Source organism: Lissotriton helveticus, chromosome 3_1, assembly GCF_964261635.1.
Source record: "Lissotriton helveticus chromosome 3_1, aLisHel1.1, whole genome shotgun sequence".
Taxonomy (NCBI): domain Eukaryota; kingdom Metazoa; phylum Chordata; class Amphibia; order Caudata; family Salamandridae; genus Lissotriton; species Lissotriton helveticus.
This window is the reverse complement of record NC_136061.1, coordinates 818,752,566-819,040,923: the sequence shown is the minus strand read 5'-3', so window position 1 is coordinate 819,040,923 and position 288,358 is coordinate 818,752,566. Positions and strand designations below refer to the sequence as shown.

At 45.6% G+C, this 288,358-nt stretch overlaps 1 protein-coding gene across 1 annotated transcript; it reads left to right on the top strand.

Annotated features, from left to right (window-relative positions):
• The first annotated feature begins 129,706 nt into the window (after positions 1–129,706).
• Positions 129,707–260,046, top strand: SMAP2 (small ArfGAP2). The gene is made up of 10 exons (XM_078681104.1): positions 129,707–130,040; positions 182,907–183,040; positions 183,550–183,635; positions 185,094–185,172; positions 186,762–186,842; positions 186,994–187,075; positions 189,295–189,404; positions 205,546–205,708; positions 244,749–245,032; positions 256,902–260,046. Exons 1-10 carry the CDS (start codon positions 129,938–129,940, stop codon positions 257,025–257,027), a joined length of 1,248 nt encoding a protein of 415 aa, XP_078537230.1. The 5' UTR covers positions 129,707–129,937; the 3' UTR covers positions 257,028–260,046.
• Positions 260,047–288,358: the final 28,312 nt, after the last annotated feature.

Below are 288,358 nucleotides of genomic sequence, written 5' to 3'. Positions count from 1 at the left end.
TACTAATTGGTAATTCCATGATTGGGTTATTTGATTTACCTGTCAGCCCCTAGCACAGTGCACCATGTGCGCCCAGGGCTTGTAAATCAAATGCTGCTGGTGGGCTTGCAGCACTGGTTGTGTCACCCACAGAAGCAGCTTGTATAGTGTCTCTCAGGCCTGCCATTACAAGGCCTGTGTGCAGTCTAGTACTGCCATGTCGACTTGGCAACTCCACCCACTTGCCAGTCCCTAAACCTTCCCTTTGCTTCATATTAGACACCCCTATGGTAGGCCCAAGGGCAGGGTGCATTGTAAGTATAAGGTAGGACATGCTCTGGTGTGTGTAGCATGTCCTAATAGTGAACTACAGCCGTTTTCGTTTTTCACTATTGAAGGCTACCTGTTCTCCATAGTCTAGAATGGGCAGTTAGATTATTACATTCTTATAATCCTAATTGACTCAGGGAACATGGTAGAAAATCGAATTTAGTATGCCTGAACTCAGAATGATAAAATACATCTTTTAGAAAACTTGGTTTTAATATTCTTTGTTTGAAAATACCACTTTTAGAAAGTAGGTATTTTCTTGCCTAACTGTCCAGGCCTGCCTCTGCTAGGTTGTGTATTCCTTGTCTGGGTTTGTGAGTGACAGGGATGGGGAATTCCAGGAGACAGGCTGGGGCAGCCCAGTGGTGAATATAGAGATCTGCATCTAGATGGGAGGGAGGAGTTGCACCTGGGACCTGAATAGGGCTGGGCCTTCGCTCTACAATGCTGGCTCCACGTCCTGCGGCTTTTCTGATGTCTCTGCCCTTCACTGTGAAAGGAGAGAAGGAATCTTGTCAACAAAGTGCTCCAGAGCTGTGCCTTCCATCCCCTGTGCTAGCTCCACCTCCTGTGGGGCGGCTGATGTCTCTGCCCTGCACAGTGAAAGGAAGAAGAGAGTCATGTAAACAAAGTGCTTAGGAACTGGTTTGGACTAGGTAGGGGCCTCTCTGCCTTCAGAGAACAAAGGATTTTGGGGTATAAATATTGGGACCCCGATCCCAAGAAATTAGATCACTTCTGGAACAAGAAACCTTTTGCCAAGGAGAAGAACCAAGGAAGCTGCAGGAGTTTGACTGCCCCTCTCCCAGTGGGCTGTTTGCTGGGTTGGCCTGCAGTGGTTGCTTCATTTCCAAGGAAAGGAGAAGGAACTTTTTAAGGACTTTCATCATCTACAGAATATTATCCAAGGGCTTGAACTGTGCTTGCCTCCTGCTGAAGTCTCAGGGACAAAATACTTAATCTCCAGCTCCCCCTGTGAATTTCCTTGCTGGGAATTCTATCTACAGACATCTGTGTGTCGCTGGAAGCGCGACGCATCGAGAGGGAGCGTGTCGCCGCCGCAGCTAAAATCGTCGCATCGCTGGAGAAGCGAGCCTTCGCCGCATCTCCCTGGAAACGTGTGTTCAACGAAGCTACCTACTATCGCATCACCGGAGAAGCGTGACACCATCGAGAGAGTCGCCATCGCATCACCGGAGAAGCGTGTCGCAGAGGCTATCGCGGCTCCAAAGTACAGAGTCGTCGCAAGGCTGCTAGGGTGTCTACGCATCGTCACCGCATCGCCGCACCAAGGGCACCATCTTCTCGCATCGCAACCGGATCATCACATCAAGGCACCATCTTGCGCATCGCAACGGGCCTGCAGGCCAAGAACCTACGCATCACCTCCACATTGGTAAGGATCACGATCCCCTACTCTGCGCAAGCATTGAGGCATGACCCATCCTCTCCCCCGGATCACGGAACCCACGCATCTCCCCTTTTGCGAGCCTTTTGTTCACTTTGCGTTATGCATCCAGGTACTTTGTTGAGAACTTTGTCGCATTTATCATCAATTTGAACTAAGTAACTTTTATCATCTTTAAAGCAATCTTAAGTGAAGTATTGTGGATTTTTGTTGTTTGTGGTCATGTGTTTAAGTCTATATAAAGAATACTTATTTTTATAAAATCTCTGTTGTGTCCATCTGTAGTGTTTTCACTGTACTACTGTGTATATTCACAAATGCTTAACACACTGCCTCTGAGATAAGCCTGTCTGCTCGTGACAAGCTACAAAGGGGGTGAGTAGGGGTTATTAAAGAGTGTAATCCCCTTATCCTGACTTAGAAGTAAGTGTTCATATTTCGAGAAAGGTGAATACCATTGCCAACTAGAGACCCCCAGATCTAACACTTAGGGTGTGCACGGAATCAGTCTGGCACAATCCTGAAATTTATGTTTTCCGTCAAACACATAGTTTAATCGAGGGGGTATAAGACGTACAACAGTGGGAGCCGTAATCACCCTGTTAGGAGTTCCAACCAGATACCTTTTTCAACACTTAGTTGCTGCTTCAGAGATTCGCCTCCTCTGCAAGCTTCCTGGAGACAGGCAGCTTGCTGTCCACTAGGTGCTGATGCAGCTCTGTGAAAGAAATATTGAGCATGTTCTCCCTTAGAATCAAGTTGTATAGCCCATTGTAATTATTAACCTTGCTGCTCCACACCCAGCCATTCAGTGCCTTGTTAGAGTAGTCCAGGAAATCCACACAAGACTGATTGGGACGTTTTTTGGTTGTCCCTGACCATCCGGTGGTACTTTTCAGGGGTCAGTGCAAATTTAGTTAGAAGAATTGCTTTTATGAGAGTATACCTGGTTAGTTCCTACACTACTAGGTTCAGAAGGATGTTTCTCCAAGGGCTTGAGGTAGAGCTTTCCCCCTGTTCAAGAAGTCTCAGGAACAACAAAGACTTCAAGCTCTTCTGCCCGCATCACTGGGGACTGTGTCTTTTGTACTGTAACAGAGGAAAAGCAACTCAACTGCGTTTACGATACCACTGCCGACTATGTGTCCTGACGACACCGCAGAGGGCAGTGCTGCAATGCCGCACCGCGACCTTGGTCTCTCCAACGACGCCTGCTGACACCACCACCGAGCCGCTGCACACACTGCAACCTGTGGGTACCGTACTCCGCACCGCCTCGCTTCACGACAACGCCTTGGCATCGCAAAGGGCACCGCCGCACCGCAACTCTGTCTCACCAATGACGCCTGCTGATGCCGCCCCCAACCCGCTGCTTGCACCATGACCTGTGGGCATCGCACTCTGCACCACCTCGCTTCACGACCATGCCTTGGCCTCCCCAACGACGCTGCTCCATGCCGAAATCAATGCCGCTGCTTGCACCGAGGGCACTGCTCGTAAAGTTACATGACGCACATCCCCTACCAACGCCGGTGCCATCGATTCCAGTTTGTCAGCCGACAACAGCGCTTCCGAAATGACAACGCTGCTGCCTGCACCGTGACCTGCCAGCACCGTGACGAGCACTGCCTTCATCTCACACCACAACCCTGGTCTCACTAGGTTGCTATACGATGCCACCACCAAGCCAATGCTCGCACCGCGACCTGAGGGAACCGCACGCCGCACCTCTGCACTTCGCACCGCAGCCCACAACGCCTGCAGACGTCAGCGCTCCTGACTCCAACAGAAAGGAGATCGACCTGCAACGCGTGTGACTTGGAGGGCCCCGATGACTCCTGCACTGACCTCCAGAACCGACGCCTGCGGACACCATGCTTTCGGAAGATCCACGAGAGTTCATTTCTGAAAGGTACTGTTTGCTGGTCTCCCCGACACCGTAGCTGGCCAGCGATGCCGCGGTCAGCCAGAACTGTTTGGATTTGTCTGTTCGCGACGCCGGGATGGCCCCAGCCGGAGCTATCGACATTAAGGAACTATTTTTAAAGCATATTTTGATAAAATAAGATTTTTAAGTACGTATCACGCCTGCCAGTCCTCTGCTTAGATCGTGCTATCTTTTACATGCATGCGCGAGGGAACGAGTCTGTAATAAAAGCCTGACTGCCCCGCACTACGTGGCTTCGCGTTCTAGTGTTTTGTTGTTCTTCGCGAGCACGTCACTTCCGCTTGAGCCGCATCTGTTGTTTGTTTCCGCATTGCGTGAAGACGAGCCCCCTCGCTGTCACTCGTTTCTGTTTCGGCTAAGCCAGCCACCGTTTGCTCGGTCCTCGGCAGTTTGCTGATTCAGTGGTTGTTCCCTGCTTTCACCGCCCTGTATTTACCTCATCTCCTGAGTCCGAGGCGGACCCTGTCACAGAATTCACTTTTGAAGCTGTCCCGGGCCGGATAGCTGTCACTTACCTGAGTTGGATCTTCATTCTTCCCGGACCCCGGGGGGGACTCTCGGCAGGGGTGCTCACAGTTCCGCCCGTTGGCCGGACACCTAGTAGTTCCGCCGGCCGGCCGGGCTTGTGTAGCTCCTACCTGGATCCCCCTGGGGGATTGTGGGAGACGTAGTCTGCAAGGTTTTTTTCTTTACGTTATTTTCTTTCTAATTGGACTTCTTGGTGCTAGATTGGGAAGACTGGCAATCGTCACAGTACGTGGGCAAGAAGACCGGGTAAGGCGCTAGTCAGCGCCACATTTCTTATTAATATCCCATCACAGTGTAGCGTATTGTGACATGGAATGTGTTGCCTTTTACAGATGAGACATAGATCATTTGTATTGCCTATCGTAAGAATAAGCAGTGTTTTCACTATTGGAAATCATTGTGGTAAGAGAATCTTACTTACAGCCATTACGCATTCTATCCTACACTTCAGAGCTAACTGCACATTATTGTAGATAAGTGCTGCGCTTGTACATTGTTGCTGACTTAGGAGTGCCCCACGAATCAAGTCCTCTAGTTGCATACTAGCTATCACTGACAAGTAGGTAAGAATCTGTGTAAGGTTACATATTGTTTTATACATACATGGTTGTTGTCCATTTAACTTACTCATTCCTTTTTAGTGCCTGTCTTCGACTTGAGAAATACCAGCCAGAGAAGTCCTGTGTTTTCCCTTCCTTTCCTTGTTTTGTTCCCTCCTTTCCCTCCATACCACCATTGCTTTCTAGAGTTTGATAGATGCAATAGGTGCAGGGGGGAAGGGCTGGGCTTGTCGACGCTTCCTGGCACTCCTGTGGAGAAGACGCTTGGACCCTTACAGAACGCAAAGCCCTAGTTGTTATTCCCACCCAAGTGCCATGAATCCAGTGACAATGGAGGACTTAGCCAACATGTTGGGGAGTCTCCAATTAGAAACCCAAACACTAGCCTCCAGAGTGGATGCTCTGCAGAGGGAGAGACAGAGAGATAGTACAGGGGGAGGAGCAGGTCCTAGCGCTCCTGTTCCGACAATACCTATTTCCACTCCTCAGTCTGTTCCTTTAGCTCCACCAGAGCGTTTTTGGGTGACACCTCCAAGTTTGCGGCTTTCATCAGCCAATGTCATTTACATTGTATGTGCAAGGCTACCTGTTTCCCTACCGATCAGTCCAAGGTGGCGTTTGTTAATCCTATCTAGGAGGGTCGGCTGCCAATTGGGCAATACCCTTAATAGAGAGGAACGATCCTCTGTTACCCCCCCTTACCCGTGCCTCCCCCCTCTGTTCCCCCCTTACCCGTGCCTCCCCCCTCTGTTGGACCTGGTATTCTCAGCGCTTGGACACCTCCGGGCAGCAATTCGCGCTATACAAATCCGCATCAAATCAAATCAAATCAAAAATCTGTTACAAGATTATGCTTCATTCAGGGGTGAATTAAAGAAGTTGTTTGACAGACATATGTTTACCCATTCCGCAGATTCAGAACTACTATCACTAAAACAGGGAAATAAAGAACTCTCAGTGTATATCACCTCCTTTCAAAGACTAGTAGCAGAAGCTGGGTGGCCAGATGAAAAACGCAGTGCCCTGTTCTATCAGGGGTTGCGTGACGACCTTAACGATGCTTTATCCCAGGTAGTAGGTCCACCTGACAGGTGTCCGGAACTAATTGATCTGGTGGTTAAGTTAGACCACCGTATCCACGAAAGAAAGAGAGAAAGAGGGCGCCCAAAGTATAGACCGTCTTTTACACCCAAGAGGATGGAAGGTGAAAGGTCCGTAGACGAGGTGGAACCAATGCAGATTGGATCCTTAAAGGGTCCGTTAACTGCAGAGGAAAGGCAGAGACGAAGAGATAACAAACTCTGTCTCTATTGCGGTAAGAGTGGTCATTTTTTGAGGTCATGTCCCACTAAACCCTCGCCTTCAAAGAAGGAGGGAAACTAGAGAGCCTGTCACCTTGTGAGACTGGGGTTTCTGGTAGTTCTGGTATAATAGTCTCTTCTGTTGAATGTAAGTCTGATCAGCCAAGTCATTTCTTTATACCTGCCCGTTTAACTAATGAAGCACGTGTTATTGGTGTTCCCATTATGTTGGATTCTGGTCCGACAGGTAATTTCATGGACAAGGCTTGGGCAGTTCATCATGGCATCAAACATAGATTTAAAGAGATTCGGGAAAGGGGCACTACAATAGATGGCAGCCTACTTAAATCAGGACCCATTACCCATGAGACTGTCACACTACACATGGGTCTATTACAAGGACATCACGAATATATGACGTTTGATCTCATCCAATCCCCTCAGATACCTGTTTTACTTGGCCTGCCCTGGCTCCGGGCTCACAACCCCCGGGTGGATTGGATGAAAAACACTATTGAGTTTCCTTCGGAGGGCTGTAGAGAACACAGGGTAGGAGTACTGAGAGCAAGAAAACATGAGAATCAGTTGAATCCTTTGAAAGTGTCTATCTTTCCTTCGGAGTATTCAGAATACCAGTCTATCTTTGACGAAATGGAAGCTTCGATTCTTCCACCCCATCGGCCATATGATTGCCGCATAGATCTCCAAGTGGGGGCTAAAATACCATGTAGTCGGGTATATTCTCTAACGGAGAAGGAGAATTTGTACTTACGCGAGTATCTCGATAACATGCTTAAGATTGGGTTCATCCGTCCCTCTCGCTCTCCTGCTTCTTCTTTGCTTTTCTTTATACCAAAAAGAGAGGGAGGATTGCGGTGCTGCATCGATTACAGGGCCTTGAATGGCGTTACCATAAAAAACAGATACCCTTTTTCCCTGATTTCCTCCCTCCTTGACCAGGTAAAGAACGCCACAGTTTTCACCAAGTTGGATTTAAGAGGAGCCTATCACCTGGCAAGAGTCAAGGAGGGAGATGAATGGAAGACGGCCTTCTGTACTAAATTTGGCCTTTTTGAGTATCTCGTGATGCCATTCGGGCTCTGTAACGCGCCTGCGGTGTTCCAATACTTTATTAACGAGGCTTTACGCGAGTTTTTGGATGACTTCGTTATCGCGTGCATTGATGACTTGCTAATATACTCTTCCTCCGTCGAAGAGCATAAGGAACATGTAAAGAGGGTACTACAGAAACTGAAGGACCATAGCCTCTATTGCAAATTGGAGAAATGCGTGTTTCATGTAACTGAGGTAGCATTTCTTGGTTTCATAGTCTCCTCTACTGGGTTACGAATGGATCCACAAAAGGTGAACGCAGTTCATCATTGGCCTACCCCTAGGAATGTGAAGGAGGTACAAAGCTTTTTGGGGTTCGCTAACTTTTATCGTCGATTCATCTACGGTTTCTCAAGGGTGGCGGTTCCCATTACAGCCTTGTTATAAAAGGGTGTTCCTTTCCATTGGACCCAAGCTGCTGACAAGGCTTTTGTAGCCTTGAAGAAGGCATTTACTCAAGCCCCTATCCTGTGTCATCCGGATCCCCAGCATCCTTATCTAGTGGAAGCAGATGCTTCTGATTTGGCAGTAGTGGGAGTACTTTCCCAAGCAGACCCAGAGACCGAATCTACCATCTGGTGGCATTCTTTTCATATAAACTCAACCCCGCTGAGAGAAATTATTGTATCAGTGATAAGGAATTACTGGCTATCAAAAAGGCCTTTGAAGAGTGGAGACAGTATCTGTTGGGGGCTGTCCATACGGTAACGGTGCTGACAGATCATCGCAACCTGCAATTCCTGAAGTCAGCTAGAGCCTTATCTATGAGACAACTGAGGTGGACCCAGTTTTTCAACGATTATGATTTTGTCATCAAGTACAGGGCAGGGCGCAAGAACGGCAAGGCTGATGCTCTATCTAGATTGGGGTATGAGTTGGTAGAGGAGAAGAAGGAACCACCTCCTATCATTCCTCCAAACCAGTTCATAGGTACGATAAGATCGGAAGAGGAGTTCATAAACAGAGTAAGGAGAGAACAAGAGTCTGACCTGATGAAGGAAATCACACAATCACATGAGGCTATAAAGGTGGGGGACTATTACTATGTAAACTGTGGACTGGTTCTTCCCTCTGTCGAATTACAAGACATAGCTCTCGAATGGTGTCACTCACATCAGCTAGCTGGACATCCAGGATACAAGAAAACCATAGAGACATTGAAGAGGTATTTTTGGAGGCCCAGAATGGGAAAGGACACTAAGAATTTCATACAGATGTGTTACGTTTGTGCCCAAGGCAAGGCTTCACATCAGAACCCAGTGGGATTGCTTCATCCATTACCAACCCCTCCAAGTCCATGGCATACAGTATCTATGGACTTTATAGTGGAAGTGCCCCTCACTGCCAAGGGCCACAACACATTGCTGGTAGTAGTAGACACTTTCACAAAAATGGCACATTTCATACCCTTGACAGGTCTTCCCACTGCTAAAACATTAGCCGTAGTTTTTCTGCAACAAGTGGTTAGGCTGCATGGGCTACCCTCTGTCTTAATTACAGACCGAGGCTCTCAATTCGTTTCCCGGTTCTGGTAAGGAGTATATGCTCTTTTATCCATTGACGTATGGCTTTCGTCCAGCCATCACCCCCAGACAGATGGGCAGGCAGAGAGGGTGAATCAATGTTTCGAGCAGTACATTAGAAATCAGGCGATCCAAACACTAACGGAGTGGGATGAGTTGGTATGGTTAGCTGAAATGGCGTATAATAACAGCCATCATGCTTCCACAGACTTCACTCCTTTCTTTTGTACATATGGATATCATCCGAGACTCATTCCTACCACTCCCCAGTCCACACCCTCTTGCTCCACCCCAGCAGCCAGTGAGATGATACAAGAGATACAATGTACTCATGAGCTCACAAGTCACAATTTGGAACGGGCTAAGAAAAGACACAAGAAGGGGGCTGATCTCCATCGGTGTCCCGAACCCCAGTATTCGCAGGGAGACACCGTATGGCTGTCTTCCAAACATATCAACATGAAGGGAACCTGTAAATTTGAACCACGATTTATAGGCCCATATAAGATATCCAGGATCATAAACCCAGTAGCTATGCAATTAGACCTTCCTGCATCCATGAAGGTTCATCCCGTATTCCACGTGTCATTACTAAAGCCTGTAGAACCTGGTACTAAACTACCTGTCTCACCTCCTCCTATAGAAGTGGAAGAGGGTCCAGAATATGAAGTAGAGGCTATCATTGATTCCAGGAGAGTCAGGAGATGACTGCAGTATCTCATACACTGGAAGGGATATGGGGTGGAGGAACGCACCTGGGAACCTGCTAGTCAGGTACATGCGCCTAGGTTAGAGACACTGTTCCCAAGAAGGCACCCTAACAAGCCCAAACCAGTGGGAGGGTCTGTAGGGGGGGTGTACTGTCACGCCTGCCAGTCCTCCGCTTAGATCGGGCTATGTCTTACACGCATGCGCGAGGGAACGAGTCTGTAATAAAAGCCTGACCTCCCCGCACTACGTGGCTTCGCGTTCTAGTATTTTGTTGTGCTTCGCGAGCAAGTCACTTCCGCTTGAGCCGCCTCTGTTGTTTGTTTCTGCATTGCGTGAAGACGAGCCCCCTTGCTGCCACTCGTTTCTGTTTCGGCTAAGCCGGCCGCCGTTTGCTCGGTCCTCGGCAGTTTTCTGATTGCGTGGTTGTTCCCTGCTTTCACCGCCCTGTATTTACCTCATCTCTTGAGTCCGAGGCGGACCCTTTCACCGAATTCACTTTTGAAGCTGTCCCGGGCCGGATAGCTGTCACTTACCTGATTTGGATCTTCTTTCTTCCCAGACCCCAGGGGGGACTCTCGGCGGGAGTATTCATGGTTCCGCCCATCGGCCGGACACCTAGTAGTTCCGCCGTCCGGCCGGACTTGTGTAGCTCCTACCTGGAACCCTCTGGGGGATTGTGGGAGACGTAGTCTGCAAGGTTTTTTTCTTTACGTTATTTTCTTTCTAATTGGACTCTCTGGTGCTAGATTCGGAAGACTGGCAATCGTCACAGTACGTGGGCAAGAAGATCGAGTAAGGCGCTAGTCAGCGCCACAATTCTTATTAATATCCCATCACAGTGTAGCGTATTGTGACAAGGAATGTGTTGCCTTTTACAGATGAGACATAGATCATTCATATTGCCTATCGTAAGAATAAGCAGTGTTTTCACTATTGGAAATCATTGTGGTAAGAGAATCTTATTTACAGCCATTACGCATTCTATCCTACACTTCAGAGCTAACTGCACATTATTATTGTAGATAAGTGCTGCGCTTGTACATTGTTGCTGACTTAGGAGTGCCCCACGAATCAAGTCCTCTAGTTGCATACTAGCTATCACTGACAAGTAGGTAAGAATCTGTGTAAGGTTACATATTGTTTTATACATACATGGTTGATGTCCATTTAACTTACTCATTACTTTTTAGTGCCTGTCTTCGACTTGAGAAATACCAGCCAGAGAAGTCCTGTGTTTTCCCTTCCTTTCCTTGTTTTGTTCCCTCTTTTCCCTCCATACCACCATTGCTTTCTAGAGTTTGATAGATGCAATAGGTGCAGGGGGGAAGGGCTGGGCTTGTCGACACTTCCTGGCACTCCTGTGGAGAAGACGCTTGGACCCTTACAGTACGGTATTGTGGATTTTTTGTCGTTTTTGGTCTTCTCTTCTGTATATAAAAATATTGGATATTTTTCTAAACTGGAGTGGTGCCCTTTTGTAGTGCTTACACAGTATTATTGTTGGTTATGTGCAAATGCTTTACACACTGCCTCTGAGATAACCCTGACTGCTCGTGCCAAGCTACCAAGGGGGTGAGCAGGGGTTATTTTAGGAGTGTAACTCCCTTATCCTGACTAGGAAAAAGGGTCCCTGTTTAGACAAAGGTGCAAGCCCTTGCCAACTAGAGACACTCATTTCTAACATTGGTGGCAGCGATGGGATAGGACTTGCGTTTGCACTTGACTCACAGTGATTGGTGTACACTACTACCATATCGCAGACCATTACTTGCCACATACTGGTTCCTTTTCTTTTTGGCCTATTTTTGATCTTGCCAGTTTGAACTTGCTACTTCATCATGACAGAATCAAAAGCATCATCCGTTGCATCCCTGGAAATTGCCTATTAGGAGGATAAGTTGGAGACCTACAATGTTAGGGAATTGAAATCAATTAGCAAAAACCTAAAAGTCCAAGTCAGAGGCCTCACTAGGAAGGATGAGCTACAAAAGGCGCTGAGAGCCTGGATAGCCCACAGACATACCAGCAAGCAGTCTGGTGATCTCAGTGGAGAGGTGGAGGAGCCTATTCCTAGGGTGGATGTGCTTTTGGGAGGGGGGAACCCTCCAGGCCAGGCAGCAGTGGCCTGTCCCCAGAAGAGCTGGAGGACAGGCAGGAAGCAAGAAGAGTGGCAGTGTTAGAAATGGGGTAGCCAATTCCACGGGGGTAGCATGGTGCAGAGCGGGCAGGCCAAACTTCTGAGGACATGTGTGTGTGTGAAGCATCCACGTAGTACACCCAGACGACACTCAAGGCACACCACAAAAGAGACACAAAACCAATTTGGATGAAAAAGAATAACTTTAGTATTGTACTAAAGATGCAAAAGTAAAACACAGTAATCACAATGGGGCGCCAACTGGCGCCAGGGCAATGTAAACCAGGGGGATTATTTCCAGGGAAAATGGGAAAAGCAAGGTGAGTCCATTAGTTGCAATGCTGACATAGAAAACATTAACATTTGGCATAACCTTATGTAGGTACATGTCACCAGCATCAGTCGAAGAGTGGGCAATCTCTTAGGCCTATAAACTCCCTCTACCTCCTTGGCTCAAAGCATGCGATCGTAGAGACATAACTTTGGTATGGAACCCATCCGACATAATAAACGCTATAGGGGAAATCAGCATGAGATGGGGAAACACTATGCGTAAAACCTACATTAGCCTGTTAGCCTGACCACATGTTACATGGGGCGTAAAGCATTAGCACCGGGCACAAACCTGTGGGCATACCCCTCAGCGTGAAAGCAGTAGGATCAGTAACGGTAACCTTTATTATAATCATTGACCTCAATGGGATGAATAAAACAACATTTCCTGGGTCATTCAGGACCAGAACCCCTATGTGCCTGGCACGTTATTAACAGCAACTTGGCTTCCTGCTTAAAGGCAGCCTATGAGGGACAGTCCCCTAGCCAGGGTTTCCTGTGGCACAAAACAGTCAGGGATTACAGTCAAAGCCCAGTTCAGGGGTGGGAGTTCCTTTCTCCTCGCCTCCAGGCCTTCATCCGCTCAACAGGGGCCAACGGGGCCCAACATCAGGTTCCGGCGGGGGCAGGGCGGCCTCAACAGCCCTTCGAGGCCTCCCTCACAGCCCAGCCGCCTTTGTGATCTCTTGCCCTCCTCTCGGGGGGGATTACTACCAGTTCTGGCCCTATGTTGCAGGTGCCCGCTGCCAGACGGGGCACGTGTAAGGGCAACACTGTCCCCGGGGGCGGGCACCAACCCTGTGCCCCGACACACCCCCCAACTCTGCTGCAAGCAGCCCCACTCACCAGCAGTCCGGGGCCTCTGGCTACGACCCGCTCTCCTCCTTGTGGCTCCTCTGGACGTGCAGCGAAGTCTGGGCCCGCAGGGGGGCTCACGCGCTCCGGGGAGCCCCCTGAGGTGGAGCGGCCCTTTTTGCCTCTCTCCAGACTCGGTCCCGGCCCCTTTAGGCTTCCGGGGCCCAGGACCAATCCGGCGAGGCTTGGGTCAAGGCGTGCTCGCGGCCGCCAATTGCATCTCGGCCTGTGGGGCCGCGGTCGCGGGCCACCAATGGGAGCGCATCTGGCAGGGGAGCGCGGCTGGTGATGTAGCCGGCTCCCCGCCCACGTGACAACTCCCTCGCCGGCTTCCAATGCCCAGCGCGGCCTTTCTCGATACCAAGGTGGCCCTCTCCAGGGTCCGGGGCCGCAGCGGAGACGCAGGCTGCAGCGGACACCTCCCTACTCAGGCGCTGGGCCGTGGCGGTGACTAACCAGGATTCCGCTCCCAATACGGTAGTACAGGGGCCATGGCGGTGAGTCCAGCCCCACAGAAGCGCTTCTCCGCGCTCACCTCAGCTGCTGTGATCTTGGGCACAGGGCGCTCGCTCTTCTTGCAGGCAAATGCGGGGTGGGCACCCGCTTTGAGTTAAATTTGGGGGTAGGCTCCCGCAGCCTTTTCCAGGCAGTCAGTTCCTTTTTGGGCCACACAGGCGCTTCTGCAGCACAGCGCTTTGTGGGCACAGCGCTTCCAGGCTACACAGCGCTAGACAGCAGGACTACCACGGGCACGCAGATAAGACCTGGGCTATATATAGCGCTTCACAGGGGCACAGCGCTTGGGTCCATAGCATGTGGTGGGCACAGAAGCAGCCTCTTCCAGCTGCGCAGCGCTTGGGAATGACAGCACTTAAAGGTTAGACAGCCCCAACAGCAAGCCCCAGGGGCCCCAGGGTAGCGCTTCTCACCTCCTGGGGGGTTGAGTCCAAGGTGGTCCTTTCCAAGCGCTTTTAGATATAGCGCTCATGTGGTGCAAGGTCCCCGCAGCCTCCGGTACCTAGGCTGGCACTCCTTCTTCAGGGTTCAAGGGAACAGAGCAGCAGGCACTACTGGGCCAGGTCAGCAGTTAGTGAGAACTCATTAAAACAGGGCGGTAGGCTTTCATCATCCTCCACTGTAGCGTGGCCCTCCTCCTATACAGCAGCCTGAACTCCTGCAGTGGGGCTTCCACTAGCCCTGGGGACAGCAGAGGGGTTTTAGATAGGTGCAGGGTCCAGCACACAGGCCCAAGTGGTGGTATCCCCTGGCAGCAGGTCCCCTCACGTTCATGTCCCTGCTCTGTCTCAGCACATGGTGGCACAGACCCCTTATTTATACGCCCCTCACCCCACCTACCAGACAGTGCCAGCAGCTTCTAGAATTCCGTGGGGAACTAGTTCAAACTGGCTCTGGGGAGGAGTAGAGCAACCTGGGTGCCAGGCTTTCCCTCCAAATGCTGGAGGTGGCTGGGTACCGAACAACAAGACCGCTAACCTACTGCAGCAGGTGGCACCACACACAGCCAAGGTATCCATTTTAAATGCTACATTTCACCAGGGTATATTTTTACTATGGGGGGAAAATAAGTGCACATACCATTGCATTACATTGTCTCATTAAATAGGGCATCTCATACCACACATGGCCTATACAACTTTCTACTATGGGGGAGACATCCTAAATTAGGGGGGTGAAAAGCGAAAAATGTTGGTGAAAATGGGCCAAGTCCAACAAGCAGTAGAACTGGAGTAGCCTAAGTTAGCCATGGAAGAGAAAAGGATGATGTTAGATCACAAGATCAGGAGTAGAGCCAGCTCAGATGGTGGCAGCAACCCGTCAAGACAGGCAGACAGAATTGTACACATCCCTAAGAATGTAGGCAAGTAATTCAAGAAGGGGGATGACATACAAAGGTGGTTTCAGGGTTATAAGGCAGCAATCTACATGAATGGGGTCCTTGAGGAGAGTTGGGGAGCAGGATTGTTGCCTCTCTTCCCAGAAAAAGCAAGGGATACTTTAATAGCTTTGGGTAAGGGGTATCACCTCACCTATCCAGACTTGAAGGACACCCTTCTCACTAAGTATGGTCTTACTCCTGAAAAGTACAGGGATCAGTTCAGGTCCAGTAAGAAGTCTGATGCCAACACTTGGTTGGAACATGTGGATGTGTTTTGCCGGTCACTGGATGGCTGGGTGAAGGGCAGTAATGTGACAGATTTTCAGGGGCTCTACAATTTGATTGCATGGGAGCACTTGTCTAGTCTATGTTTTGCAGTTCTGCGCCAGCACCTAGTTGATAGTAAGCTGACTGACCCAAGAAGCTTGCTATGGAGGCGGACTTCTGAGTAAGTACCAGGGTCCACAAGAAAGCGATTGAGGAGACTCAGCCAAAGGTGGGCAGAGTCCCCAGCAGAAGAGTGGGGGGACAAGGGTAAAGCGCAGGAGTTCTCTAAAGGGCCCCTAACTGACACCCACTGTAAAGGTTTCCATCCCCCCAGAGATAAGAAACCAGGGGTCTCATCAGGAAAGCCTGCTGAGACCGGCCCCCGCAAGTGTTTTGCATGTGACCAGGTGGGTCACATGAAGGGGGACCCCAAGTGTTCCAAAGGGGCTCAGCCACCTTCCGGTGGGCATTCCAAAATGTTGGTTAGTATATCACTTGGGGAGGAGGAGGAGGACTACCCACAGGAGGGTGGGGACCCTGCAGAAATGACCCTCATCTCACTAGGGGACAGTGAGATGGTCCCAGGAAACCAGGGGACCCTAACACAAAGAAACAGAGCACCTGGGTGACCATCTATAGGACAAGGGTAGAGGCTCTCAGAGATACTGGAGCCAGTGTGACCTCAGTCCGGTGTCACCTGGTCTCTGAGAAGCAGGTAGTCCCAGGGGCATTGCACCAAGTAATTGTGGTAGACAATTCAGCGCACCAGTGTCTGGTGGTGCAGGTTTCCTTCGAGTGGGGGGGTCTCAGGTCCCGTGAGGGTAGTTGTGAGCCCTACCATGCCTGTAGATTATCTACTAGGTAACGACCTGGAGCAGTCCTTGTGGAAGGATGTTGAGCTCAGGTCTCACTTGGAAATGCGTGGGTTGGCAGAGTGGGCATGCGTGTCCACTCGGTCAATGGCGGCCCAAGTCCCTGCCAAGAGAAAGGGCAAGGGGCATGGGAAACCGGCCCCTGGAGTTCCCACGGACTGGGAGGAGGCAGACCTTGAGGGAGACGTACCAGTACCTACAGGGGAGCAGGTAGCCGACCTGGGGGACATCTCTGAGCTGACCCATTGACAGCAAGAAGGGGGTCCCCCCGAGGGAGGAATTCTGCAAAGAAGAGAAAGAGTGCCCTTCTCTAGAGGGTCTGCGGCAGCAGGCTGCAGACCAGGCAGCTGGTTATCAGTCCGGATCTAATTGGATCTACTGGGAGAATGATCTCCTGTATAGTGAGCCTAAGGTCGCTGAGCCTAGGTCAGCTCGTGTTCTGGCGGTACCCCAGTGTTTCAGGACCTTCCTACTGGGTCTGGCTCATGACGTGCCCTTGGCAGGACATTTGGGGCAGGACAAGACCTTTGGCAGGCTTGTCGCCCACTTCTTCTGGCCCCAAATGCAAAGGCAGTCAGAGGGACATTGCAGATTTTGCCAAACTTGCCAGGTAAGTGGTAAGAGTGAGAGGAAGGTCAAAGCTCCTCTCCAACCTTTCCCAGTAGTTTGGACACCCTTTGAGAGGATAGGGATAGACATTGTGGGGCCTAGACAGCCTAGACAGCCATTGGCAACAGGTACATCCTGGTCTTGGTGGACCATGCCACCCGGTATCCAAAGGCAATCCCTCTCAGGACAACGACAGCGCCAGTGGTGGGCCGGGCATTAATGGGGATATTTTCCAGAGTGGGGTTTCCCAGAGAGGTGGTTTCTGACAGAGGCACCAACTTCATATCCAAGTATATGATATCCCTGTGGAAAGAGTGTGGTGTAACCTACAAGTTCACCACCCCTTACCACCCACAAGGTAACGGTTTGGTGGAGAGATTCAACCAGACCTTGAAGGGCATGATTAAGGATCTAACAGAACCCATGAGACATAAGTGGGAATGTGTCCTCTTGCCATGCCTTCTCTTTGCATACAGGAAGGTACCACAGAAGTCTCTTGGGTTCAGCCCCTATGAGCTCCTGTATGGTCACCCTGTGAGAGGACCTCTGAGTTTGGTGAAGGAAGGCAGGGAAGCAGCTCCCAGGAAAACTCCCCAGGATGTGTTTAGTTACATGCAGGCCTTCAGAAACCAAACTGCCCGCTTCAGGAAACTCGCTCAGGCGAACCTAGAAGCAAGCCAGGAAGAAATGAAGAAGTGGTATGACCAGAATGCCACTCTGGTCGAATTTCATCCTGGACAAAAAGTGTAGGTCATGGCCCAGGTGGAACCTTGTGCCTTGCAGGACAAGTGGACTGGGCCGTTTGAGGTGGTGAAGCGCAAAAGTGATGTCTCCTGCCTGGTGTATTTGCAGGCTCCAAGGAACCCTTTGAGGGTCCTCCACATGAACCACCTCAAGCCCCACTTTGAGAGATCCAAAGTGAGCATTCTCTTGGCGACAGATGGGGTGGTAGAGGAGAGTGAGCCTCTCCCTGACCTCCTGTCTATCAAAGAGGATAATGGGTCAGTGAAAGGTGTGATCCTCTCCCCTACACTGACCGCAGAGCAGCTGAGCAGCTGTCACCAGTTGTTAGGACAGTTTGCCCCACTGTTCTCCCTGACCCCAGGTGTTACTCACTAGTGTGCCAATGACGTGGACACCGGTGACAGCCTTCCTGTGAAACACAAGATTTACAGGTTGGCTGACCGGATCAAGGCCAGCATTAAAGAGGAGGTTGGCATTGGGGCGATCAAGCCTTCCAGCAGACCTTGGGCCAGGCCAGTGGTCTTGGTCCCAAAGGCTGCTGCACCCGGTGCTACTCCAGAACTGCAGTTTTGTGTGGACTAACGTGGGCTCAACGCCGTCACCAGGACTGACGCACACCCCATCCCCAGAGCTAATGAGCTCATTGATCGGTTGGGAGCTGATTTAACATCTGGGTACTGACAGATTGCCTTGACCGATGGGGCCAAGGAGTGGTCAGCATTCTCAATCACAGAAGGACATTACCAGTTCTGGGTGATGTCCTTTGGGTTGAAGAATGCCCCTGCCACCTTTTAGAGGTTGGTCAACCAGGTGTTGGCTAGGCTAGAGGATTTCAGTGCCGCCTACTTGGATGATGAGGTACAAAAGGGGGTGGTGATGGACGGAGCATCTGAACCAATCAAACACTCAGACCCAGAAAACAGATCTGGGTTTAATCCATCACCGTTCTTTAGCCCACTCTGCCACCCCAGTTCAGACATGGCCATATGCAAATCAGTCTGACCCTGTGCCTCATGGAAACAGTCCAGCCCGAACTGTCAAACCATGCCTTCCCTGGACCGGAATCAAGCTTCCTAGGACCGGTTTCTGGCATTACAGCCGTCTTCAGCCAGGCTTGCTTGAATCCAGTGGCAAAGTGAGAAAGGGACTCAACGTCTGAGCATACCCTGCCAACTTATGGCGACAAAGCGGTACAAAAGGGGGTGGTGATGGACGGAGCATCTGAACCAATCAAACACTCACACCCAGACAACAGATCTGGGTTTAATCCATCTGGGGGTGAGTGCTTGTATTGTCAATGCTCCGTCCATCATCACCTTTGGTTTTTCCTACCTGGATGGCATCGCAGTGTTCAGTTCCAGTTGGGAGGAACACTTACTCGGGGAAGTGTTGAAGGTGCTGCAGAGGGCAGGCCTCACGATCAAGGCCAGTAAGTGCCAGATCAGGCAGGGTTCGGTGGTGTACTTGGGACACCAGGTAGGAAGCGGCCAGGTGGCGCTCCTACAACCCAAGGTTGACACCATTCTGGCTTGGGAGCCTCCTAAGACCCAGACAGAGGTGAGGGCCTTCTTAGGACTCACTGTGTACCACACGAGGTTTGTTAAGGGGTATGGCACCATTGTTGCCCCTTAACAGAGCTAACTTACAGGAAGCAGCCCAAGAAGGTGATCTGGACTGAGTCCTGCCAGAAGGCTTTTGATGCCCTGAAGGCTGCCATGTGCACGGCACTCGTGCTCAAGGCACCCGACTTCTCCAAGGAATTTGCCATGCAGACTGGCGCTTCAGAGCGTGGTGTGGGAGCGGTGCTCTCACAGCTGAATGAAGAGGGCCTAGACCAGCCTGTAGTGTTCCTTAGCAGGAGACCACTCCCCAGGGAACAGAGGTGGAGTGCCATAGAAAGGGAAGCTTTTGCTGTGGTTTGGGAACTGAAGAAGCTGAGGCCCTACCTGTGTGGGACTCACTTCCGAGTTCAGACAGACCACAGGCCCCTCAGGTGGTTAATGCAAATGTGGGGTGAGAATCCAAAACTGCCGAGGTGGTCCATCTCCCTACAGGGAATGGTCTTTACGGTGGAACACCGTCCTGGCACAGAACATGCCAATGCAGATGGTCTGTCCAGAGAACTCCCAGAAGGTTGGGTAGTTCACCCTACTTTCAGCTGCTGGGACATGTGTTAGACTTGGCATCTTTTGGCGTGTTTCCCCAGAGTTTTTGCTTTCTGCCCTCCCGGTTTTGACTCTTTTCTCACTGCTGATCAGGCTCTTCTGCCCCAGCACTGGGGACTGTGTGTTTTGTGCAGCAACAGAGGAAAAGCAACTTGACGACGCCACTGCTGACTCTGTGTCCTGACGGCACAGCAGAGGGCGCCGCTGCTATGCTGCACCGTGACCTTGGTCTCCCCAATGACGCCTGCTGATGTCACCAATGAGCCGCTGCTCGCACCGGAATGTGGGCACTGCACTCCGCACCACCTTGCTTCCCAACAACGCCTTGGCCTCCCAGATGACGCTGCTCCATGCCGAAATCGACACCACTGCCTGCACCGTGGTTCGAAGGCACCGCTCGTAAAGTTACATGACTCACTGCCCTCATCACACACCACAGCCTTGACCTACCGATGCCGGTGCCATCAACTCCAGTTGGTCAGCCGACAACAGTGCTTCAATAACGACGATGCTGCAGCCTGCACCGTGACCTGCCAGCACCGTGATGAGCTCCGCCATCATCTCGCACCGTGACCGTGGTCTCACCGACGCCGTCATCCAACGCCGCCACCGAGACGCTGTTTGCACCGCGACTTAAGGGCACCGCACACCACACCACACCACTGCTGGAGATCGACCTACAACGCAAGTGACTTCGTGGGCACCGACGACTCCCGCACCGACCTCCGGAGCCGAGGCCTGCGGACACCGTGCTTTTGGAAGCTGCACGAGAGGTCCCTGACGCCCTGCATTTCTGAATGGTACTATTTGCTGGTCTCCCCGACACCGTAGCTGGCCCGGGACGCCGAAATCTGCCAGAACTGTTTGGATTTGTTTGTTCGCGACGCCAGGATAGCCCCGGACAGAACTTTCGACATCAAGGAACTATTTTTAAAGCATATTTTGATAAAAGAAGATTTTGAATTATGGTATCGTGGATTTTTATCATTTCTGGTCTTATCTTAAGTATATCAAAATATTGGATATTTTTCTAAACTGGCATGGTGTCCTTTTGTAGTGCTTACACTGTATTACTGTTGGTTATGTGCAAATGATTTACACACTGCCTCTGATATAAGCCTGACTGCTCGTGCCAAGGGGCTGAGCAGGGGTTATTTTAGGAGTGTAACTCCCTTATCCTGACTAGGAAGAAGGGTTCCTATTTGGACAACGGTGGAAGCCCTTGCCAACTAGAGACCCCCATTTCTAACAGGTATGAAATTATTTATATGGGATTTTAGTGTAACACAAAATTACTATATGGCACTGCACAAACACAAGACTAAATCCTCACTGCTGAATACCAGTGTAAGAAATTGGGTTACTGGTTGGGGGGTTGAAACCCTACTCAAGCAGGAACCACATTCCTTGTCAGTCATAAGCAAACGATAAATTAGCATGTGCTCAGCCCTTGAGTAGCTTGGCACAGAGCAGTCAGGATTAACTCAGAAGCAATGTATGAAGTATTTGTGCAACACTTCAAACAGTAACACAGTGAAAACACACCACAAAAGGATCGCATACCAGATTACAGTAATAGAGCAACCTTTATTAAACGAAAAAAGACCAAAACAACAAAAATCCAATCAGTACAACCAAAGATATACAATTTAAAGATTTCAGTGAAAATAAAGCCAAAAAGCACAAAGCACCTAGTGTTGATATATGATTGTGCCGGAATGGGACAAAGTCACAAGTTAAGGCTGACCACGATGAAGTGTGGGCTGGGTACATGGACCCGATTAGGCACACTGAACAACAGCACCTTAAATCCTGGTTGCAGGGTGCTGCGAGGCCACAAGCTGACGAAGCATCATGCAGTTGGAGCAATGCATCAGTTCCAAAGAGATGCTAGGCTGTAATGCGAGAATTTGGATCATCGTCGAGGCTGCAGTAGACAAGAAATTTGTGTTATGCGGACCTGCATCATTGAAGTTTCGCACAACAGTGTTACAGATGCGTCTTTGAGGTTGATGTGGAGTCCTTACGCTGAGAGAAACCTTGTAGCAGAGGCGATGCATCGGTTCTGGTAGGGATTGAGCTGCACTACACAGGTGATGCATTGGTTCTGCTGGATCCACAAATGGGCTGGCAGAGCACCTAAAGGCCCACTTCCAAGGTTCCAGGACTGAGGTGACAACACTTGGCAGGGTAGGGCTCAGAGATGGCAGTGTCCAGGATTCAAGGTTGTTGGCCTAAGGCTCTAGTCAGGAGGCCAGCCAACCAGCCCTTGAAGTCACTTCGGGGTTCTGTGATCAACAGATGTAATTCCAGTCCTTCTCACAGAGGCAGGAGGGCAGAAGACAGCAAGTTAGCACAGAAGGGAAGCTGTCTTTAAGAGCAGAAGTCCAGAAGAGTGGAAATTCTTTCAGTAGCACAGCAGTCCTTCTTCCTGACAGAGGAGCCACAGGCCTAGAAGTGTACTGAAGAGTTGGTGTCGGAGATCCAATATTTATACCTAGTTCTGCCTTTGAAGTGGGAGAAACATTTAGAGGTTTTCATTTGAAGTCCACAGGCTTCCTGCCTTCTCTTCTCTAGCTCCAGTTAAATACAGAGGGTATTCAGCCCTTTGTGTGGAGGCAGAAGACAGCCTATTCAAGTGTATGTAGGGCTATGCCCAGCTGTGCCATCCCATCCTGCCAGTAATGGCCCATCCAGGCACACCTTAGCTGTCTTTGTGGCTGTCTAGGAGGAATACACAAAGACTTTCTGTCAGCTGCACCTAGTCATGTGACCCAGAGGCAGGCTACATGCGCCAAATGGCTAAGGCAGGAAAATACCAACTTTTAAAACTGGTATTTTCAAAACTGTAATTCAAAATCTGACTTTACCATAAGATATTATTTTTATTACAATTCCAAAGATGCCAAACATGAACTAATGACCTGTTCCTGTTTGGAAATTTCAGCGGATTAAATGTAGTAAGGCAACTCAAATATTATCCTTTGAGAACGGTAGGCCTGGCAGTAGTGAAAAACTAATTTAAGACTTTTTCACTACCAGGACATGAAAAACCTGAAGGTACATGTCCAACTTTTTTAAATATATTACACCCTTTACTCTGGGCTGCCCAGGGCCTACACTACGGATGACTTATATGGATTAACCCCTTCCGTGCACTCCCTTCCTGGTGCTGCGGATGACCGTTGGCTGTCGCAGCCCCGCCCACCCTTTAGAACACCAGCACCGCAGCAGAATTACCGCCGCGGTTAAGGCATTAAAGGAAGGTTTGGCCCTGTCAAAAGATTTATTTTGCCAGGTCGAAATGGCAGTTTAACAATGCACACCCAGGCTGCAATGGCATGCCTAATACTTGTTTAAAGGGACACCAGAAAAATGAGAGTAGCAAAAATGGAGGAGGAAGGCAAAAGGTTTTGGGGGAAGACAACCTAAGTCTGACAGGTCTAACAGGCAAAATAAACTAAATTCCCCTAAACAAAAGCTAATTATTTTGTGTCAAAAATAACTTCTTTTGACCTGAAATATTAGCTTCTCATCACTAGTAAATACATGTTTTTTTCATGTACTAAAGTGCGGCCTTCAGACCAGCAATAGGGGGCTCCCCTGACTGTGATCTGTTTTTTTAGGTAAGAGCAAAAAAGTTGTTTCAGCCAATGATCCGAAGGAGTTTCTTGAAGAGCAAGGCAGCTTGGCTGTCCTCTCAGGGATGGTTCAACAGCATCCCAAAGCCTTAAACCCTATACTCTTGATGAACATGTACTCATGTTTTTGCCTCCTTGGTTGGCATATCCTCTGAGGTTAGTTGTTGATATTTTGGAACCAGTGGTCATGGCTAAAGATTTATTTTGTCTGTGGTGGTTTATAGCTCCCTTCTGCATACGTTTAGCAGCTTCAAAGTCAGAGGAGCGTGGATTCACTGGAAAGGAATCATGAATTTAATTGTCAGGACGTACAGGAGGGGTCACTTGTGTTGTACTTTCTAAACTTCTAAAGACTTTACAAAATACAATGTGCCTTTGTACACCCTCTAAGCCAAGCCTGTGGAAAATCGCAATAACAAGGCATGATACAGAGCATGCAGGAGGGCAAATAAGAATACTGTGGCTCAGCATAGTAATCTATTAGTAGGTGGAAGAGAAAAGGGTTTATTTACAGTTTGTGGGAGGGGGTACATCCACCAAAAAATGGCAGATGTCCTTTCTACTCAAGCTCTCCAGATAGAGTAACTGCTCTAAAGCTTATCCTCAAAGCTCAGGATCAGATCTACCACCATCATATCCCTTTACTCAGGCAGCATCTGCAGTCTCTAGGGTGTAAGGTGCAGTGTTCATGCATCCCCAGAATCTTCACTTGGTGCCTCATATTGTGGATGCTTCTGTCATAGCACTAAGACAAGCTCCTCTTGATCTGGACTGAGTACCATGCCTCACTGGCTCACAATGAGCGTTCACAAAAGTAGTTGATGTACAGTGCCCCATACCATTAAAATCCTGATTGATATATATACAGACACATCTATGCCAACACAAGAATGTATGACGATGCAACCCAAACATTTATAATGCATGCCTTTACAATGCAGTTTTTAAATCGCAACATTCATTACAACGCATGATTTTACATTGCATGCCAACACAACGCATTTTCAGAAACTACATTTACAACGCATTCCATTACAACGCATATTACTTTTAGGGCAACAGTAGGATAAGTGTTGGATAGCATTGGGGTAAAAATTACTATTCCCACTCCAGTGAGTGCAACCGTAGGGTAAGTGTTGGACAGCGGGAGGGTAAAAATTACTATTCCCACTCCAGTGAGTGCAACAGTAGGGTAAGTGTTGGATAGGGGAGGGGTAAAAATTACTATTCCCCATTGCTTACCTTATATTGTGTTGTAATCGCATGCGTTGTAGTGTGACATGCATTGTAATGACATGTTGTAGTGACATGCAATGTAATGACATGCGTTGTAGTGACATGCGATCTAATGGCTGCATTGTAATGGCATGTGATGTAAAGAATGTTGCGTTTTAACGACTGCACTGTAAAGGTAATGTGATGTAATGACTGCATTGTAAAATTTGCTTCCCCCAACACACCTAGCTCCCTAATTGTAGAAGCCATTTACATAGTCATTTATGACTTGCAAACTAACAGTTTTGTTAATGCTCTAAATCCTAACATGCTGGTTCGACACCAGTCATTGTAACAGAAACAGGCACTTGTGCACATGTACGCGCACAGACACGTGCGCAAGCCCTTTGCACATGCACATAACATGTGTTTGGAAAAGCACATATTCCGTCATTGGGGTATCATGGAGCTGAATAACAGATGTTTATTGCTACCCAAATTGCTGATACTCACTACATTGACCTCAGAGGATGAAAGACTGAAAGCAGCTTCTGTGATTTGATTTCTGCACATACACACTCACTTTCACATTCACTCACATGCACCGAGACAGTCATAAGTGCACACTCACCTGCTCACACTCTTTGATGTGCGAACACTAACATATGCACGCATTTACCCGTGTTTACACACAGGCTCTCGAACACATGCACACTCATGTGCATACATTGACACACTAAAAGGAACAGACTCACGTGCAAAAACTCACACATGTGCACAGCCACACGCACACACATGCACTTACACACTCACATATACAAACACAAAGAACATACAATATTTCTTTTTTTCCCTTGCTGTAGCTGTTATACGTTTTCTGTGACCTCAGAGGAGCAGAGCAGCAGCCCTATCATCACCCCTAGGAACTACCTGAAAACACTTTTCGGCAGACAGAATCAAGCAGTCCAGACTCTCTTCTGAACCGGATCTAAGGAGTCCTCTGGGATTTAGTGGCATTACTGTGGGCCGTGACAGTGGCTGTTGTGTGCACTGTACAGCAGAGCTGGCGAGGCAATCATATTGATAACGAATATTGTATATGCTACTGATTGAGGACTGCCACAGTCACTGGATTAAATAAACATTATATCTTAGACGGACTTTATTTCGGCAGTGAACCACAGCTAAAAAAGCACATTACAAATATAAAAGACATTGTTAAAAAAGCACCTCTCATGACCACCTCAATAAAACAGATCTCACAATGGCAAATAGAATTAATATAGTTAATAAAAAACACAATCAAAGCCGCCCTTAACTAGTTAAGAAAAAGACCTGCCATGGAGCAATGTGCCCCGCCGTCATCGAATACACAGGTCAAGCTGGCAGGATCGAGCTATTAAAGCCACATATGTTTCCTCCTGGCAATAGCACCCTTTAAGAAGGATCAAAGTGAAGCAAAAAGTTGTCTGCCCTGCGACAGCCTCCTGCATTCTGTGGTGGTGCCAACAAGGTGCAGAGGTAATTGACTGTTCCATATAGATTATTTTCCAACATACTTTGTGACTACAATAACGTACAGTCATTGATCTTAGCGTGAGTGTTAGACCTGGCACCATTGGCGTGGGTCTCCCTTCCATTTTGTGTTGTTGCCTCCTGTATTTTTGCTGATGTTAGATGCTTTGGGCACTGTGCCACTGCTATTCAATGCCACAGTGCAAGTGCTCCCTATTGTAAATTGATGTATTAATCAGTGGTTCCATGTTTGGCTATTTGGTTTACTTTGTCAGACCATAGTCTAGTGCACTGAGTGTGCCATGGCGTGTAAATCCGAATGCTGCTGGTGGGCCTGCAGCACTGGTTGTGCCGCCCACAGAAGCAGCCTTGTAAAATGTGTCTAAGGTCTGCCATTGCAGAGCCTGAGTGCAGTCTGGTACGGTCATGCTGACTGGACAAGTGCACCCACTTCCCAGTCCCTAAACCTTCCCTTTCCTTCATATCAGTCACCCCTGTGGTAGGCCCAAGGGCAGGGTATATTGTAAGTATAAGGGAGGACACGCCCTGATGTGTGTGGCAGGTCCTTATAGTGAATTACAGCCATTTTAGTTTTTCACTATTGCATGGCTACCTGTTCTCCATAGGCCAGAATGGGCTGTTGGAATTATTACATTTTATAATCCTAACTGTCTCAGAGAACATGGTAGAAATTCGAGTTTAGTATGCCTGAACTGAGAATAATAAAATACATCTTTTAATAAAGTTTATTTTAATATTCTGTGTTTGCAAATACCACTTTTAGAAAGTAGGTATTTGCTTGTCTAACCATTCAAACCTGCTAGGTTGTGTATTACTATGTCTGGTTTTGAGAGTGACAGGGCTGGGGAATTCCAGGAGACAGGCTGAGTCACCCAGTGGTGAATAGAGAGAACGGCATCTAGATGGGAGGGAGGAGTCGCACCTGAACCTTGAATAGGGCTGGTCCTGCCTTCCACAATGCTGGCTTCACCCCCTGGGGAGCGGCTGATGTCTCTGCCCTGCACCCTGAAAGAAGAGGAGTCCTGTATACAAAGTGCTCCAGGACCTTACTTGCCTTCCACAATGCTGGCTCCACCCCCTGTGGGGCGTCTGATGTGCATGCCCTGCACTGTGAAAGGAAAGGAGAAGTCTGGTAAACAGAGTGCTTTGGAACTGGTTTGGACTGGGCAAAGGCCCCTCTCCCCTCAGAGAACAAAGGATTTCTGGGTATAAATATTGGGACCCTGATCCCATGAAATTAGATCACTTTTGGACTACAAGAAGAAACCTTTACTGAGGAGAGGAACCTGAAGAAACTGAGGAGAGACCATTCCCAAGCTGAAGTGCTGCTTGGGGGATTGGCCTGCAGTGGTTGCCTTACTGCCAAAGGAAGGAGAAAGGAACTTTGTGTACTTTGCTTTCAACTTGTGAAGGATCTCCAAGGGCTTGGAAAAGATCTTGCCTCCTTCTGAAGTCTCAGGGACAACAGACTTCACCCCCCCCCCAGCTCCCTAGAGTTCTTTTGGCAGTGCCTGCTGCTGTTTTGGGCCTTCTGAGGAACTGAATGTCGCAAGGAGCTGGAAGCGCGACTCAATGAGAAGAAGCGTGTCGCCGTCGCTGTGCCTGCCGTTGCAACTCCGAAGAAGGGTGTCTCCGCTGGAACTGTCGCACTGCACCGCATTGGAGAGAAGCATGCCGCAACGAAGAGGAAGGGTGTCGCTGTCGCGGCTGCTGCCATCGCAACTCTGAAGAAGGAGGGTGTCGCTGCTGTAGTTGTCACACACCGCATCAGGAGAAGAATCTCGCAACAAGGTCGGAGCGCGTCGCCGTCGCATTGAGCGGAAGCATCACGCATCGTGGAGAAGAGCGTCGCCGCTGGAGCTGTTGCCATCGCATCGTAAGGGTGTCGCCGCTGAAGTCCACGCATTGAACCGAGGACTTCTCGCATCCCCAAGAAGGGTGCTGCATCTGGAAGATCTTCACGTCTTTATTTCTTTGTATCTGAACATTGCCGCATTTCCCATCGCTGCGACACTACTTGTTGTGAAAGCGCAACGCAACTTAAGGTACATTGACGCAGGGTGTCGCATCTAAGAACTGAACTGAACTAAGCTTAAATCTACCATCTTAAAGTAATCATAGTGTGTATTTTTGTCGTTTATGGTCTTGTGGTAACTCTATGTAAAGTCTACTTATTTTTTATATAAAACCTGTGTGGTGTCCATTTGTAGTGTTGTCACTGGGTTACTGTATGTGGTCACAACTGCTAAACTTACAACGCCTCTGAAATAAGCCTTGACTGCTCACGTCACGCAGCCTAGAGGGTTAGCAGGGGTTATTTTAGGAGTGTAATCCCCCTCGTCCTGACTAGAGTAGAGGGTCCCTACTTGTCACAAGTACCTACCTGTGCCAACTAGAGGCCCCCAAATCTAACAGTGAGCATGTCCGAGGCTTGGGCTCACGACCCTGCTGACCTTGCGACTGTGCAGTTTCGTCATTGATGTGGCTTACATCATGTTCTGTCTGGCAGCTATTTTGTGTCAAGTTAATTACAAGGTGCTGGTGATATCGCAGCTCTGCATTCACATCATTGACGTCCTGTGCAGCACTAACTGGCGGCCATTCTACGATGGGGCAAATACAACGTGCATCAATCGATGATGCGTGCACCATTATAATTAAAATATAGCTAGAATTTATATTACGCTGCAAGTTAGAACCAGTGCATTTCAATTGGTCATATGCACATCCTTATGCTGCATCCTATGAAGATCTTTTTTCGAGGCCTTGAAATGCGCATTAATTGGTGATAAGCACAGCATCATTGAAAGAAGTGTATTATGCAATTAGTGTGTTTATCATCACATTTGTTCAATTTCAGTGTCACACACACCTCATTTTAAGTGCAACTGTTGTATTTCATAGCAGTTGCAAGAGATCAACAATGCACAAGGCAATAGCACCACCTCCATGTTTTTACCTATTCCATCGCCACCTGAAGTTAATTGGGAGCAGTGTAAAGAAAGATATGAAGCTTATTTAATGATCTTGATGCAGAATCATTTACACACAAGAATACATTTGCCATTTTAAAACATTGTCTTGACACTAAGGGTCGCAATATTTTAAAACAAATTTCCAGAGAAGTGGTACCTCTAGGGGAAGGCGAAGGAGATGGTGGAGAGGATGATTATGCATCTTCCATTAAGTCTCTGGATGTGTGATTTAGGGCATGCAAGAATGTCATAATGGAAAGACATATGTTTCACAAGAGTACAAGTTACTGGTGAATCTGCATCGAGTTTGGTTGGATGACAAGTAACAACCCCAGGCAAACCAAAATTCCAAACACTGGCACATGTGCACCTTAATGTTTAGTTCTTCTATATTAGCAGACACTTTTGCCTTGAACAAAATGGATATCGAAATGCGGCCAGCCCCTAGCCTGTGTTTTGCTGCTAGAACATCATTACAGTACCACCCTATAGACAAGCGGTTATTTTTACCGTTAGCTCATACAAAAATTTTATCATCTAATAATTGGCAAGATTCAGTCTCAGTCACCTTCATCTTGGGTATCTAGTTCTTGGCCTATATGCGCTATATCTTTACTTACACACTCTGTCTTGAATTCTGTTTCCTCGAAGCCCACTCAAGGGTACTCCCTAATGTAAATTCAAAAATTGTTATGTTTTTTTTTTTTTTAATTAGAACTATGACTATGTATGTACCAGCAATTAATAATGTACTTAGGTAGAAAAGTCTGTAAAAATCTGTATTAGAGACTGTCTATTCTAATTTTAATTTTAGATTAATTATATGATGGTACTTTCCTGACTAAGACGCTTGGTGTCGAAACGCGTTGAAGAAACCGTCACTACTTCACCCTTACCATCATTTTTAAATTTTATGTTCATGTCTGTTTTAATTATTATGTATATGTTGTTTTAGAAAATATATGCATTTTTGTGTAATTTGTATTAAGAAAATTATTAAATACTCTGATGATTTTTTATAAAAATCGTTTTTTAGTAAAGTGTCATTTTTATTTTGCTGGTTTTCCTTGCACTTTGGAATTTTGGTTTGCCTGGGGTTGTAACTTGTCATTATATTGCTTGCCCTGACCCAGGAAATTGATCCACAATCAGGGGGTCCTTGTTATTTACCATCGAGTTTGGTTGGAGCCTTATTGGTTCAAGCTGTATCTTGCGAGTATAAAGCTTTTGAAGAAGAAGTGGTTAAAGACTAAGCATGAGCGTAAAATCCGTTCCGCTCGCGGATTTTGCGGATTTTTGGTAAATTCGCAATCCGCGAACTCTTGCGAATTTGCCGAAAATCCGCAAATTCGCACGCGGTGGATTTTTTGCTTGGTGATACAATATTGCGGCGAGCGGCGTTCACTTACCGTCATTCAGCGTTTGCCGAGTTGTTTTTCTCGAGATTTTGCGAGTGCTGCGCCATTTTGGATCTTGCTGCGGGATCCCGCGGGAATTTGGCGACCGCGATTACATCATCGCGGCTTGCCACCTTGCACAGCACGCATCGCGAGAGGTCGCAATTGCGAACACGTAGGTGCGGCGGGCAGCAACAATCTCGCACTCGCGAAATACAGAATTTGCAATTCTGCACAAGAAATCCACCAGCAAACAGCATAAACGTTCAGAAAATGATGATTTTTATCAGAATCACTCCTCAGGTTGACATTTGCCTGCACTTTTTTTTGCAAGGAGTCCATTTTGGGGGGGAGGGTGGGTGGGAGGAAGGAAGTGCCCCACAGTCTCCAACTTCCTGTTCCTGTCCAGCAGGCTCCTCCCAGTGCTTTCTTCATGTGCTGGGCACTTTCATTCGGATCTTGACCTGGAAGGATTACTTTTTGTGGATGCTGCTGGATATTTGGATTTGAGGCCTTTTTGACTTTCTTTGGATCACTTTTGGATTAGAAATTTCACAAGTAAGTTTGTTTGGGGCATTACAGTTGCTGCAACTACAATTTTGGAATTTTTGATTTTTGGGCTGTTGTTGGGGCCTTTTGACCAGGGTTAGTGAGTGGTGCATGGGCCTAGTCTTTCTGTGGGGTGTTTCTTTAATTTAAACATCATGGATGGCATGGGATTGTGCTGTTTTTTCTGTGTTTTTCGATTTTTGGGCTGTTGTTGGGGCCTTTTAACCAGGGGTAGTGAGTGGTGCATGGGCCTAGTCTTTCTGTGGGGTGTCTTGAATTTAAACATCATGGAGGGCATGGATGGCATGGGATTGTGCTGATTTTTCAGTGTTTTTCGATTTTTTTGGGGTGTACTGTTCATGGGGACTGGCCATGTGGGTAGTGGCCATTTTGAGTGCTGGTACAGGCAGGCCCTGGCCATGTGCTTTTGGTGCAAGGGGCCATTTTGAATACAGGCAGTGTTCAAATCCCTCCTTCATATAGGCCATTTCCAGACACAAAATGTGAATTAGGGTATGAGTGTTTGAAGTTTATGCAGGAGGTCTATTCCCTTCTGAAGTGCCCACTCCCCGGCCCTCTCTTCCTCTTGACAGCAGTCTGTCACAGCGGGAGTGACTCTAAAGCTAACAGCCCCACAACACAGGCCATAGTAATGACTAGAGGTCACACCTGGATTCCAGCCCCAGTGACAAACAAGGGAATGTGGGATCAGAAGGCTTATACCAGCCATTATAAACTCTATTGTCTTTAATAGAGCTCTCAATATTTCAATGCTCTTGGAGATGCAGGAGCGGAAGGAGGTATTTTAGGTGAGCAGGCCAGGCAGGGACCTTGGAGTCTGTGTGGCTACAGGCACGCCTCTCCTCCGTGTATCGATGGATCACTGTTAAGTGCCTTAATATATAACCATTTACAGACACCAAGTAGGTGGTTTAGGTGTGCTGACATCGGTATGGTAAATTCATCTATAACATCAGCATTATGGAATAGAGCTGAATTGTGGTAGTATAATCGGCCCTGACGAAAGACACAAGTATTTGGGAATGTAAGTGGCAGAAACATGTTGACCCTAAGAAGAAGTTGGGGTAACACTTCTCCCCGGACATCCTAACTTTTCACGTTTTTAATCACACCGGCTGGCGCCCAGATTAAAACGTTAGGGCTACCCCTCACCCCCTCAGTATATTTCTATTGTGAACTGATAGAACAATGAGATTTCTACCTTGCACTTTCCTGCCAACCTCTTCTGCAGACTTCAACCTCTTGCTGTGTTGTCTGAGTAGAAGTATATAGACAGTCATCTCTGGTTGTACTTCCAGCAACTGATTATCATTTTAAAGATTCCCTTAGATCAATGTTTGAAGAAAGAATAATTTTGACTTTTTAACTCACACCCTGCCACATGATACTGGCTCCCTTCACAAGGTCACCTGCTGAGGTGCCAATATCACAAGGCGTGCACACAATTAATTTGAACCCCCTAAAGATAGTAGGTTTCCAGCTTATTGTTTGGAGTTTCTGTGCAGCCAGTGTCCTCTGTGGGGTGAGAAACATTCCCAGGACATCCGTGGCAGCCTCAGAAGCTTTGTTTGTTGGTGGGGCTGTTGTGAATATAAAGAGCGCCAAGTTATACTAGTCACAAAGCCCTGCCCCGATCACTCCTCACACGTTGGAACGTTTTCGCAAGTTGGCAGGTCTGATGTAAATGTAAATGTATTGCAACTTATATAGCGCACGTATCACCCGAAGGTATCAAGGCGCTTGCTTAGGGAACCCGTCCTGGTATTCCCCTGTGAGATACCCCAGCAGGGTATCCACAAGGTGAAAGCCAGGCATCCCGCCGCGAGGGGCCGTAGTGGAGATTAAGCAAGCTATTGCCCAGAGTCGCAGAGTGTGACCCCGTGAGTCGAGTAGGCACCAGAGCGAGAATTGTCGAGTCCGTGAAATTTTTAGCCCGAGACCCGCCGAGGCGGGGAATCGAACTCTGGTCCACGGCCGATCTCAGCTTCTGGGTCTGCCTCCTCTAACCACTGAGCCACGCTTCTCTGATAATTAAGCTGACAGCATTTTTTCCCTAACTAAATGTGATTTGGGAATCTCAGTTGTGTACTGTATGCTGGATAAAACATCCTGACAGTGATCTTTGCACAGCTTAATTAGAAGATTTTACTGTGTGCTCTGCAACTGCTTAAACAGGCCGCATTCTTTGCTTGAATATAATTAACTTGGGTATGCGCTGTCCACAATGTAATAACTAATATTTTGCTTAGAAGGCGTCATTTTGATTGAAAACACAATGTTGATGTTTAGGGGCCCTGTCTGTTAATGGGTTCAAATATTCTGATTTAATATAAAACACTTCGGCATAAACACTAACATTATTTAAAAGGTATAGTGTTTTAAGATTTACATGTTGCAGGTTTTCCACATAAATAATAAAACATTGCAAACTGCAAGCACTTGAACAGATACGTCAGTAGAAAGAAACATCATTATCCATCAAAAGGCGTCACAGAAACGTAGCAGATGAAAACACCCTCTGGCATAAGTTTCTTTATTGACAAACATACCACCCACTATGAGCACAGTACTTTTTGGGGAGATTCTGACTTGTTCGGACTAAGGGCTAGATGTACAAACAATAGTAATAGCGATTACCAAATAGCATTTTGTTTGCAAATCGCTACTTGGTAATCGCTAGTATTAATGTACAAATGGGTTATTTTAGCCCTTATTCCCTAAATAGAGAGTGGGTTGCAAAAAGGCCTACCTCATGAATTTTATTGAGGCAGGTCGCAATTTGTGACCCACTACAATTTACTGCCATCACAGAATGGTGGCCTCCTGGGGTCAGCAGACACCCATATCTGTGATTGCTTTTAAATAAAGCAGTCTTTATTTTATTTAAATGCAGTCCATTTTCCTTAAAGAAAATGGGATGAGCTTAATAGAAAAAAAAGAAACCTTTTCTACTGCTAAAAAAAATTTGTAACCATTTTTTTAAACCTTTTTTACGGCAAAAAATGTTTTTTTAACCATTCTCAGAGGAGACCCCTTCCCATTTGCTAATGGGTTACCACCAAATTTGAGTTGGCGGGAAAGGGCAAATGTTTTGTGAACCCATTTCGGTCACAAAAACATTCACACATACAAATTCAAATCGGTATTTAGAAGGGACACCAGATCTAAACACCAATTCGCAAACCCAAATCAGGATTATTACATAATCTCATTTGGGCTTTGTACATTTGGAAACACCTTTTTGTGTTCACAAATGTCCGAGGCTTGATAAATCTAGCCCTATGTTATTTTGGAGGAGTCTACTCACAATCCCAACTTCGAGTTGCCAGTAAAGTGTAAATGTTTTGTCACCGCATTTCGGTCGCAAAACATTTGTACATATCACTGCGAATTGGTTTTGGGAAGGGATGCCCTAATCACACCCCTTCCACATACCTATTCACAAACCCAAATTCGTTACTGAATCGCAATTTGGGCTTTGGCATTTGAAAGTGCCTTTTTTTTAACCAAATGCCCCGAGGCTTCGTACATCTAGCCCTATGTTATTTTGGATGAGTCTACAACCCATTTCAACTGCGCTCTTTTAAGCTAAAGGGTACAATGCCCTGCTGGCCTAAACTGGCTATTTTAGAAAAGCTAGATAAACATTGTGGATGGCCTACACTGATACTTCCAAAGACTGCTTTTGATCCAAAATCATCCTAATGTACCTTTAAAACATCACAAGATTGCTATTTCAGATTAATATATTGGGGGGGGCGGGCATGGCTTGGCGCCCAACGGACATGGTGGTGCGTTCGTGAGGCTCTGAGTCAGTCGCAGGAGAAACACGCTTCCACCATTTCTAACGTGCAAACAACCAGCGAGGCAGCTGTATGAATTGAAGCACATATGGATGGGAGTCATTTCGTCACCCTGCGCTATGACATAATGCAGTTATTTCACAGGTAAAGCGAACGAGTGAGACTGTATAGCGGCGACCGCCATTTTGTTTCCCCGAACTTTACCGCGATTTACTGCTGTCACTAAGCAGCCTTGACGAGAATGCTCCCCAGTTCATTTTTGAGCCTCCTTCATTGTCAACAATCCTAGCGCTCATCTTCAAATACTCTTCATGACACTCTAAGGGTAATACTATATTTCTTTATCCCGAATTTGCTTGAAGGACTAAACTCCACATTGCCACTTCTGTAATGTACGTATGCCTCCATCTAGTTAAAACCATGCAGCCACAAAGTAGGCACATATTTTACTCAGTCAATATCTTTTTTGATCGTTTGTTGTGACCTGGGCTACCCTCAGAAATCTGCAATTGTTATTTTTAGTGCATTTTTCAGGTCACGATATGCTGACCGCCATTTTGTTTTTCTGATAAGACCTGACTGCGTGCTTACTACCATAAAAGGCTTCAATACTGGCAAACATTTGATAATTCTGGCTTAAATACTGGCAAACATTTGACTCTTCATGCTTATTGTTTATATTATTTTTTCCTTGCAGTGATTTATGACGGCGAAATCACCCAGTTTCTCCCCACCGTTATATTGGTGATGTGGTTATAGCAGTCATTTTCTTCTTTACCTCAAAATCACATGATGGAAGTGTTGTAGTAAGATGGTGATAGATGACAAGATACTTCTAGTTGATTACATGTAGATTTATTGTAGGACACAGCTGAGTACAAAACCTCGCCAGCTGACCAGACCATCAACTGACACTGGTAGAACACTCTGGTACAGATTAGAACACACACAGGTATTCTGGGAAGGTGAGGAGGTGAAAACACTGAGGAAGGGCTAATGACTACTGTCAGCCATATTGCAAGAAGAATCAATATACAACACATCTTCCTTCTTTACAGAAAAGAAATGAAACAAACAAAAAAATAAAGCTTAAGGTATGGGAGACAGTAACAATAATATTACAGACAGAAAGAAGGTCTAACACTCTGGTACAGATTAGAACACACACAGGTATTCTGGGAAGGTGAGGAGGTGAAAACACTGGGGAAGGGCTAATGACTACTGTCAGCCATATTGCAAGAAGAATCAATATACAACAGGAAGCTCTCTAGCATCAACAAAAGGCGTAGGAGTTAAAATATACTGTTCTTTATGACATCATCCCTCTTACATGAGACCTCCCTTTGCTCATCACATATGTAGTAAGTGCCATATGTCGCCTTCTACGACAATCCAACTGTTTATCCTGGGGTGTGGATAAATAATTTTATGGGTATTTTCGGGCGCTTCTTACCTCTTCGCTTGTATTTTTTAAGGCGCTGTCTGGTTATATTACACACCTGTTAAACTGAATCCCTCGTCTCATTCCCAGCTCTACAACTTTGTGGACTTTTGATATCTCAATTTCATGGGACGGACAAAAGGTACTCTCTCTGGCACCTCTAAACCTAAACACATCTTAATCAAAAACTCTAAAGTCTTTTCAGAATTTTCTAACTTGGAAAGTTTGGGACTCCTCGTGTGGAAAAGTAAATTTTGCCATGTTCTGTGTCCCTACGCCCCATCCATCATATGTTATGTATGCATGACCAATATGCATATGTTATTCCCCATTTCTGATTAATGACGCAATTACAGTTGTGTCCACCTCTAATATGTTAGTTTCCAGTCCTCGTGAATACTACGAATATCAGGCCTATGTAAAATAATGTTGCCACGTTTCTCAGTGTGCACGTTATTCCATTATAAAGTCCCCGTTTCTAGGCCTCAAAAGGGCCCGGACCCCGGATTCAGCTCCTGTCTCCTGAAAGCCTCGCTGAGGAGCGATACAGCCCCCACCTGTATCCTCGACCTTTCACTTACTTCCTGCCTCGCACTGCCCGGTGCAGCCCGGCCCTGCCTCTAAGTCTGCCAAAAGTATGTTATAGTTCCAGCTATCAGTTCAGTCCTCCTCCTTTGCATTCCTAAGCTACTGAACTGCATCAATAGTTTCCGTCGTTGTCTAGCCTTCTCGTCTCCCTGTTAGAGAAATACTGTATTTAATGGTCACTTAGTATTCTTCATCACGCATTTCATGTAGAATAACGCATGGTCCAGTCTTAGAATCAAGTTAGCCTCTCCCCTCATGACTTCTAGTTTATATCAACATGTTCCCTAAACATTAGATACCAGATAGGGTTTAGGTACATGTCGCTCCGACCCTCCAGACTCTAGTCTCTGCTCCTAGCACAGAGTTCGTAGCCCCCAGCTTCTCCTAGTAACACGTCATTGCCAGTTTTCGCGCACCATTAGGTTAGAGGTCCCGGCTCCTTAGGTAGCCCCCTCCTATGTGTCCGCCCATTCATGACATATTCTGTTACGTTTTACTTCACATGTCTAAGTAAACTCCCAGTTACACCTCTTTTTACTGTTATCTCTCGCGACTGCTACACGTCATGCCTTCTGCTCCACCCACTGCTACGCCTACTGCAATGTAATGCTATGTGTTTGCGTTATGTATATAAATGAATGTCTTGTTATTGAATGTTAGCGCGCTCATCCCAGACCAAGCCCCGGCAGCTGCCGGGCCTCTTTTCCCCTGTCATCCTGTTCCTATGCAGGTTGTCCTGATCCTGTCCTTATGCTGTAATAAACCTGCAGAAACTCCTACTACCTCGAATCTTGACTCTTATTTTATTGAGCTATCTGTTATTCATTCATTCATCCAAAAATAGGGTATTATTTATTTATTTACCACATAATGGCGCCCGAACAGGGACTTGCCCTTTCCCCACGCGTCGGTGAAGCCACGCCGACCCCCTGACCCTCTGCAGTCGTGACGGAACCATACCGTGCACCTGGCAGATATTTCTGCTTCAAGTATCCCTCAGGCCCACGGAGGAGACGGAGGAGGCGGTCCAGCATCCGAACGAGACGGTGGAGGAACGCGGCGAGTCCCGACCAGAGCCCAAGCCGAGAGTCCAAGGTCCGAGGTATCCGGAGGTCCACCCGTAACTGAAGTCCGAAGTCCGAAGTTCGTCGTCGTAGTCCAGTCCCGTCCGAGGCTTTCCGTTCCGTGCTACCCGGTGAGTACCATTGCTGGGGTAGTGTCTAGACAGGGTCAGTCTAAATTGACTCTGGTCCGTGGGTTGGTGGTACCCAAGCTCACAAACGAAGTGTTCACCTAGGTGGATACGGGTCTTGATGTGTTCCTTTATGGGACCGGTATGTTCCGTACTGTTATAGCAGTGCATCCAGTAACTCTAGTCTGTTCCGTTCTCGAGAATTCTGTTCTGTTTTCAGTATTTTCAGGTAGTATTCTGTTCGAACTGTTATTTATAATGTTGTTTAATGTATTTCCAATGTCGTGGTATGCCTGAATTGTTTCCCCAATTGTTATTGTTTTTCGTGTATTGTATTGTGTTCCGATTCAAGTTTAGAATGCCGCTCTTTTCCAAGTTACGTCAGTTAAAAACTAGAAAGGGTCTGCTGGAAGCAGCAGTTCCTGTTCCGCCTAGGGACAGTCCAGGTCACTTTATGTATCAGAAACATGGCATAAGCGCCATATTGTATCTAGATTTATGGGTAGAGTATACCAAACAGTTAGAAGAAAAGTATAGATGGCCCGTATCGGGTACATGGGATGCCGAATGTATCATGCGAGTAGAAGAAGCATTATGGAAAAAGAAAGCCAGACAGTCACAGAAAGATGCCATCGAGTTATGGCGTAAGGAAGCGCATAGAAGAACGGAAAAGGAAGTCAGAAAGTCAGAGTTAAGTAGAGAATCCCAAGAACGAACCCAAGAAAGAGAATTAATCGAGATAGGTGAACAAGTTAAAGCCGAACAGTCAGACAGACAGAGGCATGCCCTTATTAAGGGTATGTATCCTCTCCTTGCCGAAGGCTTGCCAAAAGCGACCCCAGAGGCACCCAGTAATTTCCCGCCACCATTGGTTCCGACCAAGCTACGTCACAAACCGACCGCAGCTGATATTTTTATTTCGTCCTATTTGGACGACACAGTTCCAGAATATGCAAATCCTGTTCGCGCTCCGCTAGTCCCTGTAAATCAGGCACTTCCCGTTCCTCCAGACACCGGAGTACCTGTTGCGGTACCCCCGGGTCAGCCTGCCATACAAGTTCAGCCCACGTTACAATTACCGACCCTGCAAGCACGAAGAATGTCAGTCGACGATTCTGGTCTAGGGGCCGCAGGAGGAGGTCCTCCTCAAACCCCGCCGCCACACAAACGTTTATCAGCACTCGAATTACATGCTCAAGCATCACAGCGTACTCCTAAAAGTAATAAGTCTGTTACAGAAATCAGACAAGCCCTTGCCGAATGTGTTTATGATTCAGTTCCAGGCGAATATAATATGGTTTTATATTCCGTACGCGTAAGAAGGGTGACCGAGTATCTAGTCACCTTACCAAATATGAAAGAAGATCTAGACAGAATATATCGTTTCATCCGTACAGGGGATGATCCAGAAAGTATTGGCGAGATCATGTCTCAAAGGAAAGCCGAGATTCAGCTCATGATATTAAAGTTCCTGATCAATTGTCTAATAAGAGAACAAGATTACCCGTCTAAAGATCCCGCCGAAATGAGAATCCTGACAAGGTGGAGTGATAATATAGCCGAGGGTAAGCACAAGACCATTAGTGCCATGGAAAGTATGTACAAGAAAATTCGTAAAGAAATAGTAAGGTTACACGAACAGCGTAAAGCAGCACAAGTAAGTGAGAAAGAAAGTATCTCTGATCCTGAAGAGGAAGACGAGAATCCCGCCAGAATAGCGTATGTAGGGAAATCCAGATTTCCAGATCGCCATTTACGTCTAGAACCCAAGTCTATTTTTCATCATCCAGCACCAGAACGAGAGCCTTGTTCTCTAGAACAAGTATTTCAAGCTACCGATCACATTCTGAAATCACGAGTCGGTTATAGCGAGTTAAGCACCATGCATGAACAAGAATTAGCCCGATCAGCAGTCCGATGGATTACTGATTCTACCACTTTTCCAGACGAAATAGTGGCACAAATGTTTCTGAAACTGCCCCCAGCCGAGCAACGACTGGTGGGTATGTATATGATCCAGCACCTCATTACTCAGTATGAGGGTCAACACTCTGATCCAGGCCCGTTACACGATATCCTGAACGAGTTACTCCAGTACAGATGGAGAGGTCTAGGTACCGATTTAATTAGTGTTATTCTAGAACAGCGTCACAAGTATAGAACGTTCCTGAACCCGCATTTTGTTCACGTCTCACCCCCAGAAAGTAAACCATTCTACATAGACAGACAGAATCCGTTACGAGAAGTCCACCCAGTCCAAGGGACGGGTGGCGAAATGCAACGAGTGTTTGTATACACTCCGATTTCAAAGATGGAACTCCTCGAAATGAAAAAGCTAATTCCCTGTCATGACAAAGATCCAGCAGGGTTCCATAGAGAATTAAAAGACATGCTCCGTATGGGAGAATACACTTACCCAGATATCATTAAAATGTTAAAGGTTCTGCTACCCGCAGGGGTGTATGAAAAGTTAAAGGAAAAAGAATGGGAGGTGGGAGAGAAAAAGATCGATTGGACAGCTCTAGAAGCTGAAGACAAGGCACGAGTACCAGGTACCGGTCTTGGAGATAAATGTAAAGAATTACCAGAATTATTGATTCAAGTTTTACCCAGATTATTGACAACTAGAAAAGAAGACTGGGATGCCATCTCAGCCTGTAAACAGAAACAAGATGAAGACATTAGTGATTTTTATTCTAGATTTGAGAAATGTTTCAGTATTAATAGTGGTCTCAAGACAAGTAGTGAGTCATACCCTCATCTTTTCGTTACCAAATTAGTCGAGAATTCAAGTCCACAAATTAAAAACCGAGTTTTGAAAGTCGAAAGCACCTGGCAAGCAAATACTCCGTCCCAGATGCTCCAGATGCTCCAGTATCACCAGAATAGAATTAGAGAAGAGCAAGAACACGAAAGAAAACGTATGAAAGACACGAAAATGAAAGTGCTAGTTGCACAATCTATTCCTCAAGACAGTCAGAAGAGGGGTCCGATTCAAGCCAGTCATCCTGCAGCTCCCGTTAAAGGGAACTGCAATTATTGTAAACAGCCAGGTCATTTTATAAACGAGTGTGCAGTTCTGAAACACAACATAGCTACTGGTAAGACTAAAGAAAGACCACGTCCGCCGAGACAAGAACAAGTTTCACAGATTCCTCAGTCACAGAATGCACAACAGACAGTTACAGTACCGCAGCCTATTGCTGCAACACAGCACGTTACATCGCAGATGTACCAGTATGCACAGTCTGAGTATCCAGAGTACCAGTCATATTCATGAAACAGCCTAGAGAGGGAGGTAGGCTTGCCTCTCATCGAGATACCTGTAGACCAAGAAGGTCCCTATGTACACAGTCAAGTATTAGGGAAAGACAGAAAGTTTCTGATCGATACAGGGGCAAGTAGGACCACAATTAGTCACGCCGAAGTTCCAGGGGCTCCGCTCTCAGGCTCAAGAAATGTTTCCCTTGGATTTTCAGGAAAACCCATAGTTAATGAAATATCTCAGCCAGTTACTCTAGAAGTAGGTCCATTGTCCCGTACTACTGATCTGTTACTTACTAAGGCATGTCCAGAAAATCTGTTAGGTATTAAGACACTGAAAGAGTTAGGTGCAGTTATTTGCTGTTCCCCAGAGGGAATACGTCTGTTCCTACGTGACTTTAAGGGTCACTATGTATTACGAGATTTTGATTCCAGATTGTCTAATGTTCCGCAGCATTTATGGGCGCAAGGTCCAACTGATGTAGGTTACATGCAAATCACACCCTATCGTGTGACTCTCAAACCAGGTGTAGTGTTACCCCGAATCAGACAGTACAGATTGCCACCTGAGGCTGTAGCAGCCTTATCCAAAATTATTGACGAGCTCATGGCTCAAGGAGTAGTTGTAGAAACTGACTCCAATGTATGCAATTCTCCGATCATTCCAGTCATGAAACGTACTGATCCAAATGCACCCCCAGTATATCGATTAGTGATTGATTTACGAGAGCTTAATAAATGTATTATTCCTCAGTATCCAGTTGTTCCAGACATTTCTTCCCTGTTAACTGCCATTGATTCCGAAGCCATGTTTTTCACTGTTATTGACCTCAAGAATGCATTTTTTAGTGTTCCAATTCATCCAGACAGCCAGTTTCTTTTCGGATTTTGTTTAAATGGAAGGAGCTATATGTTTACACGCGCTCCTCAAGGTTTCACAGAAAGCCCTAGTATTTACAGTCAAGCACTCAAGAGACAACTAGACAATATTCACATGCCAACTGACACTGCCCTGCTCCAGTATGTCGATGATCTACTGATCACAGCCCGTTCTGAACGTGCTTGCGAGCGAGCATCACTTACAGTTCTGTATTTTCTAGCCGAGATGGGGCACAAGGTGTCACCTTCAAAGCTTCAATTCTGTGTCCAGCAAGTGGTATACTTAGGACACTTGCTGTCCAAGAGGGGTAGGCAGTTGACACCCGACCGTATCCAGTTAATAGCGAATCTTCTCCAGCCCAGAACCCAGAAGGAGGTACGTGCTTTTATCGGCCTTACTTCCTATTGTAGACAATGGATTCCCCAGTATGCATTTTTAGCCAAGCCACTGATACAGTTAACGACACAGGAGGCAGCCGTATCGACTGTCCTCCCTTGGACATCTGAACATACACTTAGTTTCAACGAGTTAAAGAAAGCCCTATGCCAAGCTCCAGTTCTAGCTACACCGAACTACAGTAAGCCTTTTACACTTTTCGTTACAGAACGCGAAGGTACAGCATTATCTGTTCTCACACAAGATCAAGCAGGTCAATACAAGCCCTGTGCTTATTTTTCAAGCACATTAGATCCAGTCGCCCAGGCGTTACCTGCGTGCCTCAAGTCAGTTGCAGCCACAGCACTAGCTATCAGACAAAGTGATTCCATAGTTTTAGGACATTCCCTGACAGTACAAGTTCCACATTCAGTAGAAGTTCTTTTAAACCGAACACAAACTCAGCACTTGACAATTGCACGTTTAACAGGTTATGAATTGACACTGTTCCAGCCACACATAGAAATTAGACGCTGCAATGTCCTGAACCCTGCTACACTGTTACCATCAGTTAATTCAAATCCAGACACACATGACTGTGTGGAAGTAGTTAACGTTACGACAAAGCCAAGACAAGACCTGACAGACATTCCGTTACCAGATCCTGACCTGACACTTTATGTGGATGGTTCATGTATGAGAACTAGTACAGGAGAACTAGTCGCCGCATATGCAGTGACTACTGACACTGAAGTTATTGAAACACACCGTATTGATACCCTGTCCGCTCAAGCAGCAGAGCTAGTTGCTCTGACACAAGCCTGTATACACGCCAAGAACCTGAAGGTTAATGTTTACACAGATTCACGTTACGCATTCGGAGTTGTACACGACTTCGGAGTGCTCTGGCAGGAGAGAGGTTTTATGACTTCTCATGGAACCAAGATTCAGCATGGTCTCCTTATTCAAGCTCTGTTAGATGCCATACATTTACCGACATCTATTGCTATCATGAAGTGCAAAGCACATACGAAAGTTACTGACATTATTTCCCAAGGTAATGATCTAGCAGACCGCACAGCCAAGCTTACAGCACAGACACCAGACATTCCAGTAAACATGACACATACTCCAGATCTGATTACATGCATGACAGTTAAGGACCCTACACAAGATGTCATAGATATTCAGTTACATGCTACTCCCGATGAAATCAAGAAATGGTCTGTACAAGGAGGGGTCCAGACAGATCAAGGATGGTTAACGAAGGGTAGAGCCACATGGTTTCTCCCCGATTCTATGGTTCAAGTTATTATCAATACCGCACATAGTCCAGCACATTTAGGAGAAAAAACTATGTTAGACAGTATCCAGAACATTTGGTTCAACAAGCATTTACGAGCTGCAGCTAAGCAGAAAGTCCGTACCTGTATGATATGTTGCCAGTTTAATCCAGGTAAAAGTGTCCCGGTGGAACAAGGTGGTTTCCAGCCCCCTGACCACCCTTTTGAGGTCCTCCAGATGGATTATATTCAGATGGAGCGATGTCGAGGTTTCAAGTATGTCCTTGTAGTTGTATGCGCTTTGTCCAGGTGGACAGAAGCATATCCAGTCCCAGATTACACAGCCGCGACCACTGCCAAGCAGCTGGTTCGTGAATTCTTCCCTAGATACGGACTCCCTAGAGTCGTATATTCTGATAACGGTCAGCCATTCTCATCCGAACTCATGAAACACGTTTCCCTGTTGTTAGGGTACCAGTGGAAGTTCCATTGTGTACGTCATCCAGAAGCAGCTGGACTAGTCGAGAGACATAATCAGACTCTGAAAATCCGTATAGCAAAAGTCTGTAAAGACAAGGGTGTGGACTGGTTAGTAGCTTTGCCAGTCGCTCTATTTTATATGCGTATGGTCGCACATTCCAGATCAGGTCTGTCCCCGTATGAGGTCGTATTCGGCCGCCCCCCTAACATGTGGGGTACTCCTAGACCCCGAAGTATTACCGATGTTTCATGTAATATGCTGACAGATTACCTAGCTTCCTTGATGTCTGCCCTCAACTCATGTCGTTCACAGGTTGCCGCCGCATTTCCAGACAATACAGAGGTGGCACCGCACGAGATCATTCCAGGATCCTTGGTGATGGTCCGCAATTTTGACAGATCAAGTCCGCTGGAACCACGTTGGAAGGAGCCACGTCAGGTCCTCTTGACCACCCGAACTGCCGTCAAGTTAGAAGGCAGGAAGGGGTGGGTCCACCTCTCTCATGTAAAACTTTTCAAAGGACCAAAGCCAGACTTCAAAGACATTGCCAAGAACATTTCCCCGGATTCGAAGGATTGCCAGAACATTGTTTTAAAGGACTGTCCCGCACCAGACTTTATTACAACCCCTTCCTTGGTAGAGAAAACTCCGCAACAGGAGTATAAGTTAAAGCTCAGGTCTAATAAGTCAGCCAGTTTGATTGTATAAGTCCTCCCCTAGGTGAAACGGTTAGACTGTTTCTGACATGTATAAAATAGACCCCCATAGTGAGAGAGCCAGTCGAAGTTCACTGCAATGTATCGTTTTTCTGAGTTTCATATTATTTCTCAGCATAATGATTTCTTGCACCAGCTATGCTTTCTATCTGTATTTACCAGTTCCTCATGTGAATATGTCTGCTCATGCTACAGTAGAGCACACGTTTAGTGATCTGCCTCCTCACGAATATTCATACCGCCTCGCCATGCGTAATAACACATTCATCCGTATGTTACATTATTCACACCAGACCAGCAATGCCACTAATTGTTGGGTGTGTGGTCGACTCCCCCCTTTCCAGACATCGAAGGGAGTTCTGCCACTGTTTCCTTATCCATTTTCACACAATGGTTCGTGTGGAGCATGGTCCACGCTAACGTCATCCTCAACAGATATGTCTTTTCTTAACAGTACATGTTTCCCAGACAAGCAAGGTTTCCCCCATAGAACAGGTTTAGATCTAGAAAATGAAGTATATAATTTAGGAAATTATTCGTCGAATTTCATGGTTCTGAATGTTCAGTCTGATACTACTCCAGACTCACCCGCTATTTCAGTACTACCAGTCAAAGGCGAATTATGTGTCCGTAGTTATGGTTCTGTACATATAGGTCATAGTGAATGTACTACTGTTATCCAGTATAGTGACAGTAGGAAATCTATTTTTAAAGCTTCACGTCATTCTTATTTCGTTTGTGGTCAAACTGCATATGTCCGTCTGCCCCTCGATTGGGAGGGAACCTGTTACATTGCTTTCCTACTGCCACCTGTTTTTCTAGCCCCACCTGATTATCATAGGAATTCTTTCTTAGTACACACTAGACACAAGAGAAATCTCCCGATTGTCGATTATACTGAAACCGCCGCAGAGCAATTCATTGATATAGATAAAGGTGTTTTCCCTTATTTAGGTACAGTTGTAAATAGTAAGCTTATTCGTAGGTTAACAAGAACCCTCGAAGCTGTAGTAGATGAGACTGCCTCCGCTCTAGGTAACCTAACCGAAGAACAATCCTTTATGAGAATTGTCGTTTTACAGAATCGTCTCGTCCTTGACGTCATACTGGCCGATAGGGGCGGGGCCTGTAGAATTCTCGGATCCAGTTGTTGCATTTTCATTCCAAATAACGCGCCGTCTGTTTATTCAGCTATAACCAGACTCCACAAAATTGCTCATCTGTTACATCAAGATCCAGGCACCTGGACATGGTCCGGTTGGTTCTGGAATGTAATTTCCGCATGGGGATGGAAAGTCCTGTCCTTTCTAGGTATTGCAGTAGCGATCATATTTAGCTGCTGCCTCTGTATACAATGTGGCCCTGCGATTTGCAGCATGTGTGCTACCTCTTGTATTCCTAGTCCCAAGCCCCGTTCTAAATCCCGTTCCAAGACAATTCGAGACGAGCAAATGGTACTGTATGAAATGATAGACGGTATCATGAATATTGATGTTTCCTGATGGAAACGTAGTGACAAGGAGGGAATGTGGAAAAGTAAATTTTGCCATGTTCTGTGTCCCTACGCCCCATCCATCATATGTTATGTATGCATGACCAATATGCATATGTTATTCCCCATTTCTGATTAATGACGCAATTACAGTTGTGTCCACCTCTAATATGTTAGTTTCCAGTCCTCGTGAATACTACGAATATCAGGCCTATGTAAAATAATGTTGCCACGTTTCTCAGTGTGCACGTTATTCCATTATAAAGTCCCCGTTTCTAGGCCTCAAAAGGGCCCGGACCCCGGATTCAGCTCCTGTCTCCTGAAAGCCTCGCTGAGGAGCGATACAGCCCCCACCTGTATCCTCGACCTTTCACTTACTTCCTGCCTCGCACTGCCCGGTGCAGCCCGGCCCTGCCTCTAAGTCTGCCAAAAGTATGTTATAGTTCCAGCTATCAGTTCAGTCCTCCTCCTTTGCATTCCTAAGCTACTGAACTGCATCAATAGTTTCCGTCGTTGTCTAGCCTTCTCGTCTCCCTGTTAGAGAAATACTGTATTTAATGGTCACTTAGTATTCTTCATCACGCATTTCATGTAGAATAACGCATGGTCCAGTCTTAGAATCAAGTTAGCCTCTCCCCTCATGACTTCTAGTTTATATCAACATGTTCCCTAAACATTAGATACCAGATAGGGTTTAGGTACATGTCGCTCCGACCCTCCAGACTCTAGTCTCTGCTCCTAGCACAGAGTTCGTAGCCCCCAGCTTCTCCTAGTAACACGTCATTGCCAGTTTTCGCGCACCATTAGGTTAGAGGTCCCGGCTCCTTAGGTAGCCCCCTCCTATGTGTCCGCCCATTCATGACATATTCTGTTACGTTTTACTTCACATGTCTAAGTAAACTCCCAGTTACACCTCTTTTTACTGTTATCTCTCGCGACTGCTACACGTCATGCCTTCTGCTCCACCCACTGCTACGCCTACTGCAATGTAATGCTATGTGTTTGCGTTATGTATATAAATGAATGTCTTGTTATTGAATGTTAGCGCGCTCATCCCAGACCAAGCCCCGGCAGCTGCCGGGCCTCTTTTCCCCTGTCATCCTGTTCCTATGCAGGTTGTCCTGATCCTGTCCTTATGCTGTAATAAACCTGCAGAAACTCCTACTACCTCGAATCTTGACTCTTATTTTATTGAGCTATCTGTTATTCATTCATTCATCCAAAAATAGGGTATTATTTATTTATTTACCACACTCGAACTAGACCAGTGCGAAGCAAATATTGATTCTACGCAGTGTGGCAGTTTCGAAAGGGGTCTGCACGCCAGCCGAGCTCACCTTGCTCCGCTGAGGCGTCTCCAAGGCTCCCTGCTCTCGTTGGTGGCCGGGCTTAGCTCTGCCGTGCCTCCCTGCACGCCCTGACTGGCCGGGCTTGGCTCCGCCGGTCAGGTCGGAACCACAACTCCCAGCAACCTTGACGCCAGGACACCGCCTCCCTCACTCTCCAGCGCCAGGAGGCGCATAAAACTCTGCCTGCTTCCTCGTCCCGCGAGGACGCGCGCGGGACGAGCCGGGCGAAGCCAGGGCTTAGAGGCCGGAATAGACTGGGCTGGGCCGCGTCCCTTGGCTTTACAGATAAAGCATAGTTTAAGGTAACTACTGTCGTAGGAGTGTGAACGCTTTCACTATAGAACTGATTGTGGCATCAAGTAGAACCATGGTTAAAAAGACTCCAATGTCTACAAGGGCGACTACTAGGAAATTAACGCTGGCCCAGACCCCGCTTCCAACTCTAACTGCCATTGATAAAATGTTGCAACAAACAATCGGGGTTGTAGTTACCGCTATAGAAAACACCGAAATGCGCCTCTCAATACCACCGAGTATGTGCCTGATAACCCCGTCCACACAAGGAGTTAATTTACCTGTAAATACTTCTACTATAACAGCCATATCACAGGATTCCAGCCTATTAGACTCTTATGCAGATTTGCCAGGGAATGAGCAGAATCTAGATGAGGCACCACAACAGTCACCATCTACTGTGTTTGCTTCCCGGGAGAGTAGGCTGTCAATAACTCCTAATTTAAAAGCTAGTGAGACACTTTATCCATCTACAGCAACTGAGGTGCCCAGTGTTAGAGTGGAGTCAGGTGGCCGTGGTACCAATGATACCAATTCAATAGTTGATCTAGCTAACACCAGTCTAATAAGTTGCACGAGTGACTATGGAATCGGCCGGTCCAAACATAAATCTGCCCACAGCAGGAAACTGGTAGTCGCAAATAGACATGGGAAGAGACACAGGAGTAAAAAGAAAAGATTAATCCAAACCACATTGAAACAAGGGAGGGTGGGAGAGACACCGCAGCAGAGCAGAAATCCAATGTTGAATGAAAGTTATGTTACTGCCCAGCAAAATTTACCACCCATTAACATGGAAGGTCTCATACATCAATTAGAACTAATGGTAAAATCACATATTACACCGATGGCTGAAAGACTGAAGGTCCTAACGGACAAAGTGGAGACTCTTGAGAAGCTGGGTATAGCCAACTTAGATTTGTTAGAACATCTTAACACACAAATCAAGTCGCCCATAAGTAATGTGCCAAAGGGTAAACCCGGTAATAACCAGACTAACAGCGAAATAAGAGCAGCTAGCCCTTCGCCCACGGCTGTAGTAGCTACTGCCCAGAAAAAATTACCTACTAATACCTCCATTAATATAACGGGACAGAAATCTGATGTGGGACAAAGGGAGAAAGGGGGTTGTACACCTAACAACACGGACAGGACAGTGCCAGGGCGGCATATTAATAACATAATCCCGGCAACGATTAATCTCCCACCAGAATGTAGTCCGTACGTAGCTGTTCTCGCTAACGTACCAAAGCTCAAGCCCACCCAATTCAAAAACCAGCAAACCCTTAAGAACAAAACCTTGTATTGGCTTGCTCAAAATTGTGGGTTCCCAATGCGTGGGGCAACCAAATTATTTCTACACAGAGAGTAGGCTGGTTGGGACCTAGTAAAAAGGAGATAAATGGGGACTGCATAGTCATAACTTTTAGGATTCCTGAATGGGCCAGAGATTCCATCTTAAATGCACCCATACCCTCCAAACATGAATATAATACAACCTTGCTCCCCCTAGACTATTTCTATAGGAGTCAGACAGGGAAACAAGCCATAACACGACCTGTTGACTGTCCTAGAGATGCCCATCCTAACCTCTTCAATGTAGCCTATGAACCAGCACCTTTGTATAATCTATGGGATAATATTACAATCCCGACCTACAACAGATTCCAGGTGTTTGGATCATTAGAAGAGAATGACTGACTGAGGGAACAATCTACAGTACCACAACCTGAAGCAACCGCATCTGGGGGAATGGCTGTAATCGATCAAGGGCTGCTGTTTATAAACAGGGCAGAAGGGGACACTGATGTGAGCTTAGTAAGTAGTGACCAATATAAAATTAACGAAATAGCCCAGTCTGATGTTACTCCTTGCATGGAAATGACTATGAATGTGAGCTCTGTGAGACCTGAAGTGACCACACACTATGACTTATTAGCTGATAACTCTGCCGAATGCTTAAAGGTGATTACCTGGAACATAGCGGGAATTACTGCTAAAATAACTACGCCGTTCTGGGATAACTTTATTAAGCAAGGCCACGATATAATTTGTCTCCAAGAGACGTGGCACAGAGCCAAAATACAAGTCGAAGGGTATACATCATACAGTGTGGATGCAATAGCTCCCTTAGTAGGTAGAGCAGGAAGAGCAAAAGGCGGTCTATTGACCTTGGTATCCACTACCCTAACAGAGTTTAGCCCTGGTGGTTATGTGGAGTTGGCTCCGTATGCATCAATCTTGCGTCTAGTGCATGATAAAGGTAGGGATTTAGTCATAGTAAATTTTTACAATAACATTGTTGGACCGAACCGGGGCACGATTGTATTGACATAGAGCGGGCAATAGAGGGAGTACTTGTGTTATCACGTGATCCCCCAGTAATAATCTGGGTGGGTGATTTTAACATTCAAGCATGTAGTCATGCACAGAAGGGGGTTTGTGGCCACCGTGAGGAGTATTTCAATGGAGGTAGTACTGTTTTTAACCATTTCCCACACACCAATTATGGGAGTGCGTTGAATAATTTGGTAGCCAAATTAGATCTGGAACTATTAGACTGCACAAAGAATAAAGATAATGAAGCATGCCCTTCATTTAGAGGGAGAGACGCCCATTCTAATATCGATCACATTTTGGTATCCAATGGATCTGTCTATTCTAATGTTTGGGTAATAGAGCAACCAGTGAGCGATCATAACAGCATATCGCTGGAATTAACAGGTTGGGGGCAAAAAACCCATATATATGGAAGACCTGTCCAAGGGATTACAGCCAAAAGACCTAACGGCATGAGAATTAAGTGGACCAGAATTAACCCAACCCAATTTATGGAGGACTTATTTCTAAAATGCAGCAGGGAAATAGGCTATTGTCTAGAACCTAAAGTGATCCCCCGCATTTTACTTGCCAACTTTTTAAAAATAACCAAAGTAATTGATAACTCACTTACAGCAAGGAGTCGTAAGTTGAGGAGAATCCATGTGGTGTGGTTTGATAAGTATTGTGCTCAGTCATTAAATAAACTTAAAATAGCACTCGATACCAAGCCTAGGGACATAGATAAAATTAGAGAGGAGCGTCTTAACTATAAGACTGCTATAGCAGCTAGAAAAAAAATCTGCAAAATGAGGCTTGGGTAAATCTGGATATGGCTGCGGAAACAAAAAATCACAAATTATTCTGGGAAATTGTAAATAGCCCTTTTTTAAAGAATGATAATATTCCTGAAATTACCTCCCATGTCAGTTGCAGCGCCTGGATTGCCCACTTTACTGGGATTTTTAATTCTGATTCTAACCTAGATGGGTCAATTTTAATTACAGACATACAGCCTGATTCATGTACATGCCGTTTTGCGTGTCCCTAATAGCGAATCATAGCGATTCGCTATTGAGGACACGCAAAACGGCATTCATGTAGGAATTGCTACTTAAATAGCGATTCCTACATGTTCTTTATTTGCGAGTAGCAATTTGCTACTCGCAAATACTCCCCATTCATTCCTATGGGCCAAGAGGCCCATAGGAATGAATGGGGATTTGCGAGTAGCAATTTGCTACTCGCAACTAAGATAGCGATTTTAAGGGTGCCAGGGGTGTCCAAAGGACGCCCTGTAGCACCCCTAAAATGCACTTTTGGACAGGTGTTGCGCACACACATGTCCAAAGGACATGTGTGTGTGCTACATGCAACTTTGAAAAATGCTTTTAAAAGCATTTTTCTGAGTTTTTGCTATTTACCGACAGGTCTGACCTGTCGGTAAATAGCGGCCCCAAAAGTTCAAAATCGCTATTTCTTGATGTTTCATGAATAGCATTTGAGGAATCTCTATTAGAGATTCCTTAAATGCTATTCCTCGCATATTTGCGACTTCTTAAATAGCGATTTTTGCATTTGGTATCATGAATACCAAATGCAAAAATCGCACTCGCAAAGGGCCAGATTCTCAGAATCTGGCCCTTTGCGAGTGCAATTTACCTACATGAATCAGGCTGATAGAGTCTAGTTTTAAATGGAAAAAAATGCAGTTATCTGTGACCCTAACTGAGGTTACTGATGCAATAAAAAATAGTAAAGGCGGTAAAGCCCCGGGGCCCGATGGGGTGCCTATGGACTTTTACAAATCTGAAATGACCTTATGGGCCCCAATATTAACAAGATACTTTAATGCAGCTATAGAAGACAGGCTTCCACCAACATGGGGTCAGTCTATCATCGTGCCTCTTTACAAGAAAGGCTCTAGGTCGGAGGCGCGAAACTACCGTCCCATTTCACTCCTGGACTCGTCAATTAAAATCCTCAGTCGAGTTCTTTTAGAAAGACTGGAAGCCTGGGTAGAGGAAAATAACATCTTATCCCCAGTGCAGTACGGGTTCAGAAAGGGGATGGGAACAATGGAGCAGTGTGTGAATCTGGAACTTATAGTAAGCAAGTACACAAAAGCCAAAGAGGGCAATTTATTTTTGTGCTTTGCTGACTTGAGTTCAGCATTCGACCTGGTGGAACACTCGCTCCTTTGGCCAGTTTTGTTGGAAATGGGTGCCCCGATTGAAATCATACACTTCCTGGCCCGATTGTATGAAAACCTGTCCAGTAAAGTTAGATACGGATCTGATGGAGAATGCACACCCTTTTTTAGAACTAACAGAGGTATCCGACAAGGATGTGTGCTTGCCCCACTCCTATCTTCGCTTTTTATAAATCAGATAGACCAAATTTTAAGAAGAATTCAAGCAGATGCCCCCACTATTAATGGTAACCCAGTTCCAATTCTTTTATACGCCGACAACGCGGTCCTTCTCTCCCGGACCCAAAATGGCCTGCAATGTCTGATCAATAAATTCCATACTTTAATCGAGAGCAGAAATTTGATAATTAACAAAGGAAAGACCTTTACAATGTCGTGTGGTAGGAAGGCAAGAAAAAGCAGGCCATTTTATGTAGATGGGGAGAAACTAGAATCAGTAAGGAATTTTTGTTACCTGGGCATCACATTCTCAGGAGATGGGAGGTGGGCTAATGAACAAGACAGTGTCCGTTTTAAAATGGCAAGAAACACAGGTTGCGTTTTTAGATTTGCAGCTAAACTAGGGGGCCGTAGAATTCAAGAGATGGTGTCAATATATAATTCTAGGTGCATATCATCAGCCCTGTATGGGGCTGGGATATGGGGATACCAATCCCAGAGTGCTAACCTAATTCAGCATGAGGAGAATGTTTTCCTGAAATGTTTGCTTTGTGCCCCAGCTTCGGCCTCAAACAAGCTAATACATAGGGAAGTCGGTTTAAATCATGTCAACGACTTAATCGCCCTACGCCCTCTGTCTTTATGGCGATCAATCTGGTCAAAAGAAGAGACAAAATTTACACAGTATGTGATTAACGACTGCCTAAAGCTCGACCACTGTTCAAAAATTCCTTGGTTATGTCACATCCATTCTTGGTATAAGACACTTTATGGTTGTGACATTTTTAAAGAACCAATATTGGGGACAGGGTTGTCAAAGAAGGAGCTTAAAGTCACTTTCCTGAAACATATAGGTAGTATTAGGATGATTAAATATACAAAACAAAGCACGTTTAACTCTTATTATTATTATTATTATTATTATTAAAGGCTTTTATAACGCGCTCTATTACTAAAAAATAGTATCCTGGCGCGGTAAAGGCGGAGCAGACTGGGAAAGGACAGATATTAAGAAGCGAAAGAAAAAAAATTAAACTTTAATATTAAAAAGGTGAGTTTTTAGTCCTTTCTTAAAAACATTAAGAGACGGTGCAGTTTTTAAGTGGAGGGGAAGGGCATTCCAGGATTTTGCTGCTTTTACCGAGATTGATTGGCCGCCAAGTCTGCAATATTTAAATTTGGGGACAGACATCTGGCACATGTTGGCCGATCGTAGAGGGCGATTAGGAACATACAAACAGAACCTTTTTCTCAGATAGACAGGGCCAGTTTGGTAGATGGCTCGGTAGGCCAGCACTAGAATTTTAAACAAAATCCTGTGGGCAACCGGGAGCCAGTGGAGAGCACAAAGCAGGGGACGGGCACTGGAGCGCCTAGGTGCATTAAACAGGAGCCTGGCGGCGGCGTTCTGAATGACCTGAAGACGGTGAATCAGGTATGCCGGCAATCCACAGAACAGTCCGTTCGAGTAGTCTAGCCTGGAGAGAATTAAGGCACGGATGACTGTCTCTTTTGCTTCTTGTGGAAGAAGAGGGAAAAACCTACGTAGGGTTTTTAGGGTGGCAAAACAAACCCCCGTGAGTTTCTTTATATGGTCCTCGAACTTAAGGTTCTTACCAAACCAGACTCCCAAGTTTTTCACTGGGCCAGATGCGGCTTTTGGGGGGGGGAGGTCAGCAGGCCAGAGACGCTCACTAAAATCCTCAGGAAAAGAGCCGTACAGCAGAACCTCGGATTTACTCTCGTTGCACTTTAATTGTGCGTGTGCCATCCATTGAAAAACAGAGGACAAACAATGTTGGGCATCCGACGTATCTAAATTATCTTTAGGCCAGGTGAACAAAAGCTGCGTATCGTCGGCGTACGCCATAATTTTTGCCCCTAGTTGTTCAGCGAGGTAAATCAGCGGAGTAAGATAGATATTAAAAAGCAAGGGGCTTAAAATGGACCCCTGGGGAACACCTGTGGAAAGTTGCTTAGGGGTGGAGGCAAATGGGGGCAGCCAGATCTGTTGGGTACGATTATTCAAGTAAGAAGTCAGCCAGTCAAATGCTGGACCAGTGACACCGATATCTGCTAATCTGGCGAGTAGTAGGGAGTGAGGCACCGTATCGAAGGCAGCAGAGAGGTCCAATAAAATCAGAGCCGCTCTGCCATGTATTATTTAGAATACAATATTAACGAAGGTTTACAATCATACCTCACTGTTGTGAGCAAAAGCTCCCACCGTTTTGTACTATCTCGCCTACGTTTGGGGATTGTGCACCACCTTGTGGCATTCCCAACAATTAAGAAACCTGGTTTATGTTTATGCCCCTGTGATGGTGCATCTAAGCAGAGTGGCTGTCATTTCATGTTGTTTTGTAAATTTTATATTTCTTATCGAAAATTTTACTTGAAACCCATCTTTTTAAAGTATAACATTCATACTACAAAGAAAGCAGTGCAATTGATGTTTAATTTAGAGAGCCCAGATATATGTTTTCATGTGGCCACTTATATTTTAAAATGCATTTTTTTCACGTAAATCAATCACTGTATGAATTCAATGCATGACCTCGACTTTTATGCACTTTATTACTGCCAGTCTGTATACGAATATTGGTTGTATGTACCTGTATGCACTTTAATTTTGCTAATTTGCACATGTACCAGAAAATGAGTACTCCCAGCATCTATTGCACTTTATTGCTAGTTTGCACATGTATCATCAGGCGACGGTATTAACATGCACTTTAAGATTGCTCATTTGCACATGTGTTGCTAAAGTGTATTCTGTACATAGTATTGATGGCGTTTGGTAAATCAGAGTCGAAGTAAATTAATGGTGTATTGTAATTTATTTTGATTGTTGCTACATGGTAGTATTTATACATACCGAATAAAGCATTTTTGTTTTTTTGATTCTACGCAGTCAACAATGGGAAAGTCTAACGTAAAACGTTTGAAAAATGACCCACCTCCAACCACCCAAACCGACTTCTCCAGTCTCAATGCAACTATTATTACAGGAAATAAGAGCTCTTAGACCGTTCATGGAAAAAACAAACACCAAATTACAAACCTTGTCTGATAACTGGTCACAGATGGATGCTAGACTCACAAAAGTGGAACAGAATGTTTCCTCCTTCCAGGATACCACTAAATGTGTCGCCTCCTTGCATTCTCAAGTATCAACACTACATAAACAACTTGAAGACCTTGAAAATCGCAACAGGAGAAACAACATACGCATTTACAATTTGGCAGAAGGAGTTGAAGGCGCAGGTCCTGTTGCTTTCTTTAAATTCTTCATTTGCCAGAAGAAACTGTACTGAATATACAACATGCTCATAGACTGGGTGATATTGCCAATACTACTTCATCTTCGCAAAGACCGAGAGGAGTCCACAGATTTGTTAAAAGTTCTAAATGCTGCCAGATACCTTCAAAGGATTTCATGGTCTGGTGCTAATTTATTTTTGCCCAAGAGTATTCGTAAGCAACTGCATCAAGGCGTAAAGCCTTCCTCGACATGAGGCCAACCCTTCGCTCCATGGTTGCTAGATATGGTCTATTCCATCCATGTTTATTTAAAGTCACCTACAATAACAAAACAACTTCGTATGATGATCCAGTACGTCTGAAAGCTAAATTAATGCACATAGGACGGATCTCATGGATTCTTCGAGACCTTCCTCCTCACACGGATCTTGATCTAAGACATTCTTATTTGAGCTGTCTTGTTCTTGTTGATTACAGAATTTATGCTGTTTGATGTTTGTTACTATTTTATATTAATTTTATCTTAGACGCAGTTAATTCACATTATTAGCTTTTGTTTCATTATGGGTTTGCACTTAGTATACAAGTATAAGATAACCTTATCATTTGAACTCTTCTTTTTATCTTCATAGCTACGTCTACATTATGGTGTGTTTCCCCTGTAGTTCGGTTAGGTCCTTATTGGATGTTCCGTCTGATACATGTGGTTCCGCCTTCCCCCACATTTGTGCCCCCTTAATGTAGGTATGTTTTTTGTTTTGTCCATTATCTTTTGTTTCCTTCTAGAATTTTCCTCTTTCTTCATTTTTTCTTTCTTTATTCTTATACTTATCCTTCTTCTTTACTATTTAGGTGTCATTGATACTCTCTTTCTATTTGTTTCTTTCAATTTATAATTGTTATTGTCTTTTCCCAACTCTTATTGTTCGTCATACTTTACTTTTCTTATGCTTCCTCTCGTAGTCTACCTTTTCTAGCAGACTTTGGTATGTTTTATATCTCTTATTTCTCCTAATCTATCGTGTTGTTAAAGTTAGTTTCATGGAATGTTACAGGACTCAATTCTCCTATAAAAAGGCAGAGAGTACTGACTCATCTGTCTAAGTTAAATGCTGACATAGTATTCCTGCAAGAGACTCATCTTTCAGAAGTTGAGTCATTAAAATTAAAAAAAGGATGGGTGGGAGAATTATTTTACAGTGGAGATGGTAAACGTAAAGGAGTATTGATGTTGTGTCATAGATCCCTTAACTTTAAATTCATTTCACAAGACTCTGATACAGATGGCCGTTGCCTTAATGTTAAATCAATGCTTAAGGATTTTCCAGTCTCTTTTTTTATTGTATATGCCCCAACAGGCGGTGACGCCTTCTTTTGGCACTCAGTGGCCAAGCAGATCACTCTTCACATGGAAGACAATTTTATTTTGGCAGGAGACTGTAATCAGGTTTTTGATCCTTTTATAGATCAAAACTCTAAAGTATCCTTTATCCCTAACAAAACACATAAATCCTTTATTCACACGGTCACACAACATAAACTTTTGGATGCTTGAAGATTATGTAATCCTACTACGAGGGAGTACACCTTTTATTCCCCGGTGCATCATTCCCAATCACGACTTGATTATTTTTTTGTTTCGCATAACATCTCACAAGCACTTACACATGCAGAAATAGGCCCTATTCTATTATCTGACCACGCTCCTGTTCTGATGGATGTGGACATTTTACCCAAACCCAATTCTCCCAGAAGATGGCGTTTTAACAATACCTTGCTTTTAGACCCAGAATTTTCTTCTTCATTCAAAACCTTTTTTAACGAATACTTTCTCCTAAATCATCCTGATTCCCTGCCCTTTTCAACTATTTGGGATGCTTTTAAAGCCTCCGCAAGGGATTTTATTATATCTTATGTGTCAAGGAAGCGTACTATTGCTCGCAATCGTACTTGTTCTTTGTTCCAAGACATTAAGAGACTGGAGCATTCTTTTTACATTTCTAACTCTAGAGATGTTCTTAATACTCTCATCAAAGCAAAGTTACAGTTTAATAAGGAATCAACAGATAATGTCTCATTATATTTATTAAAATCTAGCATGAAAAGTTATGGTGGTAGAAATAAGGCAGGAAAATTTCTAGCGAATTATTTAAAAACAAAACAGAACAAAGTGAATATTGATGCTATTTTTGATGATGATTCTAACTTAAAGTTTAAGGACTTGGAAATTTTAGATGAGTTTGCTTTATTTTATAAAAGACTATATTCATCCGAAACAGAATCCACAGACCATTCACTCTCACAGTTCTTCACCTTCATACAACAACCCTAACAGTCGTCTGCTGATCTCTCACTACTAGAAACTCCGATAACGCAACAAGAACTCTTAACTGCATTCCAACATTTGAAAAAAGACAAGGCTCCTGGGCCAGATGGATTTACTGTTGAGGTTTTTCTTCATTTCTCCAATTTATTAATTCCCAAACTACATCTTTTACTCAAGTCTTTTCAATCCTTGGGAAAGTCTGGTGGTACCTTTTCAGATGCCCACATATGTTTGATTCCTAAAGAAGGGAAAGTTTGAATTTGAATTTGAATTTAAAAACACTTATAAAGCGCACGTACACTGAGTCAGTTTCATGGCGCTGGTAAGGTCCCTAAAAGAGAACAAAAGAAAAAAGAGCTAGGTGCCAAAAGCCTGCTGAAATAATAATGTTTTTAGTGACCTCCGAAACTCCATATAGGAGGAGGAGAGTCTTAACGGTAGGGGGAGGCCATTCCAAAAGGAAGGCGCAAGTACAGCAAACTTCTGCCCCCCCGCCCGCTTCTTTTAAATCGAGGCGTGGTTAGTAAGGCCAAGCTCGAAGAACGAAGGTCTCTAGTAGGGACATAGGGGGAGATTGCCGAATTGATAAAAGCAGGGGCAGTACCCGCTTTTGCTTGGAAAGTTAAACATCCTAATTTAAACTTGGCTCGCTGTTTTATAGGGAGCCAATGAAGGCTCTTGAGTAGTGGGGTCGAGTGGTGGGACCTTGATAGTCCAAAAACCAGTCGGGCAGCCTGGTTCTGTATCAGCTGCAGCCGCTGCACAGCATAGGCCGGGGCTCCATTATAAATAATATTGCCATAGTCAATCTTTGACAGGACCATGGCCATTAAAATAAGTTTTAAAGCTGAAACAGAAAAAAACCTAGCAACCTTCCTAATCACTCGGAGTGTAAAAAAACAGGAGGAGACCACCGAATTAATATGTGAATGGAGTGTTAATTGATTGTTAAGCATAATCCCAAGTGTTTTAACTGAACAGGAAGGAGAAGGGGGGGGACCAAGTGAAGGGGGCCAAAAAGAAGGAGACCAGGGGTTGGCAGCACCGCCCGTCATCACCAATTCTGTTTTTTCCGGATTAAGTTTTAACTGATTGATGTTCATCCAGTCTCGGATGAATAGCATGACGGACTGGAAACTGCCAACTCCTGAGGGAGAGGAAAGATCAAAGATGAGTTGTAGGTCATCTGCATAATTGTATACAGTGACCTCCACATTCTGTAAAGCAAACACCAGTGGAAAGATATACAAATTAAATAATAAAGGAGAAAGGGCAGATCCCTGGGGAACACCACAGTTGACATTGCGCTGAGGGGCTGAGAAGGTGCCTAGATGAACTGCCTGAGTGCGATTCATCAGAAAAGACTCGACCCAGGCTAGTGCCAACCCCCCTATCCCTGCCGCCCTGACACGTGATAACAAGATGTCATGGTCCACAGTGTCAAAGGCGGCGGATAGGTCTAATAAGACCAATATTTTGGGGGTGTTGGCATCAAGTCCCTCCCTAAGTTGGTCCATAACCGAGATCACCACCTTCTCGGTTGAATGTCGTGGTCGGAAGCCAGCTTGGCATGGTGCTAGGTAATTGCTGTCCTCAATAAAGGTGCTCAGCACCTGGGAGACATGTGCCTCAGCCACCTTTCCCAGGTAAGGTAACAGGGATATGGGGCGGTAATTGATAGGGGAAGAGGGATCAGCCCCAGGCTTCTTCAGAATGGGGATGATGGTGGCAGATTTGAGCACAGTAGGAACCAAGCCATTAGAGAAGATATCATTTATTACTGTGAGGGCAGGGGTGGGACAAGCCAAAAACACCTGAGCCAGAATGTGAGCAGGACACACATCTGATGGAGACCCAGATTTTATGCGCTTAAGAAGTGGAAACAAGGACTCACTAGTTAACTCAGGTATGTGAGTAATGAACTGGGTATTTTGTGGTGAAGGACAATCTAGGAATGACTTTGACGGAGGCGGAATATGTGCTTTTATTTGTGCAACTTTGTCAATGAAAAAATCATTCAGAGAGTTGCACAATAACTGGGAGGGGATATTCACAGGTGAGGGCCTATCTGACATTGCTAGTTCATGAACAGTTGCAAAAATTTCACGAGACTGGCACTCTGCTGTCAGTATACGTTGTGAAAAAAAAGCTTTCTTAGCCTCTTGGATGGCTATTTTATATTTAGATAGTGAGGTGGTATAATTAACTTTGCTAATCGGGCTATATTTTAACCTCCAAGCCCGTTCAGCCTGGCGGACCGCTAATTTAAGTACCTTCAATGCAGGAGTAAACCACTTATTAGCATGGTGATGGTGATTAATAGTAACCTTCTTTAAAGGGGCCTTTTCGTCACGCAGGTGAGTTAACCAGCTGTCCAAAGTGGCCAGCTGAAATTGAGATGGTGTATCAATAAGATCAGGGCAGGTGGCGACTAATGAATCACAAAACGCGGGGACGTCAACACGGCTCCAGCTTCTGGCCCATAGCGTTTTAGAGCGACAAGAAGCATTTCGCGAGTGTAGGTCCAAGAAAAAAGACAGAAAATAATGATCAGACCATACACAAGGAACAATGGACAAATTAGTAGTGGATAAGTTAAGAGTCCATATTTGATCTAAAATATGTCCCCGGGTATGTGTAGGGGTTTGGACATGCTGGATAAAATTTAGACTCGATAGTAATGAGGTAAAGTCCTTGGAAGTAGTGTCTTCTGTAGGGTCGCTGGGCCAAAAATTAAAATCACCAAGTACGAGTACAGTGGCATTGTTAATCACCAGAGGGGCCAGCAGCTCCTGGAAGGCAAGAACAAACTGAGAGGGGGTTTGGGGAGGACGGTAAACCAACACACAGGTTACAGGAGATTTCGATGAACCAGACCGTGCAACCAAGCAATCCGCCACAGGTAAAGGAGGAGATGTCAGTATTTGAAACCTAAGGCTGTCACGAAAGATTAGAGCAACCCCACCACCTGTTTTGCCATCAGAGCGGTCAGCTCGTAAGATGGAATAAGAAGGGGGAAGAGCCGCCAAAACACTGGGCTGAGAATCAGGGCGATACCATGTCTCGGTTAGGCACAATATATCAGGGCTGTCGCTGTCAAGGAGGTTGAATATCTCCTGCTGATGCGCGACTGCCGACCTGGTATTTAGTAGAGTTATAGAGGTGCCTAATTTCAGAGAGCTACTAGGGGGTAGGGCCAAAGGGTTAACAGCCTCCAGTATAGGTGGAGGACAGGTAATGCCTAGGGCCAAGATATGTGAGGCGGTTGTTGGGTCAATCGGGTAATTTTTACGCAAAGACAGCAAATACCTGGAGGAATATTCCAGGAAAAATCGGCCATCATGGCAGGCCCCAGGTCCCGTGCGGTCACGGACGGGCACAGACGGGCTTTCCTTTGGCGCGCCTTCGGCGCGCCTCCGTCGCGCCCGCTGCGCCCGTCCGCTGCGCTCCCTGAAGCACATTGCCTTTTGTGTCCCGTCCCACCCGAGCACTGGACCGCTAACTCCGGCCAGGCTCGTGGGACTGCCCCTCCCAAGATGGCTGCCGCCCTCTACTCTCTCGGCACCGAGGCCGGTGAGGGACTAAGAGGGAAGGCCGTGGCAAATGAGGGGACACACCGAACACCTGCACAACAAAAGGGGGTTAGTGCATACAAAAATACATTAAAAATTATGTTTTGTTTAAAATATCGCCGATCGGCGCAATTAGCAGCTTTTCTGGCACAGCTCGCTATCAAAGATTCTCCCCTTCCAGGAGACCTCAAGCGTGCCTCAGGCTCTGCCACCGCCTGAAGATCGCAGCGAGCCCCTGCTTACTTGGCCCTTTTGTGTCCCGTCCCACCCGAGCACTGGACCGCTAACTCCGGCCAGGCTCGTGGGACTGCCCCTCCCAAGATGGCTGCCGCCCTCTACTCTCTCGGCACCGAGGCCGGTGAGGGACTAAGAGGGAAGGCCGTGGCAAATGAGGGGACACACCGAACACCAGCACAACAAAAGGGGGTTAGTGCATACAAAAATACATTAAAAATTATGTTTTGTTTAAAATATCGCCGATCGGCGCAATTAGCAGCTTTTCTGGCACAGCTCGCTATCAAAGATTCTCCCCTTCCAGGAGACCTCAAGCGTGCCTCAGGCTCTGCCACCGTTCCAAAGTACTGTAAGAATTCCAAAGTACTGTAAGAATTTTAGACCCATTTCACTTGTTAATATTGACCATAAGATTTTTTCCAAATCACTAGCCCTTCGTTTAGACTCCTATCTCCCCAAGATATTAGGCAAGGAACAGTCTGGCTTTGTGAAAGGTCGTGTTATACAAGACAACACCAGACTTTTTTTCAATGTTTTATCCAAGGCTACACATTTGAAACATCCCCTAGCAGCTATAGCACTAGATGCTGAAAAAGCATTTGATAGAGTAGAATGGAGTTATTTATTGTATACCCGTAAATGGTTTGGATTTGGTCCTAATTTCATATCCTTAATCTCCCTATTATATTCAAACACAAGTGCTGCTGTCAGTGCTAATGGGTTAATGTCCTCCTTCTTCGACCTTGGTAGAGGGATGCGCCAGGGATGTCCTTTATCCCCTTTTCTTTTTAATTTGGCCCTCGAACCCTTCCTCTCAAGAATTCATTAAAATTTGCACATACATGGTTTTCAGACCCCTACAACTAATGTCAAACTTGCAGCGTATGCTGACGATATTTGGCTTTTTATTTCGAATCCCACTGAGTCGATCCCAACCTTTTTAGACGAAGTTCATTCCTTTTCATTAATATCAGGTTATAAATTGAAAAGTGATAAATGTGAAATACTGCCCTTGGCTAAATATACCTTTAAAGCTGATTTTGTTTCAACTAAGTTTACGTGGAAGTCGTCCTCTATTAAATATTTAGGCTTAAATTCTACACCGACAATAAAAGAGACTGTCACGTTGTGCTTGAATAATTGCATCCAAAAACTCACAGATCTCACCAATAAATAACATCCTCTTTATTTATCTTGGTGGGGTCGCCTTGACACTATTAAGATGATGCTTTCTCCCATAGTTTTTTTATATCATATCTAATATCCCAGTTTCTATACCTACCAAATTATTTAAGTCTGTTAATTCCTTGTTATCCTCCTTTTTATGGAACAAGAAAAAAACACGTATGTCTATCTCAAGTTATTACGTCCTAAAGCTGAAGGTGGAGTTAATTTTCCGAATTTTATTGCTTATCATAAAGCTTTTCTTTTACGACAAGCTTCATACTGGCTGCTTGACTCTGTGGAGAATTATCCTCTTTGGATGTCAGTAGAGCTCTCGTTTCTTTCTCCTTTTTCATTTCAAGAATACCTCTCTTTTTCCCGCAAGCCCCAAACACTTTCTACTCCATTAATCAAGTTTACCTCAAAATTAATGAGCCCTATATTCCTTTACTTTATGACACTCCCGAATCCTTTATGAATTCACCCATATCGCATAATAAAACGTTATGAATCCGTAATAGACCTTTTTAATGAAAATCCTGGAGACAATGTGGTATAATTTGGATCCATCAGTTGTTCTCAAATAAAGAATTTCTTCTGTTTTCCTCGCTTAAACAGTTATACGCCCTACCTACCTCCTTCATCTCCAAATTTCATATTCTTCGTAAAGCTGTCCTTGATGTATACACACCGTTATCCAATAACATTATTGCCAATCCCACCACTCATGTACATAAAGACCTTTCCGATCTATTACACACTCAGCCCAAGGCATCTTAATTATACCTTTTCTTGCAATCTGCCAGCACACTGATACAGAAAACAAGCACTGAGGAGACATGGGAAAAAGATTTCAATACGGAATGGTCTCTTATTTTATGGAATACTTTATGGACTAAAATATGTAAATCCTCCAGATCAGCTAGTTTAACGCAAACATTGTTTTATGCGTACAATAGACTTTTGTTATCTCCACAACTTCTACATAAAAGATTCCCTAATACTCCGGATGCCTGCTGGACTTGTACCCCTCCAAAGGCAGATCTATTTCATTTTTTGTTCTCATGTAAACCAGTATATAATTTTTGGAAACAGGTCTGGCTTCAAATTAACTTAATTTTTGGCACACATTTCCCGTTCTCTGCGACACACATCTTCTTAGGCAGCCTTTCTTCAGTATGGGATAATAATGCAACTAATTTTAAAATAATTGTCTATTAATAGCTGTTGCTTTCCAAAAAATAACACGAAATTGGAAGGACTTTACGAAAATTTCATACAAGGCCTGCTGGTAGGATGTGTGCCACAACCACAGACTGGATACCTTCTCCAATTTACCTTCACCCACTGCCTTCAAAAGACTTCAGTTATGGTTACCAGTTACGACATTTTATGACACCTGTGCCAAAAAACAATCCTTACTGAAGCCCTCTCAACAAGAAGTACTCAAGCCTCCTCAGTTTCTCTAACTTCCTTCTCTTTCTTTTGTGACTCATTAATTATATTTTCCTTGTTTACCTATATGGATACTACTGTTCCTTGTTTTTATTCAAGTATTTATGCCAGAATACAATTGTTTTGTAGTATTCGATGCTCAATGTTTGTTGCTAAATTGCATTTTGTGTACAATGACACACCTATTTTCTTAAATAAAATTATTTTTTAAACTAAAATAGATTAATATATTGTGGCTGTTACTTCGACGAACTAATTTGGTTTGATAATTTTTGTTTGTTAATACTTAAATGCCATAATAGGCCAGTGTTGCTACCACATACAATTTTCTCTGAAGGACGCTTTCCAGCCAAGCTATTAAAGCTTGCGTGACATTCCTCACAGAAAGCGATTCCTCACTGAAAGCCTTTTACATAATAGGAAGTAGATTGTTTTGACTTTCTGGGAATTCAGCCACAGCTATCTCCCCCACTGTTTAACAATCCATTTTCCTTTGCTATATTTATAGGAGATGTTATTCAGCCTGATTTTTGGGGTGTACTGTTGATGGGGACTGGCCATGTGGGTGGTGGCCATTTTGAGTGCTGGTACAGGCAGGCCCTGGCCATGTGCTTTTGGTGCAAGGGGCCATTTTGAAGACAGGCTGTGGGGTGTCTTCTTGAATTTAAACATCATTGAGGGCATCGATGGCCTGGGATTGTGCTGAATTTTGTGGCTTTTTTCGATTTTTGTGGGCTGCTGTTGGGGCCTTTTGCCCAGGGGTAGTGAGTGGTGCATGGACTGAGTCTGTCTGTGGGGTCTCTTTAATGTAAACATCATGGATGGCATTGGATTGTGGTAATTTCTGTGTGTTTTTCTGTTTTTTTGGGGTGTACTGTTGATGGGGACTGGCCATGTGGGTGGTGGCCATTTTGAGTGCTGGTACAGGCAGTCCCTGGCCATGTGTTTGGGGTGCAAGGGGCCATTTTGAAGACAGGCCGTGTTCTGAGGCCTGCATCCATTTTGCCTAGCTTTCATCCATTATGCCCAGGGGTAGTGAGTGGTGGAAGTAGATTGTTTTGACTTTCTGGGAATTCAGCCACAGCTATCTCCCCCACTGTTTAACAATCCATTTTCCTTTGCTATATTTATAGGAGATGTTATTCGGCCTGATTTTTGGGGTGTACTGTTGATGGGGACTGGCCATGTGGGTGGTGGCCATTTTGAGTGCTGGTACAGGCAGGCCCTGGCCATGTGCTTCTGGTGCAAGGGGCCATTTTGAAGACAGACAGTGTTCTGAGGCCTGCACCCATTTTGCCTAGCTTTCATCCATTATGCCCAGGGGTAGTGAGTGGTGCATGGGCCTAGTCTTTCTGTGGGGTGTCTTCTTGAATTTAAACATCATTGAGGGCATGGATGGCCTGGGATTGTGCTGAATTTTGTGGTTTTGTTTTATTTTTGTGGGCTGCTGTTGGGGCCTTTTGCCCAGGTGTAGTGAGTGGTGCATGGACTGAGTCTGTCTGTGGGGTCTCTTTAATGTAAACATCATGGATGGCATTGGATTGTGGTGATTTTTGTGTGTTTTTCGTTTTTTTTTGGGGTGCACTGTTGATGGGGACTGGCCATGTGGGTGGTGGCCATTTTGAGTGCTGGTACAGGCAGTCCCTGGCCATGTGTTTGGGGTGCAAGGGGCCATTTTGAAGACAGGCAGTGTTCTGAGGCCTGCATCCATTTTGCCTAGCTTTCATCCATTATGCCCAGGGGTAGTGAGTGGTGCATGGGCCTAGTCTTTCTGTGGGGTGTCTTCTTGAATTTAAACATCATTGAGGGCATGGATGGCCTGGGATTGTGCTGAATTTTGTGGGTTTTTTCGATTTTTTTGGGCTGCTGTTGGGGCCTTTTGCCCAGGGGTAGTGAGTGGTGCATGGACTGAGTCTGTCTGTGGGGTCTCTTTAATGTAAACATCATGGATGGCATTGGATTGTGGTGATGTTTGTGTGTTTTTCGTTTTTTTTGGGGTGTACTGTTGATGGGGACTGGCCATGTGGGTGGTGGCCATTTTGAGTGCTGGTACAGGCAGTCCCTGGCCATGTGTTTGGGGTGCAAGGGGCCATTTTGAAGACAGGCAGTGTTCTGAGGCCTGCACCCATTTTGCCTAGCTTTCATCCAGTATGCCCAGGGGTAGTGAGTGGTGCATGGGCCTAGTCTTTCTGTGGGGTGTCTTGAATTTAAACATCATGGAGGGCATGGATGGCATGGGATTGTGCTGATTTTTATGTGGTTCTCGAGTTTTGGGGGTGTATAACTGAACTGATGTTCCTCTGTCTTCCATTGCTTTTAGGTGCACAAGACTCAAGAGAACCACCAGTGCCAGGAAGAAGTCCTGCAGCGGTGTGTGTGTGCAGCATAACGTCACGCGACGTCACGTCTGGCCACAGACAACTGTGCAACTCGTGCAACTGCGGCCTGCTGTTCTGACCTCTGAAGAAGATGGCCCCAAAAAAAGTTCCCCGTAGCTCCTCTAGCAAGAAAGTTGCCAGTAAGGAGCAGAAGAAGCAAGTTACCAAGCAGACTGGTGTGCCGCCCGCCACATTATTTGGGAATAAAAAAAAAGTACGCCTGCAGCAGCAGCGGGATCTGCTGGGGACCAAGCTGGGAGCAGTACCCCCGCTCCATTGGGCTCAGTGCCACCACCACCACGCCAACTTAAGTCCAAGCCCTTGAGTGCTGCAGAGGCAGCCAGTCTGCTTGTTCAATCACCATCGATCAGTGATGTTGGCTCATTGCAAGAAAGTAGCAGCAATGTCCCTCAATCAACACAGGTTGTTGTAACTCATCTGACGAGTGTTGAACAACCACAGCCGCAACAACAACCACATGTGCAAGTACAAGCCCAAGTACATGTGAAAGGAGAGGCAGCGCAAGGAGATGTGCAAGCAGAGGTGCAAGGAGGGGCACAACAAGTGCCCACAATAGTTGTTCCTCCCGAAGTAGGGGCACATCAGGAAATCGACAATCAAGCCGAGGTATCATTTGAGGAAGCCACTCCTCCTGATGATCATTCATTGTCTTCCACATCCCTAGCAAGGAAAAGATCAAGGGTGGTGTCTACATCTTCTTCAAGCCCACCTCCTTCTGATGATATGGATCTTACTTGGGAACCAGCACCACTGCCGTCTGAGAGTGAGGCTGAGGCACACCATGATCTGACAAAGGTAGCTAGCGTAAAAGGAAGGTCGTCGAAACTCTCATAGTTATGGAGTGTGATGACGCTCAACAAGAAGTGGCGTATACTCCTGCTGCTGAAGACTCTCACGACGACGACGCAGTCATCATAGGCTTCACTCCAGCCTCAGCGGGCATGCAGCAAACAGACATTTTGACGCTAGCCCGAAAAGCTGCTGAGCGTGATGATGTTGTCGACGAGGAGGCAATGGGAACACCACAATCATTGGAGTTAACTAGTACACCACCACCTACCGCTTCCATATTTCTTCCTCGCCAGAAGGGACCTCCATCCACCTCGACCTCAATTAGTGGTGGTGAAAGTGCACAACGTAGTAAAGTTCAGCAATACACATCTTCCACTTCATCTGGCATTAGCAGCATGACCACCACCAGTATCGCCTCCTCCGGCCCCCACAGACATTTCAAGTCCGCAGTTTGGGACTTCTTTAGTGTTTGCCCAAAAAAGGAAAACATAGCCATTTGTAGCATTTGTAAGCTTGCAGTTAGTCGTGGTAAGCTTGGTACCAACTATGGGACCGGAGGCCAGAGAGGTCATCTTGAGAGACAGCACGCTGTCCAATGGTTTGCGCACCTAAAGGAGTTCAAGGAAGCCCGAATTTCAAGTCAAGAAAACGTTGATGTTTCATCTGATGATGACGAGGAGGAAGAAGCGTCACACATCATCACTTACACCCAGTACCCCTGTCAGCAAACCCCCTGTGAGCCACACTAAGAGTGTGGGAGAGAGTGAGACACCAATGCGAAAAAGTTCATCAGCGAGCGTAACTGGGTCGAAGAAGTCATCATCATCATCCCGTAAAATGGTCCAGGCCAACATTAGAACCATGTTGTTTTCAGACGCGCCATATGAACGCAACCACCCACTGACGCGTCTGTATAACACTAAGCTGGCTAAAATGCTAGCTCTGGACCTTCTCCCTTTTTAGGTCTCGTCTTTTCCATTCCGAAGGAATGGGAAATGGCGAGAATTCAAGTGCTCAAAATCCTCGTGAAACCACCGCTTTTCCACCGCTTTTTTCGTGCGGTTTTCTTCAAGTGCACGTGGCCACAGGCACGCGCTTTTGGCCCATAAACTTTCATGGCCATCTGTTCCCCAATGTCCCTCCCACCCTTCCTTTGATCTTGCCGCGAGTTCTTACAAGCTAATGGCCCTCCCCCTCCCCCAGCACAGAGCGCGCATCGCTTGTTTTTTTTAGAGCGCTGTGCTCTCACAAGCACTACTTCCTACTTGTTTAAAAAAAAGTACTCAAGGCGTTTGCCTACATGAACACTTCAGTCAAACGTCACACATTACCTCGCAGAAGGGAGATGCAGCCGTTTAATTTGGAGGTAAACGATCCAAGAACTCTCTCCATGAGAAAACTACTCATTTTTCCCAATAATCTGTTCAATATCCAAAGGCTACCCTCTTCCCACCGTTGACTTTACACGAGTATGCAGCCCCATCTACCATTGTGACCGAGGAGCTCGTGAAAAAGGCATGCTCTTCAGAAACACACACAGCGTTGCTTCAGCACCATAAATGGCCACGCAAACCCATCTCTGTCAAACGAAACCACATGACCTTAACTTACCATACGAATTATTTTGTGGAGTGCAACTAGCAAAGTTCACACTGGCGTCGAAAGTATGAGCGCTGAGGAAGCAATGTTTAATCATTTGATTCAAGTGCTCGTAGAAGTGGCAGTGGTGTAACAAGGCCTGAAGAGCGGGCTTTCCTACCAGCGAGAGCCCGGACTCGTCGTCGTGCACACAGAGGCCCTGGAATGAGAAGCAGCATGGTCAGCATGTGTACAGCTGTTCATTTGAGAAGGCCAAACTGTTATTGGCAAAGTCTGAAACACACAAAATACATCTGCCGGCATCGGAATAACAAGCAGGTTCTGAAGCATGAATGCAGCCTGAAACACAAAACTTTGTCAACACTGCCATCTAAAGGAAATAACGGCTAAAAGCAGGCTAGCACTTGCAGCACATTTCCTGATCCCCGTCTGGTCTGAAAACCACATTTATTTTAATTCACATGATCTAATGAGGCCCTAAAAGGCACGTTGCAGTCCTGTGCGGAATAAAACAGAGAGGCGAGCAGCTATGCATTGCCGTTGTGTCAGAGTACAGACTTCATTTATTTTTAACTTTTTTTGTGACAAATTGTAGGGATTAGTTAAACCTAAACAAATCACCCATTTACAAATGGACGGTGTCGCGTACAATATTTTTGGAAATGATGCGTTTGTTATTTTTTCCCAAGATTCCATTTAAAGGGGCAAATGAGGAATAAAGGTGTCATTAACGTTAAGGGTCTACCGTATTTAGGTACAAATTCATGACGATAAATACTTACAAAATGCTTTCTGGATATCTTCTCAGGGAGATTTCTTCTTCGATAAAAAAACAAAACAAGCATTGGCATAGCCAATAGGTCTCGCCTTTGGGACCTTACAAGTGTTTAGCCATGCAACAGTTGTTGTTTCAACAAGGATATTGTGCTGGATAACCAAACACTTATAAGGTCCCAAAGGCGAGACCTGTTGGCTATGCCAATGCTTGTTCTTTTGTAGAAGGGGTTGGTTTTCTAGAATTAGTGGCAGCGCTCTGCCCTAAATGGAAGGTTCCTAGCCGGTTCTATTTTGCCAGAGTTGCGGTTCCAGCACTACATGAAGATGTGCTGGAGGTGATTGGGGCAGCTTTGCAGAAGAGTGCTGTTCACACTATACATCTGACAACAGACATGTGGACCAGTGGCGCAGGCACTGATCACATGTGCATCACTGCACACTGGGTCTCTTTTTCAGGGGTTAAAGCAAAGCTAAATGCAGGTGTTGACCCGGACCAAGTTTTCAAAGCTGCTCGGAAACATGCAACACTAGCCATGTTTGGCTTGGAGAAACGTCATACAGCAGAAAACATTTTGAATGAGTTTAACACAAAGGTCTTTCACTGGCTGTCCCCAAAAAAACGCGAGATTGGTTATGTTTCCACGGATAATGGCGCCAATGTAGTTAAGGCCATGGTTCTGGGTCACTATTTCAGAGTGCCGTGTTTGGCGCACTGTATAACCCTGGTTGTTAAAAAATTCTTGAGTGAAGACAGTCCAGCGTGCGAGTTAGTGGCCACCTGCCGAAGAATGTGCAACCATTTCAGCCATTCTTTTAAGGCCTGGAAGCATCTGAGGAGCCTGCTACATGAACGTCGAATGCCAGTGAAAGCACTCATCCAGGAGGTGCCAACACGTTGGAACTCAACCTTCTACATGCTTGAGCGTCTGTATGAGCAGTTTACGGTACTCGATCAGTATTTCTTAACACTGGGTACAGCTCAGAAGGACCTGAGGCTAGATGCGGCGGAATGGAAGCTAGTTAAAAGCCTGACAGACATGCTTCGTCCTTTTGAGGTCTTCACGCGTGCAGTCAGCAGGGAGGACTGTAATTTGGGAAAAGCTATCCCATTGTTGCGCATGCTGGGGCACAAACTGAAGGCGGTGTCTTCTAAGTTTCAAAAAGATGAAGAAAAGCAAGAAGCTTTTGTTTTGGCGGAGAAATTATTAGAGCGCCTACTTGGCGATGAACGTCCTCAAAAGATCCACTCAGAACAGCATTACATTTGTGCTACTATTCTGGAACCACGCTACAAAAAGGCGCTGGCAGGCAGAGCATTATTTCCTTTTGGTGATGAAGATGTTACAAAGTACAAACGTTGGCTAGCCTTGTCAGCCATGAGGTTTGAAAGAGAACGGCAGAAAATTGAAGGAAAAGGCAGTACATCAGCATCAGCAGGCCATCCCCAGTCAAAAGAATCCACTTCTGCACCTGTGGCTGTGGCAGAAGTGACCTCTCAGCCGTTAAAGACACCGGCAACCGGATCATCTGCACCAGACACAACAGAAACATTGGGTGACGAAGAGGATTGGCTAACTGAGCTTGGGTTTGGTTCTCAAAAGGTCCCAGCAAAAAATAAACAAAGTGGAGGAACCGCGGAGAACCTTCAGTCGATGGTGCAGGACTATCTGAATGACTCAACAGAGGTCTATGTTAATGCTGACCCATTGGCGTATTGGCATGGGAAAAAAGAATTGTGGCCAGAGATCACCAACCTGGCTATAAATTACTTGTCTTGCCCACTCGCAAGCGTGTCTTCTGAACGTGTTTTCAGTGCTGCTGGTGGCATTGTAACTTGCAAACGGACCCGCCTCTCGCCCAAAAATGTGGAGAGGTTAACAATGATCAAGATGAATCAGCACCTCATACCACCAGATTACAAAGTACGAGAATACACGTGGGAAGAAGACGAGGAGGACAGCAACTTAGATGAGAGAATTTCTTCTGTGTTAGGTGACACTGACCTACTCCTGCCTGAATTCGCAGAGTATGAGGACGAACTCTTATTCCCTGACACCGAGCCCTGAAAATGAGCCAATGAATCAATAACTTTCTTTTTCGTCCTTATTCAATTTTATTCGTGTGTGTCTGTTTTTTTTTGTTTTGCACAGTAATATAATTAAAACTTTAATCACCTAATCACAAAAACAAGCCCATCAGCAGAACTGTCTTCACTTATTTGCTTATTGATTTGAAGGTGCCGCAGTCTGCATTCCTCAGGTTCACAAGTTCACAAGAACATGCTCCTCTATCCTCCTCCTCCAGACTCCTATTTCCCTCAAAGCAGAGGGCTGGATTACGCCCAATGAAGAAAGACTCTGCACTTGTGGGGGTGTTCTACTTCTTTGCGGGTGAGTTGGCGGGTCTTGGGGCATTGCTGGGAAGGTCTAATACCGGATAAAACTGGTTTTGACCAAATCAGACTTGAAAACGTTTTTGACTTTTTGCTCACTATCATGTTTTCAGGGGCCTGTTTGGGGGGCTTCCTGGTGTTTGTGGGTGGGTTTTGGGGTCTGGGAGCACTGCTGGCACAGTCTAGTTTTGATTGCATTTGCTTTTCAGGAAATCCATGGTGGAAAACGGGAGTTATGACCTAGCTGCACAGCGCGTTTGGACAGAAGGCCGAAAAATATTGTAAGTAATATGAGATTTTCCATTTTGGCTTTTTGGCTGTTTGGGGGTGTTGTGCTTTTTTGCGGGTGGGTTGGCGGGTCTTGGGGCATTGCTGGAAAGGTCTAATACCGGATAAAACTGGTTTGGAGAAAATCCATGCGGAAAAGCCTTTTGGCACTTTTTGTAACTTAGGGTTAGCCCTAGCAGCAGGATTGCATGTGTTTCGGGGTGTTCTAGATTTTTGCAACTGAGTTCTGGGGTCTTAGAGCACTCGTGGGAATGTGTAATTTTGGTTGCAAGTGATTTGAAGAAAATCCATGGTGGGAAAGGGGGGATTTGGCATAGTTAAAGAAAGCGTTTGCCACTATTCTTAACTTAGGGCTCGTTAGGGTTAGCAGTATTTGTATTGCATGTGTTTGGGTGGGGGGCTGTTTGTGGGGGTGTTAGACCTGTCTGCTTCTGGGAAGACTCTAACCATCGTGATTTATTTTTGTCCCCCTTAGCCTCCCAGAGTTTCTATTTTTATTTTTACATATGTCCATCAGGAATTTTTTAATGCTGTCAGGGGGCTAGGTGTTCCTTGGCGATGACGCCATTTTTCCCTCATAACCTGTGAGGCCTAGTCAGCCCCCTTGAAAATCTAGGGATCTCCAGAAACCTAAGATGGTGTCCACCAACTGCCATAACGGACACTACTGGAGGACAGGTCCATAGGATAACATTAGGGAACTTTCTAGAATTGACTAGAGACTTCTGCAGGTCTCAGGCCACCCTATATAAGGCCAGTGACCAGCAGCCATTTTGTGTGACCCCAGAGTAGAGGAGTGAGGCAGTGGTGAGAGGAGGTGGACACACTGAGAGCAGCTAGTTTGTCACTGAGGCTGACAGTTACTTCAGAGGATTGTTCCCCCTTCAGCCTTTGACCGATCCCTCTCTCAAGACAACAACTATTGATAAGGAAATCGAGTTACTGGAGGAAGAAGATCCTTTTATCTCAGAGCCCCAGTAAAACCACTCAGATCACCCTTAATTGAAGGCATTCCTGACTGACCATACCCAGCGCTGTGCTCACCGGTGTTGTGGATCAGCTGTAGTGAAGGTGGGCGTCTGTGGCAACTTAGCGCCCTAAAGAGCGAGGGCGCCGTGTGTGCACATCCTTCCTGAGAGGCCGGAGCTGAAGGTGTCTGAGGAAGAGTAGCGGCGCTGTGGATTGCGGGACCCCGGGGGCACCAGCCGCGTCAAGCAGAGCAGGTAGTGCTTCCGCGCATGCCCTCAGCGCGCCCGCTATCGAAAGCAGGAAGGGCCTAGGGTCGGGCAGGCCCAGGAGATCAGCGTCGACGTGAAGAGCAGCGTCCTTCCTGTGAGCGAGTGCGGAGGCGGAAGAGGTACGAGAGCGTCCGCGCATGCCCGGAGGTTCAGCGCGACTGCCGGCTTAACTGAGGAGACGCCGGAAGATCTCCAAGAGCGCCGCCTCGTCCACAGTTACCCCCCTGCGTGCGAGCGCTCTCTACGAGGCCAGCGCTTAAGGCGAAGTCTGACCGGCCAGCCCTAGCGTCCTGTTGGTAAACGGAGCATTGTGCTGAACTGCAACAAAGCCTCGGAGGCGGGCGCCAAGTAAAGATCTGTGAACTGTGGCGCACCGGCCGCCAAGACAGTAAGGAGAGAGGGGGGTTGAGAAAGGAACGGGCTAAATCGTCCTTGGTGTAGCGCTAGTATCACAAATCACAGCGCTTAATCGAGTGACCTGATATCCCAGCAACGTTAAGTCCTGAACTGTGTCAGAATAAGAAAAAGGGAGGGGAAAAAGAGTCACATGACCCCAACTTCACTTCTGTAGGCTTCTGACAAGCGGCTATTAAGCTAGAAATTAGTGGGGAACTTAAACTAATACCAGTAGAGCGCTGACAGGTCTTGTTGGAAGGGAGCTTCCTTCAGAAACTCCTAGCAATTGTTGTGAGAAGCTGTAAAACCAGTGGTATTCTTACAAGCCACTCTGTGTGTGTAAGCTAACACAAAGTTAAGGTGCAGATAAAAGTATAAAGGGCATAGCCCTGAATGTTGTAAATTAACCAGTGAATTGGCAGGGTGTATTGATGAAGTATTGCTGACATGGTGTACTAATGTAAGTAATCCTGCATAGGGTGAAACTAAAGGGTTTCCCGTAAATTATCAAACGAGTTACTTTTATACCTTACTGAAACCTTGTTATTTGAATGTGGTTTTCTGCCCTTTTTCCACAGCTGGAGGAGTGAAAAGTAATCTCTATAGTAAAAGTGTAATGTTTATTCCTAAAAGTAATTGATGTTGTAATCTGTATGATTTCAAATCCAAAGAGCCATATTATTTTTATAAAAGGTAACGGTATTTTTACAAACAGAGGTGTTGTGTCTTTATTTTAGTGGCTCATCACTGTGTTACTGTGGGTGAGACTTGTAAGTACTTAGCCAACGCCTCGAGTTAGCTGTAGACCACTACTGTGCCAAGCTACCATATGTAGGCTTGGGTAATCTAGGTCTAACATAATTGGTGTTTCAGCGGTGGGATCACGGATTTGTACTTACACTCACTTATTAGTAACGCAGTGCTAACCACAAGACCTCACCTGGAGTTTTCTCCCTGCGGCCCTCCTAATTTATATTTTTGATTTTTCTAAATTTACTTCTGGTGGTGGGTGGAGGTTAACCTCAAGTCACTTCGTGGTTTTCTCCTGTGAGTAATTTTATACCATGGCAAAGCTGGAGGTGAATCTTAAAGAGTTGGAAGCCAATACTGTGGCCCAACTCAGGGATTGGTGTCAGCAGAACGGGGTATTTTTTAATAAAGGTGCCAAGAAAGGAGAGTTGCTGACAAGCATAAGGGCATGGTTAGAAGCTCGCCTAAGGGAGGAACCAGAAACGGAAGTGGGTGATGGGGACACTGATGCTGAGGCTGCATTGCTGAACCAAATGGGGAGAGGGAATCTTCTGACAGGTCCCAGGCTACCTTCAAGGGCAAGCAGCAGTGTTTCAGACAGGGGCTTAACCGAAGCCGAGCTGGAAGATAGGAGGGAGGAGAGGAGGTTGAAAATAGAACTAGCCAGGATGGACATGGAAAGGGAGGATAGGAGGTTGGCGCATGAGCGAACCATCAAAGAGATGGATTTACAAGCCCTAAACCGAGGATCCCCCAAATCAGAGAATGGTGGCAGCGATACCCAGACCAACATCAAAGAACCTAGACCGTACCTACCAAAAGATATTATGGCTTGTTATGTACCCAGTGACGACATTGCTAAGTGGCTAGCCGCCTACGAGGTCTCGCTAAGGGCCCATGGGATTCTGGAAGTCCACTGGGGAGGTGGGTTATACAAATACATGCCCCCCACTGGCAGGGATACTTTGTTGGCTCTTGACCAGAGTGAACAGACCTACTATCCGGCTATGAAATCAGCGCTGCTCAAGAAGTTTGGGTTGACCCCTGAGAAATATAGGCAAAAGTTCCGGGGTAGCTACAAGCTGGGCACGCAAAACTGGGTAGATTTCTTGGACTACTCCAGGAAGGCCCTGGAGGGTTGGGTAAGAGGCAGCGAAGTAGGAGACTATGAGGGACTATATGACCTCATACTCAAGGAACACCTACTCGAGAAGTGTCTTCCCGAACTAAGACAGCATCTGGTGGACAGCAAGCTGACCAGCCCCAGGAAGCTTGCTGAGGAGGCGGACATCTGGGTTAGTACCCGGGTGTCGACTAAGGGGACTGGAGGGAATTCCCAGAAGCAAGGACAGGGCGCCCCCCAGAGGAAAGAGGGAGGGGAAACTAAGAGGGAGTTCTCAAAAGGGCCACAAAATACTTCGCAAGGAAGGGGCAGAGGATTCATCCCCAAGAGTAACCCCCCTCGCAACCCTACCCCTGGCCAAAGCCAGCAGCCAAGGGTTGTTCATTGTTTTGAGTGTGGTGGTGTGGGACACTATAAAGGAGATGTGAGGTGCCCAAAAAGACCACCCCCTTCCACTGGAGGAAAAGCCCCGGGAATCACTAGTGTAGTGCTCGGGGAGGAGATACCTTTGGTTAAGGGAGGGGAGCGGGCGGGTGTCACCTTAGTGTCCCTGGGAGATAAAGAGATGGTTCCCAAGACCCAGCTGCCCTCTAATACTACTAAGTATGAGCAGTGGGTCACCATCAATGGCCGAAGAGGGGAGGCTCTGAGAGACACAGGAGCCAGCATGACTATGGTAAGGGGTCAGCTGGTGTCTCCAGAGCAGGTCATCCCAGATGTACTCCATCCCGCCGTAATGGCTGACGGCAGATTGGGCCACTATCCTGTGGCTGAGGTTCCCTTTGAGTGGGGAGGGGTTGCAGGTCCACTTCGAGTTGCCGTAAGCCCTGCCGTGCCTGTTGACTGCCTGTTAGGGAATGATATGGAGCACAATGCTTGGAGGAGGGTGGAGTACCAGACTCACTCTGAGATGCTGGGACCCCCTGACTGGACTTGTGTCAGCACAAGGTCCGCGACTGCCCGAAGGGGGAGTTCATTGACGCTGGAGCCTGGAACAATGGCCCAGCCAGCTGCCAGAGAGGAGAAGGACAGGAGGCCGGAGGACCCTGCCTCGACATCTCCACCTCGTGAGACAACTGGACCACCTGCGGAGGTGGATCTGGAGTCCACCGGGGAGAATGTTGCTTCCCTGGAAAACCTACCCATCCCAACTGAATGGCATGTGGAGGGAGGTCCTTCCCGGGAAGAGTTCTGCAAAGCTCAGAAAGAGTGTCCTACTCTCGAGGGGCTGCGGCAACAGGCCAACGCCCAGGCAGCGGGAAACATTGAAGGGAGCTACCGGATTTACTGGGAGGATGGACTCCTCTACAGTGAGCCCAAGGCACCTGGCCACGGTTCAGCCAGAGCCTTGGTGGTCCCTCAATGCTTTAGAGCCTTTCTACTGGAACTGGCTCATGAGATACCATTGGCAGGACACCTAGGACAGGACAAGACCTTTGCCCGGCTTGTCCCCCATTTCTACTGGCCTCGAATGAAAGTGGCGTCGGATACATATTGTCGGACGTGTGTGTCTTGCCAAGCCAGTGGGAAAACTGGGGTGAAGCTAAAAGCTCCCCTGGAACCACTACCTGTCGTTAGCACCCCCTTTGAGAGGGTGGGCATCGACATTGTAGGGCCATTGGATCCACCAACTTCAGCTGGACACCGGTTCATACTGGTTTTGGTGGATCATGCCACCCGGTACCCAGAGGCAATACCTCTGAGGACCATCACTGCACCTGCAGTGGCAAGGGCCCTGATGGGGATCTTCACCAGAGTGGGTTTCCCCAAGGAGGTCATTTCCGACAGGGGGACTAACTTCCTTTCAGCATACATGCGGGCCATGTGGAAGGAGTGCGGCGTTACCTATCGGTTTACTACTCCCTATCACCCACAAACCAATGGTCTTGTGGAAAGGTTTAACAAAACCTTGAAAGGTATGATACGGAGTCTACCTGAGAGCCTACGGAAGAAATGGGACATCCTCCTACCCTGTCTCTTGTTTTCCTACAGGGAAGTGCCACAGAAGGGAGTGGGCTTCAGCCCCTTCGAACTTTTGTATGGGCACCCTGTAAGGGGACCTCTCAGCCTGGTGAAAGACGGATGGGAACAGACTCCCAGGAAGCTTCCCCAGGACGTGGTGAGCTACATGCTGGCCTTCCGGAGCCAAATGGCTAAGTTGTGGAAGCAGGCTTCAGACAACTTGGAGGCCAGCCAAGCAGTTATGAAAGAGTGGTATGACCACAACGCTCACCCAGTGGAACTGGAGCCTGGACAGAAAGTGTGGGTAATGGAACCTGGAGAGCTAAATGCCCTCCAGGACCGTTGGACAGGCCCCTTTGAGGTTTTGGAGAAAAAGGGGAAGTCTACCTACTTGGTGGATCTTAAGACCCCGAGGCAGCCCCTCAGGGTGCTGCATGCCAATCGTCTCAAGCCACATCATGAGAGGCCCGAGGTTGTCTTAATGCTGGTGACCGATGGAGCAGAGGAAGAAGAAAGTGAACCTCTCCCTGATCTTCTCTCGTACAAAGAAAAGGATGGATCAGTGGAGGGAGTGATTCTCTCGCCATCCCTGACTTCTGAACAGCAAAGTGATTGCCGCCAGATCCTGGAGCAATTTTCTCCCCTGTTCTCCCTTGTCCCAGGTAGGACCCACCTGTGTACCCATGACGTGGACACAGGAGACAGCCCACCTGTGAAATCTAAAATCTACCGGCTGTCGGACAAGGTGAAGGCCAACATCAAAAGTGAAGTCGCCAAGATGCTGGAGCTAGGGGTGATTGAACCTTCTGGTAGCCCTTGGTCTAGCCCGGTGGTTTTGGTACCAAAAGCTGCCCCACCAGGCACCACACCTGAATTGAGATTCTGTGTGGACTACCGAGGCTTGAACTCAGTGACTAAAACTGATGCACATCCTATCCCACGGGCGGATGAGCTTATTGACCGGCTGGGAGCTGCCCAATACTTAAGTACCTTTGACCTAACTTCAGGGTACTGGCAGATTTCCCTTACCGAGGAGGCGAAGGAAAGGTCAGCCTTCTCTACACCTGAGGGACACTACCAATTTCGTGTGATGCCCTTTGGGCTCAAGAATGCCCCTGCCACTTTTCAGCGGCTGGTGAACAGGGTCCTTTCGGGAATGGAAGCTTTTTCTGCTGCATACCTGGACGACATTGCTGTCTTCAGCAGCAGCTGGGAGGACCATTTGCAGCACCTGCAAGCTGTTCTTCATGCCCTGCAACAGGCTGGCTTGACCATCAAGGCCAGCAAGTGTCAGATCGGACAAGGGTCGGTGGTGTACCTAGGTCACTTGGTGGGCAGAGGGACGGTGCAGCCCCTCCAAGCAAAGATTGAGACCATTATCGCCTGGGAGCCCCCCAAGACTCAAACCGAGGTCCGAGCCTTCCTGGGCCTCACTGGATACTACCGTCGCTTCGTGAAGGGGTATGGCACTATCGTGGCCCCCCTCACTGAACTTACTTCCAAGAAGCAACCCCGACGGGTAGTCTGGACAGAGGCTTGCCAGCGAGCCTTCATGACCTTGAAACAAGCATTGTGTTCCGCTCCCATTCTCAAGGCCCCGAATTTTGCTAGAGAATTCATTGTCCAAACAGATGCGTCAGAACATGGCATTGGGGCAGTGTTATCGCAGCTAAATGATGAGGGCTTGGATCAACCCGTGGTCTTCCTGTCCAGAAGGCTACTCCCCAGGGAAAGGAGATGGAGTACAATTGAGAGAGAAGCCTTTGCGGTGGTTTGGGCTCTGAAGAAGCTGCGACCATACCTGTTTGGTTCGCACTTCCTAGTTCAGACTGACCATCGCCCCCTTCGTTGGCTGATGCAAATGAAGGGGGAGAATCCCAAGTTGTTAAGGTGGTCCATCTCCCTACAGGGAATGGACTTTAGGGTGGAACACCGACCTGGGGCAGACCATGCCAACGCAGACGGTCTATCCAGGTATTTCCGCCTTAGTGATGAGGACTCCCAAGGGGTTGGGTAGTTCTCCCCACTTTCAGCTGGGGGGGACGCGTGTTAGACCTGTCTGCTTCTGGGAAGACTCTAACCATCGTGATTTATTTTTGTCCCCCTTAGCCTCCCAGAGTTTCGATTTTTATTTTTACATATGTCCATCAGGAATTTTTTAATGCTGTCAGGGGGCTAGGTGTTCCTTGGCGATGACGCCATTTTTCCCTCATAACCTGTGAGGCCTAGTCAGCCCCCTTGAAAATCTAGGGATCTCCAGAAACCTAAGATGGTGTCCACCAACTGCCATAACGGACACTACTGGAGGACAGGTCCATAGGATAACATTAGGGAACTTTCTAGAATTGACTAGAGACTTCTGCAGGTCTCAGGCCACCCTATATAAGGCCAGTGACCAGCAGCCATTTTGTGTGACCCCAGAGTAGAGGAGTGAGGCAGTGGTGAGAGGAGGTGGACACACTGAGAGCAGCTAGTTTGTCACTGAGGCTGACAGTTACTTCAGAGGATTGTTCCCCCTTCAGCCTTTGACCGATCCCTCTCTCAAGACAACAACTATTGATAAGGAAATCGAGTTACTGGAGGAAGAAGATCCTTTTATCTCAGAGCCCCAGTAAAACCACTCAGATCACCCTTAATTGAAGGCATTCCTGACTGACCATACCCAGCGCTGTGCTCACCGGTGTTGTGGATCAGCTGTAGTGAAGGTGGGCGTCTGTGGCAACTTAGCGCCCTAAAGAGCGAGGGCGCCGTGTGTGCACATCCTTCCTGAGAGGCCGGAGCTGAAGGTGTCTGAGGAAGAGTAGCGGCGCTGTGGATTGCGGGACCCCGGGGGCACCAGCCGCGTCAAGCAGAGCAGGTAGTGCTTCCGCGCATGCCCTCAGCGCGCCCGCTATCGAAAGCAGGAAGGGCCTAGGGTCGGGCAGGCCCAGGAGATCAGCGTCGACGTGAAGAGCAGCGTCCTTCCTGTGAGCGAGTGCGGAGGCGGAAGAGGTACGAGAGCGTCCGCGCATGCCCGGAGGTTCAGCGCGACTGCCGGCTTAACTGAGGAGACGCCGGAAGATCTCCAAGAGCGCCGCCTCGTCCACAGTTACCCCCCTGCGTGCGAGCGCTCTCTACGAGGCCAGCGCTTAAGGCGAAGTCTGACCGGCCAGCCCTAGCGTCCTGTTGGTAAACGGAGCATTGTGCTGAACTGCAACAAAGCCTCGGAGGCGGGCGCCAAGTAAAGATCTGTGAACTGTGGCGCACCGGCCGCCAAGACAGTAAGGAGAGAGGGGGGTTGAGAAAGGAACGGGCTAAATCGTCCTTGGTGTAGCGCTAGTATCACAAATCACAGCGCTTAATCGAGTGACCTGATATCCCAGCAACGTTAAGTCCTGAACTGTGTCAGAATAAGAAAAAGGGAGGGGAAAAAGAGTCACATGACCCCAACCTCACTTCTGTAGGCTTCTGACAAGCGGCTATTAAGCTAGAAATTAGTGGGGAACTTAAACTAATACCAGTAGAGCGCTGACAGGTCTTGTTGGAAGGGAGCTTCCTTCAGAAACTCCTAGCAATTGTTGTGAGAAGCTGTAAAACCAGTGGTATTCTTACAAGCCACTCTGTGTGTGTAAGCTAACACAAAGTTAAGGTGCAGATAAAAGTATAAAGGGCATAGCCCTGAATGTTGTAAATTAACCAGTGAATTGGCAGGGTGTATTGATGAAGTATTGCTGACATGGTGTACTAATGTAAGTAATCCTGCATAGGGTGAAACTAAAGGGTTTCCCGTAAATTATCAAACGAGTTACTTTTATACCTTACTGAAACCTTGTTATTTGAATGTGGTTTTCTGCCCTTTTTCCACAGCTGGAGGAGTGAAAAGTAATCTCTATAGTAAAAGTGTAATGTTTATTCCTAAAAGTAATTGATGTTGTAATCTGTATGATTTCAAATCCAAAGAGCCATATTATTTTTATAAAAGGTAACGGTATTTTTACAAACAGAGGTGTTGTGTCTTTATTTTAGTGGCTCATCACTGTGTTACTGTGGGTGAGACTTGTAAGTACTTAGCCAACGCCTCGAGTTAGCTGTAGACCACTACTGTGCCAAGCTACCATATGTAGGCTTGGGTAATCTAGGTCTAACAGGGGGGAATTGCGAGTCTTGGAGCGATGCTGGGTATGGATACTTTTGCTTGCTTGCAAGTGCTTTGAATACAATCCACGGTGGGTAAGGGGGGATTTGGGCCTACTTTTACTTTCAAAGTACGTTTTGTCACCAGTTTTCTACTAGGCCTCATTTTTGGAGATCTGATTGGGGGTCTTCTACATTTTTGCGACTGGCTTTAGTAAGGGTCTGGGTGGGAGCACTGCTGGGAAGGTCTAATTTTGTTCTAAAACACAGTTTACAGTACACCTAGCTTGAGGGGAAAGATCCGCTAAATTAATTTGCTCATACTTATTTATCCTTCAAAAGGAGACTCAGACAGAGTACGCACTTTCAAAAATATTGTACTGTCTATTAGGAAACTCAAAGTGTGACTTTTTGCACTACACAGCTTACATACCTTATATTTATTTGTCAGTGGTGTTCTAATATCACTTCCTGTTTTTCCATCAATAATTACAGGCCGGGTTTCAGTCTGTGCAATGGGAAAAAAAGGATGAAGTCAGGCTTCACATTAGCGAGCCGCAATTCAGCATCCGCCAGGCAGGCAGTGGACAGGGTGCCTTCTGGTCACCAACATTGATGGACGGAGCGTCAGCTGGAATGGAGGAGTCCCGCTAATAAGAGGAATGGTTTGATGCATGCAACTTACCAAATTCAACAGGACAACTACAACAACATACAGATACAGTATCCGTTCTTTTCTAATTATCTTTAAAGTAATGTTATTGCTGTGAACTTCTATGAGTGTGACTCTGCATTTCTTGGATCTCCATTCTCTGCTTCTAAATTCATCCCTACAGCCATTCTATAGGTTTTACTTCTGCTATTTTTTAAACCTAATTTAATGTAAGAAGTGTTTCTCTGAGTGCAGAGATAGGCAAGTGAAAACGCTGCAGCCCTGTACTGTCGCATTCTGTCATTCACGGTTGTCGAAAATAGTACTTACTTTTCAGTAACCATGCATGCAGTCGTGCATGCACTTCCTTTATGTCACCTAAAAGATTTATGGTTAGCTTTGTACCCAAAGATTTCTTCATCTCCAATCATTGTTTGTCCATGCTGTGCTTTTTTTTTCTTCTCTCAACAAAACTTACCCAAAAAAAAAACCCCATTCCCATCCATTTTCCAAACCCTAACCCTCTTCCCCCGGGCTGTGTGGTTTTGATTGATGTGTGACTAAATGACAGCAATAATTCCACACACTTGCTGGGGAGGATAAGGTCATAGCAACAGGCTGGTGAAGGAATCCAAGGATATATATTCTATTCTTACTCAGCTTGACACTCAGTCACTATTGGCAAATGAAAGCAGATTTTCATGTGCGCCATCAACTTGATAGGTCATCAAGATTAGAACATCCTCCTCCTAGACGTGGCAAATTATTACGCTGCTGTGTCCTTCACCTTCGGTACTATTTCTTGTAGTAGTAGCCAATGTCAAATAAATTCAACGCAAGTACTAGTTATACTTTCAATACTTTACCATTTGTTAGGCTACATTGTGGCACTGTTCTAGTGTACTGTCACCTGCTATATTCTCTATCGTACCGTTCTAATGCTACGGTAAGGACAAACAAGGTTTCATTTTCTTTTTTTTTCAGACACTGCCACTGTGTAACACCACTAGTACCAACGCAATGATGACATTTCATCCGCCCAGGATTGCCAACCTTAATCGCCATTTGCCGTGCAGCCAGCCCTGTGCCTAGCCCTATTTCAAAACACAGATTACAGGTAAGATAAGCGTTTGGGGGGAGGAAGTATAATGGAGTATTAGGAGAGACGAGAGACTGACGCTAGTACTAGTAAAGTCCTAGGACTATTGAATTCACTTACTCTGTGAGAGGCACTTAGTTTTGAAAACATTTGGGCAATTAATTACACAACTTGAATCAAGATGCCACTTCAGTTTCACGAAAACAAAGTTACTGTTAAACCCCCACCCACCAGCCTCAAAAGCAGTAAAAAAAACACGTATGCTAAGATAAAGTTTAAAGTATATTTATATCCCTGACAAAAATAATCTCCCACAAGACCCAACCCACCCCCACTCCCTAACCCCAACGAATGTCCTTGAAAAGTCCAAAAAAAGTGAAAAAACCCAACTCCCAATTCCCACCCCCCAGAAGTCCTTAAAAAAGGGGCAAGGGACAGTCTCTCCTCCTACTGCTGGCTACTGCTGTTGACTTTCCGGGCCAGGTCGGAATGCTCCTTGCGGAGGGTCTCGAGCAGGGTTTTCGTGTTGAGCAGCTCCTGCTCGAGGTAGGAAACCCTCAGGGAAAGGCGGTGCATCCGTTTTTTGCAACTGCTGTGGGGGGCAGCTGATTTCTTTGCTGCTCGGCGGTGGCGGGTGGCTGCGGCAGCGGCACCCCGGCTCCGTACCGCTGGAGACCTTCTGCGCTGACTGGGTGACCCAGGGAGCGCGGAGGAGGATGCAGCTGTGCTGGTAGATGTTGTTGTAGACTGCGTGTCCCCCTCCTCCTGGGCCACCAGCCGCCGATATTCAGCGACAGTGGCCTCCAGCCTCCGTTGCCGGGCCCGTGAAGCCAGCTCCTTCCGGGTTGGTTTGGAAGGAGCATCTATATGAAGAAAGAAAGACATAGTCTGTAACCAATGCTCTTTAAGATTAACACAAAATGATTCAGCATAAAGTTGTGTCACAGTAGAACTAGCCACTTGCAAGTGCAGTACATAACTATTGTGGCCAGTATCTATCTAACCACCCACTTCTTCACCCTTGCTCTAACATTAGTGGGAGTTTAAGGAATCAATTCTACGAGCACTATGGACTCACTCCATTAGAGTCGACTATGACAGTACACCAGTCTTATTCTTCTTTTTCTCTCTTGTTTAGCAAAATTGGTACGTTAACTTCTGCAAGCCGGCATAATGCCAGCGCAGTCAACTTCCACCCGAGAAAAACAGACGCCCGCCATGATGAGTGAGACAGACTTGCATTACTGTACCAGTCCAGTACATGCAGGTGGTGATGCTCTTACTTTTCTATTATGGGTGGCACTGAGAATACTCTCTTACAAGGGCTACTGCTTAATTAATTTAACTTTCACCCTACAGTGCCAATGAATACTAGAAAAGGAAAATTAAGAAGATAAATAATCTGATTATCTATCACTGCACATGGTATGTATTCGCTTACAAATGGGATGACTTTAGGTGCTTCGCTTTTTATTGAGTGAACCGTGATACACCCACACATGAATGACCGAGTTCTACTAAACTTATTAACAGAGGTAGTGACTAGTGAGTGGCCATCGTAATAGCCGGATATATGCTGTGCTTGCAATACAAACTACTGCTACTATTCATGGTAGTATTCGGACAAAATTACAACTTCTTTTCCTTGCCTTTCCTACACTGGGACGGGCGTGCGGGTGCGGTGTTACATGCTCTTCAAAGTAACACTTAGTTCATCCAGTGACCGTCTACTCTCTCTAGATACACATATGCTATCTAAGAGTCAGATAGTACCATGATCCAGGCATCCATCCATTCAAACTATGGGGCAGATTAGGATTGCGGATTTCCCGCATCCTCCGGGCTGGCGGAATCCACCGCCGGCCCGGAGGATGTGGGAAATCCGCAGCGGACTGAAAAAGACCCCCCGCCAGATTAGGATGGCTGGGGGATCGTTTTTCAGTCCGCAGATTTTCCGCTGCGGTCGCCTCCCGTCCGCGGCGGAAAAGCACTAACATGGCTGGCGTTGTCTATCAGACACCGCCAGTCATATTAGGATGTCTGGAGGAACATGCCTTTACACGGCGGCATTTCCGCCGTGCAAAGGCATACGGATTTTTGTTTGGGGGCCCGTTGCGGGCTCCCAGGGGTGAAGAGGGGGTGGGGGGTGCACATGGGGGGTACCTATGGTACCCCCCTGCATTTGCCTGCACAAAGCGGCAGGCACCGCACGGTGCTTGCCGCATTGTGCATGCAAATGCACAACTTACATTTTTGTCATTGCGGTGGGTGCTGCTTCAAGCAGCACCCGCCGCAATGATAAAAATACAGGATGTGACCGCCAGGGTGGCGGTCACGTCCTAATTACCATGGAGGGACCGCCGCTGCCCCTGCGGACGGTCCCTCCTACTCTATGGTGGCGGACAGACTCAGGTCCGTCCACCATCATAATAGGCCCCTAAATGTCAATCATTCTTCTTCATGTCTCTCATCTGGACAAACCTTACGCTTTCTCACGGGGAGCAGCACACTATGCAGTCTGCAATCTCAATAAGTAAGGAATATAAGAGCTTACCACTGCCCGCCACTACCGTGGCAACCCGCACAGCAGTTTGGTCCGGCTGCGGCACTTCCACCACCTCCTCCCCAGAGCTTTCCTCCTCCACCCCCGCGCTGGGCCCAGCACCAGATGTTCCACCTACAAAGTACATTTAAGAATGTTAGATGTCATAGACCTACACCACTCTCTAGTATTTTGTCTAGGAATGAAGAAATGTGAATACAGAAACCAATATAATAATTTGTGACTGTCTACTCTAAAGTAAAAATTTCCCTTTTTCCAGGGAAGGGTGTTGTCTTGCTGCATTTTTTGGCAAAACTGATGAATGCTTGCTTTTTAACACGCACCATTTTCCTCATAACAGACAGAAGCTTCACTTCTAAGAACAAATCATTAGGACGAAGGGACCAATGATTCAGCACCAAAAAGAAAAATGAAAATTCAAACCAGGTGAGGGCTCGGCTCGCCCACAATAAATGTGTGAAATAAAAAAGGACTAAGCACTTTTCCATTTTTAATGAACCGTTTATGTTTTATGACAAGCTTGATTTTAATAAATATTTTTACTTTTAATAAAGTTTTAAAACTTAAATAGACTCTGTGGTTTTTGGTCATGAGTGAATGAGCAAAAGGTTTTGCAATTTGCAAGCATGAGTCCGTGCCTCGGACACTTCTGGACTCTGACTCCGTACTCTTGTCCTGCGTTGGATAACCATCATTGGGGATCAATCATCGATGAATTCGGGAGCTAAATGACTCTGCCACACTATCTAGTCAGTAAGGAGATTGGGGGTTCTTCAAAGTCTGATATCACTGAGGTATGTGGAAAGAAAGTCTACCTGCGCCTATTATAATTGATGAACAATGCACTATTTAGTGTTCATAGTTCGGTTTGTGCAGATTTGTCCCTGCAACAGTAGTAGAATGGGTTATCCTCCTATTCAAACCAAAAGTAAAGTAGTATCTTATTCTTTCTTGGTGTTCATTCACCTTTTTATTGTTGGTAATTGTCAAAGCATAAACATTTAGAAGACTTGAAAAGACATTATGGACAATCCCAGAGGACTGCACTCAGTGCATAGAGCTATTGCTGACTAGAATGGGAGTTTCGTTTGACACCTTTTGCCAAATGTGCAATCTTAGTTAGCTACACAGACAGACTAATAAGAATAATCTAGTAATACCACAGGGAGTCATAGTCGAGGCAGGATAAGAATTTAGATACAGTCTACAAGAAGATCAAAGACGATTTAGAAAAAATCGAATGAGGAACGCTAGGAAAAATAGGTACTCTATAATAAAATTAAAACTTATACCGGGGCCAGCAAAGGAGCCCTCGCCTGACCGATCCTGGCCTTGTTCAGCAGCAGCAGCAGCCTCCTCCAATGCCCTCTTGCCCCTGGGGGGAGCTGATGTACAACATGAAAGAAAGACCAGAAAACATGGATGATATTTGTCAACCAAATCAAACATTTGAAAAGAACAATAACAAAATATTTTGGCAAAATAGCAAATGGACAAGTATTCCACGGGAAATATTGACCTATCTCATGTGGTCTACTACGATATTAGTATTGCTTGATTTGCGGACCGTCGACTTGGAAAGTTATGTAACTCACTAAACAAACTACTAAAAAGGTTCGCCTAGGACTGGCAGGCAGCAGTCCGCAGCACGTGAAGTGACAGACAAAGTCCATCGTGATTGCAGATCAGCGACAACACTAAAAAGTTTCCTACTACATTAACCAGTCATTAAAGTACTCAAACTATCAATCCACCACCACTATTTCTTCTTATTGCCAGGTGTACAAAGGAAGGACTGGGCTTGAGTCTGTAGGGGCTGATTTAGAAGCCCCTTGCAGCTCTTTTGCTCCATTGTTGCGTGACTTTTGTGACGCAGCGGCAGAACAAAAGAGGCGCCATGGTGCGGCGTATATTAACAACGTGACGCATATGGGAGATGCATCACGTTGTAAAGCCCTGCGCCATTAGGGGGCGTTCCAGCGCAAGGGAGGGCGTTCCTGCGCAGGAACGCACCCTAAAAGTGGCTGAGGGAAATCTACAAGATTTCAATCAGTCACTTTGAGGACAATGATGCGTGACTCAAAACCTGCACCTGCTTGAAGCAGACGTACGGCTTGACGCAGCATTGGGGAGATAGGGCACCCCAGAGCATTGCTGAAGCTGCGCCATCGTTGCGACGCAACTCCAGCAATGCGCCGCCTTTACGGCACAGATGCGTAACGCTTCGGTGACGTTTTGGGCCCATGGTGCACCACATTGTAAATACGGCGCACCATGGGTGGTGGTGGCGTGGCGCACAATTACTGGCGCATCCCTGCTACTTTGCAGGGATGCGCCGGTAATGAAAAATCTGACCCTTAGTGTCTAGCATTACGCAGTTCTTTAAACTACACTCATAAATAATTTCACAGGCCAATGAAATGAACACAAAATCGAAAACAAATAAGCATAGTAGCAACGCTACTGAGAAGGAGAGCAGTGCACCTGAAATGCACAGAAGATTTTGAAATATAATTTACCTACAATGTAAGCAGTAGCATTATTGCTCTTGGTAAAAAACAAAAATTTGCAATATAATAACACACAGAGCAGGAGAAAACAGAGTAGTAAAGAAATAGCTACTACTACTCACCAAGCCCGGGGATCTCAAGGCCGAGCAAGTCCAGCAGATCGCGTTCCCGGTCCAGGAGATCCGTCCAACGGTGGGTGGCCTGGTTGTAGGTGCGCCGGACCCGAGAGTGTTGGTACATGGCCCGGCACACCTTCTCCCACCGCTTCCAGCGCTCCCGGATCCCGTACCCGCTAGCGATCTTGCCGCCTGCCATGATGGTCCTGGGGAGGCGGCGCCGAACATAAAAAACTAGTGCGGCCACCTCCTCCGCGCTGAAGATCTCCCGGGCTGTGACATTCTCCCCCCTCAAACGCCCGCACGGGAGACGGGCACGGGGTGCGGGACCCTACCCCTTCTTAGGATGCTTCCCGGCTCCCTTTACCATGGTCTGGGCAGAAAGGAAGCTAAATAATAAAGAAGAAATAGAATAGGGAAGAAGAAAAGAAAAGAGTTTAAAAAAGTAGTTTAAAATTAACCAAAAGTAGCAGAAAACACAAAAATATAGAGCCAGAAAAATAGAGGGATAGATAATAAGTAAAATAGATTAAAAAAAACTTCAAACAAGCAAAGGATGGCAGAGATTCAGAGAAGATACAGAAAGCATGCCCAGAACCATAGCAATGAATGAGAAACAAGATGGCCGCGCCCGTTCACGACCGCGTGGGTAAGTTTGCGCGAGATTTTCCTCACGAAGCACGCAAAATTGTACTAGCGAGCCGCACACTTTGCGAGATTACACATAGCGCCCGGAAACGGAATTACGTCACGCAAACAAGATGGCCGCGCCCATGTACGACCGCTAGGGTAACTTCGGAAACGTTGCGCTACAAGCGGCTTGCGAACACGCAAAAAATCACGCGAACAAACACACCGCAAAAAAAACAAATCGTGTATTCGCACGAATTTGCGGCTTCCGAAATCGATCTCGCACGAATTTGCACCCCGCGATTGGCGCGAAATTGCAGAAAAACGATTTTTGCAAAACTGAAAGCACTCAGCAGGTGCAAAAGTTCAATCTTAACATTAGTAACCATTCCCTCTAGTGCTTCCTGAGGGGCCCCTCCAGACTTCAGTTGCCTATTTGCAACTATTCTATGACCCTGCTCTGACCCTCACAGCAGGCTCATAGAATAGCAACAAGTAGGCCACAAAGGTCCTGTGAAAAAAAATTGCACGGCAACAGAAAGCAAATTACAGATAAGGAAGCAGGTGCCAGACTGGAAGTTTAAATTCAGTGACACATTAATCAACCCCAAATTAATTCATGTCAGTTGAAGCAGGGCAGGTGTGCTTGCTTTTTTTCACCCCCATAATCTACAGTGATAAACCAACCAGAGGGTGGCAGTGATGTACCAGAGGGTGGCATGGGTGTACCAGAGGGTGGCAGTGGTGAAACAGAGGGTGCTGTGAACCTGTGATGATGAACCAGACGTAAAAACAACATAGTCGCGGCCGTTGCGAGCCGACAAGTAAGTTCGCAATTGCGAACTGGTACAAAACCCTCGCGAACTGGCAGAAACCCTTGCGAACACAAAAAAAAAATCCGCAAATTCGCGAGAGTTCGCGAATTTTGCGGATTGCGAATCCGTAAATACGCAATTTCGCGGATTGCCAATTCGCAAAATCCGCCCATGCTTATTAAAGACCAGTTAGTAAAAAAAAATATTAACATAGAAGTGCAAAAAGCCTTTTTTTCCACTCCTAGTTTACCTCTACAGAAAGCAATAGAAATTGTGACTAGAATTGAAAGAGAAACATCATATATGAAACAGATGTCTATGTCTGATATTAAGTGACAGTAGAAATCACAAGTTTTTTTGTCTGTTAAGAGTAAATTTAAAAAGGTGAAAAAGAAGGATGAATTAGAGAAGTCGAGCAAAAGTGAAAAAGTGAACAAAAATCAAACTTTAAACTGTTTGAATGTCACAGGTGTGGTGTCACCCAGTGATTATGGGGGTAAACCCATTGAACTGTTGGGAAAGTTTGAGACCAAACTAGGTTTTAAAAATAACATTTCACCGTGGACTGAGTATGTGGCTATGCATAATTCTTTTTTGTTGGGGTGGTATGGCCAAGGAAATTTGGGCATTCTACTGGATCCCAATAATTGCTGGTCCCCAATAATCCTGACCAAGTGATACTTGAGAAATAGTATGTGCAGGTTTTAGCACTAAAGAAAAATACATTGGAGGAGCTTTACCCAAAAGTATTCCAAAAGCAGCTTGGATTATTTAAGGGATTTATGCACAAAATAAGAATTAAAGATGGGGCTCAACCTGTCATATATAGGGTCTGCAAAATACTGTTAGCCTTGTGAGCAGAATTAAAGAAAGAGCTAGATAAATTATGCAAATATGGAGTAATAGAACCCATTGAATCATCTGGTTGGGTGACGCCCATTGTTTTAGCTCGTAAGGCTAAAGGTTCTATTCAAATGTGAGTGGAGTATGCCCTTTGGACTAGCATCAGCTTCGTCTGTTTTTCAAAGAGCCACAGAGAGTTTGTTTAAGGGTATGGTAGGTGTAAAGGAATTTCAAGATGATGTGCTGGTGTATGGGGAGGATCAAGAGCAACTTGATGAAAGGCTACATAAAGTTCTGTCTATTTTTTTTTTTAAAGGAGCAACACTCAGACTAGAGACGTGCCAACTGAACACACCTATTATAGAGTATTTAGGATACAAACTGTTGGCCAATGGAATTGAACTGAAAACTAGCTTAGTCAAGGCCACTGAAGATTTTAGTCCACCCAAGAATAAAAATCAGTTGAAATAATTCATGGTTTTGATTACACCAGGTTTGTTCCCAAGTGTGCAGAGAAGATGTGCAGCATGAGACGCCTTTTGAAAAAGAACTAAAAATGTATACGGAGTGTTGAATGTGATCAGGAATTTAATTGAATTAAGAAGGAAGTTGTGCATGTCATTCCATTAAAACCTTTTGACACCAGATATCAGACAAAAATTATGACTGATGCTAGTCAGAGAGGTTTTGGGCAGTTCTAATGAAATGCAGAGATGGGAAGGGGGAAGTGGTAGCCTCTGCATCTAGATTCTGAGAGGTGCTGAATCATCCTACTCCGTGATAGAGCGTGAACCTTTAGCATGCTGGTGGGGTATTGTCCACTTTAAACCAAACTTGTGGGGTTCAAATATCACTCTGCATGTGAATCACAACACTTGGTGCAGATGTTTACCACTAAAGGAGGAGAGTGTGCTACTCCAAGAATTGCTAGATGGCAGTAGAGGCTCTAAGAGAATATCTATAGGGTTGAGTATGTGCTAGGGAAGAAACATTTACTAGCTGATCGCTTATCTTGGTTGCCAAGTAGGGAGCAAGCTGTAGAGGGAAATAAATCAAAGGAGGATGATAAAGAAACAATGTGCACTGTTGAAAGTCTTTCTGAAGGTGCCATATCAAGGGAAGATTGTGTGGCTGCATGTGAGTTGGATCGAGAAATGAAGGAAGCAATGAAGCGGATTTGTCAAGGGTGGTCAAGGGTGGTCAAGGTGGAATCTTGAGAATTATTCTGGAGTGAAGTACAAATATGTTTTGAGGAGTTATCGATTGCTAATAGTCTTTTGTTCAGGTTGAATATTCTTGTAGTGCCTGGGGGAAAGAGTGATAAAGTGCTTATGTTACCCCATGAAGGACATTTAGGCATGGAAGCCATGAAGAGGAGAATTAGAGAGAACCTCTGGCGGCCGGAATTAGAAAGAAAAATAGAGCATCATGTAAGTGATTGCATGAATTGCGCACTCACTGATAAGTCACAGGTGACAGTGCCGAGTCCTGTGGAAGCAGTCAAAATTCTTAGTAAGACATGGAGCAAATTAACTATTGACATTATTGGTCCAATGGTTATATCTGGGGGAATTCCTGAATATGGCATTGTTGCCATTGACTGTTGCAGTCGTTGGCCTGAAGTAAAATTTGTAAAGGCTCAGAATACTTTAAACATTATAGAATTCTTGGAATCTATTTTTGCCAAGGATTGGATTCCTGATGAAATTCTGACGGATAACGGATGCAAGTTACATCTGCACACTTTGTGGAATTTTTGAAGTTCTTGGGGATCAGACAGAGCAAAACTTCCTTATATCATGCAAGCAGTAATGGTCTCATTGAGAGATTTAACAGTGTTATTAAGGAAAATGTCCATCCAGCTGAGGCCAATGGCTTAGATTGTAAATTGGAATTAAGGGAATTGTTATGGGCAGTTTGCACCACCATGAATGCTGACACTGAAGTATCACCTTTTGCATTGCTGAGAGGGCGTGTGTCAGCTTATAAAATGTTGAGAGAATGGATGGGGGAATTCCCAGTTTCTAGTTCAAAAATTGAAGATGTGGGGAAGAAAGGAGTACAAGCATAAAATAAGAGAAAGAATGAGTTGAAGGTGGCTGTAGGACATTTTGTGAGTTAAATGCTCATGAATCATACCTATGGGTAAGTCCAAATTTTCTGAACAACAAAAAAGGGTAGTATGACAGTTTCCCACATGCATTTACCCCACATGCCTTTACAACGTTGTCACTACCCTAATGCGACGTCACCACATTCTACTTTACCATGCAAGTCATTACAATGTCTTGCTTTAGGGGGTGCTGGACTTTGAAATAATATAAATTACTATTCTAACTCCTAAATCCAACACCAGTTCAACAATGTGCCTCCTACAGCAAGTAGCTGTAATGACTTGTGGGTTAAAGTAACGTGTGGTAACGTCGCGGTCAAGGTAGAGATTGCATTGTAAAGGCTGGTTGATGTTGCGGCTGCGGGGTAAAGGATGTTTCCCCTAAAAAAGTGTTGGAAGTAAGAAAAAGTGTGATAAATTTGTAGGATGGTAAATGGTGGAATAAAGATAAAATGGTGATAACCTTTATTCTAATGGTAAAGCTCAGCTTTATAGCAAGAAGGAAGGAATGATGAAAGTCACAAGTGATGTGAGAGGAGAAAAGGAAAGGCGGGAACCTTCACTGAGGAAAACAAATCTACCTAACAAATTTCATAATTACATTATGATGTAGAAGATGTATTATAAAGTCATGTGCTGTAAATATTCATGATTAATTATAACATGCCTTAATGTGCATTGTTCTTGATAGAATAAGATAGCAAATTATATTACAGTACATTACATTACATTAGAAGGTATTGGTTCACTAGGGGATGTTTAAAAGGATAAAAAGACTGTAGGGAGACTGTTCTAATTTTAGTTTTGGTGCCATTCTTGTATTGGCAGCCTACTAGAGTTTTAGCTTGCGCAGGATGACTAAAATTAACAATTATACAGTCCCCCTCAACATTTTTCCTAGTCCCATGGCCAATCGAGCCCACTCTTCTGGCCATGATGACATCAGACGAGATATTAGGGCCATTGGTCACATTATTGTTGCTCCAGTGAGTGGTCTTATGGATAAGGCCCAGCAAAGTTTCCTTGGTTCCCAGTGTGAGCGGTGGAACCCCCAGTAGCACAGCTACTAGAGGTCTGATTGGAGAGGGAGATCGAGTGTACATTTATTTTCAATCATGACCGTTTTGTGGTGGGATGGGGTGTGTGTAGGGAGTGGACCCTCATTAGCAGTATTCTGCCCATCCCTAAGGGCCGCCTGGGAAACCTGCACTTCGCGATGTGCCATCTGAGATACAGTGACACCCCCCCCCTGATTTGTGGTTGGTATCAGAATAACTAAGATGAAACACACCCACTGAGGCTTGACTACTGGTTGCCCGGTGAACTTGGGAGCTACCTGCCTGGGGGACATGGGCCAAGCCGCTAGGTGCCTGACAAGAGCCCCCCCTCGCTCCAACTGCTATATCATGCACTGGGTGACAGTTATTATGTATCGAGGCAAGAGAGTTACATTTTGACTCAATTCCTTCCAACTTAGAAATTACAGGTGCAAACAAGGCTTTGGTCATAGTCTCTAGCCTTTCAAATAGGCTTTCCAGCAGCAGTTCTAGATTAAATTCAGCTGGTGACGTGGTTGCTTTTGTCCACTGGGACTTTCTCAGGGCTTTGATTCCACCGGCTCATTTTCTCTTGGTTGGAGGGCCATCCAGATCCTCCCCTGCTGTTAAGGTAGCTGTGGCAGTACAGATAGGTGAGTCCATATCACCCATTGGGTCTTACAGCAATGTGGGTGGAGGTATAGTGGAACATGTTTCTCTTGAGGAGACCCCGATTTGCTCCTGTGTTAGACCATGTCCAATAGTGCCCAGTGCTAGTTTCTCAGTCTCCATGGATAGCCTTTTTTCGGTCAGGGCTAACTCCTTCGTTATAACGTTAGCCGCTCTGGTTTAAAAGAAGTCTATCGCCCCAACTGGCCCTAGGACTTTTGTCCCTGGAGGGCCCCAGCAGCTAATTTCCATTTGCCCATTGCTGGCTAGTCGAATGTTGCTTTGACTTAAATAAACCCGCAGTAAAACCCACAAATCAAGATTTGCACACTCAACTTCAAAATGGGGAAAACAGGAGGGACTTCTTTGACTTAGTATTAGGGGCTAGAGATGACATTAAAAAGGGACAAAATCAACAAACACCATAGAATAAAAGTCCTGCTTGTACCTTGATTCCGCCCTTGGGGGCTTTAGTCCAGCGAGCCGTGCACTCAGAAAGCAGGGTCCTGACGGCAAGGATCCTGAAAAGATGAGCCAAGAGACCTGGCCCAACCCGGCCTCTTCCGGTCTCAGGCGGGCGCAGACGGGCCCGCCCTTGGCCTGGGCGCAGCCCGGGCACTCCTGCGTGCGTCCCTCGCTGTGGGAGACCCTGCCCACTTTTAAGTGCCTCCTGACACGAAGGAACTTGTGGGCGCTTCCCGGCGCTTAGGATTGTGGGGAATGGAGACCCCTGACGGCAGCAACAAGGTGGTGTCGGCGAGTAAATACACAAAGTGGGCTCTTGTGTAATTTTCCAACTCCTTGACACAATTCAACAGTGCCAGCAATGTGTCTGCTTTCTGTTTGGAGCAGCAACCTGCAGGCAGGTGTGGGAGCTTTCTTGCAGGGGTGTAGCTACATGAGGGGTGTTTGGGATGTTACACCCCCCACTAAAAAAAATTTTTTCTGGTAAATAGTCAGGTATAGGTGCTTTCACTTGGGTCTGGTGAGGTGTCTGTCGAATTTCACCATGACTTTTTACATACACAAAGACAAAAACACACACACACTCTCACTCTCCACTTTGAAAGCCCATAAAAATGCTGGTCATTATACAAAATTTTGTGTTTTCGCTCATTTAATACCCTTACAAATTTTAATTTGTCTCCATTTCCACTGTCACTTTAGCCCCTCTCATGTGCCCTGCTTGTGGTATAATGTATTTTAACATTATATCCAAGCATGATTGTTGGAAAAGCTCAAGCTCTCACACCCCCAATCTTACTGACCAAGCTACGCCCCTTCTTTATTATTTTCACTTCCAGATGGGCCCAAAGCAAAGGCCTGATTCAAAAGGATCTTCAGCCCTACGTTTGTTGAAGTGTCATTGTAGATGGGACTCATCTAGAGCAGGCTTCTCCAATGACTAGCTTGTGAGCTACTGATAGCTCTCCAATTACTTGTAATTAGCTTTCCTGTGTGAAGTACAGATCATTAAATTGGAAGCTTTTCCTTGGTTGAATGTAAGAATACCAAAATTGAAACTTGAATTTGAGATACAAAGTAGTGTATTTTCATTTTTCAGAACTCCAAAACCTATTTAAAGCTGTTATTTGAGGTTTGGCGGTATTGTTTTACCAATGTAGAGGCATTCCAAATTGAGCATGACTTTTTACATTACTGCTGACAACACTCAGCTATGGTGATTATTTTTTAATCTTGCATGGGGTGGCTATCAATGTATCTTAACTAGTGTGGTTGCAATTGTATTTTTTTTTAATATTTGGCTTGATGTATCTTCAGTAGTCATTACTCTTTACTTGTTTCTGATATATTTTGCAATACTTGTAAAGTTAATTTGCAAGTATTCAGGAGTTTAAGTGGGATGGAAAAAGTGGGGTGGGTCCCTAAAAGGGTTATGACTTATAAAACTATGCGTGTAGGTTTAACATGCAAACTAAATGTTTGTGATTATCATAGTGTGCCTCTCCACCAGTATTTTGGTTCATCTCTGGGCTTTCTGTTACTACATCCAGATATTTAATACAACTGATTACACCTACCACCAACAAAAAATCAATGATGGGGGGGGAAGGGATCACTTGTCCTGAGTAACCAGGGTTATTTTTAATTTTCGTTCCTATACCGATAAAAACCCCTCATTCACGTACTTAGGCTCGGTTGGCGGTATATCTTGTTTCTCCGCCTCACTTACTACGTGATAGCATCATCATAGGGTCAGTTGTTGTGCTTCCTCCACCCGGAGATGAACCACTGGTTAGTACAGTAGTGATGAGAAACAAACGGGATCAGTCCATTAAAGAAAACTGTTTAATTGTTAAAAAAGCCTTGATAACCATAGAAAAGTAAATTTTATTGAATCTTGGTGTTAGGCTTGTTAAAATTATATTGGCGTGCATAGGAAGGGTTGTTAGGGATCTTCCGAACTATTTTATGTCCAGTAAAAAGGTCGACATGTTTCAGCCCTTGTTTGCCCAGGAGGGGCCAAGTGGGCTTTCCTCAGGACCTAGGTGTTGTAAGAAATTGTGGTTGACCTGTTTTTTTAACAGGGTTGGTCTTGGTATTGTTCCTGACCAGTATGTAAGTCTAATGGTACCTCGTTTGTTTTAACTCTAAAACATCGTCAGGTAGCCAGGGGGAGGGAATAGACCTGCTCCTCTGTGGTCATGCACTGCTTGTGCTTGCTCTTCCCCTCTGGACCCGGAATCAATGAATACCTAGACCAACCCTGTTAAAAAACAGGTCAACCACAATTTCTTATGCACGCCAATATAATTTTAACAAGCCTAACACCAAGATTCAATAAAATGTACTTTTCTATGGTTATCAAGGCTTTTTTAACAATTAAACATTTTTCTTTAATGCACTGATCCCATTTGTTTCTCATCACTACTGTAGTAACCAGTGGTTCACCTCAGAGTGGAGGAAGCACAACAACTGACCCTATGATGATGCTATCACGTAGTAAGTGAGGCGGAGAAATAAGATATACCGCCAACCGAGCCTAAGTACGTGAATGAGGGTTTTTTATCTGTACAGGAACGAAAATTAAAAATAACCCTGGTTACTCAGGACAAGTGACCCCTTCCCCCATCATTGATTTTTTGTAACTTGCCCAGGAAGCTGAAGGGATCGCGAACCTTCCTTCTCCCCCCCCTCCTTGATCAAAACTACACCTACCACCAGCCAGGATTATTGGCTTTGTCAGTGATTCCTAACGGTTTAAGATAAATGAGTAACAATAATAATTTTGTTGTAAATACTATTGAGATTGTTTTAATTCTGAAATCATGAGACTCTGAATCAAATATTACTGAGGCCTGTGGAAGGGACAGTGGTCTTCAGAATATTTCAATCACTCCCGTTATGTTCACTCTGTTAGACATGTATGCCCTTTTTTCTCTCCACATCCCTGCCATCTGCATATCTTACACCTCATATCTTTGCTCTTCAGAACGTTCTTTTCACTCTGTCCTTAGTGCACTTCCTCAAATCCCATTCACTATACCAACCCAAACACACACTCACCTCCGCGCACGAGCCACCAGCCCCCTCTCCCCACCAGCGAGTCATTTCTGCAGTTTATTTTAGTTCATTGTGTGACTCTTGTATAGGGCATAAAAGGTGAACTAAGATGCCTCTAAATGTCTATGTAAGTTCATGTTAGGAGTGGTGTGCATTATGGAGCATGACTGAAAGCTTGGGGTGAGGATTAAGGAAGCAAGGGCTTTATACCATGCACCTAATCACTAGTTTCTCTAAACAGTGCTCTGAAAGACAGTAAACTCTTCCCTTCCATGTCAGTGAAGCAGTCCTTGATTACATTTCCCATTTTATTTGATTTTGCATTCCCTAAGAATACACCCCTTTTCTATATGTTATGTTTCTATAGTTTCTGCAGTTTTTCCTTGTATACTGCATATTGTGAACAGAGTTTCCTTTAGGTATCTGGGTACGTTCAGATTATGGGTGTGTGTGAATGACAGTACATGATTGATTACTCTGGAATTAAGGTTGAAGTTAGTGAAAATTTATCACAGTACCTCTTGATGGTTCATTCAGTTGCTTTGACCACATTCTCATCCAATCCGTAACCTTCTACAGAGCGTAGAGACCGGTTGTCACTCATTACCATTTTGTATAAAGGAGGTATATCGCTGCTGAAATAATGCTGTATTTATTTACAGATGAGGAGTGTGTGTGTTAGTGTGTGTGTGTGTGTGTATTTTTTTCATGACTAGGGGGTACCATAAGAAAGCAATGCAGAAAGGCAGAGTGAAAAGGAAGCAGATGAGATGACTGATAATCAGATGGAGGACTTCTGAAAGATGTGAGGAAAATATGGCATAAGTGGTCAAACAGTGAAAAGCGGCACATTAAAGCAGTGTGAACATACATGCCAACATTTTTGAAGAGGAAAGTGGGAGATTTAAAAAAAACAATCAGGAAAATGTATTTCTCTCACTGATTTCTATTGAAGCAGGGGCAATTTCAGGAGGGAGACAGCCAAAATAAGGCCATTTTTGCTTAAAAAACTTGGGAGTCTCCTGTCGGAAAGAGCAGGAGTGATTGAGACGCTCTGAAGACCAATATCCCATCCACAGTCCTAGACGTTTTCTCAACAGTCTAATATTCTCAGAACTTAAATATTTGTAATTCTCTTTATTCACTTCACAATCATTGATACTACCTTTTTTTTCTTTCCATTTCTTTATTAGTTTTACAACAAACAGCAAGAACAAGGGAGCCAGGTCCCAGCCTGGCTCACATAGCAAACTTTTTGGAGTTACAGAAGCACACCAGCTCACCTCCTTAATCCAAAAAGCAAAATTGCAGAGAAAATACACATCATCAACCCCCAACATGGGCCACCATATCTTTAATCAACAAGTGCCCTGTAGGGGGTGGCCAGAGCAATGGTGCACAGCTGCCTTTCAGCTGCTAACGGACCACATTTGCAAATGTTGACTGATAATGCTGCATGTTGTGTCTCCCCCACCAAGTCACATTTCAAAGTGCACTGTCCCCATACAAGGAGTCACAACATGAACTCATGGAAAGAGATATATGAAGAGTTGTGTTACTGTAGGAGGCTGGCTTAGTATGTGGTGCACATGTATGTAAGTGTAGTACCCTGCACTAATCCAGATAACCCTTATGGTGATATTAGTGGTCTTAGACAAACTTAGAAAGCTCTGTAGACCGCAAATCCACAAAATTTGCCCATAGAAGGCAGAATTATTCTCAGTTTAGGAGTAGTAAAGTCCTAACTTTACTACTCCTAAACTGAGAAAAATCCTAACTTTAACAGAAGGCATTTAGGAGTCCTAAAGTTAGGACTCCTAACTTCTGTAAATACCGAAATGAGTAAGTGCCTTCTGTGAATACCAAAATGAGTAAGTGCCTTCTGTGAATACCAAAATGGTAGTAAGTTTAGGATTTTGTCTTAAGTTAATTCTGTGAATCGGGCCCATGACTTCAGTCAGAACTGGACCTAGTCGATGTTGAAGAGTCGGGGCCTAAGGACCCACCCAAGGTAAGTACCCAGGAACCCCCACAGAGGCCGTGTGCAGAGTGAGAACACGACTGCGGACTCAATACAAGTCAACGGGTAAGTCACGGTTGCAGTTTTAAAGAAGAAGGACCCTTGCCAGCGAACCCTGAGGAAACCCTGTGGAAGATGAAAGGTTGGAGAGTCACCCCACCCTTGGATACCCCAGGAACCAGGATACCTACACCAGGGAAGCTGGGTGCATAGGTGCCAAATTGATGTTGGAAACATTTAAGTCACTAAGGAGGACTTCAGTGAAGATGTCGATGGTATAGAAGGCGAAAGGGTCCGGTGGAACCAGGTTGATTGAAGATGAGAGGTACCTGCAAGCAGAGGAGACAGAGTCTATGCCACTCAGGAGTGACCAGGAGTCACAGAAGATGAATTCCCACTGATGTTGAGGATGCAGGAGAGTTGATGGTGCCCTTGAAGTTGCAGCCCTGTGACCAGAAGACGCTGTAGAAGACCAGGAGCCGTTCACCAGCTGTCCCATGTCGGATGTCAAGAGCCAGCGGGTCAGTGTCTGGCAAGGGCAACAACAAGCTTGGCAACGGCAACTAACTTAGTAGTCAAAAAAGGTGCAGTGTCAGGACCAGCAAGGTTCAAGTGACTCGCCACGAGCAGGTCAGTCAGAACAGGCCCCGAGCAAGCAGAGAGCCCACTGGTGCCAAAGAAGACCCTCAAGAGGACCCACGGGTTGAAGTCACAGGATTCGCAAGAGGACCTTGAGCACCCCACGTTGCAGAGGATGCTGGTCAGGTGAAGATCTTGATTACAGGGATGCTTGAGGCTGGAGCTTCTTAAAGCCTGAAGATCTCTGATGAAGAAAGTCAATAACCCTTGGCAAGGGAAAGTCAACGTGGTGCACAGGGGTACTGCTCCAGCGGTTCTGACAAGGGATACTGGCTTCAAACCTTCTGTGAAAGCAGTACAGGCCTTGGGGGAGATGCAGAACCATCACGTGTGTAGCTGAGCCTTTCAGAGTCCATAGGAGGTCAGGAACAGCAGACTGCTCAGCTCCATTGCGGTGCCTGCAGATGCAAGGAAGTGACTCCTTCACTTCAAGGGAAATTCCTTCGAGTGTGTTGGAAGTCCACAGACCTGTAGAAGAACCTGTATGGAGCACAGGCACAGCCGACAGAGGAGACTGGCAGTACAATGAGACCAGAAGTAGAAGGAGTCTTCCCAGTTGCAGACTCGGTTCCCGAAGCGAAGTCCAAAGTGCCCAGATGGATGAAGATGAAGTGGTTTCGGATCTGTATCTTGTCCCACAACGAATCTAGGGACCCACCCACAGGTAAGCCCCTAAGTACCCTAAAAAAAGGGTTGGGGCGATTCAAGGTCCCTCACAGAGTGGGGAGGATACTCACATGTCCTTTGTCCAGTTTTGCACCAGAGCGGGAGCCAGCAGCTCCCTGAACTGGTTTCAACTGGAGTAGGCAAGGAGGGCACCAAATATGCCCTTCAAAGCTGTCTAGTGGCGCTGGCAAGCGACCCCACCCTGTCCCAATACACCAAGTCCTGTCTGGGAGTTGGTCACAACTCCCTGTGACGGGAAACCTATTGTCCTGCCTTCCCCTGCTTGAGCTTGGCTCAGCAGCAGGAGGGCAGAATTGTCTCTCTGGTCGGCAGCAACCATAGTTTGCTGTCCGGGTATAGAAGACTGGTACCAGGATCAAGGAGGGCCTCCAGGAGGAGCTTTACAGTGCATGGAATCATACCTACAACACAGTTTACGGTGTTGGGGTTATGATTCCAACATATTTGATACCAAACATGAAAGGGTCCGTTACAGCCAGTTTGTGAGATAGCCATTGCATAATGACGCATGGCCACTCTATATATTGTAATGGCTGAAGCACTTAAAATCCAGGAGAATGGACTCTGTGGATTGTAGGGGTATCCTGCTCATGCAGGGGCACCCTCACACTTATAACCAAGCACCCTACCTTCAGGATTGAAAGGCCTACCTTAGGGTTGACTTATAGGTTTTAAGTGTAGTGACCTCACATATAAGGAAGCTGATATCTGTTGTAAGTGGTGCTAGGAAAGGATTACACAGGCTACAAGGGCAGGCCTGTACTCTCAATTTGGGTGGTCTCCCATGGATGGCATAATACATGCTTACGCCCATGGGGGACCCCTGGTGTACCTATGCCCTAGGTACCTTAGTAGCATATACTAGGGATGTATAGGGATACATCAGTAGCGAATCTGGGGGGCACCTAAGTACTCAGCATGTCCAATTTAGGGAAGAGGCACAGAGACTGGGGTCCTGATTAGCAGGATCCCAGTCAGACTAGTCAGTAAAGCATAATATCACCATCAAAAAGTGGGGGTGACCATGAAAGCAGATCCTACTGTCCTACAGTAACTCGTTGCCTAAAGGAATCTCATGTCGTTCTTCACCTCCAGGTTCCTGAAATAGAGAACCCATAACTCCCCATGTCCAGTGCTACCCTGTCTGTGGGACTCTGCAAGAACATCTGATACAGCCTTTATGGTGCCAGCTATGCACATCCGCTGCAGCCAGGGACATAGCAATTTTTTGCTTGTATAGTATAAACACCAAATCAATTAACTTATGGTGATATTTATCACACTAGGGTCTAATGAACAACATACAAGATTCTGGGATGGCTTAAACTGTGTGTTCAACCAGCGTGGAGGTAGTCCTCATAATCCCCCCATGGCTACATGCAGGCAATGTGGTGTGGTGCGATGTGAGATACATTTGGTGCAGATAATAAAATTTGGTAAAGTGAAAGTGCGAGTTGCTGGAGATCCTCTTAACCTGCTGCAGGGACTGGGCCAGCTGTGTAACTGAGAAACGCATCGGAAGGGAGAGCATCCAGCATTTCGAGGACCCAAATGTCCGGCATGTAGCAGTAACCCAGCAAGGCTATGTGGAGGGCCATTATGACTTTACGTGTGCCTTCATTTGACAGCAGCATGTGGAGTGGTAGTGCTATGGTTGGCTCAGTGCACCCCTGACCCCAGTATGTGGTGATTGCAGAAACCGGTCCTCGGTAGCTTGTTTCCGGTCCAGAGAAGGCATGGCTTGGCAGTTCGGGCTGGACTGTTCCCATGAGGCACAGGGTCAGACTGATTTGCATATGGCCATGTCTGAACTGGGGTGGCAGACTGGGCTAAAGAACGGTGATGGATTAAACCCAGATCAGTTGACTGGGGGTGAGTGCTTGTATTGTGAACGCTACGTCCATCATTTCCTTTGGTTTTTCTCTGTGATTGCAAGATGGACAGCGTTATATGTCAGGAAATGTCTCCCCGGTAACCCATGTCAGTGAGGTAATGGAAGGATTAAAGAGTACCCTCTGCAAAAAAGGTCCCTAGTTTGCTTTATACCCGCCTCCCTTCAACTTGCTAAGTTGTGGTGATTGCCAACTCCCTACAGAGCCGCCATATTCCAAACAGGGATCAAAGACAAGTACGGGGAGGGGACCCATACCATGACCATATTTCTGCCAACAGTGCCGGGCGATTCACATCTAGTGTGTCTCGCATGGAAGGCGGAGACCGGGAGTCAACAGCCAGATATATATATGTATCCTGCACAAGATGCTATGAAGATCTGCCTGCTCTGAGCATGAGGCTGTCCTCAGCCAACGCAGCGGCCACTGGAACTGTGCCACTGCGTAGTATAGCTCTAAATTAGGGGCCCTGGTCCACCCTCCTGAAGCGGCCTGTATAGCTTGTCAAGTGCCGCTCGTCTTCTGTCAGTACCCTATATCAGCTCCAGTAGGGGTTTGTTCAAATCATCAACATAATGCTCAGGAAGAGCAATTGAAAGGGACGCAAAAAAAGTATAGCAGCAGTGAAAGCACAAGTATCTTAGAAACCGCACCCCGCCCAGAGGAGATAGCAGAAGCGACGTTCAGAACAGTATGGATCTGCGAATCGAGCCCAACACCTTATGGACATTTCCCTCCAAGAAATCACCATTTGAATAATAAATCTGTGTGCCTAGGCATTTAAATGTTTCACACTGCCGCAGGAGCCAACACTGGGGCAACCCTCCACTATTGTGCTCTGGAATTGGGTGTAAAGGGAACAGACAGGACTTGGCCCAGTTCACCCTGAGGCCCAACACTGCCCCAACTAATTCAGCAATGCCATCTGCACCGGGAGCAAGACACTGACATCACACAGATAGATCAGGGTGTCATCAGCATATTAGGAAACCATATGATGTGTTCCATATGCCTCAATCCCCCACTGCTGTGACTGCATGTGCAGTCTGCAGGTCAACTGTGCCATGGCCAAGGCAAAGATCAATGGGGACTGAGGGCATCCCTGTCTGGTGCCCCGCTGCACGGTAAACCAGTCTAATGTCAACTGCCCTGTCTCAACTATTACCAGTGGCCATCCATAGAAGGCACAAATCCAGCTACGGTATCCCAGGCCTATGTGCACCTCCTCCAGCATAGCGAACAAGTAGTCCCACCCCAGGGTATCAAAATCTTTTTCGATATTGAGCAATAGATCCTCCAGAGTAGCCCTCATCAGGTGGAGGAACCAAAGGCTATTAATGAATATATTACAGCCAGGGAGGAACACGTTTTGATCCTGGTGTATTAGAGCACCAATAATGGGGAGCAGTCTATTCGCCAGGACCTTCCCCAGGATCTTGTAGTCTAGGTTCAATAATGATTACAGTGGGTAAGAGCAAACATCTAGTGGATCCTACCCGGTTTGGGAAGCACCACTATTAGGGCCTCGGGGGCGTGTCCGGGTGATGCCCACACTCCCACACTTCATTATAGTAGCTTTGGGGAAAGGGACGTGCTAAAAGTAGCATAATATTCTATGGGAAGGGCATCCATTCCCAGGGGCTTATTACGAGCTGTTTGAGAGAGGGCTGTACGGATCTCCTCCAGCTGGAGACAAGCATCCAATTCAGCCCAGTGGAGCGGGTTCAGGTGGGGAAGTGGGAGTACCCGCAGATAACCATGTAGAACATCCATGGAGTGGCATGCCACCACCGCATAGAGGGAATAAAAAACAATTCCCACAAAAGCAGCATAGCTATCCTCTTGAGTGTTGAGTACCTCGCTGCTGTCCAGCCAAATAGTCCCACTTGCTGGCCGCGGCTGGTCAGTGCGGACCAACCATGCTAACAATCTTTTGGCACAGTCACACTCACCATGGAGGTGGGAGAGGTATTGCATGTAATCAAGCCTCCCCAGGTGGATCATGTGCTCTGGGTTCCAGCTACAAGTTTTGTAATTGCTCATTCTTTTCAGCATGCAGCAGCAGCTCAATCTCCATTTGTTGCAATTCCCATTCTTGCGCCCTACACGGGGTCTGATGTACTCCCCCCAAAGTAGTGGCTATGCAGTGTCCCCGCACCACCACCCTGTGTGTATCCTACTCTATCGCCCTGGAGGTTGCAGAACCCACACTGAGTTTGAAATACTGAACAAGGTGCATGGCCAAGCCCTCACAGAAGGGTGCGTCCTGGAGCAATTCGGTTTGATGAGTCTTACACCACCGCAGCAACATCTGCAACGGGCAGTGTTCAGAGAACTTGTGCGTGCCAAGTATTCCGTAAGGAGGACTAAGTCACTACACAGGAAGAGGTCCAGACGAGTGTGAATGACGTGCACTGGTGAGTAGAAAGAGATCTCACTGCCCTCCATATGGGCCGGTTACATGGCCAGGTAAGGATGTAACCAGCCCACGACCGAACAAGCAGCTAAGGAATGTGCACAATTCGTGCCGGGGGTACGGCAACAGCGCTGCAGTCTGCTCTTGCGGTCCTGAGGTTGTACACTGGATCGAACAATAATGACACATTGGTCTCCACCAGCGACGGATTGCATGGACGGGAACTGTCATCACAACTGATTGTCGAGTTTGCTATGATGTACTATGTCACTCTTTGGTGGTAAGACCCATGCCTACCTCTGTGACTCAGACAAATATTTTTGGAGACTTGGGGGTGCTGCATCATGAGGTGGGTACTAAGTTCACTGTGGAGGGCTTGAAGGCAGGATAACACTGCATACAGTTTGCCACACACCAGTTCACCATAATGGACTTGAGCTCTGCATTGAAGTCTGATAGTGTTTTGTTGCATGAATTTGTTGCATTTCTACAGCTAGGAGCTAGGGGTTTGTCCGGTCAGGGGTGAGGGGGGTTGGCTTTCTACTGTTGATATGGTATGCAATTACACACCTACCTAGCTGTCACTACCACCGTTATCACACTCTCATACATTCGGAGGGTTGTGAGAGGGATCAATTCCGGGGGGAGCCACACAGACGGGGCAAGGCTTTTGATCTCTGACTGACACTACACGCACCGAATGGGGACAACTGAGTGAGCGATGACCCCGCAATACACCTTCTTGACATGAAACTTTCAGGGTATGGCCACTCCTACTAAATGGTACTGAGTTTTTACTTACCTTAAAAGATGCAACACATATAGCTTTCTTGCAAGAGATGCACTTGAAACAGACAGAACTGCACAAACTCCACGTGAAATGGAGAGGACGGGTTTATGGCACCACTGCCTGTCATCTGGATAGCTCGGGGTGTCGGGTTAGTGCAAGAGTCACATCGGGTATATCCAGAAGGAAGATATATGACTGTGGAGGGACGCCTGAAATGGCATGCTTCTTTCACTGCCCTCTATCTATGCTCCCAACATTAAAATTTGTAGAGTCACCCATTACAAAAAGAACAATTGATGGACAGAATGCAGAACATTGTCATACATTCACCCCAGTACAGAGATCTGGGCCTACATCCATCGTTTTTTTTGCTCACCATGCCGTTCCAGTTTCCGGTCCAGGGAGGACCTGGCTTGGCAGTTCGGTCTGGAATGTTCCCATGAGGCACAGTGTCAAGAATGATTTGCATATGGCTGGGTCCAAACTGGGGTGGCATAGTGGGCAAAAGAACCCAGATCTCTTGACTGGGGAAGAGTGTTTGAATCATTCAGTATTCCGTCCATCATTTGTTGCAGTTACACTTTTCACCTTAAGAGGGATGGGTATGCCCAGATGTGGGTCCCTTGCTCACTGTGCCACTGGATTCAAGCTAGCTTGGCTGATAAAGGGTGACATACCCTGAAACCGGTCCCAGGATGCTTGTTTCAGGTCCAGGGAGGACATGGCTTGGCAGTTCAGTCTGAACTGTTCCCATGAGGCACAGGGTCAAGATTGAATTGCATATGGCTGGGTCCAAACTGGGTTGGCATCATGGGCAAAAGACGATGGATATAACCCAGATCTTTTGACTGGGGGAGAAAGTTTGAATCATTCAGCATTCCGTCTATCATTTGTTGCAGTTACACGAGTCACCCATTACAGCGCCCAAAAGACCACCCTGAGATGCGCTCCGCGATTAAACCACACTTTGCTTCCCAAAGGAGAGCTATGTGCTTTACTTAGTGCCTCTCTCTTGTTTAATGAATCAGTGTCTGGTCAACAACACTCTGTTAAGTGCCACGCTGTGCTGCTGTCAGGGGCATTAATTATTACTTGGCAGTTCAATGAAGCCGAGCTGTTCTGCCCGAGTGAGTGGATCACATAGTTTCTTTCTTTCAGAGCAGCTCATGGTCTTGGACAACATTCAGGTGGGCGACACTTTGCTTGTTGTTATTTTAGGGCAAGTGACCTGCCCCATTGTGTCTACACAGTGTCTGAGTAGCCCCAACGTCCACCAGAGCATGCAATGAGCAGTGAGCGGCAGTTCTGTATTTTCTTGCTGTCGCTTGATCCTCAGTGGAGGTCACATACACAAGTGAAAAGGTCCGAGATTGGCCTCCCTCACTTTTAAGTTTAAGAATCAAGTTTACAGTTCTCATATGAAAAAATTTGAGTTACAACCATACCCTTATTTATTAATGGTTATTTTTTAACCTCAGGCTTTGGAACTTATGAATGCCTGTTTTGCCTTTTACCTTGCATTGAAAGTAGTTTACTGCTCTCATAACTAGCAATATGTCAAACCTTGTGCAAATGACAGAAGAAAATAGTCTACATAAGCTTTTTGCTCGTATCGGAATGGGCATAGCATATTATTCTGCATTTCAAGGAATGGAACGTTAAATGAGCATCTGCTAATTAGCCCACCCTGTGCTAATGCTAATTAGTGGATGCACAATTTACACATGGAATTTGCAGGTCTGCTGTTGTAATCGAGCCCATACTGTCCAAGAGTCCAAGACCCCCTCAATGCCATGACCAACACCAACTCCACAGCCAGGGAATTCCACTGCTGGGCCTCCTGCTGCACCGACAAGCTGGCACCTCTCCGCCAGACAACGCCCGCTGAAGGCCGCCTGGTTCACCACCGAACTCCATGAAGCCAGACGCTCCTGCAGACGCTTGGAGAAAACCTGGCGGAACCAGAAGACCACGGAAGCACGGAACAACCACAAGAGTGCCCTGAAGGACTACCACCAGCGTATAAGGGACACCAAAAGGACCTTCATCAGAGACAAAGTCAAGACCAAAGCATCCAACGTCAAGGAACTGTTCAACGTCATTCAGCAGTTTGCAAAACCCACCTGCGAAGCCACGGACATCACACCCTCCCAGGAACTCTGCGAAAAACTCAGCTGCTACTTCCACCTGAAGATCAAGGCCCTCTACGATAACTTCAGTGAGCCAGCAGAAGACAGCACCACACCTCCCACCACTGCCGAGAAGCCTACCATCACCGCCTGGGTCCCCGCATCCGTCAAGCTCATCACCTCAACCATAAAGAAGATGCACTCAGGAGCCCCAACCGACCCCTGCCACCCACACATCTTCCACAGGGCCACCACTGCCATCGCACCCGAACTAGGACGGACAATCAACTCTTCCCTCAGATCCGGCATCAGCCCAGACAACTAGAAACGTGTGTAGGTGAAACCGCTCCTCAAGAAACCTACGGCCGACCCAACTGACCTGAGGAACTACCAGCCCATCTCTCTCCTCCCCTTTGCAGCCAAAGTCACCAAAAGACTCGTGAACGCCCAGCTGACAGCCTTCATCGAAGAGAACTCCATCCTAGATGCATCCCAGTCTGGCTTCTGCAGCAACCACAGCACCGAGACCGCCTCCTCGCCGCCACCGACGACATCCGCATGCTGCTAGACCAGAGACACACCGCAGCCCTCATCCTCCTAGACCTCTCCGCAGCTTTCAACACTGTCTCACATCGCAAGCTAGCCGCCAGACTCCACAACTCAGGAATACAGGGATCTGCCCTCGACTGGATCCAATCCCTCCTCTCAGGTACAACCCAGAGGATCAGACGCCCCCCTTCCTCTACGAACTCACTGACATCATCTGCAGAGTACGCCAAGGATCATCACTCAGCCCAACGCTCTTCAACATCTACATGGTCCCCATCACCGCTATCGTCAGACAACATGGGCTCAGCATCGTATCCTATGCCAACGACACCCAGCTCCTCCTCTCCCTCACCAAGAACCCAGAAGACACCAGACTCTGCTTCCAGGAAAGAATGAGAAACGTAGCAGCCTGGATGAAGGGTAGCTGCCTAAAGCTCAGAAGACTGAGGTCCTCATCCTTGGACCCTGCACCTAAGCATGGGACAACACCTGGTGGCCCCCCGCCCTCGGGAGCGTACCCACCCCGGCAGACTACACCCGGAACCTCGGCATAATCCTCAACTCCTCCCTCTCCATGAACCGCCAGATCAACGCTGTCACGTCCACCAGTTACAACTGCCTCTGCGTCCTCCGTAAGACCTTCAAATGGATCCCCCCGACTGCAGAAAGACCGTCACCCACGCACTAATAACCAGCAGAATAGACTACGGCAACGCCCTCTATGCCGGAATCAACAAATCTCTTCTACGCAAACTCCAAATCATCCAGAACGCGGCTGCCATGCTCGTCGTAGGGACTCCGTGCCACGAGCATATGACCCTACACCTACAAAGCCTCCACTGGCTCCCGATCGAGAAGAGGGTCACCTTCAAACTCCTCACCCACGCCTACAAATCCAGGAAGGTCCTCAAGACCTGGCTCTTCAACTGACCCAGACCTGCTTCCCTCCCCCCCAGCGCATTGAGACCCTCACGGGTGAGTAGCACGCTCTATAAACCTCTGATTGAGTGTTTATATTGCAGAATTGATTATTCCTTGCTTAGACCACGAAGTCTGAGCGCACCATCAATCTAAACGCTTTGACATAGAATGTTCTACAGGCCACCGTAACCTTCCCATGCTGCCTGGACACATTACAACCATGCACGCTTTTAACTGCGCAGGTCTGCTCCAGTATGTAAAACAAAACACGATTGCGCGCTTCGAGGACACAAAAGTGGCAGTAGAGCGCTATGCAAATGTTGAGTGCAAAAAAATAGGTAATTTGTCTGTGTTTTCCATTGAAAGGTGAGAGTAATAATTTGGCTTTCTTTAAACGAGATTTGCCTGTAGGCTTCATTATGGTGCGTTGTCAAAAAAAATTAGTTTCAGCATTCCAACAAATGACAATAGCCTACACCGTGGAAAACTGGTTGGAGCAGTAGTGAATAGTGACTGCTCTATTATAGTGCTAACAGTCCTGTCAAGTATCACGCATCAGGTGTGACACTCACGCATTTCAGTGCGGTGGTCCGCATCACCGCACTGAAATGCATTGTCACGCATTTGCCACCACCTGCCAACCTGTGCCCCCAGCAGCCCCTCACTGGCTCTCTGTGCTTCAGTTCTCCCGAGAGACGTGCTGCGGTTGCTGGGCTAATTCCTAAATAGTTAAATCACCATCTGCGGCGCGCTCAGCTCTGGGAGTGCTACATTGTAGAACTCACTCTGCCCCAGCTGCCTGCCTTGTTGACTGGCAACAATGCGCAATATCTGGCTGTGGCGCCGGCGCGGCGCGCCGCCGTTTACACAGAGTGCTGTCAGTCATGGCACACCACGGGGGCCGGGATTAATCTAGAGCTGTGAATCTTCATGCTAGGCTTCAGGCCCTGGGCATTCCCAGACATAGGGGTAAACCCTAGATCAGACGAGGAGCATGATCGGGTGTAATTATAATTGCATTTAGAAAGGGCTTTCTACCCTGATGACGTGATGACCGTTTGTGCCGGTGATGAAGCAAAGCTTCGCATATTTTGCGGCTTGCCGAAGTCAAGAACCTCGTTTATGTGTAATAAGGTAACAAAACGTATGTTTTACTAACATTTATTTTGTTTAGGCAAAATTCCCGAAGCTTGCCTATGTGTATTTCTAATGAATTTAATCCGTGTCCTCTAATATGGCCGCCGCTTGTATTTTAGTTACTGCGCATGCGTCAGCCACACTCACGTGTCCTGACGCGTCTGCAGAAGTGGAGGGAAAGTTATGCGCATGCGTAATTCATAGCTGTGCTTATCATGTGGTACTGCTCGTGCCACTGCTCTTGTGATTGTGTCAATGTAGCTAACATTTAATGCAATAATTTTATTTCTTGATGATGAGTTAAAAGTACAAACCCTATGATGTATTTTCATAATGACATTATTATGTATTAACTTGTTTTCGCTTACTTTTCATGTACCGCGGGGAATGGGGGTCCAAACTGATTGGGAGCCATATTGACGGTCTCTTCTGCGCATGACCAGGGAGCATTGAAAGGTGGCCACTTTGGACAGTGGAACTCAGCCAGCTGGCAGCCACAGTCAAGATGCGCCTGGGAAAGCCACCTCTGCGCTACGAGAACGGCGAATGTTGCTCCTCATGTGTTACAATGTTAATTTCCTGCACAGTTCTCATGAGAACCCCAAACCTGCTAGGCGGTACCCAAATATGTTAATGAAGGCTTCAATTCGTGTATTGTGATTGGTGTGTTACCCAAATCCTACCTTAGGACCAATCGAAATTGAGGGATTCTGACACTTTGCAACATTGGGGGGTGGTACACTGTCCCCAAACTGTATATCTACCCTGGGTTCACCTAGTGAACCGTCCGACTTGTCTGGTTTAGCTGACCTGTCACTGACCCAACGCACTCAATAGGTGACTGAAGATACAGAGCGCTGCGGAGCACTCTGTCCGAATTTGACCATAGGCTAAGGTTCTACTGAACCTTAAAGTGCTGGCAAAGCACTTAGCTGGGAGTTCGCTGACCCAATCGGGGTCTTGATCGATAGCTGCAGAGCGGGTGGAGCGCAGGCGTTGCTTCCGAACTGTGGGTTCCGGTCCTGTCCTGAAGAGGGTCCTGTCCTGAGGGTTTGCTGTCCTGTCCTGAGGGTCCTGTCCTGATTTCTATTCCGAGGGTATCCTGTCCTGTCCTGGGTGTCCATTCTGCACCTGCCGTCCTTTGAGGGATATCCTTCCTTGAGGGTTTCCTGTCCTTAACTGACCCGTGGCCAGGGTTTGGTTTCCACACCTTTCTAGGTAAATATTGCTCTGAAAACTCTTAAATTCTTGCACCTTCTGAATTTCTAACTTGTGCTTTAATAAAGTTCAACATTGCACATGTGATATTTTCCATGCCTTTCTGCAACTATTGAAAGTCATTTATATTTTTCCATAAGTTTATTCCTATGTCTTCTCATTTGTTAGAAATTATATTTTGCATAGCAGTGTGTCATTTCCTGATATGGTCTAGAACTTCATTGCCTAGATTGTTCAAAGGCCCATTCACCTTAAGTGAAGCGTGTTATTCATTATAAACTCTCCTATAGTCACCCACACTTAGGCTATCCCTGTTTAGATAATACTGACTTGCATAGTATCTTTTCTCGTTACATTTTATTAGTACTTTGACGATTACTCTGTCATTATTTCTTTATGCCTATATGATTTACGTTATCTTGATTATTGATTGCCTTGTTTTATTGTACCTCATGCAAGAAAATAATGAACTTTAGATAAACATTTTAAAACTTCCAGTTGTCCGTGGTCATTTAAACAGTATTTGAATGTTATTGGTTGGGTTTGTATTTTGCTGCCTTTCTTTTACAGCTAGCTCCCTGATTCATTGTGGTCATTAGGCACCCGCATCGGTGGATGGTAAGTCGGGTGCACCAAAATTTGGTAGCAGGGAACACACACACACCAACTTGGTAGAGCTCGTGAAGTCACCTGATCGATGTATATGGTGATTTGAAAAGTATATGGGCCCTGAAGCCGGAAACGGCGAAACTATTGGTCGGGTGGCCTCGCGCGCTCTATCAGTTTTCTGGTAGCTAGAGGATGGTTAGGGACTAGTTGAGAGTAAGGCAGGGATTAGTTGGACTAGTTAAGTCGGAAGCTGCTATTATATTAATGCTGCTATAAGAGCGGCTGTTCTGAGGGAACTGATCACTCTCTTGTGAATACGCTGCTGAAATTCATGAATTACCGTATTGCCATTATTCTTGTTCTTATATTGTTATATGTACTAATCCATGCAATTGTCAATCGTTTAGTTGTATGTTGTCCGAACTCCCCGGGGAATTGAAAGGGCAAGTGGTGAATAGAATCCATTGTCCTGAGGTCACAGGTTCGAGGAAAGTTAGGTGCAGGTTAGGATAACCGGGAAGCACTAACTAGGGTTTTCTGAATACATGTGTGAATAAATGACAGTAACGGGGTTCATTGGCAAAATTCCCATAGTGGCGTAACCTAGTAAGGGTCACATCGGAAGAGTAGCAGGTTCCTCGGAGCTAGCGTGAAAGCAGAGGGGTCCGCTGAGAAACCTTAAACTCGGAATATATCCCGGAAAGAAGTGGATGAGTTTAGGGGAATAACAGGTTCACCGATGCTAGAGTGAAGGGTAGGCGGAAGAGATCTGCCCGCAGCGAGTGAAAAGTAAATGGAAGTAGTTTACTTGCAGTAAAACAATTCTTTCTCTGTCTAGACACTTGAGCACTGTGGCGAATGTGTATTTGTTGTAAAATAACCAAGCACTGAGCACTTTAAAAGAAAGAAAGTTTCCGTTACCTTGTGAAGGGAGGGAGTCAGTCGCGAAGCGCCTCTGACGTCACTCTGTGCCGCGCTAGGATTGGTAGAAGCAGCGGGCGGGTAGCGGAGCTGGAATTGAAAAGGAGGGGTGAGCGCCGGAGCGTGGGAACTGTCTCACGAAGGGGCCGCGCACCCATTGGCGGAGCTTATTTAGTGTCGCGCACCCATTGGTTGCACGAATTTCTGAAGCGCGTTCAGATTGGAGGTAGTTTGTAAACAAAGTTTAGCGCAAAAGTCGTATGTGGCACTCGCAGACTACAGGAACTCGACCTGATCCAAGGCACCTAGGGTTTGAAAGGGATCAGGGGAAGACTAATAGATACGATATTATGTACGGAACCAAGAGAAAAATGTCCCTTGTAAGTAAGGTGAAAAATTATTTCAAAACGGACAAACCGATAAAATCTAGAGAAGGTGTTCTTGTTCCAGCACCCAATACTCCCGCCTCATTCATGATGTTTGACCGAGGGTACAATACCTGTGTGTGGTTGGAGAATTGGGTGAAGTACACAAAAGATGACGGAGTATTGGCTTTTCCGTTAGATGGTACTTTCAATGGTAGGATCTTATTTAATTTAAGAACCCGAATGAATGAACTGCATCCCAGACCGAGACTAACGCAGTATGAGGCATTAGAGGAATGGGAGATTGAGGCTTTTGAAAGAGAAAGACCCCGAATGGACAAGGGTTTGACCAAGTGGTACCCCAGGCAGAAACAGGAGTCCAGGGATAAAAGGATGAAACAGTGGAGACAGAGCATGATTGTTGAGGGTCTGTTTCCCATGATGCCGGCATGTCATAACATTGGAGCGGGTGAGAAAAGTACTGAAAAATGTAAGCATTGGGGGGCCCTGGGGGATTCAGATGATGAACTAATAGATGACATCTGTACCAGAAGTCCGCCACCTTACAATGAGGGAACCCGACCTTCCAGTGTAGGAGATGTTCCCCGACGCCACTTCCTAAAGGAAGAAGACAGGTCCCTGGGACTGGGAGGGGGTGGTCAAGTATTGCCCTATCCTGAAAAACCCGAACCGACGGAAACAAGGGATATATATCCCAAAGTGCCCGCAAGCCAGGAAGAAAAATATTCACGTACGAAAATCTTTTTTCCCAGACCCTTGTATGAAAGCGAAGAGAAACCATCGAATTCAGAACTGCCTTTTGTTCAACCTCCATATGGGGAAGAGCGCAGGTCCTTTAATACTGGAACTTTATTCCCGAAACCAAATTATGGTGGGGGACCAAGTGAAACGCATCCTACTGCCCCGAGTTTTACTCCTCCGTTGACCCCACAGATATTACATGACACAACTTTAAGAAGGGTACTAGTGGAAAAGGAGCAAGAGGCTCTAGCTAGACAAAGGACAGAAATAATTCAGAAAATTTCCCAGTTAAATACCAGTCCTGAGGCATTGACTATTCCAGTAACTATTGGACCGGTGGTCCCGTTATACGGAAATGGTCAGGGAAATCCGATTACTCCAGTTATGACCCCAGGCATGGCAACCCCGAGACAGGAACCGATCATCATAGATGATCAGTCCAGTGAGTGCGAGTCTGAAGTTGCGTTTTTGGAATTGCCAAACAAACAGACTGGAAAGGGAATACAGCAGAGGCATAACCCTTTTAATACAAAAGAAATTAAATTAGAGACAGCAACAGGTACTAGGAATGTCTCTCTGGTAACTCCGGATGAAATTGAGAGTTGGAGTCGTGAATTAGAGAAGCAGACTCCGCAAACAAAACCTTTAGACCTCTACAAGCTGAGGGTCGAAATAGAAGAATTAATGGCAGGAAATGTGGGGTTGGATCGATTGAATACCTACTCTGAAGAAGAATTGTCGTTCATATGTAAAAGCTTTACAAGGAACACCAGAGTGCTCCACGAAAAACTGACCGAAACAGCAGTTAGTATGGGGGTAGATATCTCAAAATCCAAGCCCTTACAGAAACCGTACAGAGCAGACTTCTCAGACAAAGATATAGAACACCTGAATGTGGCAGGGAAGAAGTTGCAGATTAAAGAATTAATGGGGGTACTACAGAAATGGGGAGATGTGGAAAGATGGAGAAGCAGGTGGGCGAAAAAGAGAGAAGAGGTTCGCTCCCGACAAGTGACTCCTGAGTTTGCTTTAAGAGAGGTAGAAAAACCTGAGCAGTTATGCCCCATGCGCGAAGTTCCAGGAGGGAAATATGTGCATGTCCCCTGGTCTAGGCAGGATATTGTGTCCTTCACGAACGATTTTCCAAAATTACGAGAGAAACCAGTTGACTGGTACAGGCAGGTGGAAAGGTTCGTGAAGGTACAGAAATGTCTGTGGAAAGACCTGGATGGGTTTTTCGACATTGTGGTTCCAGTAGATTTATGGACCCAGTGTAAAATAAACATAGACTGGCCGAGTGAGGAGTACCCCAGAAACAAGGAAACTGGAGAGCCATCAAAGGATGTCATGCGAAAATATGAGCAGGTAATTCAGCATTTGAAAGAAAAGGTGCCCGCAAAGGAAACTGATTGGACAAAAATAGATAGAACAACACAGGAAAGGGACGAGACAGTGCACTCCTTCTATGAGAGGTTATTGCAGGTATTTAAAACATACAGTGGTATTGATAACATCGACCTGAAGGATATGACGCACTTTATTTACAGGTTTGTAAATGGTTTAAGACCTGAAATTTGTCAGTGGATAAAAGATAATAAAATCTGTTGGCATACAAAAAAAATGGATGAGGTCCTGCGGTACGCTAAGTACTGCGAGGATGAGATGGCAGAAAAGAAAAAGGCCCTCAAGGAAAAGGTGATGTGGGCTCAGGTGAAGCTCGCAGAACAGCAGGAAAAACAATTGAGTAACATGGTTAAAAATGCTGAGAACAAAGGTCCTGGGGGAGGGGGTGGAGGAAAGCCCCGGCCCAAATTTAGCAGGGAAGAGGCTATGAAAAAATTTCCCTGCCATCAGTGCGGCGAAATTGGACACTGGCGAAACGAGTGTCCCCAATTAGTCGATGTTAATGAAAAAACTCCTGATTTAACTCCACAGACGCAGAAAGAAAGACCAAGAAAGACTCAACCCCAGGTAAAAACAGTTCAGGTGCCTCGAGCACCCAAGCAGGTATACAGGGGAAGACAGGCAGAAGATGAAGAGATAGAGGTTTGGGAAAGCGGGGAGAACAGAAATACAGCAACTTCGCAGTATCTGCTGAATGATACCTTCCTTTGTAATGATCAGGACTGACGGGGCCTGAGAGGGGAGGACGAGGAGTGCGTACTTGGCGCTTCCTTGCCGGTAGACCAGTCTGGACCATATATTGAAGGAAAGGTTGACGGAAATGATGTCACCTTTCTGTTGGACACTGGCGCTACCCGTTCTACTGTAAGAACAGTGGACGTTCCAAACCTACCCCTCTCGGGAGAAAATATCCAAGTAGTGGGTGTATCTAATCAATTGATTAGTACTCCTGTTACCGAACCAATGGAGATTTCAATTGGAAATTTTAAACAGATGCATAGATTTGTCGTCTGTGACACCAGTCCAGTGAATCTACTGGGTCGTGATTTGCTGTGCAAAATGAACTGTACCATCTTTTGCACACCAAAAGGTGTTGAAATACAGACCCCAGATGAAGATGGCATTTATAAATTATTGTTGCTTAGACCTGACTCAGAAATTAAAAGATTGACCCTGCAGGACTTGCCCCAAGAACTCCAGGAAGCCGTAAAGCCAGAGGTGTGGGATTTCACTGGAAAAGATGTGGGGTTGATGAAGGATGTGGACCCCATACAGATAGCCATCAAGGACAATGCAGTATATCCTAACACTAGGCCCTACCGAATGAATGCTGAAGTGAAAGCAGGTGTCACTCTGGAAATACAAAAATTATTAGAAGGAGACATCATACAGGAAGTGATGAGCAGCCCATGTAACTCACCGATTATGGGCATCAAAAAGCCTAGTGGCAAGTATAGGGTAGTGCAGGACCTGAGAAAGGTTAACAAAATTGTAGTTCCTTGCTGCCCTATTGTCCCGAACCCTGCAGTGATATTGTACCAGATTCCTTGGGATGCTGAATGGTTCACTGTGATTGATTTATGTCATGCATTTTTTTCGATACCCCTGCACCCCGACAGCAAATTTCTTTTCTCATTTGCCTTCGAAGGTCACGTGTATTGTTGGAACCGGGTCCCTCAAGGGTATACAGAGAGCCCCTCTATCTTTAATCAGATCTTGAAAAAATGTCTAGAGACTTTGATCTTACCTGGGAACTCTGTGTTAGTGCAGTACATAGACGACCTTCTACTGGCGTCTAAAAGTCACAGGGACTGTGTAGTTGACACCATTGCCCTCCTAAATCATCTGTGTGAGAAAGGGCATAAAGTGGCCCCTGACAAACTACAGTTCTGTGCGAAATCAGTAAAATATCTAGGACACCAGATAGAAAAGGGTGTCAGAAAAGTCACATCAGAAAGAGTGAGAATAATTCAAAAGATGCAGTTGCCCCGTACTCAAAAAGATGTCAGAATGTTCCTGGAGGTATTAGGGTACTGCAGACAGTGGATTCTGGGATTTGCAGCCTTAGCCAGGCCCTTGATAAAAATGACCACGAGAGGAATGCCAGATGTTGTAGAGTGGGACGATGAAAGTCTAATGGCTTTCACAAGACTGAAAAACTGTCTGTGTACAGCCCCTGCGTTGGGAATGCCAGATTATTCCAAAGAGTTTGCCCTTTTCTGTGACACTCGCGATAATTGCGCATTGTCAGTCCTGACTCAGGAACATGGCACGACCAGAAGGCCTGTGGCTTATTTCTCTGCCACATTGGACCCAGTAGCTGCTGGGTTACCAGGCTGTCTGAAAGCAGTAGCTGCTACCTGTGCAAGTTTGGAACAGAGTGAGTCCATTGTCATGGGACATCCTGTGACCGTGTATGTTTCACATGGAGTGGTAATTCTATTGATCAGAACTAAAACACAGTATCTCACCCCTAGTCGGCTGACTAAATACGAGAGGATTCTTGTGGGTGCAGCAAATGTAAGCATTGTTAGGTGCGGTATTCTGAACCCTGCCACCTTACTCCCCGACCCCTTGGAAATAGAAGGTGGGGATGATGATGAACATGATTGTATTGACCTGACAGAGTTCAGTACTAAGCCACGCCCAGACATAAAAGAAGTACCATTGCCTGAGCATGATAAAGAACTATTTGTGGATGGTTCCTGTCTAAGACATGAACTAGGAGGCTTGAGTGCTGCTTATGCAGTAGTGTCTTTCACCAAAATTGAAGAAGCAGGTTACCTATATAACATCAAGTCTGCACAAGTAGCCGAATTGATAGCCATGATAAAGGCTTGCAAAATTGGGAAGGACTTACGCATAACAGTGTATACTGACAGTCAGTACTGTTATGGAGTTGTGCATGACTTTGGCCAATTATGGCTACAAAGGGAATTCATGACTTCCTCAGGTACTCCCATTCGGAATGCAAAGGTTGTTCATGACCTTTTAGAGGCCATCCAGTTGCCCAAAGAACTGGCAGTGGTAAAATGTGCTGCTCATCAAAGGAGCATGGACAGAGTATCACTGGGAAACGATTATGCTGATCGAGTGGCCCAATGGTGTGCCAAAGATCGGTATATTGTAAATCCAAAACGAGGGGGGCCAGGAACCAGCTGCCAGCTTCAGGTGTTTGAAGAAGTGCCTACGTGGGATGAAGTGAGAGAGTGGCAGGAATCGGCTCCTTGGCAAGAAAGAGAGAAATGGAAGGAGGATGGGTGTAGACCGAGACGTGTGGATGGTGTGATTTTGGGCCCAACTGGTATGCCTGTGTTACCCCGACACTTGCTTGGCACAATGGCAAGATTAATACATGAAGGATCACACATTGGTAGGGATGCCATGATTCTGGTATTTCAACAGACTTGGTACAGTAAAAAGTTCAGGAAGGTAGCAGAGTCCCTCTGCCAGAGGTGCCTGTCATGTCAACAGATGAACCCAGGCAAGAGGACAATGGTTGAACTGAGCAGGATTGGGAGATCAGGGGGTCCCTTTATAAGGATACAGATTGATTTCATCACCATGCCCCGTTGTGAAGGGAAACGATATGTCCTTGTCATTGTTTGCGTATTTTCAAAATGGGTAGAAGCTTACCCTACTCCTCAAAGTGACGCACTGACAGTAGCGAAGTGTTTACTAAAAGAACTGATACCTAGATTCGGAATACCATACATTATTGAATCAGATAAGGGTGGACATTTCCAGAATGAAATACTGGCTGAACTGTGTAAGGCCTTTGGAATAAGGCAGAAACTCCATTGTGCATACCACCCAGAGGCTTCTGGAATAGTGGAACAAGTAAATGGAACTATCAAAAACAGACTAGCAAAGCTGACTGATGCAACTGGCATGACCTGGGTGAAGGCCCTGCCCCTGGTCCTGATGGGACTGAGAAGTGTTCCCGACCGCAAGACAGGCCTAAGTCCCCATGAAATCATTATGGGAAGAGTGATGAGACAAGCATGGGTGCCAGGAAGCAAACTGTTGAGTATTACTGATGATTTAGTGCTTGAATACTGCAGAAGATTGGGTGACCAAGTGCGTTCTATCTCTCGCCAGATTGGAGACGACGGCATCCTCAATCCAACGACTCCTCTCCACAGCTTGGTTCCAGGAGACTGGGTCAAAATAAAGAAGCACACTCGATCAAGCTGTCTGGCACCAAGGTGGGGAAAGAAACGCCAAGTAATCCTGGTAACAACCACTGCAGTGAAAGTCGCAGGTGTTCCCCAGTGGATCCACGCTGGACACACCCAGAAGGTATTACCAGACAGAGGATTTGAAGAAGAAGGGCAACCAGCAGAGGACCCTGAAGGAGCCAGACCAGAAACAACTGACAACGAGCAGCCCAGCACCAGTCAGGTTGCAGGAACAGCAGACGTTGGCCCAGGAGTAGTTGACTACGAACTGCCAAGAAACCAGCCTGTGGAAGAGGTCCCGGAAACTGAGCCAGGAGTAGCTGAAGACGAGCTGCCAAGCATATGGCCAGAAGAATGGATACCGATGATTGACCTGACCGAAGATCCTATCAGAACAAGAGAACGACTTAGTGAAGGGAGAGAGTGGACTAGTCAGGAAAAGCAAGGCACAGGCGAAGAACCTCAGCCGCTTGAGATTCAAATCAAAACTGAGGAAGGAGAAGGTCAGACAGGGACAGAGCAGGTATTCGATACACCACCGCTAACACCTGATGCAGATAAGGGAGAGATTAGAAATAGAGTGATAGTTCGAGCAGAAGAAAATCAAGAGATCGAAGTGCTTGAACAGGATCAGAGAGGGTTAAAAGAACGGGTTCAGGAAACAGAAACAGAAACAGAGACAATCGAAAGCCAAAAACAAAATATTCCTGAACAAGGCCAGATTAGCAACCAGGCAGAAGAATTTGATGCTAGCCCTGGAACTAGTCAGATAAGGGAAGTAGGAGAAGAAAGTGGAGAAGAATTACCACAAGATAAAGAGAACAAGAGAATAAGAAAAGAAAGTGAAGTCCAAGTACCGACTAAGAGACTAAAGAAAAGAAACAACCTTGAGCCTAGGTTTGTAAAAAGATTGAGACTTAGGATAAAGACAGTGGAAGAAAAACGTGCAGAAGCAAGAAGAAGTGCTCGGATAGCAGAGCAAGAAGAAGACTCTTCCAAAAGAAGGAGTGAGCGAATAAAAAGACAAAACAAAAAGTACAAATCTCCTGAATGGACACTGGTTTTGGAGGAGCTTGAAGATCTTGATATAACTGACGTGAGCGACGGAGAGCCCGTCCCTGAGTACTCAGCTGAAGAAGAAGACGAACCACCGTGAATTTGCACAAAGTAAGCTAGTTGTGTAAAAAGCCAAAAAGAGGGGTGAGAACACTCCTTCTGAGCCAAAATGTCTGATTCAACGGTGAATGGTAGACCTAGTTGCAGCCGTTTTAAGACGTGTTGCAAGGTGTGTATATGTAGTGTAGTAGTACTGATAGTTATCTGGATAGGATTAACAATTTTCATTCCCTTTGCTGTAAGTAAAGATACTAACATTGTCCCTACTGAAGTTGTAAACACTGACAATGAGGAGCTAACAACACAGAGTGTAGCACGACATGAAAGAGCTTTGAGACAAACAAAACAGAACTTAGAAGCATCAGATGAGGGAGGACTACATTATCATGGAATGAAGAACAGGACACACTTAAATGTTTTCGCAAACTTGTTAATACACTATGTAGAGACTATGGAAATTGAAGATTGCTATGTCTGCATGAAGCTGCCTACTTCTGTGGCTGAAGGCGTGACATACCATCATCTGCCATTGACATATGGAATCTCCTGTAGCATTTTAGCTAGTTTATTCTATAAAAGAGGACCGTTACAGTACTATTACTCTAACAATGACGTGATTTTTTCTGAACTTCCTATACGTGGGAACTTGAATCCTGTACATACCAAAACTGACACCATAAGATATATGGGAGACTACTTTCTGACTATAGGTAACATTGACATAGCAGACGCACACAGAGATAACTTGACTTGTTCTTTGCGTGAGCAGGAAAAGATGTTCCTGAACATGGCAGAGAAAAGGAGAATTAAAATTCAGAAGAAGGCTAATGACGAAAGTCAGAAAAAGCCAAAGTGGGCAGAGAACATGGAAGGCACCTCATCTGGTGGAGCGGGTCCTGCTCTGTTGCTGGATTTTGAAAAGAAAGGCAAGCTATGTCTTCACCGCGAGAAGACTAGCTATTATAATAATGTTTTCATTGGTTCCAGTGAATGCGAACATAATTACAAGGTAATTGGAGGTTGGGGTTTCAAAAATGGGTCAGAGCCTGTGTTTCCTGGAATTTATTATATTTGTGGGGACAAGGCTTATTTCAAATTGCCGGATCACTGGTATGGAAGCTGCTACTTTGGCATTGTCTTCCCGAAAATATACCATGTGAATGGAAAAGCTGGAAGCAATGAAGATACTAATGGCTTAGTGCGTAGTAAAAGAGAAAGTATAGGTGAAATTATGGGTAGTATTTTCAGTGCACTGATACCTGGAGTGGGAGTGGTTCTGAACACTCACAGAATTTGCAAATTGTCTACTATAGTAGATGTGCTGTCTACTGAAACAGCTCATGGATTTCTGCTGGTCAATACCGAAATGGTTGCGATCAGATCAATGGTTTTACAAAATCGACTTGCTCTTGACACCTTATTAGCGAAAGAGGGCGGAGTCTGCCGGATGTTGAAGGCGCAACATTGTTGCACTTATATTCCGGATAAAAGTGTACAGATCAAAAGATATGTGAAAAACATTACTAATTTGGCAAAGGAACTCAAACCACTCGAGGTTGATAGTGCCTGGAAGAGACTGGTAGATGGTCTCTCAAATGTAGGTCATTGGCTTGCTAGCATAGGTAAAAGCTTATTATTCAAAATTCTGATGCCAATTGGTATTATAGGTCTTATTATACTTTCCATTTTCTTATGCTGTAAATACCGCAAGCGCACCAAAAAGCACGAGGTAAATGCAAGAGGAGTGAAACGAAGTGTGGATGAGATTGAATTAGAGGAAGTGAATGATCAGATATACAAAAAGGTGAAGACTTCTCACCCTGCTAAAACTGAGAGAGAAAAGTTAGAACGGCTGCTGGAAGAAATAGAACTTTATAAAGTATGAAAGAAAGTTGGCATCTGGTTCCATTATAATTTGTGATGATAGTAAATATCATCAAAGAGGGGATTGATGAAGCAAAGCTTCGCATATTTTGCGGCTTGCCGAAGTCAAGAACCTCGTTTATGTGTAATAAGGTAACAAAACGTATGTTTTACTAACATTTATTTTGTTTAGGCAAAATTCCCGAAGCTTGCCTATGTGTATTTCTAATGAATTTAATCCGTGTCCTCTAATATGGCCGCCGCTTGTATTTTAGTTACTGCGCATGCGTCAGCCACACTCACGTGTCCTGACGCGTCTGCAGAAGTGGAGGGAAAGTTATGCGCATGCGTAATTCATAGCTGTGCTTATCATGTGGTACTGCTCGTGCCACTGCTCTTGTGATTGTGTCAATGTAGCTAACATTTAATGCAATAATTTTATTTCTTGATGATGAGTTAAAAGTACAAACCCTATGATGTATTTTCATAATGACATTATTATGTATTAACTTGTTTTCGCTTACTTTTCATGTACCGCGGGGAATGGGGGTCCAAACTGATTGGGAGCCATATTGACGGTCTCTTCTGCGCATGACCAGGGAGCATTGAAAGGTGGCCACTTTGGACAGTGGAACTCAGCCAGCTGGCAGCCACAGTCAAGATGCGCCTGGGAAAGCCACCTCTGCGCTACGAGAACGGCGAATGTTGCTCCTCATGTGTTACAATGTTAATTTCCTGCACAGTTCTCATGAGAACCCCAAACCTGCTAGGCGGTACCCAAATATGTTAATGAAGGCTTCAATTCGTGTATTGTGATTGGTGTGTTACCCAAATCCTACCTTAGGACCAATCGAAATTGAGGGATTCTGACACTTTGCAACATTGGGGGGTGGTACACTGTCCCCAAACTGTATATCTACCCTGGGTTCACCTAGTGAACCGTCCGACTTGTCTGGTTTAGCTGACCTGTCACTGACCCAACGCACTCAATAGGTGACTGAAGATACAGAGCGCTGCGGAGCACTCTGTCCGAATTTGACCATAGGCTAAGGTTCTACTGAACCTTAAAGTGCTGGCAAAGCACTTAGCTGGGAGTTCGCTGACCCAATCGGGGTCTTGATCGATAGCTGCAGAGCGGGTGGAGCGCAGGCGTTGCTTCCGAACTGTGGGTTCCGGTCCTGTCCTGAAGAGGGTCCTGTCCTGAGGGTTTGCTGTCCTGTCCTGAGGGTCCTGTCCTGATTTCTATTCCGAGGGTATCCTGTCCTGTCCTGGGTGTCCATTCTGCACCTGCCGTCCTTTGAGGGATATCCTTCCTTGAGGGTTTCCTGTCCTTAACTGACCCGTGGCCAGGGTTTGGTTTCCACACCTTTCTAGGTAAATATTGCTCTGAAAACTCTTAAATTCTTGCACCTTCTGAATTTCTAACTTGTGCTTTAATAAAGTTCAACATTGCACATGTGATATTTTCCATGCCTTTCTGCAACTATTGAAAGTCATTTATATTTTTCCATAAGTTTATTCCTATGTCTTCTCATTTGTTAGAAATTATATTTTGCATAGCAGTGTGTCATTTCCTGATATGGTCTAGAACTTCATTGCCTAGATTGTTCAAAGGCCCATTCACCTTAAGTGAAGCGTGTTATTCATTATAAACTCTCCTATAGTCACCCACACTTAGGCTATCCCTGTTTAGATAATACTGACTTGCATAGTATCTTTTCTCGTTACATTTTATTAGTACTTTGACGATTACTCTGTCATTATTTCTTTATGCCTATATGATTTACGTTATCTTGATTATTGATTGCCTTGTTTTATTGTACCTCATGCAAGAAAATAATGAACTTTAGATAAACATTTTAAAACTTCCAGTTGTCCGTGGTCATTTAAACAGTATTTGAATGTTATTGGTTGGGTTTGTATTTTGCTGCCTTTCTTTTACAGCTAGCTCCCTGATTCATTGTGGTCATTAGGCACCCGCATCGGTGGATGGTAAGTCGGGTGCACCAAAATTTGGTAGCAGGGAACACACACACACCAACTTGGTAGAGCTCGTGAAGTCACCTGATCGATGTATATGGTGATTTGAAAAGTATATGGGCCCTGAAGCCGGAAACGGCGAAACTATTGGTCGGGTGGCCTCGCGCGCTCTATCACCGGGAAGTATCCGAATGGCAGGTAGAGTGCCGTCACGTCCGGAGTCTCTCTGCTCAAGAGGCATGAAAATCACATCGCGGCGGGCGGCAGGTTCACAGTGAGGTTGGCCAGCGAGCGGCGCCGGGGCCCCCGGGACGAGTGGCCATGCAGCCTGAGAACAGGTAGGCTGCAGAGAGTGCACCATCGATGGGCAGCAGTGCAGTCACGGACCGCTGCAGTCTCTGAAACTTTAAGTAAGTGATTTTAGTCGGTGACACATTATACGGTCAGGTTTTTAGCACGTGCATGCTTTCTAAGTTATATAGCAAGATAAAAGTGTGGCAACAACTAATGTGGAAGTAACCCTGTGGTTATAATTAGGTTAGTATTCAGATGCAGGTGAGGTAGCAAAATGTATATTTAGCAACGAGCAAGGCTTGATATTAGATTTGGCGAGTGAACCCGCGCGGCCGCTGCCAGTGTCATGCATTAGTGGAGTTTACAGTCCTGGACTGCGGCAGATCTGATGTAACAGCGGGCGCTCACTCAAGTAAGTGTTAGGGCATTAGTAGTAAATCAGGCCTCAGCTTTCCCTTGCTGCACTGTTTTAGGGCCCAGTCATCTGCACCGTGCACGGGGAGGGGGGGAGGGGAACCGTTAGCCTTCCAGGCAGTGATTGCATTACTGAAGGAGGTTGGAGGAGGAGGGGAGATGTGAAACACCAAATGCCCCTTCTTAACGTATCGCCCCTGTGTAGGAGTGATAGACATTTTAGACAAGTCATCACCTTTGCTCGAGACAGTAAAACTGCATTGCCACCAAGAAATAGTTTGAAACACCCACGACCCTGCTGGGGAAGTATCTTTACTTTGCTCATATAATGCTGCAGACTTGGGAGCAACAGGCTGCATTATGGCGGAAAAGAAGAGATACTTATTAAAAGAAAAGAGAACAAAAAAAAACGCTTTTACAAACTCAGTAAATGTAAACATGGACAGGGAAGCGGGCAGGGGAGCGGATTCATAAAGGAGATAATAAGGCAGTGATCGAAATTCATTTTTTAGAAAGAAATTCAGAGGCAGAATTTATATTTGGTTGTTTTCCGAATGTCAACTGTGTGGTGAGAGTGCAAGGATCTGAAGGCAGGGAGTTCTGAACTGTTTCCATCACGCCTAAAAAACACTGATCATGCTTGCGCATAGTCCAAACTTGGAAATTTTCAGAATTTGCGACGGCTGCCTTCTGTGACCCTTGGATGAGTGCGAGACATACATTATACTCTGTGCTGTCTTGAGCTTTGTAATTTGATTGTGACTTTCAAATGGTGCAGGCTAAGACACATAAGGGCTGGGGTAAGGTAATCAAACTTTCAGGTGCTTGTCAGAGGTTGAAAGTGCATGATCAGTACCGCTCTTTTTTACCTAGTTTTTTTTTTATCAAACATCACCTCAAGTGCAGACCAGGATAACAGATATTAAGAAAATCCACGTTTGTTTAAGTGGGGCCTCACATCTTTCTGTTGTGGGCTGGGTCCTACGTGTGACAGAGATGCCCTGGAGTTTACACTGATGCTCTGCATCCTGATCTCATTGATTCACTACTGGCAGCAAGGAGAATCTAGGCGGGCCAGTGTATGCAAGGGCTGGCTACGGAATCTGTGTTTTAGTAGCTCAGCTAACTTGCTATGGCTGTTAATAAGTAAAACAAATGCTTCAATTATTCTAACCTACCTGCACCCCTGGCCTGTAGTGTACTGAGTCTTACTGAGTCTGAGAATTGTGGAGTCACACATTTTGACTCTCCCTGCTTTTCAGTTGCCTGCTGTTAGTGCACTTTAGTTAAATGACAGCTTAGAGTTTCTTGTTGCTCAAATGGGTGCAATATTTTTTGTATTTATATGTTTGCCTCATCTTCATCGTGTGATATTGCACGCGATAAAGTGTCACTCATAGTTGTGAAATGTCACTCATAATTTCACTGAAATTATGAAAATGTCACACATAGCATTCTGAAACCTTGGCAGCTATGTGCTAAGAGGTTGCAGCCTGCAATTGAAAGCACTATGAATATGCACATTGTTTTATATATGTATTACACAGCCTGAGATAGGCTCCCACAGAAATCTGGTGTTCATTGTAGGGGATGTGATAACCTTCTTATTTCAGTGCTCTAGCAGCAGTTTTAAGATATTTATAGGGCTTCTCAATGCTCAGAAGGGTATAATTTCTGATACATATATCTTTCTGTGCAATTCATTGCTTAGTTTTACTCATGAGATAGATAGTGCCACTCTAAGTTTCACACGTTTGGCAGCTGAATATAACTCGTAAGTGCACTGAAACCATACAAATGTCACACATAAGCAATTTGAAAACTTGGCAGCTGTGGACTGTGTGTCATGTCGGTCATTGCCCTTCTATTTCTGGTACCTTACACCCGTTTTAAGATCTTCTTTGAGTTCCTCGTTTCTCAAATAGGTGTCATTTCAGAAATGTATATCTTTCCCCCCCGTCTTCATTGCTTGCATTTTGCTTGTTAGAAAGTGTCACTCCTCTCGTAGTTGTTGAATGTCATTTATAATCACACTGAAATTATGAAAATGTCACAATAAGCAATTGAAACCTTGGCAGCTATTTTCAGTGTGCATATATAGTATTCATATTCCACCTATTACTTGATCATAAACGTTTAAATGCTGGTGTTGTGTAATAGTAGATACTCCCGGCTCTTTAAGAACAACTTCCGGTCCTCCCCCTTTATTACCCGTTTCATTCATGAATTTCAATGTCGAAACCTCCCACGGGCTTCGAACGCGCACTACTTACGTTCATCTTAAGGACAGGCAACTACGTCATATTGATAGTATTATGCTGAATATCGGTAGGAAAGGTATGTTCCCTAATATGAGATGCGAGAAGCCTGCCTGACCCCAACTTGGCTGCCTTAGAGGACGCGGTTACGTGCATGGACGTAGAGTGATGCGCGTACTCAACATCAATGTTACTTGTGCTTTCTTAAACTCAGCTCCGCTCTTTTCCTATTGGCTGTCAGTGGTGGGTGCGTATTCCTTGACGTCAATGTCCCTGTCTCGAGGGCGGAAGCGGTACCTGCCTTCCCCGCAGTCAGTGAGCAGAGGGAAACAGGACCCGGATGCAGGAAGTAGAGGCGTCAGCTGCTGGAGTGGAGCTCAATCCTTTATCGTTTGAGGACAAGAGCACCGGGAGGACTTAAGGCACCAGTTTAAAGAGTAAGACGGCGAAAGGACACCCGTGACTGGAGGCTGCCGTGTCCTATTTGTACAGCCATGACTGGAAAATGTGTGCGGGACGTGGAGCGGTACCAGGCTCTTCTCAGCACTCTACTGCAGGAGGAAGAAAATCGGACGTGTGCGGACTGCGGAGCTAAAGGTATGTGAGGGCTGTACAACTTGTCCAGCCTTGGAAATCTTGACCGTAGTTTAGAGTGCCCTCCGTCTTCTCGTTCGAAACAGAGAACCGATGCTCCCTCAGGCCATCTCTTAACCCAGATTCCAAATTACTGGAGTAAGCACCCACTGCCATAACCACCCTTTCTCCCCCCCTCACTCTTCAGAAATCCCTTCCATAGCCTCCTGTTATCGATCCACAGAAAGATCCCAATAGAATTCGTTAAAAAAAGTGCTCCATATCTGGCACGGAGACCTCAGCATCACCCCGCCCTCCTCAAAGGTCTTAAACAGTTCCTAGTTGAAAGCCGCAACTAAACAGACCCAACGCCGATAGCTTTCTCATCAGCACTGAATACTCATGGAACCATCTATCTACAGAGGTAGGCTACACTACGGTGCTAGTGGCGCCGCAGGCTATCTAGGCTACACTAAGGTGCTAGTGGCACCTAAGTTTATTTGCCTTCCCAACCCGAAGTACAAGACCCCGTTTACAAGAAGCAACAGCAGTTGCATTGAGTCATATACACGGGGCGTGTATTGGACTCAATGCGAATCCCTAACGACGGCGCCGGCTTTGCACACAGGTGACCGGTTTGCTCACTATGGACACTACTGTTCTTTTGGGTGCCACTTTTACATGTGGATTTAAGGATAGCTTGACATTACTTTCACACGAGTAAGCGCACTACTTGGTCTATAAGCTCTTCTGATAGTGTTCTCCGTTCTATATTGTGGGGAATAAATATACATCGTTCTTATGTCTCAATGAAAGACACACTTTAGGTGCTATGTGTAGTAAACAGGCATACACTGGATCATATCTTGTAAGCAGAGTCTTTAATAAGATACAGAGGAGTAACAAGAGTGGACTCTCCTCTACAACAGCCACCAGTAACTGCCATAGAACAGAAGCCCACACAGTAGAACATGAGAACAAAGTACATTGTGCATATGAAACATTCTAATAAAAGGCTCTATAAACACTAGAGCGAAGCAGTATGTACTACACTGTGCCTATAGTTTCTTCACAGTATCCCCTGTGAAACTATAGAAAATATTAGCCCACTACTCTCCCAAAGATGGGTTCCAGCTCAACTGTATAAAGACACACTAAGCCAAAATAAACTAATTTCTACTCTCACATTAACTAGTGGTTCAGTTGCACTAATGAGGTAAATACATTCCCTCCACTCCTCTGTCAGGGGCACTTCAACCCTTCATGGGTCCCGATAATCTTTTGTGACACAGAAATGTACTACACGTTCACGGTGTAGTGCACTGTAAATGATGAAAACACAACTTACGTACAAATGTCAGAATAATGTTCCATATTTAACCTCTCTGTTTCACCTATGTGTTTGCTGATGCCAGTGACCCACATCTGAGTCTACAGAGATGTGAAATAGTGCCTGTGGGCTTCTGTTTGTGTGAAAAGGAAACATCCTATTTGGAAGTGAGGCCTAGCCCTCATTGCCCTGTAACTCTCCTTTGGGTTTGGTAGCCCTTGGTAACTCATTACGCTTTTCCCACTAAATGGTCACCCGTGAACTTAAAGTCCACCAACTCTGCTCCGTCTCCTGCAACTTCACGCCTGGTGCAGATGGGCTCCATGGCATCAAGAGTTTGAGGGTGTTTGCATTCCAGTAACGCAACAAGGATTGGTGCTTGCTGTCCAGCTCTCGGGTCCCCAAAGGACCTAGTCCTTCTTGTCCAACTTGGCACAGCAGATTAAGGTTTACCACACTGCTGCTCTTTCATCAATGATGTACGGCAGTGGTCCTTAACGTTTTAACTTCTGTGAACCCTCACTGAATCATTATTGGATCCAGTACACCCCCCACTGACTCATTATTGCATTCGGGGGACATCCATTGAGTCATTACTGGAAGCCGGGGAACCTGGCCTAAACAATTTCAACAATTTGAACCATAAAACAATACACACAAATTCAGAAACAAACATTCATCAAACAAATACACAAATTATGAAATATTTTATTTGAATCACAAACAAATATGAGCATGTCTACATTTTATTTAAAGGGAACATTGTGGCTTTTCTAAATTTGGTTGGGACCACCACACTGTCCATGCTATTCTGTTTGATATGCTTGCACTACTCTAAAAAATCAATCTGTGGACAGCAACTTAATTATTAGCCTCCGATTTCAAGTTCCTTCACATTTACAAAACATTGTAACATTTTCAATTTTACATTATGTTTTGTTTGCTTATATACACTTTATTAATCTGGTAATATCACATTTTCTAAGCTTAGGTGTCACGGACCCTTAGGGGTCCTGGGACCACAGGTTAAGAACCACTGATGTAAGGTCTTTGTACCTATGATGCAACAAAGCCTACCTTTCCCTTCACAAATAAATTGACAAATTTACTCAGGAAGAATAAGTTGCCTTGATCCTATCGATTCGTGCGTGAAAATCCTTTGATTGGTTTCAGCCCTGATTCTGCTCCAATTATTCACTTATGATCTAGCCACTCGAGAACCATAGAGCACGCCATTCTTGCTGTGACCCTATCTCCTGATACCAGTATGTAGGCCCACAACTCCTGGAACTGTACAAAAGGATCTGTGAACATTGTCCATGGCACTCAAGCACCACCCTCATCACCTACACTTCAGCATATTATATTCTGTGAAGTAATAATCAACCTGTGTGGGAGAAGGTTGAGGCAGGTGCCATAAACAAGGTCACCAGTCTCTACTCACATATAGAACATGCTCCATTGCTTATTTTTTCATTACATAACTGTACTCTCATGGCACCTTTCCTCTTTTTAATCTTCTGAAATATCACCTAATTCACGGACATCGATATTTTCATCTCATATCTCTCTTTTATATGTTGACCTCCAGAAGTCTTGCACCAGAGGTAGTGGGCTTGTTTGCAGGGTAAGTGTGGGTGCTGGTTGTAACAACATTGTAAATGATGTATCTGGGTTTGAAGATTGTGCGGCTACCAAGGGGAGCCAATGGCGTTCTATCAGGACTGGGGTGACGTGATCATATTTATTCAGGTCCTGGATGAGATGTGCTGCAGCATGATGGACACTTGTTAGAGGCGCCAGCATGGTGACTTGGAGGCCATGGAGTAGGACATGCCCTGTATCCACGTACAATAGCTTGAGGACTTGAACAGCAATTCTGTAGTGACTTTCTGGAAGAAATGGGTTGAATTTCATTAGGAGAGAGAGATGTAACCAGTCTGTCTTTGCTCTTTGACAGTGTGTTCCTTGAGGGTTAGGTTTGTGTCCAGAGCAAATCCAAATGACTTAGCTTACAGTGAAAGTTGGGGTTCAATGCAATCGAGGTTCATTCCATTGAACTAGGTTTGTACTGTATCCGGTTTATTGCTCTTGGCAAATAACAGGAATTTTATCTTGATTGGGTTGACCTTCTGGAAGGCACTGGATGTCCAGATCTGGAAGATTTGGAAGCACTGTGAGATGTTGGATGTCTGTAGCAGAGGGGACTTTCAAGGAGAGTTGTTCATAAACAGCATATTGGTCAATCTTGATTTGTTACCTGTGTGTAGAACATCAAGCAGCTCAATGTGTAGGTTCAAGTTGACAGGAGAAAGCATAGAGACCTGCAAGACTCTATGGATGATGGGCATTTTTTGTGACCTGTACATGCTCATGTGAACAAAGTGATGTTGGTTGAAAAGCTAGGAAGAGAACCAATGAAGGACATTGTCAATGAATCCCGTGCAAGGCTCCCAGGTGTGAATAAGGGTGAGATGGTAGACTGTGTTGAAGGAAGCAGAGAGGTCAAGCAACATCATGAGGCAGAAACCATCTTCATCTATGGTCAAGAGGACATACTTTATGATGTATATTGTAGCAGTTGCTGTCCAGATCTTTTAATTTGACAACTTTCTTAGTTCTCCGTACCTTCCTTATTTTATAGGTCCCCTGCTTTTTTTTTCTTTCTTTCTTTCTGCTAATTTGTCAGCCAACTGGCACTACCTCAAATTTTGTGTGCCTAAATCTAACGGATGAAACTGTCTTCTTCCTGAGTTGTGATCAAAGTAAACCTGCAGTTGGCCTTAACTTCCACTACCCTACTCATTGACTCAAGAAGGTCATTTTTCTTTCCTGTGTATTAGACAGTGCATGTACTCTCTGTTGTGTGGTGTATTCTTATTTTGCAGTTGGTTTATAGCCCGTCCACTGCTTTCTCTTGGTTAGCATCATTGTCACTTTCATTTGCTTGCTTGCTTATTCATTAGTGTATGGTCGTTCCTTCCTCCTCTTGTGTTTGTCTTTTCACTGGGACCGTGGATTATTGACTGCATTTTCATACTTACTTTGTTCTTGTACTGCTCGATTTTTCAGGCACTGCTTTTTTTTTTTAAGCATTTCACTTGCGTGTATGTGTTTTCCAGCTACCTTCTAAGTGTGCTTCGCTTCCTCTCTCGTGCTGCTCTGTCGCCAGTGTGGTTCTCCGCCCATGCCCTCTGTGATTCTCTTACCCTTTTCCCGACCCGCTTTGCTTTCTTGCCTCTATGCTTCTCCACACTTCCCATTCTACTTCCTCTTTTGTCTTTTTATTTGCTGATCTGAATTGGATCGATCAATAAAAAGAAAGGAAAAACAAGTAGTAACTTAATTTTAAAGGCATGCACATGAGTGATGCTCATGCTTGCACAATGATGCAATAGCCTTCCACCGCTTTTCTTTTCCTACTTAGCTGTGCTGCACAGCATCAGTGGATCATGTACAGCCTGGCTAAAAGATATTGGCAGATCAAAAGTTCCCAAAGGCGAGACCTATTGCTTTGCAAATTCTTGTTATGCTCTTCTGTTCCTCTCACACTCAAAATGTCACAGCTATGTGCTATATTTTTCTGATTATTGGGTCACAACTCCAATCTTGGTACGACCCGCCAGTAATGCTGTCTTCATCCATGTATGTTATAGATTTAAGAATAATTTAGTTTTAACATTCTCATTGTCTAAGATGACAATTCAACGCAAAATTAAAACGCTACTTTGACTCCGTGTACTGAGACTAACATTTTGTTGCGGCAAATTATTTCAACTTCTGTTGATCGACACATTTATTTCATGCTGCTAAATGATGGCAAATTAGCATTTCTGAAATAGTAGAGCCATCTAAACAGTTTAAAAGTAAGTGACTCTTTTGTGGCTGAATTGCTCCTCTCAGTGATTTGAGTCTGGTTACGTTTTTGGCTACGTAGGGCGTTTTATATTTGCACCTGATTGTTATTTTAAACGCAAGTCATTAGTGTTTTTGATTTGTTCTTAATGTTTACTAATTCCAACCGCTTTCCACCTCTTGTTTTCAGTCGACTTACTTATTCTCTTCTGTATTTTTTTTAATGTCTTTTCGTGGCTGCATGCTTTTCACATTCTGCAACTTTACTCGGACTCAGTGCTTGGTCGTCTCTGACCTGTTAAATGTCAAAAACTTTTTTTTTGTGTGTTCCTGTGTGTATATCTGTGTTCATCGCTGGTAGTGGTGTTGCCTTGGTGTGTATCTGGAAAGCTGGTTGAAGATCAGCAAGTAACAGTATTCTTTCTGAGTAGCACAGGCCTCTCCCGTATAAATGTATCTTACCCCCTAAACTACCAGATTTGTAATTTCTTCTTGTACTTCCGAATGCCATATATTATTTGGTACTAATAACCCCCCTTTTATAAAAAATTATCTGCAATGTTTAGACAGAGCGCATCTTCTAATTAATAACTTGACCCTCAAACATTCATAGAATAATATCTGCTGGTAACTGAAGTTTTCATGGCTTAAAGTAGTGCAGGCCTGAATAACAAGTTTCTCCTGTTTGTGCCATGTCTCCTACGTATAAACCTTTGACACACAAAACCCAAACCTGTTTAACTCTCTTGGAGTCGTGTGATTCAGAATCCGACCTATTACCCAACTCACCAAAATGTATGTGTGCTCTTTTGCACATAGTATGCTGAAGGCGACTAATCTGACTCTATAAAACAAAGTTAACATAAATAAAACCAAATATGCTTAATGTTGGTGTTGCAATATGAAGGTTTTGAAAAGATTCCAGTTAGGCCACTGAATGGCAATGCGTAGGTATTTGCAGGAAGGGGCATGTGCACACATTTGTAATAGATCATGAAATAACATACATTCTGCGATGATAAGATAACTCGTTACACTTCGCATAGTCTACACTGTAAAAATATATCATCACAGTGGAGTTAGTAATCATTTTTGCATATTTGATGGCAGAAGTAAAGGACCACATACTACGTTTAAAGTGCAGGAAAGTGTTGCCTCAGCAAGTGGATTATTTAAAATTCGAGGGCGATTGTCATGCTATTTGGTCCCCTCCCTCCCGAAGGTTGGATTTCCAATACCGATGCATTTTGAAGATAAGAAACTAATCTCATGAATGGAAAGCCAGTTTAAGAACGTACAGGTGCATATATTTGTGGGATGGCATTGGTTCTGTTTGTGTCATGTCCTCGTCATATAACCTGACACATTGTGGAAAACATGAACTTGGAGACACCTTATACATCGATTAAAATTACTTGCATAACTTAATAAAAATGTGATATGTCCATAAGTTTTATTTTCTATGTATTGGTTGAGCATCAGGTATAGAACATACTGAGACCAAAATCATAAGTCTAATAGACTCAGGCAAAGTTTGCTTTTTTCAAGGCTAGTCCTTTAACTGGAGTCATGAAAATGCAATAATCATGTCAATCCAAAATTGAAAGACTCTAGCAAACCGTAGGCATGTACGACAGTTTTTAGCAGTCGCTAACGGACATTCGGTCCCAGAATCACAGGATGTTGAGCATCCCTGCCGAGACTCGAACCTGATTCCCCAGCTTCGCGGTCAACCACTCTAGCCATTATGCAACATCCTTTCCCCAGGTCGGGTAATTTGCGACCCCATTAAGAATCGCAAAATGTCTAAGATAGTACATTTCCTTTTTCGACTCTCAAATTGCTAATCACAAAAGGAAATGGCCGTACGTGTGGCCCCTTATGTAGTAGCATCCTTTTCAAATACTATCTGTAACAGTTCATTCAAAAGGATTACGTGTAGACCAGATTTAATACATTTTAAAACTCTGGCTGCAATTATTGTGACTCTTACCCTGCGGAACATGGTTGAGCATGACGCTATTTTTTACTAATGTTAGTATAGCACATTCGTGAAGAAACTAAACGCCTTAATGGCTTCTTAAATATCTCACAAATAGCTACTGCTCTCGGCATTCTCGGTGCCATAAAGGGAACCCTCCAACCTTGCAGGAAAGGTAGATTTGGTCACTTCTGCTGTTACGGAGAGTAGGTTTGCAATCTTTTTAATCGCTAGTACCACTATACATGTTTCACTTGATTGTCAGTTGGTGACGTGTATGACAACCAAAAATCCTTCTTATTTTAGGAGAAGTGAGAAGACATGCAAATGAAGATCGCAAATTCCCATCTGGGGTTTGACTCTGAACCAGCTCGTTAATGAATTTGGGGCGGGCTATAAATGATCTTCTTACAAACGGTGAAAGCTTTAAACTGAACTCTTTTCTAGATAGGTAGCCAGTGCAGGTGATCAAGGTGGCTCTAGACCGATTATCTTCGAGGCAGATTCACCATAACTCTCATTCCCATCTTTTGGATAGTCGGAAGTTCGTGTATATTATATTTTGTAAATACTAAATATAGGTAGTTGCAGTATTCCAGACGTGGCCCCACCGGGGATTGGATCATTGTGGATCTATGATCAGTAGACAATAGAGTAATTCTTTTCCCAGTTGTCTGGGTGTTTAGCTGAAGAAAAAAAGGAGCCACGTTTGACAAATTGTGTCAGACATGCAGTATTCCTACGAAACCTGAATTATGATTGGGGCTCCCGGTTTTATGGTATTTATTTTTTGGCCATTTCAGTCTATTTATGCATATTTATTTTGTGTTTTGCGTATAAATTAAGTTGCAAAACTGTACATTTCCATATCTATAGACGCGCACCACATACTTTGATGTCTGTCGTGTTTTAGCTATTTAAGCTGCCAAATATTACATAACAATACATCCATTGGTAAATACTAGCATTATACCATGAATTTCTTATTTAAAGAAATGTCATCCTGTTTTTTAATTAACCATGCTGTTCATCTGCTGGCCTATAATTCATGAAAGCTGCACGTAGAGTCACGTAAAAGAAGCAACATTTTTTGTATTTATCCACTTTTAAAAATAAATACAGATAGAAAACGCATTGTTTTCTGTCTGTATTTATCTGTAAAAATCTGTAAAAACTGAAAACAGGGAGCCTGAATTATGATGGTGTTGGTAACAAGAGTTATTGGCACCATCACAAATCTCGGGCAGCTCTTAAGTAGGGTGAGGTGCGCCTCCTTTGCATACAAGATTGTCCTGCAAACCTGGAGTGAAAATGGGCATCGTGATCCAACACTGGATACTCGTCTTCTACCACACTGTTGTATAATAATGTGTTTAATGATAAATAACAAGCACACAATTCTCCTGCACAGTGCGTGCTTTGTATTTCAAAATATGCAGAAGTAGTAATCTTGTTGCAAGGTGTACTTTACAGTCGAAATATCTTACTAAGGTACTTTTCGATCCCTTCTCGCTAAGGTACATTTGAATATGTCTGATACATTTGTAGGAGTAACCACACCAGTATGTCTCTGTGTTTCATGTGTCAAAAGTTGTAATACAGAATCGCACTCTTAATCTAAATGCAACTTTTTAGTGGCACGAAAGATATGCACACCCTGTCTGTAAGTCTCCAGTAAAGTGCAGTTGTTATGCAAGGTGAGGGCGCCACTGCCGACATCATGTCCAGGAAGTCCATGATTGCGCTTCCCTATCTTGCTCATCTTGCTGATCTGGCCCAGTTTATGTCGCACAGCTCATTGTTTGGTTTCCTTTGGTTAGCAATCCTGACACTGCACTTTATGGGCAATGTTATTTCCTCACCGGACATGGCAGAGCCCTCTGCAATTTTTTCCCCCGTGAGCAACAGGAGTTGTTTAGTACTTATATGATGGAGTAATGGGGCCAGTGATTGGTTAACCTTGTAGTAAATGTTTTGACATGCTCGGAATTGTTTGTTTCACAACTGTAGAATTGCAGAGAGTTCTTGATGTTGCTGAGGCATGGCTTTACTGGTTATTTGTATTGTCTCGAAGTTTGAACAGTAAGGTAATGTGCCTGAATTTTTTTTATCTTAGTGTAGGTCTTATACGTTTTCATGCCATCAAGTTTTTTTCAGGGTGCATTTGGATTTGGTAGTTGGAATGGAGTGGTCAATGGCTAATGGGGCGAGTTGACCGCAAGGGTATAGGCTATGGTTGCAGACAATTTTCAAATGCATATCTAATATAGACTGCCACCGTGCAGCACTGCATCAGGGTTTGCAAATTCTGCAATAATAGAGGATGCTTTTTACATGGCACTCGCACTTTCTTGAATATGGGCACTATTACAGAATGTGACCAGGATTTTGGTGGCCCTGTCGTACAGTAGGCATTAAAAAGATTAGACAGCAGGAGAGCCAGAAAATCATCATCATCTTTAAATCCATCGCAGGCACCCCATCAGGGCCTGGTACCTTCCCTACAGGGCAGCTATTTATAGCCGCTATAACTTCATGCTTTTCAGTGGACCTTCTTGTGGCCTGTGCCATCTGCGAATGAGGCACCAGGATAATTTGGTAACTCTGAATTTCCGTACACCTCTTTAAAGTATTCTACCCAGATGGAGATTTTTAGGTTTTGCCTGGCGAAAAGATGCGCTCTGCGCATCTTTTTCGCGCAGGCGAAAACCTGATGAGAACTGTAGTGTGGCTTTGGGTCGGCCCTCGTCATTCATTGGCTGGCTCCATAAATGGAACCTAGCCATTGGACGAGGGGCCTGTCCGTCAATGCCGGACCAGATTCGGGGGCGTTCTCGCGATTCTTTGGCTTTTGCCGACGTCACGCGACGTCAGCCGAAAGCCGGGAACGCCCCCGAATCTGGTCCGGCCGGGCCGCAGGCAAGCCGGAAGTCGGCGCCGGTCTTTCTATGCCAGGAGAAAGGAGTGCGGCTGCCAGCGAGGCCCCGGTGCAGGAGAGCCCCGCCCGCGGCACCCGAGAAGAGAGCCCAGGCCCCGGCAGAGGAAGGACACCGCAAGCGCCCCCGCCGCCTCCTGGGAGCAGTCCGGTGAGTTTTCAGGTTGTCCGTGTCCCTCCTCCCGCCGCCGTCCCCCCTCCCGCTCTCCCCCCTCCCGCTCTCCTGGTTTGGATGGCCCTTCCTTTATACATTTGGGGGGTGTTCTGTTCTCGAGCAGGCGGGGGCGGTGGGGCATGCAAGTGGACATCCTCCGTGCCCTCCCATCCTGTGTGGTCTCCGTCGGGCAGCCGAGGGGCCCCTGGCACCCTTTAACGGCAGGTTCAGAAACGAAACGGAAAGTGCAGTGCTGAGTGTTTTCCTGTAAATAGTGCGTTTTTCTCGACAGTGTGTTTTTTAATCAGTCACGTGCCTACGTCGCTAGTGATTGCTTCATATGTGGGGGGTTTTTACGTAAAAAAGGGCGGCGTTTAAACACAGTTCATCGGATGCGAGGCTTTAAAAAAACAATGTTTGACATTGCAAATTGCAGCGGGGGGCTCTCAGCTGATCTCCGAGGCTCCCCCCCCGACTGAGACGCCCCATTCCCCTCGCTTCAATCGCGGCCCCTCCCCCCCCGGCAGTGTGTCATTCTTTCTGTCTGTACTCTTTGGGTTGAGCGATAGCGTGTCAGTGAGCGCTGGGATGGGGCTAGCACTGTGAAACAAAAATGCACAAGACATGTTTAGACAACCGAGATTCATCTGATGGGTACATTTCACTGCAGAATCATCGCCCCCAGGCTTGTCCCCCCATGCTTCAGGCGGTCTGGAAAGCTTTCTTCCCACCAGCATGCAAGGTGATGCTATTATAGGAATCAAAATTAGCAATTCAGACATGGTGTGTAGAACGGCTGAGTCAGCGGACCATAATTCCCTTCCCTGGAGACACACCAGGTTGGTGTGAACTATGACCGTATTTATTTACAAATCACAAATGCCAAACATTGATCGAATGCCTGCCGCCAATCATGACTCTGACCAACCTCCTCTGACGTAGTGTAGATAAAGGTACTTTTATTTGATTTGTTAAAATCATAAAAGGGTGGAACATTCCACCATGAAATAAACCGCATCATAAAGGGTGATAAATGCCACCATGAGGTAAGCACCAGTACACAAATGTACGTAATAAAAGAATAAGAACAATAAAACTGTATAAAAAGGGAAGAATGGCCCTCCCGTAGTACCTATGAACGGCTATACTAGCAAAATACTTTGACTTCACTACTTTTTAGGTATAATGAAAACATTGGTATGCTCTCTTTTCGCTAGAAGTGCTTGTGCTAAACGGAAGAGGAAAGGAGGGTAAAAGTGCAAAACATTCCTCTTTACAATTCACTTGCTGTATACAAATTTACCATTCAAGCAATACCAGAAAAGGCAGACCGTTCATACCAAAGGCGTTATGCACCCTGGAAGAGGCCTTTTGGAAATTATCTTCTAAGTTAAATCTTTTTCTGGCCCCTCTGGCCACTCATGCAACCCATCGCCAAGTATCGTCCAACGCTGGGGTCACCCTTAGTCTGCTGTAGGGCATGTAAGCCACTGGTGTGCATGCCCTCCCCTCCTACTGAATTGGTCATCACTGAGAAGAAACTCCTTGTTAACCAGATAAAGACATTGCTGCCATCTTTAAGGTGTGGACCCTATCTGCTGCAAAGGGTTGTCCAGGGCACGGCTTGCCAAGCCTTGCTGTGCATTGCCACGAAAGATGTGTTTGATAGCTTGACAGTTCAATCAGTCTTAAGAACACTGATTGTGAACACTGAATTGTGTGATTGTTCTTTGCTTGCTAAGACCATTCCATTTTCAGTCTTTAAAGGAAAGTCCACTGTCCTGAGATCTACTGGATCACAGAATGAATGGGAGAAAATCCATGAGAAATGCTTTTCAGCAAACCCTTACCCCGCTTCCACCTGACATACGTCCCATCATTGGGCTGGGGTAAATTTCACGGCACGAGGATCAGAAGACCGTGCAGTTGTGATAGTTTTATACCTCTGGTTTGTCCCTCCGCACTGCAGAAAATGGAGGCAACGCCTCTCACCAGAAGCTCTGCCACTCGGCCATGAAACTGTGCTGAAAGTGCGGGAACAATGACCCTTCTTAAGTCGTCCAAGGCCATGCGATCCCTAAGGGCTGTTGAGGTGCAAAGCTTGACCGTGGGATCATCATAGTAATTCTGAATGTCCATTTCAAAAATGGGATATTGAACTGTAAAGATGGCAATTTCAAGCCTGCCAACTCACATGACGCCACCATGTGTCACAGTATCTTCACACGGTCACCCGGTGAAGTGCCGATAACACGCGGGGCACTAGGAAACCCTGTGCACCAACTGAGTTTCCAAGTCAGCTGTGGAGGCTCTACAGTGATAATCTGCAGTGTACACGATTTCAAAAAAATATCCAGAGACAAAGGAGTTGAGGTTTTTGGGAAGGATGGGAGTGGTTGTCTTTCCAGTGGGTCACAAAGCCCCGCCCCTTTCCATGGGGCCACTGCTCGTACCCTCCGTGTCCCTATATAGGTCTTCAGGCCCTGGCTGACTTTAGGCCCTGTGCCTTCTTGCACACAGTGAAAATCTGCTCTGGGTGGGCAGGTATGCATATTAGAATTCTTCTTTAACTGCCACCGAAGTGTGCTGTGAAGCAGAGGGTTTTCTAACTTAAAATTGTGGGTATATCTGTATGCATGTTTTCTGGGACTAGTTGGATGCCAGGAACTGTTTTAATTAAGGCCTTCAATGGAAAACTCCTCTCTGTTGCTGCATTGAAGGTCTGTTTTGCATGAAGTATGTTTACAAAATGTATTCAAAAGGACCAGAACTCTCTCTAACTCGAGGGCCTTCTGAAGAAAACGCTGCTCTCTGTGGAAATTTGAGAGATAGATGGCTTCATCTTCTCCGATTTCATGGGAACCCGCCAGAAGCTGTGATGACCATTCTCTTTTGACTTGCAGTTGCAAACCGAAAGTACTTCTTTTCGGCAGTAAAGTTAAGGCTGTATTGCAGGGCCGGAGAAGCGACTGATTCTCCAAATGCGAGGCAGAGGCTTGTTTTTCTGGGCTCTCAGTCAGGCATGGTTTGATGACAGCTATGCTACCAAGCCAAACTTAAAAGTGCTCTTAAGCTGCCTGAAAGCCAAAACAAACTAAGTATGATCTGCTGGACACCCTTTCCCCAGTAACTATTTTTAGCATAATAATTTGTTGTGAAGAGTTGTGCTTCCACGAAGCAATACACCCACATCTGGAGACAGCAAGACTGTTGTGGTCTTCCTTTTCATACAAAGATCACAAAGGGGGAGCCAGGTAACAGAGGCTTTCATACAGAAGAAATTCTCGAGCAATCATCTCAACTCACAGGAGGGGAAACTGTGTGCAGAACAGGAAGAGGGGGTAGTTCCTCATTCGATATAGTTGGATCTGGGAGGGAACTCAGAACACATGAGAGGGACACTCCCTTCTGCCATCTTGAATGTGTGGGGGGGGGCTTGCAGTGTGTGTGGGGGCTTGCAGTGTGTGTGGGGGCTTGCAGTGTGTGTGGGGGCTTGCAGTGTGTTGGGGGGGGGGCTTGCAGTGTGTGGGGGGGCTTGCAGTGTGTGTGGGGGGCTTGCAGTGTGTGGGGGGGCTTGCAGTGTGTTGGGGGCTCGCAGTGTGTGGGGGGGCTCGCAGTGTGTGGGGGGGCTCGCAGTGTGTTGGGGGGCTTGCAGTGTGTTGGGGGGCTTGCAGTGTGTTGGGGGCTTGCAGTGTGTGGGTGTGTGTGTGGGGGGCTCTGTGTGGGTGTGTGTGGGGAGGCCTCTGAGTGTGTATTGGGGGGGCTCTCTGTGGGTGTTTGTGTGTGTCATTTGCGAGAGATCAAGCTAGTGGCATTGTAAATGACAATGCTATTTATTTATGTTAAAAAAACATAAATAAAAATATTGTCAAGAGCAATGCCAATAGCTCAAACTTTAACAAAGGCAAAACCATTGCATTGTAAATGCTTGTTTAAGTTACTAGCTGCTTCCAAAGACTTGCAGGCCTAGTCGGAAGTGATGATCTATAGGACCTACGACACTTCCCAACAAATTCAACATCTTGTTGAATCTATCTGATAGATTTTAACGGGGCTGCATGTGCTTCAGAGCAGTTAGAATCAAGCCACCTTTAAGCTTTCTGTGGGCAGCTCACAATCTGGAGGCTGAGCATCTCCCCAATCAAATTACACAAAGAGTTGAGGCTTTTATATAATCTCGGTGGTGCTCCCGTCTACATTCAAACACATGAGAAGTGCCTCCATATTGTGTGTTACATTGCTGCTAAACGTCTTCTGTTTCTATTCTTTGCCATTTCCGTAATACACCTTTGTTTTTTGTAGCAACTAGGTGTAGGGTGCCCGGCAGATTGTCATGGGTAGTTCACTGTTGAGAAAGAATGTTGAAAGTAACATGTGGTCACGAAGTGCATTGTCCTGAACTTTGAAACCAGAAAAAGACCTTAGAAATACTCTGAACAGAATGAAGTTGATGATATTGCCTCATTTCCTATCCATGTATGTTGGCGTTAGGACAGGGAATCAACAAGGGAGTCAAAAGCAAAGTACAATAGGTATACAACAACCAGCTCATTGAATGCATCCCTATAAGGATTGTGGCTAAAGTGCATTAAAGATTCACCATGCGTTTCACCTGAAATCACAAATTGCCATGCCAGCCTGATCATAGCAATTAATGTTAAAATCAGCCACCCTAATAAAGTAAAGAAAACTCCCTGAAGTAGATAGCAAATTTCTCTAACTCCCTACTCACGGCTGTGACGATGCTGCAGTTCTTAGTGTCAAAACAGTTATTATAATAGTTGATTAACTAAAGCTTCTTAGTTCAATACTCCAGCCTAAGGAGTTTGAAATGACAAGAGTCTAAATCCGCTCTATGGACCAGGAAATGGTGTAGATTTCCAAGTTAATAGCCCAACGATGGCCCTATATTAGAGCTCCGGAGTGGCTGGTGTAAAAGACAACATATAGCATTGTACATGGCACGGGCTAATAGCCCATGCCTCTTGAGAGTGATGATGTCGTACCTATACATGTGATCTAACCATTGCAAATTACTCCTTTTTTAGCCTGGACCAGCCATATTCCATAGTTATATTTTCCATTATATCTTAGAGTTGTCCAATGTTTTGCTAGTCTGACCAGGGGAATTAAAGCCACATATATCGTTATTGTCATCATAACTCAAGTATTTGAAGTAACTTCATATGGACAGAGACTGTCTTCCCTCAAGTTGAAAAATGGATCTAGGTTATGACAGCCGCTCTCAGCTTTAAAAGTTGACTGCAACATTTTCTACACTATTTATATATGTAGACTCCATGTAGTTTCCTGGACTCCAGTTCGCCCCTGTAGCACCGTCTGATGGCACTAGCACTAGCCATGCATAAAAAGTTGACTGACTGAGTCAACCAAGCCAACGAAATTCATGTAGTAACAGTTAACCACTTGACTAATGACTCATTTTTAGGTCGAGCGTAGAGCTGCGCATGCGTAGAATGCGCTGTCTAGCTCAGGACCTATAGCTGTTACTTTCGGGGGAATCTGAGACAGCGTGCGGCCACGAGCCTCTGCTGTCTCAGATTTCTCCTCGTGAGCGCGCCTATGCTGCTGGCTGCCTGCGCGCTGTTTTGCTTGCTTTCGCGTGCATACAGACAAACAGGCAGACGGACACTCGCCTACACACCACTTCCCCCCCCCCCCCCCCCCCCCACCACCAACCAGTCATCGTGCTATTTTAACACACACACACATGCATACATACACACGCATACACACACGTGCGCACACACACACGCGCGCGCACACATCCGCCTCACACCCCACTCACCAGGTTATATTCAGTAATCTTGAACTTGTTTTCTACACGCTTATTCTTTTCACGTACTTTTCGCACTGTGAGGCTGATTTGAGTAGAGAATGTCAGTGATGATCACCAGCCAATACCCGAGTAGGTGTCTGAGATGATTTTTGTACCGGAGGGTATAACTTAAGTACACTTTTCATGCAGACGACAACCCACTACATTGGGAAGACTTCATGCATGACTTTTTTACACAAGTACCTCACGTGCAATTTTTACACAGACAACAGAAATATGATTTTCACGAGAACTAGAAGTATTAAGTGTGGAACATATACAATTTCGCCCGCACCCACTGCTACCCCATTAGCGGGACATTTCAAATTTTGTCAGTTGATCCGGCTGCTTAAGCCGGGGTTGGCGGATTGGATGGGGTTAGGATGACCCACGTGTTTATCAGTGTTGCCAATTTAAGCGAGGCCCTTACACAATGTATTGAAACAAGCCATCCACTAGACGAATGAGAGAAAGTTACTGAAGGGTGCTTTAGCTTTTTAGAAGTTGTCAACAGGTGAAGAGCAGAGGAGGTGAAAAGTAACGGAATTCAAAAGCATTCGCAGTTTATACTTTGTGGGAGACGTAGGAACAATAAACAAGCATTTGCAATGCAATAGGTCTCGCATTTGCGAGAGTTTGAGCTATTAACATTGTAAATGACAATTCCTTTCATTTATGTTTTAAAAACCAAAACATAAATAAAAGGCATTGTAATTAACAATGCCAATAGCTCAAACTCCTGTAAATGCGAGACCTATTGGATTGCAAATGCTTGTTTTATCACTGTCTTATCTGCTCAGTAGCAGACTTTGGTGCTGTTTGAAGCTTACCTAACATCACAAAAGCAAGTTAGGCTTAAAAGTGTGATCAAAAGAAAACTTCATAACTAATCTTTTGTGAAGTGTGAAGGGTTGGCATTGGGCTGAACGACTCAAATGTTGGTTTTCGTTATTTGGGTTTTTATATGCTTTGTTAGAGATACAAGGTCTGCTAATGGAGCACACCCTTCCTCATCCTCATCCTCATCACAGAAAGTAGATGCTTGTGTCCTTGCACTCCCGCAAAGAGTGAATTTTTGCTTATCAGATGCTTATCTCTGAAGCGTTGTGCAGGCTACACATGACTGACTCTGCAGCATTTGACAGTTCATTGTTAGGGCAGAAAAGTAGCACCAGTCTTGGTGCATTGCTGTAGCTAAGTCATTGTCTACTGCAGATTTGAAGGTAGTACCAAACGAGCAGTAAGATAACTGTTCTTGGTTTTTACATTGATGCTTTTTTATGCGTGAATATTTGTACATTTTTTTGCAGCACCAGTGTAGAGAATCCAAGTTTCTCTGCCCTGTTTTGTTGTTCGCGTAGACATGTTGTGCATCTGAACATAAATGCACAGATCCTCTGTACCAATAAGATCATATAATCAGTAGCGGCTGAAGTTCTTTTGCATTTCTTTTTCTCAGTATCCAATATATTAATATAAAGATGAAAAGGGTAATTAAGTTCCCCTACGGAAATCAAACATTCTATTGGTATACACCACGTTGTATTAAACCTTGGTGAGCAGCATGTTAGTGTGTGTCCTAGACTAATACCGTCAAACTTATTTCGAGCAAGACATTTACATTTCAGCCACAACCAACTCGATGTATGTCAAGGAACAACGGTTCTTGTGGGAGCAATAGTATACTATAATGATACTTACAATGCGCAATGGCAATAACAATGGGTCACGTGGATTTCAGACAGAGAAGAGGCCGAATGCAGTGTGATTGAGTATTTACAGTTTATATTAAATATTCAAGCAATTTTAAACATATAAACAATTAGTGCTTAGTGTCCCCAGTGTGCAATGGAACCAAAGAAAAAGGACTAGTGACAATTGTGACATTTATAGCTTGGTTTCCTAATTGTGACATTTATAGCTTGGTTTCCGGTTTTTAGCATTGTAAGTACCATTATAGTATACTATTGCTCCCACAAGAACCGTTGTTTCTTGACATACAGCACGCACCCTGGTTCTTTGTGAGTAGGGTTTCCCTTGTGTTTTTTGTAACAACCAACTCGATAGCACTATGCCAAACCTTCTTCTCCATTCAATCATGCGATTTGGGGGAGAAGAATGACCCTGATTTCCCTTGCAGTTTAGTTATTTAACTTAGAGGGTTCACAAGATCTATGGCCTATGGCTATTTTACCAAAGCCCAGTGTAATATATCAAAGACCGTTTCTAGTGCTTATTGTGTGCATGGCATCAATGTTAAGTCCTGATCAGGGCTGTCAAAGGCCACAGCTTTAAGGCTGATTGCTCAGTTCTTCATGCCCTTGCATCACAATGTTTGTACTTTTGAATGCTTGGCTCCTCTGCCGCCCACACCCCCTTAATAGGTTGATCTTTGGAATTTACTGTGGCCCCCAATGAATTTTTTTTTATACTCTTTCATCATTTGAACGACTGGTGCTCCTGCATCTCGCATTTAATTAATTTTCGGTTTTTGCACCAAACAATTGAATTGTGGCCTATTACCAACCCCTTCTTACCATCCTGAATTGCTCCTAATTCCCCCTAACCTCGTGATTTCTAGTGACTGGCCATCAGGGCCCTTCTTTATTCCTATCACCACATAATCCGGTATCCCCTCATTGCAGTGACCATTCGTGCCCTACCCTTTTGCTGTCATAACAAGTCTGTACCCTATAATGTGATTACCCCTTGACTTCCCACTCACCAAACAGTTGCCCAGTGCAAAAGTGACCTGCCAATTCCCAACCTATTTAATTTAGTCTTTGCGATGCAAAGTCCATATCTTGAAAAAAAAAATCTCTGCCTATCATTTTGCTTCTCATACACCACGCTCACTGCACTTCACAGCTCTTACAAAAAAATGCGAACAAATTTAAAGGACTCTGCAGCACCATCCTGTTTCAATATTGATTGTGCTAAATTCCTGCAATCTCCTAGAAGGACTGCATGAAGTACGCTTCAAACGTTATCACTCTTAGCTGATGCTCCCCACCATATACTGAACGCCTTATTTATGTCCCCTTCCTGGCCCATGAAACTGTCTTATAGCAACCATCTTCTATGATTTGGCTTCATTATGAAGCAACTCAGTCCATTATCCCTCACTCAGCTGTGCCATCTCCACTCCTAATGCCCATTCTAGAATCTTTTCCCAGAACTTTTTTAAAGACCTAGAGATGCAAAGGCACTTTTTAGAGGGGGAACGTTTCTATATCTCCACATTAAAATAATCAATCTCAAGTCATAAGTGTACCCTCTGGTCACAGCCCACCACAAAAGTTAGACCCTGCAACTTAACACCTTCTTTAACACACTTTCTAGTAAACCTATTACGTAGTAACGGCCACTAATCCGTTTTGCATACTGTCTAATACCTTCTACACTCTTGTCCTTGAACCCCTTGCATTCTTTCCTCCCACATTCGCTTATTCATCACCTCCTTTCTGCAGATGTCCTGCCATGATGCCAGTACCATCCACCTAGATCCCCTTCAGTCTGGCTTTTGTATTCTCCACCCAACAGTGGCTGGCCTTTCCGCTCGTTTCTACTTTCATCACTTCATCTCGACACTGCCACCAGTTCTCTGTACCTGTTCATCTAAGTCGACCAGCTGTGTTTTAATACTCTTGACTGTTTCATTCTGTTGTATATCCTACCTCTCTTAATATTACTTGCACTAATATGACTTTCTCTTCATACTACTGTACTGGTCTTTCTCCATCTCCTGGTGCTTCTCTCTCTCCTCTCCATCTGCTCGGTTTGGAAGTCTTGTACGTGTCAATCTCAGGCCAGCTGCTTTTTCTTGTTTTACTCACCTCCTTTAATACCAGGATTTGCACATTTTGCTGCTCTTACTACTGCTGGCAGTTCCTAGGTTTTTCATCCCGTTATTTTCTTTGAGACAAACCAGTCTGCTATTCAAGGGGTGTTTTGCCATTTCTTAGTGGATTATATTAGATTATCTGTTTCTCAGGTTTTCCAAATTCGAATACAAATTCGAATAGTAAATCCACCCCAGCTTTGTGCAAACTCGGTGAGGTCATAATATCTAAATATGCTAATTTTTATTTTATTTGTTTAAACATCAGAAGGAGCTTTCATTGTCTCTGGTTTAATACAAGTGGTAACATCATCTTTTCAGTAATTTATTTAGTAATGTGGAAATAGAGTGGAGTGGGACGTTCGTCTTGTAAATGTCTTGATTTCGTTGTGCATTAGTTTTTTTTATTTTTTATTTTACCACAGTAAATACCACAGTAACACAAATATAAAAATGTATTCCGATATTCAGAAATTCATATGGTTGCTGAAAGCACCCCCAAATACCTAAACCAGTCTTATGTTACTTAACCCCTTTTACAGAATACAAACTAAATTCTGGCTGAAATAAATTATAAATGTTTGCCCGCCAGCGTTCAAAGAGAGGAGATTCAGATTGTAGCCATTCAGTAGCTATACAAAGTTGGGCTACCGTCACTGCAATAAAAATCAGATATCGATCTTTATACAAAGGCATACCCTTTTCAAGTTCAGGCCCAATGCCCAAAAGCATAATAGCAGGGGTAATACACAGCGGAGTCCCAAGAATCGGAGACAGAAAATTCTCAATACCCAGAATATATCTTCATAGTTTACAACATCTAAAAAAGATATGAAGACTATCCGCCGGGTCCACCCCACACCTAAAATTTTTCCGTCATACCCACCCCCCCAACTTGATTTCGTTGTGCATTAGTAAGGAAGAAACAGGTACTCGAGGCTGGACTCCGATATTTAGTACATGCTTTGCCATTTATTAATTTTACATAGCTACGAGGTGAACAACGAACAGAAAAGGAAGCAATAATGAGTTTACAAGTGGCTCACAAGAGTCTGTGAGTGCCAACTTGGCCTGTAAACGCCTATTTAAAATAACCATTTGTAAGTCCTATGCCTGTCACCAAATTCACCATAGAAATATTTTGTTTTTCTCTATCCATTATTTTCTAGCAAAACAACCAAGCAATATTTAGTGTTTACACACTCGGTGTTCTGATTGTGTGCCCTCGAGGTCTCCTACATATCCACATGATACAGAAATATATCTTAATTGCCTCCCTTAATTTGGGGGAGGTGTGATAACCCCACTTTGGAGGAGGTGGCGCTGCAGAAGTTTTGGGTTTTGGAAATTTGCCTTGAGGTAATCCATTGCACATTTCTAACCATTCTCATTGATATACAACGAATGTAACTGAGCTCAGTCACATATAGCGAGGACATGGCAGGAAACTCCATCTCTTTTAGGCCTACCATTTAGGATGAGAGGGTGGGTGTGGTCAGGCAGGGACTGGGGTCCGTCTTTGTTTCGCCTCCTTGGAATCTCACACTTTCTGTAGTTCTAAGAGAGAGAGAAGAGCTGCCCACGTCCCTCCAAACCGTTTATGCCACTACATCTCTCACCCCAAAGAGAGGTCCATTCCTAGGCTGGGAAGCAGATATCAGATTATTTCCAATAAGTTAACTTAATGTGTCCTTTGCCCCCTACTCTCCCTTTTCTTGCTCGGGTGTTAGGGGAGTTTGTGGAGAGGGTAGGAGTGGAAATCTAGAGCCCCCACCCTTTTCCTTTCCCATTCAAATCAACAAGGTGTTTGGTGAAGAACCCCTTTAGTTCTGCTTCCCACTCTTTTCCGCTCCTGATGAAAGTGGCAGGATGCTGAGGTAAAGCACTATGCTACTTACTCCACTTTCTCATCTGTAGGCACTGTGGAAGTTTGCTTCATATGCCAAGTGTCTCGCCCAATTCTCTGCCGTAATTACTCCACCAATAAATCAGAGTAAGGAAAGGGAAGTGAATAAAAGATAGTTAAAGCGATGATTGCTGTTAAGTTTACTCTTACCTACCCGCAAGCTTTCCTATGTGTGAGATCCTATAGGCAGTGGAAAATCCCTTCCCAGGCAGCTGATTGATAACCAGCTTTTGTGAATGAGCTAATCCAAAAGTAATCTATTCAGCCCATCTTGAAATGGAATTAGCCCAGTACTGCCACACCCTTTTCTGAACACCATGGATTTTCTGTCACCCGAGATTTGGCAGTGATGTGTGCCATGAGGGCATTGGCATGAGTGTGCTCACTGGGGAAAGCCCAGTGATGTGGTAATTATTTGAAGCGATGGTTATCTGGAACCTCGTATCAGTGTGATGGCGGGCGGTTCTCCCATTCACTCACAGGTCCTTCTTTGAGAGTATGAATGGCAAGCAGTAAGGCCTGGGAATGGTAATCTCTCCCCAATGCTCCTGGCCAAAGACACCTGCTGATTCTTACAATGGTTTCTGCTGTAAAAAGGGGAGCTGTTATTGAATGGGTGGAAGAACCGTCAACCCCTTCCACTGTCAAGTCCCCAATTGTAAGGTATATGACCTGAAACTGGCAACTGAACTAACGGAAAATGCCCACTGCCTTCTCTAAAAAGACAGCGGAAAGCCTGGGATGCCTGTAGCGGCGTGAACTGAGAGTCCCATGTGCAGCCATGCACAGTAAAACATGAGCTTCGCAGAAATGCCTGTGAGTGGGCAATATTTGTTTACCTGATCATTGGAAGGGAGAAAGCTCCAAAGTGTAATGCAGTTTTGGAAACATTTGCCGTTGGTCATGTCCGCAAGCTGGAAAGTGGTTACTTGCAATTAAATGCCACTAAATGTGTAGGTGACCAGCCATTAAGTATTTAATATAGCTCTTCTAGTATTAATAAGCCTGCTAAATTAATGACTATTTTCCCTGCCTATTGCGTCCACTTGCCTCCCTTCTGGCTGTAGAAGATGCAAGGGTGAGCATTTCTCTGCCCTAATTCGACCCAACCCATCTCCTCGAGCTAGAAATTAGAGCCTTAAAGAGGAGCTCAAAGTATTGATCGGTGCCAACTCAGTCAGTTTACCCTACTGGTTTTACAGATCCTAACTGGTGCCATGGTTCTCCTGTGCATATCTGCTTCTGTTACTGAAATGTAAATTATTTTGCACATTTAAAAAAGAAAAAATAGTTTAATGTAAGAAAACACTTAACAGATAACAATACATATTTTACACTTGATTCATATTTGAGTGCTTTTTCACAGGTTTCGGAATGGAAGGTGCTTAATGGGACAAAAGTCCAATTTGTTATATGAAACCATTAGATCAGTTGTATGTCTGACTCCCATAGGGTCTGAGAATGTATTTTTTCCAGATTTTAGTACCTCGATGAACTCCTAGAGAATTGTCTGACTTGCTTGCAATCGGGAGATCTCTGGGCGCTATGCTAGGGTGCCAATCCCTCACTCAGATATTTACTGGAGTGGGAAGGGAAGTGAGTAGGGTCTACAGAGTACCACCCCAAACCCTTCACAGGCTTCCATCTCAACATGAGCAAGACATTTGTGGACTGTGTGGAATTGGACACACAAAGTAAATTGACTAGTTCAGTGTAATTTTCGAGTCGGACATCGAACTGTTGAGTAGCTGTCAAGGAGTGTATTCTCCTTGTCCATGTCCTTGTTCTTGCTTTTGATGTGATTTAGGAAAGGAAAACATCTTCTCATTGGGGTTTCTTTTACAATTTAACATGCCCGGTGAGAAGTCTAATTGTCATATCATTCATTCATATTCATAGGTACCATCTTCTAAGGTTCTTCCACCGATATCACTAGTTTAGTGGCTCGTGGAGACGCATGGTTAGTAAAATCCCAGTGAACCATTTCCTTGGTTGATAATGGCCTATCTGCCTCAAAGATTCACTATAGGCAGCTTTGCTGCCTAGGATGAAGTGACTATTTGGTGCTTCATTACAACATTGAGATGCAACAATAGATCACTCAACACTTAGTTTTGAAGGATTCCAACAGCATTTTAGTTAATGGATTTGTTGGATCTTCTTTTCAGAATTCCCCTTCTCTGAATAAACCCGGGTACTTTTGTTATCAAGAAAATATCAGCCAAGAATGATAGAGAAGACAAGCTTTACATACGAGATTATACCTACCAGACAAACAAGCCCTTAAACCTAACTAGTTATAAACTGCTAGACCCTGCTGTAAAGAGTAGCGTAGCTCTCTGGTTTCCAAGGTCCCTGCGTGAGGAGTCCAGGTTTTTACCTCTGCTAGTAGTTGCAGTCCTGATCATTGTAAAACTGGATCACAAACACCAGAACGCTAAAAAAAATTGTAAGCTAAAGGCGTTACTAATGTACATACAGTCTGTGGGAGAGTAAGAGCTCTGAAATTTCTAAATATCAAACCAAATAAGGAAGCACAAAGTAAAAAAAAAAGCAAAAAAACCTTCCTTTTATCTTTTGCCGCTGGAATATACTACAATTCTAACTACTATACCTCATTAGAGTTCTTTGTGGACATATTGTTGATCTACCACCGTGACGTTGCAATGGTTTAACCCACGTTTGAATATCAACAGGGAAGCATTTTGCACTTACAATACAAAGCAGATTCACCTTTGCCTCGCTAAATTTCAAAGGGTTCCCCAACTTGTGCAAATGCCGAAAGCTGTGAGTTCGCATTAGCCATTCTTAAGGGGAGAGAAGAGCATTATGGGGAAGGGATGTGATGTAGTGGCTAAATTGTAGACGTCAGAACTGAAATACCTAAATTTGATTCCCAGCTAGGTAAATTTGTTTGATCCTGGGCAAACCGATTAATTTAATTGTGCCTCAATTAACTCTACGGGTCTGCTTTTAGTAAAAAACGTTCTTTTCTGTTCTGCGGTAGCTGTTAAAAAGATGGAATTTGGGAGAAAAAAGAATGGACGGTGTAGAATAATCTGATAAAAAAAGGAGCATCAGGAAAGTGAGAACAGTGTTATAATATACAGAGGCATATGAACAACAGAGAGGATGGATTCAGAGGCTGAGCATGAACGTTGATAATGTCTGGGAAAAGAGAAAGGAAGAAAAATCGAGGTAGTATAAATAAAAATCGTCCTTACGGTAATGAGTGTAGATGAAGGGGAGAGCAAAAGGAGAACGTAATGGATGTGAAAGGGGTTGATTGCGGGTGTGGGAATGCACTGAGAAAGGGAAGAAGAAGCTAGGGAGACCTTGGTCGGAAATTTGGTCATGTAAAGACATGAGTGGGGAAAAAGAATAAGAACGAATCCTGAGCCTCTTCAAAGAAATAAAAGCACGTGTAGGCTGATGTGCTGCTAGGAGAGCTCTGGATGTATGGTCATTCTCATGTGTCAGCGTGGGCCTGGGTCTGTGTCCTGGTAGGCCATGCATGATGCTAGTCAGACCTGGGCTTCCTAATATCTTCGATTTCTCAACACCGCCAATATCTGACTCTCTGATCCCTATTTAGATCCGGAGTGGGGGATATATAATCTACCTACCTACACACCTGTTCCTCTGCTGTGAAAGTTATAACATTCAAGACTAAATAGAAAATCAGTTACACTGATTGGAAAGGAACGAGTTGCGTGACAGCTGGTAGTGCATACTGAAATTATTGTAAAGAGCTGTTAGATTTCTACTGAACGGTTCTATCGATCGTGTGATATGTTTTTTTTTTTCTTGGTTTCCACACTGTTGTGGGAAAAGCTGGGCGATGAAAGGGTATGATCCTCTTCACTGCTTTTGTTTGTGGTGTCATCGCCAAGGGTGACACACTTGCCTGCCATGGAAACCTGCCTGCAGACTGCTGTTGCCTTATTGTCTTCGCCGTGGCAGGTGCTAGCTCTAGATATGCTGCAGGACAGCCTGCTCTAGTTTTTTTGTTGTTCCTTTATTGTGAATAATATAAAGTGTCACACTGTTTACCTGTTTTGTGGTGAGAGACCTTGCCTGCATTCAAATGAGTTGTACGACACACAGACTCCGCAGCGTGGGGGGGTGGAGGGATCGGATGGGGGAGGAGTGTGGAAGTGGGTCGGTGGATTCACAGTTCAGTCCTTTCGTATCTTACTTGCAAAGGTCATCGTCCTCATTTTGATGTTACCAGAGTCCTTCCTTCCTTTTGGCGATGTCTGAAGTTTCCCAAGTATTGTGCACCACCTTTAATGTCTTTGGAAAGTAAATTCTGAGATAGGTTCTGAGTGACTCCAAAACGCTGGTTATAAAGGAATACTGTTGGATTTTTCGACCACCCTATTGTAGGTATAATCTTTCATATTGTGTAATGTTTGGTTCGTAAGATAAAATGTATATATGTAAATATATACACTAAAGGTTTCTAAGCACTAGATGCATTAGCAGAGGTGAGTGTAGAATTGAGAGTGGCATAATAAGTTAAGCAGGAGATGGGAAAGAAGAGGGAAAAGGGAGAGAAGGAAGAGGTTGATCATATGAGGGAAGTGGGTCAGAGTCAATATGAATATGGATACTTGCCCTGAGAATCTGCTACATTCTTTGCAGGGCTCCATTGGCTGCCCCTAGATGTCCATGCATCATTTGCCAGTTTATACATATCTGCATGCGCCAGAATTATCTCTCCTAAAAATGTTTCAAAAGATTATTGACTTGAGATTTTTCTGGAGTTACCATTTTTGGTTTTTTTATGCGACCTGCCTATAAATGCAACCGATGTACGATTAGTTTGCATCACAAAACGGTAATTCAGAGTAGGTAGCAAAATAACCTGGCAATGTTTATTTTGTCCACTGTGCTAGTAAACCTAACACCTGCCTGGCGTAACAAATTATTTGGCAGGCAGTTTTCCGTGCCAGTGTGTATCCGTGAAATTAAGGCAAGATTATATCCATATCTATAACTTGTTCAAACTTGAATATGTTTCATTAGTCAAAGAGTTTAGTAATAGGGTGGACCCACTATGGAAATGCTGTGAGCTCAGTTTGCGTTACTGATAGTGGTTCTAGTTTAAAAAAAAAGCTACAGACATGGTTAAAAAATGTTACCGTTTGAGACTACATATAATGCTCCAGAATGGTCCGTGATTATATGCAAATACACGGAGAAGCTTGAAAGCACGATTTGTGGTTGTTTGCTTTCAGGATAACAGGTGCTTGAATTTTTTTTAACTTAAAAAGCCATTGTGCTACACTATTGTGCAGCTTTAGAAACCATTTATTTGAAGCTTCGTTTTATTAAACATGTTAGATACATGCTAACATTTTAAAAAGTAATAATCGTGAATGAGTCTAAAGACATAATGGACTACATGAAAATAAACGTGTTGCCCAATATTTAAATAAAGGCACACAAATTGTGCCTTCAGGTATATGTTCTCAAAATTACTGCTTTCAGGAATTCACAAAAGTTTCAGAAGTCGTCCTTGAAACGTTACTCAATGCAAACGTTTGTGAATTACATTTTCGCATGAGCAAATATACAAACACATATATGCTCATGCAACAATATTCCGAGTGATTAACATTTCACTTTCCCTGCAATCCATTTATCTGCACCCTGGAAAAAATAATTCTCGTGCCCATGTCAGGAGTAAATTGCCACCCTTTTCCAGTGTGGGAAGAGATTGCAGGGGAGTTGGTGAACACCCTTAAACATGTACGTTTGTAGGGGTACACAGACTTGCAGTGCATCCTAACCCTGGAAGCACCAACCACTTCCTACCTACTTCCAGTCCATTTGTAGATTTGAGAGAAGGTGGCAACATTGGAACCATGCAAGAATACAAATCCTGATGGTGAGATGCACCCTGACATCAGAGAGGCTGTTTCAGAGCACTAATCTGAGAATGCTGCCATGGTCTGCCACCTCATTGCATGGCTCTAAAGGACCTTGTACAGTAGAGGTGGATTTATGAAGCTCCCCACCTTCATTGAGCAAGTACATATTTTATAAATATCTCAGAGAAAGGAAAACTCATGGAGCACTTCAGGCTGCAGCAGTTTACCTTCACATAAGCACATGTCACTGTTGGTGCAGGTCTCGAACACGAAGTCACACTTACTGTTGAAATGATTGCTAACTTGCAGAGATCTAGTGCCAGATGTTCGACGCATTTCACCGGCCGATGGGCTGTTTGCGACCAGTCAAATGCATTTTACAATGTACAAAAGGCAAAATGCTACTCGGTAGGTAGTTACCGAATCGCATTTTGCTTTTGTGATGAGGTATTGGGAAGGGGTGTCTTTAGGGCGTCCCTTTTTAATACCAAATAGCACTGGTATGTATGAATGTTTTGCGACCGGAATCCGGTTGCAAAACATTAATAATTTACCAACTCCGGCAGTAACCCATTTGAAAACAGGAAGGGGTCCCCAAGAGAGTCCTTCCCCATTGTGAATGTGGGTGAAAACCTTTTGTAAGAGCAGGCAGTAATCTCGTGGACCACTGTCTGCTCTTAAAACATGAACAGAAAACCTTTAATTTTTGTAATGCAGTTCGTTTTCCTTAAAGAACAACGGTCTGCATTACAAAAAAATTTGCTTTCTTTGAAAAACAATCACAGACATGGGGGTCTGCTAACACCAGCAGGACACCATTCTTGTGATTGTAGCCATTCCCAATGGGTCGCAAATTGCACACAGTTTCTGTGCTAGCTACTTTCTGGCAAAGTTGATGTTACATTAAATGCTGTTCAGTGCTATTAATTTAATTGGGCAGCGCACACTTTCCCGAATAGTTTGCTAGTGTACCTCTGACTCCATGCTTGTTAGTTCTCTGAGGCTGCCAGAGTCTGTGTCGCTTGGGCCGTGATGTGGTATTTTTTTGTTATTATGGTTTCATAATTGGACCAAGACCGCCCCAGAATGACTCATTAACCATCTGCCCTACACCTACACTCTGCATACTAATGACACTTGGTCACTGTCTCCTTGGCAGTACATTTTTAGCTGCTCTCATTCTACTGAGCCGTCCACAGTCCTCTTAACATAACGTGTGCCATAGACATTATTGCACCCATGTTCCACAGATATGTCCAAAGCTGTGGTGGAATTAAGTGATGTGGAGGGGCTAGGCGGTAACCCTCTGAGGACCTGACGGGCCAAAAAGCAGTGCCCTACCTACCTTTTTGGGTGACGGAAAGGGGAGAAGGAACGGGCAACAAAATTCAAAAGCTCACGAAAGGAAGCCTGCAAGATATGCATGAGAAAAAGGGCCAATCACAGGACAGCGTACCATTCAGCGTACCTATGATAGCAGGGGAGACAGGCCTAGTTTCCTTGGTCCGCCGTCAGTGAAAGAACGAATATGATGAAAAGACTATATAGTCAAATTCACTCTTTTGGAAATTCAGCAAGGAGGTTTAGACTTGGTCCAGGAATAGGATGAGGAGGAAAAGCGGGATAGGGTCAAGAAAGAGAGAACTTGCAGGATGCAGTAAGGATACCAGTCTGTATATTTGTAGAGAAGTTCTCTTGCAGCGCCCCGGCACTCTGGATTTCAGTCTTCGATTCAGGAGGCACACATGATTTCTAATCCGGAAATTTGGCTGAACTATGATGAAATTGTCTTTCTAAAACTGCAGAAGTGGCCAGTTATGGAGTGGTTCATCATCGGTTGTGCTCTCAAATTGGTGCCAGCAAAAGAAGGGGTAGTGAAGCCTTCACAGCCCCTTGATAGGTCTCTGGTATGGGATCACTAGACCAATCCCAGCGTAGTCAAACCATCAGCAAGAGGTGGGTCTTACGCATCGGAGGACAGAGAAGGTAGTGGAGGCCATATCATGGAAATTTGGAAAGGATGAGTGGACCTAGGTGCCTGTCTGCAAGTTCAGGCACGCATGTAACCGCTACGGGAAAGAAACTCTAGCCCCGAGAAGCCCACCCCTGCCATAAACACCCTGTGGGCGAGAGACAGCCATGGTGAGGTGGGTCACTAGAAGAGGCAAAGTGAGCAGTTAAAACAAAAGAACCCAATTTCAGTATCCGTTATTAAGGAGGCATCTGAGTGGATACCACAAGAAAGACAAAGCATAGAAACTGGTTCTAAGCTAGGTTTCAGGATTCCCTACACCGGGTAAAGCATCTCAATAACATGTAAAAACATTACATTAAATTAGCAGGAGACCATTTAGAGCTAGTGACGAACAAGGCAGTGAAATTGTTGAAAATAGGCAGAGTCAACTGGCCTTTTAAGGCAACATTGTTCCCAGAATTCATTATCTCTCCGTTAGGTTTGGTCCTAAAGAAAAAGGGGCAGCTTGGATTTCTACACTGCCTCTGGTATCCTGAGGGGGCGGGGGCAGTGAATGATGGTATAGTTATCAAATACACAAGTATAGACCAATCCTTTGACTTTGTAAAGGCAATGGAAAAAGACGAGGAGAAGGCCTGGGCTGGTATTGTCTGCTTTTTGCCTCCTACCAGTGTACCCGTATAGCTTTATGCTCCTCTTTCCAATTTTGAAGCCACCGTTACTATGACTGATGTCTCGATATGGTCTGTTCAGTATCTTGTTCATACTTAGAAATATTCAGCACGTTTATTGAATGGACATTGCACAAAACACACCCTGACAGGGGCATGCTGCACTACCTCAACTACTACTTATTTGGTGGTAGAATGGTCTAACCACTGCAAGACACTGTTAGAAGCATTCATGAGAGTGAACAGAGAACTGGGGGTGCTCCTGGCTACGAATAAGATAGTAGGACAAATGCCAGAAATCACATTTCCAGGTATCAAAATAGATTTTGTAGAAGGGATGTGCCGGCTACCGAAAGACAAACTAGAGGAGCTGAAAGACATGGTGGCGAGCTTGGTGAGAAGGGCTAAAGTAACTGCTGATTTATATGACAAGAGCGCTTGGTGATAATGCGCTATACAAATGCAAATTACAAATTACAAGAGGGGCACAAGCTAAGTGCCACCACATAAAAAGGAGTGTGGCAGGATTTCCTTGCCAGATATAATGGAACTCTGATATGGAGGGACACGTGGGTACCTTCCAAGCAACTGACTGTACATACTCCGCAGGCAGCTTGAGGTTTGGCATTGTAGTAAACAGAGCATGGTAGGTGGCAGAGTAGGCAACAAGTTGGTGGGCACAAGGGATCACAAGAAGCTTAGCCGTACAGCTGTTCCCGATAGTGGTTGTGGCACATATGTAGATAGACAAATTAAGGAACAAGCGGTCGAACAGCAAAATGTGGTACAGCTCATAAATAATGGTTCAGTAAACTGTCCAAGGTACTAGTCCACTTGAGACAGTTAGTGCAGTGCCATCTGCAAGATAACATGAAGGTAAGCTATGCCGCAGTCGAGTTTAACTCTGTGGCTTGTGCTCTTTCTCGATTACAGTGAGCAAAATTCAGGGAGATGGTACCGCACACGTATCAGATGACTCCCATCCCCAGAGAGTTATGGAAACTGGGTAACTTTACCTCATTAACGATGCCTTGGCTCCAAAGGCAGCGGTTGGATATCGGAAACACATGGACAGGTTCCAAGAGATAACAGGAGATGGAAACTTGCAAGACGGAGGGCAGGACAGAGGAGTCTAGAGTGCTTCGTTAAATGGCCATTTAACAATGAGAAAAGCAGGACATGAGCACAGTTACCGTAGAGTGTCAGTTACACACTTCACATGACGAGAAGTTGAGGATGTCACAAAGTTATATCAGGGAAGAAATGAAATGCTGGGCTAGAAATCAGGTGAGCAAAAAAGACAACAGGTTGCACGTTAATTTTAAGAAACTGGGCCTTTTACTAGGGGGTGCTAGTAACAGTGTAACGGTTATACAGAGAGACGTGTTCCATGTGACATTTACAGTACCTTTCTTCGGGCCTTTACAAGGTCCGCTGCGTGGTGCTCTGCCACTTCCAAAACCTGGGCCGAAAGATGTGTGGCATCAAGACAAGCGCATGTTACTGAGGCTTAGATAATTGAAAACATAGACCAACTAGACAAGGGCGTAATCAATTGCCTAGACTAGATAGGGACACTTTAGGCTTGGCCTGTGTGTTGTCTGTGAGAATTCCTCAATATACGTCCAGGGGGTGAGGACCCATTGTTTAAGCATCCCAACGGAGAGTATTTAAGCGTAGTATGGTTTCGGCAAATAAGAGGACACGCCGAGCTATGGGCCTCGCAGCAACAGAGTACGGTACTTGGGCAGCCACCAACACGAAGGGATGCAGACTTAATGATGAAGGGACCAAAAAGATCAGAAGATGGGAATACGGGGCATTTAGATCATTCATTAGGGAAAAGTAGGAAAAACAACTCCAAAAACCCTGTATTTGTTTCAGCAGCACCATTGGTAATGAACCAAGAAGAAAGTGGCATGGATCATGGCGCACTCTTACATCTTGTGAACTCAGCTCTGGGCCAGTAGGAGGAAAACATGGGAGCGTGTGGGCGGGAACCCACTGACGTTAAATGATTCAAGTACCCAGAGATGAGTTGGGCCCAGGTTAGAACCGTGTTTATCCCGAAACATAACAGGGATTCTTGAGATGGTGGACTACAGATGCAGGGATGCAAGCACAAACATCTACCCACTAAAACAAAGGGCAGCACTGCAAGGGTGGCCAGATAGCACAGTCATCCCTTATCTGTGGGCTTGGAATATGCCGAACACCAGAGCAACTGAAGGGGTGCCAAAATGATATTCATGGTGGCCATGGCGCCAGTGCACACATCGGCATGGCCCTTGCAGCCCAGGTACGGTCAGCCGTGAGGCAAATGGAGCCTGGAATCCCACAAGCAGTCGCCATTGTGGAAAGTCTAAAGGGTGAATTATTGTTTATGGTGATAAACATTATGAGGATGATAAAATCACACCAAGTTGATTTCCACCTGGGAATGGACAAAGGTTATTAAATCTGCGGCTGTATAATCCCAGCCATGCCTCTGTCATTTATTTCGAGCAAAGTGGTCCCATGTTGCTCCAAGTGCATTTGTACTGCTTGGAGCTGTACTGCTTCACAAAAGGTACATAACCGTTTTCTGTATGTTTATACATATTGGTGCCGTTCAGATGTGACCATCTGCTGACTGTCTTTCTTCTGCAGCTGTCCACCTGCCCCTCGCATTCCTGAAGCCATAATTTGCCAGCTGATATATTGTCTACCTGTTGTTAGTTTCTTTCCCTCCTCTTCCTCCATTATGAGATTCATTTCAAAAGACTAATTCATACCTTTGTCATTTGGTTTTATGGCAAAGCATGTGTGATTTATGCCTGATGAGATTAGCATGAATAATCGTGCTTTTTTGCCAATTCGTGTGGCACAGGGAGTATTTGATAGGTTGCTCTCCTGACTGATTTGCATACACCTAAAGAGTTTTGTAGGCCTTAGTTAATTTTAAATTTACCAGACTACAAAGATTGATCTGTGCATGCAAAGAAGGCATATAGTTAAAATGTGTTTGCGTAATGTCAAATACTCAAGCTGGTAGAAAAGTTCCCACATGTTTCCTCCTTAGAGAAGATCAAGTCACCATAGTAACAGACTCATTCTGTTCAAGAAGTTCCTACGGAAAAGTTTTTTTTTTTTAAACTGGCATGTCCATATGCTATGATGTCTTTAAATCGGTAAATTCAACAAATTCATCGTTGGGGGCTTTCTTCGCATATTTAAGGGATGCTTCAGGCAGATGCTAAGATAACTCTGTGGGGTGATGGCTCATCTGCAGTGACCTATGCAGAGTTCACGTGTTCGAGTTCAGAAGAGATGCAGCAACGCCTGTCACCTAGGCTCTGAGGTAAAGCATTCCAATGACTTGATATTAGGAAAGTCTCTTACTCCACAACACTGATAGGCCAGTGATGGTCAAACTTTATGTGAAGAATATTTTAGAATGGGATTTCTTGTGGCTTTTGTAATTAATTATACTTGCTGTAGTATGCAGGCCGCCCACCCCTGCAAACTAGGGCAGTTTATGCATTTCATTACACTTAGTCAGTACAAGTAAGTTTTCCAATTGTGAAAGCCTCTGAACCCACCTAGTATTGCTACTCCTAGCCCTTTGAGGATGTGAGTACCCTTAAAATTACAGCATAATAAAAACATTGGCACGCTTTGAGTCTAAAATGTCGCAAATTCATTGATTACATAGGTTGGGCTATCTTACGAGAGATCCTGGTGTAGACAGTGAGTTCCTTCAACGGCCTACACCCATCCTGAGAAAGTAAGAGCTGTCCTGTTGGTGTTTTAAGCACCAACACACTTTGATTCTTTACAGCTTATTCCTTTACATTGGGTTGCCACCATACTCTTTACTTGTGTGCAATGCTCCTGACATGTCAGAACGAGACTCCAGCCAGTCTCCACAGTTGCTCAGGATTTCAACTGTCACTTGAGGGATTAAGGAGTTCATTCGGGCCATCCCAGGCCCTACCCTAATACCTCCCAGTGACTTGAGGGATTGCTTTTGCCTCCAAGATCCACTATCTGGAGGTCTTCTTAGTTGAATAAAGCTTTAGGATCGCCCTTTCACCTTGCAATGATAACTGGTACTTCTTAAAAAGAAAATTGTATTACATACACCTGTATATACAGCCACATGTATGTATCTATATAAACATATATCTTTGTATCTTTTTTTCTTATTTATTTTCTGTATTGAAGTTGTTGTGAGAGTTGGTGGTTAATGCTGATTGCCAAAAAGTCACGGCGTTGCCACATGATCCGTTATTTTGTTTGTGCATCTATACCAGTGGCTACCACAAATTGATGCCTCCACCCCCCTGCGTAATCTGCACTTCAGTCTCCCGTATAATTGGAGTTTGGCTGAATGGAGGCTGCAGGTCCCTGTGTGACGCTCCTTGTCTGAACGACATCACAAACCAAAATATGGGGACTGTTATCGCTGGTGTTGGAGTCAGATGAAAGATGCAGTAACTGCCAAGATGTTTCTGAATTAACTTTTGAATATACTCGTAGCTATGGACTCTGGAACACAGCGACTCAATAATTAGTTTGTCGAAGATCAAACGTTTTTTTTGCGTTTATTTATTTGTAGAATTAAATGGCAGAGTAAATTCAACTAGTAGATGATACAAATCGAAGGCAATTAGGGATCCCAAAACATCACTTGTTAGATTTAATTTCTCTCTCTCTTCTCCCTAATCAATGGAGCCCGGAAGAAAACCGGTACGAGACCGAAACCAATGTTGAAATAAAGACAACATTCCAAAACTAACGATTCAAAGTGGGAACAAGCATTACGCTGCACTCCTGTTTTTTAATCTCAGTTGTGATCTAAGGCCCATATAATCTCCGTTGTGATCTAAGGCTCGTGTATATAAAATCCAACTGAATACATGCAAATAATGTTTAACCTGTGTGCATGTCACATTGGTAAAATTAGTGTCGCCTGACACCAGTCTTACAGCTGCTACTTTTGGGATAGTGGTTTTGCTTTAGAAGTGTGCATTTTAATGTAATCACTGGTACTTGGGTTCAAAGCCGCTAACAACCTTCTTCAGTTTTAAAAGCTTGTTAAGAAAACTCCTGAAATGTTCTGACAAACGACAATATTTTTAGGTCTCGCTGGCGTTGCAGCGCAAAGCGCTGCCGCCAACGAGACTTATAGCCGCCTTCCTCCCTGCCAAGGGAGTCCGAGCTGTGAACGAGCAGCTCCAAACCTGGGCACGAGCCGACTCAGGTCCGTGAACGCGCGGGAACGTCAACGTGCACGTTCACGCGCGTCACGCTCCTGTCCTCCCGCGTCTCTCCCGCGTCTCTTCCGAGGCCCGCTCCAGGCCGACTTGCGGTGTGCGTCACAGCGTGTTCCAGCGTTTCTGTGGCCGGAGGTAGGTAAGTGAGGGCCGGGGGGATTTGTTTGCTTGTTATTTTCCTTCATTAAGTGAAAGCGTGATGGCGACAGCTTGCTTTAGTTTGTAAGCCCTCTTTTCTTTAATGGGTTTCCGCCTGCTTTCACTTTTAAACACAGCATGCTTTCAATCAATCCTCCAATTACTTCCCACCATAGAAGGGCTAGAAAGCTTGCACTGGTATGCAAGAGCTGATGTGGGGAGAAGTTGTCAGAGGGCGAGTGCTGGCGCGAGGAAGAAGACTGGTTTTGGGTTACAGGTGAGGAATCAAAAAAATGGGGGCTGAGTAGGGACACCTCGGTATAAGCTTTGATGATATACTCGGACTGGAGACATCCTGCGAAGCACGCCCGGTCACGGTTTCAGCACGGATTGCAGCCTCCGCTCAGTAAACAGTTAATGCAGGAACTGGATTTTATGGCTGTTTACATTATTCTGTTACATATTCAGCAGGTCTTTCAAAGGTGATCTGTGGAGAGTTTATGTGTGCTGTGTACACAGAATAAACTGTAATTAAACACACAGAACTAGACAGGGAGCGGTCAGGGAGCCTAGGCCGAGAGAAAAGGGGTGAAGACTGCGACAGCAGCGAGAGGAAAAGCTGAAATGAGTGTGCGAAGTGCAAAGAAATGGAGAACTGTGGAGAGAGCACGCATGAGAAGTGTAATGCCTTCTGCTAGACCACACACACACCAAGGACTAGTGCATCCTGGTCTTCTTCAACATCCGAAAATATTCGCCCGGGCGCCCTATGGGGCTGTGTACTACTACACATTGCTAGCAGCGTAGGGTGGCTCAGTGAGCTGAACACTCGCCACTGACAAAGGTTCTGCTCTGGAAGTCATGAGACCGAGACCAATAGGGCACACTTAGATCTTCATCTTTCTGTAAATTCAGTACTATAAACTGAATAGTAAGAGTGGTTATTTACAGTGCTTGGAAACGCGAGTAGAGTTCTATGACACTACATAAACATCAAGTTAGCATTCACTCCCAGACTCTTATTTGAGAACTTCCTCAGGCCCCCCTCTCTGCCACCTCGTTCACACATCCTCAGCCTACTCCCAGATCTCCGCTTCAGCACCCAGCCCTGGTAAAAAATGCTTAAACAGGGGTTGTACACAATGAAAAGCTGAAGAATTCACACAACTCGTCAACACCAATTCCGAATAATCTGCGTAATACTGCAAAAATAATTTTTAATATTCAGCAAAATATTTTAGGTGTAATAGATGTTTTAGATATTACATTACGATGAGCTAGACTTTACAAACCATACAGCAGCTAAATAAAATACAATAAATAAAAACGTGGACAAATCCCAATAATATATCAAATACATATTTTCAATGACATTTTGTGTAATTCTCTACGATATAGTTCTAATGCTAAAACAATGCAAGGAAGGCCTTTAATGATAAATTAAAAGCCACTGCTGGTTGGGTAGTTCTGGGGGACTTTACGCTAAAATCAGCCGTAAGGTATGCATATTTGTGACAGATATTATTTCAACATACTTTGTACAGCTTGTCTGCGGACCAGCGCTTGCATCAGAGCACACGCAGCAAAGCTGGTCCTCTGCTGTTTGTGTGGAGTACATTCAAACACAGCTTGACGGGCTTTCGTATTATTTCAACATACTTTGTAGAGCTTGACAGCAGACCAGCGCTTGCATCAGGGCACAAGCAGCAATATAATTTGCCTCTTGTTGATGCATAATTTAGTCAATCATGCTCCACCCTTCCGGTCTTCTCCTCCCGCATAATCCTAGTGGCCTTGGTTATGATGTAAACAGACCACCAGTCCGAGGAAAGGATTGTGTAAATGGTAAGGCAAACAAATGATGTTAGTAAACAGAAATTGACAGGGTTCGGGGTGTTGGAAAGACAGGTACAGTGTAGCTAACGCACCCAGTAGTATTAGGGGTTGGTGGTGCATGAAATAAACAGAGACAGCTAGCGAGAGGGGAGGTAAGGCAGGGACACCTATTGACAGGGGTTATGGTGTGAAATGGCAGGCAGATACAGAAGGGCAGGAAGAGACTGCCAGGGGCAGGGATTTGGAATGCAAGACAGAAAGAGATCGGCAGGAGATCACCAGACATCAGAATTAATGGATCATGGGAAGTTAAAGGACAAGATGGTAAAGAAGGGCACGCAGATGCTGTCAACGACAGCAAGTGCCAAAGACTTAGGCAGCAGGAGTGCAGGAGGAGACATCAGGAAACCGCCAGTGACTAAGAGATGTGCATGTCACACAGACACTTACAGGGGAAGCTATTGGAAAGAAGTGGGTAGGTGGTGAATGACCCAGAGGGAGCAGGATGAGGAGAAAGAGAGATAGCTAGTGACATGGACTGACAGGGTCGGGATGGAGACATCACCAGATCAGACAGTCAGTGAGGGGCTGGACGGATGATGTCTCCTGTGCATAAATATTTGCATTGCCAGGAACGTCCCTCGATCATTTCATCATCAAAGAAGGTTTGTGGCTGTCTCCAGATAGTTCATTGTTTAATCGCTCATTTTAAAGTGTAGTTGTCAGCCTGTCAGTCGAAGCATTTGTGCCTAATTTTGCCTTTATGTATTCACTCCTCTGTACTAAACTAAGTATTCAGTTTGGGTGATTTGCCAGGATCGCTTTATTCTATGCAGTGTCAGAAGCTTATTTAAAAATATTTCAAGACGTTTGATCCAATTGTTTTTTAGTAACTTTTTTTCCTCAGTACGGATAGAGGAATGTTGTCTTTTTTTACTCATTTGTTGCAGCCACAGGATGTGGATTTCAGGCCCATCGGAAGAGCCCTGGTGTCACCGCACCCAATTGCACGTGTTGATGGTCTTGAAACTCATCAAATAGCATGTGCTTTTGCAGGACTGAAACGTATGCTATCAAATACTTTACAAGTATTCTAACCAGAGCTTTAAGTGGAATGAAAAAACTTGGGGTCTCTACAAGGGACGTGGTCGTTGTAATTAAGGGTGTGGTTTAATTAAATAAGCAAAAAATCTGTGCTTAACATATCGTACCGCTCATCTGATATAATGCTGCTTCTGTCATTGCACTGGATAGCCCAATTGACATACAGTATTTGGCACCAAGCTTGAATGGTGTTATGTATATTATTGAATGTGGTAGCTTATATTGGTGTCATGTGGGATTAATTGTGGTTAATGTTTTGATTTTTCGTTGGCAGATAGTCTTAGAATTGGACAAAAAGAGACTCTTAGTTGGATTTACTCTTGTTTTAAAAATCTGCAAGCGGTGCGTAAACACGCAGTTTGTGCTTCTAGTCCTTGCTCACCAGATGCAAGGCTGGCAGTAAGAGGTGCAGTTACTGCCAGCCTTGCATCTGGTGAGCAAGGACTAGAAGTACAAACTGCGTGTTTACGCACCGCTTGCAGGTTTTTAAAACACAAATAAAAGGCATTGTCATTTACAATGCCAATAGCTCAAACTCTCGCAAATGCAAGACCTATTGCATTGCAAATGCTTGTTTCATATGCAGCCCAAGTTCCCCCCTTCCTATGTCGAGCATTGCTTCATGGGTGTGGACTTCCATCCCTGTTATGACTCGCAGCATCCCTACTTCATGTCAGCGGGCAGTGCAGGACCTGGCTCATCACTGTGTAACACTGCCCTCACCACGCCTGTCCCGGTCTGCCCTGGTAAAACCTCTCCTCTGATCCACCACATCACCCAGTGCTGAGCCCACACACCCTGCTGTCACCTGCTCTGCAGTTATGCCACACCAAACTTGTCCTTGCCTGACCTGTGTCTTCTCCGCAGGCTATTTACCTTCAATCTGGCTGCTCTTTCCACACCAGTGTGTTACATCCTCCTGTGTCCAATCCCCCTTCCTTGTCCTGCTTAGTATACCCTGCTGCTGTTATGAGTGCTCCAGAGTCCAGATGCACCATCTCAAAACTGTTTATAAATGGTATGAACCACATTCATCCGGCCATTGGCTACAGGTGCTCTTGATATCCTGACCTTAATGCAAATAAGAAGACCCTTCGAATTAGGGATAATGTAATCCTAATGCATGTTGCAAATAGTGGTAAGAACAGCACTGTAAATGTCTTTTGACAGGTCAGAGCACATTACTTTATGGGTGTGAGATCAGTTACCGGAGTCGGTGCACAAGATTACAATATGTCGTAATTGTCCTTACTCTTTCTTTTGTAAAACTGCAGGCCCCTCCCCCTGATAAAAGAATCTCCGTATCAAACCTTAGGTGGCCATACAACTCAGATTTCAGCTATATTGAAGTTCTTTAATATATTGCATAGTGCTAAACCCATTTATTGTAGGGTCTCATTGTGATTGATGTGATAAAAAGAACCCGTCTGTTGACTGGCCGGATGTCGCAGCTATCTAAGTGAGATAGAGCTCGAGAAGTAGTCTGTGCTTCCCCCGGTTCGAGCAGTTAGTTGGTTCACTTCTGTTAAATGATTACCTCAGTTGTCATGGATTGTAGTGGTGTAACGGTTGTGAAACTTGTGGCTCATACTTTCCACATGCCTCTGACCTGAGGATGCAAACTCCTTTCTGTAATGACGTGTATGAGTAAATTGATTAAACCTTGGTTAGTTAATTTGGTATACTCCAGATCCCTTGTTCAACTCTTATTTAAACTTGTATAACTTTGTAAACGTATTAAATTACCTTTTTTTGTCAATCTTTGATTACCGGCCCTTGGGTGCTCTGGAAATTCTGTAGTCTGGTAAATAAAAAACATGCTCTTGGCAGCTATTTTGAATGGAATGCAACTTGTTATAATCTGTGTTTTTGGCAGAACATGCATTGTTTTGTATTCCTTGTATTCCTTGTCTCAAATTTCTTTACTGATCTCGCTACGTTGTCTGTTCTGTTTTTAGTACACATTGATCTGTGTTGTGAAAACAACGACTTCTACAGATCCAAGTGTTGATTAGATTTGTATTTTGAGAGAGCGCAATCCTGTGGTTAGAGCTGGGACAGGAAGTTGCATCTGCAAGTTCAGGCAGTTTTATGGCATTTTCTTACAGTTTGAGGAAGGAAGTGATCGTTTCAACATCATCAGGTCTAGCTGATTTGCAGCTGCCTTACTAACACACATATTTTCACAATACATGATTTGGTACGTGGAGATGTGAATTCATAAGTCTCACATCTGTTTGCACATTCTTAGAGGTAAATCATGTGCAGGTACCATTCAGCTTGATGTCCGGCTTTTGGTGCACCGTCCGAGCTAAATCATTTCCTTTGGGAGGAACTTTATTTACTGTGGATAGGAGATGGAATCCAGTCCCAAAACATTTATATCGTCTGGTGTACTTTAGGATTTAGCATAAAGGCACGGGCACATGGCCCTCTCAGAATACTTTGAGCATACATTAATGTCGAGATTTAAGTAGATAATTTGCATATTTCTATAAAAACCTGTGTTTACACAATTGAACAGGTGTCTGCAGTCATGGCTGGAGAACTATATTTGCTACATTTGTAAAACCATAAGATCTGGCTTTACTAGAGTTTGTGACATGTGGAATTTCACATATCATCGCCTTTGCATCAATTGCTATAATATTTTCATAACTCTATGTATTGATGGGAATGAAGTGATGGCAAGGTCCACATCAGGCTAAGAAATATGAGGCCCTTAAAAGTAGTAAGGCTTTCCAGGCTCTGATGTTTAAGGTCATCAGCCCTCATTTGGTGCAACTTAAAGCAAACTTTGAGACAAAAATGAAACCTCCTAATACTTAACAGGCTGCAGGCATGCAAACCCTAACATGTTACGTAGCCTGTAAATCAGTCACCCCTTCCTGTTTATTGCCGTGCTCTCCAAACATGAGTAAGAAAATGTTGAGAGAATGTTCACTAAATGCCTAAATCTATCCAACCACTTGCTTTTTTGGTACCCAGAAAGAACCAGGTCTGGTGTGATAGTCATCCAGATTGTCCCCAACTGGAGATGGGAGGATGCAGCATGAATTGTGGGAGTGGCTCCTTACTGATTTGTAATGCCATTATGACCTTTTAATCGTTCTACCTATCCCAGCCACTTTCTTTCCTCGTATTCCAGATGTGACTGGCTCCACTAGACAACCTCCAGAAGAAGTCATTTTGGAATGGTTTTATTTTGTTTGATTTATTATGCATATTTTGGTAACTATTACTTTTCTACTGTATCCCATTAGAAATTGTGTCTCCTATTTGGAGTAGAAGAGGCTGGGCTCCAGTTTGTAGACTTTATTTGCCCTTAGTTTTAATAGCTTACACGCTGGTAGTGTAGTCTTGGCCACACCCCCACCTCTTCCATGGCTGGCTAAAAAAACAAAAGCATTCACAGAGTGCTCTAGCAGCTCACCGAGGTCCTGTCTGTCTACTTTCATTCACGCACAGCACACAAATAAATAAAACCAGAAACTGTTTCTTACACATACCATATCTCAACGTCTGGCACAGTTTGCTACTCAGCTACTCTGACTTCAACCATCTGTTAAGTTATGCTTTTGCTGTTGCCTGGAATCTATAACAACAGTTTCTCAATTCCTTCAACGAGTGCAGCTTAACTCTCTTTGCAGCCTTTCATTGTCTTTATTCTTCATATCCTTCTACATCAAAAACTTGTAAATACAACCAACCTACAGTAATCAAGATCTGTTTTGTCTGGTTGTTATTTGCTTAATGTCAGACGCTTTCCAAAGAACCAACTCGAAGTCTTTAAATTAATTGAGTTGGATTAACCAGATGTCTTGCTTCTAACCAAAATATGGCTGTATCTTAGGATCAGATCAGGCAGCAGCCATTTCCCTAGGTTTTCATTTTGGCATGCAAGTCCACCAAAATTCGCTGGCCGGTGTGCTAGCAATTGTTTTCTGTGTCCGCATCCTCTGAACTTACCAAAGACAACTGTAATTTCTGCCAGATGGAGTGTTTTATATCTGTACTAAAATTGAATTCCTCTACTACCTTCACAGGGGGCAAGATTATTGTCCTCCGGGCCCCGAAGTGAATTTTTGTCTTGCTGTGCTGAATCTCTTAGCTCCTGTTATTTTAAAGGCGTCTAATTGTTCCATTGTTGTAGAATTATGGTGTCATCTAGAGGCCCCTTCACTTCATGATGCCAGTACCTTACTGAATCAAGGATTGGTCAGATTGCAGGATATACTTTTGATCCTGTCTTTACCAGCCATTCACTCTTCAGAGTGGAGGCTCCTTATCCTTTTTTAAGTTCCAAAACCTTTGCAGTTCCCGTTAAGGTTTTCCAAACCCTTGAATCATACCCAGGTCCCTCTAGTTGGTCATGCTCATTTTGCTTGTTCATGGCCGAAAGACACGCAAGCCAACTTGTCTCTCTTGTTCAAAAATTCTTCTCCACCCACTTATGAAGACCTCTTTACCATCTCTGAAGAACTCAATGTTTGGATCACCTCAGCTGTAGACCCCATACCTCCTCCCAAAGGTATACTTCAGTCCCTTGGTACAGCAATGAAATCTGGACAGCCAAATGTAATTGTAGACGACTAGAGCACATTTGGAAAAATATCTATGACCGTATGGATATATTCAGTTATCGCTCTGACATTTCGAATTACAAGCACTTAAACAGGCCAGTCCACAACTTTCCATACCAAAACATTTAAACACTTCACACAGCACTGAAACCCACACTATTGGCAATATCTGATGATATCAGAGCCAGTATTGATCATGGTGGCCCAGCAATGGTGCTGTTGGATTTCTCTGCAGCTTTTCACATTGTCTCACACTTTTCTCATCTCGCTCCTGTTTGATAACAGAATTTGCATGCAGGCACTAAAACGGTTCTACTTTTTTCTCTCAAACTGCACTCAGGCTATGACTGCCCCCCCCCCCCTTTCCATTCCATCACAAACTCTGTTACGTTCTGTGTACTTAAAGGCTCCTCGTTGAGTCCTACTCCAAGATTTATGCCTCTTCTGTACCTAGTTCATATCTTTGGATGCGACATTGTACCCTACTCTGCCAACGCCTAAATCATTTATCCCAATCTGAGAACATTTATCAAACTCAGAAAAACGTTGGGAAATGCATTTAAGCTGTCGCCAAATAGTTGAGAGCCAAAACTGTCTTAAACGTAACAGTGATAATAACAATGTCCTTTTATTTAGCATGGAAACGTCGGCCTGGTCATTGCTGAGTTGTCCCACTGTGCATATACTTTCTCCTACCCCAGTCTGCTCTGCTAAAAATAAAAATAAACACTGGAGCATTTTTTCAAAAAGTTGTTCTTCCTCTGCATCAAGTTAAACAGTAAATCAAGACGCCCTTGGTTCTCATCTTCATACTGGGAACTTCTTGTACTTAGTGGCCCCTCTTTATCTGTTGCAGAGCTTTCGGGATGTGGAGATTCAGCAGCTCTGTTGCTAGCTTCTCAACCTACCTCCATGTGCTTCCACTTCATCTCATCTTCAGAACCTTCGTTGATTATATACAAGGGTCTTTGCTTTACTTGGAGCTGTTAACTGTTGTGGCCATTCTTTTCCATCCTCGCCTCCTCTGCTCTATTTCTAAGAACAAGATGATTGTTGTTCTGATCAAATGCAGCAGGTAGAGCGGAATCTTTCTCTTGTTTTGCTTGTAAATATTGGAATTATCTTCCTGTACATATTAGCAATGCTCCGAGTCTCCGTCTTAAAAAAAAAAAAAAAGTTAAAACATGGTTATTACAAGTCTAACTTTACAATTTCATAATATATCTGTCACTGCCAGGAAGCCCTTGAGGAAGAGTTCTGCTGTATAAGACTATTATGTGTTTAATTAAAAAGGGAACCCAGTTGTAATGGTCAGGGACCCTGGGTAGTAGTGCGTTACAATTACAAAATAGTCCCTGACAGGGGAGATCACACAGAAAACAATGAATATAGGTCTAAAATCAGTGCTATATTAAAGCTGTCCAGCCGGACAGAAAATTTAATAATGTATCAAATCACATAAAACACAAGAATAAAGTGGGACACAATCCTGCGTCCAACACAACATATATAACAAAGACACAAATGAACAGAAGTTCAAAATTTGAGGTAAATGGCTCAGTCATATTTTGGTGGTGCCTCCCCCCTCAATATATGTGCAGGAAGCATGTCCACTCCTACAAGTTTCTGTAATGCCACCCAATATGTCTGTGTTACAGGGCAGGACCACAGGATGTGAAAGAATGTACCCCTCTCCCCGCAGTCACAAAGGCAGAGATCTATGGGGCATCTGGTCATGGCCTGAATGGCAGCGAGTGCTGAATTAATAGGAACGGTGTAAGATATGCAATTGAATTAGGCAGAACCCTGCATTAATTGCCACCTCTCGGTAAGCCCCTGTGGCCTCCTCCCACTCACCGTCCACCCAGACCCAGGCCAAGCGCATGAACTGTAATTATAAGGCTTTAGTAGAGCATTCCATAGGTTGGTAACATTAGCAAACAAGCATTTGCAATGCAATAGGTCTTGCATTTGGTAGAGTTTAAGCTATTGGCATTGTAAATGACAATGCCTTGTATGTGTCTGTTTCAATAATTAACACATAAATAAAAGGCTTTGTCATTTACAATGCCAATAACCCAAACTTAAGTAAATGCGAGACCTATTGCTTTTCAAAAAAGCAGCCACCATTGTCCCAAACTGCTAGGAAAGTGAAAGCGTGCATGGCGCGCTGAATTTTGCAGGAAAGCATGCCGTGTCTGCAGTAAGAGAACTCATTAAAGAAAATAGTACTTACAAACTAAATAAGACTGAACTGTGTAACAAATTAAGTAAAAGGGCCAGTCTTCATAGGAGGTTACGAATGAAGACAAGGCAACACTAAGGAGGGACTATCAAGTCTAATAACAAATCAGAAGGATGGACAATGACACAAGCCCATAACAAATATGGGCAGAGCTTCAAGTCCATATTCAAATACAGCATGCCTCGCAGAGCATGCACTCTGCAGTCTCGACCTACAAAGAGTTGTCAGGTTGTGAACCTTGAAAGGCATATGGGGGGGGTTCCATTGAATCCATCAAGACATGCCCCTGCAGGTAGATTAATCACTGAGGGCATCTGCCTGCAAAGGGATCTCTGCCCCCTCCCCTTTGAAATGCAGACCAGGTCCAGCTGCTTCAAACAACCAGGCTGTCTTTCTCTGATGCACTGACCCCTAAGATGAGTTTGTGGCTGGGCTGGGCACAGCATATTTATTGTGCTAGGGCACAATTACCTGGTTTGCGCAGGGGGCAACCAGTTCAAGTGTGCCGCAGCGCAGAACATTGTGCCCCCATCAGTAATAAAGGCCCAGATTGCAATTCTTTGGTATGTAAAAATACACTTGGGCTGGATGACATTTAATCAGGAACTTCGATTTGTAAGCGCCTAGAGGTTCATTCTGCAGCTTGCGCTATGGAAAAATCTGTGTACCTTTAGGTTTCAGCTTTGCGCAGCTTGCCAGTCCCATGGGCTGTGATGGTATAAAGCCCTCCCACGTACACAGTAGCCCCCACTTGAAGGGAAAAAAAGGTACAAACCGCACCTTGAAATGCATTGGACTAGGATGGAACAAGAATCCCATGGCAATTACGCACACACCTGCATACTAACCTCCTGCTGGCACACCCCACACACATGCAAGCTAACCCTGCTCTGGAGATGGATGGGAGAAATTAGAGTGTGAAGGTCCAGGAATTGAGAGTTAAAGGAGTATATAGGGGCACAGAGAGAGCGCCTGCAGGAAAAGAGAGGCGGCTATGGGAAGATGTGAATGCGAGGGAGATACAGAAGTGAAGGCAGCAGGAGATAATTTACAATTATGTATGCTCAATGGGGAGAAGAGAGGTGGAATGAGGGTAGAGGATAGAGGAGAAAAGGAGAGACACGGAGGGTGGAAAAACGAAGCAGAGAAGGAATGAAAAGAACAAAAAAGAAATTGAGTGGAAAAATGAAAAATAGGTCAATATTCATTGCACTGACTTTTATAGCGCCGTCCATGGGATTCTGTGCGGCGCTTTGGGCACTGGCACTAATCCTTTTACAAATCAAGCACTGTGACCGGGCTCATTAGAACCAGATTAACTCCCAAATATAGCAATAAAGCAACAGAATGGTGACCAGTCAACCATGGGCAAACACGAGCTAGAATTTTTTTTCCCCTTAAAATCTGTGCATCAGATATTAGATTAAGGATTACGTAGTAAATACGGCAAATCCGTAATTTATGCGGAAAACGCTACAGTTGCAAAACTGCATCATTCCAGTAGCACTGGCTAGAATTTCAGGAAAGGCCAAAGGGGTTCCACGTGGCAATGGGGGCGTTTAGCACATATGCCATAAATGTTTGCTCCTTCCTGTGTGGAATCCGGGTTGGGGAGAAATATTACATGCCAGGCGACACATGCGTGATAATGACTGGGTTCGGGCGCGTACACAGGCTCAGACAGCAATAAACCGGAGCAACGGTATATATGTGTACCCATAGAGCAATCCCCTGATTTCGAAAGCTGTACCCTGTCAGCTCTACCAATGAAGCCCAAAGTCAGCCCTGACCTCATTGTTATTCGCGAAGACGCTGCTATTCACGGTGCCTCCATCCACCATATCCTCTCTCACTTCTGTTTTTAACCGCGTAAGGGATTGTTTGCCCGTGTCGCCTCAGACACTGACAGAAGGTGTCTCTTCACCGCCCCGCGCCTCAAAACTAATCTCGGAGATGACGCAGTTTCGCACGGCCTGGGTGATTACTGTTGCCAATTACAGGACAGGCCCTTGTCATCTAAAAGAGGTGCACATTCGTCCGTCATGCAAGGAAGCGAGATGCCAGGACGAGAAGACACGCAGAGGGCTAAGTGAGGTGCTGCGATTAGTCCTGAGCCCCTCGGCCCCCAGTATGACAGTCCGTCAGCACTAGTTCACTCACCGCTACTTTTCAGCAGAACGCGGCTCGGTGCTCAATCCGCCTATAGGCAGCACAGGCACCCACCCCCAGCAGTGCAACTCCTTTATGGGCATCAATCAATCACAGGAGGCCAATCCAGACACACTTTGTTCCTATGTTGGACCCCTTGATATCAGCGTAGATTGCAGGTCCTTCGCACCGGCACTGCCTCCACAGCCAGGCCGGATTCCTTCGTGACCTGTGCCCCCGAGGGTATGCAGCGCTCCTCTGCAGGTACTCCGCCGCGAAAGTTACCGGAGAGCAGGTTTGGCAGCAGGGGGAGGGGCGAGAGGAGGGGGCGAGTGCAAGAGTTTCACTTGCGAGAGCGAGCCGCATAACGCGCCGCGTGGTCCCGCGAGTGAATCTCCTGACGTGCACGCGTTGCCATTAAAGGCAATGGAATGCATGCACGTGCTTGGCTGAAAAGCCTAAGCGATCGGAAAAGGTCTTTTTTCTTTGCAACGCAGGCGCGATGCGAAGCGATGGCAAGACCTAAAAAGGCTCTGTTGTTCCCACGGTCTTCTAGAAGTGGGGAGTCACTAACTGCTTTTCAAGAGAGCGGGAACAGATTGGAAACCAACTGAAGAGTAGCTAGATTGATCCTTCCGAATTTCAAGAGCAGCCAGCCACTGGAACACCTCAACACTAATGGAATTTATTCACTCCAACCTTGGTGGGTTCGTGGACACACAACTGCGGGTGCCATGTTTTTTTCCCTTCCCAGGCACGGTCCTAAATTACTGCAAGTAAAGGTACCGTGAAAAAAAAAAATCTATCTATCTCAATCAGAGGGAGTGAATAAAGATCTTACCTGCCTAAAATATCCGAGTCCGCGTCTCTGTTCACCAGCAAGGAGCGTGGAGATTCAGAGGGTCTGCTTGAAGGAAAAAAAAAAAATAGAGGGAGCAGATGGTCTGCTGAAGGGGTTGCCTGGCAACGATGTAATCCGCCAAGCAGATCCTGCTAAGTTATAGGAGCGCCATATTGGAGAACATTATTGTATGCCAGGGTGGGTCACTGTACCTTGCTTTGGACTCCAAGGGCATGTTCCAGGTAGCGGGATCTGGTCACAGCATCTGGGGACTTCAGAGTAAGAAAGCGGCAAAAACACTCGAAAGATGGAACTTTCCCTGTCCGCTTTCTATCGCTACAACAGCCAGCCAATGGGAGTCCTCGGCAGGACTTATGAAAAAGCCCAGCGAAAGACCATCATTTTGAAGCACACACCAGACACCCGGCACTGAAGAAGGCAAACCGCCGAAACACGTCTGCCAGGGACAGAGAACTGTGTGCACATCGCGCTATTTATGCTGTATCTTGGTGGCATTAAATTAATGTTGAGCAACCCCAGCATGTGTCGGACCCGTTCTTAACCAGGGCGGGATTGGAGGAATATATATATATATATATATATATATATATATATATATATATATATATATATATATATATATATATATATATATATATATATATATATATATATATTCAGTGATAATTAAGGATGATGTGATGAACTCAGCAAGTTTGGGAAACAGTGCAGTAGGGGAAGGCCGTGCCAAAAAGAAAAGGGCAAAGTCGGATGTATACAATACATCACGGAGTCAGATCGACAGAGTAAAACCTGCCACTGTCGCACTAGGCAATTACAGGGGCAGGCACTCTTTACTAGAGTTCAAAGCGTATCCTAGAATTAAAATGCCAACATTAATTTACAGAGACTTTGAAAAAGAGGTTGTTCTGAAGAAGAAAAAAACCCATCCGACTTTGCCCTTTTCTTTTTGGCAAGGCCTTCCCCTACTGCACTGTTTCCCTTGCTGAGTTCATCACAGCATCCTTAATTATCACTGAATATAATATTTGAATGTCGGTGTCCGTCTGCAACAGGAAACACATGAATAGGACATGCAGTTTGTGTTTTTTTAGATTTGTCAGCAAGAGCTAGTCCCCGACCTCATTGATCTGATAAAACCTTTTTAAATAATGCTGTGTTTGTTCAAGATGGCCTCTATTTGGATTTGCTGCCTACAGAGAGTACTCAAGATGCCATGTAGCAGTAGCCTGAGCTGCTGCTTTCCACAGTTTGTCAATTTCTTTATAATGGATGGTATTGTAATCCTGTTGTTTTCCTTTTGGAGGGTTTTGGGGTCAAATATGCATCTCCTAACCTATATTGTATATTTAATCTTTTTTTCACGCTTTCATGCATATTTATGTAATTGTAAATGCCTATTTTGATTATCTTGAGCTAAAAAGCCGGCCCAGTTACCATGATTATGCGTAAGTACTTTATCTTTTTTAGGTCTGGCATTAGCTAAGACCTTTGATTTTAGCCTTAGCCGATGTATCTGGTCAATGCCGTACCAACCGCAGTCTACTCTGATTCAGGTAAATCATGCCTTTATCTCAACCCCAACTCTTTCCCCAGAACGACACCAGACCGAGTCAAAATGATTTGAGACCTTTGGGAAGTGGATGCCCTCCGATCGGTCAGTGCCAGCTGCTCCCTAGGAAGGTATACCCTTGCTGTGTTGGGCATGCTTGGTGAGATCTTACCACGCCAAATAATTTTAAGCCAATGTGGCTCAAACCATCCAAAATGGGCAGGACACCGCAAAAGTACATTATCCCACTATTAATTGCTTGGGCAGAGCAGTTGGAACCAGTGTTGTGCTTCGCCGACATGCTTGGATGTGAATTACTGGCTTCTCTGGAGATGTGCGAGGCTCTTTTATGGACATGCCGTTTGATAAGTCACCACTGTTTGGCAAGAAGGTGATTCATTGCTGGAATATTTAAAATAAGACTTGCTATGGTTCTTTCTTTAATCTTTTCTACCCCACGAGATAGTATCCTCATCAGTTTTGTCCCTATCAAGGAATTGCTATCCCCACAGCCCATAACTGGCACCCCAGTCCTTCCAGGGTGAGGGTTGGGATCAAGCAGGTAACGTCCAGTCCATGATGCACAGCAAACTTTGCATTCCCCCACCCCTCTGACATCGACATCACTGCTAGGTTGGGGAGGTTATCTGGGAGAGATGGAGATCAGAGGAATCTTTATTTTTTTTTTTTTTGGCAGGGCGCTGCCTTAATATGGTTATTGCCCATTTACCTGGCGCAGAAGGGCTTTCTGCATCCATCAAAGGGGGACTGGTTTAGGTTCTCACAGACAACACCACGCCATCTGGTAGTACAACAAGCAGGGTGTAGTGAGGTTCTCGGCTCATGTGTCAGGAGATGCTTCCCTTCTGGAGCTGGATGGGGTGATGGGGCCATTACCTGGTCGTGAACCACTTGGCGGGCTCAGTCGACAGCACCTGGCGGATCATGAGTGATAATTACATGCTGAGGTGCTACAAGGTATGCATTCAGTCGTGAGAAACCTGGCTAGATATTATCACCACAGACGAGAACACACAATATCTAAACATATGCATGTTGGAGTTTCCAAAAAGGTTCTCTCTCTGAGACACATTTGGGATAGAGAACGGGAAGGGACTCCTATACGCCCTTCTGCTACTACCTCTCCTGCCCAGAGTTCTGAAGAATATCTTTAATGACAGGGCCCAAGTCATCTTAGTGGCTTTGGATTGGGCAAGGAGAGCGTGGTATCCAGAACTTCTGGGCATTAGAATCTGCCCTCTAATCAAGCTACCACTAAGGGAAGGCCTATTGCAGCGGCAGGGCAGGGTCTTGCACACAAACTTGAGCAGCAGGAATTGATGACATTCGATCTTCTTGCCGGGGTTGTGGATGGTATCCTGGATGCAAAGTGTCCCTCTACTAAGTCTGTATACACCCAGCACTGGGACAAGTTGGTAGCCTGGTGTGGCGCTCTGAATACTGATTCGTTTCAGGCAAAATGTCTCATGTCCTATTGTTTGTTGTATCTTTGACGAAGAAAAGACTAAATGTGGGCACTGTTGATATCATCTGTTGGCTCTTTCAGCCTCTTTAGGTTTATTGGACTTACTGTTCCTACTGTGGACCAAGGCTACCTTCTTGCGTAAAGTGATTACGGCTTTTCACGTTGAGCTTTTTATCACTTTTTTAATGTTCTTACCACACCTCATCTCTCGAAAGAGGATGAGAGACTGGACCATCTTGACCATTAATGAGCTTTTGAGTTTCCATATCGATTGCACTAAAGAACATCAGGTCGATGCTCTGCTCTTTGTAGGATTCTATGGGGCAAGGAAGGGGAATGCATCAGAGAAAAGGACTTTGTTGAAGTTGATGGTCCTCTGCATCTGCTACGCATTGGCCAAGAAGCAGCTTCTAGAACGACCGATGGCCCATTTCACAAAGAGCATGATTGCAACTACTGTGCTTGCACTCCGAGCACCTGTCCTTTGCATCTGTGAAGTTGCTACTTGTGCGTCAGTACACACGTTCACGAAGTGCTACTGCCTTGTCAGCCAGGCCCGAAGAGAAGAGAATTTCGTTTGCTTAGTCCTGCAGGACTTTATCTGAGCCATTCCACAGACCCATCGCCTTGGGAGGTACTGCTTTGGTGTCTGTTCTAAAGGTGAGGAATACAAGGTTGGAATAATCTCTCAGGTGAACAAGTTACTGACCTTTGGTAATGCTCTTTCTGGTAGATACTCTACCTAAGCAGAGGTTCCTCACTGCCCTCCCTCCTCCCCGTTCTCAGGATTTGTCTTCTTCCCAATCTAAAAGGTCCTAATCTAGAAAGCTCCACACTGGTATAGCTAATTATTATTGAGCCCATGTCTGAGGGTGTGGACAGGGTTAAGATAAATGTACTACACAGTTTGTCATTTCCAAGGCAGAAGCATTATTGTTCTGTCTTTCGGATCCAGTCTGGTGCTTGTGGATATTCAAAAGTTGAGGAATTTGTATCCACCAGAAAGTGCATTACCGAAGGTAAGTAACTTGCTATTCACTGAAATGGCCTATATTTGCACAACATAACTTGGAGCACATTTTGCCTCAGGATGTCCAATTGTTTACAAGTTAATCAGTAAAACAGTTCTTGAAACAATACATTCTTAAACAATTAATTCTGTAGTCTGCAAATTCTTACAGTCCGCCTAAATTGATTAGCAGCTAAACTTGCAGATTGGTGTTTTCAAACATGCAAATTCATTGGTTGTTTACTGTTTGCATTTCTTATCTGTGACATGTAGTCCTCATTTGCTGTGTGCATTTTTCTTCAGGGCCAAGATGGGCATCTTGGAACATTGGGGTCTTTGTCTGCATTCGATGTGCTGGAATCCACCGGAATCTGGGGGTCCACATATCCAGGGTGAAGTCTGTCAACCTCGACCAGTGGACACAAGAACAGATAACGGTGAGCACGGGACCAATTGCTTTCACTGTTTAACCAGTCTCACTACTTTCGATCATATACACCTTGTCACGCTTTTTTAAACTCGTGGATCTTATTGTGTACATGTTATTTGGTTTGTCTCTTGCTAATTGTGGAGATGTATGGCATGATTTACAATCCTATTTCCCCCCTTGTTTCTTACTCTTGTCTGGGCAAACCTCCTGTCTCCTTGTTTCGTTACGCACCACAATTTAAGTTCCAATACAGCCTGGTTAACCAACACTTTGAAAATCTTTCATTCTATATTACTGGATGCTTGCAATGTATATACTGCATAAAAAGTGACTTTGTTCAACAGTGGGTGTAAAATGTTCATTTAATGTGTCTGATCATGGGATTTCAACATGTTTGATTGTGGAAAAGAGCAGAGTTCACTCTAATCTAAAGGGACACTTCAGGGCAGTTGGGCTTTTAAGTAACATATCCAGGTCGTTATGTGCAAGTGTTTGTAACATAAATCTCTTCATCAGTGCATGCAAGAAATGGGCAACAGAAAAGCCAACAGACTATATGAAGCTTATCTGCCGGAGAGCTTCAGGCGACCACAGACGGACCAGCATCCTTTTGATTTGTTTGATCTATTTGTACATTATGTTTTAGGTGTTCAATATGTCTACATTGGGACAAGAAGCACTGGTATTTGGGAGAGCAATCTCTGTTCTGAACATCTGTCAAGTCGCCCACCTCTTGCTAGGCTGCTTAAGTAGCCCAGAGCACTTTGTATTTCTTTTTGTTTTTTAGTCCATATATGAAACACAAAAAGAAAATGCATGTAGAGTACTTTGGTTACAATGTGAGGACATATTGGACGCAGGCCACCTTGTTACTTTCATAACTACTTTTTTGTTATACTTGCTGAGGGAGGGGGTGGGAGGCTAAAAAATAAAATGTGAATTGAGGTGATCTTTGTGCTTAAAGCTGCAGATGACTACAAAAAACTGTCCACATAAAATAATAAAATACAGGTATAGTCTTGCATAAACTTTACTTTATGGTCATTACCGATCAATGCATGTGGGTCTGTGCCCTCAAAGGTTCACAGGGCACCTTTACATTGGTGCATGTAATAGAATAAAATGATGTTGGTTTGGAGGTGGTTGGGAATTGACAAGATGGTGGGGCGGAGTAATGAACGGAAACCATGATTAATGCGGATGCCAAAGGTAATCCAAGATGGAGTAGTTTTACAAAGTGAATTGAATGCATCATGCTTTGATTTCAGATGAGTGTTAGCACTTGACAAGGAAACTGGGGAGCAGGTAGGAAGGGTTTAAATTGACCCTCAATTGAGGGCGAAGTCTAGCAACGCGAAAGTCAAGCTTTCTGATTGCGGAAACCCCACAACCTTATAAGGCTGAACCTCACAGCCATGCTCTGACACCTAACCAAAGTTTATATGAACACTACTTCTGTGAAGCACCTATGAGAGACCAGCACCCATGTGTTCCCAGCACCTTGAAAGTTGAGGCAGTCCGTTAAAGACGTGAAAAGTGTCCCTTGCTGGCCTGATTATCAGGGAACTGCAAAACCTCAATCCTTTGAGTACATTTCTGGATCCCTTCGGTATTGGTCCCCCCTTTGTACTTCAAAATGTCAGTGCACCCCACAAAAAATTTAAAGCACTCATGCCATCTTCTACCTTTAGCATCTTTTTTTTTTTTTATACTTCACACACTGTGTAAAGTACACATGAAGATTCAGTATTGCATGTATTTCTGTGATCAGGCCCCTCGTATAGAGCTATCCAGTCAGTCTTCGGGTTCATTCCCCTTGGCCTGGAAAGGGAGCTAATTGTTCCTCGTATCCCCTCGCATGGTTAGTTTGTGTGAACCTCGGTTAAATTGTATGCATCATTTGTTATCTTAGGATATAGTAATTCAACATGGGATATTTCTAGGTCTTGCTTTTAACTTGGTTTGTTCTTCTGACTTGTTCGAATCCATTCTTGTCTTCTTTTGCCATTCTGTGATGGCTTCCAGTCTGTCGTGGTTTAACCTTAAACATGCACTCTCAGATCAGTTGAATCATTCATCCGAGAGAAATATGAGAAGAAGAAATACCTGGATAGAAGTGTGGACATAAACGCTTATCGGGTGAGTGTTGCTGGAGCTGCAGTCTTCTGGTTGCTTTACTACAAATCCTGGTTTCACACTGCATCTGACCTCCATACATCCCTCTAAACCCTTCCAACTACTAGCATCTGGCCTCTTTTTTGCACTTTGGCACCTCCATTGCACAAGTATCATAATACTGCATCATAGTATACTCGGTCACTCAGCTGCCTCCTCTGCCATGTGCTTTGTTCCGACGAAAAGAGTAGTTAACAAGCTTCAGCAATGTGAAGAGGAGCTGGAGCAGGTGGATGGCATTTCATCTAAAATGGAAAAGTACCATTTACCTGTTGGCATGATGTTAGCTATATAGCTGAATTTGTTGGGGTGTGGCTTTGAAGAGACTGTTTAATGCGCATGGAGACTTTGGAGGCTTTGAAACAATATATTTAAATGACGTAGATGGGCAATATATTTGAGTGATGAAAGAATGGACATCAGAACGGTGACCCCATTAAAAAGACAGTATGAGCATGTTTATGAGTCGGTCTGGTGGCACGGGAATCTAACTCATCCCCTAAAGGAACGTGTGTTTGGCTGAGTGGTCACGGGTTGAAATCCCTGCAGGTCCACTGTATCATTTTCCAAGGTCGATAAACGTTGTTTGATGTTATGTTAGTGAGGAGAAACTGGCTTCACACTGGAGCAGGAATGTTCAAGGTTTTACTCGATTGGGATTGTTATTTTGGGACTATGACTGCTGTTTGGTTTTTTGGCTAAAGATGAGTTGAGAGGCATGTGGTTGTTGACAAGTTCAGAACTCCTTCACCCCTGGGAGTTTACTGCAGCTGGTTTTGCAGCGATTGTAAGGAAGAATTAAACATCCTGTTGAGGTAAAAACAAGTTTTACAAAGCAATGGAGGTGATCTTTGATTGCTGTTCATATAAACTTGACTTTACAGAAGTAACCGAGGCCAGTATCTTGGTCTTCTTTAACTGAAAAGATTTAATAAAAACAACCTCCTCCAGCTACTCAAACTCCTTCCGCGGCTCCTCTGCAATTTCTCTCCTCACTCTGTGCTTGTAATGTCAACCATCTCTGCTTCTCACAAACCTCGCGTGACCCTGTTTAATGCGCATGGAGACTTTGGAGGCTTTGAAACAATATATTTAAATGACGTGGATAGGCTATATATTTGAGTGATGAAAGAATGGACATCAGAACGGTGAACCCATTAAAAAGACAGTATGAGCATGTTTATGAGTCGGTCTTATTATCTGCTGCTCAGTCTAACCACTCTTCTGCTTATCTGCACTCTTTCAACACCCAGTCTCCTTCGGCTGTTCAGTATCCCCACGCTTTTGAACTAACTGCCACTCCAGGCCTTTATATCCCCTTCCCCAACACCTCCATGCATACATGGTCAGACCTGAACAGTGTGGAGAAGGTCCCGGTGCACTTGGTACACGCAAGTTCTCCTTCATTAATACACTTATTTCAGTGGCCAGTAGGAACGTCTCTCCACTCTCACATAGAACTTTAATTCCTGCCTCTGTGTTTTTTTAAATGATTGTTTTAAATCATACTTCATTTAATTCTTTTAAATTTTTTTTCCCTCCTCCCATCGTAGAAAGAGCAAACGGATTCACAGAGTGCCGAACCACCACCAGAGACCAGGAAGGCACCAGTAGTCTTTGAAAAAGTGAAAATGGTAATTGAATGTGAGCCTTTTGATGGGTGTCGTATACATGTAAGGACACTTTTTTAATTCGCATTGGTTTGTTTATAACTGCATTCCTTCAAAATGGGATTCTTGGAGTCTGAGAAAATGGTTCATCAGGCATGTTTGTGTTTTTCTCTAGACTCTTAAGAAGGAGGACCCTGCTCCATCCAAATCGGTTCCCCTCAAAGCAGCCCAACCAGTCATGGACTTGCTGGGTTTGGGTAAGTCGCCTGCTTTTTGTTACCGTTTGCCTGTGAACTACTTGACAAGTGCTGAAAGAACAACATTTGTAACTGATCTTAGAGGTGTGCTGTGTTGACCCGCATGGGTTTACTTTCAAGGAATGCTTTTCAGATTAAAGCACACCTGTGAAACAAAGCTTGTTTGAAGCCCTGCTACTCCAGTATTGAGTAAAATATCTAGTGTAATTGAAGGTACTTCTGAAGTAACCCTTTCTCAATCTGTTTGACCAATCAAGCTCTAGACTATGCATTTTTCTTTTTATTTTTGCAATTCTTTATTAGTAGCAAAATTATAGAAAATACAGCAGTAATACAGGTCGCCTGGGTAGAAGGGAGCTTTCGACGGGAACTATGAACATCAAGATGAACCAGAAAATGCATATGTAAGACCCAGTTCGGGAGGTCATGGGCCAGCCGGTCAAAACTGGGCCACAGCCACTGGGGCTGAGGTAATTTGCCTCTGCTGAGGTCTGTCTGACTTTACATACAGTGTGAAGTATAGCCCATTCAGCATTTAACTCTGTGGTAGTGATGGCTGGATGTCGCAGGCTTCTCGAGGAGGGAGAGTAGGAGTTCTCAAGTATACCACTAAAAATACACACCTCCTTTAAATAAAAGGTTGTTCAGCCTAGTTCTTGACTTCGTTACAAAAAGTATGTGACACATCCTCAAGGCTTTCCTCCATTGAGGATATGTTCCTTGCTTAAAATGGCTATCTCTTACTTCACAACTGGTCAAGATAAACCCACAAAAGCATGCCCCCTGCCTCTAGTTGGGTAGTAAGACGGGCATAATTTTAAGGCAGTTGGCCTTTTGCAACCCTGGGTCCTAGTGTCTCCAGAGCTACAAAACTGATGGTAGCTATATCCCAGGGTACGCTTGCAACAGGACCTTACTGCCCTTCGTTTTACCAGGGGAAGAGATACTGTACAGGAAGGGGTTCTTTTAACTCCTGAAGCAGCATAGTGGTCAAACCTACCTTGCAACAGGAGAGGAGAAGGGCAAAACTACCACCAAACGTGTAAGCAAGTCAAATTTCCCTTGCATCTTCCCCTGTTCCTTTGCATACCTCTAAGGATATGAAGAACGGAAGTATCTATGAAGTAAGGAGTTTAGAATTAAAAAAGATTAGAGTTATTTAAGAACGATCATGACATAACATCAAGTCGCAGACCCGGAAACATGGCGTGCCATAAGGCGAAAAATAGAGAAACAGACTCCGAAGTTGAGTTCTCATTAAGTAGCGCGACATCAAGGTGAATCAGTTGTCCGTAGATTACCGCGTCATCGAGGTATGGCACATGGAAATTGAATAACACAGAAGCTGTTGAAATCTACATCGTAGTGGTGATTGTGTTGAAAAATTATCCTTATACACCCTAGTCCTGAAGAGGCCCGATACCAATGGGGCTGAAACGCGTCGACCTTAGGATCTGAGGACGCCCTTGTAAATTTAAAGTGTTGTGTTAAAAGTTTGAAAGTACAAAAAACTTTGAGGTGGAGTAATGTACCTCCCAGTACTTTCTTATAGGGTGATCTTTTGTTAAAGGGAATGCTCTTTTTTTCTAAAAAAAAAAAATTGAAAGCATCCTGACCTATTAATAGGGTAATAGGGAACAGTAGAAATTTTGATTAGGTTTGAGTATTTTGTTTTTGTTGAAGAAAAGAAGATGTATTGTATATAAGAATATTTGATTGTATATATGCATACACAAAAAAGACACGTATATAAAAAGGTTTTGATTAAAAAAATCTTTTTCAAGACTTTTGTTTGAGCTACCCGTTGTCCATGATTTCAATTGATATTGGATTTGTCAAGAGAGTGAAGCTCGTGGGGAGGAATAATTTAAGTTTTCCTTCATTCTAGTATATAGTATATATTTGTCCCAAAGCATTGCTTGTATATAATATTGTTAATTTACCCTGATGCTGTTGGGTTATATGGGTTACCCCTTTGATATAGCGATAACCTCAAGTCGCAGCTTTCTTAACCAGTCAAAAGTGCCCTGCCTCTCAACACCCCAAAGTGGTAACCATTTTTATTGTACTCAACAGTCATTATGGTAAGTAAAAAATAAAAGAAAATGGTCCACTGTAAGGGTTACACAGATGGATGCTCAGTGCCCCTGAAATCCTTGGCGTCCCTTAATTGCCCTCTGCTGAGTATGTTTAACTTCTCCCTTTTCTTACTTCCCTAGACACACCGGTCAACAACAGCGTCCCAAATGGAAAGCCTAGCAACAAGCTGCAAAACGAATTGGATCTTTTTGGTCCTCCCTCATCAATCTCTTTCTCGGACTCTAGTAAGGTGGGGACTAGTATGGTAAATAATCGCAATTGTTGTAGCATGGTAAAACAGAGCCTTGGTTGCTTGCTTGTTGACGTCTTTGTAAGTTTCTCTCAACTTACTGTAATTCTCTTTGAGTTAGGTGCTTCTTTTTCGTAACCTGCAGAGGGCGGGAGTTATTGAGTCCTCCTTTGGGTTGGTGTCAGAGCAGTGACTGTTCTTTGCTCCGTGAGAATTTCTAACAAGGTTGTAGGAGTTTGAATGGTTGGGGGTGTGAATAGCGAGCAGGAATAATTTATCATAATAACTTTATGATCTGCCTGACTGGTCTACCTACTCATAATGGTTTGTCCTGGAAGAGAAACCTGGGGCCAGCAAGGCGATTGCATATCCGTATAAGACTTCCACCGCTGGATGTTGACTATCATGCCGCCTCACTGTTGTATTATTTACTCAACCTCTAAATCCGCTGCACCCCAAATAATGGCGTTTTTTCTCATTGTGTTTTTTCTTTTACCTCTTAATGTCATACATTGGTCTGCTCCATGTTTGTAAATGTAAAAATATTTGTCAAGACGCGAGACTCTGATTTCTTTAGCGGTATCACACTCCATTGTGTGATAATAGGAAACTACTACCTTAATCAGAATGGGATTTCATTAGTATCGTATCACATTCATCTCTTATCCTTTGTTTAATCGGTTAAGTTCATGAATTAATTTCTATTTTGCCACCCTTTTAACTGCAGAGGCCGTATTAGAGGGGGTCGTTGCAGCTCGAACAGAAATATGGCTATCAAAGACCTTAACTTCATGCCTAATATACCTGGTGCCTTTGGGTAAATAGCTTTAAAAAGGAAGAAGTTAATGACTAAATGAAGGTTCTGTGGCGTCCAGAGCTTGCTTGAATTATTTCATAGAAATATCCTCACACCTTTGTCTGTCTGTGTAGCCTTTGATTGCAGATCTGAAAATCTTTTACAACTTTGCTCTGAAAGTGCCATATATGGAATGCAGTGGAAACAAGCATTTGCAATGCAATAGGTCTCGCATTTATGAGAGTTGGAGCTATTGGCATCGTAAAAGACAATGTCTTTTATTTATGTGTTGTTTTCAAAACAGATAAATAAAAGGCATTGTCATTTACAATGCCAATAGCTTAAACTCTTGCAAATGCAAGACCTACTGCTTTGCAAATGGCAGCGCCCATGTTAAGAGAGATTGATTCAGAAAAGGGGGTGGTGATGAACAGAGTGCCTGAATTAGGCAGACCACTCTTACCCAGTCCAAAGATCAGGGCTTGATCCATCACCGTTTTTTAACTCACTGCACCATCCCAGCTCAGAACTTGGCTATATGCAAATTAGTCTGTTCCTGTCCCAGTGCATGATGGGAACAGGGCAAACCAAACTACCAAGCCAATTCTTATACTGGGAAGGAAACAAGCTTCCGGGGACCGGTTTCTGCCATTTCAGGCGTCGTCGGCCCAGCTTGCTTGAATCCTGATGGTGCAATGAGCAAGGGACTCACATCTGAGTATACCCTTCCACGCTTATGGTGGACAAATTGATTCAGAAAAGGGGGTGGTGATGAACAGAGTGCCTGAATTAAGCAGACCACTCTTACCCAGTCCAAAGATCAGGGCTTGATGGGAACAGGGCAAACCAAACTACCAAGCTTGGTAGTTTGGTCTGCCCTGTTCCCATGATGCACTGGGCCAGGGACAGACTAATTTGCATATAGCCAGGTTCTGAGCTGGGATGGGACAGTGAGCTAAATAACGGTGATGGATCAAGCCCTGATCTTTGGACTGGGTAAGAGTGGTCTGCTTAATTCAGACACTCTGTTCATCACCACCCCCTTTTCTGAATCATTTTGTCCACCATAAGCGTGGAAGGGTATACTCAGACATGAGTCCCTTGCTCACTGCTCCATCAGGATTCAAGCAAGCCGGGCCGACGACGCCTGAAATGGCAGAAACCGGTCCCCGGAAGCTTGTCTCCTTTCTGGTGAAGAATTGGCTTGGTAGTTTGGTCTGCCCTGTTCCCATGATGCACTGGGCCAGGGACAGACTAATTTGCATATAGCCAGGTTCTGAGCTGGGATGGGGCAGTGAGCTAAATAACGGTGATGGATCAAGCCCTGATCTTTGGACTGGGTAAGAGTGGTCTGCTTAATTCAGACACTCTGTTCATCACCACCCCCTTTTCTGAATCATGTTAAGAGAGAGCGTGTCCTGCCTGCAACAGCAGGCAGGACAAAGCTATTTGATAAAATAGTGCTCGGAGGCTGTAATTAAAGCCTACCGAGTAACACACCATGGGAGGTTACAAAATGAGACATGGCGGACAGTGGAGTGGGCGGAGCTTCAAGTCCCTACCCGAATACAGCATGCCTCGCAGAGCAGCTCATGCGATGCCCAGACTCGACCTAAAAAACTAGGAAAAATAAACATGTTTCTCCATGTTAGTGTAGTATTTTGACACATTCCCAGGTCTACCACTAATGGTAAATCTGGGAATGTTTCAGAATCCACAGCTCAACCCTTGGCTTGCCCCTTGTAACCCCTGGCACAGCCTTTGCGACCCCTGGCCTCAGAGGTGGCAAAATCAGTGTCAAGAACACTGGGGCAGGTCCTAATAATTCCTAATTTTCTGCCAGTTTTTTCATTCTAGTAATAGTGAAAAATACAGTATAATTCACTATTAGTGTAATAGAAAATGGAGCACACTTAGGATCTGTGGTGGTAGATGTATTAGGGGGAAATGGTTTTAAATGTATGTTGTATTCGTGCTTGCAGGTAAGAGTTTGTTTAAGTGAGAGAGAGCAAGGGTATGTGTGATCAAGTGCTTTGTTATGTGTAATCATGTGTGTGAATGTGAGTGAAAGTCTAGTGACAGGTAGGTAGTGAGAATGTGGCCCAGATTTTCTATTCTTTGACGCAAGGCAATGCAGAAACAAGGTTGATGTGTGGCCTTGCATCAAATCGAGAGAGAAAAATGCACCATATCTAATAAGATATGTCACATTTTTTCTCTCCCAATGCGCTGGCGCACTTTTGGCAGCCATGTGCCAACACACACACACACTCCTGGCTATAGTCCAAGGGTGTGTGTGTTCTTTGAAGCATAGGTTTTAAACTGCAGGGGGTCCCTTCCAGTACAAAAACTATGCTTTAAGACTTTTCCTACTTTGTATGTGTGCTGAATTGAGTAGCAAACATGCAAGATATGGAAAACATGAGGAGAATTTAAAAACCTTCCTCCTTGTTGCACCTGCCCCAAGGAGGAGTAAGATTTTGTCACAAATTCCAGTTTAACAATGTTTGTAGATAGGGATGTGCATCAAAACCCAAAGCAGTGCACAGCACAACTTTGCCTTATGTTTGGTTGTTAGGATCATGTGACCGGCCTTCCTCAAAGAAATCTGGGTTAGGGGGTCATATCATGTCACTTTCTGTGATGTCATTAATGTCAAAGTGTATGTGATGTTACTTCGCTGCCCAGGCATTTGGTGAACCGACGCCTTGGTTGATATTATAAAAACCCTGGCTTACAAAATTGTAGAGTTGCAGCATCTCCATCAATGGCGTAGCACTGATGCAATTAAGAGAAATTGCAAACACAACAATGATGGACAGAATGTGGATCAATGTCACACATTCACCCCAGTCAAAAGATCTGGGCCCAAATCCATCGTTTTTCCACTCCACACCACCCTGGGTTAGACAATGGCGATATGCAAATCAGCGCTGACCCTGTGCCCCATGGGAACAGTCCAGTCCGAACTACAAAAGCCATGTCCTTCCCAGAACGGAAACAAGCATCCGAGGACCGGCCCGGTTTCGAGGTAACACCTCATCAGCCCGGCTAGCTTGATTCCAGTGGTGTTGAGTGCCTGGGACTCACGTCTGAGCATCCCCAGTACACTTAGAGCGGTAACTGCAAACACAACAATGATGGACAGAATGTGGATCAATGTCACACATTCACCCCAGTCAAAAGATCTGGGCCCAAATTAAGAGAAATTGGGCATCTGCCCACCAGTTAGCAGTACAATGCAGGCTAATGTGTGGTGCAGTAACCCTTCACGCCCGGTGTCCGGCGCCACAGCAGCACCTGCATTAATAAACCTATGCCCCTGGTTTTCGTTTTTATTAAAATGGCACTCTTTATCCTTACTGAAGGGGTGACAAGGCCCTCCCTATCTGTAATACAGAAAAAGATGGTGCAGTTTCAGCGATTAGATGGTCTTGGGAGTGATCCCTCATTTGCATGGTGGCCTCCCTGTGAAAATGGCAACGAGTGTCATTTGCCCTGGCACGTGTCTTCATCCCAGAACATAAAATAGGCCAAAATTGCCCCCGAGGTGAGGACAGAGTATTGCCATCCATTCACTGGTGAGCATTGGCCCCCACACTTCCTTCTGTCTTAGGGGGGCTGAGAACCCCCAAGGGCAAATGAAAAGTCTCTATCGCAGAAAAGACCCAAGGCCCCCTTCAAAGAAACCAATGTCCAGGAAGCAAATGCACACAACATGCCCTACCTAAGCAGACCGGATATACGCCTGTGCACCCAACAGTCCCATAGGCGGATGCAGCAGACCGGAATTACAATCTCCCTTGATGGTACCTGCCATCTTAATTAATAATAACACAGCTTGCATGGCCTAACTGCTAAATGGCACCAGATGCTATCTTTTCTCTTTCCTTGATTGACATTTATTTATTTATTTATTTATTTATTTTTTTGAAAGTTTTATATAGCGCGGACAAGATCCTTGCGGATATCAGAGCGCTTTACATAGGAGTACATGAGGGAGCATAGTCAGACGGGTAAATCAGATGAGCAAACAGTACATCGTCAGACAAATAAATCAGAAGGAGCAAACCGTACAATCAAATAAAACATGCATAGGGTGCAATATGAGCTAGCGATCGGTGCATTAAAAACAAGTAGAAGTATAATACTGCAATAAAAGGCATACATTCGCTAGTTGATAGTCTAAAGAGGCCATTTCTTAGGGTGCTATATGAGCTAACGATCGGTGCATTATAAACAAGTATAAGTATAATACTGCAATAAAAGGCAGACACTCGTTAATTAATAATAGTCTAAAAAGGCCATTTCTTAGGATGCTATATGAGCTAACTATCGGTGCATTAAAAGCAATTGGAGGTATGATACTGCAAAAATGGCAGACATTCGCTAATTAATATTAGCCTAATGAGGCTTTCTTAGGGTGTGTTCAAGTAGTGAGAAAGACTAGTCCAGGATGGCCGACACAGAGAGAGAGAGAGAGAGAGAGAGAGAGAGAGAGAGAGACCAGTCTAAGATGGCAGCCATAATGTAGGGATTACAGAGTTTGGTTTCCCTTTCTACTCTGGGAATGTCGAGTTAGTCCATCTTCCATGTTGATTGAGGGGGAGAGCAGAGTTCAGCTTCTATGCTGCTAGATGGTGGCTTATCTCTGTTTTGCTGCTCCCTGACCGCGTTGGTATGTAGCTTCATGGTCATCTGGTGGGCGGGGGGGGGGGCGATTTTATGGTTCCAGCTTTATGGCCCCAGCCAGGTTAGCCAATGGAGAGTGAAAAAGCCCGCGAAAATACCAGTCACATAAAGATATCAGTATAGAAGTCCGGGTAAAGAGTAAAAAACCTGCATGAGTGTTTAAGATTATGGGATTGCGAGTAGTTGCCCTTCGAGTCGCCCCTGAAGCTGTTCAAATAGCTTTGTGTGCTGTATTCCAGGCAGAGAGTGAAAAGACCTGCATGGGTATTTTGGTAAATAGCTCTGCGTGCAGTTACCTTACAAATCACCACTGACGCTGCTGCTCACATCAGGCTTCTCCCAAGTTGCGCAGTGGTTGCCCCCAACACACCGGTAAACAGGGCATACCGGCACTGTGAGGGGGGAGGGGGGGGGAAGCCTCCCGCCAAAATGCTGCCCCAAACATCTAGATAATGGCACACCGGAGCCGTTCCAGATGCCCCCCGTTCCGTACTCACCGAACCACTGGACGGCGGGGGGGGGGGGAGGGGGAGGGAGGCCTCCCGTCGAAGCACTACTGAAGACACACCACAGGGCACACCGGAGCCGCTCCAGACGCCGACCGCTCCGTTCTGAAAGAATCCTTGGAGGGGGGAGCGCTTGTTCACCCGCGCCGGCTCAGCCAGCGCCGACCCCCTTCCTCAGCGTCACCGATCCTATGCTGCCGAGGGTTTATTACTTAGAAACAGGTGCTTATTACACCTAGCAAAAATGGAAGGAACCTCAAGAGAGTCCCGCATTGGCCCAACATAAATTTTTTCACCAGGCCTCGAAAACCAGCATTGGTGCAGTTGCTGTCTAGTGCAGCTAAAACAAATTTTAAAAGGCTCTTTGACGCAGCTATTAGCACTGGATGCATCATAGTCCTTTTTTATTATTATTTTTAGCCATGCTGAACAGCAGCAACGCTGCTTTGCAGCAGGGCTACAAATCATTACCGAAGTGGGCAATGCCCATGGTGAACATCATGAACAAAAGGCAATGACTGTGCCAATAGTCTAAAAGGAAAAACCTATTAGTGTTGCCAATGCTTGTTAGGTCTTGGTACAACACCGCTGTGATTCCGAGCAAATCTGTTAATCTGCCCATGCATGAAAAAAGCAATTATGTTCAGGTCCATGTCTTAGTGAAAATACATTTGGAAGCTTATAACGTGTTCTCACAATAAAAGCAGATAACAAGCTGTTGTCACAATCAAATCCATTTCAAAGGAGAAAAGGGTTTCTTTGAAGTGCATCTGGCTTAGTAAACCATTGCTACAAATGGCAAGAAGTTCAACAAGGGTGTCAGGGAAGAAGAAAAAATAGGAGTACTGCCTCAATCACAGATCGATCAGCCAAAGGACAGCAATGAAGCTGAAGCAATCAGTACTTGGTCCATGCTCCAGCCAAAAGAAGACGAGGTGAAGCCAGTATGTTTTGGACAATTATAAGACAGCAAGTAAGAGTGACAATGAAGCCAACAAATGTTAAGCAATGGGTGGGCTCCAAACCCCTTGTATATAATATCTGTCACAAGCAAGAGCACATGCAGTGCATGCGCTGCAGCAGACGAGACCGAAAAATATGCCATGTCTGCTTTGTGGTGATTTTAGATATTTCCCCTCGGTAGTCAGGCTGGTCCACTACCAGACTGTGAAAGAGCAGTGGGTAAGCCAGACACTCCAGGAGCGTGAGAAGTGCAAAAGGATGCATAGGTGCAGAGAGTAGCAATGTGCCTGTGTAGCAGACCATTGTGGTTTTCATAAGAATGTGCTAGTCTGCTTATACGCTGTGCACTGGTGCTTGCCTAGATCAGTACTAAGTGCCAGTTTATATAACAGGGCTCTCTTGTATTTGTATTCTTTGTTATACCTCTCACCTACACAACATTCAATAAGCCTATTTGTATGTGTGTGTGGTTTTAGTTTGTGTAATTCAGTTTTTAGGTTCATGGACAGTTGGCCATGTATTTGTTTCTACATTTCAGACATGCTGAATCATAAGTCATGGCTCCAGCTAAAAGTTAAAATTTCTCACCCAGTGCTCATGCTCTCACAGGGCAATCTGTTGACATGATCATAGGTGGCTGCTGTGCGTCAGTGTCATTGAATCATGTGTGAGGCCACAAAATCAGACACACAGAAGTGCATCTATTATTTCTCATTCTGTGAAATCCACACCAGGCTGCTGTAAGCGGGGATGTCCCACGTGCACAGGGATGAACCATTTTATTAGATATTGCTGTTCTGGCAGCGCCAATACCAGTGTGTGACTCTCGGTCATTGTGAATTACTTTTAGGATATCAGTGTCGAGATCCTTGTGCAGCCAGTATGCAGTAAGCATCTGGAGATCCATTACGAGTCACGGATGGAACATTTCCATGATATTATCAAACATTGCCTGCATCAAGCACAGATGCATGCAGTTTCCAATACCCTGCAGAGCACCTACAGAGGGTTTCTTTACAATCTGAAAACTACCCAAATTTGCAAATGTGGGCCAAGTTTGTCGCTATTTGATTTGCTAATGGGGCCACTTACTTTGGTCATCAATACAACAGGAGTATCAAGGGGAATACCAGGACAGCCAGCCCCCCACTCAGTGAATTAATGTCAATAAATAGCTGTCCCTACAGGAATACACAAGGCAACGTTTATAATTAGCGGCCCAAAACGTGTCAAATCAATTTAAGACATAATTTTATATAAACCAATGAACTCAATTGGTCATCAAGCCGCAGTGTATCCTATTTCTAAAAAGAAATAAACCACCACCACAAATCTGGCCGTATGATTGAATGCGCACCGAGCCCGAGGTCACGGTGATACAAACCCGTGGGCATTCAGCAAGAGGACGCAATCATACGACGCGTTCGTTTCGTTTATTTCTGTGAGGTTGCCGGTATGCAGCAGTAACGCAATCAGAAGGTTCTGATATAAATCCCTATTGAAAACAATAATCTGGATCCCTAGCCCTGACGAAGTTGCTTCAAATTGATTATAGCAACGAAACATGTTGGCTAGTTATTATTAATTGGTGACTTGATAGGAGTCAATTTTAACGTGGAAAGGCTTACAGCAAGGAATAAAGATTATGGGTGGCAAGTAAGCTTTACCAATTTTTATAGGTGAGAATTATATCTCTGGTTCTCACGGGATCCTTTGAACACATGCACAATTTCTGCACACATAGGAAGTACATTCACATTTAGGTTGCTTACTTCTTATCTTTTTGTTTCTGTTTTCATTGGGTTGTGCATTTGTTGCACTATATATGCCCATTTTACCATTGGAAAGAAGGTAACCGATGATGAGAAGTGGGTCACTGGCGAGTACCAGTCAGTGTTTTCCCCCTTGGTGTTGCTACCGTGAGGTGCCTTCTTTCCTTCCCACTTACTTTGGTGCCTGGACCACTTTTCAGTCCCTGTCATGAACTATATATGGCTGATAGCCAGGAAGTATCAAGAGCTGCTGAACAGTGTAATATGACAGCTAAATATTATGTTGTGCAGTAGGTAAAGCATATATGGCAACATTTTAGAACAGGAAAGTGAGATATTTAAATAAAAGAATTGGCAGAATGTATTTTCCCCATTGGCTTCTATTGCGACAGATGCACCTTCAGGTGGGATATAGCCAAAATAAAGCCATTTATTGCCTCAGAAATCGGGAGTCTCCCACCTGAATTGGGTTTATTAGCATGTTTGGGTAAACCCAGTAGGGGCTGCTACCATGCATCAGTGGTGGGGCAGGGAGGGAGGGGTTAAATAAAAGAGAAACGAAAAAATAAAAAAATAGATAAAACTTACCTTACTGGCGGCCGCCTCTCCTCCGTCCTTCTTGCCGATGCAGGAACAGGAAGCACCCAGGCTTCCAGACTCCTCTAGCCAATCACGACACTGCTGATAGCAGCGTTGCGATTGGTCTGAGCACCGTGGCTCGGCGCTCAGAGGGAGAATGGGAGGCTGGGAATGTTTCCCACCAGGCTGTGTATTACAGCCTGGTGGGTAACATGCACAGTGCGCAGGGCTGTTTGGCCGGCCCAAGATGGCCGGCCAAGCCGTTATGCGCACTTTGGGAGTGCAACCACTCCTCCCCTGCTCTTTCGGCAGCCCAGACCAGCCCCGCATCTGGAGATCCGTTAAGGGGAAAATAAAATTATAATAACCTGGCGCTATTATCATTTTATTTTTCTTGTGGGGCAATGCTCCTCCGCCTTAGCGGAGGAGCCCTCACTGGGTAAACCTCCACATATTTGTTGGCAGGGGCAAATGGGGCCAGTTACAACACATTGTCCACTTTTTTTGCCAACTTGTCATCCATTAGATTTAACCACAGAGGGGTCACCAGGGGTCGCAGGACTTTGTGATCCCTGGCTTCAGAGGGGACAAAATCAGTGTCTGGAATAGAGGGGTGGCTCATCCTAGTGGACGTCGGTTGGGGTTCACCTTTTTTGGTTTTCTGTCATTTTTATTTTAATACACAAACAGTGAATAATATTATTTTCTATTCGTGCAATAAAAAATGGAGTTCAATTAGCTGGAATATGACACTATCTGGCAACCAAAGCAAGTAAAAATGCTTTTAAATGTATGTTGTATGCATGCTTGCGGGTGACTGTGTGAGAGAGAGCGTGTGAATGTGTGTGTATATTTAAGCATGTGTGTGGGTCAAAGTAAAGGTCAAATGGCATGTTCTGTCACTTCTGCTTCCCCAGGCATATTGTTGAATTAACGTCCAAGGATTTAACACCAGTGGCATTTATCAAACGGCGATCCGTGTGATAGTGCAAATATCACTTTATTTTTTTACATATTTTTCAGTTCATAGTTCCGTCTATTAAAGGATGATTTGATTTGAATTCCGTTTTCTTTTGTACTGCACTCCTTCCTGCCTAGAAGTGAAATCCACTGTCTACAGGACGGCCCCTTCCTTTCAGCCAGTTCGTATCCTTTGCATGCGTGGCTAACAGTCTAAAAATTGTATATTTTAAGTTCATTTAATTCACAGGCAGCTCCTATCCGTTTAAGCAGGTGCAGCACCAATAATTCAAACAAGCGTAACACCAAGATCACACATGCAAATAGGACAGAGTCAGAGTGCCCTAGATGTGGGTGCACACAGCTGTGTGGGTTGAGGGTTGGCTGGATGTTTTCACACGTTTGCAACAGAGCATGACTTGCACCATGAATGTGACTGCAAACTGAGGCCAGGAAGGAAGCTGTAGCGCAGACGCGGCACTCTGATAACTTTTTTTTAACTTCTCGGATTTTCCTTTGTTGGTCTGCCATCAGGAGGCCTGTGAACACTCGGCTGCCCCAGTTACACAGGTGCAACAAACGACGCACCAGAGGCAACGGCGTAGTAGGCACATATGGCTTAATTAGCTATACTACGATAGAAGCAGGACTTCCAGTTCCTCCACAGCTCTAAAATAGCAATTCGCGTGCTCCCTGACCCCTCTCATTGTTATCCCCTGACAATGAAAATTATTGAGTCTAAATTCGTTTAACATTGCGACATCTTGCGGCAGTCAGTTGTCAGTGCACGCCAACTTTACTGTCAGCCTTATATATGTAAAGGGATCATCAACGTCCGCTCTTGTTTGTGTTTTGAAATGGGGCCACCATTGTAGTCGACACAAAATAGTCCGCTCGCTAGTCAGGTGGCAGTATTATCCGTGAAGATGGGCTGAAGTAAATTGATGAACCATGTGAGACACATCAATTGGAGTGTAGGGCTTAGAAACCTCCGAGGCACTTGGAACCATTCACAGATATTAGACAAGCGAACACAGTAAATTCTCCAAAACTCACATGCAAGAAAGTGCGTTCCTGCTGCACGTGACAACAAAAGGTTGAGTACACGTGCTGTTTTCTCACTTGGGACACACTGCCTGCACCCGATTCAGGGGCAATGTTTATCTTTTTTTTTTTTTTTTTTACATTCCAGCATATTTCCTCACTGTGCTGAGAAGTAACCCGGAGTGAGCTGGACTGTCCCAGGCATATAGGGAAGCTGAGGGCGTTCTAATCACGGAAATCTCAGAAAACAAGCAAAGTACCCCCCCCATATATCCCGACCTGCCCCGCGCTAGAACTGCTGCACGCGCACCAGCGCGAGACACCACAAAAACGATCCCGTTCCCCACAAAAACGATCCCGTTCCCCAGGTTCAGGCATAAGTACTGCACGAGGTGGGAGCGCACGAGACGTCGCCGTGAGCGTGCACGCAAGCTGAGGAGAATCGCCGGAGAAGACATGGAGCCTGATGCCGATGCCGAGACTGACCTGCTGCGGAGGGAGAGGGACACGTGGAAAGAGCCCGGTGAGTGGGGGAGTGGGGGGGGATGTGTGCGTGTGTGTGTGTGTGTGTGTGTGTGTGTGTGTGTGTGTGTGTGTGTGTGTGTGTGTGTGTGTGTGTGTGTGTGTGTGTGTGTGTGTGTGTGTGTGTGTGTGTGTGTGTGTGTGTGTGTGTGTGTGTGTGTGTGTGTGTGTGTGTGTGTGTGTGTGTGTGTGTGTGTGTGTGTGTGTGTGTGTGTGTGTGTGTGTGTGTGTGTGTGTGTGTGTGTGTGTGTGTGTGTGTGTGTGTGTGTGTGTGTGTGTGTGTGTGTGTGTGTGTGTGTGTGTGTGTGTGTGTGTGTGTGTGTGTGTGTGTGTGTGTGTGTGTGTGTGTGTGTGTGTGTGTGTGTGTGTGTGTGTGTGTGTGTGTGTGTGTGTGTGTGTGTGTGTGTGTGTGTGTGTGTGTGTGTGTGTGTGTGTGTGTGTGTGTGTGTGTGTGTGTGTGTGTGTGTGTGTGTGTGTGTGTGTGTGTGTGTGTGTGTGTACACGCGCGCGATTGAGAGGCTGACTGGCTGTGTACAGTTGGAGCAAGAGATGTGCACGGAGGGGGGGGCGTGCGCGTCCACGAGGTGCAATCGGCGCTTGTGCCCCGGTCTGTGGTCCCTTCAGAGCTAGGTGGGCAGCAATAGGTCTTTCGCTGACGCGAGACCTAAAAAGTTATATTAAGATGGGTGAGAAAAATAAGAAAGTAGGTTTAAATAAAAAAGAACAACTTACTATAATGAAAGTTGTGTTTAAATATCCTATTTCGACAGCGAAGACAATGGACCTTCCCGTACAGTAGAATTGTCACAGATCGTTCACCTCTTCGTTCTGCGTAGGCCTAATGTTTTGACAAGATTATGTGCACACGCCAGAATTATTTATTATGATGGTAAATATGGCAGACCCGTTTATCACTGAGCTCCAAGGAGATATTTAGGTATTTGTTTTGTAGTTGCCAAAAGCTGATGATTAACCTGGTTTGTTGAATAGTGGAATCTTCACAACAGCAAAGCAGGGTAAAATGCTCGCAGAGATTGAATGTTTTATGAATGTAAATCCTATTTATTGAAATGTTCACCTGTAAAATATGTGTTTGCATCTAGATGACAAATGCCTTTTTTGTGTTTTTGTGTACAATTAGATCTCCATCGTTTGCCTTTAGCGATCTTGCACATTCTATTCTTCAAACCATATTCTAATACATGGCAGCCTGTCATTTCTGTATAGAAGCCTATCCGGGCTGGTGGAACACAATACAGCTGGACCCGCCACGGGGGTGGGGTGGGGTGGGGAGGTGTTGTGGTAGTGGTAGTGAGAAGCACTGCTGACGTTTTTGTTACAGGGGGCCCATATTTCAGCACTGCGGGGCCCATATTTCAGCACTGCTGTAAAACCGGCCGCAACTGCTTGAAAACAAGCCCCCACCCTTCCAGCCTACCAGGAAAACGCCCGGTGCCCGCAACGGCCAGTCCTGCCCTGAAGCAGATCCCTAATTTCTTTATTAGAGGCAACTTGTGACATCTCTAGTCCCCTGTATGAAAGAAATGATATAGCGCCTAAACTGTAATAAGGCATTTCAATGGAGTTCTGACCTCATAAGAATGACTCTTGCCACACCTAGCATCCAAGAGAAAAAGGAGGGAACACAACATAATTAAAGCTGCACTTTACACAACAAAAGCAAAACCTGTCTTCTCTTCTTGTGATCTGTTTTTTTACATTAACAGCGACTAGCAGAAAGGAGCTATTTATGGCAATTTATTTATGAAAGAAATCTCTATGCAGGTTTATACAGGGCTTTAAGGGGGTGGGGGGTCTGTGGGCGTCTGAGCACCCCCAGTTTTTTTTGGGGGGGGGCTCAAAACTGGTCTCTAGGGGCCTCTTTTTTCGGACCTCAAAGGTAGGGTGACCAGACGTCTCAGTTTTTGTTTGGTGTTTCGGGTGAGCATGTGCGTCATTGTAGAAGGAAGGGAAATCCTTTGAGGAGAGACACTTTCTCTCGGGATTTCCCTACTCTTTGAACACGCAGCGCCACCACCTATGTCATCGTGCCAGCCATCGGCACAACAACAGCTGGTTAGAACCGGCACGACCATGCTAAAGGATCCACTGTTGGTTGTGCGCAGGGTGGGGCACAGTACAGGGTATAGAAAGAAGTACAACAACATTGTTACTAGTATATGAATGTTTCTGTGTTGTAGTAATTGCCCACATGATTGTAAACCGCTGAAGAGCATCCACGGTGTACAGACCACATGTTACCGAGTACAGAAAAAACGCTACCTTATACAGCACTAACTGCCCAAACATGCACACTACCAGTGCAGCCCTGCCCCTGTCGGCCCGTCATCTCTATGCTTATTTTATTATCCTTTGCTGGATGCGACTTCATGATTTTCTTAAGCACACAATGCTAGTTATCTTGATTTAAACCACGCCCCTACGTGGATAGGCCACATCCCTTTGAGAAATTTGTCACGCTCCTTTTAGGGCACCCCCACTTTTTTCCCACTTAAAGCCCTGGGTTTATACTTATTCAGAGCTGGAGCATTTTTTTTATCTGGCAAACTGATTTTAAAATCTTTTTGCAACAAATATCTAACTGCTGTTTATTGTTTACTTTTTCTATATTTCGTATGAAAGAGCAACACACTAATGAGTTAAGCAGGTTGTAGGAAGGCTGTTGGTGTAACCATGTATTATAAGGAATATATTTCCTCTGTCATATATTATAAGGAAATTGCAAGTCACCTTGGGGTTCCATGACCTTTTAGGAACTCTGCCTCATTCCTCTACATGGTCAACGAAACTCCTCGGTGACTTGCAATATCCTTATTATGTACTGCAGTGTATACTTTATCCAGTATATTGTAAACACACGTTTACTCATTTGCTACTGGTGTGGGAAGTAAATTCTATGTTCTTTCCACAATGCGGCTAAATGAATACAATATTTTTTGAGTGCATAGGGCTAAACCCTTGTTCTCATATATGCAGATCCGCTGAGTGTAATATGCCATTTATTACAATTGTTGAGAGACTGGAAGGGGCATCTTGACCTACTCGAGTTTCACCTCTTGTGAATCATGAGCCAACACTCGCAGAACGGTAATACGTAGCATATTAAACTCTAAACCTAATTAGGTTCATACTGTAAACATTTACAGCTTGTTGGTCCTTTTTATTGCACAACATGCAGTAGTATTAAAAACCCTATATTTCACAGGGACGGAACATTTTCACAGTTCATTGTGAAATGTGTTTTGCCGCAATAGAACAGTCCCAAAACGCTCTCCGCAGCTTTACTGCTGTCTTGTTTAATCAAGATTTTCTTTTCACAAATGATGGCCCAAACCTGGACGATCTTGTTCCAGTCACTATCCATTGTTAGCTGCACCTTCCAGGGAACATGGTTAAAAGTCTTAAAGCTTCTACAGACAATGCTTTTTTTAACACACCAAAGGGTGGGTTTTTTTTTTACATTCTACGTTCTTTACTACAGGATTAATCCCATAGGTCCGTACTTTTCTTCTCTTTTTACTAGAGACAGCAAAGCACTACAGTCCAGCATTTGTTATTCTTTCTCTTTAAAATATACCTTTTCAAGCTACCTCCCTCACAAGAAACATGTAATATAAAAACACAAAGAGTAGCCTGTAATATGGTTCTTTATTGCCATGTTCTGTTGGCACTTAAAATATACTTGCCGTTTTGGTTTATATTGTCATCAGAATCGCTCAATAGCAAAATAGGGCCATATTACAGTTTTCATTATGTATCTATCTAATATGGATGTACAAATACAGCAAGATAGAATATACATACCCGTACATCTGTCCATATAACCATAGCTAAATGAGTTAGTGTTTTCACTATTTTATTTATCAGAACTATATCTAGATTATCAGTTTGTATTGTCAGTATATCCTCAGTTAGTTCTATCTAGTTCAAGATACATATCCTCCATTTTCATTTTGATTTGTTTTTGGAAATTGTGTAGCACAATCTACTATTGGAGGTTCATAGTACCCTGTGCCTGTACACTTAGCACCTTTATTTCTACCTGCTCTGAATTCGAAATTGTAACTTGGCTTGTGGAGGGAGCAACTATTATAGATGAGGGGTGTAAAACCATTTAAAGTGGAAAAATATTAATTTACTCTGAGTTTTCAGTGCAGATTTCAGCTCCTTGGAACGAAACAGTCTTGTGATTCCAATATCTGCAACCCACTGGCACAAGGCTTAAGTGTTTTGAAAATACCTTGAAAGTAGCTGACATCCTTCCCTATATTTGCCACTTTTCCCAGGTACTTCCTTCTGCACCCATCACTGGAAGCTCCTGCTCCGTCCCTGAGAACCTGAATCTGTTTCCAGAGTCTGGCAGTAAAGCTGAAGAGTCTGGAAAGAAGATGTCCAAAGATTCCATCCTGTCCCTCTATGGGCCCCAAGTGCCTTCATTGCCAGCTCAAGGTACAGTTTAATTTCTTACATACTCCGCATCCTCCCCCTTCTTTCTTTTATAAGACTTGTAGCTGCTGAGCCTTAAACTTAAATCACTATACAGCCTTTTGACTAAACTGGGAAAAACAAAGTTCCTAACAGACATATTTTGGTGGAAACATAAACGCCCAGACTATATAAAAAGTCGATTTACCAAAATGTAAAAAAATTACTTTCTTGCTTAACAAAAGAAATACTTTTTGGATAAAAAATATTGAGGAAGCTAAGAACTCTTCAGTAGTTATGGATCTGATAGGGACTTCTAGCCTCAGATCCCTTACCTTTGAATATCCCCAGGTGTCAGGCTGGATGCAGAAGATTTACGAGCAGTGCCCCTGTGCACCGGTATGTTGGGCTGTCCAGTTGGGCGGCGCCATGCCACAAGTGATGTGCGCAGTACCCACATAGATACCACTTCGGTGCACTGATGTTGGTTCTTTTCTTTCTGGCCCAGTTAACATTGATCTGGATTGAGCTATCCCTCAGTCACATTTTGACTAGATTTTGCAACTTTGTCAATGTTTTTGAGATTTATTTCCCGATGAGAGGATGTCCCCCAAGAAATTGGCTGATTTCAAACCATGTGGAGTTTGTCATTGGCAAATGTCTGTGACAGACCCCCACTTGGTGTGTTTGTGATGCCTGGAGCCGGGACTCAACTCCAAGTCCTGTTCAGACTGCTGTGCCATGCACCCCAAGGTGCGCACTCAACGCTCGAGGTCCCGTCAGCCTGGGAGGTCCTGGAACTGTTCACAGAGCCTGTCTCGATGTTCATCCTCACATTTTAAGTCTTCAGGGAAGTTGGGGAGGTTCACAAGCATAAGTAGTTGAAGAAATCCAAACTCTTTTTGACTTCCCCTCGGCTGTGGAATTCATCCAACGAGACACAGAAGCATCTGCACTCTACGCTTGTGACCCGATGGTGCCTGATCCTAGGTCCGCTGCCTGCTTCTCAGATTTTTCTGGAGCACCCCCACCCAATTGAAGGAATATTATGAGTCTGTGCATCATATTGTTGGGCATCCCGGCCACTCTGGAACACCTTAGGGCTCCATGGGTGTGGGAGGGGCCCCTACTGGGAATACGCCTGCTGGTTCACCCTCGACGCCAGTCTGCCCCCAATGAGCCTGTTAGACCTCGCAACATTGGCATGGGTCTCCCTTCCATTTTTGCTGGTACCTCCTGTGTTTTTGCTATGTGTTTGCTGGTCTAGATGCTTTGGGCACTTTGCCACTGCTATTCAGTGCCAAAGTGCAAGTTCTCCCCATTGTATATTGTTGTATTGGATTAGTGACTCAATTATTGGTTCATTTGATTTACTTGTCAGACCCTAGTGTGCCCAGGGCCTGTAAATCAAATGCTGTTGGTGGGCTCGCAGCACTGGCTGTGCCACCCTCAGAAGCAGCTTGTAAAATGTGACTCAGGCCTGCCATTGCCAGTGTGTAGCCTGGGGCTGCCAGGTCTACTTGGCAAGTGCACCAACTTGCCAGTCCCTAAACCTTCCCTTTTCTACATATTAGTCACCCCTAAGGTAGGCCCAAGGGCAGGGTGCATTATATGTAGAAGGTAGGACCGGCCCTGATGTGTGTAGCATGTCCTGATAGCCAATTACCGCCAATTTTGTGTTTCACTATTGCAAGGCTACCTGCTTCCATGGGCCAGAATGAGCATATATAACATCTTATAATCCTAACTGACTCTGGGAACTAGGTAGAAATTCGAGTTCAGTATGCCTGAACATCAGAATGATAAAATGCATCTTTTAGTGAAGTTAGTTTTAACATTCTTTGTTTGAAAATACCACTTGTAGAAAGTAGGTATTTTCATGCCTAACCATCCAAGCCTGCCTCTGCTAGTTTGTGTATTACATGTCTGGTTTGTGAGTGACAGGGGCTGGGTGGCTCCAGGAGACAGGGTGAGTCAGCACAAGGCTAAATAGACCTATCTGCATGAGGAGTGGTGGGAGGGGTAGCACCTGGTCCTGAATAGGGCATGCCTGCCTTCCACAATGCTGGTTCCACCTCCTGTGGTGTGTCTGACCCTGGCCCACACTGACAATGGAAGAAGTTGTGCACTGGCAGAATGCACCCAGAACTGGTTTGGACTAGGTACAGACACTCTCTGCCTTCAGAGACAAATGATTTTGGTGTATAAAAGGGGGGACTCAGACCCCAGAACTTTAGATCACTTCTGGGTAGCAAGACGACCCTTTGCCAAGGAGAAAATCCAAGGAAGTCGAAGGAGGAGACTTCCCCTGTGCTGTTGGGGTTGGCCTGCAGTGGTTACTTTATTTGCCAAGGAAAGGAGAAAAGGAACTTTGTGGATACTTTTGCAATCTTGAAGAAGAATCTCAAAAGGCTTGAACTGTACTTGCCTCTTGCCTGAAGTCTCAGGGGTACAATACTTCACCCCCAGCTCCCCTGAATTCCCTTGCTGTGGAATTCTGCATGTAGAGAGGTGCCTACTGTTGTTTAGGCCCTCTGAGAAGACTGCGAGCCGCTGGGAGCTGGAAGCACGACGCAACGAGGAGAAGCGTTTCACCGCTGCAGCAGTTGCCTTTGCATCTCCGGAGAAGTGTGCTGCTGCTGCAGCTGTTCGCCGTTGCATCATCGATGAAGCACGTTGCATCACCAGAGAAGAGCGTCGCTGCTGCAGAGGTCGCATTCGCATCACCAGAGAAGTGTGTCGCAGGACCTGTAGCGGCTCAGAAATTATCGAGTTCTCCGCACGGCCGTCGGGCGTGCACGCATCACATCCAACAGTGTTGCATCGTATCAAGGCGCCATTTTTTCGCATTGCACCGTATCAACGCATCGCATCGAGGCACCATCTTGTCGCATCGCACTGGATCACAGTAAGAAACCGACGCATCACCTCCTCTCCGTTAAGGAACCAACGCATCACCTCACCTCCCCTGCAGTAAGGAACCGACGCATCCCCTCCCCCGTAGCAAGGAACCGACGCATCCCCTCCCCCGTAGCAAGGAAACGATGCATCACCTTCCCTGCGACCTTTTGTTTGTATTGCGTGAAGCATCCAAGGTACTTTCAGAGTAAAGTGTCGCATTTACCATCTACATTGAACTAAGCTATTTCTACCATTTTAAAGTCTATTTTTGATTACAGTATTGTGGATTTTTGTCGTTTGGTCTTGTTAAGTCTAGTAAATATTACTTATTTTTCTAAACTGGTGTGGTGTCCATTTGTAGTGTTTTAACTGTATTACTCTGTGTGTTCACAAATGCTTTACACTGCCTCTTAGATAAGCCTGTCTGCTCGTGCCAAGCTACCAAGGGGGTGAGCAGGGGTTATTTTAGAAGTGTACCCCCTTACACTGAGTAGAAGCAAGGGTCCTTATTTGGTCAAAGGCATCTACCGCTACCAACTAGAAAACCCCAGTTCTAACAGAGCCCTTGCTGGATCTAGAGGAGAGCCGCCGGTGAGACCTTCCTCAGCGGCTGCTCCAGTGCCGATGCCCCAAGGCCGCACCATTCCCATCGTCACACCGACTCCGACACGGAGATGGATGGGCGTCGTCTGACACCAACTGAGAACGTCCTCCCCGGAGCAGAGTTAGTATCATATTTAATTTATAGGCCTGGAGATGGAGACGTTTGGGAGGGGTCTCTGGACCTTTATCAAGAAGAACCAGTGTAGGAGGACAACTGGTATGAGGATCTGAGACAGGCCAGTGAGTTAGAAACCTCACCTGATATTGGTGTGGTTTCCCCGCCTACTGTGGCTTCAGAAGAGGGTGCCTCTTTTGCTATGGTGGTGCGCAGGGCGTCTGAGGTCTTGCCCTCAATGGCAATCAAAACTAATGCTTTGACTGAGGTGCTTCAGTCTGCAGTTTCCCCCTCAAAATCCTTATTCCCTTTTAATGAAGCCCTTACAAATGTCCTCCTTGGGCTTGGTTCAAGCCATGCACAGGGGCTCCTCTGAATAGGATGATTGCCCGCTTTCATCGCCCTGGTCCTGAGGATCCCAGTTTCCTTACCCAGCACCCCACACTGGGGGGCTTCGTGGTGCAAGCCTCCTCATCCAATAGTTCTCTAGTTTGTTCCCTATCACTCTACTGAATATGGAATCCAAGAGGCTGGATACCTTCAGTAAGAGAATCTGCTCTTCCACCAGCCTGACACTGCGGTTGGTAAACACCGCATGTCTATTGGGCTTTTATTCCCATACTCTTTGGGATTCTGTTGCGCAAGTGCTGCCTATGGTCTGGCCTGGGCCATACTCTGTCAGGTTGTTGCCAATGGGAGAAATGTTGCTAAGTTCTCTATCAGATGTGGACTTTACACGACTGACTTGCTAGGTAAGCAAATTTATGATTGATGGCATTGCAGCGCCACGTCTGGCTGAGAACATCTGGGTTTTCAGGGGATGTCCAGGCTTACCTCATGGACAAACCCTGTGATGGCTCTCACCTATCTGGAGAGAAAGCCAATTAAACGTTTGCGCACTTCAAGGACAGCAGAGCTACAGCCAGATACTTGGGGTTGTCTATGGCCCCTCATCCACCTCAATCTGCCTTCCTCCTTTTTGTGGCTACAGAACGGCTCTCCAACTGCGCTTTTACCCTTCCAGCCAACAGGCTTGCCAGCCTTTTCGTGGCCAAGGGCGCACGTCCTAGCAACCATGTGGGACAGGTGGCCAGCGGTCAGGTCAGTCAACCACCCTCCTGGCAGCTGTTGCTTTCAAGCCTCTTTAGTCCTCCCTCAGATCGTGATGGGCACCAAGTAGGAGGGAGGATACGCTATCACCTCTCCCACTAGCGGTCAGTAACATCAGATCGATGGGTACCTCAAGTTATCCAAAGGGGCTACTCACCCCTCGGCCCATCCCACCCACCCACCCACCAACCCACTTACGACCGGCAGATGAAGGACCACCTCTTCTTACTCGATCAAGAATTGCAGGCTCTCTTGGCCAAGGGAGCCATAGACAGGGTGCTAGCATCAGAAGTAGGTTGTGGTTGTTATTCCCTCTACTTTCTGGTACCCAAAAAGACAGAGGACTCAGTTCTCGATCTGTGCATTCTCAACCTCTTCTTGAAGAAGAAATTTAGAATGCTAATGCTCTCACAGGTGTTCCTGCACTGCACCCGGGAAACGGGATAGTAGCATTGCACTTGAAGGACGCTTATTTCCACTTCCTTGTCCTGCCGGCTACAGACACTATTTGTGATACACGGTGGGCCTGAAGCGTTTTCAGTTTGCTGTGCTCCTCTTCTGCCTTATCAGCGACCCTCGGGTGTTCACCAAGATGATGGCGATGGCCGCAACTCATCTGCGGAGGTCAGGGATTTCAGTCTTTCCCAACCTCGATGACTGGCTGTGAAAGATGGGTTCGCATCCAGTAGTCCTCTCCCACCTTCAGACTACGGCAAACCTCTTGCACTCGCCAGGGTTCACTATCGATATGCCGAAGTCACTCCTGACTTCCTATCAGACGCTCCCTTGATCGAAGCTGTTATGGAGACAGTTCAGTTTCTGACCTATCCTCATGAGTGGCGAGTCCAAGATATTCTGGCTATGATACTGATTTTTCATCCTCTATCCTGGGTTTCGGTGAGACTGACTCTGAAACTGCTGGGCCTCATAGCCTACTACAGCCTGCTTGTGATACCTTCCCGCTGGCATATGTGGGCTCTGCAATGTGACCTGAAGTTTCAGTGGTCGCAGCATCAGAGAAATCTCTCTGACATGGTTCATATCTCGGACGCAACTGCAAAGACCTGCAGTGGTGGTTAACAAATCACAAAGGGTCATCGGCAAACCCCTCTTCCTATCCCAACTAGATCTGACAGTGGTGACAGATACGTTACTTCTGGGATGGGGCAGCCATCTGGTAGAGGTGGCGATAGAAGACCTCTGGTCTTCGGTGAAATCCAGATTTCAGATCAATCATCTGTAGCTCCGGGCAATCCGGCTGGCATTGAAAGCCTTTCTACCCTCCATCAAGGTAAGGCTAGTGCTGGTGTTCATGGACAACACCACTGCTATGCATTACTGCAACAAACGGGGGGGAGAATAAGATCAGGCCATGGGTCCTTTGTCAAGAGGCCCTGTGTCTCTGGACATGGCTGGAATGTCAGGGCATATCCCTAAGGGTTCAACACCTGGCGAACTCTCTGAACATCAGGGTGGACAAACTCAGCTGAAGATGCCTAGCGGATCCCGAATGGCATCTCTACCCGCAGGGGTCTATCAGCAGTGGGGAGATACTTGGTTAGATCTGTTCCCCACTGCTGAGAATGTACAATGTACGCAGTTCTGCGTACTGGAGTTTCCAAGGCAGCTCTCGCTCGCAGACACTTTTTGCATCAAGTGGAGCTCAGGTCTCCTGTATACCTTCCTGCCCATACCACTTCTGCCCAAAGTTCCCAAGAAGGTCAGGACCGACTGGGCCCCAGCCATCCATCTGGTTCCGGCCTGGGCTTGGAGAGTTTTGTATCCTGAGCTGTTGAGCTTGGTAATCGGTCCTCTGATAAGGCTACCTCTTCCGTAGGATCTTCTGTTGCAGCAGTAGTAGAGGGGTCTCCACCCAAGCCTGTCAACACCCTGCCTTCTTCGGTGGAGATTGAGAGGCAACAGTTGACCGCTTTCGACCTTCCACCTGTAGTCTGCGATGTTATTCTGGCAGCCAGGTGTCCCTTCACCAAAACGGTATACGCCTGCCATTGGGGCAAGTTTGGGGCATGGTGTGCAGAAAAACAGACTGACCCCCTTTCTGCTCCTCTTGCTCAGGTTCTTTTCTTTAATCTTTCCATGGCCCAGCAGGGCTCTGCTCTGGATACCTTAAAGGGTTACTTTTTGGCTATTTCAGCATTTCTGCTGTAGCCTGACCAGCAATCTCTCTTCCAATCCCCTATGGTACATAGGTTCTTGAAAGGTTTTCAACATATGTTTCCTCCTCTTCCTTTCATCCTGCCTCAGTGTACCCTTAATCTAGTCCTGACGGTCCTTATTGCGCTTCCTTTGAGCCTTTGTATAACTGTCCTCTCAGGCTCCTTACCATTTAGACGGCATTCCTGGTGCCAATAATGTATGCCTGGAGTGTCGGTGAGCTTCAGGGTTTGTCATCGAAGCCTTTGAATTTGAACATCTATCCAGAAAAGCTGATTCTTCGAACTAGAGCTTCCTTTCTGCTGAAAGTCTTCACTCCCTTTCATGTAGGCCAGTCCATCACCCTGCCTACTTTATACGCTCTGCCACATCACTCTAAAGAAGAGCAACCTCACCGACTGGACCCAAAAAGAGCATTGTCGTTCTAACTTCACCACATGAACAAATTCCGGGTGGATGACCAACTCTTCGTGGTGTACGTTGGAGCGAAGAAGGGGTAGGCTTTGCAGAAGCGCACCATCCCCTGATGGACGTGCTCTGCATTAAGATCTGCTACACATTGGCCAAGAAGCACCCCCTGAGGGTTTGCAAGCTCCTTCTCCCAGAGCCAAGGCTGCGACCACTGCGTTAGCACTAGAGTCCCGGTCCTGGACATCTGCCTGGCAGCAACATGGGTGTCTCTGCACATGTTTACTAAACACTACTGCCTGTGCAGTACAGTACAGTCTGTCGGGATTGGCACTTTGCTCATTTTGTCCTGAAAGTCTTTTTGGTTTGAAATAGTTTTGCAAACCCACCTCTGGGGAGTATTGCTTGGTTATATATTCTAAAGTGATGAATGTGCGGTTAGAAGCCTCTATCAGCTGAGCAAGTTACTTGCCTCCGGTTACACCTCTTATGGTAGACTATCTAGCTGCAGATTCCTTACTTTCCCAAACATCGTCCCTGCTCCGCAAGTTGGGTTGTTCCCCTTTCAGGGCTCAAGTTTCCACAACGTGGTCCGACTTCTTCGTGGCTCCACGCTCCTGGCGTGGAAACCATGTCACCTATGACATCAGGCAGCACCACCTACAGGCGTGCAGGTGTACTGCTCAGGAAAAATTCCCAGATCTAGTCTAATGCCTTAGGATAATTCTAAGGTGAGGAATCTGGGGCTAGATAGTCTGTAGCAGATTAAGGCATTACCGAAGATAATTAACTTGTTCTACTCCGGCAGATGGTACAGGTCTGTTGCTTGTTGCGCAGATAATCAGATTGACCTCTTGAAAGCAGGTTGATCTGACATCCTCAAGTTATTGTTTTCTTTGGCTCTGGAAGTCTGTGTTGTGGGTAAAATGAAGGGGTAACTAGCAGCTTTGTCGATTTTTCATTTGCCTACCAGATCAGCCATCCCTTTTCAAGTCCCCACCCCCATTATTTTGCAATTCTTGATAGGTCTGATCAATAGGTTTACTTCCTCTCCTTTTGTTATGCCACAGAGGAATTTAAATCTGGTTCTTACATTGATGGGAGCTCATTTTGAGTCATAGTTGTTCCTTAAGACATTTAACCCTTAAGATAGTTTCCCTAGTTACCATTACTTTGGCCAGTAGTGTCCGTGAGTTGCAAACAGTGAGCGCCCGTCGCCACTTCACCATTTTATTTATCCCAACAACCTCTCAGAACCAGAGCTGCTTTTCTCCTGATGGTGGCGACCTCCTTCCTCCTGGCTCAATCTATAACACTGTAATCCTTCTATCTCTTATCCCCTACACTCCCTCAGCCGAGCCTACCTAGGAGTAGGAGAGACTGAACAGGCTGGAAAAAAATGGAGTGTGTTTTTGCATTGGCTGCACAAAGTACATCCGTGAGGATGATCAGCGTTACATGGGTATTTAGGCAACAGAAAAGGGCATTATCTGGATAGATTACTTTATTCACCTGACATGCTATGGCCCATAAAGATCTCCAAGAGGCTATTTGAGCACACTGTACAAGTGCCAAATCCTCAACATCTGTCTTGGCTGGTAAAGTTCCTGGAGCTGACATATGCAGAGCCACTACAGTTTTTCATTCATACCTTGGCCAAGCACTATTGCCTGGATGTTGAGATGAACAGGGACAGGCACTTTTTCTAATCTGTGCTACAGGACTCCCTGGTATAAACCGTCATAAAGGCCCTATATACCGCAGGTAGATCTTATTTAGTGATCTATTCTGCTAGTGGAAACTCTGTAGGTAGAAGTATCCATCAGAAAAAAGTTACTTACCTTTTGTATCGATCTTTCTGATAAATACCTTCTATTTATAGATTCTTCACTCACCCCTTATACTTCCCCTGTTGTTGGATCATTATGGACCGGCATAATACGTTTCCATTTTTCTGATGTTGCGCTATATATCATATCTGATATCCTTCTCATTCCCCCTGTCTCAGCAGTGCAAAGAAAAGATGACAAACTGACATTTGTATGACCATGCTGAATGAGGTCGGCTACATCACTCCTTCACTTCCAGGGTCTAATGGACCCAATGCCTACTACTATCTGGGCAGAGATTTTGAGAAATGTTCCGGACTTGACTGGGAGAGTATTCAGAAAATGAGCAGTCTGCAGGTTGATGGCGTATTCACTAGAAAGATTGTAATTGAAGGTCTAGACTGTTCATATTTTAGCAGGGTCACAACTGTTTTCCATATGGTTAGGTCCTAACCACGATGCTGTATTGGGCAAAAGAACAATGGGTTGCAATACTACCCCGAGGGATTGCCAGTTGTGGTTAAACTTCTTGTTAGAGTGTCTCCCATCACCTTTTGTGTCTTTTATATTGTCTTTTATATGAATACGATTGTGCCAGCCATTTCTTCAAGTGATCTCATATGCTATAGCTTTCTTGAAATGCACTCCATCACTGCAAATGAGGTTAAAATAAAACTCAAATAAGGTGAGTTAGAATGTTACTAATCTATAGTCACATATTTATACCATATATAGCAGTGTCTTGCATATGCTGTTAGTACCCTGTATATATGAGCAGAGTGTTGTGCCTATTTCGAGGCATGTATTTAATTTAAAAAAACATTTGTAAAGCGCGGCGTTCACCCTACGGTTTCTTGGCGCTATAGTAGTAGGTCCAGCAACTGGGGGCGGAGTGAACCTGGTGCAGGGAAGGAGGGACAAGTTACAAGGAAAAGGCCTGTTTGAACAGAAACGTTTTTAGGTCTTTGCGGAAGGAGGAGTATTGTGTGGCAGATCGTAAATGGTCGGGGAGGGAGTTCCAAAAGGTTGGGGCCAAAGTTGAAAAGTTGTCTCCCCCCCACTTTTTGCGTTTAAAACGTGGGATTTGCAGGAGGGATTTAGCGGAAGAACGAAGCTCTCTGACCGGGACATATTCATTGATCACAGAAGAAATGAAGGCTGGGGCAGTGCCCTGGCGGGCCTGAAAGACCATACAGCCGGTTTTAAAGAGGGAGCGTTCCTTGACAGGAAGCCAATGGAGCTCCTTAAGGAGGGGTGTAGAGTGGTGAAAACGTGGGAAACCATACACCAACCGAGCCGCTTGGTTCTGGACCATCTGGAGTTTGCGCAGGCTGTATGCAGGGATGCCGTTGTACAGGGCATTGGCATAGTCCAGCCGCGAGATCACCAGCACGGACATGATCAGCTTAAGTGCCTGGGGGGAAAAGAAACGGGAGACAGCGCGGATAGTTCGGAGAGTGAGGAAACAGGAAGAAACTACAGAGCTGATTTGTGAGTGTAAGGTGAGTTGGTTATTTATTTTGACACCCAGGGTTTTAACTGTGGAGGAAGGAGTGGGGGAGGGACCAAAACAAGAGGGCCAAAAAAAGAGAGTTCCAGGGACTGGAAGAACCACCTGTGAGAACCAACTCGGTTTTGTCCAGGTTCAGCTTGAGATGGTTGTGGTTCATCCAGTCCCTGATGAAAATCATAATGGACTGGAAGTTTGAGATAGAGAGGGGAGAAGAGGAGAGGTTAAAGATGAGCTGGAGGTCATCCGCGTAATTATAAACGGTGACCTCCAGCTGCTGAAGTGCCAGGATTAGAGGAGAGATGTAAAGATTGAATAATAAGGGAGAAAGAGAGGAACCCTGGGGGACACCGCAGGTGACTTGAAGTGGGGTGGTCGTGAAGTCCCCCAACCGAACCGCCTGGGTGCGGTCCCTCAGGAAGGAGGATAGCCAGACCAGGGCTGAGCCCTCAATTCCCGCCGCCCTGACACGTGAAAGTAAGATGGTATGGTCCACCGTGTCAAAGGCGGCGGAGAGGTCGAGGAGCACCAGAGCCTGATGTTTGTTGCAATCCATACCCTTCCTGAGGTTGTCCAAGACTGACACCACGACAGATTCGGTAGAATGCCTGGGGCGGAAGCCGGCCTGACGAGATGCCAGACCCCCATTTGCTTCTACATGGGTGCTGAGTACCGAGGTGACATGGCGCTCAAGCACCTTGCCCAAATATGGCAGCAGGGAAATGGGGCGGTAATTAGCTGAGATGGATGGGTCAGCGCCGGGCTTCTATGTATTATACACATATTTCTATATGAATGCAAAGGGCTTCACAATAGCAGAGGGCATTAAGAGTCTCACCATTGTTACTTAATGCTTATTCTATTTCAATGTATCCAACATGTTTGTTATCATAATATGGAAGTTAGAGCATTATGCCTCCTTTCGAACACCCTCTTCTGCAATTAGGAAGGGATATATATGCAGGGAGGTATAGAAGCCCTGATGAAAGCAGAGTGACGCGTAGGGGCAAAAACAAATTCCGCTGAAATATTTCGACAATATAACATGTTAATACCATTGTGCCTTCATTGAACATTCCAACACTGTTTTTCACCATGATATGCGTACTCATTAAATAAAAGGAAATATCCACGGTATACCCATAATACTTTTTACTCTTTCGGGATCCCCGCATTTGCCCCGGATAATACCTTTTACGAGCTCTCACATTTTTGGTAGCGCTCATTTGGGGGATATCATCTACCCCGATGAGGAAAGATATCAATGATGATGCTTGCTACCATTTGGTGAGTGAGGTGTTATCTCCTATAAAACCCTGTAGGTTATCTGGTAGATTAGAAGGTAGGAACTAATCTTTCCAGGTGCTCCGCACCTTTGTGCTTAAAATTAGTTCTGTAGTAGGGGATCTCTGTGTATAGTCATAATCTAGTGAATAGTCCCGCCCATGTGCATGGACCCCGGAGCAATCAAAAAATAATCTCTTAACCCCTTAATTGCTGCCGTCGGCCAACGGTCGTCACGGCCACTACCTCCCCAGTGCTGCGTGCGACCGCTGGACGTCCAGTTCAGCACCGGATAATGGACAGCGCAGCACTGGGGAGGAATTTACAACGCTCCTAAGGAGTTAAGGTGTCGAAAAATGCAGAACTGCACACACATAAGAGAGAATTAAAGACAGATAATGCAGCCTATATCCACAGGCTACACTGTCCAGTACTTCAACTAGAAATTCCACCAAAAAATCCACAAACAGCAAAGCCTGTCCAGATTTCCCTTGCTTTAACAGCAAAAACCCTCTGGAATGATAGAGAGGAAGACATGGACAGACAAGCCCCATAGGCTGCCATTAAGTGGCTCAGAACAGGATACTGTGCCTTTAAGAGAACTTTCCAGAACTTCACAGTATCCCTGAATGCACTGCAGGTCCCTTTTACTTCCAGTTCTTTTTTCCGGCTCCTGCAAGCAGGACCCTGGAGCATTGAGCTCTCCCTTTTCAAGGGTTTATTGGTGATATTTTTCACTTTTTCAAAGTTATTTGAGTGCGTTTCTTGAAGTACTTTGCTGTTTCTTCCTGTTTGTCTTTGGGTGCACTCATAATTGTCAAATATGCCTGCATTATTCAACAAATGCAATGAGTGTTCCAGGAAGAAGGCCAAGTCTGACCCACACGAGGTGTGTATCATCTGCCTTCCTTCATCCCATGTCCCAGAGGAGTGTGACATCTGCCAGGGTTTCTCTAGCAGGACCCTGAGGGATAGGATGAAGATCAGGCTTCAGGGCCTTGAAGACAGAAGACGGAAGGCACAAGGTGGGTCTGGAGGGGCTTCATCTGCCCATGCTGAGGCCTCTGGGGGGCTCCCCAGGGGCAGGAAGACCAGCAAACGTCCCCATTCTCCGTCGGCGTCGATTGCATCGACCACGACGCCGAGAGGGATGACTGCAGTCTGTTCACCGTCTCCCCAGGGCTCTGGGTCGAGGCGACCTCAACGTTCGGCATCGAGGGACCTGAACAGGCCGCCGTCCAAGTCTCCAGTGACTATTTCATCGCGTCTTAGTCGGCGTCGTCGTCGAGTATTCGACGTCGAGAGGCCCGGCGTCGGCGCTCGCCGTCGAGGCGACACCGCCGTTCGCCGTCGGCGAAGAGCAGAAGGTAGTCGTCTGGGGGATACTTGACGTCGAGGCGTAGAAGGTCGCCGTCGAGGCGTAGAAGGTCGCCGTCGAGGCGTAGAAGGTCGCCGTCGAGGCGTAGAAGGTCGCCGTCGAGGCGTAGGAGGTCGCCGTCGAGGCGTAGGAGGTCGCCGTCGAGGCGTAGACGGTCGACGCCGAGGCATAGGAGGTCACCGCCGAGGCATAGGAGGTCACCGCCGAGGCGCAGAAGGTCGCCATCGAGGCGAAGGCATTCGCCATCGAGGGATCGGCGCTCGCCGTCGAAGAGGCGCAGCTCGCCGTCGAAGAGGCGCAGCTCGCCGTCGAGGGGCCGACGCTCGCTGTCTGGTCGCTGTTCTTCGACTCCGGGAAGGCGCGGAAGGAGTTCTGGCGCCAGGAGTCAGTCTGGCGCCAGGAGTCAGTCTGGCGCCAGGAGTCAGTCTGGCGCCAGGAGTCAGTCTGGCGCCAGGAGTCAGTCTGGCAGGCGTCAAGTGCCTATGGAAGACTCTCCAAAGTCCCAGCCTAGTAAGGAGGGCGGATCCCTCCGAGGAACGGTTCGTTACCACGATTTCCTACTCCTCCTAAGGGGACCCCTCGGCCGAGGGCTCCATCCAAGCCAAAGTCTCCCGTCCCGGTGGAACCGGCGGGGAGACCGAAGCCAAGGAAGTCGCGATCCCGCTCCGGACGGAGTGGGAGGTCGCGCAGTCGTCACAGATCCTCTACGAGGTCGAGACGGCGCCACAGGAGGCGCTGATCACGGTCCCGAATGGACTCTTCCAGAACCAGGTCCTTCTCCCTGACCTTATCAGACTCCCCGGGGACGAGGGTGTCTCCCGTGGATGACATCGGCACGTTCCAGGATGTTCTCTTGAGGGGTGCTGCAAAATTGGGAATCACGGTGACTGCTCCTACGTTCGAGGCATGTGGGCTGCTAAATTCATATCTGTAGCATAGATCGCCGCCTAGTGTTGGGTCCGGATGATTGCACATTGTTGTCCTGGAAGAGTCTTCGAAGTATCACGAGATAGGTGGCTCCTCCCCTGGACTACAGTGCGCATGGGCATCGACTCCATCCCCAGATTGTTTTTTTTCCGCCATTGGGTTCGGATGTGATTTCGACGTCTCCTGTTCAGAATCGTGATAGAAACTTTTTCAAGGCCAAAAGGCCTTCTTTGCACCGCCGGTATTGTTCGCGTTCGGTCCCGTCTATCTTCCAGCTCGTAGAGTCTGATATCCGGGGGGTCGTGAGACTCTTCGGTGATCGGGGCCTAGTCGACGCAGCAAGACTTCGACGGAATGGAACGGAGTCCGTTCAAGAAATGTCCCGTGTGTGGATCCAAGTACCCACACATCGACGTCCATCCTGTGTGCAACAAGTGCCTGTCGCCGGACCACGACGAGGCCAACTGTATGGCCTGTTCCAGATTTCGATCGAAGAAGACGATCAAGCTTCGGCGCGTGGCGCGCCTTGAGGCCCAGCGATCGGCTCCGGCACCGGTGGACATCTTTGACGACCCCGCGGAAGACGAGCAAGTGCGTCACCTGCAGATTTCCCCTACCCCGGTGGAGGTCGAGTCCGACGACGGAGCAGACGTCCACAGTCCCGACATTGCAGAAATCGTCGAAGGTAGGGGACGACGACGAAGCATATGGGGCCATGGAAGATAGCTCGGAGGACGAGCTATGCCCCGTTCGTACTCTTACAAAGGCTCAGGTTACGGGATCGCCACGCGGCCTTACCCAAGACCTTACACCTCGATCCACGGCCCGCCTTCCGGCCCGGCTACGGACACCTCCGCGGAGCCGCCATTAATGAAATCGAAACCGAAACCCTCGGTATCGATGAAAACAAAAATGGCCGACACCCCATCGAAACCGAAGACGTCTGCTCCGGTGCCGACGCCGTCGTCTTCAGGGGCCCCCAAACCAGCGCAAGCTGCCGACCAGGCTAAGGTGCCGAAGGTGGTTAAGGAGCCAAGCTCGAAGAAGCCCGTCGAGCCGTGTCCGCCAAGGTGGTCAAGCCGACGCCCAAGAAGACTGTCGAGCCTACATCCGGACAGTCTGTCGCGCCGAAGACCAAGGGGCCCGTTGATGCGAAGTCGGTGAAGGGCGCAGAACAAACGTCTGGGGCCGTGACTCCTAAAGGAAAACCTATCTATCCGACTCCATCGGCATCGACATCTGCGGCAGTGGACAGTGATCGAAGCGCACCAGTCAAGAGTGCTCCTGCGCCTCGTCCGGACAAACACAAGTCAGCCACGCTCGGGTCTTCCCCGGGGGGCGGACCAAGGACATCGGTCGGATCGACGAAACCGTCCGCTTCCTTTACGAAGCAGGTCTCGGACTCCCTCAAGCGCCTTAAGGACAAGGCTTTGGCATCGGAACCGAAGACTCCTTCCGCACCGAAGCCGGCAGACGCACCGAAGACCACATCGGCACCGCTCCTCTACACGTTGCCGCCTAAGGTGGCGCCGAAGGCCTTTGCACCGCGGTCGGTGCCCAAGGACACTGTGTCGACGTCGACTCCACCGGCTGGGACTGTGCGTCATCGACACCCTTTGGTTGAAGAACGGTCGGAGCATTTCATCGATGCCGACACCGGGAAACTCACGCTATACAAGAGGAAGATTACTTCACAACCTTTGCAGTCCTTTACCATTCCTCTGAAACGTAAAAAGCCTGCAGCAGAAACACCAGTTCTTATGGAGCGAATTCTTCCTCAGCATGGGCGGAGTGCAACACCTTCACCCACATACTCTGAGGGGGATGGAGGGGAGCAAGATGAGGAGTACAATTTTCTTGCTCATACAGAGCCTGATGAGCAGCAGGACTCATGGATGGACACTGGTGATCAAGGGGACCAGCAGACGGTCTAGGATCCCCAGGTTTATAACGTGAAGCCGTCTCCACTGAGGACTCTGCGGCATTTAATGCCTTAATTGAAAGGGCAGCTACAAACCATAAAGTGGAAATGCATGCTTACCCCGTGGAGGTGGACTTCCTTTTTGACACTTTCTCTACTGCTGAAAAAACTGTCAAGACTCTCCCAATGTTGAAAGGGGTCCTTAAGCATGCGGCAGACATTTTCAAGGAACCCACAAGATCACGGGTTGTCAACCCACGCATTGAGAAGTACAGACCGGCACCTGGAGACCCGACCTACATCAGGGGCCAGTTGCCTTTGGACTCCTTGGTGGTCTCTAATGCCCGCAAGAGGGCAAACTCCCAAACCACGGGTGAAGCTCCTCCCCAGACAAGGAGTCAAAAGTGCTGGAGGCATCTGGGAAGAGGGTGGCAGCTCAGGCGGCCAACATATGGCGCATCTCAAACACGCAAGCTCTGTTGGCCAGATACGATAGGGCACACTACGACACCCTAGAGCAGCTGTTACAACACCTCCCAGACCAGTTTAAAGAGGGAGCTGAAATGCTTATCCAGGAGGGGAAGCTCATCTCCAACGCTGCTATAAAGTGTGCGCTAGATTTTGCGGACACGGCAGCGAGGGCGATCAACACTAGTGTGATGTTGAGGCGTCAAGCATGGCTCCGCATCTCGGGATTCAAGCCAGAAATACAAACTACTATCCTCAACCAGCCCGTTAATCCAGACAGGTTGTTTGGCCCAGAGGTGGACACCACCCTGGAGAAGATCAAAAAAGATACCGAGACTGCCAAGTCCATGGGAGCTCTCCAGTCAACAATTTAGAGGGAACACTTTTCGTCGCTCAGGCAATCGAGGTGTTAAGAGGGCACATGTCGCAGCAGACGCCATTCAATAAAAGTGGTGCGCAATCCTCCTACAGCAAGCAAGGCAGAGGTGGATACAGAGGAAACAGTGCCAAGGGTAGAGGCAGAGGCAACAACAGTTCCCGTTCCTCTGCCGCCAACAAACAGTGACTCCCTGTCACTGCCCCCCGACCATCCAACACCTGTCGGGGGGAGACTCCAACAGTTCCTGCCCATCTGGAAGTCCATCACCACAGACAGGTGGGTCAGGAAACTTATCCAGTTCGGCTATTGTTTGGAGCTGACATCCACCCCACCACCCATGCCCCCAAGACACCGTCCTATGTCAGCAGAGCACTTGCACTTATTGCAGCAGGAGGTTCTGGTGATGCTGCAAAAAGGCGAAGTAGAGCTTGTGCCAGTGGAGGAAGAAGGCACAGGGGTTTATTCCCTGTACTTCTTAATCCCGAAAAAGGACGGCTCACTCAGACCGATTCTAGACCTACGCCTCTTAAACCAGTACATTCTCTCAGAACACTTCCACATGTTGACACTGCAGCAGGTTCTTCCTTTGTTACAACAGGGAGACTTCCTCGCAACCTTGGACCTCAAGGATGCTTACTTTCACATACCACTCCACCCATCCCACAGAAAGTACCTCAGGTTCACCATCCAAAACAGGCATTACCAGTTCAAGGTACTCCCCTTCGGAGTGACCACTGCTCCCAGAGTGTTCACAAAATGTCTGGCGACAGTGGCGGCACACCTCCGGGGACAGGGTATACATGTCTACCCTTATCTGGACGACTGGCTCGTTCAGGCAAAGTCAGCCCAGCAGTGCGCCGCGGATATGTCCCACACCATTCACCTCCTTCACAGTCTAGGATTTACACTGAACTACCCGAAGTCACACCTTCAGCCGGCCCATGTGCGGCAGTATTTGGGCGCGACGATCAATACTCTGGCTGCCACAGCTCAGCCAAACCCAGCGAGGATCGACAACATCCATGCGCTGATCCAAAAGTTCAGACCGCAACACTCACTCCCAGCGAGAGTGTTCATGCAGTTGATAGGCATGATGGCCTCCTGCATCTTCATAGTCCCGCACGCGAGGCTCCATATGCGTCCGCTCCAAGAATGCTTAGCGCATCAGTGGACTCAGGCTCAAGGACAGTTAAACGACCTAGTGTTGGTGAGGGGTCGGGCATACAGCTCTCTGCATTGGTGGAATCCACACAACCTTTGCAAGGGCCGACCGTTCCAGGAGCCTGTGCCACAGATTACACTAACAACGGACGCATCTCTCCAGGGATGGGGGGCTCATGTGCTCCACTACACGGTGCAGGGACTATGGACAACGCAACAAAGGAAGATGCACATCAACTACTTAGAGCTGATGGCAATCTTCATGGCTCTCAAGTCCTTCAAAGTACATCTGTGCAACAAAGTCGTGTTGATCCGCACGGACAACATGACAGCCATGTACTACATTCAAAAGCAGGGAGGTACGCACTCTCCACAGTTGTCTCATCTGGCTCAGAGCATGTGGAAGTGGGCCATTCAGAGGAACATCTTCCTCATGGCGGAACACCTCCCGGGCACAGACAATCAGATGGCGGATCTGCTCAGCAGGTACAGCCACCAGATGCACGAGTGGGAGTTACATCCATCAGTACTCCGCCCGTACTTCCAGCAGTGGGGTCATCCAGAGATAGACATGTTTGCCACGGAGGAAAACGCAAAATGCCAAAGCTTTGCCGCCAGGTTCCCTCACCCACTATCGCAGGGCAATGCGATATGGATGAACTGGTCAGGCAGATTTGCGTACGCTTTTCCCCCAGCGCCTCTCATTCCGCTGGTGGCAAAAAAGCTAAAGCAACACTCGTTGACGCTCATCCTAGTTGCTCCAACGTGGGCGCGACAACCGTGGTACACCACGTTCCTCGAACTCTCTGTGGTACCGCATCAAAGACTGCACCTCACACCCCGGCTCTTAACGCAGAACCGTGGCGACATTCAGCACCCGGATCCGCAGCAGCTCAATCTGGCGATCTGGCTCCTGAGGTCTTAGAGTTTGGCTACCTTGATTTACCCCCTGAATGCATGGACATCATCCGGGAGGCAAGGAAGCCCACTACCAGAGCTTGCTATGCCGCAAAATGGAAGCGGTTTGTCATCTACTGTACCGAGCACGCTATTAACCCGCTCGATGCATCCATTCCTAATATCATCTGCTATCTGTTGCATCTTTACAAATGCAATCTTGCATACGCTTCCATTCGGATACATTTATCCGCCATAGCGGCTTATCTCCAAAACAGGCAGCATCTCTCTGTCTTCAGGGTGCCTGCCATTAAAGCATTCCTGGAAGGGCTGAAGCGGGTCATCGCTCCCAGGACCCCGCCAGCTCCTGTGTGGAACCTCAATGTGGTGCTCACCAGATTGATGGGTCCCCCATTTGAACCTCTGCATTCATGTGAGCTTCAGTTCCTCGCATGGAAAGTGGCTTTTCTCATTGCCATAACGTCTCTGAGGCGTGTTAGTGAGCTACAGGCGCTCACCATTCAAGAGCCATTTATACAAATTCATTCAAACAGGGTGGTGCTGCGCACTAACCCCAAATTTCTCCCTAAGGTGGTGTCGCAGTTTCATGTCAATCAAACCATCGAACTGCCCGCATTCTTTCCCAACCCAGAAACGGTAGCAGAAAGGATGCTCCATACGCTTGATGTCAAAAGAGCGCTTATGTACTACATTGACAGGACACAACCTTTTAGAAAGACACAGCAACTCTTTGTTGCCTTCGCAGCCCAGCATAAAGGCAACCCCATTTCCAAAGCAGGAATAGCCAGGTGGATCGTTAAGTGTATTCAGATTTGCTATCAAAAGGCTAAGCGCACTTTAACGGTCCCCCCCAGAGCACACTCCACACGCAAGTTAGGAGCCTCCATGGCATTCCTGGGTAACATTCCTTTGGAAGACATTTGTAGGGCAGCCACATGGTCTACACCACATACGTTAACCAAACACTACTGTGTAGATGTGCATTCTAAACAGCAGGCAGCTGTAGGACAGGCTGTTCTTAAAACACTTTTTCAGACTTCTGCAGCTGGCACGGGCGGCCGCCGTTAATGGAGGGACTGCTATATATTCTATGCTACAGATATGAATTTAGCAGCCCACATACCTCGAACTGAATATGCTACTTACCAGTATGCATCTGTTCTTGGCATGTAGGGCTGCTAACATTCATATCGCCTGCCCTCCTCCCTGGCGCCCGTAGCGGCTGCAGACTTTTCTTGCATTTAATCTCTAGCATGGCCATCACTTTCACTGTTACACTCCGTCTTTGCCACAATGGCTAAAAACAATCTGGGGATGGAGTCGATGCCCATGCGCACTGTAGTCCAGGGGAGGAGCCACCTATCTCGTGATACTTTGAAGACTCTTCCAGGACAACAATGTGCAATCATCTGGACCCAACACTAGGCGGCGATCTATGCTACAGATATGAATGTTAGCAGCCCTACATGCCAAGAACAGATGCATACTGGTAAGTAGCATATTCAACCTACGACGTCCGTGATCTTTGAGACACTTCACAAGAAGCATTTGTTTCGCCCTCTACTACCGCTCGTGCCAGGATTGGTAGAGCCAGCGGAGGAGCTGTTCCTTACGCCTGCAACGACGAAAGCCGCTCCGTCCCGTCTTCTTAAAAAGTACAGGGCTCCGGATTCCGACCCGGCTTTTCTGAGGATTGACCCTGTTCTGGACTCCGTTATAGTGACGGCGGCCAGAAAACAACACTCTACCTCTCCGTCTTCTACCGTGCCTCCGGTTAAGGAGAGCCGATGGATCGACTCAAATGGCAGGAAGGCCTGTGGGACGGCCACTACGTCCATGAAGGCTGCTAGCGATACGGCTCTGCTAGGGTGTTATGATAGTGCCCTGTGGGAATCCCTCCAGCAGTTCGCGGAACTCTTGCCACGAGATAGGAGGGAGGATTTCCTGGAGATCCAAAAGGAAGGGATGCTGGTCTCGAACCAGGTCATCAGCGCGGCCGCTGATGGCTCGCTTTTGGCGGCCCATGGGTATTGTCATGGGATCAACCAGCGACGCCATGCCTGGCTCAGGCTCACATCACTCAAGCCGGAGGCCCAGCAGCGAGTGGCTAATCTGCCCTTCTCGGGGGAGACCCTGTTCGGGAAACATGCAGATGATGAGATGGCCCGCATGAAGGCGGAGGCCGAGACTCTGACGGCTGTGGGCTTGGAGAAGCCCAAAGAAAAGAAAGCCTACCGCCCGTTCCAGAGACAGTTTGGGGCGCAGGGCAGAGGGCGAGGACAGGCTTCGGGACAGCAGCAGCAGTTCCGGAGGCCCTTCCAGAAGCGCCAGAAGGGTAGAGGAGGTCAGCAGTCCTCTACAGCGAAGTGGGGGGGGGGGAGGAGAGGGGAGTGTTCGATTTTTTTTTTCTGGCAGAGTGGAGAAAAATTACTCCGGACAAGTGGGTGCTGAATATTGTTTGCAATGGATACAGTCTTCGGTTCCCCAGCCCGCCTCCATCAATTCCTCCGGTCAGCTCGCCGTTTCAGCTGCGCGAGCTCCAGGCGGAGGCCGATATCCTGTAATGGAAAAGGGCGATAGAAGACGTACCTCTGTCTCAAAGAGGAAGAGGTCTGTACTCCCGGTTCTTCCTGGTTCGCAAGAAGGACAAGAACGAGTTCAGGCCCATTCTGGATTTGCGACCAGCAAACAAGTGGATTCGCAGATAGACGTTTCGCATGCTGTCGTTGCATCAGATTTATCCTCAGCTGTATATATAGACCTACAGGATGCGTACTTCCATGTGCCCATTGCACACAAACACAGGAAGTTCCTGCGATTCCAAGTCGGTGCCGATCATTATCAGTACACAGTACTGCCATTCGGGCTGAAGTCTGCGCCCAGAACATTCTCGAAGTGCATGGCAGTGGTAGCTGCACACCTAAGGAAGAACAAGGTGTTTGTCTACCCGTCCCTGGATGATTGGTTGATCAAGGCGTCCTTCTCGGAAGCTCAAGCACACTTCCAGAAGACGTGCGTTCTCTTGAACAAGCTGGGGTTGCACATCAACATGTCCAAGTATGTCCCGACTCCGGTCCAGTGCATACAGTACTTGGGAGCCTCCATCAATACGCTGTCAGCAAGCGTGTCTCCTTCGGAGGAGCGACGGTTGTCACTCCTTCAGAAGGCTCAGGCTCTTATGACTGCTCCATCTACAACAGTGAGGACGGTGTCTTCTCTACTGGGGTCGATGGCCTCTGGTATCTTCCTCATGCCACACGCACGGCTGCACATGAGACCATTGCAGGAGTGCTTGGAGGATCAGTGGGATCAGAGGAAAGGATCTTGGGACGACAGGATACGACTGTCTCTGCATGCTCTTCAGTCTCTGAAGTGGTGGTGTTCAGCGGAGAATCTCCTCAGAGGGGTTCCCTTCCACAAGGGCATTCCCACGCAGACTATCGTGACGGATGCGTTGCTCCAAGGCTGGGGTTTGCACTCCGGAGACCTACAGATTCAAGGGACGTGGTCCCCGACGGAGTCCACGTACACCACATCAATTTCCTGGAACTCAGAGCTGTTCAATTGGCGCTGAAGGCCTTTCTTCCGTCCTTCCAGACTAACTCTCTGCTTGTGCAAACGGACAATACGACCACGATGTATTACCTCAACAAGCAGGGGGGCTCGAGATCGCGCACCCTGTCGCAGGAGGTGCAGGCGATCTGGCACTGGCTTCTAGCCAGAAGACTGACGATAACAGCTACCCATCTACCAGGTGTGCAGAATGTTCAGGCAGACGCACTGAGCAGACTGATTCAGGAAAACCACGAATGGGTCATAAACGACGAAGTACTAGGAGAAGTCTTCGCAAGGTGGGGGACTCCAGACGTAGATCTGTTCGCCACCGCCGAAAACAGCAAATGCCGAGACTTCGCCTCCAGGTACTACCAGCCGGGGACGCTGGGGAATGCGTTATGGATCAACTGGTCGAACAGCTTTCTGTACGCTTTTCCACCCATTCCCCTGATTCCCGCGGTGCTCATCAAACTGTCCCAGTCCAGGGCGCGGATGATCCTGATTGCCCCGGAATGGCCCAGACAGTGGTGGTTCACGGACCTGCTTCACCGGTCTCTCCTTCCTCACATACGGCTGCCGGGCAGGCCGGACCTGCTCACGAAGTTCGGGGGCAGATGTTGCACCCCAACCTCTCGTCTTTGAGTTTGGCGGCATGGCTCCTGAGAGAGTGCAATATGGCCATCTGAATCTCCCAGAAGATTGCATGGACATACTGAAGGAGGCTAAGCGACCTTCCAGTAGGACTTCTTATGCTTACAAGTGGAAGAGGTTTTGCATCTGGTGCAAGTCCAAGAACTATGACCCGACGACATGTAAGGAAGATGTTATCCTTCCATATCTTCTACATCTGGCGCAGTCTGGCCTTAATGTCAATTCCATTAAGGTTCATCTGGCTGCTTTGACTGCCTACAGGAAATGCCCTTCACAGACTTCCTTCTTTCAGATCCCTGTGATCAAAGACTTTTTGGAAGGCTTGAAGAAAGTGTTCCCTCCTGTCCGGCTTCCTTCGCCTTCATGGGAATTGAATATGGTGCTGTCCAGATTGATGAAGGAGCCTTTTGAACCTATTCATAAGGCTTTGTTGCAGCACCTGTCCTGGAAGGCGGCGTTCCTCGTGGCCATTACCTCGGCCGGCAGGGTGAGTGAAATTCAGGCGTTGTGTTGCCAAGAACCGTATACTGTATTTCATTCTGCTAAGGTTGTTATGCGTACTCACCCTAAATTTCTTCCAAAAGTTATATCTGACTTTCATGTTACCCAGACCATAACTTTGCCTACGTTTTTTCAGAATCCTTCCTCTCCAGCGGAAAGGTCCCTGCATTCCCTGGATGTCAGGAGGGTGTTGAAATTTTATCTGGATAAAACCAAGGATATTCGTAGGTCAGACCAATTGTTTATCAATTATGGATCAGTCAGGACGGGTCTTGCTACCTCTAAACAGTCCATCTCGAGGTGGATTGTGTCCTGTATACAATTGTGTTACCAAAAAGCTGGTAAGACCTGAGGGGGTAAACCTAAGGCTCATTCCACCAGGGGCAAAGCTGCCGCGACTGCTTTGCTCCGTAATGTTCCAATTGCAGAAATCTGCAAGGCGGCCACTTGGAAGTCGGTCCATACCTTTGCTAAGCATTACTGCCTGGACACTGATGCCAGGGCAGACGCTCAGGTTGGGCAGGCTTCGCTGCGAAATCTGTTCGCACAGTAGTGGTGTTATTTCTCTTTTCTCCACCTCCACTTTGGTGTGGGGATGGGCTTGCCATTCTATTCACTAGATTATGACTATACACAGAGATCCCCTACTACAGAAGGAGTAGTTTCTGTCCTGTAACTCCAGTTCTGTAGTAGGGGTATCTCTGTTATAGTCATAAGCGCCCGCCCTCCTCCCCGGTGGAGAGAGATATTCATGTAAGGAATGCTACAGGTCTGGCGTGTTACGCCTTCAAAAAGAACTGAAAGGAAAAGGGACCTGCAGTGCATTTTGGGATGCTGTGAACTTCTGGAAAGTTCTCTTAAAGGCACAGTATCCTGTTCTGAGCCACATAATGGCAGCCTATGGGGCTTGTCTGTCCATGTCTTCCTCTCTATCATTCCAGAGGGTTTTTGCTGTTAAAGCAAGGGAAATCTGGACAGGCTTTGCTGTTTGTGGATTTTTTGGTGGAATTTCTAGTTGAAGTACTGGACAGTGTAGCCTGTGGATGTAGGCTGCATTATCTGTCTTTAATTCCCTCTTAAGTGTCTGTGCAGTTCTGCATTTTTCGACACCTTAAGAGATTATTTTTCATTGCTCCGGGGTCCACGCACATGGGCGGGACCATTCACTCGATTATGACTATAACAGAGATACCCCTACTACAGAACTGGAGTTACAGGACAGAAACTACTCCTTCTATTTGGGAGGATGTGCGAAGGTTGTAGAAAAAAAACTTGGTCTCTTGTGTGATTCTAATGCAGAAATAAAAGGCTATAGTAATTCCATCTTTCTCAGTAATCCCCCACTAGCGGACTTCTCCTTGCTTCATGTGTCTTTAGATTAATCCCTCACCAAGAGAAAGAGGCTAATGCTTTTTAGGTCTTGCCTAGCAGCGCGCATGCGCTGCCTATGAAAAAGACCTTAAGCCGTCAGTTACCTTTTTTAGGTAAAAAAGTGCACACGTTGCATTGCCTTGAATGGCAACGCATGCACATGTGACGATTTACTTGCGGGAGCGAGCGGCTGGCGCCAAATGGTAGCAATTATCTCGGCGCCAGCCGCTGGCTCCCGCAAGTGAATCTCGCAGGCCCCCTCCTCTCTTCCCACCCCCACCGCACGAGGCGCACAGGCTTGTTGTTCTTGGACATGCGTGAACTGATGCGCCAAGGAACTCCTAGGGAAATTCTTGCGTGTGGCCTGCTCTCTCTGTGGTGCGCCATGCCACAAACAGGCGAATCTGCACTCACGAGGGGCAATCATCCTCAGTATCTTATCTCTGTCGCGCCCATTCTTCTCTGGTCAGCGCCCCCATAAATGGGCACATTCTTCCTGTTTCTCTCGGAGAGGTATCAGGGCCGCCCAGGACCCTTTTGCATTTAACCAGCGTGTGAGCGATGCCTGCTGCCTTTTAAACATTAATAGGCCAAGGGGAGACAAGCAGCTGTGGTAATTGGAACAGACAGCTGATCAGGAGTCCTAGCTAATTACAGCTGTTACTCACATTTCAAGCCCCCCCCACCCCCTCTCATTAACCCTTCCAGGCCCTGATGCCTCCAATCCCTAGCAACCAGCTCTGAGTTCACACCTGCAGCGGACCCTCGGGGAACTGGTAGCCTGCAGGCTTCATGGGAAAAAGACCCGTGCTCGCCAGTCCATTACAGTGCAGTAGGAGCCCCTGCATGTAGGAGCTGCTAACTACAGGCGCTTATTTGTAGCTAACTTCACGGGCACTCTATCAATCATGACACAAAAAACAAAAACAAATCATACGCGCCAAAATGCAAAGAATAGAACAAGACTGGATGACCTACTCCCATTGTGTCCAGAGGCCAGTTCCTAATCCAGTAACGGTGACCCGCGGAAATAAGAGGCTCTCTGATGCCACATTATATTCACTACTAGCAGTGAGGGCACCACATTCCTTTCTGCCCAGAGCGCTGTCTGAGCAAAGGCGTCACATGGCTCACTGCACACGCTGTAGTGACAGGGCCTACTTTAATCATTTCATACTTTGACTCAACTCTACCTTGCTTCTGCTACACGATGCTAAAAATAGACGCCGAGCTGTTTGCATGCCAGACGGGCACGGAAGTCAGTCTCATTTCCGGAAGTATATGTGGTGTTTGTTGCCTTGCACACCCCGGAGCTCGTAGGCAGGCGAGTCTCATAATCTCCGAATCTGTGGTAAAACACGATGACGCAGCAGAGGCGGAGGCACAGTAGGCCAGCAGGCCCGGGCATGTGCCACTAACAACATAGCCCAATTTTGGGAAGGAAACTCTTTAGACGGACCAACATGCTTTTTTTAAATAGCTCATCGCGCATGGTCATCTCTGGGTTATTGGTCATTGAAAATATCGTTGTATGCAGGCTAAGTGCAAGATTTAACTCCTTCTTATACTCAAATTGCATTATTTCTGCATGGGAAATCGATGCTTGCTTTAAAACTGGACACCATATCAAACTATAAAACTGCCGTAGCTTTAAGATAACTCTATCCAGAGGCGCAGCTAGAGTCAAATTTTGTAGGAGTGGGAAGAAAAAATTTCGGGAGGGGGGCTGATTCTTCAAGCAACAGGCAGAGTGGAGCTGCAGGGGCTCTAAGCAGGGGGGTACATCAAAGCCTCATCAACAAGCAAAAGGTCTTTTAAAGACCTGTGAAGTACTCTGGTGCGGCTGTGTGTGTGTGTGCATGGGAAGCTGTCTCATCCCGGCTGACACACACGATGGGGGTGAGGGGGGTTGAAGCCCTTTGATTCCAATGGGCTTTGTGCGCCTGACTCTATGGACTGACAAAGATTTTGTGTAGTAGTTTCATTTCAGCACCCCCTGACACACAGAGCTCCCCTGCCGTGTTTTGTTGTGTCTTGTAAGTGAGGTAAGCTAGGTTTGATGTCCATGTGATGTCCACTACTCCCATAACTTACACATTTAAGTTCCTGGTTTAGGGTTAGGCAGAGCACCAGGGCTGGACTGGGAACCAAAACTGTCCCTGACAAACAGCTCGGCCAGCACCCCATGGGGACAGGGCGGCTGCGGCCGAGATGTTTGCTAGGGCCTGTTTTGGCCGATTGTGTTACAGGGGGCTGATATTGTCGGCCCTCGGTAACAAAACGGACCCTAGGGGCTCAAAACCGACCCCCACCCTTGCGCCCCACAGGAGAAATGCCCGGTGCCCGCTATGGCCAGTGAGGCCCTGCCAAGAACATATTCTCTCGCAAACGTAATGGAGCACCCAGCCAAACTCTTGGTCTAACATCGCCTCATTTAGAGAAGGGCGGATAGTACGTTTCCGTTGACAAAGCCTCAGTTGGCTCTCTTCAACAGAAATTTTTCTCTGACAGTCCTGCGGAGTAGGGGCCTTGGAGACAGACATTCAAGGAGAAAGCACATACAAGACCCGCCCAATTTAGGGGAGTAGTGAAATGGCTCCTTCTAGGTTTCATCCGAGATAGTGCATGCTTAGAGTTGGCTTTGAGCCAGCCCATTGCTTTCCACCGGTTGGATTCACTGGCATTCCCATTTCCTTTCTTCGCTTTGTCCTTTTGTCTGGCTTTGGATTTGGTTTGATTTAGATTTTTATAAAGCGCAACAATTACCCATAGGTATCAAGGCGATGTAGTCACAGAAGTCCGATGAAGACCAGTGGTAAATCAAACATGTACATGCTAAGAAGGGGCTACCTAAATAGTATATAAACAAATCTTAAGTGCCTTTCTGAAAGTCAGGTGTCGATTGATCGCAGTCAAAGATTGGGAGAGCGAGTTCCAGAGTCTGGCTGCAGCGACTTAGAAAGCTCTTCCCTCCCAATCTTTTCTTCCGGACTCTAGGCATGATAACAAAATTGCGATGGACTGAACGGAGATTTCTCCCTGGAATTTACCGGTGAGAATCTTCCTAATCCCCGCTGAGCTCGATTGATGGAGAGGCTTACGTACAATAGAGATAGTCTTAAGCATGATATGCTTCCTGATGGGGAGCTACTGCAGCTCACGGGGGCCCCACAGCAGCTGATTTGGTACTTAGGAATGTCCAGGAGCGCCCTAGCGAGGGTGTTCTGTGCTGCCTGCTAGTTTGCCTGGGTGCTGATATTACATTCCAAACAGAGAGCATTACACTAATCAATTCTGGACATGACAAATGCCAGGACAACCTGCTTCTGCACAGAGAGAGAAATAAAAGGGAATATTTTAACTTCCTTATGAGCCAGAAACAGGCCGCAACTGTGCGATTGTCCTGTCCATCAAGCAAGAGTTTGCTATCTAGAATCCCCCAAGATTTCTGGCCTTCTTAGCTGGAGTAGGGAGGTGCCTAAGGCCTCCAATTGTCATTCCAAATCGAGGCTAGCCTCCCAAAGAGAAACACCTTGGTTGTCTGAACATTGAGTTTAACAAAATTCCTTTCCATCCAGTCTGCAACCAAAGACAGACAGTTTGAGAAATTCTCTGCGGTAGGTGCTGAGTTACTAAGGATCAACAGTATTAACTGGGTGTCGTCAGCGTATGATATCGCATACAGCCCAGAGTGAATAATAGTGGAGAAACATAAAGATTAAATAATGAAGGACTCAATGATGAGCCCTGCAGTACACCACATGGCAAATAAATACATCGGAGTAGCACTGGTTAAGCATCACCCTCCGAGAGCGGTCCTTAAGAAAGAGGGACAATAATGCCAGCGCCCTATCTGTAATGCAGGCGATCAATCAGCAGAGAAGGGGAGATGGTGGCTAAGGCGGCAGACCGATCTAACAAAATAAGAGCCGTGCCTTGCCCTTCATCCACTAGCCGTCTAATGTAGTCCCGGGCCGAGACCAATTTGGTTTTGGTTCCATGATGTTTCCAGAAATCCGAAATTAGATATGTCCAACCATCCCTGATCTTCCACAAACTCTATCACGTGGCCGTTCAATTGTTTCTCTAGAATCTTGGCAGGTAGTGGAAGTAGCAAGACTAACACAATAGTTTTAAAGATCTTTACTATCAAGATAGGGCTTTTTAAGAAAACGCCTAATCCCCACCTCCTTCCATAGCTGTGGACAGCAGCCAGAGGAGATCACTTTATTCATAAGGATGCAAGAGGGCATGCAATAGTACCAGCCACCATATGCAGAACTGCACTTACGCATGATCAGGTTTTCGCCCTAAGCATTCCACCGAAACAGCTCTCATCGAACTAACTGATGCTATCAAAAAGTTACCGGATGAGGGGAAAAACGCCGTCCTGATATTACTCGATTTATCGGCGTCGTTCGATACTATCTCCCACAAAATTCTTATTGATAGACTGAGAACAAGCGGAATAACCGATGGGGCCCTCGACTGGATAAGCTCTTTCCTGTCAGAGAGAACTCAAATCATATCACTGGGGCCTTTTCTCTCGAAGGAGAAAAGCATTACCTCAGGAGTTCCCCAAGGCTCCATCCTGAGCCCCCTACTCTTTAATATTTATATGGTGCCCCTTATTCATCTTAACGAATCCTATGTGATACTGGTAACATCATATGCTGATGATACCCAACTGATTGTATCACTCAACAAAAATTCCACAATGGCCGAACAAAATATTCAGAATTGCCTTACTGATGTCTTCCAATGGATGAATAATAATCATCTAAAATTTAATTCAAGTAAAACTGAAATACTGCCCATTGGGAAAAATGTTACTTTCAGCCCCAGCAAATGGTGGCCTAGGGGTGCATTCTCTTCGACTCGTCATTGTCCTTTGACCACCATGTTAGGAGTGTAGCAGGAAGTTGTTTTAACATCATAAAATCATTGAAGAAATTCTTTGACTTTCTCCCCACTGAACCAAGAAAATCTGTGGCGGTTGCCCTCATACTTTCTCGCCTCGATTATTGCAATGGCCTGATGGCAGGGATAAAAAAGGAGACTCTAAAAAAACAACAAAGCGTTCAACACGCAGCTGCACGACTGGTATTAAAACTGCCCAGAAAATCCTCAGCATCTGCGGCCCTCAGGACATTGCATTGGCTCCCCTCTCCATTAAAGGATTCTCTTTAAAATCTTATTGACCTTCAGAGCTCTAAACAACGTTGGCTCTAAATATCTCTCAAAAAGATATACGCGTTACAATCCCACCAGAGTTTTGAGATCAGCAGGCTGTAACTTAATCAATACTCCCACCTTTCACTATAAAACCAAAGGTGCAAAAACTCTATGTCCAGGCTTCCAGGGCATGGAATGCTATGCCAAAGGAGCTAAGACTATTAGATCAAGAAGCCCCTTTTCGAAAACAACTTAAAACTTGGCTATTCAACTTGTCAGATGCATATGTATTGGCCGCCATATAGTTCGCTCCTCCATTGACTTCCTCGCTTTTTAGCGGCAGGATGCTCCTTTCGGAGCGACAGTTTGCGCTTTATAAATACCGAATAACAATAACAATGATTCCAGGGGTGAGTCTGACTCAATATTAATAAGGTGTTGACCACCATTTCAGGGGTAAAAGGTGAAAAAAGACTGTGAGCAAGTTAGGCTCATGGTTCTTGACTACATAGGGAAAAGAGATTCCACCTGAGGCTCACTACTTGAGGATTGCAGCATGCAAATTTTTAGTTTTGATAGTTCAAGTTTGTCAGCTATGTTAGTGATTTGGAAAAAAATCAACCACCTGATTACCAAAATATTGTGAACAATCAAGCTCTCCAGATGACGAAAGAGTACAGAGCTGCTGCACCACCTTAAAAAGGTGATCCTCTTCGTGTGTTTGTCCCACCCCTGGAGCAGGGCTGAGTACTTCCTCCTTTCAGTGCCCTGTGACCTTCCACTGCTTGTGGGCTTTCGGAGGTACTTATTTAAAATGTTAGTTGTAGTGCTCCATAAAAGTGTGTTCGTGGGCTAGCACCCCCCTCTCCAGTGCTGTGTTGTTGCATCATTGTTGTTGCTCTGTCATTGTTGTCCTGTTGTTGTTGCTTGTCCCCCTTCTCTCTCTCGAGAGAGAGATGACATACCCTCATTTGCTGTGACCACCCTCTCCCTTTCACTAACCACACTCTCCCAGTTGCTAAGCGTCTCCTGCTTAACTGTCCTGCTAGACTTCTCAATTACAAGATGGCCACCTCTTCCCTTAGAGGACCGGGCCACACTGAAGACCTAGCATGCGCTGTGTCAGCGATGAGCGTCACAGAGGTTCAGCAGCGCTTAGCTTGCGAACTCCGTGAGCTAGCGACATCCACATTAAGATCAGGAAGGCCATTCAATTAAGTCTTTCTAAAGGTCGCGATGTCTGCAAACAAGTTGCGGTTAGCCTGACCCTAAGATGACTGTTTATCACCCCACTCCACTGAATCTGCCGTGTCGCTCCCAATATGAAGTATTGGAGTTGAATTGTGGGTAAAGGAAGTTGTTGTTTGATGACGTTCAGTTTTTCTCTTGGGCTATTTTATAGAATGCAGATTTGTAGATCTTGCCTAGCAGCGTGCATGCGCTGCTTAGGAAAAAGACCTTTAGCCGTCAGTTACCTTTTTCAGGCAAAAACGTGCACGCGTTGCATTATTTTGAATGGCAACGCATGCACGTTTGACGATTCCTTGCGGGAGCGAGCTTTGACACAATATGTTTGTAATTAACTTGCAAAAATCTGGTGTCCCTGCTCGCTCCAGCAAGCGAAAACGGCACAGGCCCCCTCCTCTCTCCCCTCCCCCTGCTGCCGCGCTTGTTAATCTACCTTCCACTTATCTGTACCTCATAGTGTCCACAATTTGTGAGTGTTTTTTATGTCCTTATTCTGGCATTTAATTAGTTTTGAAGGTTTCTCGTTAAAGAACTCAGTGACCCACTCTTAGTCTCTCTACCAAGGCCGTTATCTGCTGTAAAATCATCCCGCGACAGCCCGTGTCACCGGGGCACAGTCACAGGAGCGGGCAGTAACACGAAGACCTGCAACTTCGGGTGAGCCTCCCTGGCGTATACAGCCTCTGCAAACTGAACCTTCGTCTCTCCGAGGTTCGTACTAATCCCCCACCCCCTTCTTTCCTGCCGGCATGCAGGTTTTTGAGCCCGCAGGCACTTCCTAATGGGCTACATTACTACTATTAAACAAGCAGGAGATCCTATTATGGAGGTTTACGGGCCTCCATGGCCTTGGGGGACACTCTTTAACTACCCGTGCGTTCCAGCTACCGAGTGCTTTATTTCTAACCATCTGCTCACCCCAAGCTTTGTCCTCAGCCTGCGCTTGAATCACTGATTAGTTCACTAACACAAATGTCTTTGCTTCACATAAGCTATAGCCGCCTTGTTAATTACATTACGACTCCCTTTCCGACGGAATTTTAGTGATTATCCATGCGTGAAGCATAACAACCAGGCACCTCACCTGCCTTGAAAACAATTTTGTCATCACTGCTATTCGCGCAGTACGATGTTTTTGCACTCATCAGTTTGGTAATCTGTGATTGTATCGGTATGATCTCTTCTTCCCATCTTGTGATTTTGAGACCGTGTCTCAAAAAAGTATATTTACTTTGACTCTTCACTTGGTTATACACTACTTTCTTCTTTCTAATGACGTACTGCACAATATTCTTCTGAAAGTGTGTGTAATGTTTGTCATAGAACTGGCTTACATTGACGATTCATGCAGTTTCAGTAGTAAGTTTTCATAGAATACTGGATTTCACATCACTTTGTCTCATGAACTATAGCGATTTATAATGTTTAAATATTATGTATCCACAGCAGTGCAAACCTTTCTAGACTGCGTGGGCAGTACTGTCTTTTACTGCTTCCTGGCCTGGTGGGAGGGATGCAGGGGAGGGGTGGCATGTTATTCCAGTACTCTGTATACTGTCTGTGGAATTTATTTATTCTGCTTTTGTATAAGAATTATGCTGTTTCTCGTTCCTTGTTTCTTGTAAACGTATGTTCAAAGATTGTCGTCCTTCCCTAGTACTTTATCATTATTTTATATTTGTTTATATCAACATTCTGACCCAGTCTTGTTTTCGTGTTTTCCATTGGTTACATGCCTTTACATTTAGTTTTACACTCTATGTTTATCTAGTCACTCTATCCCCTTGAGTACGCCATCACTACGGGTTTCTCATTGAAATTTAACAAGATTCACTGTATTTTTCACTAAGTTTAGGGCAACAGGGCACTGAAAGCAAGAGAGCATGTGACTTTTGTCCACTCGTCATTATAATCGGGAATGCGACTATTTGGCTTTGCTATTATTGAGATACAGATTCCTACGTGGACACTGTTGGCGCTTGATAAACTCACACATTTCACGAGCTGCTGCATGATTTGGTTTCTCTTCATCGTTGCACTCGTACGTACTATACGATATTTTCACCTAATTTACTTCCGTGTACCAGTCATAATGCTCCCGCACGCTGGGGATAATGTACTGTGTTGCTTTTTGACTTAAAATGACAGCTTTTATGACACGAACTGTGCACGTCTCATTCATTTACTCTTTATTCATTTGTTCACCCTCCCCTTTTTCTTCACCCTTTCGGAAAGCAGGAACCTTAACCAAGTTGCACCACTGGTCTGCACGTCATATCCATACATATTTAAATCATTGGAACACCCAGTTCACTCTAATCACGTATACTTACCCTGTGTTGCTGGTTGTGTGTATTCCACCAACATTGATTTATTACTTTTCAGGAGAGTGTATCCCCACCCAGACTTGAGGGAGGAGCAATCGATTCACTTTATTAAACACATAAATTGTTCTGTGTTGCAAATGAATCTTTTAAATATTTGTAAATGTCATGTCTTGCTTTATCGTGCTCTCGTGCGCACACGCCCATTTTTTTATTTTTTATTTTAACCTTCGCCCTCTTCCAACCAGGGAATCTCCAATGCTTCTCGGTGGTCATAGCAATTTACATATTTAAGTTTCTCTGAAATGGAAATGCAGTCCTGCAGGCCTTTCTCCTCACTCCTGCCTTGCATATTTTAGTGTTGTATTGGAAGCTGCACATGGGAGCACAAAATAATCAAGTGCACATGAAGCTTCTCTTTTGTGCTACCTGCCGTACTGCACATAAGGAAATGCATTATGCCGATTACCACCCTTTTTTAATGGTGCAACATTGCTTAAAGCTAAATTCACCCAACCCGCCCCCTAAACCCTATTCTACTGCATAACTAAACACTTATAAGCTCCCATCGTCAAGATCTATTGGCTATGCCAATGCTTGTTTACTTGGTCTGTGAAAAGACAATGCTGCAGTGAAGACTGTTTGTGCAATGCTTCTCTGCAGTTTATTTGGACAGCTACTCTTATTTGGTGCAGCAGCTAGCGAAGGCGGCAGTGGATTATCTGGCTGAGTTAGGAGGTGGCTACTGGCCTGGATTCATTCAAGCATACTACATAATCTGCCCTTGATTCTGCTTTTTAGGTCTCGGCTAGAAGCGCGTTCTCGCCAGAGAACTATAGTTGTCGGCTCAGCCGACAACGAGTGGAGACAAGAGATGGCCACGCGCACCACGCGCAGCATTAAGACAGCATGGCAGAGTCAGATTACGACGCGCGCCTTGGGATTTGGTCGCGCGCGTGAGCTTCTACCTTAGACAGCTTACGATGCGCGCCTTGTAAGTTTCGGTTTCGTTTTTCTCGTGCATGTGCGGTGAGGCGCCCCCGGGGGAGGAGGAGGCCGGTGGAGAGGAGGAAGGAGCGGCGGACATCCCCTCCTCGGAGACCCGGTGTAAAGAGGAGCAGGGCAGCAGGGAGTTGGGGCCCAGCGTCAGCACCCACGGAGGCACCACGACGAGCAACAACACGTGTATAAAAAGCTATATAATGTCGCGGTGATTTTGTGTGAAAAGTGAACGCCCTCTCTCTCCCCGGGCCGGCCCTCTCTCGCCCCGCCGGTGGAATTCCCGGGCTCCCACTCCCTCGGAGGCCTGAAGGAACAGCCTGTTTCCGTGCCAGCCATAACCTCTGATGCATGTGCAACATTCTGCTGAGGCCCAGGCGAGAAGCCGCTCGTTTGACCTAATGGAAAGAAAAATGTATGGGCCGAGGGTGTCGTGTGTAGGGACTTTCATTTCTGAAGGGTGGCTGCAAGCGAGGCGCACACACTTTGTTGTGCAAGTCGAACTTTCATAAGCAGTGATCCCGTTTTCGTCTTCGGGAGGTGCACATTTTAAGCCTGGTCTGTACATTGCACTGGTGCAGGGCGATTTTCCACGGGATTTGAGCACTTTTGGACTGTGCTGGGTAATTTTGCACTAGTTCTCCGTACGTTTGCACTAGTTTTGTGCAGTTTTGTACCGATGCAGGGTAATTGTGCACTATTTCTGAGCAGAAAGTGTTGTACCCAGCAGACATGACATCCCTGACGGATCTCGGTCACGAAGAAGCCGCCATCGTCGCTGGGCGCAAGCCACGCATCCTACGCAATGTAATGTATGAACATGTTTTTCATTATAAGGCGCGAGTTAAAAAAATGTATGTAGTCATCTGTTTTGTAGCATATTAACACTTTGCTACAAACCTGAAACTGTTTTTGCTATGCCTGAAGGTGTTTTACAATGCTTGAAGGTGTTTTACAATGCTTAAAGAATTTTCGAAAAAAGTTCATATGTTTTATTTACAGTGTACCCACATGTTTGACTTGCAGGGATGGCGATTTTGCAATGTAAGAAGTATGTTTTTGAAGTACACAGTAGCGTTTCTTTCTGTGCATAAGGTGTGTTTGGAGTGGGTAAAGTGTTTTAGCGGTTTCTGGTGCTGCCTCTTCGCGGCTTGTTTTCTCCGGCACTTTGTAAAAGGTGTCTCTGACTGTGTCGTGCGTGGCACGTTCCTGTGAAGTGTTGCGCCGTTGTGAGGAGGGAGCAGGGTGCACTTTAAATCCCACCCTCCTCCCCCTGCACTGTCAGGCCTGTTCTGAACAACTTCAGCTTGGAGATCAGCGGTAGCGCCGAGAACACTGCCCCTCCCCACCCCCCCCAACAGAGTCCACCTGGGCTGTACTCTGCCGCCAGGACCCCAGACTGAGCCCTGGACAGGAGGACACGCTGCTATGGTACTTATTTTGCAGAATACGTGTACTTACTTTGTTTTCTTGCCTGCGTGTTTGTGTGGTTGTGTTTTCCTTCTAGTACGTCAGTCTTTTTGCACTTCTCTCTTCTTGTTTCATTACATCTCATGTGGGGGTGCTACGGGGGTGGGGGGTGAGGGTGCTGGCGGAGCCTCGTTGCAGCTTTTACTTGTAAACACAGATTATTTCTGCAGCGTGTCTTTAAAGTCACCTCCTCTACATGCTTCTCTCACCCCCACACCCGCCCCCCCCCCTGGCGTCTCGCATTGGAGTAGAGGTGCTGGGTGGGGGCTTGTATTCATGTCTGGGGAGGGGGCAAGGCTGGAGCCCGGGCAGGGTAGGGACAGAGGGGGGTGGTAAAGTATCCACCACCATCCTACATGCACACCATAAACAGATCTCACTTACTAGCGATTATTTCGTTTATTTTTTTAGGGAATGAAGTAGGCCTGTGTTGAGCGTAGGAGAGGTACATTTTATTTAGCCACGACCCTGGGGGTGGGTGGGTGTGTGTGTGTGTGTGTGTGTGTGTGTGTGTGTGTGTGTGTGCCGTTTATTTATGTTTTAAGAACAAAAACATAAATAAAAATGTCATGAGCATTGCCAATAGCTCTAACTTTTAGAATGCCGAGACCGTTGCATTGTAAATGCTTGTTTACTGTTGAAAGAGAAAGGGTGATTTATTTTTGCCATGAAAATTTAATGCTTGCTGAGACTGTCTGGTTTTTCACCATTAGCCAGTCCAAAGTTTTAGACATGCCTTCAGATGGAGAGAAGCAGAAGAAATTGATCATGCGTTTGAAAAGGTATGATTAAACCCTTTAATACCACCCAGCGATATAGGTTGATGTCTGGACTCCCCCAGCCTAAATTTGGCATGGGCATTACTTTTGTCTGGCACTTAGGGGAAATGTATGCCTGCTACAGGTAAAAGTGCATGGTAGACTGCCGCTCAAACTGCAGCTAATGCTGGCACTGTGGACAAAAGGGGGTGGTGATGGACGGAGCATCAGAACCAATCAAACACTCACACCCAGTCAAAAGATCTGGGTTTGATCCATCACCGTTCTTTAGCCCACTCTGCCACCCCAGTTCAGACATGGCTATATGCAAATCAGTCTGACCCTGTGCCTCATGGGAACAGTCCAGCCAAGCCATGCCTTCCCTGGACCGGAAACAAGCTTCCGAGGACCGGTTTCTGGCATTCCAGCCGTCTGCAGCCCGGCTTGCACCCCCTTTTGTACCGGCACTGTGGACAGGCAGAAACACTTTCATAAACCACTAACAGTCTGCTTCACCAGTAGTAGGCTGGTTTAGAGATTTCTTTTTCGTGTAATTGGGGAGGTCTCCCTCGGACCTTTGAGGCTTACAGATTTGTAAAGAAAAAAGTTATCTTTGCTTTTGATGAGAATTCCTTTACACCATCTACTGCTAAATCCAAGGACAACCAAATGTTTTAGAGGTGCACTTGATAAGTTAATAACTTCACAAGTAGAAAGTTAATAACTTCACAAGTAGAAAGTGTAACAAATAAAACTCATGTATTAGTCCAATTTAGCTTGTTGGACAATGGTGGGAAATTACACTGAAGATGTTTCTTCAAAATGTAGGGGTCATTGTTCCATTGTTTGTGTCTGTCAGGCCAGCTCATGCAGTACTATTTCCTTACAAGTGCACCATGCATTTGGTCTTGTACAGTTCTGAAGCACTAACAAAATGCTTATAAAAATGGAAAGCAACTTTGCACAGGTAAAAAAACAACCAAACATCTGCTCCACCAAAGAAAGCATTGCTACCATGAGGCACCATTACTCCAAAGAGCATCTAGCCCACGCTTTAGTCTCATTTGCCATCTTCTCTGCTCCCACAGCATCACCATTATGCATACTTTGGTATTTTCTTTCTTTTAGTAGTGCAAATACATTTTTTATCTATGACCATGAAAAGTGTTCCCAGTAAACATATGTGTTGCAGTGAAGACCCCGTTCTCTGACGAATGCTGGGTTTTGTTGTCATGATGGTGTTTAGATTTCACAGGCTTGTGGTATGCGCCAGTGTGATGGATACATTCCATGGCATAATGGCAGTGTTGCATTTATGTTATGAGATTTTTCTCTGGAGCTTTTGCAGTCAGCATGTTCTGCAACACAGTGCCAGCTGTGTTCTTTAGCAGTGTTGGGTGCATTCTATGGAGGTACCCTATATATATCTGTGTCCTACTTGGGGGATACACTGTTGCCTATCTCCCAAAGCACTTGAAGCTAATGGCAGGTTTCTGTGTCTAATACAGAAAATATGTTATGCAAATGGACACATAAGCAGCTATGTGTGGTTTGACAATACTTCCCTTTCCACATTCACACCGTCTGAGGTCCTTTCTCATCTGTTTGGAATATGTTTATGTAAACACCTATGTCTTTAATGCAGGAAACGCCTTAATAATAAGTCGCTGCAAAATAATAACCTAATTGTACGGCAAGCCCTAGATAATCATTTTGTTGGTTTCTTACATTATTGAAAATTCAGTGTACTTAATGAAGCAGTAACTTTTAAGTAACGGGTAATCTATGGAAGCAGTACACGTGCCTTTGTGTTATAGGGGTATGTTTTAAGTAACGCATTGTACATACCACATACTGCTGATGTACACATTTTTTTTAAACACACTGTCACAATCTCTATAATTTTTCCTTGTGCATTTTTTCAGGTGCAATGTACATGTCACCTGCTCCGCAGATGGCATATCCCACAGCCTACAGTGGCTTTCCAGGTGTGGCTCAAGCAGGGGGATTGATTGGCGGCATGATGGCTCCAAATCCTGGCATGGTTGCTCCCATGGGTATTCCAGCAGGGTACATGGGCAACATTCAACCCACCATGATGGGCCACCCAAATGGAATGATGGCACAGCAAGCCAGCTTCGGCATTGGGGTACCGCAACCAGTCTATGGAGTGCAGCCAACTCAACCGATGCCATGGAATGTTGCTCAGGTGAGACTGTTTTCTTCTGTTCTCTTGTTTGCAACTTGCAAGTATTCAGGGCATACTAAAAACCAGGTACTCACTCAATGTGAGTTTTTGGAGAAAGAAGAGACTATAGATTTTGTCTTTCGCCACTGTTGGCCATCTCCTAAGAGTGTCTGTGTATCCTTTCTATTTTTTTTATACCTCTAGTTTACGTGCAACCAAATAGCCCATCGGTGAAAATGTCAAAGATTTATTATATATTTACATACTATCTCATTTGGCTACATTTTGGTGAATAAATCTGGGCAGTTGCTCTACACGTTATGCTAGCTCATTGACACCCCCTGCCTGTTCTTTGTAAGGTTTTTTTTTCTATTTCTTTTTTTTAAATTAGGTTGTCATTTTATAAATGTTGAAGCCCTCTTGTTTTGAAGCTTTTGCTAAGATTTGTTTCCTTGCTGATTGATTGAATGCGGTAGAGGTAGATTAGCTAAAGTGGCGATAATGGGCTTGATAATATATGCCCTTGTGAATTTCCAAAGCAGCCCAGGTTAACACCAGGTTAACCTGGGCTTCTGTGGGAATTCACAAGGGCATATTATCAAGCCCATTATCGCCTCTTTAGCAGCAGTTTCCTGCCGATAAAAGCGGTGATAATGTGTCGCCCTTTCTTGTTAATATGGCCCCAAGTTTGCTATGGGAGGGCGGGAGCCGGAAGACTTCCGCCTTCTCATAGCAAACAGCAGTGTCCCGGGGGTAGGCACCACGGATACTGGAGGATCTGGCTCTGGTCCTGGCGGACTCCAGGGCTCTCGAGGGCACCAGGCGGAGGGCCACGCAGCCCCCGTCACACAATACAGAAATCTGCGGGGGTGGTTCTTCCCGGGGTTTGAGGGGCTTCATTGAGGCCCACACACTTTTAATTTTGTAGGAGCGGGTGGGGCCTTGGACGCGTAAGTGGCGCAAGGGGGTTGTATATCTGGTCCACAGTGTTTTGTTTTACTTTGCTTTCCTTTCTGTCTTGTAGAGGATCCAGGTAAATAGAACAGTTTTTGTAGAGCTAGTACCTTACAACTCTACCCCCAAAAGGCTTTCTGCCTGTTACCATCGTAACAGTTTATGGAACTCTTATGTGAGCACAGAGGTTAAAAGTTCACCACACTATGTTGGTAATTGAAGGTGCCACTTCCTGCACAAAAACAATCTCCCCTTGGCGCAGGCATCCTTGCACCATGGTGCAAGGGTGCTGGCGTATGGCAGCTGTTTGTGCGCCAGCGGAGGGGAGAGCACAGAAATGCAACATATTCTTGCATTCCTACGCTCTAAAAGTCCCGCAGCGTGGTGCAGTCAAAGGTTTACGGTGCCAAGCTGCGGCACTTTCTTGTAGATCTGCCCCTGCGTACCTAGAATGTTGCATCTCATTGACTCGCAGAGTCTGGAGGTGAGTGTTTTTCTTGAGAAGTCAGAGGCAGATTTACAAGCTCCTTGCGCTACTTTTCCCATGTTAAAAGTGACACAAAAGTGGTGCAAGAAGCTTGTAGATCTGTTCGTCAGACTGTTGTAACCTATCTATTCTCACTGCTCGGAGGTAATTGTATATTTCTATGCAGTGAATGTGCTGGACACTACCCACTCTCTCCTTTCACAGACAACTTGTTATTGTTTCGGAAACAAGCTTCTTTGCTCACCTAGTGCCATTGGCGTGATTCAAAGAGGGTGCATTACGTGTCTAAGCAGGCTTCACTGTGGCCAACAGAGTTCACTACTTGTACTTAGCTAAGGTTGTGCACGGCAGAGTGGACAGCAGCGTCCATAACTTTAAAAGAGAAAAAGAAACGATGTGAAAGAAAGTGAGAAAGAGAGCAAAAACATTCATGCTTCCTTCATTATATTCAGGCAAGCACTTAGATGCACGATACCTTTTTCTCCGTCCTTCTCTCAGGATCTAACTCTAACGCAATGCACTGTACTCCAGGACATCTTCATAACCTCATTTACTTAACTTAGAGTGTAATAAATATATATATACCACCATAATTAGGCCTCTCAACCTACGCACATATAGCAAGAATAGGGACAAAACCAGATAATCTTTTACTAGTCAGAATGGGAAGCAATCCATGGGCCCTACAGCTAGTAGATACCATCATCACTCCATCTGTGTCAGTCCTTGTGTGGAATCAAATGGGTCATAGATATACTCAGGTGAGACAGTGGCGATCCTTATCAATGCTCTCAGGTGAAATGGGGATACTCTTTATCAGAGTATGGGCTTGATGCTGTTCTACTAAACAGAACACTACTCTAAAACAATGCCAGCAGAACAGTCCCACAAATTCACTTCTGGTGGACCATTTTGGATGCTTGGGGCGGAGCCACTTCCTCTACCATGGCAATTCAGTCAAATGGGAACATATCTAACACCCACTTTATACAATTGCACTGGAATAGCTTGTGCAGCTATGCCCAAAGTCCGTCCTAAGCCTCTTTGGTAGGCTTCTATCGTCCATCAAATCTGCCTCCATTGTCTTCTTCCGTGTTGGGCCTCTCGATCCAGGCCTTTCCATGAAAATAGTGCTTTTTAGTATCTGTTGGAGTGCCCTCCTGGCAAACACTCACAGCTCACTCGAAAGTGTCAATGTCTCAAAGCAGTGCACCAGTGTTTCTCCTCTGCCGCAGGCACTTCAGATATCGTGCTCTTCGTTGGTCATGGGCGCAGATCATATCGTGCTGACCCAAGTACTATTTAATCAGGAAAGAGCAACAGAGTTTCAGGTTCAGCAACACTCTCAGGCTCCAACACTCTTTATTCAGTGTCAGAGGACGCTCTGGCTGGTCTTTTATTTTATTTTTTATTTCAACATGGGTACCACAAATGTAGTGCCTTTTGCCAATCTGGATCCTCCGGTGCACTGCCCTTCTGTTGGAGCAAAGAAAAGGAGGGGGGGTGGCCAAAACTTAGGCCAAGGGGCTCAAGGGACTGCGCACTGTCAGAGGTTACCTGCACATGAGCGGTAGAAAACTGAAGCCTTAAACCAGCCCAGCCGTCAACAACCGGGATCCTTCTCTTTCACTCTTTTGCACTGCAACTCTTGCTCTGTGGCAAACAGGGAATCGGCTCCTCCTTCGTCTCTGATGTCCAACGCCGTCTGATGGAGCAAGCACAATGCTTTGGAGATGCCATTAATGAGCGCTGGCGATCGCTGTCCAGCCTTGCTTCTTTCTGGGTGCTGGGACTGTAGGTCCAAAACGTCCGCCCCTCATCTGTAGCTGTCACTGATGGGAGTAAGGACTCATCTTTATCATCGTTCTGCAGGTTGGTTATTATGACTCTTCCTTTTACTCTGGAAGATCCTGCAGAACCTAGTGATGTAGGAAATGTGACACAGTTGTTAGTTTCCTTCAGATTAGCGCAAAAACAATTAATTGTATTTAACAATGGGACTGCAGGCAGGTGGCCTGCAATCTTCAACGGAGTAGCCAGAAGCCATGGGACAACTCTGGTCTAGAATGCACTGTCACTCTCGTAGGATATAAAGGCAAAGGCAGTGCTTCTAGTCTCTTCAATTGGGTACTCTTCATTATCCTCACTAACTTTAATGTGAGAGCATTATCCTCGGCCATCTAAGGGTAGATAGCTACATGGGAATTCTATCTGAATGTATGTCCTCACAGATAGTTGCAATGTCTAATGGGGTAAACATCTTTTGAATTACTACATCTGGGTGTTCCTTCATTCCTTATCTAGAACACCTCAAAAGGGGAAACGCATGATCTGAATTATCAGAGGCATGCAGATACCTCCCTTTAATAATTGTGCATCAGGTGCACTATACAATACACAGGCTAAACAATGTCTCCTCATGATTACTGAGAATACCTGTCACCCTAGTCTAATAATTCTCAGGTCTCTGGTGTTTGATCTACAATTTATCCTTTCCCTCATCACCTGTCCGGAGGGGGCACTATACCCACTTAAAATCATAGTCCTGCTACTCAGGACAGCAAATAAGAAATTCTTGCTGTCTCTTATGACTACATGTAAGTGCAATATCATGAGAAAAGTTAGGTCACCTTCAGCAAGAGCCACAAATGTATAGTTCATCCTTAGGGTCCAATCAGGGAACATCAATCAAGGGCTGCCCGTCCCTTAAAGGAAGGGGCAGTAACATGACTAACTGCAGGTGACACATTTTTAATCCTGTATATCTCTTTTGTTTTCTTTTTGTTTACTTCAATACCATTATAGCCAAATAGAAATGCACTGGTGAAGTGTTGTCTATCATGTTCACAGCATGAAATATCATATCTGTGAAATTTAGTAACCAGAACAAGTCCAACAAACTGTTGCGTAGCGATGGGCATTGTCATGACCATCCCCTCACAACACAGGGGAGCTTTTAATAGTATTAAAAGCAAAAACGTAAAACAAAAACATGCATAAAATAAAAGCACACATGCCATGCCATCAGGTATACTTGCTGTATACCAAGCACAGAAAGCATAGACAAATTACAATATCATATGTAAATGATCGGTGGCGCACAACACTATGTCATGCACTTTATGCATAATTAACCTGCAACCCAACAACCAATATTCTGGTCTGCTTAATTTGTCAGGCTTAAAATTAATATTCAATTTCCTTACATTCCTCTCCCCCCTCTGACAGCAGGTCACCAAAGTGGTGATGGGCTGTTGACACAACTTACTGTGTCGCTTCTGACACACAGGAACAATTCTTAGAAAGACAAAATGCACAAGAATGAAAAAACACACGAACATTCCTTTCCAAAGAAGTTATTCAAAAACACATCCGTTTCAACACACAGCTGGCAGCACCCTCCTTTTTGCAATTTGCACATTGATGAGGTCGCACAGGTACATATGGAACACTCGTTCCACCACCTCGTGGTATGGACCATCGCTGTTGCGTTTGCTGTTGACACCTGCTTTTTCACTACTTCTCTGCACCTACTATAACATTCTCAGTCCGTTCTAGTCTTCTCTCACCCTGATTTCCTGCCTATAGCCATTCAGGGCGCTCATTTCACCATTATCTCTTCACAACTATGACGTCTTCGTCAAGCCAACTCACGTATAAAACTGTAGCCTTGTCAGCCCTAGAACCATCCAGAACAATCAATGAATGATCTGTGGGCAGAAGCAAAAATACACAACACACAAAGAGAGACACTTCATATAACACACAGAAATATCAACTGTAACTTTTAATCAGGAGACAAAACATAACACACATTAACAACACATAAAGTGATACTTAACTATAACCATCTTGTCAACTCTGCAATGACTAAAGCATGTAAGCATGTTAAGCCACCTTAATTTTGACTTTCTAAAAGTAAAACTGTTTCACAGACGCTCTGTTTCTCTTGCGCCGCAAATCTTCCTGTGAAAAATAAATCTTAATTTGCTGATCGTTTTTACCTAGGCATGTAGTCCACAAAATTCTAAAAAAAAAAAAGCTTCATCTTACTTTTTGTCGAAGACTAATGCAACATTTTCTTTTTAAATAAAGACAACTACGTGGACATTATTTTTCAAAAGCAGAAAAACGAATGTATCATTTTTTTCACAGCACCCTTTTTTAATTTGTCTTGAACAATATGGGAACAGACAGGGCTCTGTAAGTTTTGATTCTCGGCCGTCCTATCATATAAGAAAAGCTAAAAATAGCACCTCAGCGTGGAACTTTCTGGGCTGTTAGCCAGCCACTGCGAGCAATCCTGGCCCTCACCTCTTTCCAAGGCTCACCTACTGCAAGCATTACCCATTTTCATGTCATAAAAGCTTTCTGAGCAGTGATGTCACCTGTTTTACTCGCTCCTATTTCTAGCCCCAGCTTACAGACTTCAAGGTCAAAATCTGCCTTCAAGTCCTGCATCGCGTTCTGTGCTCTTTAGCCCCCTCACTCTGAAGCTGTCAGACAAAAAGCCTTCATAATTCTTCCTAACCTTCAATAATTAACCCCATTAAAAAAAAAAAAATTCTTTATATATATATATATATATATATATATATATACTGTCTCCTTTTAGGGGCCACAATTTGTTTCTATTCTCAAATTATTAAAACACTTACTGTGAATAATTCACAGAACATAATAAGATAACATACCAGCATAGAACAAATGTTTGTTACCACCCCACGCAATGGTACTCATTTTATCAACCTCAAATGGATGAAAGTCTTAGGAGGTCCAGCTAGAATTAGAACCTACAACCATGATGTTAAACACAAACCTCTGCACCAGGCACGTTGGCTCACTGAGCCACCAAAAGAAAAAAAACAACCCCAAATGGGAACAACCTGCAAATTCCAAATGCGCACATTTTTTTTTCTCTTAAACTGAACTTTTGATCTGTCCATATTTACTTTTCGTTAGTACTTTTGTATATCAAGTTATCATCAAATCACAGGGGGTGCTCTTTTTCTAGCTACACCCCTTTCAATTTCCTTTTGCGACGCACTGATGGCGATGAGGCCAAATTAAACTCACTCCTTGACAATTTCACTTCTCCCATTCTCTCACACATTCACAGCCACAATGCATTAAACAAAAGGGGTGTAATACCATGCTTTACATACATATCATGACTCTGGCTGCCCTCAGACGGGGCAGGTTGACTCTCAGCCAAGCGGGTGTCATTGGGACGGCAACAACACCTAAAACAACGCAGTCTGCTAAAACACAGCATTGTTATCGTCATCACAAATTCATAAACTAAAATCAAATACATCTTATGCTTCATTGAATCATAAAAACCACATCCAATCATAGCCTCGCTCATACATTCACAAAGACATACAGCGTCACACTACTCAATTACCCAAAAACAACATTGTATACATACATGGATATCCAACAATTTTCCAAACTGAGAACAGAGCCCGTCGACTTCTGTTCATGGAGAATCAATCAAATTCAGTTTCAAGACCTACAGATACCAAAATCAGGCAGTCCAAAGACTACCAAGAGACCGCCGGACAGGTATAACCACAGACTGTCCTACAGACCATCCTGCAGTCTTCTGGTTCACCCATGGGACTATTCTGACTAAGCCTGCTGCCTTAGCATCGCTTCAGATGTGTCCCCAAGGCTACCCAGGTACAGCCACAGACCTTTCTGAGACCAGTCCGGCTGGGTGCGCACCACACGAGCCACACCAGGGCGTCCGATCGGCGTCTCTATTGTTCACAAAACAAGTCCGTGGAGCATCTACCCGTACAGCCACAATGCTTCCCCGTCAGCCCCCCAAAATTCTCTGTGGTACACTGACCACCAAATACTACACAGTTAACTGCTCCAAAAGCACTGTTCAACAGTGAGTGCCAAAAACCCCAAAACAATCCACTTATCTGGTGCACACAGGTACAATTGCGTGTTCTCCACTGCAACTGCTGAAGTCCAACACGGTCCACTCCTGGGTTACGCCCGTAGGATTACGGTGAAGGGTCACTATCAGCTGGGGATACTCCGATCGTGAGAGCGGAGTAAGTTCATACCTAAGATGGCTACATTTCAAAGGATCCTTGTTCTGTCCACCCGCTTGACCAGAACTATCCCTTGTCCTTCCCACCCGTTTACGGGGGAGGACAACCCTATCACAGAGTTCCACCGGAGTCGCCAACTGAAGTACCATAAAAAATAACATAAAGGACTATACCTACCAATAGACCTAATACCATTATCAAATAATCAGTCAGTTGGCAGTGGAGAAGGTTCAATCATTTATTGAGCAAAATACTCTATAGATTAGCCTCTCTGACCCTCACCCATCAGGTGCGCAGAGAAGACTTCTGGCTCATATTCAAACATTGAGGTATATACACTTTCGCCCACCCCATACCATCCCTATAAAAGGAAAAACACCACTTGGCCCCCTTGCTCCAGGATGAAACCATATATGACACAGCTTGGTTAGGAACAAAGGCATAGCTATCTATTACGGGGGAGGGCAGGAGGGGTGACTCCCTTTCGTCTCGGTGCTTGGGAAAGAAGAGGCGGCGCCTTCAGGAATGCTCTAATCACTCCCAAAGCCAGATGCGACCTTGAGTCCTAAACAGTAAAGTAAACGGGCTACTTTCAGCTTCTACCAGTAACTCAGATGAACAGGGAGCTTGAAAACAGCATGTGATCAGCACGTGATCGCATCCCGTGCTCGAGCACATGTGCTGAAAATGGCGTCTGTATGGTTCTTGGCCTTCTCTTCTTGCAGCACATTTACAGAGAAGGAAAAGAGAGTTTCTTCCTAGCAAAAAGACATATATATCAAGCAGAAAGTATACATATAGATACATCATGCTAACATAACATAGGTCCAATACCCCTTATGCACGGGAAATCTAATTTTTATCCCTCACTTGAAATTGCATGCGCAATTTGCGAGTACCTATTGGGTACTTGCAAATTGCGCATGCAATTCCCATTCATTTCTATGGGCCTTTTGGCCTATAGAAATGAATGGGAAGCCATTCCTTATTTGCGAGTCACAGACAAGGAATGCGTAGGAATCGCTATTTTAATTGCGAAACCTACTTACATTGCATTTTGTCCTTAATAGGACTCGCAGAATACAATGTTATCTGCCCCTGTATTCCTAGAAAAAGCCTAAATTGTAACAAAGGTGAAATGCCTCCTTTGTAATTCTGTTAAGGGTGATATATTTTGAAAAATTAATACATATAATAAAGGGAGCAAGAAAAGTATTTTTTTTTTTTAAATGTACCCAAGCATCAATAGCATATGGTTCATTGACAGAAATCCATTGCCTTGTTGCCAGAAAGGCAATGAAAATATATTCGAACAGAAATTGCGCAGTGCACAAGGTTACGTGCCATTTGGTAGTCTGTTTTTTAACATACAGCAAATACTGAAAAGAAAGAATAACGCTTTTGATGCCTCTTCAGTTACCCGTTTGATTGCTGACCTCAATTGAGAATCTCTGCGGGTGCTGGAGCACCTACAGAAATTCTAGTTCCTTCGCCACTGTAAATGAGTCACTTTTTTGGAACGCTTAACAATAGTTAATGATGATAGATTTATATTATATACTCTGAACCTTCAGGGTAAATGTATGGGCATTTTCTTCATCCTTGTTTTTATACCTGCAACGGCAAATAGCTCTACATCTAAAGAAGCAGCCGTTCTAGACTCTGCATGTCTATGCAGTAGCCAGTGGTAAAACTGCACTGAAAATGTTCATGAAATTTCAAATAAGCAATTAAATGTGAAAACATTTATTTATATGTTTCCACATTACGGCTGTCCTCTCCAGATAGTGTTTGTAGAGCATTTTTGCATTGTATTAAACTGTAAAACTATTGTTCTCTCGTTAGGCTGAAGACATTTACTGTTAAAAAATATCGGAGTTCCTCACCTCCTCCTCCAGTGCAGTGTGAGTTTAGTTTACTTTATTGTACAGTTAATTAAAACTCACAATGTAAAACGTACATCATTAAAATCGTTATAAGCTTGAATGCGTGTGTATTGTTAAAGGAAAAAAAGGTATATAAAACCGTATTGAGTTATCGTTCTCGATTACAGTTTCTCTAACACACTTGTGAAAATTAAAAGTGTGAGTCAATGTTCTCAGCTTGCTTGGTTTGGCAGGACCTTGGCAGACTGTTTCTTGATTGGCGAATTATTAGATGCCTTTGGTCACTGTGCCGTGTAGTGGAGTAAGTCTTGTGGATACAATGTCAAAAAACTTCGTCAGTCTGCAATTTAACTGGACCTCTTCTGGGTTGAAGCATATCATCACGGCTTGCCTGCAGCTTTTTACACCTTTTTGATTCCAAAGTGGTCGAAGTAAGGCGCGCCTTATGTCTATCAGGTTAGGGCAGATACAGATTAAGTGGATTAAATCCTCATTCCCTGATTTGCAAAGACGGCAAAGATGTTCGTCTGGCCTCCTTTTCCATGGTGCCAAATGAGGTAGAATTGGTAGAATTACAAAGCGCAGGTTTAGAAATTTCTTTTGTCTTCTGCGTGAGGCCCATTTTCAGATATTTATGCGGTTTCAGGGCATTGTAATCTTTCAACACGACCCATCCGTGTGCCCTCTTGGCCAGGGTGTCTTTGTCTTCGATAGATGATATTAATTTAGTAACTTTTGTTACCACCTTTTTGAAATTGTTGTTGTCAGCTGATGACTCCCAAAGGCTGGTTAGATCCAGATATTCCAAAGAGTTTAAAAGGTATTTCTTAGCGGGTGAGTTTGATCGTATTGACAGTTCTGTCCATAGGTGAGCGTTTAGGGTTCCTCGTTCCGAGCCTTTGATTTTATGCCAGCATTTTATATAGGCGCCTCTTCTCTCTACCGTTTGTTTTTGGATGCCAAATTCGAGACGGATTTGGGCAGGAGAGACATAATTTGGCAGACGGAAGATTGCCCTGTATGCTCTGCTGATTATTTTGTCTAGGGCACTAGCGTCCTTCCCTTGCATGGGTTCGCTACCGTATGTGAGCATAGGCTGGAGACGTGCATTAATCACCTGTAGGAGGGGGCCAAATGATCGATCAGGGAGAACTTTTTTGTAGCGGCTTCATTGAGAAATGAAAGGTAGTTCCCTTCCGTGCTATGGCCTCTAGCTGAGGTTTGAACGAGCCTCTACTGTCTAGTAATACGCCAAGGTATTTATAGTTGGTAACTTGATCCAGCCTTTGACCATCCAAGGACCATGCCAATTTCTTTAATTTGTTGTAATTCACTGACATGACTTTAGTCTTGTTTAAGTTAATCTTCAAAGCATTTTTTATTGAAAATTGATTGGTAGTGTCCAAGAGATGTTGCAGTCCAATTGGGGAGCGGCTTACCAAGATTAGGTCATCGGCGTAAAGAAGGTTTGATAGCGAGATGTCTCCCAGCCTTGGCGCGTGTGAGGGTTTCGGGATCATTGAATATGGTTTATTGCCATGGATTAGGGACACAGGTGAGGAATTCTTCCCAATCAGGGTGTGTATGCTGTGTGCACAGACTTCGAATACCATATTGAAATGCATTTGCTGCATCTTTGATTGATCTAATGCGCAGTAACCATTGCCCATTTTCCAAGTTGGATAAATCAGAATGGGAAGCAGTGTTATTATAGGCGCTACAAAACAATATATTAGAAATTTCAGCTGTCAATTTGGCATCAATTACTATTTTCCTAACACCTAACTGTGTTATGTTCCTGAGCAGAGGAACCCGCCAACACATCCATTAAACCAGTAAAGATGCAAGGAAAGTCAGCATTGTTGCATTCAATACCTTTGCTAAATCGGTGCGGAAGAGCAGAGATTTCTAAATACAGATGATAGTGACACCAGAAGTACAGCAAATCTGCGGGCATCAGTGTTGAGGCTTCCATAGAAATGTAGCTGCTCCTTTACAAAGTACAGAAGCCGAAAAGGCAACAACGTAATTACAGCCAAAAATTGAGTCCAAGGGGATGCCTGGTTTGTGGAAAATATTGGGAGATCAAACAGTACTTAGACAGTGTCTGCTGGCAGGGAATGACAGTGTAAATGGGAAGATACTGTACCTGGATATGTTAACAGCTCTGATGCTTGCTATCTTTTGATTGTGACTGGATATACAGCCCAAATTTGGTGAAGGAAATGGGGGATTTCATAGTATCTCAGGTTTTAGAGGCAGTAGTGTTATTGACATGATAGGAAGGCAGCCTTCAGTGTTCATATGCCATTCATTATGTCTGCAACACCTTTAGGAGTAAGCTCATTCATGTATGTTTGATATGTCTATTTAAGAATCTTTCATCAGAGGTGCCATTTAGGCCTTATTTTTTTACGCTGTAATAAATCCTATGTTTTGTACATGCCAATTTGTTGGAGTTCTTACCAGCCTTCTGTCTCCCTGTATCCCAGATGAATCACCAAATGGCCAGCATGAACTTTTATGGAGCCAATGGAATGGTGGCATATGGACAGCCTATAGGTGGAGGAAGTGGCCACGCGACCAGTCAGACGCTCAGCACCCAGATATGGAAATGAGGCGGAATGACATCTATATAAAATATATTAGCCTTTTTCTTCGCCTTCAACATATTTCTTTTTTATTGTACATTGCACTGTGAGCCATGTGGCTTGTTTCAGGCCTGATCGCATTTTCACAGCTGAGATCCATTGTGCCTTTCTATACCTGGCACACAGGAAATCCTCTGGATCTGTCAGTTCGAGGTCACCTTCTCATGGGAGAGGCATGGAGTGATCCACTCCAACAGAGTTGCATGCTGTCAAAAGTGCACATCGCGTTGGCTTTGTCAGGGCAACCTGTACTGTGATTCCTCCTTTGCCACCTGTCATGTAACATATCTCACATTGAGCTGCGATACTTGAATTCATACGTGATGAGAGAGGGTTGGTTTTCTTGTGGCAACTATTGAAGGTGTTTTTTATTGACTCTATAAAGGCCCCCCGCTCCAACCACAGAGACTGAAGCAGTTACCTCTCATACCATATCTGCTTCACTTTTGTTGGGGGCTAGCAGGGTAGAGACTGGGATATTTGGGACATTGCATCTGTTAACTTTGTAAATTCCAAATTGATACAAATATGGAATACAGGGTGAATTTAAGAAGTTGAACTCAGCACTTAACAGTGGCTTTATGAGCTGGTCATTTTGCATTATGGAAATTGACCGACGACAATCTTAAACTTAAACATCCGAGGACATTAGAAGTGTTTAGGGATCATGTTTCTCATTATTACTTGTTATCATATATACACTTTATAACACAGTTGAAGAAACTAGGAAGCCACGCAAAGTGGTGCCTCTTAATGTGCCATGCCCAGCCTGAAGGTATTCTGAGATGTACTGCATGGTCAAAGACAAAGCGAGATTTTTTTCATTCATTCTTTACAGCAGTTTTCTCCATTTTATAAATATTGGCATATGATTTTCCCTGAGACTAAGTTTTACAAACCAAAATGCCCAATTGGACTGATGATGACATTGCTATTTTATAGACGGGCCCATGAGGATAGGAGTGCTTTATTTTCTGTATTTGTCAGTTTGTACGGACTGGCTTATGTTTTCAGACTAAAATTACAATATATATTTATGTGAGGAAGGACAAGGGAATGCATTTGGCTAAGTGTTCCATTGGGTCCAAGCTTAACAAATAGATCCTCGCAACATCTTGGTAAGTTACATATAAACCCTCATGGGTGCCTAGAGTTAAAGATGCTCAAACTGATATTCTGAAATGTTTAGTTGCTGCATGTCCTTTGACCCATGTTTGTATTTCAGTGTAGAAGCATGCTGTGGTCGTAGTGTGCTGCTAGCAGATTTTTTGTGATGCCTTGTTCAGGCTAACTGTGCCAGAGTGTGGTTATTTTTTTTTTTGTTTGTTTTTTTGCACATCGTCACTCTTTCCTATCAAAAGCACTGTAAAGTGTAGTAACCCATCTCGATCTCTTTTAAAGCACAATCCCTCCCTATGACTTTGATATACTCACAATTGTTTCTTCTGGCTTAATTATGGGACCCAAAATATTTCAAAAAACACTTTTGTGTAGGATATCAGGGCAGGGTTTTTTTTTTTTTTTTTTTGTTTTTTAAAGCACCTTCGTTTTATCCACTGAATGATTTTATTTGTGCTAGGAATCATTCCGTTGGTACTTTGATCTTAGTGTTCTGGAGACTTTTCCCCAGGTTCTGAGCCGAAGTATCTTTGACAGGATTAGGAACCTGCTTTTTTATTAGGTTTTATTCAGTATTGCGTTAGGTAAAACCTCATTTGTTGCTCATTTCATCTTGTCTCCGAGGCACAGGTGTCCTTTCTTGTTTGATAAATGGGTCAAGTGTTTGCTACCCTTTGACAGGCAATAGTAAAACAATAAGCATGCTTGCGTAGCCAATAGGCAGTGATTTAAATTTTGTTTTGGTTCAGCCAGTTGTTGGAAAACTTAAGTTGTTTGTTCTTCAGCTGCTGCCACCAACAGACACATCTTCCAAATCCCTTACAGAAGACCAAATGCTCACTGCTTGCTATCACTGCTAACTGGTATCTGATGCTCTGTGAACAAGCTTTCTTTAGTGTTCAATTATGGTTCGCTGGGCATTCTAGTGCCAAATTGCTTTACAGTTGCATATTTGAAGTGTAATGGTCTGATGACTGCTACTTTAATCCTCTGCAGTTCCAGAATGCTTACTTTGTTGTCCCAAGTAACAGGGTGCCAGGCGCTTCTTCCAATGATGGCATTTCACTAAGCGTTGAAACATGCATCACACCTATCTCATCTATGGTAAGGTGGCATCAAAGAACAGGTCGGATGGGTTACTCCGGCATGCAATGTAGGCAAGCAGGCTGAAAGCTTATGCCTTTGAAGCGCATGACCATTCTTGCTGGTTCATGATAATCCTAAATAGCGCTGAGGCAGAGTTGACTGCACCTGGAAAAAATATACACCAAAACGTTTGTGTCTTGATGATCCGTGGGCGACATCCATAACCAAAAGACAGCAGGCCAGAGCTGGAGTGGAAGGAGGGGTGGTATCCTGCCTGAGCACAACCGCGTGCTCTCAGGTTGGCATTTTGTTTTGATATGGTGTCTCCTCTTATTGAGGTGTTGCCTCCATATGTCATCACGTTTCTGTTTAATACGCCGCAAGGGCACACACTCACTTCTGCTGCTAATGGGAAATTCCCTGAATGTTAAATTTGCACTTACTTTTTTTTTTTCTTTGACTGTGTGACATTGATGTTCCATCTCTTTAAATGAACTTAAACAGATCGCGTTAAGTTATTGAAGAAAAAAGGTGCATAGTGACTTATTCTGTCCAATACATCAATGTTCTAAGTTATGCCTCATTTTTAATGTGAACTTTTATATTCTTGTATTCTCGAGTGGTTGGGTGTCTTGCTAGAGACATGGAGGGAAGAACTTGTATGCTTTTATATTTCTTTTAATCAAAACAATTTCCACTCGAGTCTCCTTATTAAAGATTTGGTCTGTTACGGATGCGGATTGTGAATATGTAAATTCCAGAAATAAATATTGCATATTAATTAGTGTAGTTGGTGTCTGTCCTTATTTTGCTTTTTTTTATAGCATCACTTTTCCAAATATTTTTTATTTATTTCATTCGTTCTACTACCTGTATAGTGAAATGGGGGTCTGAAAAGGTACAGTTGTTGCCTAATTTCCTGTGCCATTTTTTTAGGTCTTGGCTTTGATAGCACAGCGATCTAAACACTCAGATTGTTTTAAAGTGTACATGCATTACCGAGCTTATGGTCGGACTATTTCAAACCATTACTTTTTTGCCAGCAGTAGTTTATAACATCTTGGCTCAGCCCAGAGAAATAATTCTGTCTCACCTAATGTTATTGCCTGTTTGATTATCCTTCCTCCTCCAATAAAGTACATGTGTAGTTGTGCATGAGGATTATTTTACATCTCTCTGCCGGTCGACTTCTTAATGTCAACACATGCACAAATGCGCATTTATTGCTGCCAATCATTACATGCGATAGCATATTAAAACCAGACATGGTGTTGTTGCTTGTTCTTGATGTGATTTGTTAATTGAATGCATATTTGTGTACCACAATATCTGTGCATCATGTTTGCCTGTCGTGCCCTGCACTTTAAACAAGAGATAGACAGTGCTCTAGAAATGATGCAATACAGAACATTACAATACTCATTTGACAATTTTATGATCACCTTTGAAATACCCAAAGTGGAGAACTGCCACTGACAGCCGCCATTTCTGTAGTAGGGGATCTCTGTGTATAGTCATAATCTAGTGAATAGTCCCGCCCATGTGCGTGGACCCCGGAGCAATCAAAAATAATCTCTTAGTGTCGAAAAATGCAGACCTGCACAGACACTTAAGAGAGAATTCAAGACAGATAATGCAGCCTATAACACAGGCTACACTGTCCAGTACTTCAACTAGAAATTCCACCAAAAAAATCCACAACAGCAAAGCCTGTACAGATTTCCCTTGCTTCAGCAGCAAAAACCCTCTGGAATGATGGAGAGGAGGATCAGGACAGACAAGCCCCATAGGCTGCCATTAGGTGGCTCAGAACAGGATACTGTGCCTTTAAGAGAACTTTCCAGAACTTCACAGTATCCCAGAATGCACTGCAGGTCCCATTTACTTTCAGTTCTTTTTTCCGGCTCCTGCAAGCAGGACCCTGGAGCATTGAGCTCTCCCTTTTCAAGGGTTTATTGGTGATTTTTCACTGTTAATTTCGTTTTGAGTGCTCCTAAAGTACTTTAGTGCTGTTCTTCTTGGATTTTGCTCCTTTTAATGTCAAATATGCCTGCATTATTTGACAAATGCCTGGAGTGCTCCAGGAAGAAGGCCAAATCGGTTCCTGAGGAGTGTGAGATCTACCAGGGCTTCTCTGGCAGGACCCTGAAGGAAAGAAAGAAGATCAGGCTTCAGGGACTCGAGGAAAGAAGGCTGAAGGCACAAGGGGGTCCTTCTACCCATGCGGAGGCCTCTGGGGGGCTCCCCAGGGGCAGGAAGACCAGCAAACGTGCCCACTCTCCGTCTGGGTCGATTGCAGAGACCACGACGTCGAGAGGAATGACTGCGGTCTGTTCCTCGTCCCCCCAGGGCTCTGGGGCGAAGCGCCGTCGGCGCTCGACGTCGAGGGATGTGCACAGACCGCCGTCGAAGTCTCCAGTGACGATTTCGTCTTCATCCTCGTCGGTCTCGACGTCGAGTGATCGACGTCGAAGGGCCCGGCGTCGGCGCTCGCCGTCGAAGCGACTTCGCCGTCGGCGACGAGGAGGAGAACATCGTCGTCGAGGGGATGATCGTCGTCGAGGAGTGGTCAGACGTCGAGGAAGAGGTCGCCGTCGAGGCGGTCGACGTCGAGGCGGAAGAAGTCACCGTCGAGGCGCAAGAGGTCGCCGCCGAGGCGCAAGAGGTCGTCGTCGAGACACAAGGTCGACGTCGAGGCGTACGAAGTCGACGTCTAGGCATGGTCGACGTCTAGGCATGGTCGACGTCGAGACATGGACGACGGTCGACGTCGAGGAAGAGACGGTCGACGTCGAGGAAGAGATGCTCGACGTCGAGGGGCCGACGCTCGCCGTCTGGTCACCGTTCTTCGACGTCGAAGAAGCGGGAGAAGAGGCCTGATGCCATGGGAGGCTCACCAACGTCCCAGGCTGGTGGTGGATCACCGGGCTCGGTGTATTCCGAGGTGTATACGCCTTCGCAAGTTACGCCTCCGCCTCCATTGCCGAGGGGTCTCCCTCCGAGGGCTCCTACCCCTCCTCCTTTACCTCCGCTTCCGCAACCTGTACCTCGACCTCAGGTACCAGAGAGGCCGCCCCCGGTTCCTCCGAGGTCGGCTTCCTTACCCAGGTCGGCTTCCTTACCCAGGTTTCCGACCCCTCTCAACGGGACTCCTAAGCCGCAGGCCCCGGTCAGGCCTAAGACGCCCGCTCCGGTGGAACCGGCGGATCGTCCGAGGCCTAGGAAGTCGAGATCACGCTCCGGACGTAGAGTAAGATCTAGGAGTCGGCGCAGATCCTCCACTAGATCTAGGCGTCACCATAGGAGGCGAGGATCCAGGTCCCGCACGGACTCCTCCAGGACACGATCCTATTCGCCGACCTTGTCCGATTCCCCGGGGACAAGGGTGTCTCCGGTGGACGACATCAGCACGTTCCAGGAGGTTCTCCTGAGGGGGGCTACGAAATTGGGCATCACGGTGACGGCTCCTACACCTACGACCTCCATGATATTCGAGACACTTCACAAGAAGCATCTGTCTCGCCCTCTACTGCCATTGGTGCCAGGGCTGGTCGAACCTGCGGAGGAGCTGTTTCTTACGCCTGCGGTGGTGAAGGCCGCTCCCTCCCGACTTCTGAAGAAGTATAGAGTACCGGATTCGGACCCAGCCTTCCTGCGGATTGGACCCAGTGCCCGATTCAGTTATAGTGACGGCGGCCTTACACTCTACCTCCCCGTCCTCCACCGTGCCGCCTGATAAGGAAAGCCGATGGATTGATTCGCCTGGTCGGAAGGCTTGTGGAACTTCTTCCACGACCATGAAAGCCTCCAGCGACTCGGCTTTGCTGGGGCGGTACAGCCGTGCCCTGTGGGACTCCCTGGAACAGTTCACGGACCTTCTGCCACGTGACAAGAAGGAGGACTTACTAGAAATACTTAAGGAAGGGATGCTGGTTTCAAACCAGGTCATCAGCGTGGCTGCGGATATTTCGCTGTTGGCAGCCCATGGTTACTGTCACGGGATCAACCAGCGCCGCCATGCTTGGCTCAGGCTCACGTCACTCAAGCCGGAGGCCCAGCAGCGGGTGGCCAATCTGCCCTTTTCCGGAGAAACACTGTTCGGAAAACATGCCGATGATGAGATGGCCCGCATGAAGGCGGAGGCGGAGACCCTGACGGCTGTGGGTTTGGAAAAACCCAAAGAAAAGAAGTCCTACCGCCCGTTCCAGAGACGGTTCGGTGCACAGGGGAAAGGACGAGGCCAGTCTTCGGGACAGCAGCAGCAACAACAGCAGCAGTTCCGGAGACCCTTCCAAAAGCGCCAGAAGGGTAGAGGTGGACAACAGTCCTCTACAGCTAACAAAGGCCCAGCCGGGTCTCGACCCTGAGCAGTTACTTCCCCTTCATCCGTTACCCTCCGGTGGGAGGAAGCGTTCAACCTTTTCTGGCAGAGTGGAGAAAAATTACTCAGGACAAGTGGGTGCTGAATATTGTTTGCAATGGATACAGTCTTCGGTTCATCAGCCCTCCTCCATCGATTCCTCCGGTCAGCTCGCAGTATCAACTGCGCGAGCTCCAGGCGGAGGCCAATATCCTGTTAAGGAAAAGGGCGATAGAAGACGTACCTCTGTCTCAAAGAGGAAGAGGTCTGTACTCCCGATTCTTCCTGGTCCGCAAGAAGGACAAGAACGAGTTCAGGCCCATTCTGGACTTGCGACAGGCGAACAAATGGATTCGCAGAGAGAAGTTTTGCATGCTGTCGTTGCATCAGATTTATCCTCAGTTGCAACAGGGAGACTGGCTATGTGCAATAGACCTACAGGATGCGTACTTCCATGTGCCCATTGCACACAAACACAGGAAGTTCCTGCGATTTCAAGTCGGCACCAATCGCTACCAGTACACAGTACTTCCATTCGGGCTGAAGTCTGCGCCCAGGACTTTCTCGAAGTGCATGGCAGTGGTAGCGGCACACCTGAGGAAGAACAAGGTGTTTGTCTACTCGTACCTGGACGATTGGTTGATCAAGGCCTCCTCCTTCTCGGAAGCTCAAGCGCACTCCCAGAAGACGTGCTTTCTCTCGAACAAGCTGGGGTTGCACATCAACATGTCCAAGTCTGTCCTGACTCCTGTCCAGTGCATTCAGTACTTGGGGGCCACCATCGATACGAGATCAGCAAGTGTGTCTCCTTCGGAGGAGCGACGATTATCGCTTCGTCGGAAGGCTCAGGCTCTTCTGACCACTCCTTCTACAACAGTGAGGACGGTGTCTTCTCTACTGGGATCGATGGCCTCTTGTATCTTCCTGACGCCACATGCGCGGCTGCACATGAGACCGCTGCAGGAGTGCTTGGAGGATCAGTGGGACCAGAGGAGAGGATCTTGGGACGACAAGATACGACTGTCTCTGCATGCTCTTCAGTCTCTGAAGTGGTGGTGTTCAGCGGAGAATCTCCTCAGAGGGGTTCCCTTCCACAAGGACATTCCCTCTCAGACTATCGTGACGGATGCGTCTCTCCAGGGCTGGGGAGCGCACTCCAGGGACTTACAGATTCAAGGGACGTGGTCCCCGACGGAGTCCACGTACCACATCAATTTCCTGGAACTCAGAGCTGTTCACTTGGCACTGAAGGCCTTTCATCCGTCCTTCCAGACCAACTCTCTGCTTATACAGACGGACAATACGACCACGATGTATTACCTCAACAAGCAGGGGGGCTCGAGATCACGCACCCTGTCGCAGGCGATCTGGCACTGGCTTCTGGCCCGAGGACTGACGATAACGGCCACCCATCTGCCAGGTGTGCAGAATGTTCAGGCAGACACGCTGAGCAGACTGATTCAGGAAAACCACGAATGGGTCATAAACGACGAAGTACTAGGAGAAGTCTTTGCGAGGTGGGTAACTCCAGACGTAGATCTGTTCGCCACCGCAGAAAACCGCAAATGCCGAGACTTCGCCTCCAGGTACTACCAGCCGGGGACGCTGGGGAATGCGTTATGGATCAACTGGTCGAACAGCTTTCTGTACGCTTTTCCACCTATTCCCCTGATTCCGACGATTCTCATCAAACTGTCCCAGTCCAGGGCGCGGATGATACTGATTGCCCCGGAATGGCCCAGGCAGTGGTGGTTCACGGATCTGCTTCACCGGTCTCTCCTTCCTCACATGAAGTTGCCGTGCAGGCCGGACCTTCTCACGAAGTTCGGGGGGCGGATGTTGCACCCCAACCTCTCGTCTTTGAGTTTGGCGGCATGGCCATCTTAATCTCCCGGAAGATTGCATGGACATACTGAAGGAGGCTAAGCGACCTTCCAATAGGACTTCTTATGCTTACAAGTGGAAGAGATTCTGCATCTGGTGCAAGTCCAAGAACTATGACCCAACGACGTGTAAGGAGGATGTCATCCTTCCATACCTTCTACATCTGGCGCAGTCTGGCCTTAATGTTCATTCCATTAAGGTCCATCTGGCTGCATTGACTGCCTACAGGAAATGCCCTTCACAGACTTCCTTCTTCCAGATCCCTGTGATCAAAGACTTTTTGGAAGGCTTGAAGAAAGTATTCCCTCCTGTCAGGCTTCCTTCGCCTTCATGGGAATTGAATGTGGTGCTGTCCAGATTGATGAAGGAGCCTTTTGAACCTATTCATAAGGCTTCGTTGCAGCACCTGTCCTGGAAGACGGCGTTCCTCGTGGCCATTACATCGGCCCGCAGGGTGAGTGAAATTCAGGCGTTGTGTTGCCAAGAACCTTATACTGTATTTCATGCTGCTAAGGTTGTTATGCGTACTCACCCTAAGTTTCTTCCCAAGGTTATTTCTGATTTTCATGTCAACCAGACTATAACTTTGCCTACGTTTTTTCAGAATCCTTCATCTCCAGCGGAACGGTCTTTACATTCCCTGGATGTTAGGAGGGTGTTGAAATTTTATCTGGATAAAACCGAAGATATTCGTAGGTCGGACCAATTGTTTATCAATTATGGATCAGTCAGGACAGGTCTTGCTACCTCTAAGCAATCCATCTCGAGGGGGATTGTGTCCTGCATACAATTGTGTTACCAAAAAGCTAATAAGACCTTAGGGGGTAAACCTAAGGCTCATTCCACCAGGGGCAAAGCTGCCACGACTGCTTTGCTCCGTAATGTTCCAATTGCAGAGATCTGCAAGGCCGCCACTTGGAAGTCGGTCCATACCTTTGCTAAGCATTACTGCCTGGACACTGATGCCAGAGCAGACGCTCAGGTTGGGCAGGCTTCGCTGCGAAATCTGTTCGCACAATAGTGGTGTTGTTTCTCGTTTCTCCACCGCCGCTTTGGTGTGGGGATGGGCTTGCCATTCTATTCACTAGATTATGACTATACACAGAGATCCCCTACTACAGAAGGAGTAGTTTCTGTCCTGTAACTCCAGTTCTGTAGTAGGGGTATCTCTGTTATAATCATAAGCGCCCGCCCTCCTCCCCGGTGGAGAGAGAGAGATATATTCATGTAAGGAATGCTACAGGTCTGGCGTATTACGCCTTCAAAAATAACTGAAAGTAAATGGGACCTGCAGTGCATTCTGGGATATTGTGAAGTTCTGGAAAGTTCTCTTAAAGGCACAGTATCCTGTTCTGAGCCACATAATGGCAGCCTATGGGGCTTGTCTGTCCAGATCCTCCTCTCTATCATCAGGGTTTGAAGCAAGGGAAATCTGTACAGGCTTTGCTGTTGTGGATTTTTTTGGTGGAATTTCTAGTTGAAGTACTGGACAGTGTAGCATGTGTTATAGGCTGCATTATCTGTCTTTAATTCTCTCTTAAGTGTCTGTGCAGGTCTGCATTTTTCGACACTGTAGGAGATTATTTTTGATTGCTCCGGGGTGCACGCACATGGGCGGGACTATTCACTAGATTATGACTATAACAGAGATACCCCTACTACAGAACTGGAGTTACAGGACAGAAACTACTCCTTCCTTTTCACTGTATAACCACCTTTTCCCAAAAAGTGTATTTGCTGTGCACCAGCGCTTCTGTATATGAGACTTTTAAATTGCAAAAAATGCAAATACCCTCTCCAAAATGTAAATTCTGTGTATTTTTAAGGTTTACCTACCAGACTTCTTTTAGCAGTATTTTAGTTAAAAGCCTATTGTTGGCTATACCAAAACTTTAGAGTGCGCTTTAGCACAACCCGTTGATTACCCTTGTTTGCCTTTGTTGTCACTCTTATTTGCTTGTCCCCCCCCCCTGGAGCATTCCCTCGTTACCATTCGCTTGGTTGAATGACTTGTATCCTTCAACTGCTCACACTTCCATAACGAATTTGCTTCTTTTTCTTTTATTGCTCCATGAGTGTAAGTGCTACTTCCCACCCAGTCATTTGTTCCCCGCATGTTCCCTGTTACCTCTCATGCATCCCTTCCCGCACCCAGACCATCGTATGCTTTAGTCCCCGACCCCCCATGCTTTTTTTTTTTTAGGCCCAGCCCAGAGTGCCTATGTTACTTCCTTCCCCTCTGTGCACTCCCCCAGGCTTTTTGCTGCCTGTCTTCCCTGCTTAAAAAAACAAAAAAAAACACTTTTGCATTAGTCAAATGTCACACCCACATACATACATACATACATACAAACATGCATGCATACGTGCATACTGTACAGAGCCGTGGTAGCCACGCTCTAGTTATAGTTAGGGTTACCAGAGATAGGAATTCCTCAGATTTCTGTCCCTTAATAGCTTTGCACTCTTAACGAATCTTTGCAAAACTTTTCAGACCTATTATAACAGTTACATCAGTGAAGGATTAGGAGTTTGGTGGCATTTGGTCAAGCGGGTGCAAAGAAACAAGGGGAGTCCCAATACACACTTGCACTTCAATGCGTTTTACATAGACTTTTGTATTTCATGAAGCAGCAAAATGGCCGACCGGATGAAATTTAACAGCAATGTACATTACACTTTGTAGATTTATTTATTTATTTATTATTTTGTTTGTAAAACACAAGAATCGAAACCCGAAGGGGTATCTCTGCGCTCGAGACGGGCTACAAGTGGAGAAACTGTCGGCTGAAGATCAGAAACAAAAGAGGAAGGTCTTAAGCTGTTTCCTGAAGTTGAGATGTTTGTGCACTGTCTTAATTGCAAAGGGAACTTGTTCCAGTAGCGGGGGCCTAGATAGGATAGGGACTTCCCACCTTGTCTAGACCTTTTAATTCCCGGCACCACAAGAAGGGATTTGGATCCTGAACGAAGGATCCGCCGAGGTGTATATAGGATACATTTGTCAGCAAGATATCTAGGGCCAGAGTTAGACAAGGCCTTGTGAATGGTACAGCAAACTTTAAACTGTACTCGCTCCCGTATCGGGATCCAGTGGAGCTGATAAAGCAGAGGCCGGGCGGCAGTTCTGGGGAGGGTGTTCAGGATCAGGCATGCCGCCTTGTTCTGGACAACATGTAGTCTGTCGAGGGCAGCCTCATTGGTGGACAGCAATAGACCATTACAATAATCCAGGCGACTTAAAATAAGCGCCTGGGTTAGCGTCTTCCTGGTCGAATCAGGGAGCAGGGGGAGGATGTGGTGCAGCAGACCCAGCATATGAAAACAGGAGCCGGCTGTCTGTGCAGCTTGTTCCTACATGGTAAGAGCCTGCTCAAGGCGAAAGCCTAGGTTTTTGACACTGGTCTTTGGAACGGGGGAGGTACCTAGGTCAGTGGGCCACCATTCAGTGGTCCACAACAGTTGAGCCTCACCAAAAAGCAAGATCTCCGTCTTTCCCACATTGAACTGAAGAAAATGACTCCTCATCCACTGTGAGATGCCTCTCATTCCCAAAGAGAAGGTGGCCCGCACTGATGGAGTAAACTTTGCAAATGGAAAAAGCAGCTGGGTATCGTATGCGTAGGAGATGGGGGTAAACCCACAACTACTTAACAGATTGGCCAAGGGAGCCACATAGATGTTACTATCTACGGTCACCCTGGTGTTGTCGATGACGGGTAGTAGGGCAGATTCTGTGCTGTGCTTAGGTCGGAAACCTGATTGAGATGGATCTAGACTACCCGTCCGTCCGACATGGTTGGAAAGATGTATATTTACGTGTTTCTGAAATAGCTTGCCCAGGAAAGGAAGGAGTGAAATAGGACGGAGATTGGAAAGCTCGGTTAGCGGGACCTTGGTGTTCTTACGGATAGGCATAACCTGAGCTGCTTTCCATTACAAAGGGACCGTTCCCTCTTGCAGGGAGAGGTTGAGGAGATGTGCAATGGAGGGGGACAGATGACAGGCAAGGGAAGTAGTGATTTTTGCCGGTATATGATCCAGAGGTGATCCTGATCTTACTGAGCGGATCAGTGACTCTGCCTGCGTAACCAGGGGGAAACTTCCCAACAGTTGAGTGGCTAACTGTACAGGCACTTCGGGAAGCATAGTAGAGGTGGAGTGCTCCCCTGATCGGACTATTTTGTCATAAATGATCTCTATTTTCTGTGTGAAGAAGGTGCCAATGTCCTCACACAATTTTTGTGTAGGGGCCACTGGATTCTCACACGCTTTAGGGTTGGTAAAAGACTGTAATACATGGTATAGCACCCTAGGGTCATTTTTGAGCCTGATCTAATTGAAAAGCTATTTGGGCTTTACGTGCGGCCCTGATTTTCCCCGTGGTAGCCAGCCAGAGCTATATAAAACTGTTCCCTGTCTCCCTCATCATGGGTGAGACGCAACCGTTTTTCATGCTTCCTACAAATACGTTTCTGGGCATGAATTTGGGGGGAATGCCAGGCATTCTGAGGATGCTTGGAGGTGCTAGGGAAAGATTTCAAAGGGGCTAGCTGATCAATAGTGCTAGAGACTGCCTGATTGTACTTGGCGAACGCCTCTTCGATGTTATCTGATTCTGATATCCGAGGCACTACAAAGGAGGCTTTAAAGCCCTCTGAGGTTACTCTTCCACTGTGTGCAAAAATGAGGGGTAGCATGAATGGTGCTAATTCTCTTCCTAGGGGCCGGAATGCAAAATTCAATTAATGCATGATCAGACCAAGGCAGGGACTGGGGGGGATTTACAGAGGATTCTTTTTGTTATTGCAAGTGATGTTCTGAAGTGTTTATGACGGTATTAGGGCCAGCACCATAGTGATATCTGTGTAGCACAATACTATTGCAAGTAGCAAGGAAGCCCAAAAAATAAACTGAACTGCACATGTAAAGTTTCAGATTAACTCATGAACAACTGAAAGACCCATTTATGGTCATATGCTAATGGAAACCTATTAACAAATACATAACAAATAGAATACATCTTAATCTATAGAAGTTTTATTTGCATGCTCTGACTCATAAAATAAAATCGTGCTCAGCAAGCCAAACAAAACTCATCTTCCTTATGCATCCCTTTGCAACAAAATAAGTGTCCTACCAGTGAAATACACAAATTACTATTCAGAAGACATGATAATAAGCCACTAGGAATAAAATAATCTAAATTTCTATAACAACGATTGGCTTTCATTCATTTAGGGCTGCATGAGTAACACAATACAAATAAAAGCAAAGAAGCCCAAAAAATAAACTATTGGATCAATGGGGTAAACCCAATTAACCACAGGACCTGGGTAACAGTTTGTATATAGAAACAAAGTGGTCCTGGATATAACTCAAGACGCAATTAATGTAAAGCTTGTTATTAATATGAGCAAGTTCCAATTAGACAGAGTAAATCTGTACCTGAGGAGATGTGTAGTTTACAAACAGCAGTATTAGTTGCAATAAACCCAACACATAGATCAAAAACCAAAAGTACTTTATATCACAAGTTTATTTACATAATCCTAAAATAAATGATCCAGGAAAACTGCAGAGTGCAGTGGACAGGAGGTAGATGCAAAGGGGGTGCTCAAGTGAATTGAAAGGAAGATAAGTTCAGAGGACAGAATTAAAATGATTCAGTGCAACTAAAAAAACAAATTTTTCAGTCTGAACACATAAGGCCTACCCACACATTTGTATATACATCAATTAAAACAATAGGGGAGTGGAAAATTGGGTGTAGGCCTTAGGTTAGGGGGATGGTCGTCGATGTTTCGACCCAAGCGCAATAAAGGGCGGTTTCAAGGCCTCTGCTGCGGGTCTTCTTCAGGACAGGGGTGGGATAGACAGGGACTGGATCAAGTAACCTAAAATTAATTAATCAAATTAATTTGCTATTCCAATACAAACGTTACAATGAATTAACATGGATGGTGTTGGGTACATTACCAAGGATAGAGAAAGGGGGTCACGTCAGTACAATTGAAACGGGCCTCCTAAAAAAGGACAAAGAACAGACTAAGTGCCCATCTCCAAAAAGCACTGTCGTCTAATGTCCAAAATACGCAATGGTAATTGATTTATTCAAAAAAATAAACTCACCAAATATAGATGTATCAAGGAATCCAAACAATGGAATCGATCTCTACTCCTGCTGTTATTAAAACGTATCTAAATACAAAGGGGATGGGGGGGAAATTCAATGTAAATCCCAAACTCCCAATATTCAATCGACTGAGTCAATCCTACAATTAAGGTAGAAAATCACTCACCCACGCCTGGAACCACAGACGTCTGAACGGAGGATCAATTCGCTACAAGTAATCGCGTAATCAAGTTGAGAGGGGGGTGGAAGGAGGACGGACCCACAAAAAAGTACCAACATTGGCAGATATGGCAACCCTATTATAAAGAAAATTGGCCACGGTTAGTGAAATATTGATCGATAATTTCGGATAATGGTTGTACCAACATTCGGCACCAAACAGATATAGAATTACCTCAAAAGGATTGTTGCATACAGAGAAGTTTCTTCAAATCAGGATCTACGTAATTGGAGCACTTCTCTGTTTGAGGACAAGAAAGAGACAGAGAGGAACCGTGGTCAGGCTAAATCTATTCGAAATTAATAAATTCGAGGTAAAGGGCCTAGTCAAACATACAACCAGTGGTTACCTTAGTCGAAGTGGAGCGTAAGGAGAAAATCCAAACCGCGTTCTGCCAGTGAAGTCGAGCCGCGTCTCAACGGAGTTTACAAAAGCCGGGGGCGTGGCCAAAATTACACGCAACGTAACGTGCGGTCACATGGTATCCCGCACTACAGCTATGTTCTGACACCGATAGAGTAGAAGTAGAAAAGGGGCTTACATTAGTGGCGCCCTTCCGTACGTAGAGTGGCTTATGTGGTTCGCTAGCTGGTCAAAGGGGCAAGACAATAGTGAGAATGCCTCATTGGATTAAAATAATTGAAAGATCACAAGTCAAATCTGCTCAAGAATTCTGTGGAGGCCATGCCAATTAATTTACCTGATAAGGGGCAGGCTTTAGTCATTATCTGTATATCATATATTATATATAGTGGCATACAATTTATACATGATATTAGGCTAATTAGTACCTGGTTGAATAGGTATTACTTGTTTAAACAGATTACATAGACTCCAAATTAAGACAATACATTCAATACAATACGATACTGAGTATATACGTATCCATATCTATGACCAGAGCCCTGGACCACAGACATTATGTGCATAAATACAATACCACAGTTATACAAACATATACATAAATAATACAAATTATACATCAAGGAATACAAATAAGAATATGTCATAGCCCTAGCAGGGGTTAATACCCAATAGTGCTCACAGGAATGTTTTAACCTCTATGTTTAACTAATAGTCTCAATGAGAAAGGGTATCAACCATTAGAGATTGAAGCCATCTGTCTGCTGACTTACTCATGCTCATTCAGTCCCCTATTCACTGTGTCGAAAAGGTGCATCCATCTGCGTTCTCGGGTGCTGATGACATTTGCAAAATTGCCTCCCCGGGGGTTTTGTGTTACCTTCTCGATTATCCACCACTTGACACTTTCAGGATGATGGTTAAATTTGTCAAAATGCTCCACCAAAGGAGCTCCCTCTACCTTACATCGTACCCTACTGCAATGCTGCAAGATACGACTTTTTGCCTTCTGCGTTGTTTGTCCTATGTACATAAAACCACAGGGGCAAAGGATGGCATAAATTACCCCCATGGTATTGCAGTTGGTATGATGTTTTAGGGTGTGTGTATAGTTGTTATATGTACACTCTTTTGTTTCTACGGCCATCGAACATGCCTTACAGGCTCCATATTTATAATGTCCCGCCAAAGGCGGTAGGTTCCATAACACTGTCTGTGTTTCCACACTTTTCTTGTTTAGCATAGCGTGTACTACATAATCTCTAACACTCCTACCCTTGCGGAAAGCATGCATGGGAGGGTCTGGCAAGCCAGTATCTTCTGCCACCAGATGCCAATGATTATTAATGATCCTCTTGATGTCCGTACTCCTGGTATTAAAGGTCGTCAAAAAATAAACTAGACCTATATAAAGTTTTAGAATTTCTAAACAAACAACTAAAAGATACATTTATGTTCACATGAGTATGTAAACCAATGAACAAATGCATAATAAATCCAATTAAAAGAAATCACATTAAATCTGACTGCCACTCTGTAGTTACATCTGGTACTCCCAGAGAAAGGAATTCCTCTGATTTTAGCTCCCTAATTACGTTTCACCGGTTCAACAAATCGCCACAAAACTTTCCAGACTGATAGCATTTTCTACATTTTGTGATTGTGTACATTTTTATCGTGAACCGTTAAAGGGGTGCAAAGATAAAAGGGGGCGAGGGTGGAGTGTCCCAAAAGACGTTTTTCCACCAATGCATTTTCCATTGACTATTGTATATGAGAGAGCGCATAAAAGGATTTACATGAAATTTGGCAGGATTATACATTATGGTACACAGAAGATGCTTTTTGGGTAATGCAGTTCAGTAGGGTACATATTATCTAAGTTATAACACACTTACATTTAGTGATATCAGTCACTGCAACCGTCACAGAATTTTACAAAGGTTTGTGAAACTACCATGGTAAATGTCCGTGATTTAATTTACAAATATGTACAAAAAATATAAATACATTTCCATATTTAATAACACTTTAATAAAGTAGTAACAGGTAGGCACCTACTACTTACCTATATCTAAGGCCCTAACTGAACCCAGTTAAGGTGTAGTAGAAACAATATGGCTCATTCTCTAAAAAGGGCCATTACCCAATTATATACTGACTTGTCATGGCCATGTACCACAGAATACTGCAAAATTACACGGTATATCATGGCCTAAAATATAACTAAGGCCTAGCTGTATTATTAGATTGTGGTACCCTGGTGTCACGCATGGTGTCATATAAACAACGCAATATGTAAGTCAGATTTACAAAGCAATGCAAGGCCACAATGCGTGGATCTGCGGTGATTGGTAAATGTTGTAGAGGCACAAGGCTGTGGAATTCGCTGTTGTGCATTAGTTTGCACACCATAAACTGCATTGCTGCTAAATTTCACCTACATCTGTATGCCATGATGCTGCAGGCCACTCTACGCTATTCCACTCTACGCTGCTCCACTCCACTCTGCTGTTAAACTGTATGCAACTCCACTGTATGCCACTATACTCTACGCTCTTACACTATACGCACCTCCACTTTAAACCACTCTAGTCTACATCACTCCATTGTATGCCATTCTACTGTACACAACTTCACTCTTCGCTATTCCACTGTATGCCACTCCGCTCTACAATACTCCACTGTATGCTATTTTTTATATACATTTTTTGTCTGTATTTTAATGCAACTTTGATTCCGGTGTACTGGGTCCCTGCTAACCAGGTTCCCAGTTCGTGTTCTTTCCCTAAAAATATACCACAATTGGCACCACTGAAGCTACTTTTGTAATGTCCCTTGTCAGTACCAATGCCCTGGTACCTAGGGCATGGGCACTGAAAAGGGTCCTCTGAGGCTGCAGCACTGGTTGAGCCCCCCCAGAGACCTCTGACCAAGGCTGTGCACATTGCACTGCAGAGAATCCGAATAGTCTACTTGGCCCGCAGCTGTGTGTGCCATGCCTCCCTTACACTGCATAGAGTATAGGTAAGTCACCCCTACTGCAGGCTTTTAGACCTGCAGGGTGCACTATGTGAGGGCATGTCAGCATGAGCCAATATGCCCCTACAATGTCCAGTCTATTCAGAGATGGTTTAAGTGCACAGGGAAGCCATAAAGAGTACATGGGATGAATACTGGTCAACACAAGTTTCCTAGTTCCAAGATGGCTTCACTTTTTTATTAGGTGTTTGGTATCAAACATCTTGTCTTAATAAATCCTCACTGATACCAGTGTTGGGTTTATTAAAATAATTCACACATGAGACCCTTTTAGAGGGTCCCCTGAAAACCTGCCAAGCACTGGTGTGGTCTCTTATTTTTTTCGCCAGTCTGTCACCACCAAACATGTTTCTGACCTCATGGGGTCAGAGCTAGCTCTCTGAGGACAGAGAAAAAGCCTGCTCTAGGTGGAGGTGCTTCACACCTCACCCAGGACAGGATGGCCTTCATGGGTGGAAGCTTCAGAGGCGATGCCACCTTTGAAATCCAACCCAGGAACTTCCAGATAGTGGGTGAAGTCTCCTTTTGGCAGCAAGAAAGATGGGAACATTTGTTAGATTGGGAGGAGGGTCCCCACTTTGCCTACACCACCACTAGGGTGGGGCTGGCAAGGTAAACCCCTCTCTTGAATTTCTACCATCTTGGGATGTTGAAGAAACAACCTATCAGGGCTAGTGTAGTGCCCCTTTACACTGGAAGGGGTCACTAGAGGGTTTAGACACCCTAAAGGTAAATAGCCCATTGGCTACTGCATATCTCCCTTTGTAATGCCCCTAAATTCAGTATTTAGGTGGCACCCCGAGACCTGAATGTCAGATTCTTTGGACAAGAGAAGACCTGTTGCACGAGAACTGAAGCCCCTCTGCAGAAGAAAAAGTGTCCTAACCCTGCCTGCTGCTCTGAGGACTTTACAGTTGCTGCCACTCATGTCGGCCTGGACCTGAAAGAACCCTGTATTACCTCCAGCTTCAAGAAATCACCAAGAAACTCCCTTGGAATGAAGGTATCACTCCCCTGCACTCCGCAGGCACCGATCTCTTGTAGTCCGGTTTGTCGAATTGCTGCTCCCAGACGACCTCGATGCAGCGCCGAAGCATGAAAAGGTACAACTGCTCTGGAGGGTCAGATTTGTCTCCTCACCAAGTTTGGAGACACCAGGACCTCCCGTAGCTGTGGTGTACCAATACCCAAGGTACTGGACGCCAAACAGCAAACACTGAGAAGAAGAGCCAGAAGCAAGCACCATTCTAGGGATGTTGAGGCACCGAGACCCACTTCCTGAGTGGCCCAATTGTCCAGAGACCTCCTCTCCAAGTTACCGGCTCCTGAACTCAAGACGCACAACGCTCGGATGACCTGTTTGCTCTGCACCCGGCCCGAGTAACCAGCTGTGCTCTCATGGTCCACAAGCCCTTGCGACCGCCTCCATTGAAGGAGCCCCATCGGACTTACCTGCAAGTCCTCCTGCGCATTGTACTTTCAAGTGTCCCCCTTAGTCTTTATGCACCAGCTTCCAAGATCGTTCTCACTCTTTTCCCTCCCAATCTAGGACGCTCCTGCACATCTGCTGGAACTTTGGACCTGGTCTCGACGTCCACCTAGAACAAGAAGGCGATGGTAAACTTTGTGAAAGCATTACCTGATTTTTCTATACCTTTTTTTTTTTTCTCCATTGTTTCCTATGGTGCGTAATGAAAAATTTCCTAGCTATTGTAACGGAAAGATTCAATTCTATTAAATACTCGGAGGCGAGGATTATGCTATACTTTCTTTGCTTTATTCTGATGGCAGCCGTTTTAAAACTTATATTCCAACCACATTTCCCAAACACCCATGGGAAATTGGTTAATAAAAGAAACATAGAAGGGACAACATATCCCTCAGTCCAATGCACCAATCACAACACTGTATCCACTGCATGGTCCCTCGTCGATCTCTTGCTCATCCTCTTTGCGCGAGTCACGCCATTCGCCTGGCTCTAGTTGTCCTGTTTCCCAGAATCCGCTCCTGGAACAAAAGACAAAATCAGGACTAGCAAAACCAACAAAGTTCATAGGTGCGAGTACTTTGCAAACAAGGCTAGCCAAACATTATATCACTAAGAAAATTAGAGAATGATGTACAAGATGATCCAAGAAGCGTTGAGCTATAACAGGAACTAAAAAACGCAACAAATGCCATTTACCAACAGTAAAGTATAACCATAGACGAATGTACTTACTCCCAATGGGCGGGGTCGTCTCATAGAGATCCATGGGTGGGATAATCCACGTAGACGGCGACCTTCACTGACTCAGTCCACTCACAGGACCGGTGGTTCATGAGCAATTCAGGGTCCAACATATTGGAAGTGCCATTGATCCTTGAGGCCGCGTGGCGCCTTACGGCGCTGCCATATGCCATGGTCTAGATGGCCCGGGCTCGTCATCGGTATCACCTTGAGGGTCATCCCCAAAGCCCTGGGCTGGACTAACTAGGTTAGTAGGGGTAGGGGAAGGGGATGGGTCTAAGGGGGCTGACTGTGGCTGATTTCGAGCCAAAAAAGCCTCCTGTAAGCGTTCAAACTCGTCCTGATCCACACCGTCCACCCTAGGACGCTTAGCTGGCACTGCCTTAAAAACGTATTGCCAGGCTTAAGATACCCATGGGAGCGTGTCTCCACATGCGCAAATTCAGCCTGCTCACCAAAAATAGGCCAAAAACATGTTTTACTTCCCACAGGGTTTCAATCTTAACTTTCACACAAACCTACTCGGAGAGCACTCCGAGTGTCAAAGACAAACGAGCTCAAGAGCTCTACAGACCCTCTTGTGATTGCGTAAATCTTCAGAGGTTGCAGAGCTCCAGGCAACGGCGGGCGGAATGAAAGCAATATGGTCTTTCCGATTCTGCGTGCTGTGGCAAACGAGGCACTGATGCGCTGGACTGGCGCAAAAACGCCCCCCTGGCAGCCAGAGGTCGGAGCTGCGCTCCGCGGCAGGAAAATGCAGAGCGGTCCCGCGTAGGTCAGGGAGCGGGCCTAAGGACAAGCCGAACGCACGGCAAGCAGTCACCAGACGACCAAGGTGAAAAAAAGAAGCACACTGGCACGACGCAGCCCCGCTATGTGCGTCCGAGACCAAGCACGGTTACACGGCACTAAGACAACAAAGCAAAGTGTGAGCAAATTGCCATACACCAACATGTATTAAACGAAGCTCAAGCACATAATCTTGCGGTCGCAGGAGGCAGGAAAATGCGGCCCGCGACTGCGATAAAACCGAATACAATTACACTGACTAAAATATATATGGGAAAGAAAAGGCACTCTCATGGCTGTGTAGCAGCTAAGAAAGAGGATGAGCAAGGGGTCGATGAGGGACTATGCAGTGGATACAGTGTTGTGATTGGTGCATTGGACTGAGGGATATGTTGTCCCTTCTTGGTTTCTTTTATTAACCAATTTCTTGAGGGTGTTTAGGAAATGTGGTTGGAATAGAAGTTTTAAAATGGCGTCTATCAGAATAAAACAAATAAAGTATGGCATAATACGAAGCCTCCGTTCCTGACATAGAATTGCGCACAAAAGTTATACATTTTCCGAACTTTGAAAAATGTTAGCTCCGAAAGTATTTTCTTTAGAACTGTGGTCTTAAAAATCGATATTTTTATAAATCAGTCTCTGATGTATTCTTTAGTGTGTGTCTGAAATGAAATGAAATGAAATGAAAGAAATCTTATAATGCGCAACTAAGCCCGAAGGCATCAAGGCGCCTTCGGGATTGTCTCATTTATTGCTTCCCTCTAAGTCTAGCTGCTCTCCCACACTACCACAAAAAGATAATTCAAATTAACTCCTTTTACCTCTGTGTACCATTTGAGGGTCCACTGAACTCTCTGCACAGGGTACTTCATTTTAGTACCCTATATAGAGAGCCAGCTTCTACACTATTTCACTTTATGCCACTCCGGTGTATGGCACTTCACTCTATACCACTTCATTCTCCGCTGTTCCATTGGACACCACTCCACTCCACTGTATGATGCTACACTCTACCTCACTCCCCTGTACACCACTCCACTGTACACTATTGCAATCTACACTTTTCCACTGTATGCCACATTACTAATTGTTATCCTACTATATGCTAGTCCACTCTACACCACTCTAGTGTACTCTCCTCCACAAAATCCACTCTACAGAACTCTATGCCACTCTACTAAACTTAACTCCACTCTGTGCCATGCACCCCACTGTCCAAATTTGTACTAGACTCTATGCCCGTACACTCTATTATACAATACTCCACTCTGATAGTTCCCAAAACTGTACGACACAGCAATTCACTCCACTGTACCAGACGGCACTCTAAATTATAAGTTTCCCTGACTCTACGCTGCTTCAATTTACTCCACACACACACACACTATTCTTACTCCACTGTACACCACTCCACTCTTCTACACTTTGCTATACAGTGTTTCACAGTATGCTATTTCACTAAGTCCTACTCCACTTTATGGTAATCTACTGTGTGCCACTATAGTATACGCCACTCCTCTGTATGGCACTCTCCTCAACCCTATATAACTCCAGTCTATAAAAATCTACCACACTTCATGGCACTCTGATAATCTACTTCACTCTATCCGTGTACTTTCCCCAGTCCACCTCTATACTCCACTCTATGCCCGTATTCTCGATTGTCCAACACTCTGTTCTACTATACAACACTTTACTATTTGACACAGCACTTGACTCTACTGTACGAGACGCCACTCCAATTTATAACCGTTTACTACCTATGCTACACCCCTACAGTTCACTCCATGCCACTTTACTCTGCGACACACCAATACACTCGATTGTACGAGGAAGAGGTGTGGCGCCGCGGCCAGGGCGACTGACTCCGGAATCTGGGGATCACGGTTCGATCCCCGGCACCGGCGGCAGATTAGCCCAGCACCATGTGACTCTGGGCAATAGCTTGCTTAATCTTCCCGACGGCCCCCAGCGCCTAGAGACCCTAACGGGTGATTGTGCGCTTTACAAATGTGGATATTATATTATTTATTATTACTTTACTCCTCATGTTACAGTACTCCACTCAACTCCACAGACTACTTAACGCTATGCTGCTGTACAACAATCCACTCTACGTAGCTTCACTGTTTGACAGACTACTGTACTATGTGCAGCTTCACTCTACAACACTTTACTATACTGTATGCCACTCCAGCACTTTAATCCTGACAATACCCCCTACACTCCACTGTACTATACTGTAAGCCACTATGCAACACTCTACATTACTCTACGATACTCTAGTCCACTATACAATACTGTACGCAACAAATTGTATGCCACTGCACCCAGCTTTACGCCACTCTGCTCTGACACTGTACGCCACTACGTGCCTTTGTACTCTATAGCACTGTATGCCAATCCACACTACCACTCTCTACAACACTGTACTGTACACCACTCCACTCTCAAAGCTCAACTAGACTGTATGCCACTCTGCTCTTCTGTAGTCTACATCACTTTGCAATAGTGTATGAGAAGCCCCTACATACCACAGTACGACATGGTACTCAAATTCATTCAGACTGTATGTTACGCCACTCTACTGCACTCTGCTCTACTGCACTCCACTATACTCTAAGGCATGCCACTCCACTCTGCACTACATCACTGCAGTGTACTCCAATTTACTCTACTATAAACTTTCTCCCACTCTATGCCACTGTACCTTTCTGCTCTACGCCACTCCACAGTCTGACACACTGCTCCACTATATGCAACTCCACTCTTCAACATTGTACCACAATTTATGCCACTTTGACACGCAACTCCATGCCTATCCACTCTACACACTACTCTGTATGACACTCGACGCCAAGCTACTCATCTTCTTTCTATGATACGCCACTTTAGTATATGACACAGCCCTCTGCAACACTCTCCTCCTCTGTACTCTACGACACTCCACTTGATGATACTCCACTCTACGACATTTCACCCTACTCCATTCTGAAAGACTCTACTCAGAGAGTCTACGGCACTCTACTCTACTGTTCGACATGCCAGTCCACTGGACAACTCGCTGCTACATTCTACGATACTTGACTCCACTATATGGGACACCATGCCAGTATAGTATATAACATTTAACCAGTCGCGGCCGGCATGACTCGCGGGTGGGGTAGGAGTTAGGTGGGGGTCGTGCAGGCAGGGGGTGTTGATTAAAAAAAAAAATATATATATATATTAAATTAATTTTAAACTTACCTTCACCTCACATCCCGCGTTGCGTCTCCTCTCCGCGCCTAACGCCTTACAGGAACCAGGCAGCCTCCCTCTCCACCCCTAAGCCATTTACAACACTGCAATAGCAGCGTTGTGATTGGCTACGACACCGACCCCACAGGCGTCTATGGGGAGAAAATGCAGTGTGGGCATGACTGGTTTGGCCGGTCTGGGGCCCACCAAACAGTCAGCGCCCTCAACAGTGGGCAAGCTACTCCTCCCTGGAGCAGGAACGGCCAACTACCCACCCGCCTCCAACCTGGCATACCCTTCTGCTTTCTCGCAGTTCGAGAAGCAGAAACATAAAAATGGTATTTAAAATACCATTTTATGTTTCTGCCTTGCACTGTGTGAAAGCAGTGGGGCACGCTCCTCCTCCCACGTGGAGGAGCCGCCCCTGCATTTAACTACACTGTACAATAGGCCACTACACTCCATTCTATTCCAATCTAGAATACTCCACTCTGACAATAGACCTTACAACACTCCCCTCCACTGTACTGTACGACACTCCACATAACTCTCCACTCACAAAACTGGACTCTGATTTAAAAACTTTTATTAAAATTTTTTAAAACCATTGAATTTTAATTAAAAAAACAAGGTAAAGCTCAGAGTTAGGGAAACGAGTTTTCCCTATTTAAGCCAGGTTTAAACTACACAAGCTTTAAAAATTATAAAGTTATAGTCATAACTTTCATTTACAATTTATCCACCACCTTCAAATTATAATAAGTAGCTCATCTCGTTACCCATTTTACAGCTTGCTAAACAGACACCTACTATAACTCGCCATACAACCATGCACTGTGTTCTCGCAATTAATTATACTCCGGGCCACTGGAATTATGCGGCAGTGGAGGGCAAATTATGTGACAGGTTTAAGTAAATGATGCTGTACATTTTGTGATGTTATTACTTCATTATTTTGTCAATTTCAAACTGAACACTGTGTGGGCATTAGTTGCACCTCTTTAGTACCAGTTTAACACCAAAATATAAACCGTAAGCAACGGAAAGGTGCCTATTCCACCTTTGCAAAGGCCCTTCCACTGCACTGCAACACGTCGCTCTTTGTTTTTTACCAACTTTTGAAACTGAGCTAGAAGCATTTTTTTTGTTGTTGCTAAAATCTGCATAATATGCAGCAGAAGATAGATTATGTAGTAAATGCGGCGAGTCTCTAGTTATGTTAAATTAACCGCCCGATTGCATAATTCCAGTGGCCATGATGATACTCTATTGTACAACACTACACTGCACAAGACTCAACTATTCTAATGCATGACACTGTACTTGACAACATGAACTGTATGACACTCTACTCCGCCACGCTCCATTTCATGACACTTCAGTCGACGACACTCCACTGTACTGTTCTACACTGCACAATGAGCCTCTCCACTCTATGCTACTCCACTCCGATATTACACACCACACCACCCTACTGCACAATGCTTTGCTCCACTGTACCCTACAACACTCCAATCTTCCCCACTCTATCCCACTCCAAACCACTCCACGACACTAGATTCTGACATTCTCCCTCTCTGCACTGTACTACACTTCACTTTACAACACTCCAATGAATGATACTTAGGCTGTGGGGTTTTAGGTTTAAACCTATAATAACTGATGAAAACCCCCTGAAAGAAAAATAGCCCTTACCGGTGAAAACATATAAACACTGAAAAAACACCTGCACAACCACAAACTAAATACCATTCAAAGAAAAGAAAAAGAAAGTGAAAGTCATTTTGTTATTACTGAAGGGGTCAATAAAATGTAACTTGGTTATACAAGCTAGCAGTAAGAAAGACTGGCAAACATTATTCTGCTTGAGTTTTGTTCTTTAGGGATGCCACTAAAATATTGTTTCTTCTTCCTTTTACTTTTTCAGTTTTATGGCCTTTGGTCTAAAGATGCAGGGTTTAGTTTCATGTTTTAGGTCTAGTTTAATTATTTTATAAACTGTAGAGAATCAGGACATATCAAACTGATATTTGATATTTTGTCTGCATTTGATTCTTTCACTGATAGGTAAAATGGCTAGTTTAATAAAAATCTTTCCTAATATGTGTCATCACATTTACCCACAGAGAATGGGTAAAAACCCTTAATACATCAGACCATAGTTTCTAGTGGGTCAGTATTGATAGTAGGTGAATTGCCAACACCTCAGGCTTTAAACATTAAAAGCAAGGTATAGTGACAAGTATATCACCAAACATCTAGGATAGTGGTGAAAACGTGACACCAGACTTTTAGAAAACATGGAACGCAGTGTCACTTGTTATGCTCTGCAAAAAAGGTTCTTTCCAAGTTCAACAAAGATTGGAGTGATATTGTTTGTATTTGCAGTGATTCAGCTACGTATATAAAAAATTTGTGTGATGACCTGTCAAAATTGATACCCGAGCTGAAGTGATTCCCTGTAGGAGATCCTTGCCACTTGTTAGATGGTATGCTGAAAGCATCTTTACAATCTTCAGAGTTAATGAGGGATGCTATTGACTTTTTAGTCCATTCTGGAGCACTGTTTCCTTATGCCCAGGAACTAAAACACAAATATTTATAATTTCGTGATTTATGTGGCATCAAAGAAAGAGTCATCCCAACTGTGTCCCTTAGCTGACGGTTCTCAGCCCAAGGGGCTATGAATGCTGGGAGGGCCTTTTCACAGAAGTTTACATGGGAAGGAAAGCGTGAACGCACATGATCAAAGACTCACTGAAGAAGTATTGTATGGTGTACTACAATAAGATTAATTTGCAAAAATCTATTTGGACTTCATATACACTATACATACACTGTCTATATACCATGTTCTTTCAGTGCAGAAAGCAAGCAATGATAAAAGCAAAACGTTCCATAAACACCGGAAAAACCCTTTTTCTGTTGTTTTTAGTGGCGTGAAAATGTGTAACCGCTGATAACAACTGTTTTTTAAGACATTGAAAACACTGAAAAAAAACCACCAGAATTTACCAAAAATAGAAACTGAAAACAGGACAGCCTAATGATACTCTACACTGTGATTTGAAGCACGTTTATTGAAAGATAAAAAACATTAACATACAATGAAAATAATAAAGGTTATGGATAATTTATAGTTAGAAATGCCTTATGTATTATTTCTATACAAACCCAACTTAAAATACACAAACAAAAATTGTTAAGTTATGATTATAACTTAAATTTATAATTTACGCTCCACCTTCATATTACTATATGTTGCGTATCTCCAATCTTGTCACCTCACTTGACACACTACATGAACTATATTGCTCATGCCTTTTACATGCACTGTTTATACCCTTGCATACTACTTCACTTACAGTTTGTGAAATCATAGCATTCGTAACTACACTTACAGCTTCTCAAATTGCATCATTTATCACAACACAGTGCATTGTACAGTGGTGAGCTATAGTTAGTGTTGCCTGGTTAACGAACTCAAAAGAGTGTGAGAGACAGTTAGTTATAGATTCCTTACCTTACAATTTCCCCCAGGCGTAGGACTGGACCTGGAGATTTTTTTTTAGCAGCACCCCTGTGCGTCGGTAGGTGGCGTCAGTCAACTTCGCGTCCGTCTTAGGCATAGTGGTCGCCAGGATGACGTGCCTACTTAGACGCCGCCCCTGCACGCTGACGTCAGTTTTCTTTTTCCGCACCAGCCTAGCAGAGATCTGGAGAGAGCTACCCCTTTAGTCACTTTTTGACTAAGCTTTTTTTTACTTTTTGTCAACTTTTTGAGTCCTCGACTCATGGTGCGCAAGGGATGTCCCATAGTCAGACCAGCTTCAAACCCTGCGAGGTCTGTCACACGTGTGCCTTTGGTGTCTGGAGCGGGACCACGACCCGAAGTCTTGCTCCGACTGCCGGGCAATGAATCCAAAGTCTTTACGGGAGCGGTCCCGAAAGCTCTTGGAAGCCCGACAGTCATCTGCATCGCTCCCGGTCTCGTTTGAAGGGATGGTCTAGAAGACTGCTCGCGGAGCAATCACACCTCGTCTAAGTCTTCAAGATTTTCGGGTAAGTTGAAGCACATGAAGAAGGCGAAGAAGCACTAGTGCTCTTCACCTTCTCTACATTGGTCGGCTGAGGCGACGCGGAATCTGGAGCATCATTGCTCCCCAGCTCCATTTTCGGAGCCTCCTTCAGGGATGACTCCTCACCTCCCTCCGTTTCCGGGAGCCGGGGCATCCCCTGCCCAGATTCAGGCATTTTACGAAGCATCTTTGGGCAGCCCGTCTCCACTGGTGCGCCTTCGGGCCCCGGTTGAGGGTCCTGGGCCTTCGATACCGGTGGCTCCAGCCCCGGTACTTGAGGGCCCCTGAGGATCCGGATCAACGCCGGTTGACCTTACTCAACCCTCCCCAGCACCGATCCTGGCAACGCCAACCCCCATACTCATCCCAGAGATGGAGCCGGATTGACGTCAGCCGATGTCGAAGGGTACTTTTGTTCCCTTTTTCATCCCTTGTGTTCCCTATCACCCAAGAGGGTGGTGATGAGGACTGAGAGAGCTCATCAGACCCTTTAGCAGACCAGCTTGAAGGGCTGGACTGGAATGAGGACCTGGGTGACGCCAGTGGTCTGAACATTTGCCCAGACCTTGGCATACTTTCTCCCTCTACCGTGGCTACGGAGGAGGGAGTGTCTTACTCAGTGGTGGTGTGAAGAGCAACCAAGGCCTTGGTCCTAGAGCTCCCAGTCAGGACTAATCTGACAGAGATTCTTCAGCCTGCAGCAACCTCCTCTAAACCCCTCCTGCCCTTCAATGAAACCTTCACTGACGTCCTTCTGGGCACCTTGTCCAAGCCCAGCACAGTGGCTCCTGTGGAAAGGACGGTTTCCCACCATCACCACCGCCAGGCCACAGGCAACCTAGTTTTCCTCACCCTTCACCCGAGAGCTTGGTGATCCAAGCCTCTTCATCCAAGGGTGCATTCCCTTCTGCTCTCCCATACAGGCAATCCAAGAAGCTGGAACATCTTGGGAAGCGCAGCTTGGCACTGCGGTCCTTGAATACCGCATGCCTCTTAGGCCTATACGCAACCATATCACAGATTGTATGGAAGTAAGTGCTGCCTCAGTGCCAGGAGGAGGCCCGGCAGATGGGAAAGACGCAGAAAAATTCAGAACGATTGCCACGTCACAAAGCCCTTCGGCGCTACGCCTGGTTGAGAAGGTCTGATTTTTCGAGGGATGCCAGGCAACCCTGCTGGGCATGCCCTTCGATGGCTGTCACCTTTTTGGTGAATCAGCGCTGGAGTGCTTCAAGGATTCTCAAGCTATGGCCAGATCCTTGGGCCTCACTGTGGCCTCCTGTCCACCACAGTCTGCCTTTCGTGGCTAAGGAAGGGGCACCCACCATGTCCGGCCCAGTCTAGCCACCAGTCCACGCAAGCTGCCAAGCCTCTGCTTGGCTGCAGACGTGGGACGCAGCAACCTCACGGGTCCGGGAGCCAGTGTGCCAGCCAGTCCACCCACCCCCCTTTCAACATCCCTCACCCCCCCTACAGGAGCCTCCAAGCCCTCCTAGTCCGACATTTCGGGCCATCAACAGCCAGTGGATGGCAGAATTCGCCATCACCTCACCCACTGGCAAACTATCACGTTGTGTTGATCAAAAAGGACTAGCCTATTGTGAAATATTTAGCAAGACTCAAAGCTGTATGACGGGGTACAAACCATTAGGTTTTTTCATGAAGCCCTCACCCACCAACCTATTTGGAGGCATGCTTCATCATCGGGCCCACCCAGTGACACCGAATGTGTCCCAGGTGTGCTTCTACGCCTGAATACAGCGGAGCATGTATGTAGCTGAGTGTGCAGTGTAGTGACATGAATAGTGAAGGTTGGAAGGCTTTACGCTAGAGTTTCCAAGGTGGCACTCTCTCGGTGATGTGTTTTTGTTGCAGTTGGAATTATGGCCTCCTGTACGCCTTTCCGCCTGTACCACTTCATCCCTGAGCGCTGAAGAAGGTCAAGCACGATCGGGCACAAGTCCTTCTTGTGGCACTGCACTGGGCATGAAGAGTTTGGAACCCTGAGTTCCTGAGCATGGCCATCGATCGTCTGATCAGACTGCCACTTTGGGAGAATCTTCTGTCACAGCATTAGGGGTCGGTCCTCTACCCAAACCCGTCCAACCTCCACCTCCTTGCGCGGAGATTGAACGGCGAAAGTTGACAGCTTTTGACCTGACGCCCGAAGTCTGTAAGATCATCTTGGCAGCCATTTGTCCCTCCACTAAGACTGTATACACCTGTTGATGGAACAAGTTTGTGGCATGGTGCACAGCAAAGGCTGAGGATCCCTTCTATGCCACTCTTTCTGAGGTTCTCGTTCATTCTTTATTTGGCCCAAAATTGCTCTGCTCTGGGCACTCTTAAAGGCTATCTGGCAGCAATTTCTGCTTTTCTTCAGCTACCAGATCAGATCTCTTTATTCAAGTCCCCTATTGTAAATAGATTAATTAAGGGCATTATTCACCTCTTTCCTCCATCTACTTTCATAATGCCCCAGTGGGACTTGAACCTTGTCTTGACTTACCTTGTTGTGTGCTCCTTTTGAGCCTCTTCATAACTGTCCTCTCAGGCTCCTCACTCTGAAGACTGCTTTTCTTGCTGTCATAACCTTTGCTCGCAGAGTGAGTGAGCTTCAGGCTCTTTCTTCTAAGCCCCCTTTCTTTTCCGTGCATCCAGACAAAGTGGTGCCTAGGACGAGACCCTTGTTCCTTCCTAAAGTAGTTACAACTTTTCACTTAGGACAGACTATCACTCTGCCCACC

What these genes read in the sequence shown, in the direction of transcription:
- SMAP2 (XM_078681104.1), top strand. Translation starts at nt 129,938, where the DNA reads ATGACTGGAAAATGTGTGCGGGACGTGGAGCGGTACCAGGCTCTTCTC. An exon ending in TGGACATAAACGCTTATCGG is followed by an intron (nt 185,173 to 186,761) that starts GTGAGTGTTGCT and finishes CTCCCATCGTAG; the next exon opens with AAAGAGCAAACGGATTCACA. An exon ending in CATGGACTTGCTGGGTTTGG is followed by an intron (nt 187,076 to 189,294) that starts GTAAGTCGCCTG and finishes TTACTTCCCTAG; the next exon opens with ACACACCGGTCAACAACAGC.